General features: G+C 42.5%; 4 protein-coding genes across 9 annotated transcripts; 2 read left to right on the forward strand and 2 right to left on the reverse strand.

Annotated features, from left to right (window-relative positions):
* Positions 1-49789: 49789 nt before the first annotated feature.
* On the forward strand, positions 49790-52237 carry lrrc8da (leucine rich repeat containing 8 VRAC subunit Da). 3 transcript variants are annotated; one of them, XM_060898224.1, is made up of 2 exons: positions 49790-49965; positions 50038-52237. In XM_060898224.1, the coding sequence occupies exons 1-2, from the start codon at positions 49817-49819 to the stop codon at positions 52220-52222; spliced, it is 2334 nt and encodes a 777-aa protein (XP_060754207.1). In that variant the 5' UTR covers positions 49790-49816; the 3' UTR covers positions 52223-52237. The 3 variants fall into 3 exon arrangements, with proteins under 3 accessions (XP_060754207.1, XP_060754209.1, XP_060754208.1); XM_060898226.1 differs by having other exon boundaries at positions 49790-49955; positions 50052-52237; XM_060898225.1 differs by having other exon boundaries at positions 49790-49939; positions 50036-52237.
* Positions 52238-63040: 10803 nt separating this feature from the next.
* znf644a (zinc finger protein 644a) lies at positions 63041-115387 on the reverse strand. 4 transcript variants are annotated; one of them, XM_060897870.1, is made up of 7 exons: positions 99485-99899; positions 90575-92909; positions 88899-89456; positions 80216-80341; positions 72885-72978; positions 72606-72741; positions 64109-64202 (listed from the first exon to the last, which is right to left on the reverse strand). In XM_060897870.1, the coding sequence occupies exons 2-7, from the start codon at positions 92892-92894 to the stop codon at positions 64194-64196; spliced, it is 3243 nt and encodes a 1080-aa protein (XP_060753853.1). In that variant the 5' UTR covers positions 92895-92909; positions 99485-99899; the 3' UTR covers positions 64109-64193. The 4 variants fall into 4 exon arrangements, with proteins under 4 accessions (XP_060753851.1, XP_060753850.1, XP_060753852.1 ...); XM_060897868.1 differs by lacking the exons at positions 72606-72741; positions 99485-99899 and adding an exon at positions 115313-115387 and having other exon boundaries at positions 63041-64202; XM_060897867.1 differs by lacking the exon at positions 72606-72741 and having other exon boundaries at positions 63041-64202; positions 99485-99888.
* Positions 100631-192058, forward strand: hfm1 (helicase for meiosis 1). The gene is made up of 40 exons (XM_060897871.1): positions 100631-100694; positions 101681-101789; positions 108102-108214; positions 108450-108693; positions 110325-110542; positions 114528-114560; positions 114649-114719; positions 114797-114929; positions 115115-115266; positions 115360-115437; positions 115519-115674; positions 116739-116939; positions 117161-117249; positions 117351-117394; positions 117505-117606; positions 119149-119294; positions 131387-131481; positions 137794-137927; positions 138012-138059; positions 138144-138224; positions 140507-140598; positions 141924-142030; positions 142129-142176; positions 145530-145627; positions 145781-145915; positions 150806-150891; positions 151010-151093; positions 155153-155310; positions 155394-155497; positions 155820-156005; positions 159561-159638; positions 159721-159836; positions 162518-162600; positions 168824-168882; positions 175554-175649; positions 180322-180534; positions 183496-183553; positions 183635-183692; positions 191425-191561; positions 191648-192058. Exons 2-40 carry the CDS (start codon positions 101716-101718, stop codon positions 191709-191711), a joined length of 4272 nt encoding a protein of 1423 aa, XP_060753854.1. The 5' UTR covers positions 100631-100694; positions 101681-101715; the 3' UTR covers positions 191712-192058.
* Positions 192059-192918: 860 nt separating this feature from the next.
* On the reverse strand, positions 192919-204661 carry cldn18 (claudin 18). Its single transcript, XM_060898227.1, has 5 exons — positions 204442-204661; positions 195483-195647; positions 195201-195345; positions 194969-195079; positions 192919-193000 (listed from the first exon to the last, which is right to left on the reverse strand). Exons 1-5 carry the CDS (start codon positions 204659-204661, stop codon positions 192919-192921), a joined length of 723 nt encoding a protein of 240 aa, XP_060754210.1.
* Between the last annotated feature and the right edge of the window lie 12597 nt (positions 204662-217258).

Here is a 217258-nt window from a genome sequence, read left to right on the forward strand (position 1 = left end):
CTGTTTCATATAGAAAAAAATACATGGACGAAATGTACTGTAAGAGGGCAATTCCATGTAAATGTCAACCTCACCATGCAAAAATAAAGCAACATGTAATACATCAAAACCACTCCGGGAGATATCGCCTAGGCCTGTATTTTACAGATGTGAATAAGTTGAACCAATTTGTCACAAGAATTGTTCCCTTCGCCTTAATATGTCAGTCTTTCTTTCTTATAATGTAAAACCCAAGCTAAAATCAACTTTGATCATGTACAATTCTATATTATTGCCACAAGCCACAGAAATGTATGCTAAAATCCACAAAACAGCAAAACAATAGCCATCCTAAATATTATTTAAGAACTTTGATAGTTTTAGCTGATATTTAGAGAGTTTTTCAAAGGGTTATGGTGGTTAAATTGCTGATTTTCTAAACATATGCCATGTCTATTTCAGACGCGTCACATCCATAACGGAATTTCGTCACATCCATAACGCTGACTTTTCCTTCCGAAACTCTGCATGAAATACAAAATATTTTAAACAAAGATTTTTTAATATTCACCTTGGACCCCTCTATCAAATGGATATCTCCATTTCGACATTAGGTTTACAATTTCACAGAGTTTGATAAAAATGTACAGTCACCCAAGAAAAGTGATACTTTTTCTGTCACATCCATAACGCATCTTTTATTGGCGTTTTCTGGCATGCCCTAGATGTACTATGGGAATTGTTCTTGTTCTATCACTTCTCCAGTATGGTACAGCTTTAAAATATGCAACACCTGTTTAAATACTGGGAGACAATAAAACATGCACTGGGTCATTTGTTGCCATTTTGAGTTCAAGTGTCACGTCCATAACGCTGGAATTGTTCAATAGAGACATTAAACTTAGCTTTACTCCACCAAAATTTGCCTATCAAAATGCGGGAAATAGCGTTTTAGAGGGTTAAAAATTCCAAAATTTCCCAGGGGAGCATGCCCCCGGACCCCCCTAGATTTGGCACCCCCCCCATCCAAAATTTCCTGCCGCTGCCTTTGCCTCTGAGCCGAGGCTGACATACACACGCCATCGCCAATACCCAAACTCTTATTTCCCGGAAATGGCCCGGCGCTAGAGCTCACTGGAACCCACTTTCCCTCTGTAATAAGCATAAACATTTCTGAAAGTGATTTCTTTAGTCTAGTCCATTTATTTTCAATGGTGAACTGAACTGTATACCGTACAGTCACTGGCCATTTTAATCGGAACACATACATATATATATATATATATATATATATATATATATATATATATATATATATATATATATATATATGCGCAGTGCACGATCAATTCACTTTTACATTCTTACAGCATGATGACGTAGTGGGTAGCGCCTCAAAATGAGGCAGTAGACACAGCAAAAACAATTTCGACCTTTTTGGTGACCTTGACCGGATGACCCTCAAAATGTTGGAGGTTCTATTTGAGACCAATGCTCATCTATCCTGAAAGTTTCATGAAGACTGATCCAGCTAGTTTCTCGTAATATCATTTACAAAAAAACAAAGAAACCCAACCGCAAACAATACCTTGCCTGCTTACTCCGTACCGGGCAAGGTAAATATGAAAAACTGTAAAGGCGGCACGGTTGTGTAGTGGTTAGCACTGGTGCCTCACAGCAAGAAGGTTCTGGGTTTGAGCCCAGTGGCCAATGAGGGCCTTTCTGTGTGGAGTTTGCATGTTCTCCCCGTGTCTGCGTGGGTTTCCTCTGGGTGCTCTGGTTTCCCCCACAGTCCAAAGAGATGTAGGTTAGGATAATTGGTGGCTCTAAGTTTACCGTAGGTGTGAATCGTGGAAGCGAAAGTGCAGATGTGTTCTTTCACATGTTCATTCATCCACAGGAAAACTTTAAGAACTTTATGCGTCTGGACGTGAACTGATTCACGGTGCATTTCAAACAAATTTAAACGTTTTTGTAACATGTACCGAATAATTTTATTTCTTCCAGACTGCAATTTTCAGACAAAATCAGAACTCATTGTGCAAAACTCATTGGCTATAAGCCATGTATGACAAGATTGAGTGGAATAACTGTTTTATTCTATCCACATTCACTGGGTTTTGAGAAACAGAGCATCTCATCTCATCTCATCTCATTATCTGTAGCCGCTTTATCCTATTCTACAGGGTCGCAGGCAAGCTGGAGCCTATCCCAGCTGACTACGGGCGAAAGGCGGGGTACACCCTGGACAAGTCGCCAGGTCATCACAGGGCGAAACAGAGCATTTTTATTGTTATTTTTTGCAAATTCGATCAATAAAAACTTTATACAAAACGTCTGACAAAATAATTTCCGCTTAGAATATAAACAAACCGACGAAATGACAGGAGCAATTTGTGAAAAATGCGATAATAATAATTCTTGAAAAATAAAAAAACAAACGTTCTTACCATCAAATACTTTCATTCTATATTTTGTTGTGGGTTTTTATTTATTTATATTGGGGGGGTGTTTTCAAGTAGAGTTTTTATTTCATCCTCAGTTGGTTCAGTAACACACTGCCATTTTGTTTTTCTCTACTCATGGTATATGAGCTGATATCCTAGTAGTAGAGTAGCCAATCAGAGTGCACGATTACTCATATCCAGTGAATGTGGATAGAATCAGTGGTCGAGTTGTAAAATCAAACCGGGGGATGGTGAAATTTTTAGTCGCGTGTCGACCCATCGGTCGGTCCGTCGGTGGGAAACTGGTTTGCTTTTAGGAGGGTTTGCACACAACGTAGGTCTGTGGACCTTGTTCATTTACCAGACATACAGTATTTTGTGCTGATAAAGTGTGTAGTACACACTGTGTACCCTTTTTATTGTTGTAAAAAACATAATACACTGGTATTTTACTGTAAAACATGCACAGTGTGGATGTCATATGTCATATTTAGTCAGTCTCCTGGCTGACATACCGACCACATTCTCCATATTAGGGTGAAATGCAGATGACAAATTTGAAGTGTAACTTCATAGTCATGGTAGGCTCCTTTTAAATCGTTTGGTAAATAATTTATTAAAACCTCAGCAGGCAATGTAAATGAACAACTGAATCTTTTCATATCAAGTCAATAGAATTTTTATTCAAAGCTGAACATTGGGAACATTGAGTTAAATACAGAGGTAGGTAGGGAACCAATAAGCTAAAACAAGCAACAGTAAATTGTAAATCAGCCTTACATGTTGTGACCGGCTCTCTAATGAGGCAATGAAGCCTTCAAAACTGATAGTGTCGTTTATTTTAGCCTTCCTGTCTTGAATAACACTTTTTGTTGCCTGAAGAATAACAAACGAACGTCCAGGCTGATTAAATTAATGGCCTTATACAAGAAATCAAAGCTAACATGAACCTGAGTAAGCTATCGATAGCTGGATAGACTCCAAACTAACATTCGTTATGATAGCTGTGTTGTTATCCGCCGCCCACAAATTAGGCTCCGTATCGGGAACTTTACAGCATGATAGCGGGCTCACAGAAAGTGGGACTGATATTCGTAACTCTTGACTTACCTCCTGAAATGTTTTTTCTTGCGATCTTAAAGCCGAACCTGCTTAGGTCTTGCTGTCCACTCCGCTTGGCCATGATGCTGCAATCCGCTGCTGTCACTGACGCCGAATGAAATCAAAAATAACGGAACCCCAACTGAATGTCACCTCCTCAAACGCTTCGCTTGCGTGTGCCCTCTCTCGCGGTAGCGTATTGTATGCTCAGTTTCAGCAAAGCTACGTGGAACGGCATTTCTAATTCCAATGTTAAATAGAAGTAATGTCCACATTTATTGATAAAATTGCTCAAGGGAAGGGAGGGGGGATGCCCGTTTTAGAGGGGGGATTATTTTGACCATTTTTTATTCCAGGGGGGATGGCATCCCCCCATCCCCCCTCAACTCGAGTACAGGATAGAATAATTAATTGTATATTTATTTTCAAACTTGCAATTATATCATTATTTAAAAACTATAATTCTGCAGAATATGAGTAAACTTTATCTCTTTAGCTGCAGTTAATATTGACACACTGAGCTCAGCTCCTGATGTAGAAATCATTTTATATATATATATATATATATATATATATATATATATATATATATATATATATATACAGTGGGGCAAAAAAGTATTTAGTCAGCCACCAATTGTGCAAGTTCTCAAACTTAAAAAGATGAGAGAGGCCTGTAATTTTCATCATAGGTATACCTCAACTATGAGAGACAGAATGGGGGGAAAGAATCCAGGAAATCACATTGTAGGATTTTTAATGAATTAATTGGTAAATTCCTCGGTAAAATAAGTATTTGGTCACCTACAAACAAGCAAGATTTCTGGCTCTCACAGACCTGTAACAACTTCTTTAAGAGGCTCCTCTGTCCTCCACTCGTTACCTGTATTAATGGCACCTGTTTGAACTCGTTATCAGTATAAAAGACACCTGTCCACAACCTCAAACAGTCACACTCCAAACTCCACTATGGCCAAGACCAAAGAGCTGTCAAAGGACACCAGAAACAAAATTGTAGACCTGCACCAGGCTGGGAAGACTGAATCTGCAATAGGTAAGCAGCTTGGTGTGAAGAAATCAACTATGGGAGCAATTATTAGAAAATGGACGGCATACAAGACCACTGATAATCTCCCTCGATCTGGGGCTCCACGCAAGATCTCACCCCGTGGGGTCAAAATGATCACAAGAACGGTGAGCAAAAATCCCAGAACCACACAGGGGGACTTACTGAATGACCTGCAGAGAGCTGGGACCAAAGTAACAAAGGCTACCATCAGTAACACACTACGCCACCAGGGACTCAAATCCTGCAGTGCCCCCTGCTTAAGCCAGTACATGTCCAGGCCCGTCTGAAGTTTGCTAGAGAGCATTTGGATGATCCAGAAGAGGATTGGGAGAATGTCATATAGTCAGATGAAACCAAAATAGAACTTTTTGGTAAAAACTCAACTTGTCGTGTTTGGAGGAGAAAGAATGCTGAGTTGCATCCAAAGAACACCATACCTACTGTGAAGCATGGGGGTGGAAACATTATGCTTTGGGGCTGTTGTTCTGCAAAGGGACCAGGACGACTGATCCGTGTAAAGGAAAGAATGAATGGGGCCATGTATCGTGAGATTTTGAGTGAAAACCTCCTTCCATCAGCAAGGGCATTGAAGATGAAACGTGGCTGGGTCTTTCAGCATGACAATGATCCCAAACACACCACCCGGACAACGAAGGAGTGGCTTCGTAAGAAGCATTTCAAGGTCCTGGAGTGGCCTAGCCAGTCTCCAGATCTCAACCCCATAGAAAATCTTTGGAGGGAGTTGAAAGTCCGTGTTGCCCAACGACAGCCCCAAAACATCACTGCTCTAGAGGAGATCTGCATGGAGGAATGGGCCAAAATACCTGCAACAGTGTGTGAAAACCTTGTGAAGACTTATAGAAAATGTTTGACCTCTGTCATTGCCAACAAAGGGTATATAACAAAGTATTGAGATGAACTTTTGTTATTGACCAAATACTTATTTTCCACCATAATTTGCAAATAAATTCTTTAAAAATCAGACAATGTGATTTTCTGGATTTTTTTTTCTCATTTTGTCTCTCATAGTTGAGGTATACCTATGATGAAAATTACAGGCCTCTCTCATCTTTTTAAGTGGGAGAACTTGCACAATTGGTGACTGACTAAATACTTTTTTGCCCCACTGTATATATATATATATATATATATATATATATATATATATATATATATATATATATATATATATTTGTCTCAGCATGAGCTAAAGGTGAAGCAGAGGATCCAGGAGAAGCAGAAGGAGGTGCAGGAGCTAAAACAGACTATGGACGCTATTCAGGTGAGGAGGGAACACACACACAACGATTCTTTGAACTTTAAAGTGTGTGTGTGTGTGTGTGTGTGTGTGTGTCCTAACCAGAGGTGGAAAAACCCGGGTGCAGAAAGTAAAAACCCTGCCACGTTTTTGCTCCAGCCAATTCAATGAACCAGCTGATCCTAATTACCACATCCTCTAAGCCAGGTTGATGAGCTAATTGGTGAAATCACCTGTGTTGAGAGCACAGGCAGAAGGAGAACCTAAGCAGGACTTTTACTCTGTCAATCCAGTTTTTCCACCTCTGGTCCTAACAGAAGCGTTCACAGGCAGCAGTAGATGACAGTGAGAGGATCTTTACTGAGATGATCAGCTCCATGGAGAAAAAGCGCTCGGAGGTGACGGAGCTGATCAGAGCTCAGGAGAAAGCTGAACTGAGTCGAGCTGAACGACTCCTGAAGCAACTGGAGCAGGAGATTGCTGATCTTCAGAGGAAAGTCACTGAGCTGGAGCAGCTTTCACACACACACATTTTATATACTTTATTTGATCCCGCATTACAAGTTAAATTTCATTTAGGAATCAAATTTTCTGAATGATCCGACAGATTAAGACAATATAGCACATTCTTATGGATTTTACAACTTCAAGGATATAGAAAACATCTTTTCCAAATAAACATACTCCCTATAATTGCTGAGATTGAACAGTACTTTGCCAACTGTTTGGCCCTTATTTTAGACAGCCCCCCAATACAGAGTCCACGGACCACCAGTCTATGTACATAAAGGCCCGGTCCCACTGCACTTATGGATGCAAAGAGGATGTAAAACGTACAAAAATCTTTGCCATCCGTTGGAAAACGCTATGCATCCGTTGTGTACTCATTGCATACGTGCTTCATACGCTCTATCCATCGAGCATCCGTCCACTGTGATTTCATCCGCGCAAAAAGTTTTGAGCTGCACAAAACTTTTAGAACGGATGAACTTTCCGCCGTGTACGATGTAAATCCGCGACATATACGAGCAACAAACGTTCTATGTCCGTCATCATCCGTTAAACGTCTGCTGTATCCTCTCTGCATCCTCTGGGCATCCTCGCAACTCACATCCGCTGCAGCTGAAAACGGAAAGAGGGAGGAAAGATAAGGTACATGAAACGTCTATTCATCGTTAGTAGCACGGAAATAGAAAGGATGTAAGCGTATGCATCTCGTATATAAAGTATTCAAAACGGACAAAGCGTTTATATCTGGGATGTATCTCGTATATTTAGGATGTCTGGAGTATGTCTAGAGTATGTAGAAGGACACCTAGTGGACAATCGATATTTTGTATAAAAAGGGGGAGAAAATCATCTAGTAGTAGAGATGTATCGATGTAGCTGCCAGCACGTCTTTCCGCTTTATGCTGACGGCGTGCGTGCTGCATCCCTTTATATCCGCGGAGCAGACGCAATTCATACCCCCCGCATGCGCAGTGAACAGTCTGCATCCGATATACATCCGCGCAACATCCCCTTTGTTTCCGTTAGGCGTACGTGATGCATCCCCTTCATCTGCTATGCATCCGCTCTTTCTGCTATGCGTCCGCTTCTCAGTTATCACCGGTAACCCCTTCGGAGCTGTCATCCACTTCCATCCGCTTTCATCCGCTAGGCTTCCTATGAACATGCGTTTAACATCCCTGCTATATACTACCCACATCCGTTCTTTTCCGTTCTGTTTTCGCAAATTTTCGCCAATTTTGTCCATTTCTGGAGCGGATGAAAACGGATAGAGCCACCCCCGAAATTTTGCTCGTCCGCTGTGTCCTTTTTGCATATGTTTTGTGTCCATCGGCCAGTGGGACCGGGCCTTAACCTAGACTACCAAACACTAGCACAGTGAACTGGCATTTGTACCCAAGACTCTCAATTGCAGATATCAATGACTGGTATTTTAGAATCTTAGAGCAGTAAGAATCCTCCATAAACAAGTCAAATGAATATGATACCTCAAATATTTTAACTAATTTGCTATTCTTAGAGATAATAACCATATCTGGTGTGTTAGCAATTCCTGAAAAAGTGTTTACAGGTGAGTTAAGCCATTCAGACTGTACAGTAGTATGTTTAAAAATCTGCTCATCAGCCACACAGGGGATCTAAGCAGCAACGAGGTCCACAAGTCTGTCGTGTCTGGCAGTATATAATCCTTTAAATGATGGACAGCTGTTCATGATATGGGCTACTGACTCCAGGTGTTGGGGGGGGGTCATGCAGCATACAGATGGGTGAATGGAAGGAGGGAAACCAGAGTGATAAGTTGTATTTTGTGGGGAGAACCTGCAGACGTGCTTTTACACAGAAAATAAGAATCTCCTCACTGATGGTGGCATTACTATACACTACCGTTCAAAAGTTTGGGGTCACCCAGACAATTTTGTGTTTTCCATGAAAAGTCACACTTTTATTTACCACCATAAGTTGTAAAATGAATAGAAAATATAGTCAAGACATTTTTCTGGCCATTTTTGAGCATTTAATCGACCCCACAAATGTGATGCTCCAGAAACTCAATCTGCTCAAAGGAAGGTCAGTTTTATAGCTTCTCTAAAGAGCTCAACTGTTTTCAGCTGTGCTAACATGATTGTACAAGGGTTTTCTAATCATCCATTAGCCTTCTGAGGCAATGAGCAAACACATTGTACCATTAGAACACTGGAGTGAGAGTTGCTGGAAATGGGCCTCTATACACCTATGGAGATATTGCACCAAAAACCAGACATTTGCAGCTAGAATAGTCATTTACCACATTAGCAATGTATAGAGTGGATTTCTGATTAGTTTAAAGTGATCTTCATTGAAAAGAACAGTGCTTTTCTTTCAAAAATAAGGACATTTCAAAGGGACCCCAAACTTTTGAACGGTAGTGTGGATGGTGTGTGACACAAAGTGGTCTGCACAGGGCAGTTTCACCAACTTTCCCTGGAGTTTTAAATTAGACCAATACTCCATATTTTGGGCAGCACGGTGGTGTAGTGGTTAGCGCTGTCGCCTCACAGCAAGAAGGTCCGGGTTCGAGCCCCGTGGCCGGCGAGGGCCTTTCTGTGCGGAGTTTGCATGTTCTCCCCGTGTCCGCGTGGGTTTCCTCCGGGTGCTCCGGTTTCCCCCACAGTCCAAAGACATGCAGGTTAGGTTAACTGGTGACTCTAAATTGACCGTAGGTGTGAATGTGAGTGTGAATGGTTGTCTGTGTCTATGTGTCAGCCCTGTGATGACCTGGCGACTTGTCCAGGGTGTACCCCGCCTTTCGCCCGTAGTCAGCTGGGATAGGCTCCAGCTTGCCTGCGACCCTGTAGAAGGATAAAGCGGCTAGAGATAATGAGATGAGATGAGACTCCATATTTTGGGCTCTTTGAATAGCCTGGAGAGTCTGCCTTGATGTTGTGGGTTGGAGCAGGTGAACAATGTTGTTATGATACAGCTTGGCTTCCACAGTAACAAGTGGGTCCTCCACCACTGCATCAGAGACCTCTACAGGTTGGAAGTAGGAGGTCCACTTTAGTTCAGTACCTGTCCTCCTGCATAGGTCATTTAAATCTGATGACACACCAAATCCCTGCGCCCGTCCATCCAGCTTCCCACTGGCTTTCCTTTTAAAGCCCAGGAAGCTGTCCTCCCCACCACATGCATGTAGCACCCTCCGTTTTTTAAAGTCCAGCAATAAGGATGCTCTAGCCATTTGCCTCATGCTGGTATCATCACAATTCAACATGTTGGTGAGATGAGACTGTCTTGTGGCTGTGTACTCCCACATGCAGTTTGGAACTCCAAGCCCCCTGTCCTGTCTTTTCTGAAAAATAAAACATCTTGTGGAGTGTGTATTGAGACAAAGCCATTTCCTAGTCGCCTGGAAGGTTTTATTGTCCATTTCATGCAACACTTTTTGTGGGATATGAACATTCGCAAAAAGATGTTGGATTTTAGAAAAAGCTATGTCTCGTATTGCTTGCAGTTTAAAAATCACATAAAGAGGTGCCGTATCAATGAGGTCCATCTGGTCATAAACTGATGTGCCATGCCATTGACTTGTTGATTCCATTCTCCAGCAATGTTAAATTTATTGCCCAGATAATTATAGGTCTCATGTCTGGTGTACACTCTGAGTGGCTGGTCTAAGATGTTAAAAGAGGGGGCCTGGTCAGCCTTTGATCTATACCAGCGATTGCCACCACTCCTCCTCTCATAGAAAACTGCACATTTACCGTGCTTTACTTGTAGGCCAGACCATGCCAGGAATTTATCAGTGCATGACAACATGTTTTTAATCACGCCTTCATCTCGAGATGCGACGACCACATCATCAGCATAGCCCTGGACTGGGTTAGGTGACAGCCAGTTTTGATTCCTATTTCAAGTGATATTGGTCTGGTGAGATCTTTTCCACAGATTACTTGTAAGGAGGAATCACTATATACATCTTTTATTATGTCCACATAGATGTTAGGGAGCTGTATCTCTTTCAATGCATCAATCATGACTCTGTGAGGCAAAGTGCCAAAGGCATCTCTAAAGTCAAGAAAGACGATGTATAGCCGAGCAGATTCATGCTTGAAATCATCAATGGCAGTCTTTAAGCAAAAAAATATGCTCATTCATGCCTTGTCTCTCAATATAAGCTTTTTGTTTGTTGGACAAAATTCCAGTATCAATCAGCCATGGCAGTATTCTTGAAAGCATGCATTTCATAAAGACTTTGTATATCGATGGCAATAATTCTCACACACACACACACACACACACACACACACACACACACACACACGATCACATCCACTTCCTCCAGGTAACACTCACTGTCTGATCTACAGAGGGCGCTGTTCCTCACAAAGTTTCCTCCTAAAAGCTCATTACAGCAACAATAAATGTTCCTGTCTGAGATCCCAAGTGTGTCTTTGGTCTGATTCAGTCTGAGATTCATTCGTTCCTCTCCTACACTTTTCTCCTTCTCTATTCTGTGTTTCCTCTCTGTAGAGTTTCCCGTCTCTCTGTGTTTCTCCTGGATGTGACGACTCACCCAGCTTCACTGTCAATCAACATCTCTCATTTGATGGAGTGAGGAACTCTGTCTCAGATCTGAAAAAACAAGCCAAGCAAATTTGTGAGTAAGAAATTAACAAAAGCCGTCCACAAGGTAAAAAAAACAAACATTTGTAATTCAGCTCTGTAAATGTTAATTGAGCTCTGTAGAAAGTTAATTAATCTCTGTAGAGTGTTAATTCATCTCTGTAGTGTTAATTCAGTTCTGTAGAAAGTTAATTCAGCTCTGTAGTGTTGTAGAGTGTTAATTCAGCCCCTGTGGCGTTAATTCAGCTCCGTAGTGTTAATTCAGCTCTATAGAGTGTTACTTGTGCTCTGTCAATGTTAACTGATCTCTGTAGAAAATTAATTCAGCTCTGTAGAGTGTTAAGTAAGCTCTGTAAATGTTGATTGCTCCAAGGAGCTGGTCATTGACTTTGGGAGGTCCAGACCAAGGTCATGACCAGTTCTGATCGAGGGAGTCGAGGTGGAGGCTGTGGATTCCTACAAGTACCTCGGGCTGTGGCTGGACAGCAAGCTGGACTGGACTTGCAACACCAAACACTTATACAGGAAGGGACAGAGCAGGCTATACTTCCTTAGGAGGCTGCGGTCCTTTAACATCTGCAGGAAACTCCTGTGGATGTTCTATCAGTCTGTGGTTGCCAGTGTCCTGTTTTACACCGTGGTGTGCTGGGGGGGGGCAGCACATCCAAGAAGGAAACATCCAGGCTGGACAGACTGATCAGGCGGGCCGGCTCTGTGGTCGGCATGAAGCTGGACTCTCTGGTGACGGTGGCAGAGAAGAGGTCTATGGACAAACTATTGAACATCATGGACGATGCCAGTCACCCTCTGCACACCGTCATCAGCAACCAGAGGAGCCTGTTCAGTGACAGAATGCTCCTTCCCAAGTGCAGGACGAACAGACTCAAAAACTCCTTTGTCCCTCACGCCATCAGACTGTACAACTCCTCTCTGGGGTGGAGGAGGGGTAACAGGAGGACAGAGGACGGGAAGGAGTAGTAGCCTAGCCTGACAATAAGCAATACCGGACAATGTGCAATATAAAGTGCAATATCTCTCCTACCACCGCCGCCCCCCACCCTTCTCCCCACTTTTTTTAATCTTCCCCCTCCTTCCCCCTTTCCTCTCTTCCCCATATATTATTCTTTTTATATTTGTGTATATGTAAATACTTAATTTATTTTAATTTATCTAGAAGTTATCTCTATTTCTTTTCTCTGTTTATCTGTAATGATGCTACTGGAGGGCGGCACGGTGGAGTAGTGGTTAGCGCTGTCGTCTCACAGCAAGAAGGTTCGGGTTCGAGCCCCGTGGCCGGCGAGGGCCTTTCTGTGCGGAGTTTGCATGTTCTCCCCGTGTCCGTGTGGGTTTCCTCCGGGTGCTCCGGTTTCCCCCACAGTCCAAAGACATGCAGGTTAGGTTAACTGGTGACTCTAAATTGACCGTAGGTGTGAATGTGAGTGTGAATGGTTGTCTGTGTCTATGTGTCAGCCCTGTGATGACCTGGCGACTTGTCCAGGGTGAACCCCGCCTTTCGCCCGTAGTCAGCTGGGATAGGCTCCAGCTTGCCTGCGACCCTGTAGAAGGATAAAGCGGCTACAGATAATGAGATGCTGCTGGAATCTTAGTTTCCCTGAGGGAACCCACCCAAAGGGATCAATAAAGTTTTATCTAATCTAATCTAATCTAATCTAATCTAATCTAATCTAATCTAATCTCTGTAGTGTTAATTAATCTCTGCAGAGTGTTAATTCAGCCCCTGTGGTGTTAATTCACCTCTGTAAGTATTAATTCAGTTCTGTAGAAAGTTAATTCAGGTCTGTAGAGTTAATTCAGCTCTGTAGAGTTAATTCAGCGCTGTAAGTGTCGTAGAGTGTTAATTCATCCCTGTAGTGTTAATTCAGCTCTGTAGTGTTGTAGAGTGTTAATTCAGCTCTGTAGAGTGTTAATTCAGCCCCTGCGGTGTTAATTCAGCTCTGTAGTGTTAATTCATCTCTGTAGAGTGTTACTTGTGCTCCGTCAATGTTAATTGAACTCTGTAGAAAGTTAATTCAGCTCTGTAGAGTGTTAATTAAGCTATGTAAATGTTAATTCATCTCTGTAGTGTTAATTAATCCCTGTAGAGTGTTAATTCAGCCCCTGCAAATGAGTCAAACTGCATATGAGACAAACTGCACACTGAGTCAAACTGCACACTGAGTCATATTACACAAACTGAGTCAAACAGCACACTAAGTCATATTACACACACTGAGTCAATCTGCACACTGAGTCATATTACACACACTGAGTCAAACTGCATGAGTCAAACTACACACTGAGTCAAACTGCACACTGAGTCATATTACACACACTGAGTCAAACTGCATGAGTCAAACTACACACTGAGTCAAACTGCACAGTAAGTCATATTACACACACTGAGTCAAACCACAAATGAGTCAAACTGCACACTGAGTCATATTACACACACTGAGTCACACTTCAAATGAGTCAAACTGCACACTGAGTCATATTACACACACTGAGTCAAATTGCAAATCAGTCAAACTGTACACTGAGTCAAACTGCACACTAAGTCATATTACACACTGAGTCAAACTGCAAATTATTCAAACTGCACACCGAGTCAAATTACACACACTGAGTCAAACTGCACGAGTCAAACTACACACTGAGTCAAACTGCACACTAAGTCATATTACACACACTGAGTGAAACTGCAAATGAGTCAAAATGCACACTGAGTCATATTACACACACTGAGTCAATCTGCAAATTAGTCAAACTGCACATTGAGTCATATTACACACACTGAGTCAAATTGCAAATCAGTCAAACTATACACTGAATCAAACTGCACACTAAGTCATATTACACACACTGAGTCAAACTGCAAATGAGTCAAACTGCACACTGAGTCATATTACACACACTGAGTCAAACTGCACGAGTCAAACTACACACTGAGTCAAACTGCACACTAAGTCATATTACACACACTGAGTCAAACTGCAAATGAGTCAAACTGCACACTGAATGATATTACACACACTGAGTCAAACTGGAAATGAGTCAAACTGCACACTGAATGATATTACACACACTGAGTGAAACTGCAAATGAGTCAAAATGCACACTGAGTCATATTACACACACTGAGCCAAACTGCCCACTGAGTCATACTACACACACTGAGTCAAACTGCATGAGTCAAACTGCTCACTGAGTCATATTACACACACTGATTCAAACTGCAAGAGTCAAACTGCCCACTGAGTCATATTACACACACTGAGTCAAACTGCACACTGAGTTATATTACACACACTGAGTCAAACTGCCCACTGAGTCATACTACACACACTGAGTCAAACTGCATGAGTCAAACTGCTCACTGAGTCATATTACACACACTGATTCAAACTGCAAGAGTCAAACTGCCCACTGAGTCATATTACACACACTGAGTCAAACTGCACATTGAATGATATTACACACACTGAGTCAAACTGGAAATGAGTCAAACTGCACACTGAATGATATTACACACACTGAGTGAAACTGCAAATGAGTCAAAATGCACACTGAGTCATATTACACACACTGAGCCAAACTGCCCACTGAGTCATACTACACACACTGAGTCAAACTGCATGAGTCAAACTGCTCACTGAGTCATATTACACACACTGATTCAAACTGCACACCGAGTCATATTACACACACTGAGTCAAACTGCAAGAGTCAAACTGCCCACTGAGTCATATTACACACACTGAGTCAAACTGCACACTGAATGATATTACACACACTGAGTCAAACTGGAAATGAGTCAAACTGCACACTGAATGATATTACACACACTGAGTGAAACTGCAAATGAGTCAAAATGCACACTGAGTCATATTACACACACTGAGCCAAACTGCCCACTGAGTCATACTACACACACTGAGTCAAACTGCATGAGTCAAACTGCTCACTGAGTCATATTACACACACTGATTCAAACTGCACACCGAGTCATATTACACACACTGAGTCAAACTGCAAGAGTCAAACTGCCCACTGAGTCATATTACACACACTGAGTCAAACTGCACACTGAGTTATATTACACACACTGAGTCAAATTACAAATGAGTCAAACTGCACACTGAGTGATATTACACACAAATTACACACTGAGTCAAACTGCATGACTCAAACTGCACACCGAGTCATATTACACACACTGAGTCAAACTGCAAGAGTCAAACTGCCCACTGAGTCATATTACACACACTGAGTCAAACTGCACACTGAGTCATATTACACACACTGATTCAAACTGCACACCGAGTCATATTACACACACTGAGTCAAACTGCAAGAGTCAAACTGCCCACTGAGTCATATTACACACACTGAGTCAAACTGCACACTGAGTTATATTACACACACTGAGTCAAACTGCAAATGAGTCAAACTGCACACTGAGTCATATTACACGCACTGAGGCCCAACTGCAAATGAGTCAAACTGCACGCTGAGTCATATTACACACACCGAGTCAAACTGCAAATTAGTCAAACTGCACACTGAGTGATATTACACAAACTGAGTCAAACTGCACAAGTCAAACTGCACACTAAGTCATATTACACACACTGAGTCAAACTGCACACACTGAAACAAACTGCCCACTGAGTCATATTACACACACTGAGTCAAACTGCACAAGTCAAACTGCACACTGAGTCAAACTGCACACTGAGTCATATTACACAAACTGAGTCAAACTGCCCACTGAGTCATATTACACACACTGAGTCACATTACATACACTGCGTCAAACCGATCACTCAGTCAAGCGACACACTGAGTCAAACTCCACACGAAGTCAAACTACACACTGAGTCAAACTGCACACTGAGTCATATTACACACACTAAGTCAAACTGCACGAATCAAACTGCCCACTGAGTCATATTGAAACACACTGAGTCAAACTGCAAATGAGTCAAACTGCATACTAAATCATATTACACACAATGAGTCAACCTACACGAGTCAAACTGCACACGGAGTCATATTACACACACTGAGTCAAACTGCAAATGAGTCAAACTGCACACTGAGTCATATTACACACACTGAGTCAAACTGCAAATGAGTCAAACTGCACACTGACTGATATTACACACACTGAGTCAAACTGTAGATGAGTTAAACTGCTCACTGAATAAAACTACACACTGAGTCAAACTGCATAGTGAGTCATATTACACACACTGAGTCACATTACATACACTGAGTCAAACCGATCACTCAGTCAAGCTACACACTGAGTCAAACTGCACACTGCGTCAAACTGCACACTGAGTCAAACTGCACACTGAGTCATATTACACACACTGAATCAAGCTGCACATTCAAACTACCCACTGAGTCAAATTACACACACTGAGTCAAACTGCACACTGAGTCAAACTGCATGAGTCAAACTGCACACTGAGTCATATTACACACACTGAGTCAAACTGAAAATTAGTCAAACTGCACAATAAGTCATATTACACACTGTCAAACTGCAGACTGAGTCATATTACACACACTGAGTCATATTACACACACTGAGTCAAACTGCAAATGAGTCAAACTGCAGACTGAGTCATATTACACACACTGAGTCAAAGTGCAAATGAGTCAAACTGCACACTGACTGATATTACACACACTGAGTCAAACTGTAGATGAGTTAAACTGCTCACTGAATAAAACTACACACTGAGTCAAACTGCATAGTGAGTCATATTACACACACTGAGTCACATTACATACACTGAGTCAAACCGATCACTCAGTCAAGCTACACACTGCGTCAAACTGCACACTGCGTCAAACTGCACACTGAGTCAAACTGCACACTGAGTCATATTACACACACTGAATCAAGCTGCACATTCAAACTACCCACTGAGTCAAATTACACACACTGAGTCAAACTGCACACTGAGTCAAACTGCATGAGTCAAACTGCACACTGAGTCATATTACACACACTGAGTCAAACTGAAAATTAGTCAAATTGCACAATGTCATATTACACACTGTCAAACTGCAGACTGAGTCATATTACACACACTGAGTCATATTACACACACTGAGTCAAACTGCAAATTAGTCAAACTGCAGACTGAGTCATATTACACACACTGAGTCAAAGTGCAAATGAGTCAAACTGCACAAGTCAAACTACACACTGAGTCACATTACATACACTGAGTCAAACCAATCACTCAGTCAAGCTACAAACTGGGTCAAACTCTACACTGAGTCAATCTGCAAACTGAGTCAAACTGCACACTGAGTCATATTACACACACTGATTCAAACTGCCCACTGAGTCATATTACACACACTGAGTCAAACTGCAAATGAGTCAAACTGCACACTGAGTCATATTACACACAATGAGTCAAACTGCCCACTGAGTCAAACTGCATGAGTCAAACTGCTCACTGAGTCATATTACACACACTGATTCAAACTGCACACCAAGTCATATTACACACACTGAGTCAAACTGCAAGAGTCAAACTGCAGACTGAGTCATATTACACACACTGAGTCAAAGTGCAAATGAGTCAAACTGCACAAGTCAAACTACACACTGAGTCACATTACATACACTGAGTCAAACCGATCACTCAGTCAAGCTACAAAATGGGTCAAACTCCACACTGAGTCAATCTGCACACTGAGTCAAAATGCACACTGAGTCCTATTACACATACTGATTCAAACTGCCCACTGAGTCATACTACACACACTGAGTCAAACTGCTCACTAGGTCATATTACACACACTGAGTCAAACTGCACACTGAGTCATATTACACACACTGATTCAAACTGCCCACTGAGTCATATTACACACACTGAGTCAAACTGCAAATGAGTCAAACTGCACACTGAGTCATATTACACACACTGAGTCAAACTGCCCACTGAGTCATACTACACACACTGAGTCAAACTGCAAATGAGTCAAACTGCTCACTGAGTCATATTACACACACTGATTCAAACTGCACACCAAGTCATATTACACACACTGAGTCAAACTGCAAGAGTCAAACTGCCCACTGAGTCATATTACACACACTGAGTAAAACTGCACACTGAGTCATATTACCGACACTGAGTCAAACTGCACGAGTCAAACTACACACTGAGTCAAACTGCACACTGAGTCATATTACACACACTGAGTCAAACTGCAAATTAGTCAAACTGCAGACTGAGTCATATTACACACACTGAGTCAAACTGCATGAGTCAAACTGCACACTGAGTGATATTACACACAAACTACACACTGAGTCAAACTGCATACTGAGTCATATTACACACACTGAGTTACATTACATACACTGAGTCAAACCGATCACTCAGTCAAACTCCACACAAAGTCAAACTACACACTGAGTCAAACTGCAGACTGAGTCATATTACACACACTGAGTCATATTACACACATTGAGTCAAACTGCAAATTAGTCAAACTGCAGACTGAGTCATATTACACACACTGAGTCAAACTGCAAATGAGTCAAACTGCACACTGAGTGATACTACACACAAACTACACACTGAGTCAAACTGCACACTGAGTCAAACTGCACACTGAGTCATATTACACACACTGAGTCCAACTGCAAATGAGTCAAACTGCACAAGTCAAACTACACACTGAGTCACATTACATACACTGAGTCAAACCCATCACTCAGTCAAGCTACACACTGGGTCAAACTCCACACTGAGTCATATTACACATACTGATTCAAACTGCGGGCGGCACGGTGGTGTAGTGGTTAGCGCTGTTGCCTCACAGCAAGAAGGTCCTGGGTTTGAGCCCCGGGGCCGGCGAGGGCCTTTCTGTGTGGAGTTTGCATGTTCTCCCCGTGTCCGCGTGGGTTTCCTCCGGGTGCTCCGGTTTCCCCCACAGTCCAAAGACATGCAGGTTAGGTTAACTGGTGACTCTAAATTGACCGTAGGTGTGAATGTGAGTGTGAATGGTTGTCTGTGTCTATGTGTCAGCCCTGTGATGACCTGGCGACTTGTCCAGGGTGAACCCCGCCTTTCGCCCGTAGTCAGCTGGGATAGGCTCCAGCTTGCCTGCGACCCTGTAGAAGGATAAAGCGGCTAGAGATAATGAGATGAGATGAGATGAGATTCAAACTGCCCACTGACTCATACTACACACACTGAGTCAAACTGCATGAGTCAAACTGTTCACTGAGTCATATTACACACACTGAGTCAAACTGCCCACTGAGTCATATTACACACACTGAGTCAAACTGCAAATGAGTCAAACTGCACACTGAGTGGTATTACACACAAACTATACACTGAGTCAAACTGCATACTGAGTCATATTACACACACTGAGTCACATTACATACACTGAGTTAAACCGATCACTCAGTCAAACTGCACACTGAGTCAAACTGTGCACTGAGTCATATTATACACACTGATTCAAACTGCCCACTGAGTCATACTACACACACTGAGTCAAACTGCACGAGTCAAACTGCTCACTGAGTCATATTACACACACTGAGTCAAACTGCACACTGAGTCATATTACACACACTGATTCAAACTGCCCACTGAGTCATATTACCCCACACTGAGTCAAACTGCCCACTGACTCATACTACACACACTGAGTCAAACTGCATGAGTCAAACTGCTCACTGAGTCATATTACACACACTGATTCAAACTGCCCACTGAGTCATATTCATATTACACACACTGAGTCAAACTGCAAGAGTCAAACTGCCCACTGAGTCATATTACACACATTGAGTCAAACTGCCCACTGAGTCATATTACACACACTGAGTCAAACTGCAAGAGTCAAACTGCCCACTGAGTCATATTACACACACTGAGTCAAAGTGCAGAAGATTTAAACTGCTCACTGAATCAAACTACACACTGAGTCAAACTGCGAGTCAAACTACACACTGAGTCATATTACACACACTGAGTCACATTACATACACTGAGACAAGCTCAGTCAAACTACACACTGAGTCATATTACACACACTGAGTCAAACTGCAAATGAGTCAAACTGCACATGAGTCAAACTACACACTGAGTCAAACTGCACACTGAGTCACATTACACACACTGAGTCAAACTGCAAATGTTTCAAACTGCACACTGAGTCATATTACACACACTGAGTCAAACTGCAGGAGTCAAACTACACACTGAGTCAAACTGCATACTGAGTCATATTACACACACTGAGTCAAACTGCAAATGAGTCAAACTGCACACTGAGTCATATTACACACACTGAGTCAAACTGCAGATGAGTTAAACTTCTCACTGAATCAAACTACACATTGAGTCAAACTGCACACCGAGTCAAACTACACACTGAGTTGAACTGCATACTGAGTCATATTACACTGATTCAAACTGCACATTCAAACTACCCACGGAGTCAAATTACACACTGAGTCAAATTACAGTGAGTCAAATTACACACTGAGTCAAATTACAGTGAGTCACACTACACGCTGAGTCAAATTACAGTGAGTCAAACTACACACTGAGTCAAATTACACTGACTGAAACTACACACTGAGTTATATTACACATACTGAGTCAAACTGCACACTGAGTCAAAAAATTATAGTCACTAAAATACAAACCTTTTTTTGTACATTATTCAACTTTCTGACACTTTTCTTCTGTTCTTGGTTCAATCCGGTGAAATATTTTGCCGGGTCTACCAGCTGCCCGTTGACCTGCGTTTCACCCCTAAAGCATGACCTTTACTGAGAAAGCAGAAAGTGCTGGGTTTTTACAGGTGTGAAATAAACAGGGAGAGATGCCCCTCAGGAGACGTGCCAGAAGACGTCACTATTACCTGGAGACCTTCTGCACCATTGCAACGGCCTTCTGCTAAGACACAGAGGAAACATGATGCATGTATTAATACAACAGGCTGTTCTGTCCTCTGTCCCTTCAGTTCCATATTAAACATCGCATGAACAACAAACACACACCTACAGTGCTGAAATAAAGCCTCCAGCATTGAATTAGCAAGAGCTTTGAGAAGTAAATACATATAGTCTGGAACTTATGCTTACTGTGCTGACTAACACCTTGGGTTTTGAATTAAAGTGTTGAATTATCAGCAAAAGAACTGCATTAACACTTAGTGTGTTAACATCTATAGTCTCTAATTCTTAAAGTCGTAAACTAACATGAGCAGCACTTAACACCAACAGTGTCTTGCAAAAGTATTCATCCCCCTTGGTTTTTGACCTGTTTTGTTGCATTACAAGCTGGAATTAAAATTGATTTTTTGGGGTTTTTTTTGTTTTACATAGACTTATATTCATATTAAAGATATTTTGTACTAAACATATCAATGTCAGTGCTTACGTAAATAAGAAAGTAATTCTAATGGTTGTAAACAAATGAACTGATAATGTTTAACCTGTGTCAGAAAATCTTTTTGTTCCACTTTCTACCCACTTTCTACGTATTTTCGTAGATCACATTTTATTAACATTCATTGCTGTTTGTATTAATTTCTAGTTTTGTAGTTTACCAATAAATGTCAACAGGCAATTGACATTGTAACCACATGAAAATCCAGTAGTACTTCATCTACATCAACAACGTTACACAAAGCTCGATCCATAACAGTTGTAAATGTCACTTAATCCCACAGGGTGTCGATAATGATGGACACCGGTGAAAGTGATCACTATTATCGACACCTCACATGACTTCTCAAATGCGTGATTAGATACAAAATGGCGGCTGTCAAATGAAAGTGTAAGAAACAAAGTAGGTTTCGACAAGGAGATCATGAAATATTGGTGAATTTGATCAGTAAAAACATGTCCATGATCTTTCCACCATGCTTACAGTACCTGCGATGATAACGCCCAGGTTTTCCTCAAATGGCTGATCGTGCTAAAAAAAAATTCCATCTCAGGTAACGAGCTGTGTCATCAGACGACAAGAAGGGTGAGGGGGGCCTTCCAGTTGATTAATTAACCAATAATAACCGTTGTAACTGAAGCTCACCCTTATAAAATTGTTGTTTATTGGTAAATCTGAAAAGGTGTCGATAATTATGGACTGTCGATAATTGTAGCTGCTGCTCTAATATAACGATTATATACAATATAGTACATAATGTACAACACCTATACTCTACACAATGTCTAAAATATCTGTATTACACAATATCTATCTGTTATCTAAATATCTATCAGAGGCGGTGGCAAGAAGTTTTGGATTGGGGGGTGATGTGTCACATACCAAAGGCGCACCAAATCTAGGGGAGTCCGGGGGCATGCCCCCCTGGGAAATTTTTGAATTTTTAACCCTCTAAAACACTATTTCCCGCATTTTGATAGGCAAATTTTGGTGGAGTAAAGCTAAGTTTAATGTCTCTATTACAGTACATTTCGTCCATGTATTTTTTCTATATGAAACAGAACCAATGATACTATAACGTAATTACATCTACTTAGTATCGTTGAGAGGATAACACCCTCTTACCATGGGTTTGGTACTTTCTACTGTGTTTACATGTGAGTAAATACACATACAACATTCAAATGTATCTTTCTTAATTGAAAGAACCAAAGTAGTGTATTCTCTCGTCACTGAAAGACGAGAAGGCAGCAGCAATAGGGGTCAAGTCCATGGTGTCCACGTTATCTTTATGTACATGTAGCAGTGTACAGTTTCCCTTAGTTTTCTCATTGATTCCCCCACACACACAAAAAAAAAAAAATAAATGTGAGAAAATTTGTCCTCAATGTCCTTGTTGAATTAAAGAGCTAATAGATTTATATACCTGCTCAGTTACATGGTATAAAGCAAGAGCATGAATAACTGTCTTTCCTTTAGTCTTCAGTGCGAGTAAACAGTCATTCATTTCTTGGTTTGCAAAATTTGACTTGGGATGTTAAAAAAATTTATACTGAAAACTTACCTAGTTATTATCATCAAGCAACTTGGGTGCCTTTGTTGAGCCCAAGAAGTTTGCAATGGATATTTGTCTAAAACTCCTCTTCATAGTGATTTTCAGTGAGTGTTCAGGGCAGCAAGCAAATTCATGTAGATCGGAGCAGCATCAAGTTTTGGGGCACCCGAAACTGCTTGTATGCCTCATGAACGCTATCTATCCATCTGGACAGGACACGAGTTATCAGTCAGATACAACTGTCATAGCCTTGCTGTCACAGGGTCCCCGCTTTGGCGTGAGTACCCAAGGAGACCAAACCTGTCTAGACAGTTGCTACAGCAACGGGTTAATTAGTGCATGGAATATTCATAAATCAGCTTGTCTACTAAAAGTGATGGGTTTTGCAGTTCTGTGTAAGCCAAATAAGGAAAATCCTGGAAAGCGGAGGCAATCGGGGACGTCAGGGCCAGGCTAATTTGCATCGGTTTTGGTGCGAATGGGTGCTACCAGCCACCGGGGCGCCGGGATCTGTTAGGACTGGGGACTGTCTTGGCCTCTAGAGGCCGCTGTCATTGCTTTTTCTTGTCATGTTTGTTTTGGCCTCTAGAGGCCGCCACTGCTTCTGTGTTTTGTGTTTGTTTTGATTGCTTGTTTTCATGTGCTTTTTGCCTCACCTGTTCCTTATTTCCTGCCCCGCCTAGTTTCTTATTTCCCTGTGTATAAATACTTCCTCAGTTTGGTCCCTAGTCACGGAGTCTTTGTGCTGTTATCACCTGAGATCTCTGTTCCGTGGTCCTTGCCTTTGTCTTTGTGGTCTTTTGTACTTTGTTTTCTTGTGGATATTTTGGACTTTGTGTTTACCATTTTGGGATCTTCTGAGTGTTTGGATTTTTGCCTTTTCTTTTCTTATCTTTGGCTTTTTGTTTTTGACTTTGAACTTTTGGATTTTTTATTTTTTCTCGTATATCTTCTGAGCGTTGGGATTATACTTTTGTTTTTTGCCTTTTTGCATTGAAAATAAACTGGTTTTTTTTTTCTACTTTCGCCTCACTCCTCTACACTTGAGTCATTCCCCTGGTGGCCTAGTGGGGGTTTGCTGGATTACTACACCAGTGACCCGGGCTCGATTCCCAGCAAAACCCTAACAGGATCAAGGGATGCAGCAGGATTTAATAAGGGAAAACAAAGGCATGCAGCAGGCTGTTTATTCACCCTACTCATCTCATCTCATTATCTCTAGCCGCTTTATCCTTCTACAGGGTTGCAGGCAAGCTGGAGCCTATCCCAGCTGACTACGGGCGAAAGGCGGGGTACACCCTGGACAAGTCGCCAGGTCATCACAGGGCTGACACATAGACACAGACAACCATTCACACTCACATTCACACCTACGCTCAATTTAGAGTCACCAGTTAACCTAACCTGCATGTCTTTGGACTGTGGGGGAAACCGGAGCACCCGGAGGAAACCCACGGGGAGAACATGCAAACTCCCCAATAAAAATTGACTACACATAATAACCAAATGAGCGCCAAAATTTGGACCAATCACAGTGTGTCTTAATTGACCTGGTGTGGTGGTCATTATCTCTGTGACTGAACTTTTTCTTCTTGACCTTAATAAGTACCTGTTTGATCACTTGGATGTGGCTTACTCCCTTAGTATCAAAGATACTTTTTTTTCTCTTATGAAAATCCTGAAAAGAAATCCCTGGAATATGTTGTGAATTTTTTTTATTTTGCAAGCTAAATTTTTTGTTCATAAACAAAAATGGCAAAAAATTACAACCCTCTTTCTCTCTGTTCTCCTTAGAAATGGAAACACTCTTTAAGTCTTTAAATATAGTGAAGAAAAACAAAAAATGACAGACTGTTGTGTCTTAGCACAGTATTGAATAGGTGATCTGCTAACTATTTACGTAATTGATTACTTGCATTCATTATATGTTAGGTTTTTGTTTGTTTTTGTTTCTTGTTTTTTTACTTCTTTCTGTTGATATCTGATGTCTATGTATTTCCTTTAAATGATTGGCTTTGTTGTATTGTACTGTATTGTGTTGTTCTAATAAAGCATTCAAAAAAAAAGAAAAAAAATGGCGCAGTCAGTCTAACATGATGTTTTTGGAGGTTTTTGGGCGGGGCTTCGGTGTCAGTCAGAGAGGGGGCGGTGTCATTTAAAAAAAACGGGGGCGTGGCGTGTCGAATCCCCGTGGCGAACGTATGACGTCATACGCGGTGTCATTCTGTGTTCAGTTCGTAAATCGACGGCCAATTCGGATTGTTCACTCAGTAAAACCCAGAGAGGAAGAAGAGGAAGAAGAGGAAGAGTCCTTCACTGTTGGTTGGTCCAAGACTCTTCTGGACTCTCCTCAGCTGTAAATCAGGTGTTGTGTTGAAGTGAAAGGTAAGAGGAGTCTGAATAGCTCTTTAGAATAATTCCCTGCTAAAATATCCTGAAGTCATCTCGAACTAAAGAAGTTTATTTTAGCCTGATGGTGCACAGGGGCCCCAAAATCAAGTCTTTCTTGTCAGATGCTGGAGTGGAGCCCAAATTTTATATGTAGAAAAAGATGAAGCCTTTATTTGTCACATGCACAATCAAGCGCAGTGAAATTCATCCTCTGCATTTAAAGTGCATGTCCTGGACCAATTTCGTGTTTTTTTTTATATGAAAGTCTGTCCCTTTACACACTCATCCAGAAGGGTAATTTTGCACAAGGCCATCTGTCTACAGCAGAAAAAAATAAAATAACAAAACGCGTCTGGAAAAATCCCAAGGGAGTCTGGAGCCAGAATCGTGACGTCACCTGCGGAAGCGCCAGCAGGCTGCGCGAGCTTTGCACGGTTTCAGTGCACAGCCTGTGTAGACCAAGCACTCCCATTTCTCTCTCATTGTCCGGTCTTTTGGAAAACGATGAGTACTAATCCCATCAAGATTGGTGTTGCTACACCCTCCTACGATACATCTGTTAACCATTTTAATAATTATGCGATAACGTTGAAGAAATTTGCAGAAAACCACCAGGTCGTTTTCTCATAAACAAACCAGCGCTGACGTAGGGTTCAGAAGGAGGCGTCCCGCACGCGACGTCACGAAAATCAATGTTTGCCGGGAAATCCAAATGCCAAGTTTTTTCAGAGGCGGACCAATTCGCCTCAAATGGCTTGATTTCAACTGAATTTTTCTGGTATTGCGCAAGGTAAAAAATTTGCAGAGAATGCAGAATGTTACAGACATTTGACCAAAGTTTAATATAAAATAGGAGAATTACATTGATCTTGCTCCTGAATTTACCCGTGATATGCACTTTAACCTATCTGAAGCAGTGAACACGCACAAGTGAGCAATGAGTGCGCACACACACACACACACACACACACAGAGCAGTGGGCAGCTACGCTACAGCGCCCAGGGAGCAGTTAGGGGTTAGGTGCCTTGCTCAAGGGAACGTCAGCCCAAGGCCGCCCCATGTTAACCTACAGTGGTGCTTGAAAGTTTGTGAACCCTTTAGAATTTTCTATATTTCGGCATAAATATGACCTAAAGCATCATCAGATTTTCACACAAGTCCTAAAAGTAAATAAAGAGAACCCAGTTAAACAAATGAGACAAAAATATTATACTTGGTCATTTATTTATTGAGGAAAATGATCCAATATTACATATCTGTGAGTGGCAAAAGTATGTGAACCTTTGCTTTCAGTATCTGGTGTGACCCCCTTGTGCAGCAATAACTGCAACTAAACGTTTGCGGTAACTGTTGATCAGTCCTGCACACCGGCTTGGAGGAATTTTAGCCCATTCCTCCGTACAGAACAGCTTCAACTCTGGGATGTTGGTGGGTTTCCTCACATGAACTGCTCGCTTCAGGTCCTTCCACAACATTTCGATTGGATTAAGGTCAGGACTTTGACTTGGCCATTCCAAAACATTAACTTTATTCTTCTTTAACCATTCTTTGGTAGAACGACTTGTGTGCTTAGGGTCATTGTGTTGCTGCATGACCCACCTTCTCTTGAGATTCAGTTCATGGACAGATGTCCTGACATTTTTCTTTAGAATTTGCTGGTATAATTCAGAATTCATTGTTCCATCAATGATGGGAAGCCGTCCTGGCCCAGATGCAGCAAAACAGGCCCAAACCATGATACTACCACCACCATGTTTCACAGATGGGATAAGGTTCTTATGCTGGAATGTAGTGTTTTTCTTTCTCCAAACATAATGCTTCTCATTTAAACCAAAAAGTTCTATTTTGGTCTCATCCATCCACAAAACATTTTTCCAATAGCCTTCTGGCTTGTCCACGTGATCTTTAGCAAACTGCAGACGAGCAGCAATGTTCTTTTTGGAGAGCAGTGGCTTTCTCCTTGCAACCTTGCCATGCACACCATTGTTGTTCAGTGTTCTCCTGATGGTGGACTCATGAACATTAGCATTAGCCAATGTGAGAGAGGCCTTCAGTTGCTTAGAAGTTACCCTGGGGTCCTTTGTGACCTCGCCGACTATTACACGCCTTGCTCTTGGAGTGATCTTTGTTGGTCGACCACTCCTGGGGAGGGTAACAATGGTCTTGAATTTCCTCCATTTGTACACAATCTGTCTGACTGTGGATTGGTGGAGTCCAAACTCTTTAGAGATGGTTTTGTAACCTTTTCCAGCCTGATGAGCATCAACAACGCTTTTTCTGAGGTCCTCAGAAATCTCCTTTGTTCGTGCCATGATACACTTCCACAAACGTGTTGTGAAGATCAGACTTTGATAGATCCCTGTTCTTTAAATAAAACAGGGTGCCCACTCACACCTGATTGTCATCCCATTGATTGAAAAAACCTGTCTCTGATTTCACCTTCAAATTAACGGCTAATCCTAGAGGTTCACATACTTTTGGCATGCACAGATATGTAATTTTGGATCATTTTTCTCAATAAATAAATGACCAAGTATATTATTTTCGTCTCATTTGTTTAACTGGGTTCTCTTGATCTACTTTTAGGACTTGTGTGAAAATCTGATGATGTTTTAGGTCATATTTATGCAGAAATATAGAAAATTCTAAAGGGTTCACAAACTTTCAAGCGCCACTGTACACGCTCTCTTCATATCAGCATTCACGAAGGCCAACGCTAGCTTTCTTGCGACTCAGTGCTGTTAGCATGGTTAAAGTCACAAGTAAGTCTCAAGTCCTACCACTCAAGTCCGAGTCAAGTCACAAGTCAAGGCACTTTTGACCAAGTCAAGTCCAAGTCCAAGTCCTACCCAAGCCAAGTCGAGTCCAAGTCCAAGTCTCATTTTTTTCCAAGTCCCTAACAAGTCACCATTTATTCTACAGGCAATCAACACATTTTTGATCACAAATGTATAACCTCTCCACACTGCAGTGTATGTCCTCCTTTGCCAGTCACCTTGGATAAAAATGTCTGCTAAATGTAATGTCAATGATTCATAGAGTCAGCACAAGTAACTACAGTACACCCATTCTTTTCCGTTTTAAAATGTTTTAGAGCTTGTGCCCCAAGACAATCAAAGAATCTCAGAGGAGACAATGATTAGTTAGTTAACGTTAGTAAAGCATCCTAAATTTTCAGTGAGTTTAGTTTGAGTGAGTCAGTGTACATCTGAGGCTAAGGGTGTGAGAATGAGTGAAAGTATGACCATTTCCTTACATTTTTTATTGGAAAATTAGTGAGAAATTAAAACAAAATTCTCAACAAAACTAGTACTGGTACTGTGTAACAAAAATCATTTTCTTTTCATTTCATTCATGTCATTTTTCACATAAAAATGCTTTTCATGTGCATTTTAAGACATGAAACTCAAAGCCCAAGCTAACAGATGATCTGTGTACTTTTAGAATCAAAGAATGGTTTTCCTTCTGAAGTTAGGCACTGTCCCAACATACAACATGACATGCCTTTAACACAATACAACGTGACTTGAGTACGTTTGTGTGTGTGAGAGAGACCAACTAACTGACAAAAAATTCCGGAAATATCTGTTCTCCGCTACTGAGAGAGGGATGTTGCATCCAATGACCAAATCTGTTAGTATTGAATTTGTGATGGCTTTTTGTTGTGGGTGGGTAGCATTGTACTGTCTATCTTTTGCAGTAAGGAATCTAGAAATGGACGGCTGCTCTGTCTCACTTGGGATGATCTTGTTCTTCAGATATTCTGCAAATCTAAACAAGAAAAAAAAATATAAAATTAGTAGGCCTACTTGTTTTCTGTTTTTAATCATGTAGACATTAACATGTTTTTATCATTTTCAATATCAAAGTCTGAGTTCATTTAATCTGAACATATTTGTTTATACACAGTATAATGTTTAATACAACCCAGCCAGGATGTTCCCTTAAGCAGTTTAGCTAGACCACAATGCATTCACTAAACACTCGCTAAAATACCGGTAGCCTCAGTAAACACAGAACGTTGTGACGATGTAGCCAGAATCAGAGTCCTCTAGGGCTCTGGCCAGAATGTGAGAATGAAGCCCTGGCAACATTCTAGAGAGCCGTATAATAAAGTAGAATAAACAGTTGTTGTGAATTTCAGAATGTTCAGCGGAATCCTCCAGATCCAAGTTGCGTGCTTTTGGCGAATTTGGTTTCTTGCCAGAGACTAATAAATGCACTGGTAAAGCCACGCTATGTAGAGGCATTGTGTGCCCTGTCGTTTGGGTGAGACTGTGGGATAATGCTTCGCGTTGGAGTAGGCTACACTCCAATCTGTCGGGATGTACTGCGCTATAAAACGTCAGCTGAGCTTACATTTTACATAGCCCAAATGGCCCATTATTCACATTGCCTACATGACACCAGAGAGAGGAAGAGAATAGAATTGAATGTCTCTGATGACACGTAATCCCAGCACTAATAACACACATCGCACAGCGTCCACGACTTGGTGCAGTACGTAGCAAACAGTTAAACGCCTGGTTTAACTTGCATTGCTAGTCATCTCGTCTCAGTGGTTTAAATGCCTTTCATGACAAGCACTGACTTTCCCATTCCAAAGAGCGAACTTCTGTTTTACATACTTAGTTTGCAGCCTGGGTAACTGTTTATTTGATTCACGTTTTATCCTTTGCTGTCCGGTTCTTATCATAAGTCTGTGTCGTTCTGACCAGAGCCTTTATAACAATCTTGTAAACGTTCTCTGCTCTGACCAAATCACCACCTTCTGACTATGCCTTCCCAATGTGTGTTAACTGGTAGCCTAGCCCACATAATCTAACACTAGACTGAACACAAAAGCAATCCAATAAAAAAATCTACTTCACTATTTTATATTCAGCAAAGCAAAACAAATCCTTGACAGCGTTAATATATTAACACATTCCACTTCTAGCCACCAACTAGCCTGTACAGATTCTTGCTAGCTGTAGCCTAGCTTTGTTACTTACTTTTCCTTATGCAGCCTCAGGTGACGAACAAAGTTTGATGTGGTTGACTGGCTGTCCGAAATTGTGGCTCCACATGTTCTGCATGTAGCAATGCGTTTGCCATCTGTATTGGAGTATTCTTTAAATCCAAAGGAAATTACGCAGGGAATCATGTTTTTATCCGTCCGTTCATCATTCAGCGTCATCAATGTTCAGCGTCCTCGTTGCCCATCACCGTTTGGTTTTTCATTTGAACCAGTTGAAGTGCTTGAGTGACACCTAGTGCTAGTGGATTGAGCTGCCGTAGCCTAGGACAAGGAGCTACACCGCATTCAAATAATAACGAGTGTACTTGGATTCAAAATCGAGGGGGGGAAAAAAAGAATATTTATACCTGATACGCCAAGTCATTGCAAGCTAAAACTGTCAAGTCCAAGTCAAGTCTCGAGTCAACAGCGTGCAAGTCCGAGTCGAGTTGCAAGTCATTCCTCATCTAGGGATTTCAAGTCTCAAGTCATCAAAATGGTGACTCGAGTCTGACTCGAGTCCAAGTCACATGACTTGAGTCCACATGTCTGCCAGTTACCTTCCAGCCGGTGTAGCAGTAATGTTAACAAAGGCCAACACAAGCTTACCTGCGACTCGGTGCTGTTAGCGCAGCAATCCAGTTACCTTACAGCCGGTGTAGCATTAGCAAAGGCCAACGCGAGCTTACCCACGACTTAGCATGGCAGTCCAGTTACCTTCCAGCTGGCATAGCAGTAGCGTTAGCGAAGGCCAAAGGTAGCTTACCTACTACTCGGTGCTGTTAGCTGTTAGCAAAGGCCGATGCTAGTGCAGTCAAGCCAATTATTATTATTATTATTATTTTCCCTGTGTAATTTACTTAGTTACTTTTAAAATCAACATTGACAGCTACACACAATGGAGCGACCTGGCAGCCGAAATTCTCTCAAAATCTACTGTATTGAACGAAGCAAACCTGGCAGCCATGATTGTTTACAAATTGTCACTCGCTACCATGGAAGTTTTACATTTCCAACGTGTGATGTCATGTTGTCTTGACAATGTGTAATATTGTAACAATATTGCACGCTCATTCGCCATTGGGGAGAATGGCATAATACACGACGGATAAGTGATATGATAACAATACTGCATGCTATCAATAAACCCACTAGAAGGGAATAGAATGCTTCTTTTTATTCCATAGAAAGTGTCCTGTATGTATAATAATATACAGTATCTATAATATATAGCATACATTAAATCTGTATGCTTAAGAATGTAAACTATTTCATATACAGATAATATGCAGAATATTTACAGACAAGACACAATTTACTAAAAATATACACAACAGTCAGTGTACACAGAGTGCAGTGAGGTGATGATGTTCATCCTTTGGGGTCGAAGATGGCTATGACTTCAATTTGGTGGGTGGTGGTTGTGGGTCGGGCGGCATGGTGGTGTAGTGGTTAGCGCTGTCGCCTCACAGCAAGAAGGTCCAGGTTCGAGCCCCGTGGCCGGCGAGGGCCTTTCTGTGCGGAGTTTGCATGTTCTCCCTGTGTCCGCGTGGGTTTCCTCCGGGTGCTCCGGTTTCCCCCACGGTCCAAAGACATGCAGGTTAGGTTAACTGGTGACTCTAAATTGAGCGTAGGTGTGAATGTGAGTGTGAATGGTTGTCTGTGTCTATGTGTCAGCCCTGTGATGACCTGGCGACTTGACCAGGGTGTACCCCGCCTTTCGCCCGTAGTCAGCTGGGATAGGCTCCAGTTTGCCTGCGACCCTGTAGGAAAGGATAAAGCGGCTAGAGATAATGAGATGAGATGAGATGGTTGTGGGTCCAGAGGTGACTGATGAGGTCATTCCGGGCTTTGAAGGTATGCCCACATGTCAGGCACGTGTGGGTCGTTGCTGTAGTGAGGGTGACAATAGTGTGAGTGTTCCGTGCCGATTGTTTCTTCTGGGCCTCAGCGATGCGTTTCATCTCTGTTGCACGTGCGCCATTGGTGAGCTTTGTTCACCATGCTGGATGATCCTGAGCAAGTGACTTCCAGGAGTCAAGCTCGATTTCTAGGTTTTGAGGGACACTGAGATTGTCCTTGAAGCAGATGAGCGCTTGCCTTGGCACAGGTCTCCATACAACAACTGTTTGGGCAGTTGACTGTCTGGCATCCTGACAACATGGCTGGTCCATCAGGCTTGGGATTTCTGCAGAAGTGTATTAATGCTGGGAAGTCCAGCCCCCCGTAGAGTGCACACATTCCATGTGCCAAGGTTGAGTACCTTCACTATCTTATTTATTTACTTATTTGTTGTATTTCGACCGATGAGTGGGATCCTCACCAGCCATGGCATGGTGGTCAGGGTGAGGTGAAGCAGGCTATGTTTGGGGCACCTTTTCTAGCCCCTAGGTGAGCAGAGCGACTCCTAAACAGGTCTGCTCAGACACCCAGGGGGCTGTCGAACTCTGCTGCAGCTTTGTTCCAGCAAAGAGCGACCCTATGCCCTGGGCTGACTGTGTGCATGTTAGTGACAACAGCTTCCAGTGTTTCTGCATCTGCTGCTTTACCACTTGCCCATTGCTAGAGGACTTGAATTTGAAGTCTTGACTTGTGTGACTTGGATTAGAGCAAGGGAGAGTTGTGCAGCTGTCAGCCTCATTCTCTTGTCCCAACCTAACTGGATCCAGGGGCAAAATGGAATCAAGACAGCTGGAGCTAGGTTGGGATGCAGTGGATGGCCAGCAGTGTTCTATGTGTTGCACTGTGCCTTGATTACGTGCCACGAATGCTTTGCTGGGTCCACCTTCCTGCCTGCTGAACCACCAGGTGGTGGTCTCCTCCACGCAGTCTGCGGAGTCCAGTCTTTGGTCGTAACCCTGACCAGGGGGACCAAGGGGTTGGTAGTGCTTGCTCAAGGCACCACCCCAGGCTAGTGGAGGGGAGGAGATGCTTTACTACTCCATATCATGGCAGTCAAGGACGGTGCATGCCTACTGTTCTAAAACAGATTCTGCACTCTGACATCAATGACATACTGTATGTATGCAGTGAGGTAGTGCAAGTGGTACAATAGTATAATAGCAAAGATGGTTCAGGTCAGATATTTATGATGTTGATGGCACGGAGAAAGAAGTTGCTCTTATGTCTGGTGGTTCTGGTTCACAGTGCTCTATAGTGCCTGCTGGAGGGGAGGAGTTGGAAAAGGTTGTGACCAGTGTTAAACTATCATGGGTAGTGTTTAACTCTTACACACACACACACACACACACACACACACACACCTACAGTCAAACCTGATAAAGCTTACTAAACACCACCAGCGCTGAATGAACACCTACATTTACTTGAGTGTTTAATTACGTCCAGATTGTAGTCTTGACACATCAACATGTACAGCATTAAAATAAGACATTCAGTGTTAGATTTAATACTTGTGTTAGTTTTGAGTATCTGCTGTAAATTATAGTGTTCATACATTTGCACAAGTGGAGCACACTTACTCATCCAGTTTAGCCATTGGTTGATTGATAGCATAAAATTCACTGTGCTCCATAGACAGCCAGTTTTAATGCCTATATGCAGGGGTATTGGCTCTATAAGTTGAGCTCCACAAATAACTTGAATGAAGGACCCTTTGTACACGTCTTTAACTATATCTATATACACCTGAGGCAGATGTATTTTCTGTAAAGCGTGTATCATGATGTTATGTAGGAGAGTTCCAAATGCATCGCGAAAGTCGAGGAAAACTGAGAAGAATCTCGCAGACTCATGCTTAAAATCATCGATCCCAGTTTTTAAGCAAAATATGTGTTCGTTCATTCCCTGCCTTTCTATGTATGCCTTTTGTTTAGGGGACAAAATATTGGCATCCAGCAGTCAGGGAAGAATATGGGATAACATACATTTCATAAACACTTTGTAAATAGTCGGCAACAGGGAAATATCTTTCCATGTACTCAGATCATTTGGTATGTTATCCTTCTTTGGAATTCTATAGATTAATGCCCCCTTCCATGATGCAGGAACCTGTCTATTAATAAGGCAGGTATTAAAGATAGTCAGTAATAGGTCCTGCCACTGTGTAAATTTCAATATTTCATAGGTTACTCCATCACTACCGCTGGCCTTATAATTAGGTAGGCAATTCAGGATGTTTACCAGTTCATCCTTCGTGAATGGAGAGGTAACTGGTGGAAGTGCTGGCTCCAACTGTAATGAATTAGTCCATGGTGGAGGTGAAAGAGGGTCATCAATTAAATTGGTGCCTTGGCGTTTTTTAAAGTAGTAAGACTGCACTTCCTGAATATTATTGAAACATGAAGGAGAATCAGGAAACTCGCTATTATTCAAAATTATCTTAATTGCTTTTGTTCTGCGATGTTGGCATAAATAAGCCAGTTTGTCTCGGCTTACCTTTTTAAGACGAGGGACCCGAGGTCTGAAAAAGGTTGTATTATGTCTCTGCAGAAACGTAGTTGCTCCTCTATCCATTGTGACAAAGACACAACATTAGTGTCCACAGGAAAGGGTTTAACCATTGGGAGCTTTTTCAGGATTCTGCATGTATATTTTAAAAGCAGCAGGCCAAAAGGTCTCCTACCGTGGCTTTCAGCAGAGAATACTCCATGCTTGAAGTACACGCCGTTGAGTAATGATAAAAGTTTAAGCCATTTAGTAGGGTCCGATGAGCAGGCGGACTGATTTTTCTCATTGAGTCTCTTGGTGTTAAGAATTCTAAAAGAACTGAAAAGTTTGTTTTCAGTTAGTAGGATTAAATTTAACTGCATTAATAATTTGCATTACAGATTAATAACGTGTGTGTGTGTGTGGCCACGTCTCCTCTTCCAGTAGCTATGGAGATCCTACAGCAGTGTGTGAGTGTGAGAGCTGCCTGATTCTGTACAGATACAGTGCAGATGTTATATCAGCTCTCACGTGTTATACATTCATTTGTACTGCAGACCAAACACACACGTTTGCCTTTTTTCCTCCACCCAATTTTATATCCATTTATCCATTTCTAATTTCCACCCTTCCTCGCTCTGTCTTTCCTTCCATCTAACCATCATGACTCAGGTTTTTTGCAACAATCTGGAAAACTCTGGAATCGAGCCTTAGGGGAGAGCGGGGTAAGATGAGCCACTTTTTACATTTTTCATCATAACTACATGTTAAAGCCATTTTTGCTTCCAGTCTACACACCATACCAAATTTCAAAGTGTACTGTTACTATATGAGCAAAAAATAATTGATAAGCTCTTATGGTTAGAGTGATATTACCTCTTGAAAAAAAAATGTCAAGTGGCTCAACTTACCCCATGCATGGGGTAAGATGAGCCACTGTGTGGGGTAAATTGAGCCAACACAAAACGTTAGGTTAACAAAATAAACAACTTTTATTATTAGAAATGCAATCAATGAATCAAGTCAAGTCAATCAAGTGGGGGATAGGGCCGTTGCATAGAGAAGGGGAGATGAAGAGAGAGGTGATAGAACGAGATGGGATAGGGAGGGATAGATAGATGGATGGAGAGAGAGATATGCATAGATCATGCACACCTGTAATAACAGAGAGCATTATTTTATTTATTAAAAACCTTTTAAACATATTATTTATATTAACATGTTATTTATTTGTTTGTTTATTTGTTGCTGTTGTTGTTGTCATATATGACCAGTAAATGTGAAAACTTAAGTGTCATCCATATTGGGTAAGCTCAGCCACCAATGGGGTAAGTTGAGCCAGTGGCTCAACTTGCCCCACATCTAATGGCTCATCTTACCCCGTGGCCACCATTTTGTAGAAAAATGCTAATAAAGGGGATTAAGCTAATCAAAATTATTTTTATTAGCATTCATATCATAGCTTAGAAAGCCACTAACTTAACCCTAATGTGTCTAAATATTATTCTACTTTTGTCTTCTCTAAATCACCTTCACTGTGGACAAACATGGAATTGACTTAGAAAGCACAAAAACACATTTTTATAAATATCTCCCTCACCTAGTTTGACATGTGGTGCTCCTCTCCACAAGTGTAAGTAAATGGTCCCGCCCCCCTTTGAATGTGGTCACATGGTCACATTTGTTTACTGTTTCTTAGAAACAGGGGGTGGCTCATCTTACCCCCTGGCTCATCTTACCCCGCTCTCCCCTACTCATTTCCAGATATGCAACAATATTACTGTACGTTACCATGAGCAGGTGGTGGATCTCTCATTTTGTGTGTAATTTGCCTCTAACCAATAAATTACAGCCTGTGATTTACCTCTTCCAATACACAACCTATATAAGTCGATTTAAATGTTACACGCTCGTCTTTGTGTCAGATTAGATTAGCAAAGCGAGTTAGCTGTAGTCGTGCTCTCACCAGATGCACCAACAATCCCTGTTACTTCCTTCCAAGCTTTGTTTTTCTTCATCATGACTCTGACAGGTTGGATATAACAGGAGATGATCAAACCAGGGTTATGTTTTTCTTCAGCAGGTTGGAAGTAAAGTTACAATCAAACACATCGTGCATTGTGTAAGGAATAACACAGACCGTACTGTTGTATGAAAATACGTAAAACAGGCTGGGGAGTGTTTTCATATAACGGCACTGTCTGAAATGCTTTATTCCTCTTACACCACGTCTTCCAACTATTACGCTGTTTAATTGCCTAATGAACGACATATTGAAAATTTTAACTGTTTACGCTACATTTAACGTTGCAGAATGTCTGTAAGAGAAGTTAGTTCCTGTTCTTACTTATGCAGCTATAAAACATGTGCTCCCTCACCAGCCTCTCTTTTTCTCTCTCAAAGTTAATAAAACAAACAAACAAAAATGCAGCATGTCATGGAAATCCAAGATGGCAGTGTGGCAGCAGGATGCAGCGGCCTCTCCGGATCTAAACTGTGCTTTCTTGTGTCATTTTGTTCCTTTGCCTGACCTTGTACAGCACATTGACATCAAATCAATTGGTGTTCATGTCTACTATGGCCAGACACTCCTTCAGTACAGAAATCATGCAGAAAACATCCTAAAAGATAATCTGCTGGATAGGCTACATGACCTTGGCCTGCTGCAAGGAACAGGTCTCCAATCCTCGGCCTTGGCTGAGGCTGGTGACCCAGGGAGTGCCATTGGAAACAGTGTGCAAGGAGGCGAAAACGGCAAGTGTGGGGGTGTCCGTGCTAGGCTAACAGCTAATCTAAGCTGGCCAGCTCCCCCATCCATTCTACACTCCGATGTCTGCTCCTTGGGAAACAAACTAGACTATATCCGACTCCAATGGACAACCCAGCGTGAGTTTAGAGACTGCTGCGTCCTTGTTTTCACAGAGACGTGACTCAGCGACCAAGTTCCGGACACCACCATTTAGTTGGACGGGCTAGCTTTGCTCCAAGCCGACAGAAATTCAGCTTTGTGCAATAAGACTCGCAGAGGTGGCTTGTGTATTTACATCAACACAGAATGGTGCAGGAATTCAGTGCTAGTCTCTGGTTATTGCTCATCGCTAGTGGAGTTTGTGACTGTTAGATGTAGACCATTTTATTTACCATGAGAATTCACTTCAGTATTCATAACCGCAGTTTACATTCCCCCTGGCGCTAATGCTAAGGAAGTGCTCTGTGTACTGTATGGTGCTATCAGTGAACCAGTGTTTCCCACAGACCAGGTAGCAATTTGTGGTGCCCCACTGTACCGATGAGGGAATCGTGCACGGTGGTCAGTGGAGTCGGTCATTGGGGTGTATGCAAAGTGTTTACAGCGGGCGGTGTTCAAACACACAGTGTTTTTCTTCAGAGTCACCTGCTGGGACTATTTTAAAGCTACAAGAAGCATTTGAGATTATTCAGTTCAATCTAAATTCTTTTAAATTCTTTAAGAGAAGACAGCTAAAATTTTTACCAGAACCCTGCCTGGTTTCATTCCTCGACCCAACTTTACATTACAGGGCAGGCCATTAGTTTGCTGGGCTTGATATTGGTGGAAAACCTGTCTTTTAAATTTATGTAAATTACTCACCAAAACTGAAGTTAAAGTTTAGTTTTTTGCCTGTTTGGTGGCAATCTTTCAATCATTCTTTAGTTGACATTCAAGGAATAAACTGCAAAAAACAAGCTGGAGGTTTTTATTTTAAATATTGAACTCAACACTTACCTCAACCAATACTAAAATGAAAAATAATATAATGTAACAACAAAATAATAATAAAATAAAATATAATTAGATGTAAGAAACCACTTAAGGTAACACCAAGGCAACTAACAGTAATGAAAAACCATTACCCTAATTGGTGCAAAGCCTGCATGCCCTATCAGAACATTTAATTCTGCGTGGCTTCCTGAAAAAAAAAAACTCAAGTGCCCTATGCGAGCAGTATGCGTGGAGAGGAGGAGTGGGCGAATCAACTGCCAGTGTGTGTGCGTATCAGTGATGCAGTGATGGTTTATCTACTTCGCCAATAAAGCTAATAAAGATGTTTCTTAAAATATTCAGATTTTATGCTTCAGATAGCATCAACTAGGCATCCCTACGAGTATAACAACATTTTATTTAGGCTAGTGGGAAATCCTTATTTATTGTGAATGTCAAGCCATTATTAATAACTTGCATGAATGCTGAAGCAGGATAAATGGGATAATGCAATAAGGCCGGTTCCTTGCGTCAAGCTGCTACCGTATGCATCAAAATTGGTTTATAGCCTGACTCAGGGATGTCTGTTTCCTGTAAGCCAAGAAGGCTATGATAAAGCTCATCACGAGCACGACGTAGGCTACCTTTTAAAATAAGGGGTCGGAAGGCGAATCGGGAAGGCTGCGTTATTTTTAATTAGCCTAACAGGCCTACTTGCAGTCCGGGTATATGCACAACGGCAGGCCTGTGTACACGTCTCTCCATCTCTGTGTGTGGGTGGGTGTGTGCACACGCGCGTGAACAAGAAGAAAGAGCACTGTGAATGAACGGAATGATACGCAACGGAATTTTTGTTTTTCAAAATCGCGAGTCTGATTGTGTGGCGATAGGAATTCATTGTGTGGCGCTGCACAACACAATGGTCTATGTATGGGAAACCCTGGTGAACTACAGAATGCACACCCAGACGGACTGTTTATTGTCACCAGAGATTTCAACCATGCGAATCTCAGGTCAGTGCTCCCTAAATTCCATCAGTATGTGGATTTTGCAGTGAGAGGGGTGAACACGCTGGATCTTGTTTACACAAACATTCCCGGCTTGTACCGGGTGGAGCCTCGCCCCCACCTCAGCTACCCAGACCACATTTGTTATGCCAATTCCAGCATACAGACTGCTCGTCAGATGCTCCAAACCGGTTCTAAGGCAGGTGAAAACCTGGCCAGAAGGAGCCACCTCCGCTCTCCAGGACTGTTTTCAGAGAACTGACTGGGATATGTTTAGGGAGGCTGCAACCAATGGTGACTGCACTAACTTCAAGGAGTATACAGAATCAGTGACCAGCTACATCAATAAGCGCATTGATGTTATTGTCTCGAAGATTATCACTCACCCCAACCAGAAGCCATGGATTACTGCAGAGGTGCATGCACTACTGAGGGCCCGAGATGCTGCCTTCAAAGCAGGTGCCAGGGCGGCCCTAAGAATAGCGAGGGCCAAACTGTCTCGGGACATCAGAGCAGCAAAGGGAAAACAAGACCAGAGAATCCAAAGCTACTTTAAGGACAGTGGTGACACACGGTGCATGTGGCAGGGCATCCAGGCCATCATGAACTACAGGACACCGCCACCTGCCTGCGACAATGATTCCTTCCTTCCAGATGCGCTGAACAGCTTCTACACACGGTTTGAGGTGCAGAACGGTGCGGCAATGAGGAAGACCATCCCTCCTCCCAACGACCAGGTGCTGTGTCTGACCACAGTCGATGTGAGGGAATCTCTACGCAGAGGCAACCCACAGAAGGCTGCTAGACCAGAAAACATCCCTGGTAAAGTGCTCAGAGGATGTGCGGACCAACTGGCAGATGTTCTCACTGACATCTTCAACATCTCCCTGAGCAATACCATTGTTCCAAAGTGCTTCAAGACCACTACCATCATCCTCGTGCCAAAGAAGTCTTCAGTGTCCTGCCTCCTGACTGTTGTCCCATTGCACTCACACCCATCATTATGAAGTGCTTTGAGAGGCTCGTCATGAGGCACATAAAAACCCTACTGCCTCCCTCCCTGGACCCCCTGCAGTTCATGTATCGCCATATAAAGTCAACAGAGGACGCCATAGCCACCACCCTTCATCTGGCCCTTAGCCACCTGGACAAAAAGGACACATACATTCGAATGCTGCTTATAGACTTCAGTTCAGCATTCAACACAATCATCCCTCAGCAGCTAATTGGAAAGTTGAGCCTACTGGGCCTGGAAAATTCCATCTGCAACTGGATCCTGGATTTCCTGGCTGAGAGACCTGTCAGTCTGGATTGGGAGCAGAACTTCTAGCACCACCATACTGAGCACTGGGGCCCAGTTAGTTAGAAACTAACTAACCCAGTTAGAAAACTTAGTTAGAAAACTAAGGGTTGGGCTATTTAAGGACTGCGCTGATGCAAAGACATTGCAAAGTATTACGCCACGTTCAGTGCGCATTACCGAACTGTTTCCCGTGTTTGTGATTTTTCCTGGTTTCTCAACTCCTGTTCCCGATTCTAGTTCTTATCCTCATTTTGCCTAAAACATACTGTTTGTGCCTCGATCGACCCTTTGCCTGTTTTCTCGTTCATGACCTTGCCTGCCAATTTGGACTGTTTACTTTTGTGTATGTTTCATGTACTTTATGTATAGATCGCACTTTGTTCTAATAAAGAAGAAGAAACCTTTATTTGTCACATGCACACTTCAAGCACAGTGAAATTCATCCTCTGCATTTAACCCATCTGAAGCAGTGAGCGCAGGCATACACACTCAGAGCAGTGGGCAGCCACACCAGAGCGCCCAGGGAGCAGTCAGGGGTCAGGTACCTTGCTCAAGGGCACCTCAGCCCAAGGCCACCCCACGTCAACCTGACTGCATGTCTTTGGATTGTGGGGGAAACCGGAGCACCCAGAGGAAACCCACGCAGACATGGGGAGGACATGCAAACTCCACACAGAAAGGCCCTCGCCAGCCACTGGGTTCAAACCCAGAATCTTCTTGCTGTGAGGCGACCATGCTAACCACTCACCCAAGTTCCAAGATGGCGGCGCATACACACGCAGCGGTTCCTCTCCGTCCCGACAGAACGGTGTTTTCGTGGTTTTTGTGTTTTAAAACAGCGTGTATCTGTTCGTTTTTGTCGCGTCCATCAGTCTTAAGGTGCACATATTCCCGTGAGTTTCTGCTCGACATCCGCAGAACTTTCTTCACAGATATAAATCCAGCGGATGTGAAAGTGCTATGTGATTACGGTTTGCTCCGGAGGCCTGCTCAACCACCAACCCCCACTCCTGCATCCAGCCCACAGTGGAGGCGCCACAGGCGGAACATGCGGAAGCAGAAGAGGGGCAAGCGCGGAGATGTCTGGGCTAGGCTAGCGGCTAGCCCTCACCGGCCGGCTATCCCTACCATCACTCTGGCCAATGTACACTCGCTGGACAACAAGCTGGATTATGTTCGCCTACTCCACTCATCTTTTAAATCTGTGAGTGAGTGTTGTGTCCTTGTGTTTGTGGAAACATGGCTTAACGACAGCATCCCGGACTGTGCCATTCAGCTAGCCTGGCTAACATGCTACCGGTCAGACAGAGCGCTAGTCGAGGGGGGGGGGGGGGAGACTCGCGGTGGAGGACTCTGTGTTTACATCAGTGATGCCTGGTGCCGCGATGTTGTCATGGTCTGCAAACACTGTTCACCACTGGTGGAATTTATAATTATTAAGTGCCGGCCATTCTACCTGCCGAGGGAATTTACAGCCATATTGCTGGTAGCAATATGCATCCCTCCCGGCTCCAATAACAACAGGAGTGAAGCACTGAATGAACTCTATCAGCATATCAGTGAGCAGCAGACAGCCCACCCAGATGCTTTCCTTATCCTGGCTGGGGATTTCAACCATGCAAACCCCAAGAGCGTGTTTCCGAAACTCTATGGACAAATCAACTTTCCCACATGTGGAAACAATACTCTGGACAATGTTTACACCATGCATCCCCACCTTGGGGCATCAGATCACTCCACTGTTATGCTAATGCCAGCATACAGGCCGCTGGTTAAAGTCACCAAACCAGCTACAAAGCAGGTACGTGTGTGGCCAGAGGGGTCCTCAGAGGCACTCCAGGACTGTTTTTCCACCACTGATTGGAGCATGTTCAGACAGGCGGCCACCTACAACAACAACACACATCTCCAGGAGTATACGGAGACCATCACTGCCTACATGAGGAAGTGCATGGACGACGTTACAGTCACCAGAACCATCTCTATTCGGGCAAATCAGAAGCCATGGCTGACAGGGGAAGTGCACAGGCTCCTGAGGGCTTGGAACGCCGCCTTCAGAGCTGGGGACGAGGTGGGCCTGAGGACAACTAGGGCCAACCTGTCACGAGGCATCTGGGTGGCCAAGAGACAGTATTCCAGGAACATTGCTGACTACTTCAATGACAGCAGAGACACCAGGAACCTGTGGCGGGGGATTCAGACCATCACAGACTACAAGCCCTCGCCGCAGACCTGTGATAACTCCACCTCTCTGTTGAATCAGTTGAACGACTTCTTTGCTCGCTTTGAGGCAGACAACAGCACCACGGCACAGAAGACCCCACCACCTCCCGGCGACCAGGTGTTGACGCTGTCCCCAGACAGCGTGAGGAGAGCTCTCAGGACGACAAATGCACGGAAAGCCCTGGGTCCTGATAACATTCCTGGTTGTGTCCTGAGAGACTGTGCCGAGGAGCTCACAGATGCCTTTACAGGCATCTTCAACATTTCATTGAGCCAGGCTGTTGTCCCCACATGCCTCAAAGCCACCACCATCATCCCGGTCCCGAAGAAGCTGTCTCCCTCCTGCTTCAATGACTATCGCCTGGTCGCACTCACTCCCATCCTCATAAAGTGCTTCAAGCGGCTAGTCATGTGGCATATCAAGTCTGCCCTCCCCCCACCCTGGACCCTTTCCAGTTTGCATATCAGTCCAACCGTTTGACCAATGATGCCATCTCCACTGCCCTCCACTTAGCCCTTACCCACCTGGAGACAAAAGACTTGTACGTCAGAATGCTGTTCATAGACTTCAGCTCAGCATTCAACACAATCATTCCTCAGCAGCTCATTCATAAACTGGACCAGCTGGGACTCAACACCTCCCTGTGCAACTGGCTGCTGGACTTCCTGACGAGGAGACCACAGGCTGTACGGGTTGGCAGCAACTCCTCCAGCACCATCACATTGAACACGGGGGCCCCCCAAGGATGTGTGCTGAGCCCCCTCCCCTTCACTCTGCTGACCCACGACTGCACACCAACATCCAGCTCCAACCTCTTCATTAAGTTTGCGGACGACACGACTGTGGTGGGTCTCATCAACAATGGCGATGAGACAGTCTACAGGAGTGAGGTGAGCCACTTGGCCATGTGGTGCAAGGACAACAATCTCCGTCTGAACGTGGAGAAGACGAAGGAGATTGTTGTGGACTTCAGGAGAGCGCACACCCAGCATGCTCCACTAACCATCAACGGTGCTGCAGTGGAGAGGGTGAGCAGCACCAAGTTTCTGGGTGTGCACATCTCTGAAGACCTGTCCTGGAGCAACAACACCGCATCACTGGCCAAAAAAGCCCAACAGCGTCTGTACTTCCTCTGCAAACTGAGGAGAGCAAGAGCCCCGGCCCCCATCATGCACACATTCTACAGAGGCACCATCGAGAACATCCTGACCAGCTGCATCACCATGTGGTACGGCGCCTGCACCGTGTCCTGCTGTAAGACTCTGCAGCGCATCGTGAGAGCAGCTGTGAGGATCATTGGTGTCTCTCTCCCTTCTCTTATGGATATCTATAACTCCCGCCTCACCTGCAAAGCCATCAGGATTGCAGGTGACCCCACCCACCCATCTCACAGCCTCTTCAGCCTGCTGCCGTCAGCGAGGAGACTGAGGAGTCTCCGGGCCAAAACCAGCAGGCTCAAGGACAGTTTCTTTCACCAGGCGGTCAGGAGGCTCAACTCCCTCCCTGTTCTGCCCCTCTTCCCCCCTCTGCCCCCTGCCACAGATTCTGCCCGTACACCCCCTGCCCCCCCTTCAGCATCTGACATCATGCCACCCTCACAGTCCCCCCCCAACACACACACACACACACAGACATACTCTCAACATTCATTCGCACACTGAACTCAGGGACTGCACATTTCACTTTACCTCACTCATTTGCACTATTCCGCACTACCTCACCTTAACAGCTATTAGTTTATTGTTTATACTGCTTATTTAATATTTACCTGCTATACCTCAAGTGCCCTTAACTGCTTATTTTATGTCCTTTTGCTCCAATTTATATATATATATATATATATATATATATATATATATATATATATATATACACACATAGAGTGTTTAGTCTATGTCTATTTCTTATCTAGAGTGTTTACACTGTTTATATTGTTTATTTCAGTTATTCTATTTTTATTTATCGCATTGCCTGTTTGCACCGTGGGTCAGAGAGGACTGAAATTTCATCTGTGCTGTATGTCGAGCATGTATAGCATATTTGATAATAAAGTTAACTTGACTACACCACCGTGCCGCCCGTACTTAAACACTTCTTCACATACATCCGCCTCCCTCGCGCATCTGACAGAATACTTCGCCCAAAATGGATGTAGCGGAAGTGTTCAATATGCGATCCCACGCTGTTTCTGGGTTTCCCTGCCCCGCCACTCACCTCATATTTTCATCTGAAGACTGACTGGAGTCCCCTGGCAGTCTACTATGGGATATATCACCCTATGGGATTCAAGCTGCAGTGTAATCTCTTCTACAAGAAGCTCCAAGAGCCCAAGCCACCCGAGCCCATCTGGGTAAGCTTTGTACTGACATTCATTGCTGGACGAGCACGCAGATGGGTGGACTATCTGATTTGAGTTGAACACCCGTGCCTTCGTAACTCTCAGACTTTCTTTGCCATGCTAAAGTTTATTTTCAAATTCTTAGTAAGGGAGGAACCCCATGAAAATTTTTGGGGAGGGGCAATCATGCCAGAGGCCAACCCAGCTGAGGAGGCCGGCACTCCAGAGCTCCCTCCTGTGGTCGAGACAGTCGAGGAGGCTGTTGCTCTAGAGCGCCTCCTCAAGGCAACCACTCCAGTGGCTGACTCAGATGAGGAGGCCGTTGCTCCAGAGCTCTCCCTAGTGGCTGAAGTAGAGACAGCAGAGGAGGCTGTCTCTCTTGAGCTGGTTTCTCAGCCAGAGCCAGCACCTGTTCCTGTTCCCATGCCAGCACCTGTTCCATGCCAATGTCCGCCTCAGAGGTGGAGCTAGCTCCAGAGGCGGAGCCAGAGTCAGCGCCTGCTCCAGAGTCAGCGCCTGCTCCAGAGGCAGAGCCAGAGTCAGCACCAGCGCCTGCTCCAGAGGCAGAGCCAGAGTCAGTGTCTGCTCCCGTGCCAGAGGCGAAGCCAGCATCAGAGCCTGTGTCTACTCCAGAGCCCACTCCAGTGCCAGAGCCAGTGTCACTACTTACTCCAGAGCCAGTGCCGGAGCCAGTGTCCGAGTCAATTCCAGAGCCAGTGCCGGAGCCAGTGTCAGAGTTCAAAAGAGAGCCAAGTCCACAGTCTGAGCCAGCTCCAGAGCCCGAGCCCAGTCCAGAGTCCACGCCGTCTCCATAGCTCGAGCCCAGTCTCAAGCCGTCTCCAGAGCCCGAGTCCTCATCATCTTCAGAGCTCGAGTCCAGTCCGGAGTCCTCGTCATCTTCAGAGCTCGAGCCTACTCCTAGCCAAGAACCCAAGTCGTGTCCAGAGCCTGAGCCCGAACCCCCACCGGGGCCAAGTATGATGGATTTTCACTCCTGGAGGGAGCTCTTTGGGAGGGGGTTCTGTCAGTCCTGCACACTGTGGCGTGTGCACCAGAAGGCCCGCCTCGGGCTGCACGTACGCCAAGTAAGCTCCAGCACATGCGCCGGGAACAAGGCGCACCTGAACTCTATTAGAGAACTAAGGGTTGGGCTATTTAAGGACTGCGCTGATGCAAAGACAATGCGAAGTATTACGCCACATTCAGTGCGCATTATCGAGCCTTGTTTCCCGTGTTTGTGGTTTTCCTGGTTTCTCGACTCCTGTTCCTGATTCTAGTTCTCGTCCTCGTTTTGTCTATGACATACTGTTTGCACCTCGATCGACCCTTTGCCTGTTTTCTTGTTCATGACCTTGCCTGCCGATTTGGACTGTTTGCTTTTGTGTATGTTTCATGTAATTTATATATAGATTGCACTTTATTCCAATAAACACTTCTGCACATGCATCCACCTCCCTCGTGCATCTGACTCTGTAATTATCAATAAAATCTTCTACAAATTCCTTCAATAAAAGCAGAAGCCTTAAATTATAATTTCTAGTGCACTTAAGACAAAAAAACAAAATACAAATTGCTGCAATCAAGTCCTATTACACAGAATACATCCCTACTATAAACAACAAAGATAACAAATGAGATTCGGTGAAATCTGAAGATTAATATTATGAAATATATACAACTGAAAATAATAGATACCTTTAACAAGTTTTGATTTAATAAAATATACATAATGCAAATGTTACATCACAAAATGTTAGGAATCATTTTGTTTCTGTTAAAAAGTGCAATAAACAGGAGTTAAAAAAGTGAAATTAAATTACAAGTGAAAGGAAATTTTCCTGTAGTTACTAGAAATCTAAATACTGTAAACAATACAAAAAATTCAATAATAATGGTAATTTATGAAAGTACTATTGAAGATAATGTAAATCTTGGCGAAAGAGAAACCAATCGAAACCGAAAGAGTGAAAGTGATGATCATGCTGTTACCATGGGAACAGTCTTTTCTGAATGTGGAAGTGGGCTCTCAGCGTGTGGACTCCAGTGTGACTGAGGAAGGGGACAAGTTTTATGTTTCACCTAATTTAGGTCATTTAAAACTATAATATTATTTGGCAGTGGGTACATAGGAAAGTGTAAAGTATAAAATTTGTCAATATGTTTATCATGCTTGTATTATAAAAAACTCGCGAAAATACATGCATTTATTTAAATATATGACCTACTCATTCTAAACCTGCCGAGCTTTGCCGGCGAAGCTCTCAAAACTCGTAGTATTTTGCTTCCATTCAAGCCTCGTTTCGAAGTCTGACCAATAAGAATGCGTCATTTTTGGCGGTAAATTTGATTTTCTCAATTTAAATTTCCATATATGGAAAGCACGTGCGCTGGGCACGCTGATGGGAAACCGATGATTGTCGACAAAAATATCCACAGAAATGCACAAAATTACTTCACAAAACAACAAAATTTCACAAAATTTTGGTTAGCACGGGTTAGTCTCAAATTTATAGGCCATGTTTGGGGATTTATGGCTGTGTTTTTTGAGAATTGGCCATGTAAAACACGGCTGCACGGCTCGCTAGCTAAGCCTATGACTGCTGTTCACTCTGCTGACTCACGACTGTGCAGCAACTCACAGCTTGAACCACATCAACAAGTTTGCTGATGACAGGATTGTGGTGGGTCTCAGTAAGAACGATGAGTCACTATACAGAGAGGAGGTGCAACGGCTATTAGGCTAGTGCAGAGTCAACAACCTGTCTCTGAACGTGGACAAAAGATATGGTTGTTGACTTCAAAAGAACACGGAGTGACCAATTTCCACCGAACATTGACAGCTTACTCGTGGAGAACATCAAGAGCACCAAATTCCTTGGTGTTCATCTGGCAGAGAACCTCACCTGGTCCCCCAACACCAGCTCCATAACCAAGAAAGCCCAGCTGTGTCTCTACTTCCTACAGAGGCTGAGAAAACCCAATCACCCATTCTCACAATATTCTACAGAGGGACTATCGAGAGCATTCTGAGAAGCTGCATCACGATCTGGTTTGAGAATTGCACCATCTCGGATCACAAGACCCTACAGTGGATAGTGAGGACAGATAGAGGGTCTCTCTCTCGTCCATCAAGGACATTTACACAACATGCTGCATCCGGAAAGCTACCAGCATTGGGCATGACCCCATGTACCCCTCACACAATCTCTTCACCTTGCTGCTGTCTGGAAAAAGATACCGAAGCATTTGGGCCCTCACAGCCAGACTCTAACAGTTTCTTTCCACATGCCATCAGACTTCTGAACTCTGAAGGACTGGACTGATTCTTACGGACTGTTGATCACACCACTCCCACTGCAGCCTTTGCACAGCAAACAATAATGCACTATCAATTTTTTACAATGTTTACAATGCTTATCTTTTACAGTGGGTGGCACGGTGGTGTAGTGGTTAGCGCTGTCGCCTCACAGCAAGAAGGTCCGGGTTCGAGCCCCGTGGCCAGCAAGGGCCTTTCTGTGCGGAGTTTGCATGTTCTCCCCATGTCCGCGTGGGTTTCCTCCGGGTGCTCCGGTTTCCCCCACAGTCCAAAGACATGCAGGTTAGGTTAACTGGTGACTCTAAATTGAGCGTAGGTGTGAATGTGAGTGTGAATGGTTGTCTGTGTCTATGTGTCAGCCCTGTGATGACCTGGCGACTTGTCCAGGGTGTACCCCGCCTTTCGCCCGTAGTCAGCTGGGATAGGCTCCAGCTTGCCTGCGACCCTGTAGAACAGGATAAAGCGGCTAGAGATGATGAGATGAGATCTTTTACAGTGTTTACATTTATTTATTCCTTTTTACACACACTACCTCAATACGCACACTCAACTTTCCACACATTAACAGTAGCAGGCACCAGTTGGCAATATACTGTTGTTTGTGCTAGTAGTCGTTTTTGCTACCTATTTTTTCTGCCTTAACTTATTATTATTTTTTTTTAAAGATATTTTTTTGGGCTTTTTTCACCTTTATTGGATAGGACAGTGTAGAGACAGGACAGGAAATGAGCGGGAGAGAGAGACGGGGAGGGATTGGGAAATGACCTCGGGTCGGAATCGAACCCGGGTCCCCGGATTTATGGTATGGCGCCTTAGCCACGACGCCCCCCTGCCTTAACTTATTTTAAGACATTACTGTATGTTGAAATATGCCACATTTTGACTTAAAGCAAGGTTCTTGAGCGTGTCCTTATTCTCTAGGCTACCATCTTAAAAAGGTTCAGTCTAGCACCTGTGACAGTTCTTCAGTTTATTTCTGAACACATCACTGATGAATCATGATCCAATTTTGAAGAATTAGATATAATTGATTCAAATTTTTTATTTATTTTTTTTGCAGAGATAATGTTTACCCTGACTGAAGTGGCTTCGCTTACTGACATCCTGCCCACGTTTCGAATACTGAAGCCATGGTGGGACGTCTTCATGGATTACCTCGGTTTCTTCATGTTCATGTTCACCATCTTTGCTGGATCGATACAGTTACTCAAAGATCAGGTGGCATGTTTTCCCGTTCTAGAGGACAGTTATAACGCATCAAACACAAACTCATCCACGACACCTAACTCAACACAGAACTACACATCATTTTTAGGAACTAGACTCGTAGCCACTTGGCATCTTCCAGACAGTGTGATGCATGAAATCAGAGTCAGCACTGAGCCTCAACCCAAAGGACACAAAGCAAACTTGGATTATCAGCAATACACTTTTGTCAATCAGATGTGCTACCATATTGCCATGCCCTGGTACTCAAAGTACTTTCTTTACCTTGTCCTGATTAACACTGTCATGTTGATGCTAAGCAGCAATTTTTGGTTCAAATATCCAAAGACCAGCTCAAAGATCGAACACTTTGTGTCCATCCTTGGCAAGTGCTTTGAATCACCCTGGACCACAAAGGCATTGTCGGAAACTGTATGCGAAGACTCCGAAGAAAACAAGCAGAAACTCTTTGCTGGCCAGTCTGGTCCTGAGCAGCTGTCCTCAGATAACCAAGATGAGCGTGCCAACTCACCTCAACCTGTGTTAGGAAACAACAGCATGAAGTTCTCCGCTGAGATCACTCCTGAAGGTCCAAGTATGACCATTTTGGATAAAAAAGATAGCGAGCAAGCCAAGGCTCTTTTTGAGAAGGTTCGGACTTTCCGAGCTCACGTTGAGGACAGTGACTTCATCTACAATGTCTATGTCACACAGATGGTGATCAAAGTGCTCAAGCTAATCGTTATCCTGGGTTACATATTAGCCTATGCTGTAGACATCAATTTTATTCATATATGTGTACCCGAGGTGGAGTTCTTAGTTGGGTATGATCAATTCCTCTGCATACACAATATGTCCTCCGTACTGACAAAGCTCCTTTATATATTCATGACTATAATTGTACTTTATTGCCTCCTGTGCCTGTATGCACTTTTCTGGCTTTTTCAAGATCCACTCAAAGAATATTCATTTGAAAAGGTCAGAGAGGAAAGCAGCTTCAGCGATATCCCTGATGTCAAAAATGACTTTGCATTCCTCCTCCACATTGTTGACCAGTATGACCAGTTACACTCCAAGCGATTTGGCATTTTCCTGTCAGAGGTCAGTGAAAACAAGCTACGGGAAATTAGCCTTAATCACGAATGGACGCTAGAGAAACTGCGTCAGCATGTAACCAGCAACGCCCAAGCCAAGCAGGAGCTGCACTTGTTAATGCTTTCGGGACTGCCCAATGCTGTATTTGACCTCACCGAGCTTGAAGTTCTTAAGCTAGAACTCATCCCTGAAGTCCGGATTTCAGCTAAGGTTTCCCAGATGACCAATTTACAAGAACTTCATCTCTATAACTGTCTTGCTAAGGTGGAGCAAACAGGTTTCACTTTCCTCCGAGATCACCTTAGGTGCCTTCACATGAAATTTACTGATGTCACAGAAATCCCTCCATGGATTTATCTTTTGAGCTGTCTCAGGGAACTGTACCTGAGTGGTAGCTTAAACTCAGAACACAACAAAATGATTGGTCTGGAATCCCTGAAAGACTTAAGGCACCTAAAAACATTATATCTCAAAAGTAACCTCGACAAACTACCCACCCACCTCACAGATCTCTCTTCACACCTCGTCAAGCTGGTTATACATAATGATGGGACTAAATTGCTGGTACTGAAGACTCTTAAGAAGATGACAAGCTTGTGTGAGTTGGAGCTCCATCACTGTGACCTGGAGAAGATCCCCCCTGCTGTTTTCAGCTTGACAAACCTGCAAGACTTGGATTTGAAATCCAACAGTCTCCAGACCATTGAAGAGGTCATCACCTTTCAGCACCTTAAGAGACTGACGTGCCTTAAGTTGTGTCACAACAAAATCATCGCTATTCCACCAAACATAAATCGGGTGAGGAACCTCGAGTCCCTCTACCTCTCCTACAACAAACTGGAGACTCTTCCATGTACTCTGTTTTACCTCCCAAAGCTCAGGTACCTGGATCTCAGCTACAACTCCATTTCGGTGATTCCATTTGAAGTGGGATCTCTCCAGAACCTACAGAACTTTGATATCACAGGGAATAAAGTGGAGGTTCTTCCCAAACAGCTGTTCAGATGTATCAAATTGAAAGTCCTCTGTGTGGGGAACAACAGGATCACCATCCTTCCTGAATCCATCGGACAGTTAACACAACTTGTTCAACTTGACGTTAAAGGGAACTGCTTGGATCACCTTCCCTACCAACTTGGTCAATGCCAACAACTTAATAAGAGCTTATTCACTGTAGAGGATCACCTTTTTGACACACTTCCACTTGAGGTAAAAGAGCAAATGATGGAGGTGCCAATGTTTCCAGTTTAACTGGAGGATTGATGTTTGACTTCTTGTTACTGTGATGAGGACATTTATGCAGCCTTTAGAATAAAACTCAAAACATATAAAATTCACCAAGCAGAAAACCTAATTCACCGAAGGGGAAAGGACATGAGACGTCAAAGAGGCACATTTGCTTCCGATGACCATTTCTTCAAGCTGACTTTACCAAGAACCACAGTTTTGTGAGCCAGTAGAAAATAAGTGGATGGAACTGTTAAACAACATATTTGTTTGTTAAAAATGGTAGTTTGGTATATATCTGAAAGGAAAAAAAATTAGCCATCTCGTCCCCCCAGCATGCACCGCAGGGTTTTTTTTTCTCTACATGCAAGGATTATTTTTTGGTAGCAATGTTAGCATCTCTGATATGAATACAGATCCCTCATCACTGTATAACTGTTCAGCACTTGGATCTTCAGAGGATGCTGGTCAGTATTCTGCCTGTACCCTGTACACCCCAAAAATACTGGAGGAAAATACAGCATCAGTGTTGATGAAAAATGAGGTCCACACAGAAACCCTTTTCTATGGCTTTTTTTTAATGCACTTTTGGCTTTCAAGGGAATGTGCCGATGTTAAATTTTTGTATCAATCTGTCTTTTGTGGTTTACAATTGCGTATGTTCACGTTTGCTGATACCCCTCCCCCTCCTCCATTTGAGTCACCTGCCAATTCCCAGGTGCTTTCTCAGAGGCATGTGAAGACAGCCAACCACATCTTAGTGACCTTTTGCTGCATCACGGAGCAATGCAACACACTCGGAGAAAAGTGCTATTTGCCCTCTTCTGCATACTTAAGCTCACAGACACCCACGATTGGCTTGTGTCACTGTGACTGACCAGGGAGAGAGAGTATGCCCCTCCCTCCCAGAGAGTCCAGCTGATTTTGCCCTCTTTGCTCCCTGTAACGGAAGGCTATGACGTTGTTGGGATTTGAATTTGTAATCCTCTGACATTTGAGTGGACGTGTTTTCTATTGTGCCACACGGGAAAGTCCATGGAGAGACATTTTGAAATTAAACACATCTTTCCAGTGTCTCATCATCCATCACTGCTGCATGCTGTTCCTGTGCTATTTATTGACAGATAGTGCTTTCCTCTGAATGTGTTCCTCAGTGCTCCATTACTATAATTTGTCTCATTCTCATTATCTCAAGCCGCTTTATCCTTCTAATTCGTAATAAATGTATTTAATTACGCAATAAATTGTTTAACCAAGTACAGTATCATCACCTGCATGTTGTTGCTGTAGCCAGTTTGTTGCCGTACACTGAAGAATTTAAAGAACTCATGATGGTCAGTGCTTCAGAATGTATTTATTTAAACATTTCAAATATGAATTCTGCTTTGGAAATGTAGATAAAAATAAAACAGGTTTTTGAGGTAAGTATTTATCCGGAGTGAATACTTCAGTGAAAAATCAAATGTACACAAATTTAAAACACTTCAGGATGCGCTGTCGTAGGAACATAACTTCGATGCGGTAACAATAACTCCACTGAGTCACAACACCCTGTCTTTGATTAATTTACTGCAACAGTATCGCCCACAGTTGTTTATTTTGTACTTATAAACATGAACAGAACATCAACAGGGTGGATCACGCCGTCCCTGGAAAGGTTTCCAGAAAGCTATTATAATAATAATAATAATAATAATAATAAAATCCGGGGTGGCACGGTGGTGTAGTGGTTAGCGCTGTCGCCTCACAGCAAGAAGGTCCTGGGTTCGAGCCCCATGGCTGGCGAAGGCCTTTCTGTGCGGAGTTTGCATGTTCTCCCCGTGTCCGCGTGGGTTTCCTCCGGGTGCTCCGGTTTCCCCCACAGTCCAAAGACATGCAGGTTAGGTTAACTGGTGACTCTAAATTGAGCGTAGGTGTGAATGTGAGTGTGAATGGTTGTCTGTGTCTATGTGTCAGCCCTGTGATGACCTGGCGACTTGTCCAGGGTGTACCCCGCCTTTCGCCCGTAGTCAGCTGGGATAGGCTCCAGCTTGCCTGCGACCCTGTAGAAGGATAAAGCGGCTAGAGATAATGAGATGAGATAATAAAATCCCAATTTGTACTTTTTTTTGTAATTAACGGTTATTTTACACAAGTGCTTTTGTAAAATTTAGACAGCATAGCTTAGTGACAATGACTGAAGCAAGTATATGAAGATTTTTGCCTTGTGTTTACAAAAAACATTTTGCGTAAGAGCAGCACGCTGGTGCACTGTCACTTCACACCAAGAAGGTTCTGGGTTTGAACCTGGTGGCCTTTCTGCGTGGGTTTCCTCAGGGTGTTCCAGTTTCCTCCCACAGTCCAAAAGACACGTGGATGTGGTCAACTGGCTACTCTAACTTGCCCATAGGTGTGAATGTGAGCGTGATGATTGATTGCTCGTCTCTGTGTAGCCCTGTGATAGATTGGCGACCTGCCCAGGGTGAACCCCGCCTCTCACCCGAAGTCTGCTGTGATTGGCTCCACTTTCACCTATAACCCTGGTGGACAAGCACTCTAGATAACACAGGTCTGGATTTTACATGAGGAAGACCTCCATCATTGATTCTTAATTTCCCTCAGGGAACCCTCCCAAAGGGATCAATAAAATTTTATCTAATCTAATCTACATTAACCCAAAGCACAAGCCGTAGCTACTGAACGTACAGTAAGTATATTGGGCATAAAGAAGAAAATTAGGCATATTCTGATTTTTTGTTCAAAATGCTGCTTTGAATTCTCAGATTACTGGAAATGTTAAACGTGCCATCTAAGAAATCTCCAGGTTATCGACGATGATTTGTGAATTAAAACGTGGGTGCGATACTTTTACAGCTGAAGTCATTGTTCTGACCTTTGTTGGTAACTTGCCAGCGCCCCCTATAACGATCCCACAATTCCTTGCGCGCTCCACCCGGATGTGACGTAAAGTGGAACTGCTTTAACTGTGTCGAGAGCGCCTCGATTCGCTCTCTCATGTTCTGACTACTGGAGTGGTCGGACGGACTGTAGGCACGCAAGCTACAGTGTGAGACTAACCGCTATTGTCTGAGAACAGCCTGTTCAAATTAGTTTTCGGCCGAACTTTTGAACGACCCGCTAGGTTTCAGTGATATAGTGGTTTTGATTCTAAACCTTTGCAAAGTTTAACTACAGTTAAGTAGTTTTCCACGCTAAGAGGCATTTGCGGACAGCTTCGCTCCTCTCAGCCTTTTTCTCGTCGACGCATCACCGGAGGTTTCTCCCGAAGCACCGTGGGCCAGCTAGGCCTCCATCTCCCTGCTTCGTTTAGCTGCGGTTGGATGCAACTCGCCGCTAACCTCCTCTCCTCGGACCGCGACCCTCAGCGCGGACATCGGAGAACGAACTTCCATCGCATTAAGTAGGCACTTGGGCAAATTTTAATAATTTGTAGCTTATTCAGATGGTTGTTAGGGTCATGTTTAAGCTTTGAGCTGTTTAGCATACCCGCTCAGACACGGAAGGTGTTTCTGGTTTTTTTTTTATTGTTTGTTTTGGTTCTGTTTTTTTCTTTGAACTTGTTAGACAGGGTATCTTGCATGATGTCTTTCCTTAACTCCATTGCTAGCTTCCCTATCTGATTAGCAGTGCAGCGACAAGTTTGTTATTTTAAGCTCCGAGGCTGGACCGCTACAAGGCCTAGTCCTCTCCATCCAACAAATCAAATCAAGTCAAGTTTATTTGTACAGCGCTTTTAACAATAAACATTGTCGCAAAGCAGCTTTACAGAATTTGAACGACTTAAAACATGAGCTAATTTTATCCCTAATCTATCCCCAATGAGCAAGCCTGTGGCGACGGTGGCAAGGAAAAACTCCCTCAGACGACATGAGGAAGAAACCTCGAGAGGAACCAGACTCAAAAGGGAACCCATCCTCATTTGGGCAACAACAGACAGCCTGACTATAATATTAACAGTTTTAACAGGTATAACCCTCAACTGTCCTCATGGGGCCGTCCAACACCTATTACTCTCTCTCTCTCTCTCTCGCGTTGAGTTCTTTGCCTAGATAGTCTGTTGGAAATTGTTGTTAAGTACAGTGTTTGGATCCAGCTGTAACGTGGCCAGATTCTCATTAGCAACTCATTGCTAGCTACCTCAGTGTGATACGCTAGCTGGTAGGCTTGTGTTCTCGACTAGGCCTGCAGGCGCCATATTCCCCGACGCCATTTTGGTACCTCCCTCATTGAGTTACCTGTGATACGTCACCTAGTTACGACATCTAGGCATTGATCGCCATTTTGTTTAAGCATTGCTAGAGTGGCTAGTCGTTAGCATCTGCCCACAGACACACACACATCGGCTTTCCCTAGTCACACACACGCGCACACAAGGGATTCTCCTTTCCTATCTCTTTCTCTCTCTCTCTCCCTCTCTCTTGCCCCAAATCTATGGTCCAGGTGTAATTGTTCCATTGTTTTGTCTTGTTATTACCCTACCCGACACTGAATGTATTTTGTGAGATTATTATTAGTGAGTAGTAGACAAATAAAAGCTAATCAAATTGAATTACATTTTACTTGTTCCTGTTGTTTATTCACAAGGTCAACTATTTAGAACTCCTTTTTCCTTCAAATTTAGTTTTTGTATACAACTGGGTTTCCCATCTAATGCAGAGCTACCATTAATCTTGAATGTAACCATTCACGGTGAATATTAAGATTAATAATTTAAGATTTTATGAGACTGATCTTTAATTATAAATTGATTAATTCAATTATCAATTATTACATAATTTATAATTTAATTAATCCCAATTCCACCTACACCTTCATGAACAACCCTGACACTTCAGAAAAGCCCTAAAACTGCTGGTAGCTGATCAGGAGGATATGAGACACCGGTGAGGTCGCTCAGTGATAGACACCCTTTCACACTCAAAGGAATTGCCTTTGAAGACTGCTTATTTGCATTGTATATTTAAGACTTCTGGTTACATTTTAGCTGCATGATCAGTAAAAGATGACTCAATTTAATTTCAAAACCAGCTCATTCAACTTGTGTTGCTGGTTTTCGCCCCCCCCCCCATATTTCAGTACTTATTTAATGATCATCGCTGAACAGATAATGAAACGCAAGAGCTTCCCAAACCGTTGGAAATTAGTTTTAGGCAGAAGTGAGAATTCATAGTTTTGATTTACTCTTTGCAGTTTGTTAACTGAAACACGACAGGAAGTAGGCAGCACAGTGCTGCAGGGCAGGAAACCATTTCTTCCTCTCCCAGAACTCAGGATTCTCTGAAGCAGGCATTTGTTGTTCTATAGAAATAACTCAACTGATAAATTGAATGAAGCAAAAGGAACAGGTTTCAGATGATACAGTTCCAGTTTGATTTGCACATTTAATAGGTTTTACATTTTGGCATGCGCTATAAGATAAAAATATTCAACGACAGGATAATGATGGGGCGGCACGGTGGTGTAGTGGTTAGCGCTGTCGCCTCACAGCAAGAAGGTCCTGGGTTCGAGCCCCGGGGCCGGCGAGGGCCTTTCTGTGTGGAGTTTGCATGTTCTCCCCGTGTCCGCGTGGGTTTCCTCCGGGTGCTCCGGTTTCCCCCACAGTCCAAAGACATGCAGGTTAGGTTAACTGGTGACTCTAAATTGAGCGTAGGTGTGAATGTGAGTGTGAATGGTTGTCTGTGTCTATGTGTCAGCCCTGTGATGACCTGGCGACTTGTCCAGGGTGTACCCCGCCTTTCGCCCATAGTCAGCTGGGATAGGCTCCAGCTTGCCTGCGACCCTGTAGAACAGGATAAAGCGGCTAGAGATAATGAGATGAGATGAGAGGATAATGATGACAAAGTGTACTGTTATCACCTCAAGGTTGATTATTTTCCTTTAACAGCATGTCCCTAAATCTTTTATTCCTCTTATACCGCAGCAATTCACCAAGAATTTACTCTTTGTACTTTATTTAATATTGTGGAACATTGATGAATCAAGTTGGTTTCTGTTTTTACTTGCATGTTAACAGTAGGCATGTAACGAATCACCCAATTCATGATAAAGGGTTCATGACTCAATTCTGTTTTTTTTTTTTCCCCTGGGGGGGAGAATTTATTGCCAAAAAAAAGCAGCATTTTCCTATTCTTTATCAAATTAAAAAAAAAAAAAATATATATATATATATATATATTTTTTTTTTTTATCTACCCACATTTGTAAAGATTTGAGTAAAATATAGTCATCTATTGATTACATTTTTGATAAAAGGAATATTTTAATAATGAAATATTCCTTTTCTTAATAAACTTATGAACATTTTATGCCTCCCTTTGCTTCTCTTTTCTTTATCTTTCAGCAGTCTGGAAAAAGAGAGTGGCGATTTCTTGTTAAATCGAGTTGTACAATCACACAGCAGCTCTCACACATTTTAGATTTTTGTTGTGTGTGTTTTAATGGCATTAGAGCTGCGTTGTGTCTGTCTACCATAAAGTGATGTGTATTCCTGCTTTAAAGAAATGTAAAGCCTGGATTTACCAATACGAAATCCTGCCCCGACTCTTATGGCCACTATTTATCTATGACGTTCCAACCACCATCGTGGAAAGTCTCGGGAGAAACATCAGCCAGTTTCTATGCAAATAGCTAAGCCTACCATGAAGCCTAAGCAGCACTGCCCTTTAGGGGCACAATACCAAGCTGCAGCTGCCATTCAGCAGTCTGGTAGAGGAGTTCAAGGTCACCCGAACCAGAGAAGTCCTGCTCTACAGAGACTCCTGCTGACCCGAAGATCTCCTTAGCCGGCGTCAAGTTCAGAACAGGAAGGAAATGGTGCGCACATGAGACAGTTGAGCAGGCAGAGGCAAGGCTACGGCGCAGCACAGCACGCTGATGGGCACATTGGAGACCGATCGGACTGGTCTAGGGAGCAGTAGGACATCTCGCTTCAGCAAAGCCAGTGGCAAGGTCAACCTTATGTACATACAGCAAGAGGTGTGAGCCGAGGAGGAGGAAGCTCGCTACTGCAGGATGGTGGGCATGAGAAAACAAGGAGCCTGGACCAAGTGGGAGCACACAGCAGGCTGTAAGACCACCTGGGTGGAGCCTCTGGAAGGCAGAAGCATTCTGCTTCAAATTCTTGGTCCAGTCTGTGTACGACGTCCTGCCAAGCCCCACCAACGTGCACAGTTGGGGCTTGATAGAGTCACCTGCTTGCCAACTCTGCCAGCAGAGGGGAATGCTGGAGCATATTCTTAGCAGCTGCTTGAAGAGTTTGGGAGAGGGAAGGTACCGGTGGTGTCATAACCAAGTTATCTGCGCTGGCATAGTCCACAGTAAGCACCAACACCCAGTGAAGGTCACCATTACCTTTGTCTGAGTAGGGGAGAAGTCACGGCCCCAGCCAAGATCCAGGAATGGGTTCCCTCGCATGAGTGAGGGATGGGCAGCTCCTGATCGGCTTGGGGAGGCAACTTATGTTCCCGGACATCATCACATCCACCACACTCAGACGTGACGTGGTCCTGATGCCTTGGGAGTCCAGACAAAGTGGTCAAGATTGAGTTAACTGTGCCCTGGAAAGACTGGCTGGAAGAGGCTCAGGAGAGAAAAATATGCCGATCTGGTGGCTGACTGTTGGAGACAGGGCGGATGGCCCACTGTGAGCCTGTGGAGGTGGGTTGTAGAGGGTTTGCAGGCCCTACATCAGGTCCTGGGTCTCCTGGGAATCTGTGTGCTGCAAAGAAGGGCCATCAAAAACATCTTGGAAGTGGCAGAGAAGTCTTCCTGATGGCTCTGGCTGAAGGGGGTGACACGTGGCAGAGTACACTACCTGGACACAAGTCAGGGCCTGACCACCCCCAGCTGGGTTACCTAGGGGAGGGTGTCTGATGTTAAGACCCGAAACACCCGATGACCTTGGGAATCATCACTGATGCTGTGTCCAGGTTGCACCACAGGTGTCTCATAGAACCTAGTTTACATTATTTAGCCTCTGATGTCTAAACTATGCAATTACAGCTAAAACCAAGATTATGCAGCCTGATAAATCACGATTCACTTTTATTTCATCAATTCGAAACATAATGTGTATTGTGATTTATCGTTGTGCTACATCATTACATGCCTATATAGCAGCTATAAAGACTTGTTCCCTTTCCAGTCTCCCTTTTTACTCTCTTCACTTTAAGACAAAAAATAAAAAAATTAAAAATGCAGCGTTTCACACAAACTCCTCTGACCTGAAGATGTCAGAAAACCTAAAATTACAGCATTTTCTTCCAGAAATGTTAAACTCCTTCCATATCAATGATATAACTTCTTTTTTTTTTTAAAAACCAGTTTATGTGGCATGTTCGTTGTTTGAGCCCCTGTGAATGAGCTACTACTATGGAAATAACGTATTAGAATGACCACATTAACACATTCTGACCAATCAGAATTCAGTACTCAATATCAGATAATTAAGCGATATCACAGTCGAGGTTGTGCTGTTGTACTGAATATCGGCATGGCTGTGACTTGGTTGTTAGCTGAAGCTAATCCCAGCAGTTATCAGCACCAGACCCCGAAGCCGCCACCAGGCGCCGCTAAAACCGCCATTTAGAATTTGAGCCGCCGCCAGCCAATAATTTTGTAATCCAATTTGAGCCGCTATCTAATAAAATTTGGCTGAGCCACTAAGAATTGTGTACATCAAATAATGGGTTTATCCACATCATGAGCTACAAGAAAAGTGACACAAACATGATCAACTGTACACACTAGTAGTAACACAATAGAGACGTATAGGCATACACTGTAGAGATTTAGAACTGATATCACAGCACAGAGAGCCACCACAAGCTTGCCGTTGTGACTACCTGTCTGGCTTCCCGCCCCTCACACCGTTACCACGATACACTGGGGAACCCGGGAACCCACCCAGAGCATCAATCGACTCCGATATCGACGAGATGGCTGCATTCTTTGCCGCTGCTGAGGGAAAGTGTAAAGGTGTTTTGTTTGTTTGTTTGTTTCACATACTTCGAGATTGATAAAAAAAAAAAAGTACTCCACCACTCTACTTTCATCGTAGTAAGATAGCTGCCAGTCCTTCACTGGTCATTGCTAGTGAGAGTAGATAGCTAGATGCCTTCCTCGAACAATCCAGATTAGCTTATTATTAGCACTGAACTACAATCTTGCTAGATTTATATTTACAATGAAGTAAGAGACCAGGGGACCTGTGGTAAATATGATTTCACGTTAAATGACCCGTGTGTGTGTGTGAGAGAGAGAGATAATAATAATAATACATCTAAGTACTTATAATAAATAAATAACTTATAATCAATAAATGTTATCATACATACACCATTTGTTGTAGTACAATCAGTTTTTAACCAAACTGTGTTGTGGAAATAGCCTATGTATCTGTGTAACCAGTACACTGCATCTTATAATCAATTGAACGTAGACCATAGGCGTGAAGAAACAGTATCAGCCATTTGTAGCCATAAACATTTTGGTGGCTGCAGCAGCCATTAAGGTTTTGGCTGAGTCAGCTAGCCAGCCAATAATTTCATCAGCCAGCCATTATCCTGAAAACAAACGGCTTCGGGGTCTAATCAGCACGACCTCAAATGTGATATCGCTTTTATACAACAGTCCTATAAACAAAACATTAATACAGAATAAGTGAAATTTTGGCCACAATATGAGCAAATGTTTGGTTTATTTTTTTTCCGGTGGCGGAACTCGATCCCAAAGAAGCCACACCCACTTTATAGCATGTTGGTTAGCTGGCTAGCTCACAGTGATGTCTCTGTTCATCTGAAGAGCTTTCATATTTTAAGTAAAAAGTTATCTTCCTGAAAAGTATCATTTGCCACAATTCCACCTTGCCTTTGAATAGTTTTAGACCAAACTTCGGAGCATCTTTAGTGCTTTTAGGAACAGCATTTTCTTTCATCATTTGTAATTCTTCCTCACTTACAGGCCAAGTTTACATTAGACCGTATCTGTCTCGTTTTCTTCGCGGATGCACTGTCCGTTTACATTAAAACGCCTGGAAATGCCAGGAAACGGGAATCTGCCAGGGTCCACGTATTCAATCCAGATCGTGTCTGGTCCGGTGCTGTGTAAACATTGAGAATACGCGGATACGCTGTGCTGAGCTCTAGCTGGCGTCGTCATTGGACAACGTCACTGTGACATCCACCTTCCTGATTCGCTGGCGTTGGTCATGTGACGCGACTGCTGAAAAACGGCGCGGACTTCCGCCTTGTATCACCTTTCATTAAAGAGTATAAAAGTATGAAAATACTGCAAATACTGATGCAAATACTGCCCATTGTGTAGTTATGATTGTCTTTAGGCTTGCCATCCTTCCACTTGCAAGTGGTAAGTGATATACACTGGGATCACACACACAGCGGCTCAGTCCCAAATCACTGCTTGTGCGCTCCACTCACGCGCTCTGTGAGCTGCGCAGGGCCGGAGTGCGCACCCTCCAGAGGGCACTCGCTGTTCAGGGCGGAGTGATTTGGAGCGCAGGATGCCTGCGGAGCCGAGCGTATCCGTGTATTGGTGTTGCTGTGTGCACGCGAATCGTGTATTGGTGTTGCTGTGTGCACGCTAATCGTTTTAAAAACGTTAATCTGATGATCCGCTGATACGGTCTAATGTAAACCCCACCACAGTGACACAGTGATCAGCCACCATTTTGCTGAGTCGTTGGAGGTGATTATCGAGAAATGGTTTGAATTTCTCATCCAATCAGCATGCACGATTTTCTCAAAATCACCTCTGTATTTATACTAACTGACGGTAACATAAGGAGCTCAGTCTGACTGTTTTATGTCCAGTACGCAGAAGACATCGAAAAATTCTTTTTATTCCTCACGACAAAAAAAATCTTTCAACATTTACATTTCAACATAAATTACTTAAAATTGTTCATAAAAAATAACTGAACATGAATAATAGTTGACGGCTCTTTTGTTTTCCAGCACAAATGGTAGAACGGTACGTTACAGATTCATGAATGATGTTCCAAGTGAGGGGATGAGACGAGTGCGAGCCGAATCCGACAAAAAACAAAAAAAACCCCTGGAGAGTCATAACTAAGAATGTGCCGATAATCGTTTGTACGATACATCACAATATTTCACATATCAGTATAGAGGTATAAAAACTAAAGAAAATGTGTTTGTCCAATTCATAAGACCAGCTATAGCTGTGCTCCTTATTTTGGGGGAAATAAAATAAAATAATTCACAGTTGTGATATTGTAAATTGTGTTAAAATATCCGGCAGCCTCTGTGATATCATTATTCATCATCAGCACATGTCTCGTTATAACAAACTAAAATAATGACAGGATTTTATTTCACATTAACCATAAAATATGAATTAAAAAAAAAGTAATATGGAAATATATCTACTATTTATTTTTATACATTTGCACCATACATGTTCAAGAAGTCTGAGGGCTAAAATGTTAAACTGGGTCAGAATTTGTATTTTTAAAAAATGGACTGCAATAAAAATCCATACAGGTTTTGTAGCTTTTTTTTTTTTTTTTTAATTCCTTAAATAAAACCCACTGTACGTCAAGCGCCTGAGGTAACAGTTGTATTTTGGTGTCTTGGTCGCCACTGAAATCAGAATATTATCAATAAATGAGTCCTATAAAATACCAGGATGATGTAACGCGATATAAAAACTGTCATGTTAAAGAGTTGAACGTCACTGTGAGCTGATGACTGGAAAAAATCATCGACTCGTTACTCAACATGTAAAAACTCCTGTGGAGTTAAAAATGGAAAAAAAAAGTCATTTACACGAAGGGCACTGGGGTCACAGGCCTTATGAGGACGTCTGTGGGTGCGTGTGCGTGTTTGTGTCTTTCGGAAAGCAGGTGACCTCCACCATGGCCGCGCCCGTGTGCGGCACTGCCGTGTTCATGATGTGTCTCTGTAAATGCTTCACCCAGTCCTCCTGCACTGAAAGCGGGCCCTGGAAGACCAGATCACAAAACCTGCACAAAGAGAGGGGGGAAAAACCCACAGGAAAAGATATTTAAAAAGATTGGGACGCTGTGTAAATGAAAACAATGTGATGATGATTTGCAAAATCATGGAAACCCTTTATTTCACTGAAAATAGTACAAAGACAACATCAAATGCTGAAACTAAGAAATGTTATTCTTTTTTGACAAATACATGTTCATTTTGAATTTAATGTCAGCAACAGATTTCAATAAAGTTGAGACAGGAGTGTGTTTACCACTGTGTTGCATCAACTCTACTTTTAATACTCTGTAGACGTTTGGGAACTGAGGAGCTCAATTGCTGTAGTTTTGAAAATGAAATGTCCCATTCTTGCGTGATATACAATCTCAGTTGCTCAACAGTTCAGAGTCTCCTTTGTTGTAGTTTGTGCTTCATAATACGCCAAGTGTTTTAAAGGGGAGACAGGTCTAGACTACAGGCAGGCCAGTTTAGCACCCCAACTCTTACTACGGAGCCATGCAGTTTTAATATGTGCAGAAAGCAGTGTGTCATTGTCTTGCTGAAAGAAGGAAGGCCTTCCCTGAAAAAGATTTTGTCTGGATGGCAGCATATTGCTCTGAAAGATATATACCTCATTCAGCATTAAATGATGCCTTCCCAGATGTACAAGCTACCCATGTCATGTGCACTAATGCCCCCTCATACCATCACAGATGCTGGCTTTTGAACTGTGCACTGATAACTAGCTGGATGGTCCCTCTCCTCTTTCGCCTGGAGGACATGGTGTCCATTATTTCTAAAAAGAATTTCGACTTTTGAGTCATCAGACCTCGCCTCAGTCCATTGTAAAAGAGCTCGGGCCCAGAGAAGGTGGCGGTGTTTCTGGATATTGTTTATATTTGGTTTTAACTTGCATTTGTGGATGCAGCAATGAAGTGTTTTCACAGACGATGGTTTTCTGAAGTGTTCCTGAGCCCATACAGTGATTTCCACTACAGACACATGTCTGCTTTTAAATGCACTGTCACCTGAGAGCCTGAAGATCACAGGCATCCAATGTCAGTTTTCAGCCTTGTCTCTTGCATACAGAGATTTCTCCAGATTCTCTGAATCTTTTAATGATATTGTGTACCACAGATGATGTGATTCCCAAGTTCTTTTCAATTTTACATTGAGTAACATTTTTCTTAAATTGTTGCACGGTTTGCCAAACACAATCTTTCACAGACCTGTGAACCCCTCCCCATTTTTTTTACTTCCGAGAGACTCTGCCTCTCTGGGATGCTTTTTAAAAAAATTTTTTTATACCTAAATCATGTTACTGATACGGTGCCAAATTAACCAAATTAGGGTTTTTTTTTTAGCATTGCATAACTTTTAGTCTTTTGTTGCTTCTGTCCCAACTTTTCTGAAATGTGTTTGTGGCAGCAGGGGCGTGGTCAAGCATCGGTTTGCGAATGGAGGGCGGGGCCAGGGAAGGCGAGTGGCAGGGACTTCACCTGTTGTTAATTTTGTGTGTGTGTGTGTGTGTGTGTGTGTGTGTTTCAGTGATGGTCAAGGGTTGATAAGGAGAGGGACAGCAGAGACCAGAGCGTGTGCGCATGCACGCATGTGCGTATAGAAAAAAATTAATGCTAAAAAGCTAATTCAAAAATAAAAGAACAGTGTTGGAACATCATTACCCGCCTGTCTGCACTTCAGTATTCCACCCACCTAAGGGACATACTACAGTGGTGCTGAAAGCAGAGAATACTGAAGGAAACCACCCATTGAGTCCTCCCTGCTCAAAGACCTCATCCATGCCCTCGCCACTGCTCAACAGAGCCAGCACTAAGTACTGACTACCCTCCACAAGGAGCAAGAGCAGTGCTTTGAAGCCTTGCTCCTGGCCCAACAGGAAGATTGCGAGCAGGTGCTGGAACACCTGGCATCGGCAGGGTCCTCAACCGCCACAGCTGTGGACCCTCCCCACACGACTCTAGCAAAGAAGGAGCTGCACAACAACCCAGAAGCCTTCATTATGCCATTTGAACAAGCGGCAGAGGCGTGGGGGTGGCCGGTTGAGCAACGCGTGGCTCGTCTGTTATCGCTCCGGTCTGGAGAAGCCCAGCTCACCGTGAAACAGCTTCCCACTGACAGTCAATTCAACTATGCTGACTCGAAGCAAGCCATCCTGCAGCATGTTGGCCACTCCCCAGAACACCACCACGCTTCTGCACGCGGACACTGGAGGAAGTCGGCCGGCTGTTTGCCTTCAGCCAACAGCTCCTGGATGCCTGCCAGCAGTGGCTGAGTGCGGAAGACCGCGACGCTGAAGGAATCATTGATGTGGTGGTGCTGGAGCAGTTTATCGCTTGGCTGCCAGAAGGGACAGTGGTGAGTCCAGTGCCGCTGGATCGTGCAATCAAGTTGGCGGAGGACCATCTGGCGGCAGTTCCAGCGGCAGGCGGACATCCTGCCTCTTCTTCCCCACCCCCCACCACGGAAATGGGGGCCAGCCCTCCTGCAGCCAGCTCGCTGAGCCCATGGTGTCCCCCTCCCTCCTCTCCCTTTGGTGTCCGTCTTCTCCCCCTTAGGAGAGTGATCCCCAAAATGCCAGTGCAGAGGTAAAGCCTGGGCCAGTATGCTGGCGCTACAGGGAACCCGGGCATCTCCAAGGTCAGTGCTCTGCAATGGAGGTGGGAGTCGTGGTCTGGATCCCCGACGTGCCAGAGTATATCGCATACCGGGGAATATTCAAATGGATACATATCACGCATTGGTGGATTCAGGCTGTAATCAGACCTCAATCCACCAAAGCTTGGTTCAAGGTGAGGCATTGGGGAGAACACACATGGTGAAGGTTGTGTACACACAGGGATGTTCACAAATGTCCACTAGTGTCTGTCCACATTCTATTTCGGGGAGAAAAACAGTGTAGAGGTGGCAATTGGCCCACGCCTCACCCACCCACTAATTCTGGGGACAGATAGGCCAGGGTTTAAAGGTTTAAATGGAGCGTGTGGTAGTGGGCAGGTCCTGCGGCAACATGATACAGGGGGATTCTGGTGTGGCATTGGCTGTGGAAGCCATCTCAGAGCCGTCCATGTCAGCATCACAGGAGAGCGATACAAGGAGAGGGGAGTGGCCCACCCGCCCGAACCTCCTCCCTCCCTCCCTCAGGGATTCGCTTGAGGGTTTCCTTTTAGAACAAATGCGAGACGAGACTCTGCGTCATGCTTTTGACCAAGTGAGAGTAGTCAATGGTCAGACACTCCAGCCAAATGCAACTCTCCTTTCTGTACTTTGCAGTTATTAAATATAGGTTAGACCAAGTGATGCAGGACACTCAAACTCGTGAGCAAATAACCCAACTGTTAATCCCAAAGAGCCATAGGGAACTCATTCTATGCAGCTCATTTTAACCCTATGGCTGGACACTTGGGTCAGGATAAGACACTAGCCCGAATAATGTCCCAGGTTTATTAGCCAGGGATTTGTGGGATTGCCTGTAGGTGGTGTGTGTGGCATGCTGCGAATGCCAGCCGGTGCCAGCGGCCACTCCAAAAGCACCCTTACACCCTCTCCCCCTGATCGAGACCCCATTAGAAAGAATTGGCATGGATCTCATCAGGCCATTAGCTCGGTCGGCATGAGAATATCACTTTATTTTAGTCCTAGTGGACTATGCAACGCGATACCCAGAAGCAGTCCTGCTGCATAATATTTCCGCATGCAATGTGGCAGAGGCACTGTTTAAAATTCTCTCTCAAGTTGGGATTCCCAAGGAAATCCTTACTGACCAAGTAGGGCTGGGAATCGATCCAGATTTCCTGGATCGATTCGATTCCGATTCATAAGGTCACGATCCGATTCAATATCGATCTACTTAGATATTGCTGGATTGTCACTTTAAAGTAAAAACTGTCCCTATTGACAGGAACAGCCCCATATGTGTTTGTGCATGTAATTTAACACCAAATGCCTTCTCCAGTGTAGTTTGATTCGCCGCAGGTTTAGCTGAAACTGTGTCGGCGTGGTGCCTGGATAAGTGGTTGCGGAGATTGGTTGTACTGCCACTATATTTTACCTCTATGTGGCACAGTTTGCACACCGCTTTTGTTCTGTCGACTTTGTCTCTGTCCTCGTAACGTTTGAATCCAAAGTAATGCCATACATCAGCTTTCAGGCCAGGCGGTGATTTTAGCGGTGCAGCTTCAGCCATCTCGCCTTCTTAAGTTTCGTTTTCGTTTGCTGGCACCCGCTTTTTATAGCGGTCCTTGCGCGGTCGAGAAAATAGTGCCTATAGCCACCTGGAAGAGATCGATCCACACATTTCTGAATTGATCTCGTATTTTTTTGAACGTGAATCGATATCGGATCGTGGATCGATCTTTTGAACCCAGCCCTATGACCAAGGCACTACATTTGTGTCAATCACACTTTGCAAGCTTTATGAGTTAATGGGGATTAAATCCATTCTCACCAGCATTCATCACCCACAAACAGACAATTTAACCAAACTCTTCAAAACTTAACTTGGAAGTTTGTAAGTGAAGACACATAATTGAGATAAATGGCTCAAGTCCCTGTTATTCACAATACAAGAAGTCCCGCAAACCTCCACAGGATTCTCCCCATTCTAATTATTATCCGGATGCAAGTCATGCGACATTTTGGATGTGCTGCAGGAAAACTGGGAGGAGGGACTTTCAAACAGTAAAAACAAAATTCAGTACTTTCTCGACCTGCATGCAAAGCTCCACACACTCAGGTCACTGAATCCATGAGAATTTACGGCAGGCGCGAGAACGTCAAGCCTGACTGTACAACAGGGGTGTGCACCTTAGAGAATTCACACCGGGAAATATTGTGCTCATATTATTGCCCACTTCGAGCTCAAAATTAATCGCGAAGTGGCAAGGGCCCTTTGAAGTCACACAGTGGATCGGGGATGTCGACTATGTGGTGAGGCAAACAGATAGGGGCAGGGTGCTACAAATAACAGGGACTTGAGCCATTTATCTCAATTATGTGTGTCTTCACTTACAAACTTCCAAATTAAATTTTGAAGAGTTTGGTTAAATTGTTTGTGGATGATGAATGCTGGTGAGAATGGATTTAATCCCCATTAACTCAAAGCTTGCGAAGTGTGATTGACACAAATCTCAATCTCCTAAAACCTTGGAACGAGGGAGTCCCTATGGCGTCGGCAGTTCTGGAGAGGGCGGAGCTGGGACCAGAGATGATGATGATAATAATACATCTGTTTTGTATAGCGTTTTTCATGGTACTCAAAGATGCTTTACAGGAGGTTCAAACATACACACAAACAATAATAGACAAAGAAAAAAAATAAAAATATAATAAAATAAATAAATAAAAAAATTAAAAAAGTCCACCAAGTAGGGGTCAGGATGTAATTCCCATGGTGTAGCAGCCACAGTGCCACCAAAAGGCGCACGAAAAAAGTCCCACATCTCCAGCACTGCCGCCGTGACGCCGTCAGCAACATCGCTCAAACACCACGCCATGGATCCACAAAGCGAGCAGAGAAGCTCCGCCACGCAGAGCGCTGGTGTGTCCCAAACCGCCTGCACAGCCGCTGCGACACCACCGAGCAACATCGCTCGGAACATCACGCCAAGCATTAAAAGCGCAGAGCGCTGGACAACCATGAAGTAAAATGAGCAACGAGCTCACTGCAGTCCACAGCTGGGAGCACAGGCATCGCCCACGGCGAACCAAGGCCTGGAGGGAACCAACGCCCAAAACTAGGTCCGGAGCTACCCCACAACCGGTGGAGAAAATAAACAAACATCAAACTACACAAACACACGGAGAAAAAAAAAATAGAAAAAGAAATAAAAACAAAAAAGCTCCCGTGAGAAGCAGCAGCCTCCGGTCTCCTGTGGAGACCACCTCTTACCAGCCCAACTCATGGAGGTTGCCAGGTTGCAAGTGGAGTTTTCTGATGTGTTCTCACCCCTTCCCAACCACATTCACCTCATACAGCACCACACTGAGATACACACCACCACCCCTGGGAGTAACTGCTCATACCGCTTGCCCAAACACAAGAAAGTGGTGGTTCGGGACAAACTCAAGACCATGCTTGAAATGGGAATAATCGAGGAGTCCCACAGTGATTGGAGCAGCCCAGTGGTCTTGATCCCCAAGGCTGACAGGTTGATCCGGTTCTGTGTGAACTATAGAAAAGTCAATGTGGTGTCTAAATTCGATGCGTACCCAATACCTCTCACTGAGGAGTTGTGCAATCAATTAGCCGTGGCTCACTTTTATTTGAAACTGGATTTAACAGAGGGATACTGGCAGATCCCCTTGACTCTGTCCTGAGAGAAAACAGCCTTGTCCACACTGTTTGGCTTACACCAATTCATCACTCTTCCTTTCGGGTTATTTGTCACTCCTGCTATATTCCAGCGGATCATGGAGAAAATCCTCCACCCACATGCCACAGCCTGCTTAGACGACATCATTATATATAGCAATGATTGGCCATGCCACCTACACCTTAGGGCTGTCCTAGAGTCGCTGAGGTATGTGGGCCTCACAACTAACCCGAAAAAAAAAGTGTGTGACTGGGCAGGTGGAAGTATGGTATCTGGGTTTCCACTTGGGTCACGAGCAGGTATATCCCCAAATTGACAAGATTGCAATGATTGCAGCCTGCCTGAGGCCCAAGACAGTTCCTGGGACTTGCTGGCTACTATCGCAAGTTTATACCTAACTATTCAGATGTCACCAGCACACTGACCGATCTCACTAAAAAGGGAGCACCAGATCCGGTCCAGTGGATGGAGCAGTGCCAACAGGCCTTCACCATTGTAAAAGCTGCACTGTGTGTGGGGGGGGGGCACTTTTACACTCCCCTGACTTCTCTCTCCCTTTTATTTTACAGACAGACAGGTTGGACAGAAGGCTGGGGACCGTTCTATCCCAGGAGGTGGAGGGCGAGGAACGTCCGGTGCTATACATCAGCTGCAAGCTCTTGATGCGAGAATGTAAGTAGAGCACCACTGAGAAAGAGTGCCTGGCCATCAAGTGGGCGGTCCTCACCCTTTGGTACTACCTGCTGGAGCGCCCTTTCACCCTCTGTTCAGATCACTCCCCGCTTCAGTGGCTCCACCACATGAAGGATGTCAATGTGCAGATCACCCGTTGGTATCTAGCCCTCCAGCCTTTCAAATTTGAGGTGGTCCACAGGCCGGGGTCGCAGATGGTGATGGCGGACAGGCCTGGCGGCTCCCTGGCCTGAGCTGGGCAGTGAGGGTATGTGGTAATGGGGACATAGTTGAGCGTTGGTATGTGATTGGAGGGCGGGGCCAGGGACAGTGAGTGGCAAAGTGATCTCACCTGTTAAGTGATGTATGCGTGTCTGTTTCAGTGATCGCTGAAAGTTGATAAAGAGAGGGAGAGTGGAGAGGTGGTGTCTCTCGACCAGAGTGCGTGCGCACGTGTGTGTAGAATAAACGGTGAAAAGCTAATTAAAAAATAAAAGAACAATGTTGGAACATCATTACCCACCTGCCTGCGCTTCAGTATTCCACCGACTTCAGGGACATACTACAGCATTGTGGACATCAAATTCAAAATGAGCATATATTTTTCAAAAAAAAAAATTCTCAGTTGCAACATTTGATATGTTTTCGTACCATTATATCTTTGTACTATTTTCAATGAAATATAGGGTTTCCATGATTTGCAAATCTTCACCTTCTGTTTTTATTTATGTTTTACAGTGTCCCAACTTTTTTGGAAATGGGGTTGTATACCAAATTAACCAAGGAAACCAGAAATACACGAAATCGGTCACACTAACATTAAATACATCAGAGATGAAACATTTTGTCCTGCTGTGACACAAAACATATTTTGAAAAGGAGTTCGAGTTTTTAAATTTTTCTATTACAGCATGTCCCTCAGTGTTTTACTCCTCTTATACCACAGCAGTTGGCCAAAGATTAAAATTTTTATTTACATACTTTTATCAATATAACTTAGCTCCTGTTCTCACTCGTGTTATAGCAGCTATAAGCCATATAACAGGACCGAAAAACTGATTTCCTGACTTTAAGGTGGAAATAAAACTGTTAGAAATGCTCTTAGACTGATGGAACAATTGTGATAATTATGATGCCAACACCCGGCAAAACAACTGTGGCGAAGGTTTGGGCTGTTAATGGCACTAATACTAGTGTTGTAATCAAGACCAAGGCAGGGTGAGACCGAGTCAAGACCAGAACCAGACAAGTGTGTGTGAAGGGGGTGGGGGAGGGGTGACAGCCGTTAACAGGAAGAAAATTTTCAAATTAGCAAATCAGTCACGTTATTGGTCGCGTTTGAAGCAGGAAGTTTTACATCCAATCACAGTAATGATGCTAACAAATAAATCAGACAATACATAGGCAATTTAGTGAAATCCCCACAGTTGTGGTCTTGAAATAAACTCCCGAGTCGTCTATGTCGGAGACTGAGACAAGACCGAGTAAAAATGCGGTCGATTCTGAGATGAAACAGAGCTTCAAAAAGCGGTCTTGAGACCGGTCTCGAGTACAGCACTCACTAATACACAAAATAAAACAAACAAAGAAACAAAAAGAGACGCATGTTACACTTGTTGGTTAATTTACAAAGCATTTTCTAAGCTACTGTATGTCTGAATGTGTTAAAATCATCATCATCGTCATCATCATCATCCACAGTACCTGCAGGTGAGTCTATAGATTTCCTCAGGAGTATGTAGCAACGGATGAGTTTTCTTCCGTGACCGTGACCTCTGCTTCCTTTTACAGTCATAAGCTGAAAAAATAATGACACATTAAAGTATAACCTGATTCCCAGCTCTGAGCCTAACTCCACCCACTGCATAAACTTGAAAACTGATAAAAAGTCTGTATGTTGTGGACGTATGAGGCAGGAGTTGCTCCGTTAGTCACGGGCGGAGCTTGGGGAGGTGGGCCGTCCACCTCTGATTAGAGGGCGTTAACTTTTTTTTTTTTTAAATATACATTTTCACGACATAGAGAAGTACCAAACAGTCGACTCAACTTCAGCATCGGCCTTGCAAGGTTCAGGATGATTTTAACCAGTAGGTGGCGTTTTGAGCCATTTTCAACTCATAAAATGCAGATTTTTATGAAAATTTTGCTAATATTAACACCAGCTTGGATGTGTTTCATTACAAAACAGTCCAATCATTTAGTTTACAGCTCAGTAATCACATTTATGCATGCAGTTGCTTGAACATAAAAACATCTCATCTCATTATCTCTAGCCGCTTATCCTGTTCTACAGGGTTGCAGGCAAGCTGGAGCCTATCCCAGCTGACTACGGGCTAAAGGCGGGGTACACCCTGGACAAGTCGCCAGGTCATCACAGGGCTGACACAGACAACCATTCACACTCACACCTACGGTCAATTTAGAGTCACCAGTTAACCTAACCTGCATGTCTTTGGACTGTGGGGGAAACCGGAGCACTCGGAGGAAACCCACGCAGACACGGGGAGAACATGCAAAATCTGCACAGAAAGGCCCTCGCCGGCCACAGGGCTCGAACCCGGACCTTCTTGCTGTGAGGCGACAGCGCTAACCACTACACCACCATGCTGCCCACATAAAAACATATCAGGGTTCTCCACGAGGGGTTTTAGAGGTGCGGGCCGCCCCCCTTTCTGTGATTCCCGCCCCCGTTTAATTTCTGCCGCCCCTTTACAAAAGGAAGAGACCTCCCTTTGTTTTCTTTGTGACAGATAGCCTTTCTCTGTTGGAGTACCGACAACGCCCGAGTGTGAAACTCATTGTGTGTGTGTGTGTGTGTGTGTGAGTGAGTGAGAGAGAGCGAGCAGCCCCTCCCCCACCTGCGCGCTGCGCTCAGAGACACAGAAAGGGCAGTATTTGCTCAGAGTGCTCCCTCCAAACAACGGGGATTTACATGAAATCGGAAGGAGATATTCACAAAATTCTTTCACATTGAGTGCCACAAGGCTCTCCTGAACACATTGATGTAATTTTTTTGTCTGTAGTGTAAAAAATGAGAACGCTAGAGTGAGTTAAAAACGAGTGACTTTTCTGATTTTGCATTACAAGCGCTGCCACGTTTATAATGGGAGTCTATGGGGAAGCGCGCCTGTCCTCTCCTCACTTTCAGGCTTCTCATTCAAAAGCTGTAGGGGTAATCGATAAGGGTCACTAATCTGTAGGTCGTTTATTTTAGACATGTATCTAGTTACCTGTTCATTAGAAAAATGAGCCATGTAGTCCGTCGGTTGAAATTGATCCATTTTGTATACGAGTGCAACAATATTCAGCTGTGTTGTTGACCGACAAGATGGCGGCTGTTTACATTCCAGCCAAGATTCGGTCACGTGACTGCAAGAGGTCTATAAAACCGTATTAACTATACGCTGACTGGAAAATTTTTTTTTTTTTTTTTTACAGAGTAAAGTACATTGAAAAGATGTTTTAACTATATTATATAGTTAAAACAACATCTTTTCAATGTACTTTACTCTCTAAAAAAATTATTTTTTCCAGTGGTGCCTGCAATTACATTTCCATTTCAAACAATGTCAGCTTTTGTGGAGCAGTGTGAACATAGTTAATACAAAAACTTTTCTGTACTTTTCTGTTCTTTTTTTGTAGTTTGCTAAATAAAAAAATATTTTTTCCAGTTCCATTTCAAACAATGTGTCTGAATATGATGTGTAAGTGTGTAATGTTTAATGTATGATGTGTTTCGTACCAGTCCAATTGATTCCTCTATTCTACATGATTACTATTTGAGAGTATTTTATGCACATTTTATGCAAATGACATATGTAAATTTATGCAAATTTGTTTCAAGGTCATCCGATTAGGGTTGGGCGGTATTACGGTAAGAAGGTATCCCGAGGTATCCAAAAGTACCAACGGTATCGGTCTCATTACCGTCATTTTAAAAAAATATATAATATCTAAATAAATATGGAGTACATGAGGTCATAATATAAAATAATAAATTGAAGATCATCCCGAATAACTGTGTGATCGTATTTTCACTAATTCTATCAATTTCCTAAAGAAGTTTTCATCGCGTGCAGGGTTGTTTATGTCGTTACCATGGCAACCCTGCGTGACATTTTGGAGTCTGACAGAAAGCTTCGCAAGAGACTGAGACCGGGGGTGTCATGGCTCAGATGGCTAAGGCACCGTACCATAAATCCGGGGACCCGGGTTCGATTCCGACCCGAGGTCATTTCCCGATCCCGTCTCTCTCTCCCCCGCTCATTTCCTGTCTCTCTATACTGTCCTATCTAAAAAAAAAAAAAAGAGACTGAGACCGCGGTTGAAAGATGGCAAGTCAAGATAACGAGTTAGTGGCAAAAAAAAAATACAACATCGGCAGTGTGGCAGTATTTTGGTTTCAAACCAAACGAAAAATCTAATATGTCCCCTAAGGCACACCATAGCCTGGGGTACTCCACTTCCACGAGATCTCTCCAATGAGTTGTGTTTTGAGTAGGTTACATGAGTAACAACAAGGTAAAATAATATAACGTATGACATTTGGGATGTGGGTAATAAACGTTTGAAATGTCATCTACTGAAGAAACGGAAGAAAACATCGTAGCGTAAACTGTTCGGTTTCTGGTGGGAATTAGCAATGCGCTTGCTATCTTTGTTGGGTGTGTTAAACCGTATGGATTTAAGTGGAATAATTGTAAGGAGTTATGTGATCAAGACAACGTTTTAAGCAAGGTAAGGCCATTTGATTATTAATTTCCCCGCCATGGCATGACGTGGGCCCATATGATTTTGCTTTGTGCAGCTATCACGCATTTGAATTAGGTTCGCCTCATTTGCGCTGAAGAATATGGTTTATCGCACAGTCTAAACGGACTTGGGTGTTGGTTGATTCTTTTTCTTTTTTTTATTTCCCATGCTTGAAAGGGTGTGATCCTGCTCATCGTGTAGTTTTTTTTGATGGAGTAGGTGAAATAGTGCTGCAAATGGCGTTTCAACGCAGACATGTGTAAATGACAGTTGAATGCTATTTTCAAGATGAAGGAAGAGTTGCGTGATGCTTTGAAATATCTCTTAATCCATTCATCAATGCACAAAATTCGCTTTGCTGCTTAATCCATACCACAATGCACACAATTCGCTATGCTGCTTTTAAATAGTACATTTGAGGCATAGGCGCACATTACACAGTAGGCCGAAACAAAATATTATTTTTTTCTCGGTAATACCGTATACCCCGGGAAAACACAGAGACGGTTTAAAGGTATCAAAATTTGGATACCGCCCAACCCTACATCCGATTGACCCCCACCCCCCCTATATTTTCAATCCATGGAGAACCCTGCATATGATATTATATAGTATAGATTTTACTTTATTATGGGTCCAAGCACTTTGATGAATAGCATTAGGGACCTTAAGCCGGTATCTCACTGGGCTGCGACTAATTGGAGACACCAATTGCGATAAAATATGCAAATTAGTGACAATTTTCACTTGGAATCACACCGAATTGATATTCGCATATTTTACTGCAATTGTTGTGTTTCCAACTAGTTGCAGGCTGTCGCAGCCCAGTGAGATACTGGCTTGCACTTCCTGTCTCAACTCGCACTTCCTGTCTCATGGAAACTGACTTGAGAAGGGTTCGTGACGGCTTTGCGACACCAGCGATGCGTTTGCGGCTATTTTGAGAGAAATTTTGTTGTGCTAATTTTTTGAACATGTTCAACATTTCAGCGACGAAGGAGCGGCACTTTGCAACTCATGCGAGGAAATTGAGAAGCCCCGCGAATGTTTCAAGACACCTTTGAAACTCTCTCGCGAATGATGTTCACAATTTGCGTCGCAAGCTGTCGCAGCCCAGTGAGATACGACCCTTAGGTATGTAGTATATTCAAGTCACTATATATTGAAACAATAGCATAAATTAATTCACACTACCATCATTCCAGGAAAAAAAAAAAAAAAACTGTCCAAGTAAATAAAAGAACTAACACGAGAGTTTATACGAAATTGGGACACATGATCACTGAAATCAGTCTTCAGGTTCCCTGTTAATGTAAACTACACCAGAGGAACATTACTACCAGGCCATTGTGCTGTTAGGACACGTTTCTTGTCGCACATGAGAACGGCAGAGAGGAAGTGTGGATTCATCTGCGTTAGCACTCGTCCAACTGCAGGCTCACAGCCGTTAACTGCCGAGATCTGAACTTATGAGCTTCAGACGCAGGCGCACACCGTTCACCACCGAGCCATAAATAAATCCACTCTGATAGACTCTGAACTGAACACTGCTGTCAAAGTTAGAGCTAAAGTCACAATTTTCTACAAGTTTAGAGATTAGCTCCAAGCCACTAAATACAAGATAAACTGCAGATTTACTTTATCAACATATAACACTCTACACTCGCTGGCCACTTTATTAGGAACACCCAAACGCCATCCACCTGTTTTATGCAGTTCTCTAATCAGCCGATCCCTTGACACATAATCACGCAGATACAAATCCAGAGCTTCAGTTGATGATCACAATGTTCAAACATAAGAATGAGAAAAATTGCGATCTCACAGTGAAGCGTGACTTTCTTTCACTGTGGTATGGGTGTTGGTTTGAGTATTTCAGAACCTGCTGATCTCCTGGGGTTTTCACACACAACAGTCTCTAGAGTTTACACAGAATGGTGCAAAAAACACTGAGTGAGTGAGCGACAGTTCTGTGGGTGGAAACAAACACGTTGTTGATGAGGTCGGAGGAAAATTGCCAGATTGGTTCGAGCTTTTTTGCCAGGAAGGATGGATATGGTAACTCGTATCACTCTTTACAACCATGATGAGCAGAAAAGCGTCTCAGCATGCAACAGCAGAACACACTGGGTTCCACTCCTGCAGCCAAGAACAGGGATCTTAGAATCAACAACAAGTTCCTATTAAAGTGGCCAGTGAGTGTGTATTGTATAAACACACAGTGTCCTCTAGGATTATTGGCACCTCTTGTAAAGATTCTTGATGGGGGACGTGTTTTTCTCTGAATAAATGTATTTGAATTAAAAGGTTGGATTTTTCTCATTTTTTCAGTGCGAGATGAAGCAACTTCACCAAAAGGTGGATCCCCCCCCTTTTTGTTAACTAATCTTTACAAGGGGTGCCAATAATTGTGGAGGACACTGTAGAAGAGAGTAATGGATGTTGGTGAAACTTGAAAAACTTGAAACTTCCTCAAGGACAAAAAGTCTATTTATTTTTTAAAATCAGATTATTAATCTCTGAGATTTACAGATATCCTAAACAGTCACGTATCTTCTACTCTTTTTTTTTTTTGGGTGCGTATGAGAGTGAGTGAGAGACTCCTGTGTAAAGCGTCCTTGGGTTTGTGAAAGGCGCTATATAAATTGAACTTAATAATAATAATAATAATAGGCGGCATGGTGGTGTAGTGGTTAGCGCTGTCGCCTCACAGCAAGAAGGTCCGGGTTCGAGCCCCGTGGCCGGCGAGGGCCTTTCTGTGTGGAGTTTGCATGTTCTCCCCGTGTCCGCGTGGGTTTCCTCCGGGTGCTCCGGTTTCCCCCACAGTCCAAAGACATGCAGGTTAGGTTAACTGGTGACTCTAAGGCTACGTTCACACTGCAGGCTGAAGTGACTCAAATCCGATCTTTTCGCCCATATGTGACCTGTATCCGATCTTTTATTGACAACATGAATGACACAGATCCGATTTTTTCAAATCCGACCCAGGCCGTTTGGATATGTGGTCCTAATTCCGATTCCTATCCGCTCTTTTCATATGCGACTTCAGTCTGAACCGCCAGGTCGCATTCATCCGACTTACACGTCATCAACAAGCCACAAACGTCACTATTCTGCGCTGAAGTAGGCGGCGGGTCTCTCAAAAAAAGTTACAACAACATGGCGCATAATCACGGGCGCAGATAGAGGGGGGGACGAGTCCCACCCAGATTTAAATTCACCTCGTTCGGTCCCCCCCCACTTATAGGGAGGAAAAAACGTCTATGCTGTCTTTCTTTGCATAAGGCAAACCTCACGGAAAAATCAAAAGACTAATTACCATTCGGTTTATTGAGGTGCACAGCAGTGTATACATAGTTGCAACAACTCACATAAAACAAAACAAAGACTGATATTCGGTTGGTTGAGCTGCGCAGACTGCACAGGTTGCGAGCTCGAGCTTGGTTGCTATGGTTACTAACAACAAGTTTGACAGGCATATCGGGGTTGGGGTTGGTTTGCTGGCAGCTTTGTCCCCCCCCCCCCCAGTTTTTTGTCCCTCCCAGTTCAAAAAACGTATCTGCGCCCCTGCGCATGACATCAATGCGAGGGACGCTTCGGGCTGTGAAGGTTCTGAATCTTCTCAATGGAAGGACGCAGAGGTTAGGGAGCTGATTTCCATTTGGGGGGATGCAGCTATTCAAGCTAGATTGGATGAGTCATACCGCAACCGGGCGGTTTTACTTCCGTAAACACTGGCCATGCTCACTGCGTGTGACGTCGTCGTATCCTGCAATGCGCATGCGGAACACTTTTAGGTCGCTTTTCGTTCATACTGAGGATCACATACAAGTCGCATATATTTGTTAATGTGAACGACCTCACAAAAAAATCGGATTTCACAAAAAAATCGGAATTGAGCATTAAGCCTTGCAGTGTGAACGTAGCGTAAATTGAGCGTAGGTGTGAATGTGAGTGTGAATGGTTGTCTGTGTCTATGTGTCAGCCCTGCGATGACCTGGCGACTTGTCCAGGGTGAACCCCGCCTTTCGCCCGTAGTCAGCTGGGATAGGCTCCAGCTCGCCTGCGACCCTGTAGAACAGGATAAAGCAGCTAGAGATGATGAGATGAGATTATTACCACCTCCGAGTCTGTGATCAGAAGGCTGCGAGTTCAAATCCCATGACTAAAGTGAGTCTTTATTCAAGGTGAACAACATGGCCAACAATAAAGCACAGCTCCTCCGGTTTATGTTCTCCGGTTATAATGCTATTACATTTCACAAAAAACGTAAAACAACTCACTTGTTCCTTCCAAAAGTGCGTTTCTTTTTCGTCGTGCGTACGCCCGCAAGTGATTAGAGAGGCTCACTCCACTGTGGAAAGTTGTGTTACAGTGAATGCAAACCTTTCTGTTGAGTTCATTTTTCTCTGAAAACAGAAAGAGTCAGTTGTTAGGAAAAAAAAAATCTTACATTTTGTTGAATAATTAAATTTCTGCTGGTCATGTGTTTCAGAGAATAAAACCCTAGTATGACAGATTTAAAAAAAAAAAAAAATCCCACTTAATCCAAATTAATCCCACCACTCTCAACCGCAAACAAAATTTTATTTTGGTTTTTGTCCTGAAATTGTAAACTCTTCCTGCAGTGAAATGATTGCCTTGAGTCTGTGATGTAACTGGTCACATGACCACAATCTAGTATATTACAGCTCTATTAAAGGAAGTGAAACATGCGCTAATACAAATACAATTACACTGCAACCCCGCTATAACGAAATGTTTTACTATGAACTTTCGCATAAAACAAACTAAGTGGGTGTCCCCCACCTTCAATGACAATGAGTCAAAGTCTTCCAAAGAACATCCCTGTCACGTCCATATGCGCTGGAGCTTGGAGTGCACAGTGCCATTAAGACTAGTTACAGTACCATGTACCTGTTCTGGATTACAGCGCAATCACAGCACGAACTTATAAGCACTCTCTAAACACACAGATTTGGTGAAGTATAGGCACTGTAACGAGTCTTTCGCATTACCAAGCTTTGTGTCCGTCTACTGCCTTCCTGGTTTTGACTTTGTTTTGTGTATTTGGACTCCGCCTTTTGTCTTTACCTCCGCTATTCTGTTTGTTCCTCATGTGACTGTTGCTCATTTCACGACTGCCTTTGTCTTACAACCCTGATTCCAAAAAAGTTGGGACAAAGTACAAATTGTAAATAAAAACGGAATGCAATGATGTGGAAGTTTCAAAATTCCATATTTTATTCAGAATAGAACACAGATGACGTATCAAATGTTTAAACTGAGAAAATGTATCATTTAAAGAGAAAAATTAGGTGATTTTAAATTTCATGACAACAACACATCTCAAAAAAGTTGGGATAAGGCCATGTTTACCACTGTGAGACATCCCCTTTTCTCTTTACAACAGTCTGTAAACGTCTGGGGACGGAGGAGACAAGTTGCTCAAGTTTAGGGATAGGAATGTTAACCCATTCTTGTCTAATGTAGGATTCTAGTTGCTCAACTGTCTTAGGTCTTTTTTGTCGTATCTTCCGTTTTATGATGCGCCAAATGTTTTCTATGGGTGAAAGATCTGGACTGCAGGCTGGCCAGTTCAGTACCCGGACCCTTCTTCTACGCAGCCATGATGCTGTAATCGATGCAGTATGTGGTTTGGCGTTGTCATGTTGGAAAATGCAAGGTCTTCCCTGAAAGAGACGTCGTCTGGATGGGAGCATATGTTGCTCTAGAACCTGGATATACCTTTCGGCATTGATGGTGTCTTTCCAGATGTGTAAGCTGCCCATGCCACACGCACTAATGCAACCCCATACCATCAGAGATGCAGGCTTCTGAACTGAGCGCTGATAACAACTTGGGTCGTCCTTCTCCTCTTTAGTCCGAATGACACGGCGTCCCTGATTTCCATAAAGAACTTCAAATTTTGATTCGTCTGACCACAGAACAGTTTTCCACTTTGCCACAGTCCATTTTAAATGAGCCTTGGCCCAGAGAAGACGTCTGCGCTTCTGGATCGTGTTTAGATACGGCTTCTTCTTTGAACTATAGAGTTTTAGCTGGCAACGGCGGATGGCACGGTGAATTGCGTTCACAGATAATGTTCTCTGGAAATATTCCTGAGCCCATTTTGTGATTTCCAATACAGAAGCATGCCTGTATGTGATGCAGTGCCGTCTAAGGGCCCGAAGATCACGGGCACCCAGTATGGTTTTCCGGCCTTGACCCTTACGCACAGAGATTCTTCCAGATTCTCTGAATCTTTTGATGATATTATGCACTGTAGATGATGATATGTTCAAACTCTTTGCAATTTTACACTGTCGAACTCCTTTCTGATATTGCTCCACTATTTGTCGGCGCAGAATTAGGGGGATTGGTGATCCTCTTCCCATCTTTACTTCTGAGAGCCGCTGCCACTCCAAGATGCCCTTTTTATACCCAGTCATGTTAATGACCTATTGCCAACTGACCTAACGAGTTGCAATTTGGTCCTCCAGCTGTTCCTTTTTTGTACCTTTAACTTTTCCAGCCTCTTATTGCCCCTGTCCCAACTTTTTTGAGATGTGTTGCTGTCATGAAATTTCAAATGAACCAATATTTGGCATGAAATTTCAAAATGTCTCACTTTCGACATTTGATATGTTGTCTATGTTCTATTGTGAATACAATATCAGTTTTTGAGATTTGTAAATTATTGCATTCTGTTTTTATTTACAATTTGTACTTTGTCCCAACTTTTTTGGAATCGGGGTTGTACGTTTTTGAACTGTTTGCCTGCCTGTTTTTAAATAAACACTCTTCCTGTAATTACATCCATCATTCGCTAGACGGAAGACGTTGCGCATGCGTGCAGACATAGCCGAGGTCTTTCACAGCACCACCTAGCCGCCTGGCATGCACATCCAATTGAATTCCACACATTTATGCGTCACCGTATAGACGCAGATTTCCTCCTTGAAAACGGTCGTGTAGACGCGGAAAAAAGTGAGAACGAAAACGGACTTTTGCGTTTTTGTTTCAGACCGTCCCCGTGTAAAGTGGGCCTTAAATAGGTTAATTAAGAATTGTAAAATCTTATTAACCCACTTTAACACGAATACCTTGTTTAATTCTAGGTCAGTAATTGGCTCGTTATTAACGTAACAAAATTAAAAAAGTTGTAAAACTTACATTTTTGTTATATAACCCCGATTCCAAAAAAGTTGGGACAAAGTACAAATTGTAAATAAAAACGGAATGCAATAATTTACAAATCTCAAAAACTGATATTGTATTCACAATAGAACATAGACAACATATCAAATGTCGAAAGTGAGACATTTTGAAATTTCATGCCAAATATTGGCTCATTTGAAATTTCATGACAGCAACACATCTCAAAAAAGTTGGGACAGGGGCAATAAGAGGCTGGAAAAGTTAAAGGTACAAAAAAGGAACAGCTGGAGGACCAAATTGCAACTCATTAGGTCAATTGGCAATAGGTCATTAACATGACTGGGTATAAAAAGAGCATCTTGGAGTGGCAGCGGCTCTCAGAAGTAAAGATGGGAAGAGGATCACCAATCCCCCTAATTCTGCGCCGACAAATAGTGGAGCAATATCAGAAAGGAGTTCGACAGTGTAAAATTGCAAAGAGTTTGAACACATCATCATCTACAGTGCATAATATCATCAAAAGATTCAGAGAATCTGGAAGAATCTCTGTGCGTAAGGGTCAAGGCCAGAAAACCATACTGGGTGCCCGTGATCTTCGGACCCTTAGACGGCACTGCATCACATACAGGCATGCTTCTGTATTGGAAATCACAAAATGGGCTCAGGAATATTTCCAGAGAACATTATCTGTGAACACAATTCACCGTGCCATCCGCCGTTGCCAGCTAAAACTCTATAGTTCAAAGAAGAAGCCGTATCTAAACATGATCCAGAAGCGCAGACGTCTTCTCTGGGCCAAGGCTCATTTAAAATGGACTGTGGCAAAGTGGAAAACTGTTCTGTGGTCAGACGAATCAAAATTTGAAGTTCTTTATGGAAATCAGGGACGCCGTGTCATTCGGACTAAAGAGGAGAAGGACGACCCGAGTTGTTATCAGCGCTCAGTTCAGAAGCCTGCATCTCTGATGGTATGGGGTTGCATTAGTGCGTGTGGCATGGGCAGCTTACACATCTGGAAAGACACCATCAATGCCGAAAGGTATATCCAGGTTCTAGAGCAACATATGCTCCCATCCAGACGACGTCTCTTTCAGGGAAGACCTTGCATTTTCCAACATGACAATGCCAAACCACATACTGCATCAATTACAGCATCATGGCTGCGTAGAAGAAGGGTCCGGGTACTGAACTGGCCAGCCTGCAGTCCAGATCTTTCACCCATAGAAAACATTTGGCGCATCATAAAACGGAAGATACGACAAAAAAAAGACCTAAGACAGTTGAGCAACTAGAATCCTACATTAGACAAGAATGGGTTAACATTCCTATCCCTAAACTTGAGCAACTTGTCTCCTCAGTCCCCAGACGTTTACAGACTGTTGTAAAGAGAAAAGGGGATGTCTCACAGTGGGAAACATGGCCTTGTCCCAACTTTGAGATATGTTGTTGTCATGAAATTTAAAATCACCTAATTTTTCTCTTTAAATGATACATTTTCTCAGTTTAAACATTTGATATGTCATCTATGTTCTATTCTGAATAAAATATGGAATTTTGAAACTTTCACATCATTGCATTCTGTTTTTATTTACAATTTGTACTTTGTCCCAACTTTTTTGGAATTGGGGTTGTACTTCATCCTCCTTTCTTTGTTTTGTGTTTATGGAATTTCAAGAATAAATTTAGTTTTTCATTTACATTTTCAAAAAACATGGTGCAAAATAAGGGCTTGGCAAAGGAATAAATTTTACATCCTTGCATATGTAGGAAAACAGGAATTTCATTGTTATGGTTTATCTTCCTTGTATCTTTGTCGAATTTCAAAGAATAATTTTATTTCTGCTCACATTTTCAAATTAAACTCAGAATTAAATTCACAGTTAAATAGATTTATTAGTTGAATATTTACTTCATGCCCCTTTAGCATGGAAACTGTTTAATCATCATCATTACGTCACAGAGTTTAGACCAAGTAATAAAATGTTTAAGTTTATATTTGTAAATCTTTTAAAGTGGCATATTAGAATACAATATTCTTAGAATTCTTGCTTGTTTTCAGTTATGTTTAGGATGCAAAAAAAAAAAAAACAAAACCACTGCAGTTATTGATCTGAAATTCTCTGAGCAGCTGCAAATTATCATCATGTTGACTGATAGTACAAATCAGCGCTCAGCATTCAAATCAGAGGGGGAAACCCACACCAGAACAAAAGTTTTAGGTCAATATAGTGTATAGAGGTTTGTTAGTGCTCATATTACTCCACTAACAGAAGATGAACATTCTGTGTAAGTGTTATTAATAATAAAGGTTTTTCAAGGTACTTTTAATACCATACAGTGAATGAATACAGCAAAAGTATTCATACCCCTTGAACTTTTCATGTTTTTCCACCTTACAACCACAAACTTAAAATCTCAATAAAAAACTTATGTGATAGACCAACACAGAGTAGCACATAATTGTGAAGTGAAACGAAAATGATAAATGGTCTTCAAAATTTTAAACAAATAAAAATCTAAAAAAAATGTGGTGTGCATTAGTATTCAGCCCCCCTGCGTCAATACTTTGTAGAGCCACCTTTTCCTGCAATTACAGCTGCAAGTCTTTTGTGGTTCGTCTCTACCAGCTTTGCACATCTAGACACTGAAATTTTTGCCCATTCTTCTTTGCAAAATATACTATCCAAAAAAAGTAGGGGATATTTTATTTTGAGATCCAAATTTTCACATATACAAAGGGATACGAAAGCATGTTGTATAGTTCCTTACTGAGGAAGCATTTCCAAAGAAATTCATCACCCAAACACATCAATGACACTCTCATGATCAGCACGGGATGCTACTGATGATCAAGGGGGTCGTGCCACAAATTTGCATGACTCTGAATTGGAAGGTTAGAGCCACTCCAAAGGAAGATTTTGAAGAGAAAGCATCAGATTATCAGTGGTTGAAGTCGTTAATTAAACAGAGACCATGCGCCGTCTAACACAGGATGAGAGGTTACGTGCCCTTGGCATGCTACAGGTTGGCACAAGACAGGTCATTGTGGCAAGAGCATTGAATGTTTCCCAGTCTGTCATCAGCAGATTATGGTCCAGACATCGTGCTACAGGGTCTGTTCAGGATAGACCACGATCCGGTCGACCAAGGGCAACAACTCAGGCTCAGGACAGATTCATCCGCACTATTGCCTTGAGAAATTGTATGGTAACAGCAAATCAGATAAGGTCTCAACTTCGAAGGGATACTGGCTTGGTAGTGAGTGGCCAGACCATCAGGAATCGACTGCACAGATTTCACTTACACGCCCAACGTCCTCGTGTCATTCCCTGTTTGAGGGATCGTCACATTAGGGCCAGACTCCAATGGTGTCGTCGTCATCAACGCTGGGATAATCGCCGATGGAAACACATAATGTTCTCAGATGAGTCGAGGTTCACTGTGGACTTCCTGGACAGACGCAGGAGGGTTTGGCGCCGACGTAACGAACGTTTCCATGATGTTAACATCATTAGACATGATCCGTATGGGGGTGGCTCTGTAATGGTGTGGGGAGACATCACTGCTGCCGGCAGAACAGACTTGCATGTTGTTGCTGGACGTGTCACAGGGCAGTACTACCGGGACAACATCTTGGCACCCCATGTTGTGCTGTTTGCACGTCGTTATGGCCGCCGTTTCATTTTCCAAGATGGCAATGCCAGATGTCATAGGGCCAGGATCGTTACAGATTACCTCCAGCAGCAGAATATCACCAGATTACCATGGCCAGCACTCAGTCCGGACCTTTCCCCCATCGAGCACGTCTGGGACATGCTTGGACAGCGGCTACGCCAACGTCAACAACCTCCTGCCAATGTCCAAGAACTTGCTGCAGCATTGCAACAGGAATGGAATAACATTCCCCAAAATGACCTGGGACGTCTCGTTAGGAGTATGCCACGCCGAATTCGAGCTTGTCTAGCCAACCGAGGGGGTTTTACCTGCTACTGACTCAGTTTCAAAATGGTGGTAAATTTGCTGTGTGACCCTGTGTTTGTGTTGACCCTTATTCTGGAGAATCTGTCCTTTACTGACTGTACACAGGGTTTCAAATAAATTGACAAATGTTTCCTTAATGTTTTTCTGTCATTTGTTTCCTTCCTGACCTCATGATCTGCATTTCATTCTACTTGTAAATCCAATATCCCCTACTTTTTTTGAATAGTATAGCTCAAGCTCAGCCAGATTGGATGGAGAGCGTCTGTGAACAGCAATTTTCAAGTCTTGCCACAGATGCTCAATGGGATTTATGTCTGGACTTTGACTGGGCCATTCTAACACATGAATATTCATTGATCTAAACCATTCCATTGTAGCTCTGGCTGTATGTTTAGGGTCATTGTCTTGCTGGAAGGTGAATCTCCTTCCCAGTCTCAAGTCTTTTGCAGCCTCCAACAGGTTTTCTTCCAGGATTGCCCTGTATTTAGCTCCATCCATCTTCCCATCAACTCTGACCAGCTTCCCTGTCCCTGCTGAAGAAAAGCATCCCCATAGCATGATGCTGCCACCACCATGTTTCACAGTGGGGATGGTGTGTGCAGGGTGATGAGCAGTGTTAGTTTTCCGCCACACATAGCGCTTTGCATTTAGGCCAAAAAGTTCAACTTTGGTCTCATCTGACCAAAGCACCTTCTTCCACATGTTTGCTGTGTCCCCTACATGGCTTCTTATGCCTGTCTTTCAACAATGGCTTTCTTCTTGCCACTCTTCCAAAAAGGCCAGATTTGTGGAGTGTATGACTTATAGTTGTCCTGTGCACAGATTCTCCCACCTGAGCTGTGGATTTCTGCAGCTCCTCCAGAGTGATCATGGGCCTCTTGGCTGCTTCTCTGACCAGTGCTCTCCTTGCTCGCTCTGTCAGTTTAGGTGGACGGCCATGTCTTGGTAGGTTTGCAGTTGTGCCATACTTTTTCCATTTTTGAATGATGGATTGAACAGTGCTTCTTGAGATGTTCAGAGCTTGGGATTTTTTTCAATAACCTAACCCTGCTTTAAACTTCTCCAGAACTTTATCCCTGACCTGTCTGGTGAGTTCTTTGGTCTTCATGATGCTGTTTGTTCTTCAGTGTTCTCTAACAAACCACTGAGGCCTTCACAGAACAAGTGTATTTATGCTGAGAGTAAATTACACACAGTAGGACTCTATTAACTAATTAGACGACTTCTGAAGGCAATTGATTGCACTGGATTGTATTTAGAGGTATCAGAGTACAGGGGGGCTGAATACTAATGCACACCACATTTTTCAGATTTTTATTTGTTTAAAATTTTGAAGACCATTTATCATTTTCGTTTCACTTCACAATTCTGTGCTACTCTGTGTTGGTCTATCACATAAAATCTCAATAAAAAACTTATAAGTTCGTGGTTGTAAGGTGGAAAATGTGAAAAAGTTCAAGGGGTATGAATACTTTTGCAAGGCACTGTAAGTGCTGCATGGCTTCATAGTAGAACTTAATTTACATAAACTTTAGATAATCAAAGAACTCCATGAACAAATAGTTGCTACAAAAACAAATGCAAAATGTAATTTTTACTAAAAAAAACAACCCTCAGCTCAACCGTTCCTGTTCAGGTGTTGATGAACCTGATTCCTTAAATTCATACATTAAACAAGGATAAAATAAAGATACTGAAGGATCGTGTGTGTATATATGGTAGTTTACTCTTTTTTATTAAAAAGTTAGCTATTTAGCATAACTATCGTACATAAATATATTAGCATAAACCTTCCAAAATAAGAAAAATGAATGAAACAAATACCTGATACTGAGTTTGGTAGTTGTGCTGATGGATCTTTAACTGGATTAACAAGAGCAGCTTTCCTCGCAGTCTGGGGCAACGTTTTCACTTTGGCCTCTTCATGAGCTCTCCTCTTTTTTAGAATTCCTATAAGATCGCTCGATGGAGATCCTTTCATTGCATCTTTATTACACTCTGTCCTTTTCTTTTCCTCCGCCAATCGAGAGGAAATATGTCCATGTCGTTTGCCACCTTGTGCAAAACGCTGCACTTTCGCCGAAGAAATAATGACACCATTACTAAATTTGACGGGATATAAAGAGTTCCTGCGGCGGCCTTTCAACTTCTTTTCAAGAGCCTGTAATCTAATCTGGAACTGCTTTTTGTCACGCATCAGTTCCTTCAGGAGGAGCACGGGTGATTTGATTGTAGCTGTAGAGCATGGCTTCCCCAGCCTCTTCAGATGGCCCCGAACGTGATTGGATAATCCCTTCTTGTTGTCGAACAACTCCCTACATAGTGGACATACGAGCTCCGATTTTGGCTCTGAATGCTGCTCGATCAATGGCAAGTCAACCTCTGTTACAACAAGAAATATATAACTCAGAGGAGCACATGTTCATCAAATCATTAGCATTAAATTACTTATGAGTTATGAATTTAACAGTTTTGGAAACACAAAAGCTCCTTGGTTGTGGCATTTATACTATATAGCCAAAAGTCTGCAGACACCTGACCATCACACCCATATGTGGTTCTTCCCCAAAGTGTTACCACAAAGTTGGAAGCACAAAACTGTGTACAATGTCTGTATGCTGTAGCTTTATAATTTCTCTTCACTGGAACCAAGAGGCCCAAACCTGTTCTAGCAAAGCAAGCTCCATGAAGACATGGCTTGTTAAGGTTGGAGTGGAAGAACTCGAGTGACCTTCACAGATCCCTGACTGAAGTCAACTCCACTGAACACCTTTGGGATGAACTGGAACATCAACTTCGTACCAAGTCTTCTTGCCTGATCTCACTAATGCTCTCGGGGAGGAATGGGCAAATCTTTACACCCTAAACCAAAATCTGTGCTTCAAATGTAAAACCGACATCTCTTCTGTTCACAGTCTGTGGTACTAAAATGTAGTAACATGAAAAGTGAACATAACCAGTCTAAATTGTCTTCGCTATAGCCATAAACTAAATGGTTAAGCATTAAAAGGTAAAACGTCACCATTTAGTCATGTTTGATTCTTATCTAAACTATTGTAAACAAGGAATCTTAAGTGGCTGGTCCTTTATGAATTTTTGCTAAGCACACCTAGCTCAATCTGGGACTTGACCAAACGAACTGACTAAGGGAATACCTTAAAACAAAATGTTATTATGGGAAAACAAAAGGTTTTACTAAACATTATATGCCTTGCATTTATTTTTTCTTAGTGTTGTACTTCACCAAACCTTCAGGAACCATGGGAGACCTTGCAAACAAGTTCAAAAAAGTACTATGGGAACACTAGCAGGTCACCAGTTTTTAACCATGCATGGAGAAAAACTTTGCAAGCAAGTATCTGTTGCATGGTATTCATCATACCCCAGCAGTACAGGATACAAGTCCTTGAAATAGAAACCCCTAAGTTTTGGACTTGATCGCACTTTAAAGTAAATAGGTCAACTGGAGAAAACTTAAGGGAAAAAAATCAAAAGCATACCTGTTTTAATTCGAGGTATCGCTGCCATCCTTCGCCGAACAGGAGGCACTTTATCTTGGAAAGCCACTTGGGCTACAGACACAACGTGACGTGCTTTATAGCTTACGCCCACCCTGTGCAGATGCCCTCGTATATGGTTGGAGAGACCAATCCCTGACTGAAACACAGCCGGGCAGTAGGGACAAGACTTCAGAGTGACCTTGAAATCCCCGTTTTTCATGACAGAATCCGATTCGCTGGGATCACCCCAGACTTCTGTTTCCATACATTCTTCTTTTATAGAAACTGTTGGTAGCAAACCTGGTTCTTGCTTGGAGAGGTCACACGAGGCATTTGGGCTTCTAAAAGTGGTGTTGCTGATACGTACACGATCTTTAGCATCACATTTTTTAATAAAGTAGAGGCCGGAGCTTTTCTGGAAGATTTGCCTGCATTTGGGAAAATCAATCAGAATATCTTGGCCTTGTAGGTTGTGGAATGGAGTGGACATTTTTCTTTTGGAAGGGGACTTCTTTAAAGTTGGCTTCTCCAACGGGACATGTTTGTGGTTAGTGCTTGAATTTTCCCCTTTCGAACAATCATTCTTACAGCTGAATCCTTGACCACCAGATTTGAGAGTGCAAACCGAGTTGTCGTCCTTTAGTGCAAATAGTTCCCCCTTGCACTTGGCAGGGGATGGTGATCCCTCTTCTGGATTGAAGGAATCGCTCCCAGCCCAAACACTAATTTCGTCAAAGTTTGGAGTAGACTTGCTTTCTGAATCACGATTCCTCTTTCGAGATAGCAGTGTGTGAATTGATCTGTCAAGTTTTGATTCACTTCTGTCCAATTTATCATCGGCAGTGTCTTTTGAGTTTGATTTATCTGTTTGCAAAAGGCCATTCGAGTCTTCAGCTTCTATAGATGATTGTTGGGCTTCGCTTTCAGGTGATGAACAGCTGCTATTTTCTGAGTCGTGTAAGAATAGCAAATCTTTGTCTAAAGATTTGAGCTTCCTTCCCAAGTTTGGTTTTCTATCTGACTTGCCACCTTTTTGTCCCTGTAATACATCTTGCCTTCCGACTTTCGTACGCTGGGCATCATTGACAGGATGCTTGCTAAGCATATGAGCAATTAGCTCATGCTTACTTGCTGCCAAGAAGTTGCACTTTTGACAGGGATAATACCGCTTGTCTTTCTCGTGCGTTTTTGCATGTTGGACAAAGGTATTGGGGCAGTTAGTTCCAAAATTGCACTGGGGACACTGTAAGCTTGCATCTTTGCCCTCGTTCGGTATTTCATCTGCTCCTGTAATCCCCTCGACAAACTGATGTCTGTTTGTCTGGTGAACAGTTATGTGTTTCAAGAGTGAGGTGTGATTAGAAAAGTCTTTTCCGCACTCTTTGCATATGAATGGCTTTTGATTTGAACCGTTTTTTGTGTACGTTTGTGAATGAGATTTGTCCTTAAAACTGCTATTGCTGGGAAATAATGCAGGTTCTTCCTCCCAGCCAGAGTCTCTCAACAGATTTTCTCTAACGTATCCAGGCTTTTGACTATTCTTCCTGATTTTTGCTGGTTTCTGTAAAAGGTGTTGGAAGGCCACTGCTGTTCCGTTTGAGTATTGTGACTTGTTTGATACTGGTGAAGGCATTCTGGATTGTTTATATTCAGGGTCTACTTCTTTTTGACTGCCCTCACCAAGGTGATCATTTTTTGAGTTTTCTGTGGGATTTGCAATCACCACCTTGTCCAGTTTATACTTTCTTCTAGACGAAGCAGCAGGAATTTTAGCCTCCGCTTCAGAACAGTCCTGATCCTCCAGCAGAAACTTCATAAACTCTTTCTGGGGATTCCACTCGAGATCATCTCCATCATCATAACTGTCCAATGAATTCTCTGGAGAATCCGCATCAAAGCCCCATATGCCCCGATTTTCCACATCTTCAGCTGTTACCAACTGTCTTACAGACATTTCTCCATCTTTTTGAAGTGGATCACAGTCATCTAACTGGATGGTGGGTGTGTTGGTAGAATTTTGTGTGTGCATTGACTTGGAGATGTCCAATAACATTTCTTGTGAAATGCTGGGTGAAGCTGATCCATTGACATAGGTAGCTTTGGCAGGCTCATCAACACAGATGGAGTCAATAAAACTAACATGTTTTAGCAGATCTGCTTGGTCACCGTTTGGTGTCATGTTCTCGTGTGGGTACTGCATTGATGCTTCTAGTACATTCCCTTCAGGAGAAAATGCTGGCTTGCTCGTTAGAAGCCCAGAGATTTCTGACATGGGCTCGTCATTTTCCTCTTTCTTGGTATTCACCTTCACAGCAGACATGCCTCAGGTCTACGTCTGGGAGATGAAATAAAAAAAAAAGGGAAGAACTTAATTTGGATTCAAGTCAAATTTTACCTTTCTGCAGGAATAAAAAGTCTGATCCCTGCAACTGAAATTAAAGGATCAAAATGGATATTAGAATTACATACCATAGTGCTGTTGAATTCTGGATTGTGATTGGTCAGAGGGTATTGAATAATTTTCTATTCAAATCAGGGGAAGTACCGGAAGTAAACAAGTTACCTATCAAAAGTGGTCCAAGGAATGACAACCAGTGAACTGGCGACTGCTGAAAAAGTTAATGCTGACTAAAACAGTAAGGTGTCTCTGGGATTGAACCACATGGGCTAGCCTTCGTACCCCATGCGAATCAATGAGCCTTCGACACCCATGACCCTGTCGCCGGTTCACTGGTTGTCCTTCCTTGGACCACTTTTAGTAGGTACTAACCACTGCATACTGGGAACACCCCACAAGATGTGCCATTTTGGAGATGCTCAGACCCAGTCATCACAATTTGCCCCTTGTCAAAGTCGCTCAGATCCTTACGCTTGCCCATTCTTCCTGCTTCCAAAACATCAACTTCAAGAACCGACTGTTCTCTTGCTGCCTAATATGTCACACCCCTTTCCAAATTTGCAATTTCCAAACAGCTGCACAATGATTATGGCTAGATGATGGAATGATGCAGTCAATCAAGGGACCAGTTATTGCTGTCCAGGATACATTGGGACAGTTTTGTGTTTGAATCACAGATGTTATGTGGTTGTAGACATCTCGGACCACCTCCGATTGTGGTTTGAGTGATCAGATCGCAGTGTATCTCAAGTTCCTTTTACACAGCCTGTTCAAGGTGGGAATTTTGTGCCTTTCTATTTCTCTTCCAACATGTTTCTGATCGAACAAACATGATGCTAAGCAACTTTGTGTTTGAAGAGTGGTATAAATGTACATGGCAAGCAAACACACCTCAACATTTAGTTCACCCGCTGCTATTGTTTTGAAAGTAGCGCTGATATGCTCTGGGTATTCATATTTCTGATGTGTAGCATCTTGTGTCACCCTAGATGCTGATACTCCATTACGCCTCTGGCTCTGGAACACTGTAACACTATGTAAAATCACACACTGGTGCGGCTTTAATTGGTTCGGTGTAGATGACCAAAGACAGCATAATGAGGGGTCATTTTTACAGCAATATTATGGAAAATCTGTGTAAAAGGGGCTTCAGACACATTGGACCCCATTCACAACTGTACTTATGAAACGATCAGCCCGGACACATGGTTTTTGTTTTTACCCCCCCAAATTTCTCCTTAATTTAGGGTAGTATCTCACTGGGCTGTGACAGCCCGCGACTTGTTGGAGACACAACAATTGCGATAAAATATGCGAATTAGCGACAATTTTCACTTGGAATTGCACTGAATTGATATTCGCATATTTTACCATAATTGTTGCGTCTCCAACTAGTTGCAGCCGGTCGCAGCCCGGCTTTCCCTCGGCAGGCAGGGAAGTAGAGGAAGCCTCACGAAAACTGACTTGAGAAGGGTTTGCAACGGCTTTACGACACCAGCGACGCATTTGCGGCTATTTTGAGAGAAATTTTATCGCACAAATTTTTTGAACATGTTCAAAATTTCAGCGACGAAGGAGCAACACTTTGCGACTCATGCGAGGAAATTGAGAAGCCCCGCGAATGTTTCCAGACACTTTTGAAACTCTCTCGTGAATGACGTTCACAGTTTGTCGCAGCCCAGTGAGATACTAGCTTTAGTCTTGGTCAATTCACATTCTCACACACACCACTTAATTCTCCTCTATCCTGACGGTTACCATCTTGGGAATGTCAAGGCTATCACATGCTTCCTCTGAGACACGTGAAACCAACCAACCACATCTTTTCAAACTGCTGCTCATGCTGTGTCACGGAGCAGCGCAACACCCATGGAGGAAGGCACTATCCGCCCTCTTCCATATACATAAACTCGCAGTCACCAATTATTCGTGCCCCACTTAGGGGCATAGAACACACATTAATGCTTGGCATGAGACAGAATCAACAATTAGATAGGTGTGTCAGACACACATCTACATATTACATACACTTTTTTTTTTTGTCCTTTATTATAACCACTTGTCATAGGGGGCGTGTCCATGCAAGTTGTGCTTAATCATGAGCCGGTAACGTTATCTGTAGGCTGTGCCTGTTCGAAGAACATGATAACTTACCTTAGGTCCTGGTCACGCTATAGCTTGCGATGGGTTTGAGAATACTTGGCGATAAAAAATTAATCACATCGCCACCAACAGTGCGACGCACGGTGAATGTTCTCTGAGCTTTGCGAGTTGTTTTTTGGTGTCTCCACCTCGTGAGTGGCCAAAAACATTGCAAAAAATGTCAATGCATGCATTGAAACGCATTTGATGGTGATGTTTTTGCCGGCAAACTAAGCGGCGAATACTCAGATGGGTTTGGGAATACTTACCGAAACTCGGGGAAGCATCGCCAGCAAACGCCTCATTTTCATCGCAAAGCATCGCGAGTTGTAGTGTCAGGGCTTTTTTTAAAAAAGCATTTTAATGTTGCTTCTCCAGCAGGTCATCTATACTTTATTGTTGTGCATTTTAAACTCCGCTTCGGTGGCAGACGATAGAAAAGCACGCACACTCCCTGGAGTGTCTTTATACTGATGAAAAAGCTCAAAACCTCTCTTACTACACTATATAACACAATGTTTACCAACATGTCCATTCAGACAGGATATATAATACTGCTCATTTCAGGTAAAATACAGCATAATCTTTTTAGACGCTTATATGTCAAGACTGTAAGAAATACTGGCATGATGGATTCAGATGATCCCAGAGATCCTCGGGTAATAATTACAGGACTGACATCCCTGTGAAAAACTAATCCTGTATGAATAGGGCAGGTTTATGTTGCCATGACAACGTTGCTATCAATCACTGTGCCATCTGACAATCCTCAGATGGAAACCTTGGCCTAATGGTTAGAGAAGTAGCTTTGGGACCAAAAGGTCACCAGTTCGATTCCCTGGACCAGCAGGAATGGCTGAAGTGCCCTTGAGCAAGGCACCCAACCCTGAGGTATGTCGCTCTGGATAAGAGCGTCTGCTAAACGCCATTAATGTAATCCTGATGAAGTAGTAAATAATCAGAGGTTTTAGCTAGTTATTACCTCTGCCAAGGAGGTTATGTTTTCGGTAGCGTTGGTTTGTTTGTTAGCAACATTACGGAAAAAGTAATGAACGGATTGCTCTGAAATTTTTTCCAGAGGTGTGACTGGGCACAAGTAACAATCCATTAAATTTTGGCGGTGATCTGGATCCTGGATTTTTTTAAAGGATTAATTTTTTCCCCATTGAAATGAGTGGACGCGCAACGCAAAACAAAGGGATTTTTCCTTCTGTAGGCCAAACCGTAAGGTGTAAAGTCATGAAACTTGGTACACTGATAGAGGAGTGGGCCCTGATTGATTTAATCAAGTTTCATGTTGGTACGTCTCACGCTTTAGCGCCACCAACTGATCACAGTCTTACATGCGTTCATGCACGTAACTTTTGATCCGTATGTCCGATTTTCATAAGTCTGGTGCCGTTGGACTCCTTGGAGCTAGACGATTCCAACGCACCCTATGACGTCATTCTCCGCCTAATTAGATTTTCCGCCATTTTGAATTTTGTCCAAAGTGAAGGTAGAGTGACCCTGGCCGCATGTTTTGTCCAATCATCACGAAACTTGGCACACATGATCTCCAGTCCATGCCTAATGAATGATATTCGTTTCGCTCTCATACGTCGAAGCGTTCGCCCGTGGCAGCCAATCAAAATCGATGGCGAAGCCACCAAACAGGAGGTGAGCTCATATCACGGAAACGCTTTGACGTATCAAGACCATATTCATGGCCCTTTTCCACTACCCTTTTTCAGCTCACTTCAGCCCGACACGGCTCGCGTTTCGACTACCTCAGAGCAGCACGACTCAGCTCGCTTCAGCCCTACTCAGCACCCAAAACTCGCATGGTTTTGGAGTGGGGCTGAAGCGAGCCAAACCAAGCCGAGTGGGGCTAGGGGCGTGAGGAGACACTCCCCTGTGCACTGATTGGTGAGGAGGAGTGTCCTCACATGCCCACACACGCCCCACGAGCACGCTGGGATCTGTAAACACCGTAAACCCAGAAGAAGAAGAATTACGAGAATTTCTGAAGCCTTATGCGCCTCGCCTCATCTATACGCTCTTGCCAGTATCTGTTGGCGTTGTCGGTGACAACAAGCCACAGCACCAAGACCAGCAACACTAACGACTCCATGTCCTCCATGTTTATTGTTTACTATCCGGGTCGTGAGACTACCGCTTAAAAGGTCACTGATGTCACTGTTTGCGCCGCCTAACGACATCACGTGACGTCCACCCACTTTCACTAACTCCACCCAATGTGTCCACCCACTTCCAGCCAGCACGGTTCAGCGCGGTTGTAGTCGAAATGCAACTCCAACAGCCCCGCTCAGCTCGACTCAGCCCAACTCAGCACGGCACGGCTCAGCCCAACTCAGCCGCGTTGGTAGTGGAAAAGCGGCATTAGTGGCATGACTTTAGACACCATCCAAACTACCCTCATCAAATATGGTGTCATTTGGCCACTAGGGGGCGTCACAATTAGCAAAAACGTATTTTGGCTCATATCTCAGAAACGCTTTGACGCATCACGACCATATTCGTTGAGATGACTTTCAGCACCTGTTCATGTACCCTCATCAAATTTGGTGTCATTTGGCCACTAGGGGGCGCCACAATGAGCAAAAACGTGTTTTGGGTCATATCTCTTTACGGATTTAGAATTACATCTACATTTTCATGTTAGTGATGCTCTGGGATGTCCCTGTAAAGAACCTGGCCAGCCTGTCATCTCCGTATGAGAATCCACCTTGTGTCTTGGCAAAACTTTCGCGTGTTGACACAAAACTTGTCGTGTGGGTGTGCAGTCGCCTCTCTTGCCGGGTCACCATGGCGGCGCACCTGAGCAAGCACACTTTCGCATTTTCTCTGGAAATGCATTCTAGTTATTATTATTACCTCCGCCAAGGAGGTTATGTTTTTGGTAGCGTTGGTTTGTCTGTCTGTTAGCAACATTACGGAAAAAGTAATGAACGGATTGCTCTGAAATTTTTTCCACAGGTGTGACTGGGCACAAGTAACAATCCATTAAATTTTGGCGGTGATCCAGATCACCTTCTGGATCCCCGGATTTTTTTTAAAGGATTCTTGGTGGAGGTCTGCGCTCTCCGAGTGCTTTTCTAGTTATGATTAAAATTACACTGGAGGCATATTATGACATAAATTAACACCAGATTTACCTATGTTACCCCTGCCAACTGTATTAAAGAAGGTTATGTTTTCACTTCTGTTTGTTTGTTCCCAACGTAACTCGAAAAGTAATGAACAGATTTTGATGAAATTTGGTGGAAAGGTGCGTTATGGGCCAACAAACAATTGATTAGATTTTGATGCAAATCCAAATATGTGGCTTGGCACAGGTATGCACTCTATCAAGTGTCCTTCTAGTTTAACACTGTTTTGACACACATAATTGTATTGACTGGATAAGAGCGTCTGCTAAATGCCATTAATGTAATCCTGATGGGGTAGTAAATAATCAGAGGTTTTAGCTAGTAAATTATGATTAAAATTACATTGGAGGCATATTATGACGTAAATTAACACCAGGTTTACCTATGTTACCCCTGCCAACTGTATTAAAGGAGGTTATGTTTTCGCTTGTTTGTTCCCAACGTAACTCTAAAAGTAATGAACAGATTTTGATGAAATTTGGTGGAAAGGTGTGTTATGGGCCAACGAACAACTGATTAGATCTTGATGCAAATCCAAATACGTGGCTTGGCACAGGTATGCACTCTACCGAGTGTCCTTCTAGTTGTTAGTATTTTACAGGATAACATACTGTACCTGGATCCAGAAAGATGCTATACAGTACGAAAACGGAATTAAAATGGATCATTACACCAATCTCAGGTTCAGGAAACATGTATTATAGCATGCCTTGGTGTTCCCCACTGCAATCTAATGAGAAAAATTAACTTGTATTGTGGTTTCAATGTGAAAAGTAAAGTTTATGGTCCACTGGTCTAAATCTCCTGTCATGGGGAGGTAAAAAACGTAGTGCAAGTGCATAAAGGGATCATAAATAAGCATGCACGACGAGTTAACATGACCATTGCACTCATTAAGACAGGTTTGCCATCTTGTAGAGCAGCATTTAGTCCTGCAGCCTGTACCACGTTAAAGCGTGTAGCATGCAAAAAGTCTAGAAAAAGCCCCACAGCATGTCAAATTGCTCCTCTGACACACCAGTCTGCCTTGCTTTAGTTTTATTCCTCTTGCTAATGCATGCTGGGAATAAGAACACTAAGTGTTAGCAAGGTAGCAATGATTGCCTTTTATCTTTCCATATCAAGGCTAAAACCCCACACAGCTCTCCTACAACCTGGACACAACAGGATCTTCCATGTCGAAAAGAAACATCACATCATTTACTGTCTTTAGCATACCTTTCTGTCGCTGAAACCGAAAACAATAACACCGAAGTGAGATCATTTCATTTTTTTTGAAATGCCTTCCATCCATTTCGAATTCAAAGCCGCCATGTTTGCGCCGATGGTCCACGGACGATACCACTGCACGGCCCTGTAGGGGAAGACGTGTTGATAGAAAAGAAAGAAGTACGCGTTTTCACTTTTAGAATCCGTCAGTGAAAATATATAACCTAAAAATATCGTAAATGTTTTATCACATCTGTAAATTTGTCCCGAATATAGTAATGAATCGTATAGTTCCGGACGGTGTTAGACATGGTATCACCTAAAGACAAGTGGAACAGTCCAAATAGCTGGCACTAAGCACCCGAGTTGAGTCTGTGTGTTGTGGCTAATACAAGACACGACAAAGAAGCTCGCTTTTTGTCGTTTGTGTATGAAAGATAATTCTATTAACACCTTAAATACATGTGGTTAAGCTAAATTAGCCCTAGAGATATGGTCCACTCGTGATTAAACCAGAGATGTTTTGCATTTTTTAGTGTGAAAAGGCAGCTTGCCGGTGCTCTTTGCTAGCTTAACTAACCATGAAGCCGACTTTAATAATAATAATAATAACATAAAAACTGAAACGAGGAAGAAATGAAGTCAATATTTTACATCGATTTCCTTCCATGTAACAATATAAGTATATATTTTATACAACTTCCTCAAGTACAAGACTGAATGTTCATAAACATCCCTCTCAAAGTTCTCTTATTTATCTATTTATTTATTTATCCCCATGAATTGTCCAAACTCCTTAAAGACAGTTTATAATCTGTATCTGTTCCCAAATCTAAAATACATGCAGCTTGATATAAGATAACATGCTAATTAACCTTAAAGAAGCTCAAAGGATTTTTCTTTCTTTCTTATTCCATGTTGTTTTAAGTGCCTAAATTAAAAAAAAACCCTCTTTCCACACTGATCTATTCTTGTTCAATTCAAGTTTCAGTTATTTTAAGGTTTGTTTGTTTTTTCTTGTACATTCTGTCCGAACAGGATAGACTTGTGCCTGTTGGTCGCATCCCAAATTGACCCTTACTTCCAAACAGACGTACACTACATAGGATATAAACTCTAACGGCGTAAACGTCATATCTAGTGCACTAGGCAGCCGTTTGGGACACAAGTACTGTTTTTCCCCACTCAACCTCGCCCTTGGCTTGATTTTAAACCATCAGTGGGTTTGTTTGTGTATTTCTGTGTTTGTGCTTGTTCATTATGTCAATTGAGACTTAAAAACTTAGAATAAAATGTTTCCTGTTACAATAAATAAAAGAAAACTGTTTTGAACCGAGTTAATTTTTGCTATCGAAGAGAGCTAACGAGCTAGCAAAAAAAACCATAGCGGGGCGCGAGATCGCATCCAAAAAAGAGGCAAATTTGGTAGGTTAGCTTAGCTAGCTAGCTTCATGAAACTCGAACAAAGCCTATTTTAATTAAAAAAAAGGTATTAATAAATGATATATCGACATCAGAGTGACGTCCTACAAGAAATATGTCGTGTTTCGACTCGAGCGAAGATGTAAAATATGTCTAAAAATTGATAATTCAGTTTTAAAATATTATAAGAATAGAGCTAGTCAGGTTAAATCTGAGGCGTTAGCTAGCTGGTGCTACTGTACACGCTGCAAAAAAAAGATCTCTTGCTGAGAGAAAATATCTTTAATAGGGGTGAATTTATCTATTATTTCTTATTAGAAGTTTACTAGAACTCAAATATAAGATTATTTAGCTTACTTTGAGACGCTTTTACTAATTTCAAGCCTTAAATTTTCTTATTCTATTGGCAGATAATTTTGCTCATTTTAAGCATTCCTAGAAAGAAGCAAAATTATCTGCCAATAGAATAAGAAAATTTAAGGCTTGAAATTAGTAAAAGCGTCTCAAAGTAAGCTAAATAATCTTATATTTGAGTTCTAGTAAACTTCTAATAAGAAATAATAGATATTTTCTCTCAACAAGAGATCATTTTTTGCAGTGCAGGTATTATTGATCGCCTCAGACCTTTAGTTAAAAGGCCTGTTAACTTTGAAAATGGTGCCTCTTTAACGTACATAATGTTTATACTGTATTTAATATCACTGGTTTATTTCTAGAGGTCTGGGATATAAACTAATACAGGAACTGGAATAACTTATATCCACACCTCTGCTTTGCTTCCAGATTATTCTGAGCAGCAGTTCACCTGAACCCAGAGAATGGGAGATTCATCATCAGAGTTCACCTTTTCGCTGGATAACCTGTTCTTTGACAGACCTGTGGTTCATAAAGTGTGAGCGGACGGTTATATTTATATTTAAAGTGTCCCTGTGGTCAAAATTGGTGTGTTTCACTTCTGGAAAAACAATTTTTGATGACTCATCCTGTACTTGTCTTCTGCTCATCCAATGATAAGATTAATATTTGGGATGGATCTGTTTCTCTAACTTCTTACCTGGTAAACGCTCTGAACTCCTGTCTCCGTTTCTATTTCTTTTATTATTTACACCCATACACAGTGCAGAAAATCGTGCAGATACAAATCAAGAGCTTATCTGTGACGAATCTCAGTCATCCAGGTACATAGTAATCTGTGGTTGGTTGAAGAGAGCAACTGGACTTGCTTGAAGATTCTTGAAAACGTTTCGCCTCTCATCCTAAAGGCTTCCTCAGTTCTGCCTGACTAATCGGGAGTATCCAATCCTCTCATGGATCATCGTAGAATCCGAATCAGAATGCTGATGGCTGCGTTGTAGGTGGCTGATAAAAGATGTCATAGGCTACATCCACACGACAACGGCAACGAGATTTTTTTTTTTTTAGCGGGTAAAAAAAAAAAATCGCGTCCACATAGGCAACGGATCAGTAAAATATCAGGTACATATGGCAACGCAACGCTTGCTGAAAACGATGCAATACACATGCCACACCTCTACGTGCGCTGTAAGACGGTCCCATCGAAGACACCACAACAATAGAAGAAGTAGAACGCATGCGCATAAACCCCTTCTTCTACCCGGCGTGAAGCACTCACAGGAACAAGCACACAACAACAAGAAGATGGCTGCGACTACGCGAGGAAATCGTGCCTTCTGCGTGTACAAATTAGTTTTATTAGTGTGCATAGTTTTATATAACTTAATTTTCTTATCGTGTGTGAACATTTTGAAAAGCATTTTTATATAATTTATATAGCTTTTTATATTGTGTGTGAACATTTTGAAAAGCAGTCTTATCCAATAAAAAAAAGAAATTCAAGAAATGGTTCAGTTACTTGTTTATTTAAAAGAAAAGCTGTATACAAAAGTGAATGCAATGCAGTGGTTCATACAAAACAGTCTGTTGAAGGGTCTTCTAGTCATGTGGTTGTGACGTCATCGTAAACAAATCTGTTCTACTCATCCAGACGACTTCGCAACGGCGCCATTGCCAGATTTTTCCACTCTGGAACCCGTTCTCAAAAAATATCGTTTTGGGGCACCCAAAACGCCAGTGCCGTGTGGACGCCAGGCCGAAACGATAAAACATTTTATCAGATTCACCTGAATCCGTTGCCGTGTGGACGGGGCAATAGACACCCACCTCTGTTCAATGATGGTCGTTCCAGGTTGACAAAAATGAACGATCCTCTCTGGCTAAGATGTCTGCCAGTTTTCTGGAAGTCCTCTCATACTCCTGCACCAGTCGAAGGGATCAGCCTTTAGGATGAGAGGCGAAACGTTTTCAAGAATCTTCAAGCAAGTCCAGTTGCTCTATTCAACCAACCACAGAGTACTATGTACCTGGGTGACTGAGATTCGTCACAGATATGTTTCTACGCACTTTGGGATGAGATCCCTTCGACTGGTGCGGGAGTATGAGAGGACTTCCAGAAAACTGGCAGACATCTTAGCCAGAGAGGATCGTTCATTTTTATCAACCTGGAACGACCATCATTGAACAGAGGTGGGTGTCTATGACATCTTTTATCAGCCACCTACAATGCAGCCATCAGCATTCTGATTCGGATTCTATGATGATCCATGAGAGGATAAATACTGGATACTCCCTATTAGTCAGACAGAACTGAGGAAGCCTTTAGGATGAGAGGCGAAACGTTTTCAGGAATCTTCAAGCAAGTCCAGTTGCTCTCTTCAACCAACCACAAATCAAGAGCTTCAGTTCACTTAATGTTCACAACATTCAAGCATCAGAATGGGAAAAATTGTGATCTCAAAGTGTGGCTTTCTTTCACTGTGGTATGGGTGTTGGTTTGAGCCAGATGGGCTGGTTTGAGTATCTCAGAAACTGCTGATCTCCTGGGGTTTTCACACACAACAGTCTTTATGGTGAGAAAAACAAAAAACATTGAGTGAGCAACAGTTCTGTGGGCGGAAACACACGCCTTGTTGATAAGAGAGGGTCAGAGGGAAATGGACAGATTGGTTCGAGCTTTTTGCCAGGAAGGATATAGTAACTCATATAATCACTCTTTACAACCGTGGTGAGCAGAAAAGCATCTCAGCAACAGAAAAGCAACAGCAGAAGAACACACTGGGTTCCACTCCTGCAGCCAAGAACAGCGATCTTAGAATCGACAACAAGTTCCTATTAAAGTGGCTAGGAAGTGTATATACTCGTTTGACTTCAAGTAAACTGAGAAACATCTCTGAACCTGGTCTCTGTTTCAGAGATGTCACGCCCAGGTCCATGAGCAGCAGCCACACAGGGTTATTACCTCGCCCGCGACAGAGTAAGCGGGGCGAGGTATTGTAATCAGTGCAGTTTGTTTGTGTGTCTGCCTGTTAACAATCTAGTGTCTAGATGGTTGCATTGATTGGCTTCAGATTTTCAGGGTAGGTGGGCAATGGTCCGTAGATTACCTGATTAAATTTTGGGGGTAATCAGGTCACGTTGAAGGTCAAGGTCACCGGAAAGGTCAACCTTTCACTCAAAATAACATTTTCAATTATAACTCAAAAACGTTTGCCGATAGACAGATGTTTACTATTATGAGCATATAGGAACTCCCATATGGCCTTTCACTTGGCACCATGGTCTTTGACCTTGAGTGGTCAAACTCAAGGTCACGGATTTTCAGAGGGCTGTAACTTGAAAATAGTTGATGGTAGACAGATTTGCCAAGATCAACTTATAGGAAGTGCCATATGGGCTTTCATTTGGCACCATGATCTTGAGTGACCTTGAAAGGTCAAACTGAAGGTCAAGGGTTTTCAAAGGGCTGTAACTTTAAAATGGTTCATAATAGCCAGATGTTTACTTTTATCAGCATATAAGACGTCCCATATGGACTTTCAGTTGCCGCCATGACCTTTGACCTTGAATGATTTTGAAATGTCAAACTCAAGGTCATGGATTTTCATAGGACTATAACCTGACAGCTGATGATTGAGAAATTTTACTATTATCAACATATAGGTACAAAATAAGTGCTGCCGGGCGAGGTTTGGTTTGCTTGGCAATACTTGTTAGTTCAATCTTCTCTTCCTAAAAATAAAATAAAGTAAAATAAATTGGATACATACAGAATCTAACATCCAGTTACACACTGTTTAGAAAGTATATGCCCCACCCCTGGGGTGTATCTTGCTACGCTCATTAGCATATAACATGATCGTTGGTGTTTTTTGTGACGTAGAGCTGTTAAGGCCCTATAAACATAAGAATTGTGCACAACATGATAAAAGCATGAAACTTTCAGGGTTTGTTCTCCAGGGCATAACAATTAATTTAAGATCTGGAGGCGCTCTCAGTTTGACCTTGGAGGTCATTTAGAGGTCATCGACCCTTGTTATATGTGCAATTTCAATGGACAGGATTAAAAATTGGGGCATTTTATCATACAAGTGTGACAAAAATTGTAATTACATGTGGATTTCCATTTTTCTAGGTCATGAGGGTCCATTTATAGTGATATTACACTTAGAAGTCAAGGTTAAGATGAAGGTCACTCTAAAATATATGATGTGTTATGTCAATTTCAACAACTTTTATGATTTTGTAGCATATTGCCAAGCAGTATATACTTTGTAATTGTAAAATGACTTCCAAATGAGTGATACAAGTGATACAGGCCTAATGTGAGTATTCTAATCATTGCAGTCTCCAGAACATGCACAAAGGGCAGTACACTTCAATTCTGCCTTTTTGCATTTGCAGTGACCACAACAGCCCTTTTTGCAACCACAATGCAAAAGCTCATAGCACGACTGTGAGGCCTCAGGTAGTGTTGTCCAAAGTGGCTGCCATCCATCGTCACTGTTAACCCATGCCCAGTCTGAAGGACTTGGCAACTGGGGCCTAATAACCAAGGCAAGGTTCCATACATGAGCCTGATACATGGCTCGTTTGATGTGTTGTCTCAAAGCAGCTTGTGTAGGGGGGATGTTTTCCAACGATCTTGACTTTCGTGTGAAAAGATGTTTCCGTGCCTCATTGACACCTACACATGCACTTGTTCTGTCATAAATGAGAACAACAAAGCGTTCCAGCTGTGACAAAGACAGGTCACTCAGTTCTTGTGGCATTTGCAACATTTCGTGAAAAGCCTCCATGACTTCTGGGTACACAAGCCACGTGTCCCAAGCAGTCTTTTTACCACGGCCACAGAATGCTGATGTTGTATCACAGCCAGTGAAAGAATGAAATGCGAGCAAAGCATCGCTAGTGGAAGGACCAAGAGCAGCAACCACCTTGTGGATGCCAATATAGCAGAAAGTGCTACCAGTTCCAAAGACTATCCACATTTCTTCAAGGTCAACTTTCTGAAATACAGCTATTGCCAAGACGACCACACCTGAATCCACTGTTCTAACTAACACATTCTTAAGTCCCTTTTTAGCAGCATCTGCCACATGAAGGAATAGCCTTGTGTCTGCCTCCTCTTGAGTGCATGGAACCAAATTACTTACATCACAGTCAACAGGAGAGCTGAGGACATTTTTTTCGTTTGTGGCATATACTTCTTTGCCAGGAGCTAATGCCATGGCAGCAATTTGAACAGAAAGAAAGTGGAACAATTCTGTTTTGTTTTCACTAACAGATAAGAAATCCTTCCAGTTTCTTGGTATGTGTGTACATGGTTCCACTCTCCTTCTTGTCCCGTTCCCCCTCATCTGTCGGACTATAGCTTTCAAGCTGTTTGTTTGGTAAACATCCCAAACAATGTCAACACGTTTTGTATCTTTCAACTGCGATATCTATTTATGTTTATTTACTTGATTATGCCTTAATACATGCATATTTATACTTACTGTACATTTTTAGCAAAATTGCTCCCAAAAACACACCCATTTCAGCTCTCATGCATAGAAATGTCCTATTGATGACCTCAATGACCTCTAATTGACCTCCAAGGTCAAACTGAGAGCGCCTCCAGATCTTAAATTAATTGTTATGCCCTCAAGAACAAACCCTGAAAGTTTCATGCTTTTATCATCTTGTGCACAATTCATCTGCTTATCTGCTCTACTAACACAATATTTCCCTTTCTCTCCACCTTTTACTTGAGAGAGAATAAATGTTTGGAGTTTATTCATGTGGAAGAGGGTGGAGTTTGTGTGAGTTGGTGGTTTTGTGAGGTTTTTTTTTTAACTAAACTTGGAGCTGTTCGAAGCCAGAATGTCAGTACCTCAGACTGATGACAAATTCAATCTTTATCCACTCTGTCCATCAGTAAAAGTCAGTAGTGTCATTTTATCTACCACTCAGATGTGTTATACCCCTTTTCGACCAACAAGGAACGGGTTCTTGAACTGGTTCCGTTTCAGATCCTTTGAACCTTGGTACCAGATAGCGAACAGGCCAACGTTTTGAGCGGAGCTATTATAATTAAGGTTACGTCATGAACAGAGGGCATGGCACAATTCACAACGGGAGTAAATGTTGTGAATTGTAGGAGCAAGATGGCAGAGCACATTGATTACCTCTGAGCTTTTGTTCTGTTTTTGCAGATGTTTATTTTCGGTGCTTTTTTCTGAAGCTGTATCCTTTCCCATTGCGTTCTCCACTGCTCTCCATTCCTCTCCAAATTAATGACACACCCACTGATGTCATCATGGTTCGCTCTGGAAAAACCAGCTATATTTCAGTTCCAACTGAGAACCAACTTTTTAGGTTCTGAACCAATTTATTTTTGGTTGAAATGCTCCGAATGGTTCAAAATTTGGTGCGCAAACCAGAATGGAACCCGTTCCCTGTTGGTGGAAAAGGGGTATTAGATGTCTTCCATTGAAGACCATTGGCACCGCTGATGCTCGACTTTGGCTCAGACATAACTTAAAAAGATGTGATATGTCATTTATCTTGCATATCGTTCTGGTTAGTGTAAACACGCGTGGGTGAAGACCGCGGTGTCTTCACTTTCCTTTATTTTTAGCTAGTTGGCTAAGCTACTGTCAGGTTTGTTTGGATTGGTGAGGGGGGTGTACGTCAAACGCTATTGACTGTTGTGTCAATCAGTCATGCACTTCAACATGCCATCAGTCTAACTTCCAAAAGAAAATATGTCTATATACAGAATAAAATTGCAACGTTTTATAGGTTGAACATTTTTGGGTGAGCACATTTTTAGCATTCTATCTTCTGGTTGGTCATAATCATACAGGAAACCATTATGTCAGGAGCAGAGTGTGTGGAAGCTGGACGCTGCACCTGAAATTTCATCAGTCCCAGCGACTCAGGAGCTCCAGAAAGAGGCCGAAAGCCTGAATTCTACTGGTCAGTGTAGTTGCATCAGTGTCTCAAGTCTCAGAAACGTAACTTATATGTTATCATATTTCAGTTCTAAAGACGTTCAGCTATAGATATCACAAGGCTAATAGCTACCAGGCTAACTCTAGGGTCAACTAAAAAAAATTTTCTTTAAATTGCACAGTGCCAGCCTGAAATCGTTTTTTGTCTTAATTTAAGTATATGATATTGTGTTATTTAACCTCACCTGTTCCTTATTAAGCTTACTTTCAGAAGCCAAAGAAGTTCTTGCCGCCTTTCCGAAGACCCGGTGTCAGTGTAGGACGGTGTGTCCAAAGTCAGACAGGTGAACTAGAAGACCAACAGGTGTTTGAAGCATGGAGGCCTGAAATACCTATGACTGGATTCCATCCCACTGCCAGTAGCCATCAGGGCTGCCCTGCCACATCGCAGAATTCAGGAGAAACGAGACTTTTTCTTCCCACTGGTGCTCAACTCAAAACCCGGTAAACATTTTAATGTGACATTTCTGTTCAGTTTTGTTCAAATATATAATGATTTTAAATTTAGCCCCAATTCTGAAAAGTTGGGACACTGTGTAAACTGTAAATAAAAACAGAATGATTTTCATGATTTGCAAATCATGAAAACCTGATATTTCATTGAAAATAGTACAAAGACAACGTGTCAAATCTTGAAACTGAGAAATTTTATTGTATTTTGAAATTTATTGCCAGAAACACGTTTCAGAAAAGTTGAGATAGGAGTGTGTTTACCACTGTGTGGCATCAACTCTACTTTTAACAACACTTTGTAAATGTTTGGAAACTGAGGAGACCAATTGCTGTAGTTTTGAAAGAGAAATGTTGTCCCATTCTTGCCTGATATACAATTTCATTTGCTCAACAGTTCAGGGTCCCTTTGTTATATTTTGTGCTTCATAATGCACCAAATGTTTTAAATGGGAGACAGGTCTGGACTACAGGCAGGCCAGTTGAGCACCCAGACTCTTTTACTACGGAGCCATGCAGTTTTAATATGTGGGGAAAGCGGTTTGTCATTGTCTTGCTGAAAGAAGGAAGACCTTCCCTGAAAAAGATTTAGTCTGGATGGCAGCATATTGCTCTGAAACATGTTTATATCATTCAGCATTAATGATGCCTTCCCAGATGTAAGTTACAAGCTCCCCATGTCATGTGCACTAACGCCCCCTCATACCATCACAGACGCCGCTTTTGAGCTGTGCACTGATAACAAGCCGGATGGTCCCTCTCCTCTTTAACCTGGAGGACGTGGTGTCCATGATTCCTAAAAATAATTTTCCAATTTTGATTCGTCAGACCTCGGGACAATTTTCCACTTCGCCTCAGTCCATTGTAAAAGAGCTCGGGCCCAGAGAAGGTGGCGGGGTTTCTGGATATTGTTTATATCTGGTTTTAACTTGCATTTGTGGATGCAGTAATGAAGTGTTTTCATGGACGATGGTTTTCTGAGGTGTTCCTGGGCCCGTGCAGTGAGTTCCACTACAGACACGTGTCTGCTTTTAATGCAGTGTCTCCTGAGGGCCTGAAGATCACAGGCATCCACTATTAGTTTTCAGCCTTGTCTCTTGCATACAGAGATTTCTCCAGATTCTCTGAATCTTTTAGTGATATTATGGACCATACATGATGTTTGCCCACGCAGTCTTTTACAGAGTGGTGAACCCCCATTTACTTTTGAGAGACTCCGCCTCTATGGAAGGCTCTTTTTATACCCAGTCATGTTACTGACCTGTTGCCAATTAACCAAATTAGTTTTTTTTTTTAGCATCACAGAATTTTTTCAATGTTTTGTTGCCCCTGTCCCAACTTTTCTGAAACGTGTTCCTGGAACTAAATTCAAAATCAGCATGTATTTTTCAAAAAGCAATAAAATTTCTCAGTTACAACATTTGATATGTTGTCTTTGTACTATTTTCAGTTAGGGAGTCCATGATTTATTACAAATTGTCACATTCTGTTTATGTTAACACAGTGTCCCAAATGTTTTGGAATAGATGTGGTGGTGTAATAAAGCACTCATTGAGTTACTGTTAACACACTGAAGCTGATTCATTTCCTGTAACTGCACATCCTGAAGTGTTTTATTCCTGTAGGTTATTTAAACCTCCCATGAAGAAGCTCAACAGTGTTCCCATTCCACCAAGCATCAGTTTGGTTGCTACGGCGACGGAGTATCCGCTCCTGCCTCATGCCATGGCTGCTTCCTGTAGCCCTTTCGGAGAGCTCAGCCGGACGGAGGGATGCAGCAATCCCAAAGAACAAAACTGTTCTGTTGTTTGCCCTATCACTTCCAATCCTCTTCAGATAGAAGGTAATATAAACACAACATGCTCAGAGTGTCTGATAAAGTGTTTACAATACCAGCAGCACTGCTGAATCTGATAAACTATACACACACATACACATACACACCGGAGTGGACCACCACCCAGATAATATCTGCTCAGTGGTGGAGCTTCAGAGCAGCAGATGGGCTAAAAGGTGATCTGGATTGTATGTGGAAGTGAGCACATCGCCAAGCGTTGGTGGACAGGTCATAAATTAATTATCTAGCCCACCTGGTAAGTAAACTCTACAATGTGTTGCACAGTCCCATGATTTGGTCACCTAGAACCATTCTAGTCTTTAATAAGAGGCAAATGTCCAATCAGTGCATAATAAGTTGCACCATAATAACGAGAACTAAAGAAGTCATTTTTTTCTAATGACTTACTCTAACTAAATAAGCAATTATCTTTCAAATAGATCTCAGTCGGTCACTATAAATGGTACCGCTTCAGATTTAATGGAACTACCCCTTGGAGTACCTCAGGGTTTGGTCCTAGGACCTCTTCTCAAGGAAATTGAATCAAACGCAACTGGACTTGGTTTTAAGTCTTTGAAGACGTTTCACCTCTCATCCAAGAGGCTTCATCAGTTCATTTCATCAGTTAGACTGGGCTAGTCTGACCAGCTGGTGTGAGTACCCAGGCATTTAACCTCTGTGGAGTCGTTCTCAAGACCACTGGCGTCATTATTTGTTTAGAGCTCCAGGGTGTGATGCAGTTTTTGGATAAAGACTGTATCACACACTGGAGCTTTAAAGAAACAATGACATCAGTGGTCTTGAGAACGACTAGCTGATGAAGTGAACTGATGAAGCCTCTTGGATGAAAGGTGAAACGTTTTCAAAGACTTAAAACCAAGTCCAGTTGCGTTTGAGTCAATTTCCTTGAGATACCCATGACCTGGATGAGTGAGAATATTCCAGACATCCTAGGACCTCTTCTTTTTATCGTTTTTATCAATGATCTCCCAAAGTCAGTTCATTGTTGCATGGTTGTTCTCTATGCAGACGATACAGCCCTGTTCTTTCCTGGTAAGGTCGTCCGTTCTATAGAGTTACTTCTCAAGGAAAATCTTCATGCCCTCAATAACTGTTTTTTTCTTAACGAGCTAATCGTAAATTGTACCAAAACAAAAGTCTTGGGTTTTCTTGGTTCTAACCAATGACTTAAAAGTTTTCCAAAGCCAGTATTGAGCAATTCCAGCGTTATGGACGTGACACTTGAACTCAAAATGGCAACAAATGACCCAGTGCATGTTTTATTGTCTCCCAGTATTTAAACAGGTGTTGCATATTTTAAGGCTGTACCATACTGGAGAAGTGATAGAACAAGAACAATTCCCATAGTACATCTAGGGCATGCCAGAAAATGCCAATAAAAGATGCGTTATGGATGTGACAGAAAAAGTATCACTTTTCTTGGGTGACTGTACATTTTTATCAAACTCTGTGAAATTGTAAACCTAATGTCGAAATGGAGATATCCGTTTGATAGAGGGGTCCAAGGTGAATATTAAAAAATCTTTGTTTAAAATATTTTGTATTTCATGCAGAGTTTCGGAAGGAAAAGTCAGCGTTATGGATGTGACGAAATTCCGTTATGGATGTGATGCGTCTGAAATAGACATGGCATATGTTTAGAAAATCAGCAATTTAACCACCATAACCCTTTGAAAAACTCTCTAAATATCAGCTAAAACTATCAAAGTTCTTAAATAATATTTAGGATGGCTATTGTTTTGCTGTTTTGTGGATTTTAGCATACATTTCTGTGGCTTGTGGCAATAATATAGAATTGTACATGATCAAAGTTGATTTTAGCTTGGGGTTTACATTATAAGAAAGAAAGACTGACATATTAAGGCGAAGGGAACAATTCTTGTGACAAATTGGTTCAACTTATTCACATCTGTAAAATACAGGCCTAGGTGAGATCTCTGGGAGTGGTTTTGATGTATTACATGTTGCTTTATTTTTGCATGGTGAGGTTGACATTTACATGGAATTGCCCTATTGTCATTCGCAGGAACTGATCTAGAAGTTACAGATGCTTTCAAGTGCCTAGGTCTGACCTTTGATCCTACTATGACCTGGCGTAATCATATTGACGATCTCTCTGGAAAAGTAGCTAAAAGATTAAGGCTTTTGAGGAAGATTAGAAAGTATCTCACAGTGGACGCATGCAAATATCTTCACAGCTCTTTGGTTCAGCCTCTTTATGAATACCACGATGTGGTCTGGTCTAATGCTGACAAGACAAGCCTCGACAGATTACTAAGGTTGCGGAAGAGAGGAAGAGAGGTGCCCTCATTATTCTACAAAAGAGGACCAGAGAAGAACGATCTGAAAACTTGTTGAGAGAGTTGGGTTGGATCCCTTTGACTGATCGTTGGACTTTTCATAAATGCTTATTGCTATTCAAATACTTGAAAGGACTTTGCCCATCATACCTTAGGAACATGTTTATCCACAGCTCTGAAGTACATAACAACACTAGAAACAAATCTAACATCCATATGGTTGAAATATCATCCAAGGCTGGTGGTGGAGCCTTCAAATATTCTGCTGCTGAATTATTCAGAAGTTTGGATTCCATAGTTAGAAACTTTCAGTGTGTTAAACTGTTATTTAGAGATAAACTCTAAATTATCCAATGTATTCAAACCTCTAAGTTATTATAATTTTCAGGCTATTTCTTAAAGTTTCACTTGTCAATACAAATCGCTATAAGTTTAGGTATTTTTATCCACATTATTATTTCCTCATTTGGCCAACAGGTGATGAGTTTATGCCCTCGTGTGTCAGCCCATTTCACAAAAATCACTTCTTCTCCCTCAATTCTTCACTGATTTTTATTCTTTTTGGCAGGAAGGTAGGTCTGCCTGGGGTGCATATGGATTCTACCAAAATTTGCATAATTGCAATTAATAATGAATATATGGAGTAATTAAGCCCTAACGAGCAGTTTCCACACAAATCACTTCTCCCTCAACTCTTCACCGATTTTGATTCTTTCTGGCATGAAAGGGTGCGTATAACTTCGACCCAGATTTGCTTCATTACAATTATGAATGAAATTATGGACTAATTAAACCTTAATGAGCAGTTAAACAAAAAATTGCTTCTTCTCGATCAATTCCTTGCTGTTTTGGATTCTTTCTGGGAAATAGGTCGGTATTCCTAGGGTGGATAGAGCTTCTACACGGATTTGCTTCATTACAATTATTAACAAAGTTAGGGACTAATTAATCTCTGAAAGTTTTATTACCTCATCCAGTCGACAGGCTGATGAGCTTATGCCATCATGTGTTGTCTGTCATCAGTCTTTTACAAGACTGATGTCAGAAATTTAAAAAATATTTGCGTTGGACTGGTTGAGAGTAGGGCGGCACGGTGGTGTAGTGGTTAGCGCTGTCGCCTCACAGCAAGAAGGTTCTGGGTTCGAGCCCAGCGGCTGACGGGGGCCTTTCTGTGCGGAGTTTGCATGTTCTCCCCGTGTCCGTGTGGGTTTCCTCCGGGTGCTCCGGTTTCCCCCACAGTCCAAAGACATGCAGGTTAGGTTAACTGGTGACTCTAAATTGACCGTAGGTGCGAATGTGAGTGTGAATGGTTGTTTGTCTCTCTGTGTGTCGCCCTGCGATGATCTGGTGACTTGTCCAGGGTGTACCCCGCCTCTCACCCGTAGTCAGCTGGGATAGGATCCAGCTCGCCCGCGGCCCTGTAGCACAGGATAAGCGGTTATGGGTAATGGATGGATGGTTGAGAGTAGAACTGCACAAGTTGGCCCACTGTAGATCGTTCCTTCTGGACTAGGCAGGGCCAAAGTCAGCTACGCCGTCATCGACGGTCTTGTTATCTATTTGGCATTAATTTATATTTATTTTATGCACAGCTCTCATGTAAATCTCAGCTTTTAAAACCCTGTGCCTAATAAAGTTAGTTTGTTTGTTTATTTATTTTTCCACATCAGGGCCAGGGATCCTCCGTCCTGTCTCTGAAATCCGTATCCTTTACTAAACTGCATGCTGAGTAAGTAAGGCGTCTTCAACAACTCCGAGTTTGTAAACATTCCCTTAGTGACTTTTGCACAGCTGTGAAATTCAGGAGCGTCTTCAACGAGTTCCCATACTTCAACTACGTGCAGTCTAAAGCACTGGATGATGTGAGTACCTCTGGGATTACACTGACTGAGAATACACTGCTGGTTTTATTTTAGAACTGATTCCCGCTGTGTGTCAGGTTCTTTACAGCAGCAGGAATTTTGTTGCCTGCGCCCCCACCGGCTCGGGGAAAACTGTGCTGTTTGAGTTGGCGATCATTCGAGTGCTAATGGAGACGACGGAACCGTGGCACGATGTCAAAGCCGTTTACAGTGGGTCACGTTTAAAAACGTTTGTTTTTATCTTTTCTTTATATATAAAGCAGTCATTTGTTTTTGTTTTGTAAAATTTGTATTGAATAGAAATGATGATGTATTAGAAGAAGAACGAACACGTTAAAATAAACCTATCATTTGCAGCTGCAATACTGTCATGGTTCTTCTTCTTCCCCCCTCAGTGGCACCCATTAAGGCTCTGTGCAGTCAGCGATATGAAAACTGGAAGCAGAAATTCGGGCCACTGGGATTGAATTGCAAAGAGCTGACAGGAGACACAGAGATAGACGACTATTTCGAAATCCAGGATGCCCATCTCATCATGACAACACCAGTAATTTAAATCTTATAAAGTTTTATTTCAGAATAAATCCCCAAACCTGACACGGTGCTCTCCTCATTAATGCTGCATGGTTCCTCTGTGAAGGAAAAGTGGGACAGCATGACGAGGAAGTGGAGAGACAATGTTTTACTGCACTCAGTCCGGCTCTTCCTGATTGACGAGGTCTGCAGGTTTACACTGGAGTAACAGCAGCAGTGAGTCACAGGTTTAATAATCCCTCTCCGTTTTTGTTCCGTGCTGTAGATACACGTGGTGAAAGACGTGACCCGAGGAGCGACTCTGGAGGTGGTGGTCAGCAGAATGAAGACCATGCAGTCGTACCGCACAGCTGAAGATCCACACGCAAAGACCTGCTTGAGATTTGTAGCTGTTTCAGCCACCATCCCAAACCTAGAGGATGTACGCAGGGTCAACAACAGATGGGTGGATGGATGGATGGACAGACAGAGACAGACAGATAGACAGACAAAGATGAGTAATAGATAGATAGACAGATAGATAGATAGATAGATAGATAGATAGATAGATAGATAGATAGATATGAAAGGATAGATAGACAGAGAGACAGACAAAGATGGATAGATAGATGGATAGACAAAGATGGAAGGATAGACAGACAGACAAAGATGCGAAGATAGATAGATAGATAGATAGATAGATAGATAGATAGACAAAGATTGAAGGAAGGATAGAGATAGATAGATAGATAGATAGATAGATAGATAGATAGATAGATAGATAGATAGATAGATAGATAGATAGACAAAGATGGATAGATAGATGGATAGATAGATAGAGATGGAAGGATAGATAGACAAAGATTGAAGGAAGGATAGAGATAGATAGATAGATAGATAGATAGATAGATAGATAGATAGATAGATAGATAGATAGATAGATATGGAAGGATAGATAGATATGGAAGGATAGACAGAGAGACAGACAGACAAAGATGGATAGATAGATGGATAGACAAAGATGCGAGGATAGATAGATAGAGATGGAAGGATAGATAGACAGACAAAGATAGATAGAGATGGAAGGATAGATAGACAGACAAAGATAGATAGAGATGGAAGGATAGATAGACAGACAAAGATTGAAGGATAGATAGATAGATAGATAGATAGATAGATAGATAGATAGATAGATAGATAGATAGATAGATAGATAGATAGATAGAAAAGGATGGATGGATGGATGAATGGACAGGTAGAGAGATAGACAGATAAATTAAAGGTAATGTATAATATAGTCCAGTATGATGAAATAAATGATGCGAATGTTTAATTATGAAGTGATAAACTCCAGCTGATCCTAAAGTAAACTCTTTCTGCTTTGTTAAAGTCAGAGCGGTGCAGTGTAACGCTCTGACTGCACTCTTACTGTACTGTAATGCTGTACTGTAGATGACATGGCAGTCTGTTAATGAGCCGTACTGTGATGATGGACTGATTGTGTAGCTATCTGAGTGGCTGTCGGACCAGTCGGGTCCAGCTGCTTATCTGAAGATGGACGAGAGCCACAGACCGGTGAAACTGAGGAAAGTCGTGTTGGGGTTTCCGTGTGGAAACAACCAGAATGAATTCAAATTTGACCTTTCGCTCAACTACAAGATGGCCAGCATCATTCAGACCTACTCCGACCAGAAACCGTCGCTGGTGGTGAGACAGATCGAGTACAGAAAACATCACCATACCGATTGTACGGTTACACAAGTCCTCAGAATGAGCTGTTGCTATAGAAATGATCGTGTATTCATATAGAACGAGTGCATTAATGTCAACCTGTAAGAAAATGAATCAGCTCTTTTCTCCGACCAATCAGAATCCAGAATTCAACAGCACTGTGTGTGTAATATTTTTACATTTTTTGCGCTTCATAGTTTTGTTCCACGAGGAAAGGAGTTCAACAGTCTGCTGCTGTGCTCGCCAAGGACGCCAGATTCATTATGAGTATTGATCACAGACAGAGGTGTGCTTACTTTCTCACACTGTTTTCCTTATATAGCATTTTATCTGGGCCTTTTTTTAAATAAATCCATAGACAATATAAATCTCTTTATTCACTCACAGGCTGATGAAATATGCCAACTCTATTCTCGATACCAAGCTCAGAGGTATGTGCTTCAAGATTATTCCTTGAAAGAGATCGAGATTTTGTGTGTGTGTGTGTGTGTGTGTTCTGTACACTGATGCAAACTTTTCTTTCATATCTGCCCTCATGAAGATCTAATAATGTGCGGTGTGGGGTATCACCACGCTGGCGTCAGTGTGTCTGACAGAAAACTGGTTGAAGATGCGTTTACAGTCGGCGACCTGCCCGTCCTCTGTGAGTGCAGCTTTCATTTCACCACGGCGTTTTCTTTTCTTTCTCCAGACGTATACTTTATGCAGTCTGTCACATGCCTTTATACTACGGCATTGTTGAAGTCTTAATTCTCATCAGCGTTCAGTGTTTCCCGCAGAAAATTGCTTAGTCAAGGTGGTGAGTCTTCGGTGGGCATCACGCGCGGCACGGATAGTGGTCCGGGGGGGGGTTGTCGGGCCGTAACGCGTCACACGTTGCACAGATAGTCCGGGGGTGGGGGGGGGGGAGGGGGGGGTAGTAGTACTACAATAATAACAAAGCTGCGTGACCATTCCCTGTTTTCCTCCGGTGGACCCAACGAGAGTAATCTCGCTGGGTGGACCAACAAAAATAACGGAAGGGTCCCACGAATGTAGCCTACAGCCATAATTTATATTGCCTACCTTAATACATTTATATTAGGCCTACTTATATTAGCACATGAACATTATATAGCATTAGGCTATATAATTATATTATTATATTATCTTACTTATATTAGTACATGAAAATTAAATTTCACTGTAACAGTGCAAATGCACCGTTTAGATGAGCAGTTACAAATACAACTTACCTTCTTATTCCACCGACGATAATGGCAACGTCTCGACTTTCCCGCTGAACCGTTGAATTTAAAATTAAAATGTTTGTAAATATGGCCTCGAGGACATATGGCGTAGTAATATATCCAACCACTAGGTGCCGCAGTTTAGTCTAGCTGTCAGTCCCTGCGCTGAAATGCATTACCACTTCGGGTTTTTTTTGGACGCATTTTTTTTTTTCTTGGAACCTTGCTAGGGCGGGCGGTCGAGTTACCCAGGGCGGCCGCCTTGCCTGGAAAGTGCTGGGGGAAACACTGGCGTTGATTAATTTTAAAAAACCCAGCAGCTCTTTGCGGTTGTTCTAGCACGTAGCCTAATCGTTTCTATAGTAACAGCTCGTTCACAGGAATGTCGTTGTACAGCGGATTCTCCTTAAAACTGATTAAAAAACCTGTGTGATGGTTGATATGGTGAAGTTTTCTATAAGGAGAGGTGTAATTAACATTTGTGGAAAGAGTCTTTAGTGTCAGAGGTAAAGCTGCTGTAACGTTGAGTTTACGTTTCTTTGCGGTTTCTTGGTAACATGACATTTATTAACTTTAAGTGAGACACAAAAGAGAAGTTGGAAAAGAGAGGGAATGGTCGTTAATAGCTGCTGTAACGTAACTGAGAATATGGACTACCTTGTTTCACTGTGGAATGGAACTATAAATGGATAAAAAGCGTCATGCTTGAATTAATAAATAAATAAAATCTAAATGTTAGAGAAAATAAACAACTTCATAGTGGTAACAGTATCTCTGCTTTCATCACACCACCCTGAAGTTGATTAATTTCCTATAACAGCATGGGACATAGTGTTTTATTCTTGAGTTGTTTTGTAAAACGCGTATGTGCTGCCAAAGTGTGCCGTTCTCTCGGGCTCGGTTGATGTACATCGGTATTTGCTGAGAACAGTACTGAATGTTGTTTACTTTCTCAGTCACGACCAGCACTTTGGCGATGGGTGTGAACCTGCCAGCTCACTTGGTGGTGATCAAATCCACCATGCACTACGTCGGTGGAGCGTGTGAGGAGTACAGCGAAGCCGACATGCTGCAGATGATCGGTAGAGCAGGCAGACCACAGGTACCGAACCTAACGGCGCTTTAACATCTAAAGCCGAGTCAGTAATTAACTGTATGACTTACACGCCCCTTTACAGTGGGGCAAAAAAGTATTTAGTCAGTCACCAATTGTGCAAGTTCTCCCACTTAAAAAGATGAGAGAGGCCTGTAATTTTCATCATAGGTACACTTCAACTATGAGAGACAGAATGAGAAAAAAAAATCCAGAAAATCACATTGATTTTTTTTAAAGAATTTATTTTCAAATTATGGTGGAAAATAAGTATTTGGTCAATAACAAAAGTTCATCTCAATACTTTGTTATATACCCTTTGTTGGCAATGACAGAGGTCAAACGTTTTCTGTAAGTCTTCAAGGTTTTCACACACTGTTGCTGGTATTTTGGCCCATTCCTCCATGCAGATCTCCTCTAGAGCAGTGATGTTTTGGGGCTGTCGCTGGGCAACACGGACTTTCAACTCCCTCCAAAGATTTTCTATGGGGTTGAGATCTGGAGACTGGCTAGGCCACTCCAGGACCTTGAAATGCTTCTTACGAAGCCACTCCTTCATTGCCCGGGTGGTGTGTTTGGGATCATTGTCATGCTGAAAGACCCAGCCACGTTCATCTTCAATGCCCTTGCTGATGGAAGGCGGTTTTCACTCAAAATCTCACGATACATGGCCCCATTCATTCTTTCCTTTACACAGGTCAGTCGTCCTGGTCCCTTTGCAGAAAAACAGCCCCAAAGCATGATGTTTCCACCCCCATGCTTCACAGTAGGTATGGTGTTCTTTGGATGCAACTCAGCATTCTTTCTCCTCCAAACATGACAAGTTTACCAAAAAGTTCTATTTTGGTTTCATCTGACCATATGACATTCTCCCAATCCTCTTCTGGATCATCCAAATGCTCTCTAGCAAACTTCAGACGGGCCTGGACATGTACTGGCTTAAGCAGGGGGACACGTCTGGCACTGCAGGATTTGAGTCCCTGGCAGCGTAGTGTGTTACTGATGGTAGCCTTTGTTACTTTGGTCCCAGCTCTCTGCAGGTCATTCACTAGGTCCCCCCGTGTGGTTCTGGGATTTTTGCTCACCGTTCTTGTGATCATTTTGACCCCACGGGGTGAGATCTTGCGTGGAGCCCCAGATCGAGGGAGATCATCAGTGGTCTTGTATGTCTTCCATTTTCTAATAATTGCTCCCACAGTTGATTTCTTCACACCAAGCTGCTTACCTATTGCAGATTCAGTCTTCCCAGCCTGGTGCAGGTCTACAATTTTGTTTCTGGTGTCCTTTGACAGCTCTTTGGTCTTGGCCATAGTGGAGTTTGGAGTGTGACTGTTTGAGGTTGTGGACAGGTGTCTTTTATACTGATAACGAGTTCAAACAGGTGCCATTAATACAGGTAACGAATGGAGGACAGAGGAGCCTCTTAAAGAAGTTGTTACAGGTCTGAGAGCCAGAAATCTTGCTTGTTTGTAGGTGACTAAATACTTATTTTACCGAGGAATTTACCAATTAATTCATTAAAAATCCTACAATGTGATTTCCTGGATTCTTTCCCCCCATTCTGTCTCTCATAGTTGAAGTGTACCTATGCTGAAAATTACAGGCCTCTCTCGTCTTTTTAAGTGGGAGAACTTGCACAATTGGTGGCTGACTAAATACTTTTTTGCCCCACTGTATATCTTAAAAACCAACAAAGATGTCAGGCTGAACAATAATAATAATTTAATACTTATTTTGCACAAATGAACACACACCTGCCAACCTTTATGCATTTTGCGTAGCAGATACGCATTTAGACATCAAACTACGCTGCTACGATTTAACACTTCAGAATACGCAAAAAGCCATTGATGGCTTTGAGTTCAAAGATCTTTAATATTCCGGTTCAACTGTCTGCATTTGCGCACTAGGCAACTCGTCTGTGGGTGTAACCGCATTGACCAGCAACCTGTAGAGAAAAGAAGACTTCGACCAATCACAGCGCTAGTTTTAAACTCTTCAAATAGGCCTTGGCTATGAGGCTAAGCGGAGCGCCGAGGAGCCGTCAAAACGAAAGTAACGAAATTGATTTTCATCCCTCTCGGTCGATCTTCATACTGTGACTGGTTTTACAAGGGAGGACGGCGCTAAACGCCGTTTCGAAGGTAAATGGGCAGGGCAAGAGTATTGTGAATAAAGCAAGGACAACCGTCCTAACGCCAGAGTTCAAAGCACAGTGTTCCGCCTTATCTGAAGGAAATATTTGTTCCAGCTTGTTTTGATATTTGACCCAGGCTTCTCAATCCAAAAAAATATTGCATAGCCTAAAGTGAAAATATAGTAGCCTACTGACGTTTCCATCCAGTCAACTGATAGACGCGTTAAAATCTTCTGAACTAGGCTACTCGTGCATGTGAGATTCAATGAGCAGCGCATGAAGTGTTTTCACGTAAGTGCGTGTGGTGGATGATGATGTGTGTTTGTGTATGTGCGTGCCTTGCAGTTAATAATGCACATGACGTCAGATGAGGATACTGACAGAGAGAGAGAGAGAGAGAGAGAGAGAGAGGGAAGCAAATCTAGAATCATAGAAGCGAGTCTATGCCCCTTCAGAAGTTCCTAACGAAGTATCAAGATCAATGGCCATGCCTCCGCCCCTCTAAACTGCCTAATCATGCGTTTTGCACAGGGTGCATTTATGATTTTGACATTAGCCATCAAGGAAATACAGGTAATAATATTGCTAACATAGAAATGCTTGCATTTATATACATGGGCCATTATTTTTTTCCAAATTAGGCCAGGTCAGTGAATATGAATATTATAAAGGCTGTTATTGGATAGGCCAGAGTAGTAGCCTATAATTTATTTTCAGTAAATTTTCCTGTAAGTGTGGTTATCAGTTTGCATTTACTAAATATTAATATTGAAAAATATATATTTATATAGGCACTCTGGAATATTCACTTTCGATGTTTAGTGTAGCCTAGTTCAAAGTGTAGCGAGGAGCAACAGAATCTCTTTTACGGTCAAAACTAAATTTATGAAAAAAGGATTGTGTGTGTGTGTATTTTGCAGACTGCCGGCGTCTGTTTTAAAAGACATAGGCTATAGCCCTTTGGTTTTTCTGTTATCTATACAATATAATGCTAAATGTCAAAAGGGACATAGCATGCTATTTGGGATTCTTTGTTGTTTATAATTCCCAATGTATTTAAGGCTACGTTCACACTGCAGGCTGAAGTGACTCAAATCCGATCTTTTCGCCCATATGTGACCTGTATCCGATCTTTTATTGACAATATGAACGACACAGATCCGATTTTTTCAAATCCGACCCAGGCCGTTTGGATATGTGGTCCTAATTCCGATTCCTATCCGCTCTTTTCATATGCGACTTCAGTCTGAACCGCCAGGTCGCATTCATCCGACTTACACGTCATCAACGAGCCACAAACGTCACTATTCTGCGCTGAAGTAGGCGGCGGGTCTCTCAAAAAAAGTTACAACAACATGGCGCATAATCACGGGCGCAGATAGAGGGTGGGACTCGTCCCACCCAGATTTAAATTCACCTCGTTCGGTCCCCCCCACTTATAGGGAGGAAAAAACGTCTATGCTGTCTTTCTTTGTATAAGGCAAACCTCACGGAAAAATCAAAAGACTAATTACCATTCGGTTTATTGAGGTGCACAGCAGTGTATACATAGTTGCAACAACTCGCATAAAACAAAGACTGATATTCGGTTGGTTGAGCTGCGCAGACTGCACAGGTTGCGAGCTCGACCTTGGTTGCTATGGTTACTAACAACAAGTTTGACAGGCATATCGGGGTTGGGGTTGGTTCTATTCAAGCTAGATTGGATGGGTCATACCGCAACCGGGCGGTTTTACTTCCGTAAACACTGGCCATGCTCACTGCGTGTGACGTCGTCGTATCCTGCAATGCGCATGCGGAACACTTTTAGGTCGCTTTTCGTTCATACTGAGGATCACATACAAGTCGCATATATTTGTTAATGTGAACGACCTCACAAAAAAATCGGATTTCACAAAAAAATCGGAATTTTGCATTAAGCCTTGCAGTGTGAACGTAGCGAAAGACACAATATGCCAAAGGCAGTACATTTATCCCTTATCTTTAAGTTTAAGGTCTGTATAAAGGACATATTTTTCGGGCACAGTTGCCTTGTGCCAAATGCCTTGGTGAAAGCATTGGAAATATATTCATGCCTTTCCATTAAAAGAGTTCTTGTTTTCTTCATAGTCCACTTGTATGTTGAATAACTAGATATGGTGGTGAGTGGGAACTCTGTGCTTAGTAATACATTTGTTCACATGCTCACTCATTTACAATCAATACTGATCAGCAAATGTGCCTGACCTCACGCCGTGCTGCGCTGCACCACCGCGATAAGTTGCTACTCAAAATTTTTTTCCAAGGTTGGCAGGTATGTTAACATTTAAATATGATCAAATGCGCATTACAGACATTAGCTAAATTACAAAATATTGTCTATTATACAAAAAATATAGAAAAATTCTTATACAAAACATAAAATATCGAAAGCAAAACAAATTTATATTGCTTGTCTAAAAATAATTTACCTTCATATAAATGTTGCAGTTGCAAAATCCGTCAATAAAATGTTTCTATAAAAATAAATCAGAATATGATGGAAATATCTCATAATAAAATATAGAACAATCTTACACTGTGTTATAATATAAATATAATATAATAATGATATATTTAACAGTTATTCCATGAAATCGAGTCGTACATGAGCTGATAGGCGACGAGGCGCGTAGCACCGAGATTGAGTGGAATAACTGTTTTATTCTTCCCACATTCACTGGATTTTGAGAAACAGAGCATTTTTATTTTTTGCAAATTCGATAAATAAAAACTTTATACAAAACATCCGGCAAAATAATTTCCGCTTAGAATGTAAACAATCCGGCGAAATGACAGGAGCAATTTGTGAAAAATGCGATTAATAATAATTCTTGAAAAATACAAAAAAGAACATCTCTATTTTTTAGGGTTTTCTTTTCAAGTAGAGTTTTAATTTCATCCTCAGTTGGTTCAGCAACATGCTCCACCATTTTGTTTTTCTCTGCTCATGGTAGATGAGCTGATAGCCTAGGACAGAGGTCGGCAACCCGCGGCTCCGGAGCCGCATGTGGCTCTTTCATCCCTCTGCTGTGGCTCCCGTGGCTTTGAGAGGACGAGCTCATTTTTGAAAAAAATTGTGAATAAATAATTGCCATTTAATTTAAATTGATTTTTATTTTATTTCTTTCGTTTTTTTCATTGTAATGGTTATATCTTTGGAGATTGAGGTGCTCTTGTGACATTAAAATAAACAAAAATCTTAAATATTAAAAAAAATATTAAAATAAATAAATATTAAAAAAAATCTTGTTTTAATATTTTGTCGATCAAAATATGTGTCACGTCCTGTATGCGACACCCGTTGCCGCCAGACAAGTTGTTCCGAAATGCCGTTTGAATCGGCCGCGTGGTGGCGTAAGACCTGCACGCGCCACCCGAGTGTGGTGTGAGGAGGGAACGGCGTGGTGGTCACCCCGCGCTCCCTTAGTCTGCCACCTACCCCTCAGCTGTACAGATGTGCTACGTGGCGGGGGTTAGCAAGACACACCCCTGGGTTATCAGAACTCGTTTGAGTCTGCTGTTACGAGCCGGTGAAGGTTCCCGGCGAGTTCAGGCGTAGCTGAGGCAACCATCAGCTTCGAGGCGGGGTGAGCCAGACACCCCGGGGTGACGTGTCGTAGCAAAGTGACTTATTTTGACCCCGGTAAGCTAGCAATGGATAAATCTAAGAAGAGAAAAGTTTCTGGTGAAAATAGAACGTTTAATGCAGGGCTTTTCAAAGTGTGGGGCGCGCTTCCCCTAGGGGGCGCCAGAGTTCTTCAAGGGGGGTGAAACGTGAGGAAAAATAAACCAGAATAAGTTACTATTGCGGACATTTAGCGAACTTCAGCTAGCCTTTGCCAGAGACAAAATGGATCGATTTTTAGTACCTAAAGCTACAGTGAGTGAGGAGACAGAGTCTGGGCCAAGCAAAAAAAGAAGGAAGTATGACCACGATTATTTGAAGTTTGGATTTTCATGGACTGGATCTGAAGATGCTCCACTGCCACCGTGTGTTGTCTGCCAAGAGGTGCTAGCTAACGATGCCATGAGATGTTTAAAATGTGTAAAACAAGATGTTTTTAAAAAGCACAGATGTTTAAAATGTGTAAAAAAAAAGATGTTTTCAAAAAGCACAGATGTTTAAAATGTGTAAAAGAAAAAAATTAAAATGTGTACAACAACCATTTTTTTTAAAAATACGAATGGAACATTAAGTATAGCAACAACAAAAATTGTAAGGGGGGGCGCTGTTGTTTATTTGCTCTCTGAGGGGGGGCTGACTCTCCCACACTTTTTGAAAACCCCTGGTTTAATGCATCATGGACAGATTCATTTGCTTTCACTGCTGACAAAACTGGTTTACCGGTATGCCTAATATGCGGTGAGAAATTAGCAAGCAACAAAAAAATCAAATGTTGAAAGACATTTCCAGAATAAACACACTGCCTTTGCTGAAAAATATCCAGTTGGAGATGAGCGAAGAAGAGCAATTTCGGAACTGCTGCGGAAAGCTGATCAGAGCAAAACTATTTTCAAGTCGTGGATGAACTCTGCGAATTCAAGTACTTCTGCTAGTTTTGTGGCAGCTCAAGAGATAGCCCGGCACGGCAAGCCGTTCACAGATGGAGACTATATAAAAGAATCGTTCATAAAGATATCAGAACATCTATTCTCAGACTTCAAAAACAAGAGTGAAATTATTTATCGACATTCGGCTCCCTGAACAGCACCGGCCTCGATCAAGGCCGTTGCTGGGGAAACATTTCCCCCAGAAGGTCACTGCTGGGAGACACTCTCACATTCTTCGCATTCCTTCCCCAATTTTCCGCGGTCGCCGTTTTTCACCCCCAGTGTGACAAGCGGGTGCGTGACCAGCGCCGCTTGCATGGCTGCAGGAGCGGACGGCTGCTTGCTTGCGCTGGGTTACCTCTACCTCCTCCCCTCAAGTCCCATGTTTTAAAGTGTACTTATGTTATTGTGTGCTTGTGCGGAGGTTTTTTAAATGCTCCCACACTGTACTCCTGATAGGAGCATAGTGGGGGGGTGTTCTTTTTTTCCTCATCTTTCCTCATGTTGCTACTGTGTTTCTTTTTCTTTTATCCCTGTCTTCCTGTCCTGTTCCCCCTCTGTAAGGACAGGTTGATGGTCAATTTCACTGGTAACAGTGACAATAAAGGGTTCATTCATTCAGAAAATTAAAGATATGCCTCTCTCTGCAAAGACTGTCAAGGACAGGACCATTAAAATGGCAGCAAACATCACCAGTCAACAAATCACAGACATTAATTCAGCTCCAGCTTACCTGTGATGAGTCAAAAGATGTTAGCGATATTGAGCAAATAGTGCTGTTCTGCAGATATGTGAACTCTGCTGGGCCACAGGAAGAAATCATTGAGGTAACACCGCTCAAAGGCCAGACATGGGGGAGAGGACACCTGTGAAGCTGTGTTGGATTGTTTAAAAACCAAAGAAATAAACACGACCCACCTGGTGTCAGTGGCTGCTGATGGGGCACCAAGTATGACCGGAGCACAGCGGGGGTTTGCGAGTTTACTTCAGAAGTCGCTGGATAGAAAGCTGCTGACATTTCACTGCATCTTACATCAAGAGGCATTGTGCACTCAAGCATTTCCTCCGGACTGCACAGAAGTTATGAATCTTGTCATTCGGATAGTGAACAAAATAATGGCACAAGGATGAAACCACCGACAGTTCCGTTCATTATTAGATGAAGTTGAGAGCGCGTGTGCTGATCTCCGGCTGCGCAACAAAGTCCGGTGGCTGTCCCGAGGGGAGGTACTGAAACGGTTTGCTGTGTGTCTGGGGCACATAAAAACTTTTCTGGAAAGCAAAGGGTTCACCTTTCCTGAGCTGGATCGGCCAGATTGGTTGGAAAAGCTGCACTTCATGGTGATTATGACGGCGCACCTTAACACGCTGAACAAAAGTCTGTAGGGGAAAGGAAAAACAGCCCTGCAGATGCTAGAAGAGGTTTTGGCGTATGAGTGCAAGATGACGGTGTTTCTCAGATGCCCCTTTTCCACCAAAGCAGTTCCAGGGCTGGTTCGGGGCCAGTGCTTAGTTTGGAACTGGGTTTTCTGTTTCCACTGACAAAGAACTGGCTCCGGGGCCAGAAAAACCAGTTCCAGGCTAGCACCAACTCTCTGCTGGACCAGAGGAAAGAACCGCTTACGTCAGCGGGGGGGGGCGGAGTTGTTAAGACCAACAACAATAGCAAGACCACGAAAGATCGCCATTTTTAAGCGACGAGAAGCAGCAGCTGTACAAATGCGAAGTCATCCATTATTATTATTGTTGTTGTTGATGCTGCTGCTGCTTCTTCCATGTTGTTTTTGCTTCGATATTCGTGCCAAGGTTTATACAAACGTAGCGACGTAACTGACGTATACAACGACGTAACTGACGTATACAGCGACGTAATGACGTGGCTCCCCTTAGCAACGCGAGCTATGGAAAAGCAAACTGGTTCTCAGCTGGCTCGCAAGTTGAACGAGTTGTGAACCAGCACCAGCACTGGCCCCGAACCAGCCCTGGAACTGATTTGGTGGAAAAGAGGTATGAGATGTACAGAGAGGTACGCTGCTTCACTTCCCTTCTTTGAGAGAGTTCAAAGAAGCACACAATCAGATAAATTATGAGTATTTTATTTGTGCCATCATTGCACTGCAAACTGTTTCAGGAAAGATTCTTTGAGTTTAGGGAGGGGAAAAAACACATTATCCTTCCCCATCACTCCTCTGAATGTCGATCCATCGCTGTTGAACATGACTGCATTTATAGCAGTAAGTCAGCCCGATCTTGAGCTCGAACTGGCTGACAAAGACGTATGGGTGTCTAAGTTCAGAAGCTTGGCAGCTGATCTTGAAGATGTTGCTCGTCAGAAGGCCATTCTTGCTCAGAATCACAAATGGAGTGACATTGAAAACCTTCCCAAACCGGACAAACTTGTGTTCGATACATGGAATACCATTCCTGACACTTACTGTATGAACATGAAAAAGTATGCATTTGGAGTCCTGTCGATCTTTGGATCCACATTCTTGTGCGAGCAGGTTTTTTTCCATCATGAACTACATCAAAAGTAAACCTCACTCGCGCCTCACAGATGAGAGCTTGCAATCCTGCATGAAAATCAAAGTGATGTCTTACAACCCTGATACGGATACGCTGTGCAGTGCAGTTCAGGCGCAGAAATCACCTTAAACCCCGTGTATGCCACGTGAGGAAATTAAGGAACTGAAATAAACAATCAAAATAACATAAACTGGGATTTCTTGTTTGCCCTTTATGCTGCAGCTGTATGATTTTACAATGTCGGTGCATGAAAATTTCTTTTAAGTTAAAAAAAAAAAATCCTCAAATAAGGGAAGGACTCAAACAGGCCTGCATTGAATATTTTAGTTGAAAAAAACTTTTTATAAATGCAAGTCTTTTTTTTTCTTTCAGAGTTCAAAAGAATTTGGTGTTTTGCGTTATTAAAAATGGAAAATAAAAGTCAGTTGTTTTCTGTTTATAGTTTATTAGTTTCATAAAAGCAACACGCTATAGTTCATATATGAAGCATAACTTTAAGGAAACTATATATGGCGTGTTACCTTAAATTTAGTGGTCAAATAGGTTTTGTGGCTCAGAGTGGCTTTTAATTTGGTGGGAAACGGGCCCAAATGGCTCTTTTAACGCAAAAGGTTGCCGACCTCTGGCCTAGGAGTAGAGTAGCCAATCAGAGCATGCGATTGCTCATATTCAGTGAATGTGGATTAGGGTGCATCAGTTGCCCTCACTTTCATAAAATCTGATGCATTTTTGTTTGGGTGTTCCTTTTCACCAATAAAGACATCCTGTAAAATTTTTTGACCATATTCAAAAGTCTAATGGTGGCACCATGAGGTTCATTTTTTGCCAAAAAACGCTTATGGCTACGTTCACACTGCAGGCTGAAGTGACTCAAATCCGATCTTTTCGCCCATATGTGACCTGTATCCGATCTTTTATTGACAATATGAACGACACAGATCCGATTTTTTCAAATCCGACCCAGGCTGTTTGGATATGTGGTCCTAATTCCGATCCCTATCCGCTCTTTTCATATGCGACTTCAGTCTGAACCGCCAGGTCGCATTCATCCGACTTACACGTCATCAACAAGCCACAAACGTCACTATTCTGCGCTGAAGTAGGCGGCGGGTCTCTCAAAAAAAGTTACAACAACATGGCACATAATCACGGGCGCAGATAGAGGGGGGGACTCCCAGATTTAAATTCACCTCGTTCGGTCCCCCCCACTTATAGGGAGGAAAAAACGTCTATGCTGTCTTTCTTTGCATAAGGCAAACCTCACGGAAAAATCAAAAGACTAATTACCATTCGGTTTATTGAGGTGCACAGCAGTGTATACATAGTTGCAACAACTCACATAAAACAAAACAAAGACTGATATTCGGTTGGTTGAGCTGCGCAGACTGCACAGGTTGCGAGCTCGAGCTTGGTTGCTATGGTAACCCACAACAAGTTTGACAGGCATATCGGGGTTGGGGTTGGTTTGCTGGCAGCTTTGTCCCCCCAGTTTTTTGTCCCTCCCAGTTCAAAAAACGTATCTGCGCCCCTGCGCATGACATCAATGCGAGGGACGCTTCGGGCTGTGAAGGTTCTGAATCTTCTCAATGGAAGGACGCAGAGGTTAGGGAGCTGATTTCCATTTGGGGGGATGCAGCTATTCAAGCTAGATTGGATGGGTCATACCGCAACCGGGCGGTTTTACTTCCGTAAACGCTGGCCATGCTCACTGCGTGTGACGTCGTGGTATCCTGCAGTGCGCATGCGGAACACTTTTAGGTCGCTTTTCGTTCATACTGAGGATCACATACAAGTCGCATATATTTGTTAATGTGAACGACCTCACAAAAAAATCGGATTTCACAAAAAAATCGGAATTGAGCATTAAGCCTTGCAGTGTGAACGTAGCGTATTTTATGTTTTCGCGTAAGGTTTGAATCACAATGTTGGACTCCATTTATTGATTTCTTGTGACCCAGAGATCATGTTAAGAACCTTCGCAAGGGATTGAGAAGCATTAATGTGATTCATAATACATTTGTATTGTTTAAAAGTAGCTGAACAATGATTCAATGAACAGCTAAAACTCCAACTGTGCTTGATAATAGATTTAGAATGTGTACTAAAAATGTGTATCTAAGATATTTGGTATACTCTATAAGGTGCCATAATGTTTCATGAAAAGTGATCGAAATTTTGTCATAAAAGTCATAAAATAGCAGCTTTTTCCATAACTTTGAGCTCCTGGTGCCACCATTAAACTTGTGAATTTTGTCAAAATATTTCACCCAGTGTGTTTTCTTACCAAAAGGAACATAAAAACAAAAATGCATCATGATCGGAGGAACTTTTCATTTTTAGGGGGCGACTGATGCACCCTAGTGTGGATAGAATAAAATATAATATAATAATGATACACTGTTTTAAATTTTGCACACTGTTTATTAGGACTAATGATATTAATGTTTGAAAGTATGAAGCAAAGCTGATAAAAGATTATTAAAACATTTCCTGAAATCTGGTGATTTGAGGCAGATCCAAGCTAATCGTTTGGATTTGTCGCTTTACATGTTGCTACATGCTCTCGCTTGCGGTTAAAACTGCAGCTGTGCGTCGCTCACGTATGTAGGAATCAGAAATACCGTCTAAGTCTGCTCTTTAACACAAGCGTGTTTATTTCTCATGTGTTATTGTAACTACAGGATTGCTGTTGTAGGTAAATAATTCACGAATTTGGAGAGTGTATGTTTAAAAAAGAGAATTTACTCTGTGACTCCTCATGTGTTTCATCATGATACTCGTAGTAATAGCAATGTGATTACTCTGTGACTCAATGCTACCGATCGAGTGCTAGTACTCATTGTTGTTATCCATTTATTTATTTTAGTTTGACACATCAGCCACTGCTGTGATCATGACTCGATCTCAGACTAGAGAGAAGTACCTGCAGTTAGTGAGTGGGTCAGAGACTATAGAGAGCAGGTATTATCTGTTTTCTCTATCATGTAATAAATGGCTTGATTTGGTGCTTTTGTTATATCTGTGACCATTAGATCAAGAAAAAAAAGGCCACAGAAAATGGATGGTCTAAAAATATATTTTAAAAAAAGTATATAATCTCGGGCGGCACGGTGGTGTAGTGGTTAGCGCTGTCGCCTCACAGCAAGAAGGTCTGGGTTCGAGCCCCGTGGCCGGCGAGGGCCTTTCTGTGTGGAGTTTGCATGTTCTCCCCGTGTCCGCGTGGGTTTCCTCCGGGTGCTCCGGTTTCCCCCACAGTCCAAAGACATGCAGGTTAGGTTAACTGGTGACTCTAAATTGAGCGTAGGTGTGAATGTGAGTGTGAATGGTTGTCTGTGTCTATGTGTCAGCCCTGTGATGACCTGGCGACTTGTCCAGGGTGTACCCCGCCTTTCGCCCGTAGTCAGCTGGGATAGGCTCCAGCTTGCCCGCGACCCTGTAGAACAGGATAAAGCGGCTACAGATAATGAGATGAGTGTATAATCTCACGTGTTCTGTGGATTTTTACACAAACGCTGCTGCTGTAATCATAAAGACAGTCCTGTGGTCATGCAGAACATCCTATAAACACACTCAGTACAGTTTGTCTTTTCTACACATAGGAGGAAAAATGGGAGGAAAAAGTAATACAGTATAGTTTCCAAATTATTTACAAATCAACACACAAAGGTATTCAGCCCTGTTACTCTGAAACTCCTTAATTAGTTCTGGTGCAAGCGGTTTCCATTAACCTGTGTGTAATTAAAGTGTCACATGATCTCAGTACCTTTTTCCTGGAAGAACCTGGAATTTGTTCTTGAATATACCTGAACAAACAGCATCATGGAGACCAAGGAGCTAAGAGGCTGTCCACACGGCAATGGATTCAGGTGAATCTGATAAAATTGTTTATCGTTTCAGCCTGGCGTCCACACGGCACCGGCGTTTTGGGTGCCTCAAAACGAGAACGGGTTCCAGAGTGGAAAAATCTGGCAACGGCGCCGTTGCGAAGTCGCCTGGATGAGTAGAACGGATTTGTTTACGATGACGTCACAACCACATGACTAGAACAAGCGACACTCTCGCTGTTTTGTATGAACCACTGCATTGCATTCACTTTTGTATACAGCTTTTCTTTTAAATAAACAAGTAACTGAACCATTTCTTGAATTTCTTTTTTTTATTGGATAAGACTGCTTTTCAAAATGTTCACACACAATATAAAAAGTTATATAAATTATATAAAAATGCTTTTCAAAATGTTCACACACAATAAGAAAATTAAGTTATATAAAACTATGCACACTAATAAAACTAATTTGTACACACAGAAGGCACGATTTCCTTGCGTAGTCGCAGCCATCTTCTTCTTGTTGTTGTGTGCTTGTTCCTGTGAGTGCTTCACGCCGGGTAGAAGAAGGGGTTTATGCGCATGCGTCCTACTTCTATTGTTCTGGTGTCTCCGATGGGACCGTCTTACAGCGCACGTAGAGGTGTGGCATGTGTATTGCATCGTTTTCAGCAAGCGTTGCGTTGCCATATGTACCTGATATTTTACTGATCCGTTGCCCATGTGGACGTGATATTTTTTTTTAATAAAATCTCGTTGCCGTTGTCGTGTGGATGTAGCCTTAGACTATGGTCACACTACAACTCGCCGTGCTTTGTGATGAAAATGAGGCGTTTTGGTGGTGATGGTTCCCTGATCTTCGGGACGTATTCCCAAACCCATCTGCGAATATTCAACGCTTAGTTTGCTGACGAAAAGATCACCATCAAATTTCAATGCATGCTGTTTCTTTTATTAAAAAACAAGTCCAGGACAAAGTTCTGGAGAAGTTTAAATCAGGGTTTGGTTAAAAATATTTTGCCCAAACATTGACTCTCCTGCAGAGCGACATTACTGTACATCTGTTATTACTAAAATGATTAGAGGAGGCCGTCCAACATCAGGCAGATGAGCAGGTGAAGAGAGGATTTAGTTAGAGAAGCAACCAACATCATGCTACCACCACCATGCTTCACTGTAAGGTGATGAGTATTGTTGGGTTTTCCTGACAAACACATCTCATTATCCAGAGGAGCATGAGTTCTTTTTTGAGTCTCATCCAAAAAACAAAACAAAACCCAGAGTCAATGAATGAATATGCAAATGCATGCATTTGAAAATTTTCATGATGTTTTTGGCCAATCACAAGGTGGAGATACACCAAAAAACATCTCGCCAAGCTCAGAGAACATTCGTCGTGCATCACATGATTGGTGGCGATGCGACCAGTCTTTCATCGGCAAGTATCGTATTCACAAACACATCCCGAGCTGTAGTGTGACTGGGCAGTGGTGGCTCAACGGTTAAAGTGCATATCACGGGTAAATTCAGGAGCAAGATCAATGTAATTCTCTTATTTTATATTAAACTTTGGTCAGATATCTGTCACATTTTGCATTTTGTGCAATTTTTTTACCTTGCGCAATACCAGAAAAATTCAGTTGAAATCAAGCCATTTGAGGTGAATTGGTCCACCTCTGAAAAAACTTGGCATTTGGATTTCCCGGGAAACATTGATTTTCGTGACGTCATGTGCGGGACGCCTCCTTCTGAATCCTACGTCAGCGCTGGTTTGTTTATGAGAAAATGACCTGGTGATTTTCTGCAAATTTCTTCAACGTTATCATGTAATTATTAACATGGTTAACAGATGTATCGTAGGAGGGTGTAGCAACACCAATCTTGATGGGATTAGTACTCATCGTTTTCCAAAAGACCGGACAATGAGAGAGAAATGGGAGCGCTTCGTGCGAGGCACCCGGAAAAATTGGCTACAAGCTACTGACTACAGCATTATTTGCGGTGGTCACTTCATCAGGCCCGATGACTTTGAGAACTATTTGCAGTGGGAAATGGGCTTCGCGAGGCAACTTGACCTGAAAAAAGACGCAGTTCCATCTGTCAGAATGCCCAAAGCAACACCGTCTCCATCTGTGTCAGCGTCACCAAAGGAGCCAGCCGTGTTCGTCTCCCCTGACAGAAGGCGAAGTGCCGCATCCACTGAGGTCCTCGAAGCCGAGGACCAAGCAGAGCCGAGAAAAAGACCAAGAAAATCGGCAATTCACAAGTTGATTGTTGCCAGGGTAAGAAATAATTCTGACATCTCATTATATTCTTCATCCAAAGGTGAAGTAACATTGCGCTCAGGTGACAATTCCATATTTCAATGCAAAATCGCTAGCTGCTAAACTTGGTCTACACAGGCTGTGCACTGAAACCGTGCAAGCTCTCGCAGCCTGCTGGCGCTTCCGCAGGTGACGTCATGAATCTGGCTCCAGACTCCCTTGGGATTTTTCCAGACGCGTTTTGTTATTTTATTTTTTTCTGCTGTAGACAAGATGGCCTTGTGCAAAATTACCCTTCTGGATGAGTGTGTAAAGGGACATACTTTAATCTTAAAAAAAAAAATTGGTCCAGAATATGCACTTTAAGGGTTACTGATCGGAAGGTTGAGGGCTCAAGCCTCAGCACTACCAAGCTGCCACTGTTGGGCCCTTGGACATGGTTTCTGCTTCAGGGGTGCTGTATTATCACCAACCCTGCGCTCTGACTCCAACTTCCTAACAAGCTGGGATAGCCGGAGAAGTGAATTTCACTGTGCTGTAATGTATATGTAACAAATAAAGGCTTCTTCTGCTGCTTCTTCTTCTTCTTCTATTAAATAAAAAGTCCAGGACAAAGTTCTGGAGAAGTTTAAAACAGGTTTTGGTTAAAAAAAATAGAATAGAATAGAAAGCCTTTATTGTCATTATACAAGTACAATGAGATTTAAAGCTTCACCATTAAGTGCACACATAAATACTAAAATAAACATAGGAAAATATGTACAATAAAACTAATATAAAACTACTACTAAAAAAAAAACTACTGACAACTATACATAAACTATACATAAACTATACATAAACTTGTGCAAGTCCCTGAAGGAACACAGGTGCATAGCAGTAACAGGGTTGAGAATAAAGTGACTAGCTGCATCAAGTGATAGAGGTAGCATTGGCATGTACAGACGCCTATTTTCAGTATGTAGGCAACTAAAAAACAGATGATCTGACTTGGTATGATAGTGCAATAAGACAGTCTTGTGACATTTACAGTGCAAATATGACAGTTTACAGTCTGACAAGGAGAGACTAGGTTGAGATCAAGTGGTTAGCAGCATTGTGGTGATGGTGACCTTGTCAGTGGTGTTCAAGCATGACAGTTCCTCAGTGCAAACTTGAGTTGAGTATTGTGACAGCTCTTGGAAAGAAACTGTCCCTGAGTCTATTTGTTTTGGCTGGTATGGCCCTGTAGCGCCTGCCAGAGGGCAGCAGGTCGAAGAGGTGGAAGCCAGGGTGTGTATAGTCTCTCATGATGCTCTTTGCCCTGCCTAGGCACCGGGAGTTGTAGATGGTGGACAAGGGAGTTAGAGGGCAGCCGATGATCTTTTGTGCTGTGTTAGTCACCCTCTGCAGTCTTTTTCGCTACGTTCACACTGCAAGGCTTAATGCTCAATTCCGATTTTTTTGTGAAATCCGATTTTTTTGTGAGGTCGTTCACATTAACAAATATATGCGACTTGTATGTGATCCTCAGTATGAACGAAAAGCGACCTAAAAGTGTTCCGCATGCGCACTGCAGGATACGACGACGTCACACGCAGTGAGCATGGCCAGTGTTTACGGAAGTAAAACCGCCCGGTTGCGGTATGACTCATCCAATCTAGCTTGAATAGCTGCATCCCCCCAAATGGAAATCAGCTCCCTAACCTCTGCGTCCTTCCATTGAGAAGATTCAGAACCTTCACAGCCCGAAGCGTCCCTCGCATTGATGTCATGCGCAGGGGTGCAGATACGTTTTTTTGAACTGGGGGGGGACAAAAAACTGGGGGGGGGGGGGGGACAAAGCTGCTAGCAAACCAACCCCATCATGCCTGTCAAACTTGTTGTTAGTAACCATAGCAACCAAGCTCGAGCTCGCAACCTGTGCAGTCTGCGCAGCTCAACCAACCGAATATCAGTCTTTGTTTTGTTTTATGTGAGTTGTTGCAACTATATATACACTGCTGTGCACCTCAATAAACCGAATGGTAATTAGTCTTTTGATTTTTCCGTGAGGTTTGCCTTATGCAAAGAAAGACAGCATAAACGTTTTTTCCTCCCTATAAGTAGGGGGGACCGAACGAGGTGAATTTAAATATGACTCGTCCCACCCTCTATCTGCGCCCGTGATTATGCGCCATGTTGTTGTAACTTTTTTGAGAGACCCGCCGCCTACTTCAGCGCAGAATAGTGACGTTTGTGGCTTGTTGATGACGTGTAAGTCGGATGAATGCGACCTGGCGGTTCAGACTGAAGTCGCATATGAAAAGAGCGGATAGGAATCGGAATTAGCACCACATATCCAAACGGCCTGGGTCGGATTTGAAAAAATCGGATCTGTGTCGTTCATATTGTCAATAAAAGATCGGATACAGGTCACATATGGGCAAAAAGATCGGATTTGAGTCACTTCAGCCTGCAGTGTGAACGTAGCCTTTCTGTCCACTTCTGTGCAGCTTGAGTGCCACACTGACACAGCATAGGTCAGCAGGCTCTCAATGGCTGACCGGTAGAAGGTCACCAGCAGGTTCATGTCAAGTTGCTCCTTCCTGAGCACTCTCAGGAAGTGTAGTCTCTGCTGCACCTTTTTAACCAGTGCGGTGGTGTTGGCTGCCCAGGAGAGGTCAGCAGAGATGTGGACCCCAAGGAATTTGAAGGACTCCACTTGCTCCACGCTTTCGCCGTTGATGTACAGGGGGGCAGGGGCGGCTTTGTTCCGTCGAAAGTCCAAAAGTTTGCCCAAACGTTGAATCTCCTGCAGAGTGCCATTACGGTATATCTGATATTGCTATAACGTCTAGAGGAGGCCGTCCAACCACAGGCAGATGAGCAGGTGAAGAGAGGCTTAGTCAGAGAAGCAACCAACATCATGCTACCACCACCGTGCTTCACTGTAAGGTGATGAGCATTGTTGGGTTTTTCTGACAAACACATCTCATTATCCAGAAGAGCATGGGTTTTCTTTTGAGTCTCATTTAAAAAAAAAACATATTAGATGAATATGCAAATAGGAAAGGAAACGCCCCCAGTCCTACACACTGGAACACGATGGACTGTTTTGTACAATCACATGTTCGGTACTAATCTGCTTTTCTGAGTCTTATAGATCATTTACAGCTCATTTGTTCTGTATTGATCTCTTCTAATTCAATAAACTGTCTTCAGCTTGCACACGAACCTGGTAGAGCATCTGAATGCTGAGATTGTCCTTTACACCATCTCTGACGTGAACATGGCTTTAGACTGGATTCGTTCCACGTTCCTCTACATCCGAGCTCTGAAGAATCCCAAACACTATGGTAATATGGATTTTTAAAAAACTGTTATAACTCTAAAATACACTTAGCATGTTGTGACTATATCATTCGAATTCATCTTTCCAGGTTTTTCAACTAATCTCGACAAAAGTGGAATTGAAACCAAACTACAAGGTGTGACAAATCTCTCATGTTCTTGTCTCCAGTGATTAAAGATTAATCGACTCATTACGGTTATAATTTTGTGTCGTATTTTAGAGCTGTGTCTCAGAAACTTGAACGCACTGGCTTCCTTTAATTTGATCACAATGGATGAGGACATAAACATCAAACCTACAGGTGAGGGTTAGTTTTTCAGGTGAGGGTTGTCTTGTAAATGTGTTTGTTGAATATCTCATTCCATTGCTGTTATAATAAGCTCCACTCTTCCCTTCTGGGAAGGTTTTCCACGAGATTTTGGGGCGTGGCAGTGGGGATTTGTTTTCATTCAACTACAAGAGCAGCAGTGATCAATGTGTTTAGTGGGGTTGAGTTCAGTCAGGGCTCTGTGAAGGACAATCGAGTTCTTCCACTCCAACCTTAACACACCATGTCTTCATGGAGCTTTGTGCACAGGAACACTGTCATGCTGGAAGAGGTTTGGGCCTCTTGGTTCCAACGAAGGGAAATTATACCGTAAAGCTATAGCATACAAAGACATTAGGGATGGGAATCTTCATCATCAACACGATACGATACGCATCTCGATGCACTGCCAACGATTCGATACATTAACGATTCATGAACTTACCAATGGTAAGATGCGATACGATTTTCCAACCTACTGTGATACAGTGCGATACTGTACGATTTCATTTTAACACAATGCGATGCGATGCAGAAGAAAATTATACCATGGAATACATAGTATTTCTCAAGTACTGGCACTTAAAGCATGACCACTGGCTGTGCCTTTTATTTTAAAAAACAGGAATTACACAATTTCAAAATTCAGACCTGAATAATGAGCAATCAACTTTCTGCCACATTTTTATGTTAGCCTAAGCAGCTCACGCTGCGTTAAGTTTTTGAAAGAGGTTTAATAAAGAATTAGATTTATACTAACAATAAAAAGAAAAAAGGCCATGAGATTTTAGGATAGTGGATCCCATCCAATATAATAACTAGTAAATTAACAAAAAATTAACCCGTTGACAAAGATTTGTCCAGCTCTCCACCTCGCTTGTAAAAGCCAAAACTTTTCCAAACTATTGATTTAAAGCCAACCGGTGAATGTATCACTTCAGATTCTTCCATGTTTCGCTGGCCGCCTCTGACTCAAAATCTGACCGCTGTTCTTCTGCTGTTTGCTTGGCCCGCCTCTTCGCGCGAGACGAGAGTTGGGCTGAATCAGCCAATGACGGCTGCATAGATAACTCAACCTAGAAACAGGCCAGTTTCTAAAAAGTTAAATGATAGATATTATTCGGTTCGTATCGATGCAGATATTTTAGTCGCGATGCATCTCGATCCCATTCGAATTTTTAACCGATTCAGACGTTTGCCAACCGATGCAACCGCATTGTATGGTTCGCATCGATTCCCTGATGCAAATCGGTGAATCTTCCCAACCCTAAAAGACATTCTATACAATTGTGGGCTTCAGCCTCTGTGGTAACAGTTTAGGGAAGAACCACATATGATGGGTGTAATGATGGGTTTTCATCGACAGCGAGCTAAACTTTGACAGTCACATGAAAGCAATCACTAAATCGGCATTTTATCACCTAAAAAACATTTCCAAACTAAGAGGACTTATGCCAAAAAATGATCTGGAAAAACTTATACATGCCTTCATCTCTAGTAGGGTTGATTACTGCAATGGCCTTTCACAGGCCTGCCAAAAAAAAACATCAAACGACTTCAGCTGGTTCAAAATGCAGCGGCGAGGGTTCTCACACGAACAAAAAGAACAGAGCACATTACTCCAATTCTAAGGTCCCTTCACTGGCTTCCAGTAAGCTACAGAATTGACTTTAAAGCATTGCTGCTGGTGTACAAATCTCTAAATGGTACAGGGCCCAATTACCTCTCTGATATGTTGCAGCGGCCTAACCCAATCAGATCTACCAGATCGCAGCAGAAAAATTTACTGGTAAAACCAGTTGTTAAAACAAAGTGTGGTGAAGCAGCTTTTAGCTACTATGCAGTACAGCTATGGAACCAACTGCCAGAGGACATTAAAAATGCTCCTGCTGTTGGCAGCTTCAAATCTAGACTAAAGACGAAGCTGTTCTCAGATGCTTTCTGCTAACTGATAAATATCATCATCTTTACATGTTTTAAACTTTACTTAACTTTTATTCTATTTTATTCTGCTGTTTTTTACTGAACTTTTACTTCATTTTATTTTATTTCTACTATTGTTTAATTCTTCTTATTTTTTTCTCTCTTCTTCCCCCTTTATTTTATGTAATTTTATTTTCTGTTGTTTACTGTTTTGCTTTTACCTCTGTAAAGCACATTGAACTGCCACTGTGTATGAAATGCGCTATAGAAATAAACTTGCCTTGCCTAATAGTTAGCGGTGCACATACTTTTGGCTATATAGCGTAAATAAATCAGTGGTCTCTTGTGCACAGAGAGTGGGAAGCTGATGGCTCGATATTGCGTTGCATTTGACACCATGAAGAAGTTTATGAAGGTGACCGGTACAGAAACCTTGTCTGAGTTGGTGAGCCATTGTCCATCCACTCAATTCCCAATTCTCAATTTTATTCTTATCTAATGCTGTTAGAGCATTTATTCTATTATTGTATAGTATACACTCAGCGGCCACTTTAACAGGAACTTGTTGTTGATTCTAAGATCGCTGTTCTTGGCTGCAGGAGTGGAACCCAGTGTGTTCTTCTGCTGTTGCTTTTCTGTTGCTGAGATGCTTTTCTGCTCACCACGGTTGTAAAGAGTGATTATATGAGTTGCTATATCCTTCCTGGCTAAAAAGCTTGAACCACCTTGAATCTGTCCATTTTCCTCTGACATCTTTTATCAACAAGGCGTTTGTTTCCACCCACAGAACTGTCCCTCACTCACTCGATGCTTTTTAGTTTTTCGCACCATTCTGTATAAACTCTAGAGACTGTTGTGTGTGAAAACCCCAGGAGATCAGCAGGTTCTGAAATACTCAAACCAGTCCATCTGGCTCAAACCAACACCCATACCACAGTGAAAGAAAGTCACGCTTCACTGTGAGATCACAATTTTTCCCGTTCTGATGTTGATCATTAACTGAAGCTCTTGATTTGTATCTGCGTGATTTGATGCATCGAGGGATCGGCTGATTACAGAACTGCATAAAACAGCAGGTGGGTGTATAGGTGTTCCTAATAAAGTGGCCGGTGAGTGTATATTATGATATTGATTTGCTAATCGTAGTAGATTATACATGTACATTACCGTTCAAAAGTTTGGGGTCACTTTGAAATGTCCTTATTTTTGAAAGAAAAGCACTGTTCTTTTCAACGAAGATCACTTTAAACTAATCAGAAATCCACTCTATACATTGCTAATGTGGTAAATGACTATTCTAGCTGCAAATGTGTGGTTTTTGGTGCAATATCTCCATAGGTGTATAGAGGCCCATTTCCAGCAACTCTCACTCCAGTGTTCTAATGGTACAATGTGTTTGCTCATTGCCTCAGAAGGCTAATGGATGATTAGAAAACCCTTGTACAATCATGTTAGCACAGCTGAAAACAGTTGAGCTCTTTAGAGAAGCTATAAAACTGACCTTCCTTTGAGCAGATTGAGTTTCTGGAGCATCACATTTGTGGGGTCGATTAAATGCTCAAAATGGCCAGAAAAATGTCTCGACTATATTTTCTATTCATTTTACAACTTATGGTGGTAAATAAAAGTGTGACTTTTCATGGAAGACACAAAATTGTCTGGGTGACCCCAAACTTTTGAACGGTAGTGTAATTATCTGTACATTAGCGTTGACCTGGACAAAACCTCATTTAAATACCAAACCCGGTGTTTAATCTGGACTTGTGTCAGGTTGATATAATATCGAAGGTGAAGGAGTTCAGTGACGTCCAGCTGAGGGTCAGTGAGAAGAGAACGCTGAACATGCTGAACAAGGATAAGAACAGGGTCACTGTCCGGTCAGCACAACTATTTCTTCACATTCATCTGAGAAATAATTCTTTGATTATAACGACTCTAATTAAATGGAAATGAAGTATCTCGATCTGCTTTTTAGGTATCCAATGGAGGGAAAGATCAAAAGCAATGACATGAAAGTTAACTGGTATGATTCAGATTCTCCTAATTTTTGAGTACAGCCTTTTGTTTATTCTATAAGGATGACGTGACATATGAATTATGTTTATAATCAAAGATTTTCATCAGTCTGAATGAATTGTATTTCATATGAGTGGGATTCAGTGGTGGATGGTGGTAATTGTTTTTTTCGGGGGGAGGCAGTTCATAATATATATCAGTAATATATTATTTAAAAGTTTACAGTGGTGCTTGAAAGTTTGTGAACCCTTTAGAATTTTCTATATTTCTGCATAAATATGACCTAAAACAACATCAGATTTTCACACAAGTCCTAAAAGTAGATAAAGAGAACCCAGTTAAACAAATGAGACAAAAATATTATACTTGGTCATTTATTTATTGAGGAAAATGATCCAATATTACATATCTGTGAGTGGCAAAAGTATGTGAAACTCTAGGATTAGCAGTTAATTTGAAGGTGAAATTAGAGTCAGGTGTTTTCAATCAATGGGATGACAATCAGGTGTGAGTGGGCACCCTGTTTTATTTAAAGAACAGGGATCTATCAAAGTCTGATCTTCACAACACGTTTGTGGAAGTGTATCATGGCACGAACAAAGGAGATTTCTGAGGACCTCAGAAAAAGCGTTGTTGATTCTCATCAGGCTGGAAAAGGTTACAAAACCATCTCTAAAGAGTTTGGACTCCACCAATCCACAGTCAGACAGATTGTGTACAAATGGAGGAAATTCAAGACCATTGTTTCCCTCCCCATGAGTGGTTGACCAACAAAGATCACTCCAAGAGCAAGGCGTGTAATAGTCGGCGAGGTCACAAAGGACCCCAGGGTAACTTCTAAGCAACTGAAGGCCTCTCTCACATTGGCTAATGTTAATGTTCATGAGTCCACCATCAGGAGAACACTGAACAACAATGGTGTGCATGGCAGGGTTGCAAGGAGAAAGCCACTGCTCTCCAAAAAGAACATTGCTGCTCATCTGCAGTTTGCTAAAGATCACGTGGACAAGCCAGAAGGCTATTGGAAAAATGTTTTGTGGACGGATGAGACCAAAATAGAACTTTTTGGTTTAAATGAGAAGTGTTATGTTTGGAGAAAGGAAAACACTGGAAATGTTGTGGAAGGACCTGAAGCGGGCAGTTCATGTGAGGAAACTCGCCAACATCCCAGAGTTGAAGCTGTTCTGTACGGAGGAACGGGCTAAAATTCCCCCAAGCCGGTGTGCAGGACTGATCAACAGTTACCACAAACGTTTAGTTGCAGTTATTGCTGCACAAGGGGGTCACACCAGATACTGAAAGCAATGGTTCACATACTTTTGCCACTCACTCCCCCGCTGCTGTCCTTGTCACCGGTGACAATTGGTAACCCTGTCAGCTTGTCGGTTGTGTCGTCTGCAGCGTCTGGCCTTAGCTCTTTCTGCAAGCTTTGTCTCAGCCAGTGCTTTGCCCCGTCTTAGTTTGTTTCGCCATGCATCACGGTTTGATGTTTCCTCGTACCAGTTTTCACCAAAACCACAGATGTTCAGATCCTCTTTGTCACTCACAGATATGTAATATTGGATCATTTTCCTCAATAAATAAATGACCAAGTATAATATTTTTGTCTCATTTGTTTAACTGGGTTCTCTTTATCTACTTCTAGGACTTGTGTGAAAATCTGATGATGTCATATGCAGAAATGTAGAAAATTCTAAAGGGTTCACAAACTTTCAAGCACCACTGTATATATAACTTTTGCCATTTGAATCTGAACTGCATTTCATCTGAATAGCAATTTTATGTAATTTGTACTTTGATTAGACAACATATGCTCAGTCTATCCACTTAAAATTTCTCCTCCAAACATATTTTCTCAGAAAAATAATGATGGAGTAAATAATCCACTTCATTCATGTTCATTACATCTGTGACTGAGTGACGTATTACGGAAATGTCACCAAAATGGGTTTGAATATGTTAGTTAGCCCTTTGGGGGAGGATGTCCCAGCTACAGCCTGGAGAATGAGGTAGGGCATGTGTAGCCCCACCCCTAATTCTAACCCGAACCCATTGGGAGCAGCTACACATATAGCCCCACCTATAAGGGGGTATGGGTACACCTATGGCCCTAACCCTATCCCTAACTGTAACCCTTGCGCAGGGCTACACATGCCCTGCCTTGTTCTGCAGCCTGTAGCTGGGTGCACTTGCATTGGAGCTCAAAAATAAGGGGGTGTGTGATTCTGTGTAGTGATGTGTCACGACTGTTGCTGATTGGCTGCATGAACCTACAGGAAGGGGCTCGTTTCAGTTAGCCCATGGCCTCGCTTCATATCATTCTGTCTGCTCTTACACTCGTTTTCAAAATAATCACAAATAATCCTCTTTAAAGCGTTCGTTAACCGCAGATAAGATGATGTGCAGGCTGGAATGATTTTATAGCCCTGCTAGCCCATTGATACGAGCTGCCTCTGATCAGATTACACATTATGTAACATTATGTGTAATCTGATCCAAGTGTATGAACATGCATAGAGTCATTAGAGTATCAGTGTTACCATAACAACCATGAACGTGCGAGTCCAGTTAGCATGTGAAGCTTTTAAAAATTTTTAATTTCCATCACAACAAAAAGTCATCCAAGCGCCATAATTGAACAGACAGCAAGAAGAAGCACTTGTGATGCAGTAAAGTTACTCTGCATTTCATAATTTATAGACATGGATGATATGGTTGTTGAAAATAACATAAAGTGCACATTTTTTATTGGAATATGAATTTCCTGATCTTCTAATGTTCCCAACATTAAAATCCTGGAAGTCTAATATCTGGAAACAATTGCAGTCTGTCTCAGAATGTTTATTTGATGCCAGTTTACTGTACGTGTAACACGTGCATTTTATTGCTCAAGCAGACCATTATCCACACACTCAGATTCCGATAGTCAGAGTAATCAGTCATAAATCTCCAGGTGACATTCATTAAAAAATGATCAGAACAGTTATAGATATAGAGCTACGTATTTGGCCAATTTATATAAGATGATGCTTGTCTGAAATCAGCCATAATCACGCTGATGTACTGAAAGCTCCATGTAGAGATGATCTTGAACTGACTTCCAGAAACAAACGACCAAGTCTGTGATTGGTGTCATTTCCAAGCCAATTTATTCCACCGTGGATGACTTTGAGAAGCAGTACTGAGAAGTTGGAGTCACCCTAACCCTAAATGGCTTCGTTTTCATGCAACCTTTGTAGACATCGTAGACAATGAACTGACTTTTAATACTAATTCAATACTCATTTATTTCTGATGCCATACTTTTTGTTGTTGTTGTTGTTGTTCTGCTCTATTTTTTGTTGATCCTCTTCCCACCAGTTTGATCCAGGCTCAACTGGGCTGCATCCCAATTCAGGAATTTGGACTAACACAAGACACTGGGAAGATTTTCAGGAGTGGAATCAGACTTAGCAAATGTAACCTGCCTTTACTGAAACTGCAGTGTGATCATGTCTTGAGCAATTACCCTAATAATGTGATTTTAATTGCCTCAGTCTGTCAGTGTCGAATTAATCGGCCCCTGTGATCGAGTGTTTGAGCAGCATAGTGTTTTGTGTGCTCTGTGCCAGGCCTGGTGGAGTTTCTCACTCAGCACTCCAAAAAGACTTTCTCAGCCCAGCTCAATGCCGTGATTCTGGCCAAGTGCTTCAGAGCCAAGCTGTGGGAGGATTCGCCCTATATCGCCAAACAACTGGACAGGATTGGCGAGATACTTTAAGAAACACTTTAGAAAATAGAACTGTACATGGATTGAGGAATAAGTAGATGGATTGATAGAGAGAAGGAAATAAGGGCATGGATGGTATTGTGTTATGTTATCCATTCATCCATAGATCCATCTATTAGAGCATTTGGCAGCCACCTATTTATCTATGGATGGATGGGTAGATAGGGAATTGAGTGGATGGATGGATGGATGGATGGATGGATGGATGGATGGATGGATGGATGGAGAATTGAGTGGATAGATGGATGGATGGATGGATGGATGGATGGAGAATTGGATGGATAGGGAATTGAGTGGATGGATGGGTAATTGAATGGATGGATAGGGAATTGAGTGGATGGATGGATGGATGGATGGATGGATGGATGGATGGATGGATATGGAATTGGACGGATGGATGGGTAGATAGGGAGATGGATGGATGGATGGATGGATGGATGGATGGATGGATGGATAGGGAATTGAGTGGATGGATGGATGGATGGATGGATGGATGGATGGATAGGGAATTGGATGGATGGATGGATGGATGGATGGATGGATGGATGGATGGATGGATGGATGGATAGGGAATTGGATGGATGGGTAGATAGGGAAATGAGTGGATGGATGGAGAATTGGATGGATGGATGGATGGATGGATGGATGGATGGATGGATGGATGGATGGATGGATGGATGGAGAATTGAGTGGATGGATGGATGGATGGATGGATGGATGGATGGATGGATGGATGGATGGATGGATGGAGAATTGGATGGATAGGGAATTGAGTGGATGGATGGGTAATTGAATGGATGGATAGGGAATTGAGTGGATGGATGGATGGATGGATGGATGGATATGGAATTGGACGGATGGATGGGTAGATAGGGAGATGGATGGATGGATGGATGGATGGATAGGGAATTGAGTGGATGGATGGATGGATAGGGAATTGAGTGGATGGATGGATGGATGGATGGATGGATGGATATGGAATTGGACGGATGGATGGGTAGATAGGGAGATGGATGGATGGATGGATGGATGGATGGATGGATGGATAGGGAATTGGATGGATGGATGGATGGATAGGGAATTGGATGGATGGGTAGATAGGGAAATGAGTGGATGGATGGAGAATTGGATGGATGGATGGATGGATGGATGGATGGATGGATAGGGAATTGGATGGATGGTAGATAGGGAATTGAGTGGGTGGATGGATTGATGGATGGGGAATTGAGTGGATGGATGGATGGATGGATGGATGGATGGATGGATGGATAGGGAATTGAGTGGATGGATGGATGGATGGATGGATGGATGGGGAATTGAGTGGATGGATGGATGGAGAGATGGATGGATGGATGGATGGATGGATGGATGGATGGATGGATAGGGAATTGAGTGGATGGATGGATGGATGGATGGATGGATGGATGGATGGATGGAGAATTGGATGGATAGGGAATTGAGTGGATGGATGGGTAATTGAATGGATGGATAGGGAATTGAGTGGATGGATGGATGGATGGATGGATGGATGGATATGGAATTGGACGGATGGATGGGTAGATAGGGAGATGGATGGATGGATGGATGGATGGATGGATGGATAGGGAATTGGATGGATGGATGGATGGATGGATAGGGAATTGGATGGATGGGTAGATAGGGAAATGAGTGGATGGATGGAGAATTGGATGGATGGATGGATGGATGGATGGATGGATGGATGGAGAATTGGATGGATGGTAGATAGGGAATTGGATGGATGGTAGATAGGGAATTGAGTGGGTGGATGGATGGATTGATGGATGGGGAATTGAGTGGATGGATGGATGGATGGATGGATGGATGGATGGATGGATGGATGGATGGATGGATTGAGTGGATGGATGGATAGGGAATTGAGTGGATGGATGGATGGATGGGTGGATGGATGGATGGATGGATGGATGGATGGAGAGATGGATGGATGGATGGGGAATTGAGTGGATGGATGGATGGATGGATGGATTGAGTGGATGGATGGATAGGGAATTGAGTGGATGGATGGATGGATGGATGGATGGATGGATGGATGGATGGAGAATTGGATGGATGGATGGATGGATGGATGGATGGATGGATAGGGAGATGGATGGATGGATGGATGGATGGATGGGGAATTGGATGGATGGTAGATAGGGAATTGGATGGATGGTAGATAGGGAATTGAGTGGGTGGATGGATGGATTGATGGATGGGGAATTGGATGGATGGATGGATGGATGGGGAATTGAGTGGATGGATGGATGGGGAATTGAGTGGATGGATGGATGGATGGATGGATGGATGGATGGATGGAGTGAATGGATGGATAGGGAATTGAGTGGATGGATGGATGGATGGATGGATGGATGGGGAATTGAGTGGATGGATGGATGGATGGATGGATGGATGGATGGATGGATGGATGGATGGATGGGGAATTGAGTGGATGGATGGATGGATGGATGGATGGATGGATGGATTGAGTGGATGGATGGATAGGGAATTGAGTGGATGGATGGATGGATGGATGGATGGATGGATGGATGGATGGATGGGGAATTGAGTGGATGGATGGATGGATGGATGGATGGATGGATGGATGGATGGATAAGGAATTGGATGGATGGATGGATGGATGGATGGATGGATGGAGAATTGAGTGGATGGATGGATAGGGAATTGAGTGGATGGATGGATGGATGGATGGAGAGATGGATGGATGGATAAGGAATTGGATGGATGGATGGATGGATGGATGGATGGATGATGGATGGATGGATGGATGGATGGATGGGGAATTGAGTGGATGGATGGATGGATGGATGGATGGATGGATGGATGGGGAATTGAGTGGATGGATGGATAGGGAATTGGATGGAGGGATGGGGAATTGAGTGGATGGATGGATGGATGGATGGATGGATGGATGGATGGACAGGGAATTGAGTGGATGGATGGAGAATTGGATGGATGGATGGATGGATGGATGGGGAATTGAGTGGATGGATGGTGAAATGGATGGATGGACAGTATGAAGGTGGTAAATGGTTATAGACGCTTATCATGTGTGACTGAATTGGTGTGGGTTAAAAGGGAAGAGCATCAGTTATGTGAGACAGGTGTGAGACAGACAGCTTAAATGCTTCAGACATACAGTGAGGCAAAAAAGTATTTAGTCAGCCACCAATTGTGCAAGTTCTCCCACTTAAAAAGACGAGAGAGGCCTGTAATTTTCATCATAGGTACACTTCAACTATGAGAGACAGAATGGGGGGAAAGAATCCAGGAAATCACATTGTAGGATTTTTAATGAATTAATTGGTAAATTCCTCGGTAAAATAAGTATTTGGTCACCTACAAACAAGCAAGATTTCTGGCTCTCACAGACCTGTAACAACTTCTTTAAGAGGCTCCTCTGTCCTCCACTCGTTACCTGTATTAATGGCACCTGTTTGAACTCGTTATCAGTATAAAAGACACCTGTCCACAGCCTCAAACAGTCACACTCCAAACTCCACTATGGCCAAGACCAAAGAGCTGTCAAAGGACACCAGAAACAAAATTGTAGACCTGCACCAGGCTGGGAAGACTGAATCTGCAATAGGTAAGCAGCTTGGTGTGAAGAAATCAACTGTGGGAGCAATTATTAGAAAATGGAAGACGTACAAGACCACTGATAATCTCCCTCGATCTGGGGCTCCACGCAAGATCTCACCCCGTGGGGTCAAAATGATCACAAGAACGGTGAGCAAAAATCCCAGAACCACACGGGGGGACCTAGTGAATGACCTGTAGAGAGCTGGGACCAAAGTAACAAAGGCTACCATCAGTAACACACTACGCCGCCAGGGACTCAAATCCTGCAGTGCCAGACGTGTCCCCCTGCTTAAGCCAGTACATGTCCAGGCCCGTCTGAAGTTTGCTAGAGAGCATTTGGATGATCCAGAAGAGGATTGGGAGAATGTCATATGGTCAGATGAAACCAAAATAGAACTTTTTGGTAAAAACTCAACTTGTCGTGTTTGGAGGAGAAAGAATGCTGAGTTGCATCCAAAGAACACCATACCTACTGTGAAGCATGGGGGTGGAAACATCATGCTTTGGGGCTGTTTTTCTGCAAAGGGACCAGGACGACTGATCCGTGTAAAGGAAAGAATGAATGGGGCCATGTATCATGAGATTTTGAGTGAAAACCTCCTTCCATCAGCAAGGGCATTGAAGATGAAACGTGGCTGGGTCTTTCAGCATGACAATGATCCCAAACACACCGCCCGGGCAACGAAGGAGTGGCTTCGTAAGAAGCATTTCAAGGTCCTGGAGTGGCCTAGCCAGTCTCCAGATCTCAACCCCATAGAAAATCTTTGGAGGGAGTTGAAAGTCCGTGTTGCCCAGCGACAGCCCCAAAACATCACTGCTCTAGAGGAGATCTGCATGGAGGAATGGGCCAAAATACCAGCAACAGTGTGTGAAAACCTTGTGAAGACTTACAGAAAACGTTTGACCTCTGTCATTGCCAACAAAGGGTATATAACAAAGTATTGAGATGAACTTTTGTTATTGACCAAATACTTATTTTCCACCATAATTTGCAAATAAATTCTTTAAAAATCAGACAATGTGATTTTCTGGATTTTTTTTTTCTCATTTTGTCTCTCATAGTTGAAGTGTACCTATGATGAAAATTACAGGCCTCTCTCATCTTTTTAAGTGGGAGAACTTGCACAATTGGTGGCTGACTAAATACTTTTTTGCCCCACTCTATCTTTTGGAGTGAATTGTAATTACAGTGTTATGACATCATAGAGCATGTCATGCAGTTAAATACGCAGTAAATATTTTGTTCTAGGTTTATCTCTGGCTAATGCAATGGTGAATGCAGGACTGACTTCATTCAGCAAGATTGAAGCCATCAATGCTCGAGAACTGGAGCTGGTACAGACGAATCATCACTAACCATCACTAACCACACATACTGCCATCTGCTCTGAACACATATCTAACATCTCAGTCCTCATAACCATGTAAATAACTGATGCGCGTTTTCGTCTAGATCGTGAACCGACACCCTCCGTTTGGAAACCAGATCAAAGAAGCCGTCAGCAGACTCCCAAAATATGAAGTTAGTCTGGAACAGGTGACAGTTACAAATTTAATGATACAGACATTTACCTTCTTTTTAGTTTGCAGGTAGGAAGTGGTGTGTATCTCATTATGAAATGATTGATGAACAAAAATCACAAGACTTGTTTTTGTGGTTTCAGGTTTTTAAACTGCTATTTTTTGTCACATTAATGCTTTGGCAGTTCTGTAACTGCTGCAGTGGTCACGACAAAAAGCTCATTGAATTTAATTAACAGGATTAAAAGACTTAGAGGCCACGCCCTTCTGGACAGAGGTCACACCTCCATTACTGACGGTCCCATCTTCTGTGAAACTCAGAGACTGAGACCATGCCTCCTTTCCAGGGACTGACAAGCCAAGGGGCCACGCCTCCTGCTGTGTGACTGACAAGCACAGACACAACACCTCTTTCTCTGCAATTCACACACACGTGTGCGTGCATGCACACACAAGCCACACCTCCTTTACTGGGACTGACAAGTACACAGGCCACACCTCCTTGACTGGAATTGACACTGAAGCCACGCCTCCTTTACTGGAACTGACACATAGAGTCCACACTTCCTTTACTGGGACTGACACACATAGAACCCACGCCTCCTTTACTGGGACTGACACACATAGAACCCACGCCTCCTTTACTGGGACTGACACACATAGAACCCACACCTCCTTTACTGGGACTGATAGACATAGAACCACACCTCCTTTACTGGGACTGATAGACATAGAACCCACGCCTCCTTTACTGGGACTGACACACATAGAACCCACGCCTCCTTTACTGGGACTGATAGACATAGAACCACACCTCCTTTACTGGGACTGATAGACATAGAACCACACCTCCTTTACTGGGACTGATAGACATAGAACCACACCTCCTTTACTGGGACTGACACACATAGAACCCACGCCTCCTTTACTGGGACTGACACACAGAGAACCCTCTCCTCCTTTACTGGGACTGACACACATAGAACCCACACCTCCTTTACTGGGACTGACACACATAGAACCCACGCCTCCTTTACTGGGACTGATAGACATAGAACCACACCTCCTTTACTGGGACTGATAAACACATAGAACCCGCACTTCCTTTACTGGGACTGACACACACAGAACCCACACCTCCTTTATTGGGACTGACACACATAGAACCCACACCTCCTTTACTGGGACTGATAGACATAGAACCCACACCTCCTTTACTGGGACTGACACACATAGAACCCGCACTTCCTTTACTGGGACTGACACACACAGAACCCACACCTCCTTTACTGGGACTGACACACATAGAACCCACACCTCCTTTACTGGGACTGACACACATAGAACCCACACCTCCTTTACTGGGACTGACACACATAGAACCCACACCTCCTTTACTGGGACTGACACACATAGAACCCACACCTCCTTTACTGGGACTGACACACACAGAACCCACGCCTCCTTTACTGGGACTGACACACATAGAACCCACGCCTCCTTTACTGGGACTGACACACATAGAACCCACGCCTCCTTTACTGGGACTGACACACATAGAACCCACGCCTCCTTTACTGGGACTGACACACATAGAACCCACGCCTCCTTTACTGGGACTGACACACATAGAACCCACACCTCCTTTACTGGGACTGATAGACATAGAACCACACCTCCTTTACTGGGACTGACACACATAGAACCCGCACTTCCTTTACTGGGACTGACACACACAGAACCCACGCCTCCTTTACTGGGACTGACACACATAGAACCCACACTTCCTTTTCTGGGACTGACACACACAGAACCCACACTTCCTTTACTGGGACTGACACACATAGAACCCACACCTCCTTTACTGGGACTGACACACATAGAACCCACACCTCCTTTACTGGGACTGACACACATAGAACCCACGCCTCCTTTACTGGGACTGACACACATAGAACCCACGCCTCCTTTACTGGGACTGACACACATAGAACCCATGCCTCCTTTACTGGGACTGACACACATAGAACCCATGCCTCCTTTACTGGGACTGACAAAAACATTGGCCATGCCTCCTTTACTGGGACTGATACACATAGAATCCACGCCTCCTTTACTGGGACTGACAAACACATTGGCCACGCCTCCTTTACTGGGACTGACACACATAGAACCCACGCCTCCTTTACTGGGACTGACACACATAGAACCCACACCTCCTTTACTGGGACTGACACACATAGAACCCACACCTCCTTTACTGGGACTGACACACATAGAACCCACACCTCCTTTACTGGGACTGACACACACAGAACCCACACCTACTTTACTGGGACTGACACACATAGAACCCACACCTCCTTTACTGGGACTGACACACATAGAACCCACACCTCCTTTACTGGGACTGACACACATAGAACCCACACCTCCTTTACTGGGACTGACACACATAGAACCCACACCTCCTTTACTGGGACTGACACACATAGAACCCACACCTCCTTTACTGGGACTGACACACATAGAACCCAAACCTCCTTTACTGGGACTGACACACACAGAACCCACACCTACTTTACTGGGACTGACACACATAGAACCCACACCTCCTTTACTGGGACTGACACACATAGAACCCAAACCTCCTTTACTGGGACTGACACACACAGAACCCACACCTACTTTACTGGGACTGACACACATAGAACCCACACTTCCTTTACTGGGACTGACACACATAGAACCCACACCTCCTTTACTGGGACTGACACACATAGAACCCACACCTCCTTTACTGGGACTGACACACATAGAACCCAAACTTCCTTTACTGGGACTGACACACACAGAACCCACACCTACTTTACTGGGACTGACACACATAGAACCCACACCTCCTTTACTGGGACTGACACACATAGAACCCACACCTCCTTTACTGGGACTGACACACATAGAACCCACACTTCCTTTACTGGGACTGACACACATAGAACCCACACCTCCTTTACTGGGACTGACACACATAGAACCCACACCTCCTTTACTGGGACTGACACACATAGAACCCAAACCTCCTTTACTGGGACTGACACACATAGAACCCACACCTCCTTTACTGGGACTGACACACATAGAACCCACACTTCCTTTACTGGGACTGACACACATAGAACCCACACCTCCTTTACTGGGACTGACACACATAGAACCCACACTTCCTTTACTGGGACTGACACACATAGAACCCACACCTCCTTTACTGGGACTGACACACACAGAACCCACACCTACTTTACTGGGACTGACACACATAGAACCCACACCTCCTTTACTGGGACTGACACACATAGAACCCACACCTCCTTTACTGGGACTGACACACATAGAACCCACACTTCCTTTACTGGGACTGACAAACATAGAACCCACGCCTCCTTTACTGGGACTGATAAACACATCGGCCACACTTCCTTTACTGGGACTGACACACATAGAACCCACACTTCCTTTACTGGGACTGACACACATAGAACCCACGCCTCCTTTACTGGGACTGACAAACACATTGGCCACACCTCCTTTACTGGGACCCATACACATAGAAGCCACGCCTCCTTTACTGGGACTGACAAACATATCGGCCACACCTCCTTTACTGGGATTGACAGGCACAGACACTGAGGCCAGGCCTCTTTTAATGGGATTTACATACTCACTAAGGCCATACCTCCTTTACTGGCACTGACAGGTACATAGGCCACACCTCCTTTACTGGGACTGACAGGTACAGAGACCACACCCACTCTCCTAAATTATGACTGATATGCACAAAAGCCACACCTCTTTCTTTGGAGCTGACATACACACACTGACGTACTCCATTATGACAGACAGGCGCAGAGGCCACACCCAGTTTACTGTGAATGACAGACACAGAGGCCATGACTCCTGCATAGTGGCCACGCCTCTTTTCCTGGGATTGATAAATACAAGGGCCATGCCTCGTTCCCCAGACTGACAGGCACATTGCATTAAAACAGAATTTTGTTTTTTGTTTTTCTTCTAGCTTCCCCGTTACAGTGTCTCCACAGCAGAGATTGTGATCACAGTGAACTTGAAGAACTTTGAGGACCTGACTTTGAAAAGGACTGCTCCGGACCATCATTATGTCACACTCATAATCGGAGACTGTGACAACAACGTCGTCTTCCAGCAGAAGATCTCGTGAGAGACGCAGTTCTTCATCTTTCTGCTGAGACCTTTTTAGTAAAATATAATATAACAGGTATTAATGTTTCAATGAACAGAGACACTTTACTGCTGAAGTCCGGAAGCTGGTCGAGGAGGATCGAGGTGACGAGAACACCTGTCGGAGATGAGATCAGCATCAATTTAATCAGCTCTGAGTACGGTGTGTGTGTGGTTCAGTCCCTCTCTAGGGTTAGGATAAAAAAGCATGATGCATCGTTCTTTAATAAATTTAACAAATTGGAATTGTGGGCAAATTCCTGGAGTGCAAGAGGAATAAAACACTTCAGGACATACTGTTAGAGGAAATTAATCAACTTCAGGGAGCTGAATGTAATGGAGTGACTTACATTACCATGTTGTTGATTATTTTCCTCTAACAGCAGTATGGATTGTTTTACTCCTTCTATAACTTAAGCCTTATATAAATGTACTTTTCCTTCATCACTGCATACGGTAAACTTCAGCGTGTTGATGTTGTGCAGTGGGACTAGATATCCAACAGAAATTCAGTGCCTTCTACTCAGGAGCAAAGACCTTTAGAGCTGAATCGTATGGAGCGGAGAGTCCGGCGTTTCTGAGAAACGTGAGAGGAACCCCACAGAGAAACACCAGCACAGAGAAACCTGCCACAGCACGAGCTACGGTGCAGAGAGATCAGTTTAAAACAGGCAATACAGATATGTGTTGATCTAACAGATACATACTGTCACTTTTACTCATACGCAATATGTTTAATATCTGTATCAGAACAAACTCAGCAGGTTGTTGCATTTCCATTTCCATAAGTTTACTTAAAGCAGATACGCAGAGCCATGGCCTCACTTTCGTTTATAAATGCCTTGAGACCTCAAGAATGGCACAGGAATAGTTTTAAGCGTTAACAATAAATTTAATATAGTAATTTTTACGATTAAAGTGATTTATATAGGTAGCGGTCTGAGCGAATGACCTTGACGTCCGTAACGTCACAACAGGAAGTCTATCGGTTTCATCGCCATTTCCGCTATACTAAAACACAGAGCTGACTGCAACTTCCAGCTTTGATTTTGAGCTAATTTATCGCCATGCCATGTAGATGTGTTGCTGGCCGGTGCAGCAACATGACAGAAGGTGGATTTATGTTGCATTGATGGCCCAAGAATGTTCAAACTGCAAAGATTTGGACGCGTTTTGCGAGAAGTTCACGGGCACATTGGGCGCCTACGAAGTGGTCTCTCCTCTGCTCTGCACATTTTACTGAAGACTTGTACGAAACCTCTGATCTGTTGAGGAGCGTTGGCTATAAGCCTGGATTGAAAGAGGGAGCAGTACCAACAATTAAAGAAAAAGAAAACAAGAAAAGGAAAGTTTTTATTTTATTTTTTTAAGTGAGTTTAGTTGCACCAGTTCTCCCGGAGCATGAGCCGAGGGTTGTTGGTAAAACCCGGGACGAGACATACCACTCGCGCAGTGATCTCCCTGCGGTTGTTGCTAAAACCGGTAACGTGCCGTTCCGTCCCGGGCTTTAGTAATTGCCTGAGCCGAGCAGTAATGGCGGAATACACAGTATGGAGAGAATGAGTGGAGCAGCCGTCTGATTTCTACACTGGATATCGCTGCCATCTCGCCCTTATGTGGAAGAAGCGAATGAACGGAGAACTGAACGAACAACTGACAGTCAGATTGTTTTGAAACAATCGGTCGCAAGATTGGCCTTCAAGAAGCGAGAACGCAGACGGGTTACGCTCCGACTCTCATTTGGATACAAAACAAAAACAACATGTTGTTTCCCTGCATTTAGATTAATCCATGTAACTTGTATTGTGTGTTTAAGTTAGTGGTATAAGATTATTTAATTTGCTTCAGAATGTGATTGTCTCAGTTCATCTGATTATTTAATGAGCCTTTTACGTTTCATCAGTGAAAATGCATGCATGTACATGTATGTTGCATAAGTTATAGCACCCATCCTGTTTTAATGAGAGTCAACCCACAATCAGTGAAGTCAAATCAGTCTTAGTTGAGCGAGTCGGTAACGGTGTTTCTTACTTTCACCATAAATTTTTATGACTTTGGTCTATAGCTGTCAAAGGCCTCGGCCTTAAAACCGGTTCCCGCAGTGACGTCACGCGCTCAGGGCTGGCTGGCAGCTCAAATGCCAACTTTGCGGTCGATTTCAACTCTCAAAAATCTCTATATTGTTTTATTCCCATTTATGCCGCATACAAGAGTCAAGGACGGAGACACTATCCGCTCAGAAATTTATTGAAAAATAAAGGTTCTGCATATCTCCTTTAACAGTGCTGACTGCAAGGTCATCTGAAATTTTGCAGTTATTGTCCATGGCATTTTCCTCTGTCTCACAAGTACAATATCATGTGGACGAATGGGATGTGATCATTTTGATGTCCTGAGGGTCGCTTTTCTCCATTTTGGGACCGTTTTCCTCCCTCTTGAGGTAAACAGCATGGCCCTACGGAAACAGCCGACCGCAAGGAGCTTTGACTATGGAACTGCAGAAAACATCGTGACTCTGCATCGACCTCAGAGAGTTTTGAGTCGCGGGGATGTAATTTATGGTCGACATTAGCGAATAGATTCGTGAAACAAATGACAAATATTTGTATCTTTTCTCTGTTCCTGCTTTTGTGTTCTTGTTTCTTTCTCTGTAAGATCAAAACATTAGGTGTATAACTCCATATTCACTACCGTGGAGTCGAGCCCATGCACTCTAAGGCTAAGATAGCTAAGCGCTAGCCAGAATGATTTAGTTATCTGTCCAGAAAAATGACATGCCATCTAACCTTGCTCTGTCTTGCAGTTACACTCACTAGACAGGCTTTCCTTTTCTTTTCCGCTGACTTTTAGCTGGTGGAAGAGCGGAGTCTGCCATGTTTGCCCACGCCGACTTGCTTTGGTTAAAAATAGCTCAAACTCGCCCCACGGTGGTCACGTGATATTATTGCTTACTTGTTTCAGCAGTCTCCGGAATTGTAAAATGCGGGACGCTTTTTATCTCGGTAAAACATTTACACACAAGATACACGGTGTGTGCAGCAGTGAAACATCTTGAAACTCCAACAGCAATATAAATAGAACATTCTACCCAGAATTCAACTTTGCAGTCAGAACTTTTAAATATAGGACAATTACAGTGTCCAGGGGTTTATCCAACAGCAGAACTCCAGGAAACTTTAGATTTACACTGAAACTGGTGTAGCATGTGTAAGACTTCATGTGGTGGCTTCATGTGTCTTGGATGAAGCACATGTTGGCCTTCTCCCTTGCAGGGTTAGTAGCTGTTGTACGATTGATTCCTGTGAATTGGCTAAGTCTAAATTAGGGGGGACTAGAATTACTGCTCTGTGGTTGTATGCCTCCGCAAACCAGTTCAGTGTCAAGTTCCCTCAAAGAGTTCCTGATATATCATGTTCACAAGAACATAAGGTCATGGTGACCTTGATCTTTGACCTTTGATGACCACAATCTAAGCAGTTCATCTTTGAGTCCAATTGAACATTTGTACAAAATTTTAAGAAATTCCCTCAAGGCGTTCTTGAGATATCACATTCTCAAGAACAGGACGGACCAATGGACAACCCGAAAACATTCCACAAGCAATAAAATTTGAGGAAAATAAAACAAACAGACCAGTGGACACTTTTTATTTGTATGACCTCAGAATCTATGCAAATATCCACATTTTTCATGCTTGACAGAACAAACATGGCTACCGATTCATTTGCAGCATTTACGATGTTTGACTTGTTGCTACGGTGATAAAGGAGACACCAGGAAACTGCTAGTGGAATTTCAGTTCACTGAGCGGGAAAGGACAGGGGACATGAAACACGTGTTCCTGTTATTAGTTAAGTTCACACTGAATTGACTCCGCCTAGCGAGCTAATAATTTCGATGAAAAAAATCGGAGGAGCTCCTAATTAGCACTGAGAACCACACGAGACTTACACTCGACTTTATCATGACATCAGTTAGCACAGCTGGATCTAAGTGGGAGGAACTGAAATGGGTTGAATCTATCAAACGGTTAGAATTTCTGTATCAACAGGTGGGTCGTTGACTAATAAACACATTTAATATTTCGTATTGCCTTCTGGTGGACAGATAAGGTACTGCAGTATGCTGTGTTTGTGCATCAGCAGCCTGTTGCTGTGTTCCAGGGCAGTCTTTTATTAACTCTTCAATACAATCTATAAACTATTAAAACTCTGTCCTCACCACAGATCCTGCTCAGACAGATCCCAGCAAACGGCAGTGTAACCATTTCTGTAAAAACAAGCACCTCTGTGGTCATGAATGCTGTGAGTACCAGAACAAGTTGATTGTTAAAATGAAAGGTGGTTTTCAGATGAGATGAATTTATTGAGGCGGCTCTGACTTCAGGTAAATCTGGCGTGCAGAAAAGGGTCATGAATCAAGAGCCCACTTTCTCATCATATCTCCAAGATCTAAAGATGAGGAACGAGAAACTCATGGAGACCCCGGTCAAGCGCTTGAAGGTCAGCCTGTCGTCCTGACTGTCATATCTGTAGTCTGTTTTAAGTCAAGGTTCTTAAGGTCTAAAAGCCTGACTGCTCCACCAATAACTGTTAATATTAATTCATAATTTATTAAACACTAATATAACATTTTATTCAGTTAATCCTTATTATTTAAGAATAATCAGAATGATCTTTTTTCATTTGATAGTATAAGATCCAGGATTATTGGCATTTTGGATCCAATCCATATATGGACATTCCTGTATTTCATAACAAAATCTCACACACACACACACACACACACACTCACTCACGTATGTATGTGTATATATATATATATATATATATATATATGTGTGTGTGTGTGTGTGTGTGTGTAATATTGGCTGGTGTTAAGTGGTATATCAGATATAGTCCATTCAGCTGCCATGATATATGGTTCATGGCCAGCCAATATTATTATTATTATTATTATTATTATTATTATTATTATATATACACGTTCCTTTTAGGTGTTCAACGCGTCTTTCTCTTTCAAAATTCTCTCAAAATCTTCCATATTTAACGAAGCAAACCTGGCGGCCATGTTTCTTTACAAATTGTCACAGTCGCTCGCTAGCGCAGACGTTTTACGTCTCCAACGTGTCTCTTTTCCAGTTTTTTGATGTCCATTGCAGGGTTTCCCATACATAGACCATTGTGTTGCGCAGCGCCACACAATGGATTCCTATCGCCACACAATCAGACTCGCAATTTTGGAAAAAAAAAAATTCCGTTGTGTATCGTTCCATTCATTCATAGTGCTCTTTCTTCTTGTTCACGCGTGTGCGCACACACCCACACACACAGAGGCGTGTCCACAGGCCTGCCGGTGCGCATATACCCGGACTGCAAGTAGGCCTGTTAGGCTAATTAAAAATAACGCAGCCTTCCCGATTCGCGTCTGACCCCTTATTTTAAAAGGTAGCCTACGTCATGCTCGTGATGAGCTTTATCATAGCCTTCTTGGCTTACAGGAAACGGACATCCCTGAGTCAGGCTATCAACCAATTTTGATGCATACGGTAGCAGCTTGACGCGAGGAACCGGCCTTATTGCATTATCCCGTTTATCTCGCTTCAGCAATGACTTCCCTTACGATAGGGCACTTGAGTTTTTTTTTCAGGAAGCCACGCAGAATTAAATGTTCTGATAGGGCATGCAGGCTTTGCACCAATTAGGGTAATGCTTTTTCATTACTGTTAGTTGCCTTGGTGTTACCTTAAGTGGTTTCTTACATCTAATTATGATATTTTATTATTATTTTGTTACATTATACTATTTATTTCATTTTAGTGATGGTTGAGGTAAGTGTTGAGTTCAATATTTAAAATAAAAACCTCCAGCTTGTTTTTTGCAATTTATTCCTTGAATGTCAACTAAAGAATGATTGAAAGATTGCCACCAAAAAGGCAAAAAACTAAGGTCAAAACCAGAGATGCACCGATTGACCGGCTGCCGATCGGAATCGGCCGATTTTCACGTGATCAGCCATGACCGGCGACCGGCCGGTCAAAATTAAAACATGCCGATTTTCTGCCGATCAAAACTTGCGTATCACAGAGAGATGAAAGTGGAAATACTCGTAATTCGCAACTAAAAAGACTGCAGCTACACTGGCAGCTTGAACATGCTTTCTAGTGCGACTGTGTTGCGCTTGCACAGAACAGTGTCAGTCCTGCGTGCCTAACGAGCTCCGGCGCGCGCCGTTAACGTAAACAAAAAAAATTCACTATTTGGATATATTATATATTCAAATATAGTGAATTTTTTTTGTGCCAGATATTGGATGTGAAAGGAAGAAAATGTTTGTTGTCGTGTGAATTTCCCATTACAGGAATTAATACGTTAGCCTATTACCAAACATCTAGTTAGATTTGTACAAAGAGAGAGAGAGAGAAAAAAATTTATTTTTGTTTGTTTTACAGCCTTGGTTGCACTGGATTCCATTGGAAATTACTCTACAAATACACATTTGACAAAGGTGATAGCCATTCTATGGTATATGACTGGAAATTATTTTTGTATTTTGATACTGAATGAAGAAATGGGTTGTTCTATAAGGCATAAGTTTTCAGATCTAAATAGGCTTATGAAAGTGTGTTCCATAGCAGCAGGCAAATAATATATGAGGGGGAAGTTGTTTTTGTGCCAGATATTGGATGGGAAAAGAAAAAATGTTTGTGTGAATTTTGTGTTTGTGTGAAATCGGAATCGGCCCAAAAAATTGCAATCGGTGCATCTCTAGTAAAAACTAAACTTTAAACTAAGTAAAAACTAGACTGTATAATAATTCCTGATATTTCACTCCGATGATGTCACTCCCAGTGTTTTCCCACTGACTAGATGCGCGTTGTCAAAATGTTGAACCGGTTCAGAATTAAAGTTCTTTTGATTAACTTGAGTATTTTTTGTGGATGTGTCCATATAATATAAAGAACATTATACAGTGGCACAAAGATATGAAGTTTATCTTCTCATGTTGAAAAATATTTTCACCGCTCAAAGATAAACTTAATATATTCGTGTAAAAAAAAGTGTTTTATATATATAGTGAGAGTGTGTATTAATCATAGCATTTAGTGCACAAACACATGGATATCAGTTTTGTGTTTCTTTATAAGTCTATAGTTTTAGTCAACTGGTGTGTTTTCTTATAGATGAGGATGAAAACTGAGGCAGAAGCCATCAACATGCAGCAGTTCTCCTACACCCCGAAAGAACCGATGCCTGCTCCTACATGGTATCTGTGATTCAAACCTCCTGTTGCTTATGAATTGTTTGATTTCACACCTGATCTTCAAGCGGCATCCAAGAGTTATTTTATCGTGACACACAAAATTAGGTTTTTAGTTTAAACTTCTTTCACTGACATGTTTGTATATTTTCACTTTGGTGAACAGTTTACCCACAATGCCATGTGACTTCCTGCTGATAGTGGTCCAGTGGGATTAACCATAGATTTACATAGAAGACTAGATGCCTCGTCCCCGTTGCCCGTCAGTGAAGTCGAACGTCCGCACATGGCGGCCATCTTACCTCAGACAGCTGGCTTACCCATTACATTGTGTTGGTAGCGATATGTACTTTTCAGATGACCGTAACTTCCTCAAATTTCAAATGATATTCAAACGGTTTGGTTTGTTATATAAAAAAAACAAACGGAAGTATGTATTTATGATATTAATGATGAATAATCATTTTATGTTTTAAAAAAATACGCATAGCTTGGCAAAAATATTTCAGTATACTACAGACTGTAAGACCGGATGCATGCTGAAATTCCTGTGCTGTGAGAAGCCGAACACTGCATACTTATGGATAACTGCGGCCTTAGGACAAATAACCATACAATTTATTTCCAATTTTTAGTGAAAATATTTTTACATGTGATAGGGCCGTAGGGGAAGCTAAAGTTAAATAAACAGCTTACTCACTTCTGAAACTTCAGACATACTTCATCCACCTCAAAAACTTAATGCACTCACATCATAGCATAATAACAAATGCAAACTCACATCATAGCAAAATAACAAATATAAACTCACATCATAGCATAATAACAAATGTAAACTCACATCATAGCATAATAACAAATATAAACTCACATCATAGCATAATAACAAATATAAACTCACATCATAGCATAATAACAAATATAAACTCACATCATAGCATAATAACAAATATAAACTCACATCATAGCATAATAACAAATATAAACTCACATCATAGCATAATAACAAATATAAACTCACATCATAGCATAATAACAAATATAAACTCACATCATAGCATAATAACAAATGTAAACTCACATCATAGCATAATAACAAATATAAACTCACATCATAGCATAATAACAAATATAAACTCACATCATAGCATAATAACAAATATAAACTCACATCATAGCATAATAACAAATGCACTGTCCGAGTCAGTAATAGTATAAAACAGTGACAGCGACTCACGGTAGTTTGTGACAAAAAAAGCATTTAATTAATCACATGTGGTTATACTTCTAAGGATAAAAAGATATCTTTACATTTACAAAAAGAACATTCAAAGCTGATTATCATGTCAAAGTCAATATATGTTAGCACAGAAGATTGAAATTTCATTTGACTAGGCTCCAATGTGCAGTTAAAATAAAACTAAACATACTGATATAAACATCTACAATTAAAACACACACACACACACACACATCAGCTTGTCATTAAAGTCAGTACTTTGATTTCCTGTAAATCATAATGTGAGTGCTGGGCTGTGCTGGGCTTGTGTAAGTCTTCATACCCCTTGTCTGTGGTAAGATGGCCGCCCTGTGCGGACGTTCTGGAACACGCGGTGAGGAATCTAGTCTTCTATGTAAATCTATGGGATTAACACTGTATTCGGCTGAAACTCGTAACTGGGAATTTCCCACCCCAGACTAGGGAAAAACTGAAATAAAACGATTTCCTCAACCCCGAGTTCAGTGAGTGACATCAGATCAACATGGCCGCTGACAGTAAACGAAGTAGCGCTGCTTACCTTTAAATGAGTTACACTGTCAAGTCAGGTTTATTTGTACAGCGCTTTTAACAATAAACATTGTCGCAAAGCAGCTTTACAGAATTTGAACGACTTAAAACATGAGCTAATTTTATCCCTAATCTATCCCCAATGATGAAGCCTGTGGCGACGGTGGCAAGGAAAAACTCCCTCAGACGACATGAGGAAGAAACCTCGAGAGGAACCAGACTCAAAAGGGAACCCATCCTCATTTGGGCAACAACAGACAGCCTGACTATAACATTAACAGTTTTAACATGAAGTCAGTTTGGTTGATGTTATAAACTCTTCATTGATGGAAACTTGAGTGCAAAACTGTTCATGATAACTGCAGCCCTAAAGTTAGCAAGTCAACTGTAGTCCTCAGCCATAAAAGCATGACTGTAAGAGTCCAGAGCGTCCTCCAGGTATAACCCTCAACTGTCCTCATGGGGCCGTCCTTCACAGGAGCGATGCGATAAAACTCCGACCAGACACAGGGCACCAGGATGGATCAAGCAGGTCCGAGGGGCAGAAGAGGTTCAGCATCTCAATCCCAAGACCAACATGTAACTCAGAGGGACAGATTGGGGGGGGGGGAGAAAACACAGGTTGTTAGGTATGCCCTAAAAATGACAAGTATTAAATCTGTGTGGTCGGCTCGCAGAGACGAGAGTCTTGACATCAGGCATAACACACAACAATGGCATGTTAATATGGTAAAAAAATATCATGACGTGCTCTGGCTGGATGCTTGATTGGGTGATGGGAGCACACTCCTCAGCAATGATGAGATGCAGATGGGACCCTTAGGGCTGGCCAAGACAATTCAGTTACATTTCACCGGGTCTGGGACATGCGACAGAATGTCTGACATATACTGTATATACACTGTCTATAAAGAACTTTATGGAGAACTTCCCCGAATCTCAGAAACCATCCAAAAATATAGACTGAGATTCGCAGGCCATTGTCGGCACAGCAAAGAGGAACTTGTAGCTGATGTGCTCTTACGGCAACCACCTCATAGGAGACGTGCCGGAGGAAGACCTGCAAAAACATACATCGACCAATTACTTGAGGATACTGGGCTCACATATGATGAACTCCAAATTGCCATGACCAACAGAGATGATTAGAAGACTCGTGTCAGTGGATGCCGAGTAAAGTCCTCATTGCAGTAGTAGTAGTATGTACAAGTGTTTGCTTTAGACCAGTCACCATACTCACTGGTTAAATCTGAATCTTAAATAAATACACAGCACATCACGCATCACAGATTGCTGGCTAGCTTGTTGCTAACAAAATACGAATATGGAGCTGTTCATGATTTTTTTTTTAAATTGAATACAACATAAGCCCTTACTTCATCTCTATCTGACAAGAGTGATGCAGCAGCGCTTTAATCCTTTAAGCTGTCCTGCTCTCTCACTTCCTCATACGGTATGTGCAAAGCTTCAACTTTCATGCTAGTATCGCCATCAGCATCTAGTGCGCTAACTAGCCGAACCGATTCTGTGTTGTAACTCGGCGTCATGCAGCTGATTTGGTTTCTGGGACTTCGCGTCCAGCGTTTGCACCAACAAACTGCTATCAAATGCCATTTTGGCTACGCTAGAACGTCACACCACTGCTAACTTCTCACAGGAATAATCACAAAACACATATTTCCTTATACACTCAGCGGCCACTTTAATAGGAACTCGTTGTTGATTCTAAGATCGCTGTTCTTGGCTGCAGGAGTGGAACACAGTGTGTTCTTCTGCTGTTGCTTTTCTGTTGCTGAGATGCTTTTCTGCTCACCACGGTTGTAGAGAGTGATTATATGAGTTACTATATCCTTCCTGGCAAAAAAAAAAAAAAGCTTCTTTCTTCTTCTTTTTTTCTTTTGGTTTATTTGATAGGGACCAATACAATATACATAGACAAAACAGTACACGTATAAGAGAACAGCCTATCCTATGCTTGTATCGTAGTGTTTATACCGGTAGCAAATGCTAATTTTCAACACTTGTCCCTAGGAGGGCTTTTAAAATGAGGGGAAAAAAAATTCTGGTAACAATAATCCATTATAAAATTAAAAAAAAAAGACTATATATGACTACATGCTTGTTGCTGAATTAACCAAGACTTTGTAATTTTTTTTTAAATTAGTGAAGCTTGAAAGCGATTTCAAATAATCAGGTAGAGAATTCCAAAGTTTTGGATCTTTGACTGAAAAGGCTGACTGAGCAAAGGATGTTTTGCAGAATGGAATTCTACAGTTGCCGCTCGACACTGCTCTAGTGGATCTGCTCTGTGATCTTATCATGAGTCTAGCAAGGGTCAAAGGAGCAAGATCGTTTAGATATTTAAAAACTAATTTTACAGAATGAAAAACAATAAAATTAGCAAAACTAAGGATCTTATGCTTGTTTAAAATTTTGCAATGATGGTACCTTATCTGTTTTTTGTCCAAAACTTTTAATGCTTGATTATAAAGATTCTCTATTGCTTTAATGGTTGTTTGATTTGCTTGGGACCAAGTAGTAGCACCATATGACACGTGTGAAAGTAACATAGAGTTCAGGAAGAGTAGAGCACAATTAAAGGTCAGACAGTTTCTGATCAGCTTAAAACAACCTAAATTACACTACTGTTCAAAAGTTTGGGGTCACTTTGAAATGTCCTTATTTTTGAAAGAAAAGCACTGTTCTTTTCAATGAAGCTCACTTTAAACTAATCAGAAATCCACTCTATACATTGCTAATGTGGTAAATGACTATTCTAGCTGCAAATGTGTGGTTTTTGGTGCAATATCTCCATAGGTGTATAGAGGCCCATTTCCAGCAACTCTCACTCCAGTGTTCTAATGGTACAATGTGTTTGCTCATTGCCTCAGAAGGCTAATGGATGATTAGAAAACCCTTGTACAATCATGTTAGCACAGCTGAAAACAGTTGAGCTCTTTAGAGAAGCTATAAAACTGACCTTCCTTTGAGCAGATTGAGGTGGGGTTTACATTAGACCGTATCAGCGGATCATCAGATTAACGTTTTTAAAAACGATTCGCGTGCACACAGCAACGCCAATACACGGATACGCTAATCACATGACTAATTCGGCACGTAAGTTGAAATGTGTCAGTGCGGCTCATCGCTTCCTCCTCAGCGGCTGCGCTCCAAATCACTCCGCCCTGAACAGCGAGTGCCCTCTGGAGGGTGCGCACTCCGGCCCTGCGCAGCTCACAGAGCGCGCGAGTGAAGCGCACGAGCAGTGATTCGGGACTGAGCCGCTGTGTGCAAGTCACTTACCACTTGCAAGTGGAAGGATGGCGAGCCTAAAGACCATCATAACTACACAATGGGCAGTATTTGCATCAGTATTTGCAGTATTTTCATACTTTTATACTCTTTAATGAAAGGTGATACAAGGCGGAAGTCCACGCCGTTTTTCAGCAGTCGCGTCACATGACCAACGCCAGCGAATCAGGAAGGTGGATGTCACAGTGACGTTGTCCAATGAGACGCCAGCTAGAGCTCAGCACAGCATATCCGCGTATTCTCAATGTTTACACAGCACCGGACCAGACACGATCTGGATTGAATACGTGGACCCTGGCAGATTCCCGTTTCCCGGCGTTTCCAGGCGTTTTAATGTAAACGGACAGTGCATCCGCGAAGAAAACGAGACAGATACGGTCTAATGTAAACTTGGTCTGAGTTTCTGGAGCATCACATTTGTGGGGTCGATTAAATGCTCAAAATGGCCAGAAAAATGTCTCGACTATATTTTCTATTCATTTTACAACTTATGGTGGTAAATAAAAGTGTGACTTTTCATGGAAAACACAAAATTGTCTGGGTGACCCCAAACTTTTGAACGGTAGTGTAGCTTGAACCACCTTGAATCTGTCCATTTCCCTCTGACCCTCTCTTATCAACGAGGCGTTTGTTTCCACCCACAGAACTGTCCCTCACTCACTCAGTGTTTTTTGTTTTGTGCACCATTCTGTGTAAACTCTAAAGACTGTTGTGTGTGAAAATCAGCAGTTTCTGAAATACTCAGAGCAGCACATCTGGCTCAAACCGACACCCATACCACAGTGAAAGAAAGTCACACTTCACTGTGAGATCACAATTTTTCCCATTCTGATGTTTAAACATTGTGATTTGTATCTGCATGATTTGATGCATTGTGCTGCTGTCGAGGGATCGGCTGATTAGAGAACTGCAGAAAACAGCAGGCGGGTGGATGGGTGTTCCTAATAAAGTGGCCAGTGGGTGTATATAACATCAGCATGTCAGATGAGTTTCACTATCAGGCTTTCCTTTCACCGTGAGCATCGTCTCCTGAGTAAATCATCTCCTTAAAGTTTAACGTCTATATAAATCTAATTTTAACATTTAACATAACAGGCTGTTGCTTGTTTTGATGTTTTATTCCTGCAGGATTCAGACACATCTTGCTCCACCCCAAGAGCAGGCGTATTTTGAGCCACGTCATGATGGTGAGTGTGTATGTTAAAAGACACAGTCAGAACTCTGTGTCCGTGAGAAATAAAGCAGGAAGATGAGCTTTGTGTCCAGCAGGTGGAGCTGTAACTCTAAAGCACTGACCTTAAAGACTCATTATATATACGGTGTAGAATTAGAATTAAGCCGTTCCAACTTTCTGAACATGAACCATCATGGATCCTGGAGCAGATTCTCAATTGGGGCGTTTTTAAAAATGATTTAGTAAGTAATCAAACTAAAAGGTTGTATAATTAATTTGCTTACTTGGTGAACTGAGAAGAGAACGTGGCTTTAAAAAAAGAAGTAAAGCTGACAATGAAACCAGACCTTTTAAAGATAAAGGGCAGAGAAGTGTGTTTATATCGGCTTGCGAATAGATATTTATACAGATGTTTAACTCTTTAGAGCTCATGTCTAAGACCTGTTACCACGTCTAATGATGACAAAGAGAACGACAGGGATTCAGACAAAAATACGGAATGGAGTCAAGGACATGCTAGCTGAACACACACTTCAGAATCTGATTAATTATCCACAATTACACTGCAACCCCACTATAACGAACTCATTTACGACAAACTTTCGCATGTAGCAAACTAAAGCTACGGTCACACTACAGCTCGCGATGGTTATTGATGAAAATGAGACATTTTGGTGACGATGTATGCCGAAAACAGGCGAGCTAAAAGTTGCGGTCACACAGCAGGTGAACACCTGACTGTCATGTTTTCGCACACTCGAGCGGCCACGCTCGCTCACAGGACCCAGTCGTTATGGGAAACACCTGGTGCTAATTTGAGTGCAATCAGCACGCGCATATAAGGACACGGAGGCTTTGCGAAGTATTATCATTATCACCATCACGTTTATTTCTAGCCATGTTTATGACTCTGCTTTCGGCTTCATTTTCGTTTTTGTAAACATCACGCCTGCTAATAAACACTCTTCCTGCACTTAGATCCGTCTACCACTGTATACCTGACAGATTGTGATGTACACATTAGACAAGACAGAAGCCTGAGCATCGAGGTCTACCGGAAACCCCCACACACAGACCAGTACCTACTCTTCGACTCTCACCACCCACTGGAACACAAATTGGGGAGCAGAATCACATCAAGAAAGCACTTCAGAACTGCGGGTATCCCAACTGGGCTTTCTTCAAGAGCAGAAAAAGGAACATAACAGACAAGGAGGATAACAGGAACAAACGCAAGAACATTGTCATTCCCTACATTTCTGGTCTATCTGAGAAACTCAGGAGGATCTTCTACAAACACAACATTCCGGTACATTTCAGACCCAGTAACACCCTGAAGCAGAAACTGGTCCACCCTAAGGACAGAATAGCCAGACACAAACAGGACAACGTAGTGTACGCAATTCAGTGCAGTGAGGAATGCACGGACTCGTATATTGGGGACACAAAACAACCGCTTCACAGGTGCATGGCTCAACACAGGAGAGCCAGTTCCTCAGGCCAGGACTCTGCTGTCTACCTTCATCTTAACCACAAAGGACGCTCATTTCAGGATCGCAACGTACGCATTTTAGCCAGAGAGGATCGTTGGTATGAGCGAGGAGTTAAAGAAGCCATTTTTGTCAACCTGGAACGGCCATCGCTGAACAGAGGCGGGGGTCTAAGACATCATTTATCAACCACCTACAATGCAGTCCTTGGCACACTTCCCAGACAACTGAATGCACATCAAAACCCAGCTGTTTTCAGTGACTCACAGGAGGACAGAGAGAACCAACAACCCATTGATCACCCCAACGACTCTCTAGGCCGTTCACACCCAGCCCCCAGTGACCCACACCAACAGGAGGACTCAATGACACCTTAGGATTGCTTTTCATCCATGAGAGGATAAATACCTGATACTCCCTATTAGTCAGACAGAACTGAAGAAGCCTTTCGGATGAGAGGTGAAACGTCTTCAAGAATCTTCAAGCAAGTCCAGTTGCTCTCTTTTACCACCCACAGTTTACTATGACCTGGATGACAGAGAATCTTCACAGATACCTGACAGAATACTTCACAAAGTCTCTGTGAAAACAGCATCCTTATATGCATGTGCTGACTGCGCTCAAATCAGCATCAGGTGTTTCCCATAACAACTGGGTCCCAAAAGTGTGCACAACCTGCTCCGAAGGATACTCAAGTGTAATTGCACTTTTCAAGCCCCGGTGAAGATTAGGCTACGCCGAGCCACTGTGTCGCTGAGGCGCCTGTGACCATCGGGGACATGGATTCGAGACAAATATATCTCAAAATGCTCAAAGAAGGTTCCCCGAGCATCGGAAAGTATTCCCAAACCCATCTGCGAGTATTCGCTGCTTAGTTTGCCAACAAAAACATCGCCACCAAATTTGAATGCATGCATTGAAAATTTTTGCAATATTTTTGGCCACTCACGGGGTGGAGACACCAAAAAACAACTCACGAAGCTCGGAGAACATGCGTTGTGTATCAGATGATTGGTGGCAATGCTACCAATTTTTCATCGCAAAGTATTCACAAATTAAACCCATCAGGAGCTTTAGTGTGACCAGAGTCTAAGTTCGTGGCCCCTGCATTTAATGACAATGAGCCGGAATCTTCAAAAAAAAAAATTCACTGAGCTATGCGTTCCTCTTCCCCCCAGAGACAAACTATAAGCACTCAGGTCCATAGTCGAGTTAATAATACGTGTTAACACCATAAAACAAAGGATTAACGAGCCTCGCTTAGGTGTCGATCACTAACAATTATTGAGAACGGATCAATAAAAGGACAAAATGATGGCTGACATAATCAGTGATTTGTAACACGAATGAACTAAATGGTGAAGATTTAGAAAATAGAGTGAGTCAGTGTTTTGATATTGACAACGAATGATGCGCCAGTCACTTCCATCATTTCCATAACAGACGAAGAAATCATCGCCTCCGTTTGCGATCCTTTATCTCAGTCAGTGAACTGTGATAGTGACTCAGAAGGAGAAATTTGTGATCAGGAGAATGTTCCTAAAATTAAAGCAGTTCAGGATTACAAGTTTCTTCGGCAAGTAAAGCTGATAGGACACTATTGTAGTATCATACTTTTACTAGCTGAAAGATTACAATATCTGCAGTATTTTAATGACATTGTGTATGACTCCTCATGTGCATGCTGTGCTCAAACTCATGAGGACTAATTGCCATGCACCTGTTCTTGATCAGAGGGCAATCACAGCGCACACTTATAAGGACTCTGAAACGCACAGCCTTTGCGAAGTATAAAGCATACACACTGTACCTCGTGTCTCCGTATTGCTCTTCTGGTTTTGACTTTGTTTTGTATATTTGGATTCTGCTTTTCATTCTTGCCTCGGCTATTCTGTTTGTTCCTTGCATGACCCTCACCCCGTTTCTTCACTCTGTTTTGGCATTATGTTTTGGATCTGTTTGCCTGCCTGTTTGTAAATAAACACTTTTTCTGTAATTCCATCCATCCACCTCCTTTCCATGACAGATAGGGTAGAAAAGAATGACTTACTTCCTTGATTTCATATACATACTCTATACAGAGTACGTGGATTAAGCGTAAATATAAATTAAACACAGTTGCTCTTGTTTTACATAAGAGTGAGTGTTCAGTGTGACAAATGGCTCCAGTTCGGTATAATGAACAATTTGAACGTCCCCCAAGGCGTTTGTTATAGCGAGGCTGCAGTGTATCATGAAGCACTCCAGTGTCAGTCAAATGGCCTGTTTTTGTGAAAGTTGGCAGTTCTATGATTAACTCAATCCCTCATCTAAAGAATGGATAATAACCTTTTTGTTCAGGCCCCCTAGTGGTGTAGACGCCGGCAGCTACAGTATGACTATTGGCTGTATTCAGTCACATGACTTTTGCTTGCGAGTTTACTTCTGGTGAATGAAGTGGTGGTCGGTCAAACCAATTGGGCTGCTGTTGTGCAGAGACCTAGTGAAACCGTCTCGACTATTTTTGCAGTTTCGAGACCGATGTACAGTCAAGATACCTTCAGAAAGTTGCTCTTTGTGATGGGATAGATCCTTACACATTAACAAAGAAGGATTTTTCCTACGAGTTGGAAAATTATCCATCCGTTGAGTTCCCTGACATGTCAAACTACCTGGTGCTGCAGACATCGTTCTACACGGACACACACATGAAAACCTGGAAGAGCACGGAGGAGAACAACTTTTTATATGTGGCTGGGTTAAAGATCTGGGGATCAGAACACTACAAGATAAATCCTGTATCATTTTTGCCCAGGTAAGGAGAGATTTTTGGGCTTTTTGGACGCGTCTTTTCAATGGTTGCTTGGACACTACAAGTTTTAATATCGGGTGTAAACGAACCCCAGCCACTCAATTCTCAATCCTCCCTGCTCTTCTCTCCAGGTAAATCATTCACAAAGATCCACAGAAACCCCTTTAAAGACCTGGGGATTGGTGAAACAGGACGGAGAAGTTATCACGGCTCACTGTAACTGCACGGCTGGAGTGGCAGTTTCATGATCAAAAACTCATGATCTCTGTTTTTGCGTCTCTGTGGATCGTCTCGATTATCTTCTCTCTCTAGTTCAGTGGAGGAGCCCAATCTACATCATCGTCCTTGTAAAAGTTGCTCGGACTTCCTGATAAATAAAGTGAAAACATATGTATTAGTTTACAATATGGTGACCACGATCAAACAGTAAACAAGAACCCATCTGAGGACTGAAGGTTCCCTGAACTTCAAAACATCACGAAATAACGGAAAATGGGGAGAAAAGTTATTTGTGAACCCAAACGAATTAAATCAGAGGAATTCACAAAGTGACCACTGCAAACTCGAGTGTTCTTCGACTCCGCTCCCTTCCATCGCAGCGAAAGGTTCAAGAGCCACCTTTCTTTTCATGTTTTGGTAAAATCCTTTGCTCTTTCACCCTTTTTTAATCACTTTACAGGGAACTGAAAGAAACTTTTATCAGTTTCACGGTTTGTTTGATTTGAGCAGCCCAAAACAATGCAAGTGTAGGGAATTTTAATGACTAGCAAAGCACCCCAGTGATAGTAACACTTTTACCCCTTTTCCACCAAATCAGTTCCAGGGCTGGTTCGGGGCCGGTGCTGGTGCTGGTTCACAACTCATTCAACTTGCGAGCCAGCTGAGAACCAGTTTGCTTTTCCATAGCTCACGGTGCTAAGGGAAGCCACGTCATTACGTCGCTGTATACGTCAGTTACGTCGCTCATTTGCATAAACCTTGGCGCGAATATCAAAGCAAAAACAACACGGAAGAAGCAGCAGCAGCAACAACAATAATAATAATAATGGATGACTTCGTGTTTGTACAGCTGCTGCTTCTCGTCACTTAAAAATGGCGATCTTTCGCGGTCTTGTTATTGTTGTTGGTCTTAACAACTCCGCCCCCCCGCTGACGTAAGCGGTTCTTTCCTCTGGCCCAGCAGAGAGTTGGTGCTAGCCTGGAACCGGCTTTTCTGGCCCCAGAGCCAGTTCTTTGTCAGTGGAAACAGAAAACCCGGTTCCAAACTAAGCACTGGCCCCGAACCAGCCCTGGAACTGCTTTGGTGGAAAAGGGGTATTTGTGAACAGTGAACTTAGCTGACCACCACTTCATGTCTCGCATTTCTAACAAGGCGGATGTGACGTTGGATGCAACCCAGCAATTGCGCAAAAATAGCTTTTGTATGGGGGCGTCGTGGCTCGGGTGGCTGGGGCGCCGTGCCGTGGATCTGGGGACCCGGGTTCGGTTCCGACCCGAGGTCATTTCCCGGTCCCTCCCCGTCTCTCTCTCCCGCTCATTTCCTGTCCTGTCTCTGCACTGTCCTATCCAATAAAGGTGAAAAAAAAAGCCCCCCAAAAAAACTTTATTAAAAAAAAATAGCTTTTGTATAAATAAAATAGTGACAATATCAATAAAAGCTGGGTGTGATCTTTCACAGTTGTTTGTCTGTCTGTTGTGGAGCAGTCAGCACCTGAACAAACCTCTCGCTTTGGGATTTATTTATAGCTTGATGTAACAAATACTTTAACCAAAAAAATAAATAAATCATGTTTCAACAAGACAACACTCCAGTCGAGCTGATCAGTAGAAACCGTTATATCCTACTGTATTTAGTTTACTGTTGTTGGCGTGCAGCGCTTGCATTGTGAGACGGTAAGACACCAACGCTACACTGTTTTTCCTTCTGAGTAAAGAAACAGTTATAGTTCTGTACCGTTGGCGTGTTATATAGGAAACTGCTGAAAGAGTTACTGAGAGTGTGACTGTGTTCTCCTGCTAGTTTTACTTTCACGCATCTGTTTTTCGTGTTTTGTTTCAAATTTTTTATAATGTTCGTATACTCAAGAAATCCAAACATAAAATGGCAAAAGATAAAGAAACAAGAGTTGCTTTTAAGGCAGTGACGAGGATTAAACCAGGAAGAAATGAAGGTGGGAAGGGCGTGTTAAAAAAACATGCATTTTTAAAACATCGTCTACATTTTAAAAGTTAAACTGACCAAGTGTGCAGTTCCTGTTTGTGAGAAGCTCTACATCTCTACGTCTTGCTCGTACTCGAGTAAAAATGAAGCACTAACGGTTTCAGCTTTCCAGTTTAACTGTTTCAGACTTGCTTGCTCCTCCATCATGATGCTCAGTTCATCCTTGCATCTGTAATCTACAGAGTACAACGAGAACGCTGAAGAGTTTTATCCTGGAATGGATGACGCAGTGGAGGAACAGGTCTTCCAGACTAATGCTAACACGGCATGCCACGACGGTAAGCGTTTGTTTAATTTTATTTATTATCATTCGTTATTATTGAACAGTAGCACTTAATAGGGTGTTATTAATGAGAAGGTACACTCAGCGGCCACTTTAACCCTTTGATGCAAAACATATGCACCCCCCTTCTAATGCACAACATGGGTCAAAAATGACCCACATTCATTTTCCAGGTTATTTCATGCTGACTGAGTTTTTCTTTGCTCTATCTATTGAAATCAATTTATTTTATGATTGAATATTCCAAGTATTCTTTAAATATCTTGTTTTTAATTACCACAAATCATTAATTTAATTTTTTCTTTCCTACTTTATGAACAAAAATACTTTTTATATTACTACACATGGGTCATCCAAGTGTGATTTAAAATTAAATGTCTTAATACTATAATAATAATTTGTTTCAAGTAATTACTTTAGCAGTGATTGGGGCCAGTTATTTATTTATTAACTATGTCGTTAGCTAAGCCAACTCCAATAAAATTAGCTAACTAAAGTAGAATATGTCGACAGCTCGGTAGCTAATAGTAATTACTGTAACTTTCTGACAAATAATCTACTCACTCTCAAGGGAACCTAAACATCATCAATTTTTTTCTAAGGTAATGTTAGAACAATTGAAAAACATTACTTACATGTATTAGACGGGCAAAGGACGCTGTGCTGAGCTGTGAAATGTCCGACACAAGCACAATTCACAGTTCCCACCAAACGCTGGAGTAAATGCATGCGGGTCGGTTCTGACCCATGTGTGTAAACTTGATGTAGAATTACAAAAGCTGTGCTTGTTCATAACTCATCTCATCTCATTATCTGTAGCCGCTTTATCCTGTTCTACAGGGTCGCAGGCAAGCTGGAGCCTATCCCAGCTGACTACGGGTGAAAGGCGGGGTTCACCCTGGACAAGTCGCCAGGTCATCACAGGGCTGACACATAGACACAGACAACCATTCACACTCACATTCACACCTACGGTCAATTTAGAGTCACCAGTTAACCTAACCTGCATGTCTTTGGACTGTGGGGGAAACCGGAGCACCCGGAGGAAACCCACGCGGACACGGGGAGAACATGCAAACTCCACACAGAAAGGCCCTCGCCGGCCACGGGGCTCGAACCCGGACCTTCTTGCTGTGAGGCGACAGCGCTAACCACTACACCACCGTGCTGCCTTGTTCATAACTTAAGAAAGGAAAAATAAAAGTGATGATTTGTGCTAAACAAAAACAAGATATTTACTGCATATTTGGAAAAGTAAATGACAAAATGAATTTATTTCAAAAGTAGATCATAGAAACACTCAGCCATACATGAAATAACCTGGAAAATGAATGCAGGTCGTTTTTGACCCATGTTGTGCATTAGAAGGGTAGTGATACAAAAAGGGGTTTTATTCAAGAAGTAAGAAAGGAAAAAATAAAATAAGGATGTATGATTATCAAAAGCAAGTTAATTGAGGAATACCTTGAATACTGAATGATGGAATTAATTTATTGCAAAGATATAGAAGATAAAAACTCAGCCGGGTCACTTTTGACCCATGTTTTGCATCAAAGGGTTAATAGGAACTTGTTGTTGATTCTAAGATCGCTGTTCTTGGCTGCAGGAGTGGAACCCAGTGTGTTCTTCTGCTGTTGCTTTTCTGTTGCTGAGATGCTTTTCTGCTCACCACGGTTGTAAAGAGTGATTATATGAGTTGCTATATCCTTCCTGGCAAAAAGCTCGAACCAATCTGTCCATTTCCCTCTGACCCTCTCTTATCAACAAGGCGTTTGTTTCCGCCCACAGAACTGTCGCTCACTCACTCAGTGTTTTTTGTTTTTGGCACCATTCTGTGTAAACTCTAGAGCAGTGTTTCGCAAAGTGTGGTCCGCGAGGTGATCTACAAATGTAGTCAGCGTTTTCAAGATAAGCTAGCGTATGCTTTGTAACATTATTAGAAAGTTAAATTTATCCAATCTTGTTTTTAACGGCAATCAAACGGGCCTGTAATTTCATCATTATTATTATTTAAAAAGCGTTCTGCGTCTGAATTTGCACCATATAAAACTTGTAGCGTGCACGTGCTCTTATTCCGCCTCTCGTCTCTAGGCAACAGTCACCTCGCAAATCTCTGCCTCACAGGAAACAGGCAGGCAGACCTGAAAACAAGCAAACGAAAATTCTGAACATATAATAGGCTAATCCTAACTAGCTCGTGTTCGATCTAAAATTTGTTTTGTTCATTTCAGTTCATTCATGTTCCTCCTAATATTGAACAATTTTGAACTATTGATATAGCCTGGCAAGCCAGACTAAATGTGAATATTTAGTCTGGCCTCGATCCGTAGACATTTCCGACGGGGGTGGGAGGAACAAACCGCTGTCTTTCAAACTGTCTCTGTGCGTATAGGCCAACGCTCTGACCAATCAGCGCAACAGTGACTGACGTAGTCAGAGCGACAGAAAGCAGTGGGGGAGGCCTTGAAATAAATAATTTTTCAAAATGCGTATTAATTAATAAACAGGTTCTAGATATTAAGAAGTTTGGAGATAATGACCACAAGTTTGGAGTCTGTACCACATACTTAACATACACTTTTTTTTTCCAAGTGTTTTTCAAGGGTTTGCTTAAACTGTTTTTGAGAGTTTTTATTTAGTGGTGTTTGGTGAAATAATTTCCCTTAAATTTAAAATAACGGGAAAATAAGAAACAATCAAAAAGTCATGTTTCAAAGCTGTTTATTAATTCTTCGTACTGCACAAACTAGCCCCATCCTTTTGGCTACGAGCGGAGCCAGCTGGCAGATCAGACTTTTGCCATAGCCGGTCGGCAAAACAGCGAAAACGTCCTTCTTGAAAAGGAATGAGCGGAGAGCCTCTTCCTGCTCATGTTTCAACCAAAACTCCAAGTCTAATTCTTCTAAAACTGATTCCAAAGCGGAGTCAAACGCGCGCTGTTCACTAGCCGTAGCCATCTTTCCTGTTGTGCTTTCTCCAGCGTCGCACAGCTTTGTCGTCACTCCTGCAAAAGCCCGCCCAAAGAATCCAAACAAAAACCTTGCGTTGTGATTGGTGGGCACGATCTGATGCCGGGGGTGTGTTGTTGATATGGTGCGAGGCTAGACCCACTCGTAGGCAAAAATATTTTTGGCCGCTAGGCGGGTGGGTCTAGTTTACTAGGCTACTATTGATATGAAATGTTCTGATTAACTGTTTGCTGAATTTTAAACCTCCATACTTTTGCCTTTAAAAACCCCGGAGGATATGGAATGGATAGGCCTTTAATGTATTTAGTTAACCATAATTTTTTCAATTAAAAACACCTAATAGTGCACATCTCTGTATGGTGTGTGTGTGTGGGGCGGGGGCGGGTGTTGACAGGTGGTCCCTGACATTTTTTTTTGGGACAAAGTGGTCCTTGGTCTGAAAAAGTTTGAGAAACACTGCTCTAGAGACTGTTGTGTGTGAAAACCCCAGGAGGAGATCAGCAGCTTCTGAAATACTCAGTGTTGGGCACGTTACTTTCAAAAAGTAATTAGTTATAGTTACTAGTTACTTTTCCCAAAAAGTAACTGAGTTAGTAACGGAGTTACTTTGTCATAAAAGTAACTAATTACCAGGGAAAGTAATTATTCCGTTACATTTTGTTCCCCCTCAAAAAAAAAAAAATCAAATTAAATTAGTGTAATCATAATAAAAGTGAATGTTAAATGTGTTTAATGACTGAAATGGACACTTAACAGAACCAATTAGTAACGTTATCTACACTATATTAATATTTTTGTGGGACAATGTGAGATAAGACATCTATCAAATGTAATATATTTTTGTAGTTATTAAAATTATGTTACTAATTACTGGCCACTGACGAGGACAAACGCTTTGTTCCTCGACATAATGTGCATTGCACGTAAACACTCTTGCCTTTTATTTCAAGTAATGAAAAGTCCTGGCTGTATTTCCAGTGTGAAAGCGCAGTGCTGGGCTGACCGCTCACCATCGCTGGGTCTTCCGATTGAAAGAGCGCGCAGTAGTGCAGTAGGCGTGGCCTACCTACATATGTTGTCCAAATCTACTCTGATTGGCTTACTGTGCCGTTGTCTCGTGTCTCCCCGCCCCACACTAAAGCAGAGTAAAGAAAGGCTGAACGAGCAGCGTGCCAGATGAGAACAGCTTTAATAAAGTAACGCATAGTATTTTATTGTAAGTAACGGGAACGGCGTTATAACGATGTAAAAAGTAATTAGTTAGATTACTCATTACTAAAAAAAGTAACGCCGTTAGTAACGCCGTTTATTTCTAACACCGTTATTCCCATCACTGGAAATACTCAAACCTTCACGCTCCATCTGGCTCAAACCGACACCCATACCACAGTGAAAGAAAGTCACACTTTGAGATCACAGTTTTTCCCGTTCTGATGTTTGAACATTAACTGAAGCTCTTGATTTGTATCTGTATGATTTTATGTCAAGGGATCGGCTGATTAGAGAACTGCAGTAGATCAGCAGTTTTTGTATTTAGTGGCACAGAGCTAATCTCTAAGACTTAAGGAAGTGTTCACGAATATACTGTAAATAAACGGGATGTAATCAGACTGGAGAATGTTTGGGAAACTCGACCCAGATCATTAAAGATGCAATCTGAAAGTTGACGAGCTAACCCTCCAGACGTTTCCACCACAGAGAGAGCGCTGAGCAGATTCCCTCCCTGTGAAGCCACAGCTCACGGCTCCGTCTCACACGTAGACCTCAGCACCGACAGTGGCTTTTCATCCGACATCCTCAACGTGACCTTTGACCTTGCACTGGACGACTGGGACGATTTCGCTGACGATAACTTCACGGCAGCTTGTGACGACTCGTACCATCAGGGGCGTGGCTCTGCCCAAGCAACAGGTGCTTCATTTTTATTGGATTTTTTGGTTTGATTCAGTTTGTGATTAAAACATCGGTTACTGTACTCGGGCTGGGCGATATCCTTGATAATATCGTTGATATCAGTATCGAAGATATTAATTTGAAACTAAATGGAACATTTTTACAGGTTTGCCGTAGCACTTCAGTGCAGTTCTGCTTGTTGTTATTGTGATATATATTGTGTATCCTGCACAAATGTTTTCAAGTATCATGATATGATATAGTTAGAAGCTGTAAGAGGTGAAACATTCAAACAGTAACTAAATCTGTAAAGTTCATAAAATAAAAGTCAATTATGTTGTAGTACACTTTTATGATATTATATTACTAATATTAATAATAATAATATAAAGATAAAAAAATAAAAAAAACATTTTATTTATGCTTTATTTTTCATCGAGGACAAATCTAAATGCAAGGTAAAAAAAAAAAATAAGACAATTTCAAACGAAGGCAAAATATTTGTAAGGTTATTTCACTAAGTTCCACTAAAATGCAGAACTTATGCTAAAACAGGTATCGTAAAATTGATTAATACTGTAAGTCATAAACTATTACATTTAAACCACAGACACTCAGTCTCACATAGCTGGAATCACTTTACAGTAGATGATTTTGAGTCTTACAAGGGTCAACTAGTACATGTTCCGGGCCCTTCCGTCGGAATACATGAGAGCCGGGGAGCTACCTTGACAACCGGAAGGGTGTAGCTTCCATCTCGGAAACTTTCGTCATGTTGAAAATTGCTGTGGGTCAAGCGTAGGATGAATTAGAGCCCTGCACTCCCGTGGGAGTCCCGCGGGACCCGACGCAAAGCAGTGCGGTGCGGGACAAATTTTGAAAGCTCATTGCGGGCGCGGGCGGGAGGGGGAGTGCACAATGCGGCAGCGGGCGGGAGAGGTGATGAGCTGCAGTCCCGCTAACTAAAAACGTGTTTAAAATAAAATTTATAAATTATTAATTTATGTCTATCATATATAATTTGTGCTGGATATTTTATTTGGCATTAATAAAAACATTTTAAGATGCCTGAATTTGCGGATGTGGTCTAATCTCGCGTACGTTTCCGATTCCTTTCCGCTCTTCCGTGTTTGAGATCTCCGATCATGGCAGAAGAGCAGAGCTCCTCTAGTGAAGCTCACAGCGCTTCAGAAGGAAGTGCTGCTTTAAAAAGAGGTACATTTACCGTTAAAAATCAAGAGTCCTGAAATCAGACATTTGTACGATGCAGAGGGAAATCAGCTGCCCTTTGCTTGTTGTGATAAGTGCCAAAAGGTTCTTGAATTAAATTAACGAATTTAACGAATTAAATCCACTCAAAGTAGGGGGCGGGGCACCATCATGCTGTGTCTTTAAATTATATTAATTTCTTATAGGCCTACTTGTATTTCCTAGAATGTAAATGTGTGAGGAGTGACATATAAGCTATGTGCAATGTACAATATTCTTAATATCCACTGTAGATGTTGGTCGGTGTGTTGGGAATCTCTGTAAAGCCTCAGCTGCGCCTGCCACCTGGCAACACGCACCCTCGCTACATGCGCTAGGTGAAGGATCAGTCAGTGGAGAGCTCAGCTAAGCTCAGCATGTTTAATTCCCCAAGCCAATGATAAGAACTTTCGTGAGAAATAACGCGAACGTCTGCATCCTGCGGGATTTGCGGGCGGGAGCGGGACAAAATATGGCGGGCGGGAGCGGGACTGAAAATCATAATTCTTTGCGGGACCGGGCGGGAGCGGGACTGCACAATGCGGGAGCGGGCGGGAGCGGGACTGCACAATGCAGGAGCGGGCGGGAGCGGGACTGAAAATCATAATTCTTTGCGGGAGCGGGACTGTACAATGCGGGAGCAGGCGGGAGCGGGACTGAAAATTCTGTACCGCGCAGACCGCTAGGATGAATTCAACCGTCACAACCGTGAAGGCATCCGTGAGCATCCTTGAGGCGTACACAAGGCTTATGTGGGCTACCAGGGGTTACTGTAGCATTCCATCACAACCATCGAGCTCAAAATGTTCAGGGGACAACGTTCGACAGAAAGTGAAAAGTTTGCCTAGGGGGTGTGGCTTAAAACCGTACACACTGCCGTCATTGCCGTAAAGCCATGCATCGCTATTCATCGCTGCCACCATTGGTTTCACCGGCATCTTCTGTCACTACCGTCACAGCAAACCTGGCTTCATTTGCATATTTACTCCACCCAAATTTATGTGACGGATCACCTCCAAAATCTACCGGAATGGCCCCGGTGGCCCCAGCCACGATTCTCACAGATCAACCGGCGATGCGTGACCTTAGCATGAGAAGGCAGCCGTTTTAAAAAGAAACGTTTTCAAATTTCTCATCATGGTATCGTTTTATAACGTTTTCATTCTGTTTTTTTGAAAATGTTAAAGTTTTGTATTGATTTGAATTTTTAAAATGATAAATTTTTAAATGGATTTACAGATTTTTAATTTTTTCCCTCTTTCTCAGTGTTAATTTGTAGGAATAAAGAAATATTATTAAATTAAAGATTTTCTGACTTTTTTAATGAAACACTATAATGTAGCTGGCGGTTTGTTCACAAACAGTGCTGTCATCATACATATTGTGTTTTGTAGAAGTGTTGAGGATCGTATTATGATGTTTTTTATCACGCTGCACACTTTTTCTTCAGTTTTACGCACCATACTGCAAATCATTAGAAAATGTACAAATTCTACGAATAACTGACTTTTTTGTTCATTCTAAATATTAATGAGTTTTTGATTATAATTTTGTCAGTGTTGCAGTGCTTTTTTGTAATACACTGCAGAACCAAATATATACAATATCATCATATCACACACAAAAGAAAAGAAAAAGGAAATTTAAAAAATGTGCACACGCAAAGAGGTGAAAGGGAAGGAAAAGGTTTGTGAAACGTTTAGTTTGTGTGACTGGACCATCTGATTTCAGTTCCTCCAGTGTGTGTGGAAGCTAAACCAGGATCACTGAGACCTCAAACACCATCAAGGTCAGATTCAACACTTTTATTGCAACTGTATTGTTGTTTTCGATTTTTAAGAGCAAATTAGATTCTCTTTTTTATTTTCAGGGTCGGATGTGCAGCTCTTCCATCGCAAAATGCAGCAGAAGTGAGTTTCAGTACAAAGGTATGCTTTAGTTTAGTGTTTTTATCTGAAATAACAGCTACAGCAGTTTGTAGTCACTAAAAATAAATAAATAAAGTTTGCAAATGGCATTGTGTTACCTTGCGAACTCATGTTAGAGGTCTTTGGTTAGATTGTTAACTGTTAATAAGGATTAATTACCTAAAGAACAACGTTCTTTTCGTCAGAGACTTTGCTCCGCCTCTGAAAGGGTGTAAACACAGGAAGAGACTAGCAACGATGTGGCGAACAGACAGAGACCAATGAAATGTATCGACTTGTACCGATGACAGGTGAAATGCAAAGTGGGCGGGTACCGAGTTAAACTCATCTCAGCTTTGAAAGATGAGAGCAAAAGTAAATTATAAATAAATATACAAGAGGGTTACCGAAGCAACCAGAGTCTGGAATGTCAGCTACAAAGTGATGGGCGACAAGTGAATTCCTTTATACACTCACCGGCCACTTTATTAGGAATACCTACCGTATACACCCACCTGCTGTTTCTGCGGTTCTCTAATCAGCCGATCCCAGTGCGTCAAACCACGCAGATACAAATCCAGAGCTTCAGTTAATGTTCAAACATCAGAACGGGAAAAATTATGATCTCACAGTGAAGCGTGACTTTCTTTCACTGTGGCATGGGTGTTGGTTTGAGTATTTCAGAATCTGCTGATCTCCTGGGGTTTTCACACACAACAGTCTCTAGAGTTTATACAGAATGGTGCGGAAAACAAAAAACATTGAGTGAGTGAGCGACAGTTCTGTGGGTGGAAAGTCAACAAACGCCTTGTTGATAAGAGAGGGTCAGAGGGAAATGGACAGACTGGTTCAAGATGTTTTGCCAGGAAGGATACAGTAACTCATATAATCACTCTTTACAACCATGGTGAGCAGAAAAGCATCTCATCAACAGCAGAAGAACACACTGGGTTCCACTCCTGCAGCCAAGAACAGGGATCTTAGACTATGTTCAGACTGCACCCTGAAACGACCCATATCCGATTTTTTTGCCCATATGCGACCTGTATCCGATTTGTTATTGACAATCTGAACGACACAGATCCGATTTTTTTGCCCATATGCGACCTGTATCCGATTTGTTATTGACAATCTGAACGACACAGATCCGATTTTTTTCACATGCGACCCAGGCCGCTTGGATATGTGGTCCTAATTCCGATGCATATCCGATATTTTCACATGCGACTGCAGTCTGACCGGACAGGTCGCATTCATGCGACCTACACGTCATCAACAAGAGACAAACGTCACTATTCTGCGTTGGCTAACCCCGCCTCTTTGGTGGAAAACAACAACATTTGTACAGTTTTCAGAATTTAAATAGACTTTTATAGAATTGATCAAGCTAATGGTGGATTTGGTCGGGACCTGGATGTTGATCTGTTAGCCTGATTAAATAAAACAGTTTCTATAACTGATTTATAACTTAAACCATCCTGTATTACAAGATTATCAGATTGTTCTGGAAATTTCCAGTACTTTGACACCTTCGGTCTCATTACTCTGCTGCCCACATTAATCAGATTATTGTGTGAGTTCCGCCGCCGCCACAAAAACCACATTGCCAGGTCTCGCCTCATCTCCATCGCAAACTGCACTGGTGTTTCTGCACCTTGAGCCAGCGCTGAGAGAAGTTGCAGAATTCAGCTGGCTATAAACAATCTAAATAAATATTTATAAAAATGTAGAAAAAGTTTATTAATATGACCAAATAAATATGTGAAAATTATTAAGCCTGAATTAAGAGTTTGGTAATACAGCGGCCGTGTCCCAAATGACTGCCTACTGAAGCTCGAGTGCACTATATAGAGTTTAAAAATCCATTACTTCCTAGTAACATGTAGTGCACTTATACAGAAATTAGAGAGACATTTAAGAGTCAACCCTCGTTACCAGGCTACACGTTTTCATTTCAGTTCAGAAACAAAAACACACACGAGACCTCACACTTTAACACTAACCAGATAATTAAACAAACAAACAAAAAATAAATCATTAAACTTGAAGAGTGCGCTTTTTTTTGTTTATGTATTACGTAGATGTGCTTATTACGTGTCAATTTGCGCATGCGGGACACTTTTGGGTCGTTTTCCGTTTATATTGGAGATCGCATACAAGTCTCATTTAATTGGTAATGTGAACGGCCTAACAAAAAAATCGGATTTCACAACAAATCGGATACGGGTCGTTTCAGGTTGCAGTCTGAACGTAGCCTTAAGGCCTCTGCATGCTCTTGCGACAAGGCTTTCGCAGATAGCTTTTCGCAGACAGTTGTAATTTATTGTTGAGCAGGGGAATAGGCGTGCGCGATGTTATTCACCACCACAACGCGGGGGGGGGCGAAGTCGCTAGGAGTAGTTGGTGGGTGTGGTTAGTGGAGTGTTTATCCTCCGGTTACTTACAGTATAATGACTAGAACTTTTTTTTTTATAATGACTAGAACTGGAGTCGTATAGATGTACGTACTTCCTCACTTCCTCAATCAACCGCTCTTCATGCTGCTCCATCTTCGCTCGTGTTTTTAAAAATGGCGGTCGTGAAAACAAAACAAACCGGGAAAGTAGGAAGCGGAAGTGCGTGTACAGCGGATGTAGAGTGGACCAATCAGAGCCCTCTTGTCTGCGGCGCTGTCTGCGACGCTTCTGCGGTGGTCACAATTTTTGGGAGGTGCGTGCAGAGCGTCTGCGAAGGTGGGGGGGCTACGCAGACACTGTCTGCGACACCGTCTGCGAAGACTGGGTTGTCAGCATAAATTGGCCTTTAGACTCAAGAACGAGTTCCTATTAAAGTGGCCGCTGAGCGTATGCGTACACTCCTTCAACCTCTGATCATTGATGACATCACTGCACACTCACGTTTATTCCCGCTTGAATATGGCATTTTGCTCACACGATGTCACGCAAACAAAATGAGACAGCTTGTTTGTTTGTTTGTTTGTTTGTTTGTTTGTTTGTTTGTTTAGTCTCACAGCACAGCTGGATTGTGATTGGTCAGAAGGTGTTGATTAAATTTCTACAGCAGCAGCTCTGACAGTTGCAGCCCATTCATGTGAAGTGTTCTGTCAGGAGAAACAAGCATTGATGCAAGTTTTCCGGCATGTGCCGGAAGCTCCGATTTTTTCAGTTCTGAGATTTTTTTTCCGGGGGGGGTATAGGGATGGCCCTCTCACTGTCTCACTCTCAGCGTATTACCGGGTTACCGTGGTACAGTCTCTGCACAAGACAAATCTTTTCATCTCGTCTTCGCCACAAACCTCATTCAATTTATCCGCCGCTCACCGACGAGCGGTCCTGACGAGCCCGTTGTTTCACGGTGTTATACATGTGTGATATCATGTTTCACGCACGTAGCACGTTGTTCGACCAAATCAACACAGCTATTCCCATGAGTCGCCGTTTCTTTTGGTGCAAGTTAGAACGGTGCTGTTGATTGGCTCACTGTTAACTGCCGTCCAATGAAACTTCAGCTTTTATAATAAGCCTTATTTCGCTTCCCTCCCTTGCGACAGATCCGCGTGCTTTGCTTCTGGTTGCTGATCAAATTATGTCAAAGTGAAGTTTTTATCGGAAGGCTCCAATACAATAATAATAATTTTGAAATTAATTATATTGCATACATGTCAACCTTTGGTCAATCAAACCTGTATAACCAACCTCCAAAATCCGTATTTCCCTTATAAAATCCGTATAAGATGCAAATTAAAATAATTTACCTCAAATTTGAATGATAATTAACAACGATATATCCCAGTTACTTTTTATTCAATATTAATAACAATAAACCTTCAGAATGAATACAAAGCTCCAATGTTCGACAGAAGCACAAAGTGTCACTCTAATGTTCTGAATTGTACTCCATGACAGCTTTTTTTTAGCAGTCTGCACTAGGGATCGACCGATATGTTTTTTTCAGGGCCGATACCGATACCGATTATTATGGAATTGGGATGCCGATAACCGATATGTGCAACCGATAAATGTAAACATTATAATTCACATGAAATTAAACGTAGCACACACTGACACAGACCTTCATAAACATGAAATGTATGTTTAATTGTAAAATTGAACATGAAATTTTGTGCAGGGAGATGCCAGCAGCATTAAAGTCAAACATTAGTTAGAATAAAATGAGAAATAAAATAATCACCAATAAAAAAATAAATCACTCCCTACTATATTACAGCTCACCATTTTCAGTGGAAAATAAATGAAAATACACTCTGGATTCTGGATAGAGAAAGTGAGAACGGAGTGTTAAAAGCTCTGGTTAAAAGGAGCGGCTGCTCCTTTAAGAGTCTGTTCAGAGAACGGAAGTCGGAGTGAGGGGGCGGCCCCGCGCGGCTCTGCTCCTTTAAGAGTCTGTTCAGAGAACGGAAGTCGGAGTGAGGGGGCGGCCCCGCGCGGCTCTGCTCCTTTAAGAGTCTGTTCAGAGAACGGAAGTCGGAGTGAGGGGGCGGCCCCGCGCGGCTCTGCTCCTTTAAGAGTCTGTTCAGAGAACGGAAGTCGGAGTGAGGGGGCGGCCCCGCGCGGCTCTGCTCCTTTAAGAGTCTGTTCAGAGAACGGAAGTCGGAGTGAGGGGGCGGCCCCGCGCGGCTCTGCTCCTTTAAGAGTATATCGCTTTCCGAATCAGAAGCGCTAGCAAGGAGAATCACTTACGCAAGAATTATAAATACTAGTGGAGTGCATTACAGCGCAATGTGAAGTAGCATAAGAACATTTAAGTCGAGTTTAATTGATGTATTTCGTTCATTACTGTTTATCCAAGCAAGTGTGCATCCACGACACAATTCATTACTGAGCCCACAACAAGCGTCCTGACAAACTCCCTACAGTATTACACAGCCTGCTAGCACCATATCACACCTGGCGTGTTTAAATGTTCAAATAGCGCTTTATAAAGTTACCTAACATATACAAGTGCAATGCGCTTTTTGAGCACGAGTCGCGTCATGAAGTTTACTCATCACCATAACAAATAGCCAGTAGGCTTGCGCTAGGCTACAGAACACAAACACTACGTTTTATTTCGTCTTCCCTTGACCACCTCTCTGTATGGCTGTCATTCTACTGTTTGAGTAGAACTACTGACACATTCACAACGTTTCCAGACGGGGATTTAAAAATGACTGCAGCCTACGTTATGCTGCGGACTGCTTACTATGGACAACATTACATGGAGTTTCAGCGAGACTAGTTGGTTGTAGGCTAATTCAAGTGCTTCCTTCCGTAGGCTAAGTTTGCCTGGCTACACAGATGCAAATGGACTATTTTAATGAGTAGTAGATGAAGAATGTAAACATATAATGATGTTGTGCTTTTGCAACTTGTGTGTTTGTGACTTATTACGGCAAAAGCAGCGTGTCCTTACCTTGAAGTGGGATCTGCTTCTGCCCGAGTGCCCATACGGCCACCTTGAAACAGTTCACAGCGTTTAGCTACGCGTGTTGATTGACTCTTGTGCCAAACAAATCAGATGTTGTGGTGGGCGGGACCGTGTTCTTGAACTCAGAGAGGCGAGTGCAGGAAAGGACATCCAGTGACAGTCGCGTTAGGAATGAAATGGCTGCAAAAAGGCATGTTATCGACATATCGGTGGAAATTATGGCCGATACCGATAACCCTAAAAATGCAGAATATCGGCCCGATATATCGGCCAGGCCGATTATCGGTCGACCCCTAGCCTGCACCAATACCTCACGAGTCTGCATGTCACAGCAAGTGTCTGTGTTGATCTTGCCGGAGCGCCCATTCAGAATCTTTTCAGTCGCTATTGAAAGTCGCTCAGGTGGAAATACGTGTTTCAAACAAAATGTTCCTTCCCGGTTGGCGGGATTCTCGCAATGCGGTGTGCGCATGATCAAAAGTGGAACGAAGTCTCGCTACCACAAGATAACGCGCAATTTCATAAGACTCTTTACTGGCTGTCTGTGGTGTACAGTACGTTTGTAAATGTTATGCGCTCTTTTATCATCGTGGGAATTGATTATAGCTCTAAATAAATATTGAAGTTTTTTTTAAAGAATCCGTACAGCTTTATTTGTACACCCGTATACTACGTTTATTGAATCAAATCCGTATAAAATACGGACATTCCGTATAGGTTTACATGTATGATATTGGCCGTGCACTTTTCTGATTTTTGTGCTATGTAGTAATAAGTGAATTCAAAACATTTATTGGTGATTTAAATTGTCGTCTGATATTGTGTGATGTGCAAATGCAATGTGCTTTCTTCTAGAATTGAAATTATTCATCACAAGTATCTGCTTTTATAAACATGTTTTTTTACATTTGATTACCTTTCAATTATTAAATAAAAGTAAGGTAGGTCTTGAAATAAGTTTGTTAGCTTTTTTATCATCTTTTCTAATGTGGTTGTTCGGTTGAAAACTCATTTGTAGTCAGTAACAGATTATAAAATATAGATATTTTTGTATATGGAAAAAGCTGAATCTTGTTATTTGCTAAAAATCCAGGAGTTTCTGACGACATCAGGACACGCGGCCCCTTATTTTAACTCGAGCTGTGTGTATGTTGTAAAAAAGGTATCACAGCAAAAGCAGATTAAAAATGGTTGTTTCAACATTTAAATTCGTAGTTGCTAGATGTTTTGAAATATCAAGCCTTGTACTTGAAATATTATTTCAGATGAATTGATGAAATGAATTAAACATTTGATGTGAATATGCAAATCATATAACTATTAATATTATAAATGATTGCATGACAGACAACCATTTTAACTTGTAATTTAACATTTTTTTCGAGCCCTAAGGGGGGCTCCCCCCTCTTTGTGACTGTCAGACTTTTCAGGTTTTTGAAAATTTTATACTTGCACCCATGAACAAGTGTTTGTGTCACATTTATACCGCCAGTCAAGTCAAGTTTATTTGTACAGCGCTTTTAACAATAAACATTGTCGCAAAGCAGCTTTACAGAATTTGAACGACTTAAAACATGAGCTAATTTTATCCCTAATCTATCCCCAATGATGAAGCCTGTGGCGACGGTGGCAAGGAAAAACTCCCTCAGACGACATGAGGAAGAAACCTCGAGAGGAACCAGACTCAAAAGGGAACCCATCCTCATTTGGGCAACAACAGACAGCCTGACTATAACATTAACAGTTTTAACGAATACCGTGAGTTGGCCTAGTGGTTGGCGTGTCCGCCTCTCGAGCGAGAGATCGCGAGTTCTACTCACGGTCGGGTCATACCAAAGACCATCATAAAAAAAAAAAAAAATGGTACCTACTGCTGTCTGGCAAGACACGCCGCAATACAGATGCGAGTGGGGAGTCAAACTCTCGCGGTTACCAGAGGACCCGCCCCCCACTGTAACCCTAGCTATGTAATAGGCGAGAGGCCGAGGGCTACGGAAACGGAGATCGGCACCGCCCTGCGCGCCACATGGTGTGGGAAGGACTTTGATGTCACATTTATGGAAGGAGTCTCCAGTGTCAGCGCTTTGTAACAGTCAGAGGTGAAGCTGCTGAGCTTTACAGAGGAGAATAAATTAAAGTGTAATAGTCAGATAATCACTGTGGTGGAAAAGGAATAAAACACTCAGTGTTGTGCTGTTATAGGAGCATAATCAGCGTTGTTATGGTAACAGTAACTCCACGACCTCGTCACTCAGACACTTCAAAAATGTGATTCAGATTATCAAAAATGCTTTTTGTTTGTTTGTTTGTTTTTTTTACCCGACAGAGAGCGTGTCCGGAATTTTCCGTCGCCTCGGTGAAACCGGCGCTCACGAAACAGAGTGAAAATTTCTCGCTGAAGGGAGGAGCGAGTTTTTTTACACAGAGAGGTTCAGAGGACGAAGAGCACAAAGGCACCGACAGGTATTTCATAAACCTCAGCACTCCGTCACTCCTTCAGTGAAAGTGTTGAAAGTTTATTTACGTGATGATTCTTGTGTTTTATGCAGGAGTCGGACAGATAAGGACAGAGAGGTCGACATGTTCCTCGGTATATTTGATGGAATTTTCTAGACTGTCTTGTGGTTGCTGATAAGGTTTATTAGCTTAAACCATACTAAAGTTGTTTATGAAGTAATTATTTGATTAGTTATTAGAAATGTTCTATATCGCTATAAAAGCAACAGTATTTATGTACTGAAAATTATTTTTCATGAATTTGTTGAAGTGAAATGAGTCATGCTGTAAAGTTTACAGTCTTCTGTTAAAAAGAATACATTTATTTATTTATTTATTTATTTAGCGAAATGTATGCTCGGTATGGTGAGGTTGTTTGCACGCACCATGGGTCTAAATAAATAAATAAATAAAAATTCTTATGCAAAGTAACATCAGTTTTACTGCATGAATTTGAATATTTTACATTATTATTACCATTATATTTTTTATTTTTAAATATACTGTAATATATTTTGTAGTTAAAAAAAATCATAAACTGCATGTTTAAAAATTAAACAAAAGAAATAAATACAGCAGAGTTGAAAGGAACTTGAAATCTGTGAGTGAAATCTCCAAAAAAATCTCCAAACTGATTTCTTTTTAACATTAAAAAAAAAAAATCTAAATATAAAATTCCAGAAAAACACTGTACCGATATTAGAAAAAAAACCCTGAAAAGCATGCAAATGTTACGAACGTTACATTCATTATTATATTAATATTGTATTGATTGTCATGATGTAATAAATGATACAGTGGATTATATGATAATGATAAACACAAAGAGAACAGTCAGAGTTCACACTCTGTACCCGAGACTGGTGTGAGGAGTGAGAGAAGTCACCACGGATTATACTCCAATTTCATTTATTGGTTACAAAAAACAAGGAAACTAAATATTGATTATGAAAATGCGTATAAAGGAAAGGTCGTCTGTTAGGCTGAGCAAAGGAGATTCTAGAGGAGTTTACTGTAATAACTCATTTACTATCAAAGAACGAGTCTGTTTATTCTACTGCGGGGTGGAGGGGTGGAGAGACAGACAACAAGAGAGACCCACAGAGAGAGAGAGAGAGAGAGGTTAAAGGGAGAGAAACAATGAAAGGTATAGAGAAAGTAAAGAATGAAAACAGTGGATGAGTGAGAGATTTGTAGAGAGAAAGACGACAGTAATGAACGTGTTCACTTCCTGATAAACTGTGTACGTTACAGATGAATGAATGAGCGTAGAGCAGCACAGAGTCAGTGAGAGACAGCCGTACATCCTGTAAAAGGACGTGTTTTATACGTATTTCTGTCCTCGCTCAGAGGCCTTGTCTTCTGATCTCGACTGAGCTGGAACTTTATACGCCACTGCCTTGTAGCTGGAACAGTGACAGAGGGAAAAAGAAGAGAAAAGTAAAGTGAGCATTCATTCATTCATTCACCTTTGGGTCTGTTGATATAAAGCTGATCTACAGCAGTAAAATGCAAAATGTTACACATATTGCTTATGTTGGTATTGAATTAATAATTAAATTATTATTAAAATAGAAATATTACATTTTAAATGTCATTTTTAATATTCAATTCTAAAAAGGTATTTAAAAACCATTGCCATGTATTATTTAAACACTAAAAAAATAGTTTTTACTAAATAAAATATAATTTTCTAATTATTATTAGAAAATTCAAATCCATTTAAATACTTGACGATTGTTATTCTGATTATTATGTTTGTAATTATTATTATTATTATTATTATTATTATTATTATTATTATTATAGCCCCTTTCAAACACCTGATATTGTCTTCAGTCATTTTATTATGCATATAAAATGATCTATGTTCACTAATCAAAATGCAGAAACAAAATAGCTCTTACTTTTTTAAATATTTGTTTATATTAATAATAACAATTATAATGATTATAAATAACCTATTACAGGGATGAGAGTTTTCCGCTTTTCGGCGGATTTCCGCTTTTTCTGAGCGAAAATCGATATTATGCCAAATCCGTTGAGATGTTTTTTCATTGAGGGGGGTTGGGGTTTGTTCCTTCGTGATACTCAAGCGTACGACGATGTTACATGTTTACATTTTCGCCATCTTTAGTCTCGCGGTAGAATACGTTTTATCTACAATGTAATTGGCCAAAACATCGCTGGCGAGAGCATGATAGCCAATCATAACAGTTCTTACAGGAGTGTGGGAGAGAACAAAAGCCAATCATAACAGTTCTTACAAAAGTACCCGCATCGTTCTATTTTATCGAAACTTGCACATGTTCATCGTCGCTGCGCTTCAAAAATGCGTTTCTGTTTCGTATCGGCTTTTTTACTCAAAATGCCGAATACAGTTGACGAGCGAGACGAAGCGAAGGTGCGTGAAATCGATGCTGGTATAAAAAACAGAGAGAGGACTGACGAGCTCTTGTCTTTGGCCAAAAGGCTGAAGAAGTCGTCGAAATGATTAAATGAAAATGAGAAGCGACTGTGAGCTATAAATAATTGTATAAAGTGTACATAGACATTTTCCCATAAACTTAGCATTCGTTTGATTTAATACAGTGAACATGTATATGATGGTCAGTAAATCTGAATTAATGCTGACAGTTTTGAAAACTTAAATATTTCAAAAGACTTTGAAATCATAAGCAACTAATGAGGACACAGGGTGACCGACCTTTTCTCCCTAAGAAATGTTATTTAATATATGAACATTTTGATAATTAATAAAACTTACGTTTAATGTGAATTTAGTTTGTCGTTTTTGTTGATCATGAATTATAACCATACCCTTGAATGTAGAATGTGATTTTATTTTGAATTCAAACAATACTCCTGTTCATTTGAAACATATTTTCATGTAAATATATAAAAAAGACAACAGATTTTTTTATCTACTACAGCTCAGATTGCAGGAAAAGTGGTTTGTAAGGCCTTATTTTTCAAAATTTTCCTGCGGGGGGGGGGGGTATCCGTCCCAGACCCCCGGCTTCGGGCGCCATCTTGTTTTCTGCTTTTTTGGTGACCACCTACTCTCATCCCTGCTATTAGTAATTGCGGCTTTTTATTTATTTATTTTTTCCTTAATTATATAACCTTGCATAATGTAATAAATAATTTGAGAAACATACAGTTTATATTTAAGCATAATAAATCATATATTGCATTTAATTTCTGTAAGTATGTCATGACGATATTAATGAAATATATTTGTATTGAATAGTATTAACTGAGTTTATTACTAATATCATAACACACAGCTGTGCATCATATTAGGATTTTTTATGCTAATTATTTTTCCTCTATGTAATTATGATGTATTATTGTGAGGAGTCGGTGCTTACGGGGTCGACTCGGCATGCAAGGATCTGAAGGCCACACACTTCAGAACTCCTCCTATGATCAGCTGGCCTCCTCCGATCCAGGCCACGAAGAGGGCCGGTCCGAACGTGAACCTGTCCATCAGATAACGTGAGGTGAGGTGAGGTGAGGTGAGGTGAGTCAGTGAGACTACACCCTGCTCCAGCAGATAAACGCGCTGTGGAGCCGAGCTGCATTGCTTCACTCTTTAATTACCTGTTAGCCAGAGACATCCCCATTCCTCCCATTCCTCCCATCTCCATCTGGTTCATCCCACCATAATTAGGGTTGTAGGAGGTCATCCTGAAGCTGGCGACGATCTGATTGGCATAAATGGAAGCTCCAATGATGCCACAGACACCTAAAAACAAACAGGAACAAGGGTAGTAGTACTTCCTGTATTGCTTAATTAATAAGCACTTAATCGTGAGGTGATGAATAAATATCCATCCATGTGTAGATGTCTGGTTTTCTGTTTTGTTTTTTTTGTTTTTTTACCTGCAATAGCAAACATGATGCCTGCCGTCAGCGTCATTTTGGCTTTGGTCAAATCCTCAGTGTTTCCCATTTTGAAACATTTCAGAGAGAACAGCGAGATCACGCTTCCAATCACACCCAAGATGATGCCGATGAGCATCATCGCTCTCACGGCCTGGAACTGACCTGAGACAGAAACGGGACACGGTATTAAATAGAACTAATAATCATGGAGTGAAAATTCATTATGTCTACCTATTGAAACTATTCTTTAAATTCGTTTCTTAAGACAAGGATTTTTTAAGATGTTACCTTGACAGTTTCGGCGATTAACTTCCGCCTTCTTCAAAACAGTCACCAGATGTCGAGTGGTGACGTGCCTTATCAGCTGATGTTGCGTTACGGAGGCGTGAACGTCCCGCCCAATTTGACAGGTAGTCCACGCCTCCTGCTGTCAGGTCGCTCCTCCAGGACGGCGCTCCAGGTGTGTGACAGCGCGTACGCTCCCTCATCCCGGTTCATCGTCCTCTGCGCCCGCTTTCGTATCTCCACTGCCTCTAAAATCCAACGCTGGAATCTATTCTCTTCAGCGCGAATGACTCTGGCCTCTTCCCAATTCATTATATGATTCTGCCGTTTGCAGTGGTCTGAAATGGCTGATTTTAAGTTTTCTTGGTTTGCTTTTTCTTTTTCGGATCTTGTGAGTCTTTTTGTTGTTTCTTTTTCACATTCTAATTGGTGTTCTTTTTTGCGAGTATGGAAGCATCTGCCCGTTTCACCAATATAGACTTTATTACATGAACGATAAGGGATTTCATAGATGACGTTGCATTTATTGTCCAGTTGTATTTTGTCTTTGGGGTGAACTAGCAGCTGTCGGAGGTTCTTGTATGGTTTGACCGGGGTGTTGATGTGGTATTTCCTCATGGATTGTTGAAAGAAAAGAAAAGCACACCAAGAAAACTTAAAATCAGCCATTTCAGACCACTGCAAATGGCAAAATCATATAATGAATTGGGAAGAGGCCAGAGTCATTCGCGCTGAAGAGAATAGATTCCAGCGGTGGATTTTAGAGGCAGTGGAGATACGTAAGCGGGCGCAGAGGACGATGAACCGGGATGAGGGAGCGTACGCGCTGTCACACACCTGGAGCGCAGTCCTGGAGGAGCGACCTGACAGCAGGAGGCGTGGACTACCTGTCAAATTGGGCGGGACGTTCACGCCTCCTTAGAGTAACATCAGCTGATAAGGCACGTCACCACTCGACATCTGGTGACTGTTTTGAAGAAGGCGGAAGTTTATCACCGAAACTGTCAAGGTAACATCTTAAAAAATCCTTGTCTTAAGAAACGAATTTAAAGAATAGAACTAATAATCATGTCATTTGCATACAGTGGTGTCTTTACGAAAGAGTGAAAATATTAAAAGTATGAAATATCAGAGTGGTGAAGAGGTTTTAGTGTCTATATTCTCTGTACAGGACAAAATCAATTAAAAAGTGTTCATAATATATATTTATATATGTTACAGGTCAAAAAAATTTCAACCTAGGTGTTTTTTTTCTTTCTTTTGGCCTGGGTTAAAATTGTTAAAATTTTGAATGATCTAAGATCCTTAAAGGTCTCCTCGCATCGTGTTTCATTAATTGTGCGGTGGTCTCAGTATGAATGAACGCCCTGTGAGCCGGTTTTGGTGAAAAACATGCTGTGGTTCTCCTGTTTCAGGCTGTTCTAGTTTGGTGGAGGAGTGGGTGGCGGGAGAACGACAGGATTTCAGCTCTTACTCATTAATATTCATGACATGTAAACGTCTCACCTCTGATTGGCTAACAGCACTGTGACGCTAACAGCACTGTGACGCTGCCTCCAGTGGGTCAGAACAAGCGGATGTGGGTGTCTTTGTAAAAACTGTTTTGATTGGCTATGATGGTCTCGACATCGATGTTTTGACCAATAACAATGTAGATAACACGAATTTTACATCACATTCAACGGGATTTAAACAAGACTAAAGATGGCGACTTACAAATAATGTGTAAACATCGTTGGAGTTAATAAAGTTTAAGCAGCATGACGGAACATACCCCAGCCCCCTGAAATTAATAAAAATTCTCAACGGATTTGGCATAATATAAAAAGGTCGTTTTTTACTCAGAAAAAGCGGAAAACTCTCAGCCTGGCAAGCCAGACTAATGCCGCTTTTCCACTACAAACGCGGCTGAGTCGGGCTGAGCCGTGCCGTGCTGAGTCGAGCTGAGTCGGGCTGAGCGGGGCTGTTGGAGTTGCATTTCGACTACAACCGCGCTGAACCGTGCTGGCTGGAAGTGGGTGGACACATTGGGTGGAGTTAGCGAAAGTGGGTGGACGTCAGGTGATGTCGTTAAGCAGCGCAAACAGTGACATCAGTGGCCTTTTAAGTGGTAGTCTCATGACCCGGATAGTAAACAATAAACATGGAGGACATGGAGTCGTTAGTGTTGCTGGTCTTGGTGCTGTGGCTTGTTGTCACCGACAACGCCAACAGATACTGGCAAGAGCGTATAGATGAGGCGAGGCGCATAAGGCTTCAGAAATTCTCGTAATTCGTAATTATTATTCTTCCGGGTTTGCGGTGTTTACAGATCCCAGCGTGCTCGCGGAGCATGTGTGGGCATGTGAGGACACTCCTCCTCACCAATCAGTGCACAGGGGAGTGTCTGCTCACGCCCCCAGCCTCACTCGGCTCGCTTCAGCCCCACTCCAAAACCGTGCGAGTTTTAGGGGCTAAGCAGGGCTGAAGCAAGCTGAGTCGTGCTGGTTTTTGGTAGTCAAAACGCGAGCCGTGTCGGGCTGAAGTGAGCTGAAGCGAGCTGAAGTGAGCTGAAAAAGGGTAGTGGAAAAGGGCCATAAATGTGAATATTTAGTCTGGTCTCGCTCGTAGACATTTCCGGCGGGGGTAGGAGGAACAAACCGCTGTCTCTCAAATGGTCTCTATGCGTATAGGCCAACACTCTGACCAATCAGCGCAACAGTGACTGTGACGTAGTCAGAGCGACAGAAAGCAGTGGGGGAGGCCTTGAAATAAATAATTTTTCAAAATGCGTCTTAATTAATAAACAGGTTCTAGATATTAAGAAGTTTGGAGATAATGACCACAAGTTTGGAGTCTGTACCACATACATTCATTTTTTTTTTCCAAGTGTTTTTCAAGGGTTTGCTTAAACTGTTTTTGAGAGTTTTTATTTAGTGGTGTTTGGTGAAATAATTTCCCTTAAATTTAAAATAACGGGAAAATAAGAAACAATCAAAAAGTAATGTTTCAAAGCTGTTTATTAATTCTTCGTACTGCACAAACTAGCCCCATCCTTTTGGCTACGAGCGGAGCCAGCTGGCAGATCAGACTTTTGCCATAGCCGGTCGGCAAAACAGCGAAAACGTCCTTCTTGAAAAGGAATGAGCGGAGAGCCTCTTCCTGCTCATGTTTCAACCAAAACTCCAAGTCTAATTCTTCTAAAACTGATTCCAAAGCGGAGTCAAACGCGCGCTGTTCACTAGCCGTAGCCATCTTTCCTGCTGCGCTTTCTCCAGCGTCGTGCAGCCTTGTCGTCACTCCTGCAAAAGCCCGCCCAAAGAATCCAAACAAAAACCTTGCGTTGTGATTGGCGGGCACGATTTGATGCCCGGGGTGTTTTTGTTTATATGGTGCGAGGCTAGACCCACTCGTAGGCAAAAATATTTTTGTCCGCTAGGCGGGTGGGTCTAGTTTACTAGGCTAGAAAACTCTCATCCTTGCCGAGCTTGTGACCGTGTCATACATGCTAACGTGGAGAATATGAACATGCTGTTTTGTAACTAAAACCTTCGAACAAAAAGTTCATGTTTTACTGACAGCTTGTGAGCTGGTGGTTGGTACAGATCCAGGGATTAAATGCAACCTCGAAGCAAAACCACTACTGAAGGCACCGAAGTTTGAAAAGTCACTGTGGTTGAAATGATCAGAACACAGTGCTAACACTGCATTAAGGCCAATTTATGCTGACAACCCAGTCTTTTCAGATGGCGTCGCAGATGGCGTCTGCGTAGCCCCCCCCCTTCGCAGACGCTCTGCGCGCACCTCCCAAAAATTGTGACCACGGCAGAAGCCTCGCAGACAAGAGGGCTCTGATTGGTCCACTCTACATCCGCTGTACACGCACTTCCGCTTCCCTACTTTCCCGGTTTGTTTTGTTTTCACGACCGCCATTTTTAAAAACACGAGCGAAGATGGAGCAGCACGAAGAGCGGTTGATCGAGGAAGTGAGGAAGTACGTACATCTATACGACTCCAGTTCTAGTCATTATAAGTAACCGGAGGATAAACACTCCACTAACCACACCCACCAACTACTCCTAGCGATTTCGCGACTTCGCGCCCCCTTGCGTTGTGGCGGTGAATAACATCGCGCACGCCTATTACTCCCCGCTCAACGATAAATTACAACTGTCTGCGAAAAGCTATCTGCGAAAGCCTTGTCGCAAGAGCATGCAGAGGCCCTTACACTTCACTGGTGGTGTTCCAAACATAAATTCCAACCATTTCTTCTTCAGCAAGAAATGCAACGTTGATGTCTTACTGCCACAAATAACACAGACACAAACTTGTTCAGACACGTTTTCAACTTGCTGTTAGGTCCTCTTCGTTAGCTACTGACGAGATGGGCTCTGCTATCTCTCCTCGCGCTTAAATCCGAACTTTCTTCCCGTGGGCCAGCGGTTCCCAAACTTTTTTGGCCGCGCACCCCCTTCTATACTCCAACCAGGTTGACGCACGCCCAGTTCCCCAGTTTCAAAAAACACACGCTTTCTTATAAAGGCAGCATCTTTAATCGTGCTAAAATGATGACAAACATTGTTTGCCACAAAACCACAAAAGTGAAGAAAAAAAAAAAGGGGCCGGCAGAACAAAAAATCCTCTTGCACCGTTCCTTCAAAAATGTACCAGACATAGACCAGAAGACTGGCCAGATCTGCCACATCTGTAGACTTGTTAATTTGCAGGGAGTAAAATTCATTTTGTCTCACATGGCTGACCAAAGTGGCCAGGATGTCTTCAGACACTGCATCAATGCGCATTGACACAGTGTTATTTGACACTGGAATGAGATCTAATTTTTTTGCTTCTCTCTCGCCAATCACGCACCCCACCGTATCTTTGGCGACGTCCAAACACACGTCTTCAGGAAGTGTGTGAGGCAGCCCCTTCTTCGCTATTCTGTAGCTGACCAAATATGACGCTCTTAATGCATCTTTTGTAGAGCCACATGAATGAAACTCTGTTTGGTTTTGGCCGTTTTGTAACTCCTCCAATTCATTTCTGAAAAATGTAAGTGGTTTCTGACTTGCGTGTGCATGCTTTGTGCGAAGGTGGCGACGCAGATAAGAGGGCTTCAGGCAGCTGTTCGCTAGCACTTCACCGCACACTACACACTGTGGTTTGGGACGTGAAGTGAAGCCCACACCCAGATCATGGTCATCGTATTTCCTCCTTTTTTTCCCTGTCTGATTTTCATCTTCACGTCGTTTACCCTGCTGCAATCTCCTTTCCTCCGTCTCTTTGCCTGCACTCCGCATTTCTTCTCCCACATCCGCTGCAATCCCGTCTCCCTCTCTTCTCTCCTCCTCACCAATTGCCCCCGATTCCTCTCTATCTGTTGGGGTTTCTCCTCCTTCATCCCTGATTTGTGGTGGTGCATTTAGTTTTGCCGATTTCAACCAGCTGAGCATCGCAAATGAATGAATGAATTAATTAATTAATGAAGCCACAAACTACTGCAGAACCGTTACGGCGTAGAAGAAGAGTTAAAAATCGCCATTACATTTTTTATCTTGCGCACCCCCTAGTGGCAGCTGGGGGTGCGCGCACCACACTTTGGGAAACCCTGCCGTGGGCGGTCGCAAGCCAAGGTGGGCGAGGCCATGAATACTAATTTTCAAAGTGACGCAAGTTCGTATGGCTTTTTCAGATCTGCTCGTTTTTCCGACTATTTTCTTTCATAAGCTAATACAGGGAATGGGGGTAGAATTACATTTTCACACGCAGCATGCATATGCAACTTGGAGTGAACTATGGCATTTCAAAAAGAGCCAATATTGAACGGTTTTGGTGGAAGGGCACCTTTAAAAGGGATTTTCTATCACTCCTTTTGTCTCCCTTTCTTCCATCCATCCTCTTCCTCTCTGTCGACACTTACTGAGTATTTCCTCGTTTAAATGCCTTTTTTCATCCTTAACCAAGATTCAAACTCAAACCCTTCTGATTCTTAACCCAACGTTTTAACCATTAAACCAGTGACGATTATGATGAAAGGAATGTTATATATTTTGAATTTATTCACGGGTCCAGTCTTACTATGTCATCAAGTAGTTTAAAATGCAACGTTTTCCCAAATCCTAAACCGAACCCGAGCTGCAGTAAGTCTCCCTAATGCAAGTAGCAAATTATGAACTGAGTTAAAAATTCTAAAGCCTCGGTCACAACCAGCCGTACAGTACGCGCTCCTACGGCCGGTCTACGTGCAAAAAAACGCAAGAAACGCACGGAGGGCGCGCGTGTGACGTGCTGATTTTCGAGCCGCAGACCGGCCGCAGAGGTTCTTTGTCATGTCAAACAAACTCTACGGGCGCTTACGTTTTTTTCAGGTTGCAAGACAAACTTACGGCCAACGCACGTCTTTCTCCATGAACAAAAAAACAGCGATTTGGGAAACGCCAAAAATCGCACGGCCAAAAAAAATCGTACGTCCGGTTGTGACCTAGGCTTAACTTAGGTTGAAAAATTCCACAATTCGGATCTGTAACATAGACAAAGAGTGGCCGTTGTAGTAGACGATACAGCTTGATGGAACTTGACAAAGCATAAAAATGGTTTTGTATCCCGGCGGTTTTCCTGTAAAGCTTTTCGAAGGTTTTTTTTTTCCTTGCATTCGTGACTCAGCCTGCCGTGTTTGTTTTATTCCTGATAACGGTGTTGACCGAATGTGGACGTGGTTGCTTTACTTCTGCATTCATCATCTCGAGTGTGTGGAGTTTGTCCCTGCTCCAGTGAGACGACTGTTCTTTTGGTTCCTTGACATTTAAAAAAAAAAAAAAATACGTTGACTCATGCCACCATTTTTCTTTCTGAGCGATATGGGGCTTTGACATACCGTATCACAGTCAGCATTAAGTTCAGTTCTGAAGGTAATGTTTCTAATGCAGCATTTAAGCACTGGGTTTCACTCACACTGAATCAGATCTCCTTGTGTATTTGGGTTTTTACGCAACATCGTCACCTTCAGTGTGCACTGCAATCTACTTTATTTACTCAAACCGACCTGTTCCACTTTATTCTACTTCAGGAAGTGTTCAGACTTGAGCAAGAACAGGAAGTTCAGCACAAACCCTTGAAACATGACAGTTGTTTTTGAACCTGGGTGTAGTCCCAGGAACTGATTTCTTGCTCACCTGGACATGTTAGTCTGAGACTTGGGCTTTACTTCTGGTCCATTTTAATCAGTCCACCTCATTTAAACCCACCCAAGTCCACTTTAGTTCGGTTGAACCGTCCTATAGTCCATTTAAATTTACTTTACAGGCGAGTGTGCGGGGGGAAAAAGCTCTTTTTGAACCTGGGTGCAGAAACCCAATCACTCCGGAGAGCAGTTCTCTACGCTGAGTAGGAACCATGAGTAATAATTAGCAGAACTTGCCAGGTTACTTCCTTGGTTAAGTTTCACAGTGGTGAATAAAGTGGCCTCGAAATGAGACAGAATGACTTTGTGATGTTTAAAGTGAAGAAACTCGTTTCTTTTTCCACGTAAGAAAGCAGCACTGATGCGAAGGGTTCACCCAGAGACCAGTGTCAGGCAAAAGTAAAGGAATAGTAATTACTGTACATACATATAGGATATAAATGTATTATCTCCTCTTTTGTACTGTTGCTTCATGGCTTGGAACAAATTCAGCCGAGTAAAAAACAAAGATGTGATGGTGACGCCCTCGAGTATTGAGAACTGAGTGTTCAGGCCAAGTGTGAAAGGACCCAACGCTACTTGAACCCATGTCTAGTCCACTATCGTTCGCTTTAGTAAATCAGCTTCACCATCTCATCTCATCTCATTATCTGTAGCCGCTTTATCCTGTTCTACAGGGTCGCAGGCGAGCTGGAGCCTATCCCAGCTGACTACAGGTGAAAGGCGGGGTTCACCCTGGACAAGTCGCCAGGTCATCACAGGGCTGACACATAGACACAGACAACCATTCACACTCACATTCACACCTACGCTCAATTTAGAGTCACCAGTTAACCTAACCTGCATGTCTTTGGACTGTGGGGGAAACCGGAGCACCCGGAGGAAACCCACGCGGACACGGGGAGAACATGCAAACTCCACACAGAAAGGCCCTCGCCGGCTACAGGGCTCGAACCCAGGACCTTCTTGCTGTGAGGCGACAGCGCTAACCACTACACCACCGTGCCGCCCCAGCTTCACCATATTTGAGTTTTTTATTCACTCTTCCCCCTCTGAGTTTGCTTAAAGAGTTAACTTTAGTCCACTTCAGTTACTTAAACCAATCAGTGTCCGGTTTAGTCAGGAAAAATGACCTGATTTTACGTTAATTCAGTCACTTAGACCCTAACTTTGACCCAATTTAGTGACTCAGATCTACGTGAGTCCTTTTTTCGGGGGAAATCCATGGCCAAACAGTTAGAAAAACAGCTTTGGGACCAAAAGGTTGCTGGTTCGATTCCCTGAACCAGCAGGATTGGCTCAAGTGCCCTTGAGCAAGGCACATAACCCATATCTACTCCGGCGAGTGTGGTGGCGTACCTTGTTTCTGATTAGCCAAAGAAAAACTGATGATGTGATTATCAGAACCCAGCCATAATGAAAAATAAAACTACTTGGTCCACTTCACTCCAGTTTCGTTACCCAAACCCACTTTACTCTTTACAGTTTAGTCCCTTAAAATAAAATACCCACCTGAGTATCCCAGAAGGCCATAGAGCGGCCGGCACTCGGTGAACCCAGACGTGGACACCTCGCAGTCCTGCCACAGGCCTTTGTACGTGTACACGGCGGTTACGACGTCACCCTGGCGGTCCTGCGTGCTCCAGTTGTTCATCGCGGTCGCGGCGATGACCGCAGCCACGCCGATGAGTCCTAACACGAATCCGCCAACCTGTAGCCCGGAGGTTGCCATGTTTAATCTTCTCTTAGCTCCGTTCCTGTGGACTTCTGCTGAAGTGGACAGTGAGAGACTCTCAGATAAAGTAAGGCTGAACAGGGAGGGACCTCAAGGTTTAATCTCGGAGTCAGTGAACGTGAGCATGAACATGCACGCTTGTTTGTGCGTGAACATTTTTGACTGACACTTCATATGAAATGTATTATTATTATTTCTACACACATTTCTACAGTCTACACACCTGAAAATATGTAGAACTTACCATGGATGAGTTGGGATAGTTTATTGAAATGTACATTTTCTTTTGTTTTTTAGATCAGGACTGGTGTGAATGTGTCATTTGCTGAAATTTGACTCGGTGAGTAAACAGTTCAGTTCAAACCAACGTCACCTTCCTTCCAGTTTCAGTCACTGCTCGTGACACACTGCTCCAGGTTTCAGTACGAGCAGCTCAACGCTTAAAGAAAAGTCTGGCACAGTTCTTCCCCTTTACCTTACATTTTGAGATGTTTAGCGTCCAACAGTCGCTTTTTTTTTCTTTTCGTTTTGTACCTGAGCAACAAAGCGAACTCGCCTAAAATCTTTCTCATAATGGGATTCTCTCACCAGTTTTTAGTTTCTGTAATGAAAATCTATCTCAGCCTAATTCCTTTTTTCTAACAGAAATCAATCTCAAGTCCCAAATCTTTCCATTATAGCGTTCCATCTCAAGCAACATCTTTGGTTGAAAAGTCAAACTCACCCAAAATCTCTCTCTCTTTTTTTTTCCCGAATAGCAGTCCATTTCACACAATATTTTCTAATGGAAGTCTATTATTCCCAAACTCTTTTCCATAAACACATGCCCAAATCATCATGTACACAATTAAAGGCAATGTACGCTCAGCAGCCACTTTAATAGGAACTCGTTGTTGATTCTAAGATCGCTGTTCTTGGCTGCAGGAGTGGAACCCAGTGTGTTCTTCTGCTGTTGCTTTTCTGTTGCTGAGATGCTTTTCTGCTCACCACGGTTGTAGAGAGTGATTATATGAGTTACAACCCCGATTCCAAAAAAGTTGGAACAAAGAACAAATTGTAAATAAAAACAGAATGCAATGATATGGAAGTTTCAAAATTCCATATTTTATTCATAATAGAACATAGATGACATATCAAATGTTTAAACTGAGAAAATGTATCATTTAAAGAGAAAAATTAGGTGATTTTAAATTTCATGGCAACAACACATCTCAAAAAAGTTGGGACAAGGCCATGTTTCCCACTGTGAGACATCCCCTTTTCTCTTTACAACAGTCTGTAAACGTCTGGGGACTGAGGAGACAAGTTGCTCAAGTTTAGGGATAGGAATGTTAACCCATTCTTGTCTAATGTAGGATTCTAGTTGATCAACTGTCTTAGGTCTTTTTTGTCGTATCTTCCGTTTTATGATGCGCCAAATGTTTTCTATGGGTGAAAGATCTGGACGGCAGGTTGGCCAGTTCAGTACCCGGACCCTTCTTCTACGCAGCCATGATGCTGTAATTGATGCAGTATGTGGTTTGGCATTGTCATGTTGGAAAATGCAAGGTCTTCCCTGAAAGAGACATCGTCTGGATGGGAGCATATGTTGCTCTAGAACCTGGATATACCTTTCAGCATTGATGGTGTCTTTCCAGATGTGTAAGCTGCCCATGCCACACGCACTAATGCAACCCCATACCATCAGAGATGCAGGCTTCTGAACTGAGCGCTGATAACAACTCGGGTCGTCCTTCTCCTCTTTAGTCCGAATGACACGGCGTCCCTGATTTCCATAAAGAACTTCAAATTTTGATTCGTCTGACCACAGAACAGTTTTCCACTTTGCCACAGTCCATTTTAAATGAGCCTTGGCCCAGAGAAGACGTCTGCGCTTCTGGATCATATTTAGATACGGCTTCTTCTTTGAACTATAGAGTTTTAGCTGGCAACGGCGGATGGCACGGTGAATTGTGTTCACAGATAATGTTCTCTGGAAATATTCCTGAGCCCATTTTGTGATTTCCAATACAGAAGCATGCCTGTATGTGATGCAGTGCCGTCTAAGGGCCCGAAGATCACGGGCACCCAGTATGGTTTTCCGGCCTTGACCCTTACGCACAGAGATTCTTCCAGATTCTCTGAATCTTTTGATGATATTATGCACTGTAGATGATGATATGTTCAAACTCTTTGCAATTTTACACTGTCGAACTCCTTTCTGATATTGCTCCACTATTTGTCGGCGCAGAATTAGGGGGATTGGTGATCCTCTTCCCATCTTTACTTCTGAGAGCCGCTGCCACTCCAAGATGCTCTTTTTATACCCAGTCATGTTAATGACCTATTGCCAGTTGACCTAATGAGTTGCAGTTTGGTCCTCCAGCTGTTCCTTTTTTGTACCTTTAACTTTTCCAGCCTCTTATTGCCCCTGTCCCAACTTTTTTGAGATGTGTTGCTGTCATGAAATTTCAAATGAGCCAATATTTGGCATGAAATTTCAAAATGTCTCACTTTCGACATTTGATATGTTGTCTGTGTTCTATTGTGAATACAATATCAGTTTTTGAGATTTGTAAATTATTGCATTCCGTTTTTATTTACAATTTGTACTTTGTCCCAACTTTTTTGGAATCGGGGTTGTACTATATCCTTCCTGGCTAAAAAGAGCTCAAACCAGTCTGTCCATTTTCCTCTGACCCTCTCTTATCAACAAGGCGTTTGTTTCCACCCACAGAACTGTCGCTCACTCACTCGATGTTTGTTTTCTGCACCATTCTGTGTAAACTCTAGAGACTGTTGTGTGTGAAAACCCCAGGAGATCAGCAGGTTCTGAAATACTCAAACCAACACCCATACCACAGTGAAAGAAAGTCAGTCACACTTCACTGTGAGATCACAATTTTTCCCGTTCTGATGTTTGAACATTGTGATCATGAACTGAAGCTCTTGATTTGTATCTGCGTGATTTGATGCATCGTGCTGTAAAATGATCCCAAACTGCACAGGAATAAAAGAAATGTCAGGTTTTCCAAGATGTTGATCTCCATAAATAACAATCCAGCATTTATCAAAACTAAAACAGCAGCCGTCAGACGCTGAACCTGTCTTTACTGAACATTACTCAGGTAATATTGTGGAAATTTAGATCATTTTTTTTTCTCCACAAACTTTTAAGGATATTTTCTACTGACCAGAAGGTTGCGAGTTCAAATCCCAAACTGCCAAAGAGCCTCAGCTGAGTTCTTGAACAAAACCTTTAACCCCCATTACTCAGTTTTGTGTTTGGATTGAATTTTAGACCTGACATGTACCGGTAAGCTTCAGCTGGGCCTCTCAAATCAGTAAATGCCATGTTCTCATGCTTTGTAATTAATTCTTAGATTTGTGATGACGATGTTCTTTAAAAAAAACTCCACGGGATAACTTTGAAGCCTATCAGAAGAAACATCTTTTAATCATTTTCTCATTAATCTGACCAACAGCACAGCCTGAAACATTAAAGACGAACTCAAACATGATCCAGAAACCATCATTGTTTTTTTGCGCAAATGAAAAAGCCGGCGAGTGCAACGATTAGAGAAACTGGCAGTGAAAAAGGAACCTCGCATTCATCCTTATCACAGTATCAACAAACGGCGAAACAGAGACCCGGCCGTTTCTTATCAGCCGTGTCACATCGTGAGAGCGTAACATGCTGTTTCCAAACCAACCAATCGGAGTGCTGGGAGTTTGAACAGTGCAGCTGATTGGCTCTCGGTCAGCTCCAGCCTCTTCAGCATGGCACCGTTCGCAGGCGCTAACAATGGAAGCGGGTCATGAACTGTGAGAAGGTTTTTGTTTGAATGTAAACCTACACACTGGTGTAAGTGATGATAAACTGTACACACTGTGTACGCATGACGAAGAACAAACATCCAAACCTTTTCTCTGTCATGTGTTAATGCTAAAAGAATTAAGTTCATGTCAGTACGTGCAAATCAGGTAGCCGGGACAAACTCATCAATTATTTTGACGGTAAAGTATAAGAAAATAGCAGAGGCTTGTTGGATATCTAGCGACAGTTAAACTTGTTAATCAGGGGATGTTGTTTCTCGCAAACGGCCAAGAAATGTCTTTAAACACCGTCAGTTACAATTACCACCACAAAGTTGATCATTTTCTGACAACAGTACGTCCGCAAGACTTTTATTCTCCTTATAACCACAGGAATTTCCCGATGATTACAAGTTTTGAAGAAAAAAAAAAGACAAGTAAAATCTTTTATTTGTTTAACTCTTTCTACCAGAGGTCTATGCCTGTTTTTGGCCGTGTCCTGTCATACTCCACAGTTGCCATTATGACGCTCAGCGCTTTAAGAATTTACAATTTGTCATCACAATTTTTTTTTTTATCTATCCTACTGGGTTTAAATGTTATGATTTTATTGAGGCACCTGTACATAGTGTTCAAAAAAGCTTTATATATAAAACAGTTATTCCACTCAATCTCGTCGTACATGGCTTACAGCTAACTCGGTGCTACGCGCCTTGTCGGCTATCAGCTCCTGTACGAGTCGATTTCGTGGAACATCTGTTATATAATTAGTGCATCTCAAACGATTTGAATATTGTGAAAAAGTTCAATATTTTCCATCAGTTATTTCAGAAAGTGAACATTTAATATATTCTAATCAGTTGCAGGATCCAGGGGTACAAGATGTATCCCGTGTATATGTATATTGTTAAAATATGTAATAACGAAGAGGGCAATAAAATCGGTACGGCTCACACAGGTTACTAGAAGGGAAAACTACTTCCGCACCAAAAGTCATATGAATACAACCAACGTGTATTTTTTTAGCGATTTTAGTATTTGGAAATTTGAGCTAAATTCCGAAGTAATGCGTAACATGAAAGCCGCTCACCAACAGAACTTTTACTTGCTATTTTTTAAAAATGCATCAATTTTCTTCAGTTTTTGAATGAATTTTACACTTTGACTATTATGCTCACAATTTAGACCTAAACTGGAGAATATGGAACTCGAGAATGAAAGATCTCATCTTATCTCTAGCCGCTTTATCCTGTTCTACAGGGTCGCAGGCGAGCTGGAGCCTATCCCAGCTGACTACGGGCGAAAGGCGGGGTACACCCTGGACAAGTCGCCAGGTCATCACAGGGCTGACACATAGACACAGACAACCATTCACACTCACATTCACACCTACACTCAATTTAGAGTCACCAGTTAACCTAACCTGCATGTCTTTGGACTGTGGGGGAAACCGGAACACCCGGAGGAAACCCACGCGGACACGGGGAGAACATGCAAACTCCACACAGAAAGGCCCTCGCCGGCCCCGGGGCTCAAACCCGGACCTTCTTGCTGTGAGGCGACAGCGCTAACCACTACACCACCGTGCCGCCCCTGCTACTATAGAGGATATGCAGTCACGTGACTCGTCCGTGTGTACTCCGCCATATTGGACGGCTTCAGGATTGTTTACGTTGCGCGAGCGTAATGGATCCAGGCAGTAATCCCCAAGAAAATTCGGAAAATACCCCATCTACATCGCGCGATAACTTGTCTAAGTTTGTTCAGCATCTTGAAGGTGACGTGAGGCAGCGTTATGTGGAAAAGTGTTCCAGGTTGGGGATTGCAGATCCGTACAACTTGCCACAATCCTTGTTCAGGGAGATTCGGAGCTGCGGTGCCGGCGATTTGCCTGATCTGGCCTACCACGACATTTACAATTTTCTTGTTAATCGTGAATTGTGTTACACTGGCAAAGCCCTCAAAGCTTACAAGAGCCTGGAAGCTTATAAATATTTTGTTGCGGGATGAGTATCTCAACTATACCTCTGGAAGGTTCCGAAGAAGAATGTCTACTTGATAACCTCACGGGTAAGTGGCATTAAGACGTTTATCATAAAGAGACTATGCAGGACGTTTTATCGTAAGAATGTTCGAAATCTAAACTCAGTTCCAGATAATGACAGGGTTGTAAATATGTATGTTTTTTGTCTGAAAAAAAAAAAAAAATCACAAATCACCGCTATCTTTATCTGTGCAGAATTATTATTCAATATCAGATATGAATGTATAGGGGTCACAGATATGTCCAGCTTCTATATTCAAACAAAAAAAAATATTTTCTTGCACCTCTATGTGCCTAAAATAAAACATACATATTCTTTTTCAGTACTTTACACAATCTGATAGGAAGAACTTTATAAACAAGTTATGCATTTGTATACATATTTTATTAAGAACATTAATATTACACGTCCATGTGAAAACCAGTTATATTTTTTTGATCACCACTTGGTGATAGGTGGTGCAGTATACTACAATTATACAGCAAGTTCTAACTAATATTTTGAAAAGACCCCAATGGTCCAATAAAGTGTGCAGTGACTAAAAACAACCAGTAGGCCTACAGAAAAATTCAATTTCTCTTAACTTATATCATGTTATGCACAGGGATTAAAGTATTCCGGCCCCCTGCCGGATTTCCGGCGTGCAGCGCTTGACTGTGGGCAAAATATATATATATATAATATTATTAGGAGGAAAAAAACATGCGATAACCCCATGGCTTTCGAGTGTGTTCGTTCTCTGCCAAGGATAGGAAAGAAGCGCAACTCTCCGGTTCTGAAACTAACAGTATTAGCCAATCAGAAGTAAAACGGTGCGGGTCTTAACACAACGTGCCTCGAGCAACTTCAGAGTAGAGAGCGTGGCATTTCATGGAGTGGGGACGATGCAGTATATGAAGCCAGGGGAAAATACCCTCGCCATAGATAAAGGTCTGAAGAATAAATGGCGCTGGGCATGGCTGGAGGAGATTGGACGAGATGGCAAGCCATTTAGCAGTTGGTGTAGGAAGTTGAGGGAGCCAGGCGCTTGCTTCTGCACGCTGGGCTCCAAGAAGCTCATATATGCATCCAGCGGCAAAAAGGTTCTTCCTAGACACGAGTCAGACCCTGCTCACAGAGCAGCTGTTCGCGCTGTCCCACACACGGCGCGCTTACCAGGAGCAACAACAACATCTGATGTACCGGCATCCATGGGTACATGGATGCATAATGCATTTTTACTTCAGGTTGCCCATTCCCAGGCTTTGTCAGCTGCCCCACTCACTCAGACCTTTGGTAGCTACAGACACAACTGGAGAGGTTCTGTCAGCACACTGCACGTGTATGGCAGACTTAGGGGAAGCTGCAGCCACCCTCTTTGCTGTTGAGGCAGCTGTCAAGATTGCAAAGGAGACATCCTGCACATCCCTTCCCTGTGCCTGGTCTAACACATCTGGGGCCAAGATTGATTATGCAGAAGGCTGCAACATAGATTTTACCAGCCAGCCCCCAAAGGAAAAGTCAAATTACACAGGACAGTGTCTCCAGCAACAAGCACTTCCAGAGATATCCCTTTGCCAACATCTGATGATAAACAGCCCCTGTATGACAGCATTCATGCAACTGGAGTCAAATCTGCAGTCTTGTCACTGGTCCCCAAATATTCAAAGACATTCATACCAAAAGCAGTAGCTCTGGGATTACCAGCATCATTACCGGAATTATACCCGGAGACATTTGAGCGGCTCACCCGCCAACAGCTACATGACAAGTGTGAAGAGGTCTTCACTACCCTTCAAGTTTCACAGGAACAGGTAACTGAACTTGAAATCAAATATTTTTAATATAAATACACATTCTGCTCTCGCCACAGTATTACTTTAAAAGTTTCCCCTTGAATCAACTTAAATATGGGGCCAGATAACATGAAATTATATTCTCTCTGTAGCATAACAGGGTGTCTGCAGGCTTGAACAAGTTCAGTTTAAGACTTTTTAAGACCTTTTTAAGACCATAACAGGTTAAATTTAAGACTTATGCCGCACAAAAAAAATAAAGAAAGAAAGAAAATTGGGAGAGCCTGAATTACTTTCGAAATAACAAAATTTATCATCATTCACCAATGAACTCATTACATCCTCAGGGTGCGCTCTTGCATTAATGAGGAACTAAGTTGCAGTGGAGCCAAAGACATCCCGCAAATCACTTGAGGATGAGGCATTCGATTCTGTACGGTTTGCGTGTTGTAGCGTTACAGTTCGCACGGAGTTCGCTGATACACCGTCTCGAGATGTGCTTGGACCTGACAACGGTGAACAAAATTGAGTGATGGCATGCGAATGTTGCAGACTTTTATGGGCAGCCTGGTGCTTCTCCGCTTTCGCGTGCGATTCCGGTGCCTTTACACCCAGGGTGCCGAGTTTGAGTGTTCTTTTGCACAATGTGCAGTACGCCTCAACGGATTGTTTGGTACATGTTTTAACCAGTCTACGAAATCACTGCGTTCAAGCCAGCAGTCGTTAAACTTGCATTTGCCCATTTTGCTACAAACCGTGACGATCTCCCTCGCTTCTTTTAGGCTCTACTGTCCAAATGCGCGCGTGCCATGCCCTGTGCATCACCATGCCAACCGGGCTAGACGCCGGATTCCACTGTGTCTCATTTGTAGTTTGCAGCGTAGCCTACTGATACTAAAGGCCAATTTATGCTGACAACGCAGTCCTCGCAGATGGCGTCACAGATGGCGTCTGCGTAGCCCCCCCCCTTCGCAGACGCTCTGCGCACACCTCCCAAAAATTGTGACCACTGCAGACAGCCTCGCAGACAAGAGGGCTCTGATTGGTCCACTCTACATCCGCTGTACACGCACTTCCGCTTCCCTACTTTCCCGGTTTGGTTTGTTTTCACGACCGCCATTTTTAAAAACACGAGCGAAGATGGAGCAGCACGAAGAGCGGTTGATCGAGGAAGTGAGGAAGTACGTACATCTATACGACTCCAGTTCTAGTCATTATCAGTAACCGGAGGATAAACACTCCACTAACCACACCCACCAACTACTCCTAGCGATTTCGCGACTTCGCGCCCCCTTGCGTTGTGGCGGTGAATAACATCGCGCACGCCTATTACTCCCCGCTCAACGATAAATTACAACTGTCTGCGAAAAGCTATCTGCGAAAGCCTTGTCGCAAGAGCATGCAGAGGCCTTAAGTAGGCCTAGCCTATATGACCAATTATGAATATCGCCAACGCATTTAACAAAAAAAAAAAAAAGCGAATGGGGTAAACGGACGTAAGGATTTAAGATTTCACAAAATTACATTCAAGACCTACAATGCAAAATATGCTCGTATTTTAGACTTAAGGCCTTAAATTAGGATTATCAAATGTTAGACTTAAGACTCGGTGGAAACCCTGCCTGTATAAATAAACGCAGCTATCTGATCTCAGTGTTACTTATTAAGCTTAACTGTTAAAAGTTTAAATTTATTGTATGACAATGGCTATGATCAACAAAGCGTCCTTCATTAACTAAAATTCTTATGTGGTAAACTTTTAATGCTACGGAAATGGTACCCTACACATTTTAAGTCTCTTGCTCGATTTCAGGCAGCAGTGACAGAGCGAGAGACCCGAGAACAAACGAAGTGCAAGATTTGGTATCAGCTGAGGGCAGGACGGGTTACTGCATCACATGCACAGATCCACACAACCCGTCTGTCTCGCTGATCAAGCAGATCTGCTGTCCAGGGGCTCTCTCATTCCAAACGACGGCAACACGGTAGGTTATAAGTTCTACACAAGACTCAAAATGATACCAGAAGTAACAAAAAACACATTTGAGTAAAGTAACACACAAACATCAGACGCATGTATACTAGGGGTGGGCAAAATTATCGATACGGCGATATATCACGATACTTTGTCTTCCGATTCAATATCGATACTCAAAATTTGAATATCGATATTTTTTCAAATAATAAATCATGTTTCAGACGGGTTGTAAATCCAGTACGACTTCCGCACCTCCGCTCCGCGAGGTGTCGCTGTGCCGCTACCTCACTGCAAGGCACTCTTCGTCTTCTCTTTTTTTCCCGGTGGTTGCAGTGAGGAAAAAAAACCAAGCAAGCATGGTTGTTAACGTAAACCTAGAGACGTCGCCGAACTTTAAGGCAGATGTTTGGAGGCACTTTGGATTCCAAAGGAAAGGAGAAAAAAAAAAGTGAGCTGGACAAAGAGTACGCACTTTGCAAAACCTGTTTTGCTCCAATTAGATATTCAGGTAACACAACAAACTTGCGAACTTACTTAGCACGACACCACCCCGACATATTAGCTCAGCCGGAGCCGTCGAAACCCGACCCGAAGCAAACTACACTGGACAGCGCCAAAGTCCTCCCGTCTACTTCAGTGATGTGTGACTTACTGTAACTGAACTTAATTTTGTCATTTAAGGCCAAAGGCAAGAAGCTGCACTTTATTTTGCATTTTCAGTTTTAGTGTGTGTGAGACACTGCATTTTATTTTGAGTATTTACTCAAAGTTCAGAAGAAACATGATTCACTGCGGTTTCAGTTCAGTTTCAGTGTGTGGACACTGACCCACACTGCACTTTGTTTCATCATTGTGCTCAGGGAGACTAAGATGCACACTGCACTTTTCAGTGTGTTCCAGACAGTGTGTTGTTCCTGCAAATATGCTGTAACTTGCGCTTGTATAGTTACAATAAAATGGCATGGATAATTAGAATTACATTGTTTTGACTCAGTTTGTCCCATGAATTATCACTATCATCTGATGTACATACAACTCGGATTTTAAGATGCATAATGCGTTTACATTTTTCAGTGAACTATGTGGAATATCGCAATATATCGCAGTATCGTATCGTGACTCAAGTATCGTGATGCGTATCGTATCGTGACTCAAGTATCGTGATGCGTATCGTATCGTGACTCAAGTATCGTGATGCGTATCGTATCGTGAGGTCCTTGGCAATACCCACCCCTAATGTATACACTTTGTCACATGCGTTTAAAGATACCAAGCCGAAGAAACATGAAAAAAACATATTTTCAGCTACTTATTGTTATAAGAGTGCATTCAAACTAATCTAAACTCTATCCTGATATAGTCACATCTGTATCTGTTTTTCACACTACACTGCTATTCTCACTTTGCTAAAATAAAACACATAATACGCAAACAACACCAGGACTGTTTTGTTCTACAATTCTAGTAAATGCCCGTCACTAAATGCAGTTGTTCCTTCCCTCACAGATGGGGATGCGACCATGAGAAACAAGCCCGTGATGTGTATCAGGAGTACACTGCCCTCAACCACCAAAATGTAGAGGCGACAACAGCCGGGTTACACCTACATCCTGAATACCCATTCCGTGGAGCATCCCCAGATGGTCTTGTACAGTGTGACTGCTGTGGAAGAGGAGTGCTTGAGATTAATGCTGTGTTCACACTTATACCGGTACGAAAGTGGTATAACTGTATCGATACAAAGTATACCGGTACAATTTAGTGCATCTGTCCACACTAGCGAGAAATGTTTGCGGTTTTCTTTCACGGTAGTTGAAATGCGCGTGCGTGAAATGTTTGTGGTTATCGAGTAACTTCCTTCTGAGAATATAATATGGCATCCGTTATTTCGAGATCTCGAGAAAACAAAACAATTATTTCATGATCTCAGCTGGATCACTGTATCTCCGTCGGTAGAGACGAAGCCGGGCCAGTCTTCTGCGGAGGTGCCGCGGACTAATTTTGAAATTATCCCTTATTAAAAGACTTAATGCGATCTCTCCCTGTGTCAACCCCTGATCAAAATATTGCCTTATTAGGTGATCGATTATTCCAGACATTCTAATGACCAAAGTTGCGTCTATACAGAATGAGAAATAGCCCCAAAGTCAGCATATCACAAGTCTCTTGGCGCACCTGAATGAACCATTTCTCAGCTGTTTACTCGAGATCACGAAATAACGGTTTTGTTTTCTCGAGATCTCAAATTAGTTGTGTTGTTTTATCGAGATCCTGAATTAATTATGTCGTTATCTCGGGATAACAAGGTGAATTAAAAAAAAAAAAAAAAGATTATATGAAGGGCCTCTCTCGGCTTCCGTACGGATGAAACAGCGTGTGTGTGCTTTTTGTTGTCAGTGTACAGTCTGTATTTCTGATGGTCATTTATTCAGTCGAATCGTATAAAACGCGCGAGGCAGTTGAGAAAGAAACAAACGAATCTCCGTTCTTCACTATTTTATTCAGCGAAGACATCGCCGGAGCTTTTTTGTTTTATTTCTTTTTCTATTTTTTTTTTCTGTGTGTTTATGCAGTTTGGTGTTTGAGTGTTTTCTCCACCAGCTGTGGTGAAGCTCCGGACCTAGTTTTGGGCGTCGGTTCCCTCCAGGCCTTGGTTCGCTGTGGGCTATGCCTGTGCTCCCAGCTGTGGACTGCAGTGAGCTCGTTGCTCATTTTACATCATCGTTGTCCAGCGCTCTGTGCTTTAACGCTTGGCATGATGTTCCGAGCAATGTTGCTCGATGGTGTCGCGGTGGCTGTGCAGGCGGTTTGGGACACACCGGCGCTTTGCGTGGCGGAGCTTCTCTGCTCGCTTTGTGGATCCATGGTGTGGTGTTCGAGCGATGTTGCTGACGGCGTCACGGCGGCGGTGCTGTAGATGTGGGACTTGTTTTCGTGCGCCTTTTGGTGGGACTGTGGCTGCTGCACCACGGGAATTACATCCTGACCCCTACTCGGTGGA

Source organism: Neoarius graeffei, chromosome 17 (assembly GCF_027579695.1).
Source record: "Neoarius graeffei isolate fNeoGra1 chromosome 17, fNeoGra1.pri, whole genome shotgun sequence".
Classification (NCBI taxonomy): domain Eukaryota; kingdom Metazoa; phylum Chordata; class Actinopteri; order Siluriformes; family Ariidae; genus Neoarius; species Neoarius graeffei.

Excerpts from the sequence above, each read along its gene's own strand:
- lrrc8da (XM_060898224.1), top strand. The coding sequence starts at position 49,817 with ATGGATTACCTCGGTTTCTTCATGTTCATGTTCACCATCTTTGCTGGA. Across the intron at positions 49,966-50,037 it reads ACGACACCTAACTCAACACA|CAGAGTCAGCACTGAGCCTC; the intron begins GAACTACACATC and ends GATGCATGAAAT.
- znf644a (XM_060897868.1), bottom strand. The coding sequence starts at position 92,894 with ATGTCTGCTGTGAAGGTGAATACCAAGAAAGAGGAAAATGACGAGCCC. Across the intron at positions 80,342-88,898 it reads ACTACCAAACTCAGTATCAG|AGAAAAATGAACTCAACAGA; the intron begins GTATTTGTTTCA and ends TTCTGTTTTCAG. Across the intron at positions 64,203-72,884 it reads ATCTATAGACTCACCTGCAG|GTTTTGTGATCTGGTCTTCC; the intron begins GTACTGTGGATG and ends CTCTTTGTGCAG.
- cldn18 (XM_060898227.1), bottom strand. The coding sequence starts at position 204,661 with ATGGCAACCTCCGGGCTACAGGTTGGCGGATTCGTGTTAGGACTCATC. Across the intron at positions 195,648-204,441 it reads TGGCCTTCTGGGATACTCAG|GTCAGTTCCAGGCCGTGAGA; the intron begins GTGGGTATTTTA and ends TTTCTGTCTCAG. Across the intron at positions 195,346-195,482 it reads CATCATGTTTGCTATTGCAG|GTGTCTGTGGCATCATTGGA; the intron begins GTAAAAAAACAA and ends GTTTGTTTTTAG.
- hfm1 (XM_060897871.1), top strand. The coding sequence starts at position 101,716 with ATGGGAGATTCATCATCAGAGTTCACCTTTTCGCTGGATAACCTGTTC. Across the intron at positions 114,930-115,114 it reads CGATGTCAAAGCCGTTTACA|TGGCACCCATTAAGGCTCTG; the intron begins GTGGGTCACGTT and ends TTCCCCCCTCAG. Across the intron at positions 191,562-191,647 it reads GAGCACAAAGGCACCGACAG|GAGTCGGACAGATAAGGACA; the intron begins GTATTTCATAAA and ends TGTTTTATGCAG.